At 39.2% G+C, this 243,793-nt stretch overlaps 1 protein-coding gene across 17 annotated transcripts; it reads right to left on the bottom strand.

The window, feature by feature from the left end:
* Positions 1 to 1,083: 1,083 nt before the first annotated feature.
* SORBS2 (sorbin and SH3 domain containing 2) lies at positions 1,084 to 138,996 on the bottom strand. 17 transcript variants are annotated; one of them, XM_032329179.1, is made up of 30 exons: positions 138,941 to 138,996; positions 95,401 to 95,450; positions 90,410 to 90,502; positions 85,572 to 85,598; positions 85,205 to 85,329; positions 83,745 to 84,383; positions 74,067 to 74,102; positions 70,271 to 70,409; positions 66,798 to 66,970; positions 61,918 to 61,984; positions 60,760 to 60,804; positions 57,432 to 57,621; positions 55,378 to 55,492; positions 48,051 to 48,209; positions 47,268 to 47,351; positions 45,469 to 45,525; positions 40,673 to 40,722; positions 38,607 to 38,791; positions 34,692 to 36,272; positions 31,674 to 31,762; positions 30,469 to 30,515; positions 26,027 to 26,141; positions 25,814 to 25,942; positions 23,616 to 23,819; positions 18,751 to 19,509; positions 16,911 to 17,105; positions 12,963 to 13,070; positions 7,441 to 7,490; positions 3,498 to 3,604; positions 1,084 to 1,917 (listed from the first exon to the last, which is right to left on the bottom strand). In XM_032329179.1, the coding sequence occupies exons 2-30, from the start codon at positions 95,408 to 95,410 to the stop codon at positions 1,856 to 1,858; spliced, it is 5,640 nt and encodes a 1,879-aa protein (XP_032185070.1). In that variant the 5' UTR covers positions 95,411 to 95,450; positions 138,941 to 138,996; the 3' UTR covers positions 1,084 to 1,855. The 17 variants fall into 17 exon arrangements, with proteins under 17 accessions (XP_032185070.1, XP_032185071.1, XP_032185072.1 ...); XM_032329180.1 differs by lacking the exons at positions 12,963 to 13,070; positions 16,911 to 17,105; positions 18,751 to 19,509 and having other exon boundaries at positions 83,742 to 84,383; XM_032329181.1 differs by lacking the exons at positions 12,963 to 13,070; positions 16,911 to 17,105; positions 18,751 to 19,509 and having other exon boundaries at positions 3,498 to 3,574; positions 83,742 to 84,383.
* Positions 138,997 to 243,793: the final 104,797 nt, after the last annotated feature.

Here is a 243,793-nt window from a genome sequence, read left to right as displayed (position 1 = left end):
AAGCTGATTGCAAACTTGACAGTTATCAAGGTAGGCTACTCGAAGATGTTTCTTTACCTTCTAATGAATGAAACTCCTCTGTAATCAGTACATTTCAGTTTGGCTGCTAAGATCTTTTAAGTTCATAAACGTTTGCATAAATTCTATCTTACAGAATTGCACAATCAAGGCGTGCTTGTGATCTGTGGGATATGTAAAGGATAATCTGTTGGAAAGTGTTTTAGCTTAGTTTAAAGTGAAAGATAAAGACCAAATTAGGAAATTTCCGTTTTTCTCGACAACTAAATAGTCTGTACAAAAAAAGGAGCAAACGTATGTACAAAATTCTGGAGTCTACGTACATTGTGAAAAGATCAATCACTGTCCACAGAAGAAATGCCATAAAAAGTTTAATCTATAAGGTGCTCAAGATCCAGATATGAATAGTTCTTATGCAAAGTCATAAGAAATACAAAGCTAGTTCTCAAGGTATGTGTAGCTCAGGCACTGTTAGCCACGTTAAATCTTTCAGGTCCCAGAGCCAATTTGTAAATTTCTACTTCAGGGCAGAACACATAACCTGAAGGATTTAACATTGCTTCCGAAAGTGCCTCATGGATTCCGAGGAAATATTTCACACACACCAGGAAAATCAGGCTCAACATATTCCTGTCCTCAAATGTTGCCAGGATTCTGAGTTCCGTAGAAGAAAAATAACTATCGTAGTAAAAATAATTGTATTGATCATAATCCTTGCTAAAACCAGCCATAATACTTGTGATGCTTCTGAAGTACTCTATTTCTATAAAATAACGTGTGGGATTCCTTTACATTTCCATAAAATGTACAACACACCATACGGATTGTCTGTTCTCGTACAATCTCAAATGTATATGTGTGCACACAGTGAAAACTTACCTATGAATATTGCTTACAGATACTTTCAAGTGTCTACGTTAGAATAATTCTTTGCACCTCTCACTAACACTGCTTTTATTAAAATTTTACCAGATAAATAAAACACTAAGAGCTCGTTGTTCATGATGCTGATTATTACATTTTAATATAAAATAGCAATGCAACTTTACAACACAATAGGTTTTTGTTTTTTTGTTGGTTTTATTTTTTTTTTTGTAGTCTAGCTAAACCTCTTATAGTCTCATGATTATTACCAAAGGCTCTTATTCACTTAACGGTTTGCACTTCTAAAAAGTACAGAAAAAAAACTGCAGGAAAAGACTCCTATTTGAAAACTCACATTCAATCAATAAAATCACACTCATCCGAATTAACTTTCCTACGCTTGCTTTAGGTTTTGTAATCACTGTGCGTATTACAATATGTAAGTGCAGGCAAACAATAGCCGAAGGACAGGTTTTCATGTCGTGTAAACCAGGACACTAGGCAAACTCGTGAAAGGAAAATACAGTGCCAAGCTAAGAATGTGAAAACACAAACCACAGCATTTAGGAATAAACAATCTCTGGTTGCCTGAGGGGAGAAAGCCTTTCAAAGTGGACTAGAGAGATTCTTCAGATATTTCCTTTTTTTTTTTTTTTTTTTTTGCCTCAAATACTTCTCCCTTTCTAACTCTAACCATCTTCTCTCTGATCTCGCACAGCGACGTTTCCAAGTTTAGAGCAGAAATCAGGACTACGCACGTTCACGCAGAAGCAAGCCCCCAGCCTCCCCAGAGCTGGGCAGCGGCAGTCCCTTGGCTGGTGGTTTGGTGGCAGGTAGAGGTGGGGAGGGCTGGGGAACTTCTAGAGGAGACCAGAAGGCAGGACAGTGGGGGCGGGGGGTGAGGGGGCTCTTTCAGGCAAGGGTCTGCAGATGTGGTGCTGAAGTGGGACTTGCAATGTAGGGAGACAGCGATTCACAGCCTCTTGACATAGTTTCCGGGAAAAGTACCAAAGAATTTGGTTCTTCTTGAGGTGCCTGAAAATAGAAGCAATAAATGGAATGAATAACGATGAAATATCGGTTTATATATGTGGGCTAGAACACTCTTCCCTTACAAGCTGTCATGAAGCAAGCCAGCCTTGCAGGCTTTGGAAAAGAAAGCGCTCCCCTGAACACGGTAGAAAGACAAAGGGAGCAGTTTCATCTGAACTGCCTGATGCCTTCATGGTTTCTCCAGCTGGAAGGCGGCCCTCCCACCCACACCCAGGTTAGACAGAGACGCTCAGCCTCTCAGCCGGAAGCGGAAGACCACGTTGCGAGGAGGTGGGTTTTAATGTCATGCCATTAAGTGAGACGATGCTCCAAGGCCAAGGACGCCAGACAAGAGGGAGGAGTGGCACACTCACGGGAGGACGTCGAGGCTGGCCGTGTGACAGGATGGCCCAGCAGCAAGGCTGTGTAGGGTGAGCTGGGAGTCTGACACCCTCTTCAACCGGGTGTAACATTAATGGCATTACGGGGGACACTGTCACCCTCCAGTTTTATTAGGTCATGGGAGATCACATGGGACGGGAGAGTTCTATGAACAGAAGCAGAGGCTTGTGGCTGCGGATGTGACTTCCGTACTTTCATCGTTTTCCCCACGGCTGGCCTGTCTATGGAAAGCTCTCTTTCCTTCATCTTGTCTTCTCTTGTCCTCCTGTGCCTATATTTCATTGTTCCCTCTTTCCTGTGCACCCCATTATATGATCTTGTCTACAAATAGTTTCTCAGAAGAGCTCTACTCTTATTTTTTTTTAAGCTTTATTTTTTTGAGAGAGAGAGAGAGAGTGTGTATGCATTAGTGGGGCGAGGGGCCGAGAGAGGGAGAGAGAGACTCCACAAGCAGACTCCCGCTGAGCAGGGAGCCTGATGTGGGTCTTGATCTCATGACCCTGACATCATGATCTGAGCTGAAATCAAGTCAGCCACTCAACCAACTGAGCCACCCAGTACCCCCTATTCTTCTTTTAGGAAGGTAAGAACGTCTCTCAACTTCGACCAAAAATTAAAATGAAGATGAATCATTGAACTTTCAGGGTTATTTAACACCAGACTTAGTAAGTAGACGAATTGCGGACTTCTTCATCTTGTTTTCTCCAATTAGATCCCCACTGCTGACACCTAACATTGTCCACCGAAGAGGGTGTTAGTATTTCTCATCTAGGAAACACTGTTGTTATGGTTCTTAGATCTCAGGCTTTCCTGGTTGGTGCTATCCAAAACAACTTTCTTCTGTCAGTTGAACTGAAAGTAAAACTAGCAGAAAATCACATATACCAGAAGACCATATTACAAATGCAATGCAGGGCAATTGGCTAAGCGTCCGATTCTTGGTCTCAGCTCAGGTCTTGATCTCGGGGTTGTGAGTTCAAGCCTCGCGTTGGGCTCCATGCTGGGTGTGGAACCTACTTAAAAAAATGCAATGCAGTGTTGTCTTGGGATTATACGGTGCATATGTAATGCGTGAAGGGTCAGAGGCATCATGAAAGCAAAGGAAGGTTGACTATCACAAATGACAAACACGAGCAAATTATAAAATGGCCCAAGGCATCTGAAAGGCAGTGTTCACCTACCCACAAACCATCCATCGTCACACTTCTCCATCACATCAATGACGTCACTTTCTCTGAGCTCCAGCTCATCTTCATTCCTAGGAGTATAGTTATACAGAGCCTGAAACCTTAAACAGGACAAATGGATGTGTTTAAAGACAAATCTTTACACCTTTGGGAAACTACAGAAGATTGTACATAGTCATTTTACTTTTAACATTTCTATCCTTATTAATACGTGAAACTTGATAGTGTAAGTCTTTGGTAAGCATGTAATGTAAATAGAAATATTTGGGCTTTCATGGGATTTAGATCACTCTGATAGCATTTTAAAACTACAAGGAGGAATAATTGTGGAAGTTCGTAATACCCACAAGTTGGATTAAAACATTTTGACACTTATAAATCAGACCTGCATTCCAGATGCCTATGATAGAAACCATGAGGGCATTAAATAATAGCACAGAATATAAAAGAAGTGATGTGTACATTATTCAGGGATGTAACGAGAAGGGATTATTGTTTTAGTTGGCCATAATCAAAAGCAAATAATTGCAACTTCCAAGTTGAATTTTCAATGGTTCTAAATGGAGACGTACAAACTATTTCAGACATGTCTTCTAAATCGCTATGTGGGGATCCCTGTAAAAGAGAAAGTTTTTTTTTTTCACCAATAGGAATTCCTTAAAGCAGTTTAGTTTCATAGTTTGAATCAGTGTTTGTGAGGATTTACAATTTGAAAATCTGATGTAATTCACCTGTGAAGTCAAGCAGATGAATTCTGCGCTCAGTGATGACTGAGTCAATAGCAAACAGTAGATTATGTATATAAGTTTCTTTTTTAAATGGTCCTGGAGAAATTGTGTTTGATGTGGAAACTCTCCCTGGAAATAATTTTACATGAAAAGGAATTACTGATAGAATGCTACCACTTTCGTTTCTCTGCGTGAATTCGTCGAGAGCCTTTATTTTGGGGACACTGATCAGTAAAATGGAATTTGTGGTAACAAAAGAGTATGTATTTTAATGCATATTAATGGAAACTGACATTTTGGAAAGTAAAAACACAAATTCTAGCAGCTGTGCATCTCAGGAAGCATTGGATATGCAGGTACATGAAAACTTCATATTACCACTAAAATATTACCAGTATCATGAGGGGGATTTAAAAAAAAAAATCAGTGAATTTGTTTTTGCTGTTTCTTCTAACAGTTATGTAATTCTGCCAATATATGGTAATAATAACCGCATTTCAGGGTATTCTGAATTTTTTTTTTTAAAGTCAACTTTAGAAAGTAGATAATGTTGAATACTGCTGGGACAAGAATGATTTATTTCTAATTACTTCATTCAGTCAGAAAATCACATTTTGGTGGAACGAAATTTTCCGATCATTTGAACTCAAGCATGTCATAAATCTGGGACAGGCTCCATGTGCTTCTCTCTCTGTCCATGAACTTTTTCAGATTGGGGGACCCAGATCAAGTTGGCTTCTGGCAGGGGTTGGGTGTGGGGGGTAGATGTTTGGGAGAGAACATCATCTCCTAGAATACATCATCTACCCTGGCTGGCACCAAACCCGGAAATCACAACATTAGAGATTTCTTTCCGTTAATATTTGTCTTCCTAGAAAATCTTTTCCGCCTTTTATACTCTTTCAAAATTGGGCATCTGATGTCTTCTGTTGGAAAAGGATTCTGACTGTGGCGAAGGACAGAGAAAAGTAGCCAGATTCCCAGGGCCGTGGTTAAAGGAAAAAATAAAATAAAAAGACAGGGAGAGGTTAAATACCAATACTGCTTAATTTGGATGTTTGCAATAGGGCCAGCCAGGGTTGGAGTAGACAAATTTTTTTGTTGTTTGCTTTAAGGATTTGATTTTGAGGCTGCTTAGGTGAAGGGGGCGGGTAGCTTTTGTGTATTCATATGGGGAAGTTGATTTCAACTCAGTCCCTTTTCCAATGAGGGAGACAGTCCTTCCTGGGCTGTTAATTCAGTGGATGTACATTAAAGCTCTCACTTTGGGAAACACCGATTCTCTGACTGGGCTTTCCAGGCCTTCCCTCCCTCAGGCGCTTGCTTGTCCAACCTCATATGGAGAAAAGCCTCTTTAAGGCCATGGAACCCCAGATGCTGGAGGAATCTCAAGGTTCCAAGAGCTTAAAAAAAAAAATCCCCAAATTGGCACAAACTCCTACTTCACTTTGGTATGACAAAAACCAGTGTGCTTGTCAAAATTTACTTACCATTCCGGTTTAATTAGGCCACCAAAAAAAAAAAAAAAAAAAAAAAAGGAGTTTCATGGAAACATAAACAAACCTTCCTGAAACCCCCCTGCCTCTTTTGGCTTTCAAAATCAGTGTTGCATGACAGGAAATGGAGCTAAATTACAATTAAAATGTTTTGAAGGATGTGTTGGTGAGATGAATGATGGTGGTGGCATCAAGGTGCTTCAAAAAGAAATTGGTCTTTTAAATAAGAAATGCTCATTCAAGCTCAAAGCTCTCTCTATAAACCTGCAACTTTTCCAAGAACGTATTTCATCCTAATTCTGAATTGCGGCAACCTTATAACACAATGTTCCTATTTGTACTCCAATCTAGTTTTTACATGAAAGGTATTTAGTGACACCCCATAATCCACTCAGCAGATAGAAATTTAGTACAGAATGTTTTCTAATGTCCACAGCAGAGCCTTAGACATGCCTTTTCCAACCTGTAAGCTCTGTGGTTTGATAAATACCCAAATGGCCACCCATGGAAGTATTAACTTTATAGGACATGAAACGGTAAAACACAATATACCTATCAATTCATAAACTCCTTAAAGCTGCTTAATACAATGTGTTGGTAATGCAACAGACCTGGATAGGCTTGGAATTTACTTTTTTGTGATATGTTCCTATCATCTGCTTGAATAAGGAAACAAACCCAAACTTCAGAATTACAAGTCTTATTGGATATTTTTTTCCCCCAGTTAAATGAAACTTGAAGGGATTCTTACTTCCAGCTTGTTCTTTGCCTAAGCTTTTCCCTAAGGAGGAGAGCTTTCTGGATGCATTTGATAAGAGGTGAGAGATGATTTCTGAGAGCATGCTGTTAGCTCAGGGCCAGGTCTCCGAGGAGGAGGGAGTCTGTGGTGAGAAGGCACCAGGCCCCACAGCTGGCCTTGCTGACTAGTTAGGCCCTGGCTGAGCAGAACATGGGCAGTGGGCCAGAGGGAGGTTCTGCTGGGGCTTGGGTCTGCCTGACGAGGTTTAGTTCCCTCTTTGCTCCTTCCCAGGGGTCTAACTCCTGACTTACAGACTAGGCAGTAGGCAGTAGGAACTAGATAGCCTCTGAACATCTGTGATGGGCAAAATGGAATGGAAAGAGACACACACAGAAAGAGAATCTTAAAGACAATGTGTGACACCTTCAATTTAAATTGACTTGTAGGTCAGAAAGGAGAGGGAGTTAGAAAGTGTGGAAAGGCATTGAGCTGAATGACATCGAAGGTCTTAATACACTGCCATTTCCAAAGACCCGGGTAAGAATGGAACTCTGGAATTGCATTACTAACTTATCACTGCTGGTCTACTTTGACATTCTTCTAGTCTTCGAATATGTGTACAGACAATGTTAGGACATTTCTGTGTCTTTCAAGTGTGGTAACTAGAATTCACATGCTGAGTGGAACAGAAAGGGAGGCAGATTGATAAATCTTGGGCATCACTGGAACATTGGAAGGATTTCTGGGTGTGTAAATCAGTCTTCTACCCAAAATCACAGGTTTCTTTTCAAAATGAACTTCTGCTCTCTGTTATGAAAGATGGAGAGCGTTGTAATTTCTCTTCATCAAAGAGCCTCGTGTTAGGTTGTTCTCTCTCATTTGCAAAGCTGAACAGGACTCTGTTTTAGTACATCGATTGTCTATTTTGTAGGTCAAAGTCAGTCTCGAACTTAGAAGATAAGAAGAATACTTACGGTTCCCCCCCACCTTGAATGTTTTCATGAGTAAACACAGGACGCTGTGGCTGAAATGAAATGATTTTCAATGTAATCAGTGTTTAAACTGGTACTAAGTAAAAAATAATTTGGATAATGGCATGGTACTTTTCTTGACATTTAATATTTCCTGTTGTAAAAAACCAAGAGGAAGGAAGAAAACCAAATAAAGGGGTTCTGCAGGATTAATAATTCAATTATTTTGAAGGATGCTTTGCATTAAATCAAAATAACCAAGGTTCAAATGTTTTGAATATATCTAGAGTCTAGTCTTCTCAAGCATTAAGGAAAAGTCAGGGTTTAGTCCCATTGATTTTTCAAAGGCCAGGAATATGGCAAGAACATAGACATCAAACCACCAGAATGGAAAGTGTGGACACCTTCATACAACCTTATTCCTAAGCGTTTTCTCAAACAAGCAGAAAATAGGCCACATTTAGTCTAACAGCAAAGTTTCCACATTCATTCTGCTTTTCCTTCACAGACAACATTTTCACGTACAGTACGGATGAAAATATAAGACATCCCATGCTACATTGGAATTAACACTCTCTGTTCTCCGTGTGGAGAGAACACATGCATTTTTAAAAAGAGAAAACAGAGAACTTTAAATAGAATGTAACAAACAATATCCAGGTAACATGTAACATTTTACCTTAGAAGAGAAATATTGGTAGAAATTTCCAGTGCACTGAACTCTCAAAAGAGTTTCCTTTCTTTTTAAACTAAGCATCAAGACCAGTATCTGTAATAGATACTTATAATATTGGAAATGACAAACCTGAGCATCCCATATATCCACATAAATATTGCAACGAATGAAAGTTAATATGTTTGCTGAATATGTAAACTCGACATTGTTTATACCAACTACCTAAATGTTACTATTTCAGGAAAAGAAAAGCATTACAATTATTTCATAACACATTTCAAAATCATCTTCTTCTTGATGACTACTGAGTTAGTTAGTAAGTCCATGTCCGTAGATACCAGGGCCAATTCCTGGGTCCCAGAATTCTGAATGGATTACTGACAGACTGGGTATTTTCCTCTGCAAATTGTCCATAGAACTCCCCCTGGTCCAAGAATGCATGAGGAAATCTGGGGTTTCTTTCAGTCTGAGTCTATAATCTGCTCTCCTTCCTAAATTCTTTATTCACTCCCTTCCTATCCAAACTCTCTAGCATAAGACTAAATATTTATGTTACTAAAACTTGAAGCCGTCAATCTATTGAAAGTTTACTCACACTGTTCTTAGAAACTTCACTCAACAGTCTGTGCATGGAATATATAAACTTAAGACTAAAGAGTGGATAAGAATTATTGAATACATGCATGACTTAAGAGTACAATACTTCCTTAAGTCAATATAAAGTTACTGATAATGTATCTATTATTGAAATAAGATACACGATTTTAAGAATTATGAAGACTAAACTATTTTCTAGCCTTGTGGTCCATTTAATTCAATGGAAATATATTGAATAATTCTATGTTATATAGAAGTAAGAAATGAATAAAAATAAATATATGTAAAATAAATACAAGTCAACCATAAGCTTATATCCTATTAATTTTTTTTAAATTCTTGTCCAATCACGCATAAATAACTTTCATGCAGGAATAAGACATATGTATATTGAATGCTATTAATATTTTATAATACTTTTCCAGTCTTCTTTTGCATTTTAAATCACTGCAGAATAATGTTCCTTCACAAAAGTGTGGAAATATTTTTTAGATTTCTTAAAGATTCCTCTTTTTTGCTTTAGAAGTAGAGGTTGGTCTAGCATTTTTTCACTATCTTGAGCAAAAGTGCTAGAAATATTTTTATACAAAGAGTTATTTCCTTGCTTTGGATCATTTAAAGCACATTTCCAGGAGTAAAATTTCTTGCCAAAGATTATATGTTCAAGCCACATGATAGTGAAAATGCTCCTATTAGTCACTCAAAAAATTATAAAAATGTAATTTAAAAAAATGGAAAATGCTGTATTTCAAAGCATATACCAGGACAGATGCTCTGGTCTCACAGAACATCATAGTACCCTTTACAGTGCATAGTGTAGTTATAAATAAGAAAATATTATCTGATTACCTGTTCTTATCTTCAAAGAAAAATGTCTTGTAAAATATATTCCATTGTGCTCTTTCTACGTGTTTGAATCATTCTAGTATGTTTAAGTTGAGTCAAAGTTTGACTTTTCCATCATGGCATCCAAGGCTTGGTACAACTGGCTGGTCTAATTTCATTGATTTCTTATGTTAAAATGTGACTACGACTTTAAAAATCAGATTGTTCTTTGATACCAAACAATCTACTTTGAAAGTCCATATAGAACCTTTTCCTTGTCATCATTATAATTCTACTACTTTTAAGTCCTTTAATTTGACTCACATCATAAGTAATTTAAGTGAATCGCCCCTTTGACAATTATGCACATCGGGCTGTTGCTAGAATTATGTGGCTCCATTAATGCCACAGGTATTTACGTCTCAAGGAGTTGTCTACCTGGGTGTGCCAGCCAGCAATGTTCTTGTTTTTATCAACCCCTCCCAATACGTCTTTTCTTTTCCTCTACCGCCTTTAAGAGAACCACACTCCTCACCCTCTTCTCTGATTTCCTGGGTCTCTATACTGTTCACATGCTCAGGCCAAGATTTATCATAGCCTTTATTAAGATGATGGTGACTCTAGAATTTTTCTAAGGTTATCTTAACAGGAATCATCTCCATGTGAATCTGGAGAGTGAGGAACCAGTGTTGAGGAAAGATGACTAGTTACAGCATTTGAATTCATTTATTTTAAGCGTATTTGGTTAATAGATGAAAAAGTAGCACTCACAGCTGTTCATGAGGGCACCTTTGTGTCTTTCTGGTATGGGTGTTGACAGTGTAACTTTGGATATTCACCTCAGCTTCAGTATCTCTAAAATCAGAGTTGGCCAAGACGGAGATTAAAATCTTATCCCTCTCGGGAAATCCATGGAGGAAACCACATTTCCACAGATATATTTCTTCTGTTACGTATAGGTGCCATCATCAACCTTACCCCTCTCTTGTCAGAGAGCCGAGATAGCTCACACGGATCGATTAATTCTCAAGTGTTCCAGTCATGTAAAAACAATCCTAATAACCGTTCAGCTTCATTTTTCAGATCAGGAAACCCAAACTCAAAGATCATTTCTTAATATCACAAATAAGTAAAAAGAAGAAACAATTGCAATTTTGACTGGCACTTTCTTGAATTACTCTGATGGAATAGATGGCCTAAGTTGGTTAAAATCAGCACCCTCATTTTGTCCTTTAGGCGAGTGTTTATGTTCTCTAAGGATACTCAAGGAAATTATCTTAGGAGACTATCTTTTGCCTTCCCCCTACTCCGCTGTTAGAACTCCAAGGGCACAAATCTGGAGAAGAGATCTGTCCTGAATCTGCACTCTATTGCCCCCAAGTGGTGAGGAGTGGCAGCAACACGCTAATATACCTCGGGATCGCTCTACAAAGTCCCTTCAGCCTGCATTCATTTTGAAAGGGTATTTTAAAGACTACGGAGTGTTGATAGCCATCTGTTTTTCTGACTATGTACTTCCCTTCCCACATTTTAAATTTTTGAGAAAGGATCGCTTTTTGGCCACCAGTATTTTGGGTCCGTGCTTCTATTTTAACTGCTCATTACTCATAATTTCTTAACAGTTTTGTGATCAATATAGCATATACATTTGTGACATTCAGAGAGACTTACATGTGTCTGAAGAATACAATAAAAATGAGAAAACCCAGTGAAGCGCCATGTTGTTTTCACGGAATCCTAAATAATTTAACTTTTTTCCCTTGACAATGTAACAATTCCCTCCCTCCTCCCTGCCCTTTAGCTTTTTTTTAAGGCTATCAAAAGTGGATACAAATGAGACAAGTTTAAACACATGCTAATATATGAAGCCAGAACCAGCCCACTGCTCCTAAGGGAACCAGTCTGGAATATCCTAGAATCTCTGATTATAGTAAACCATATACTTCCCTTGCTCAGACAGGGAGACACAGTCAGTCCAGAACGCTTCTGTCTACCATGCTTCTGCAGAGGCATTTCTGGGGATTAGCTATATTTAGTATTTGGTAATTCTTAATAAGAATTGACTGTTACTTTAAGTACTAATGTAGCACTTCTAGAGTTCTTCAGTCAGATTTTTTTCCATAAAATGTTAGTGGTAGTACTTGCCCACCAGAATTCGATAGAATTCTCCTAACAACAATCCCATGTTTATGTTGATAGCCTTATTTTTCCTTCTCAAATTATGACACACAACTTTGCATGAATCTAAGGAATACAGAATATTTATGTTTCCCATGAACATACAGAACTTATAAGTACATAATGTAAAAATCTGGCAAAGAAAAAACCTTGAGGTAACCTAAAACATAGCATCTCACTGACCCACGGGAAATTTATGGCCGGGCCATACGAATTGTGGAAAAAATCCTCCTTTTAGTTTTGGCTCTGGAAGGCTCTTCTGTGAGTGAGACTAAGAGTATCTTCAAATCAACATTCCTCTTTCTCTACGGCAACCCAAATCTCTGCCTCAGAAACAAAGTGACGGCTCATGATGCCAGCTAAAAGCACAAACATGGCAGAAACAGAGAGAGCTACATTTTTTGAAAGCGGAAAAGGAAATCCTCTTTACAACCAATCACACCCTTAGCAATTTGGAAACCATAGTCCCGTAGCAGACCAGGTAAGGTGAAACCCGCCTTTATCAAATAAAAATGGTGAAAAGACAGACTTTTGCAGAGATAGAAATCCCCAAATGCCTTGGCTGCCTTCTTCAGAACTGATCGTCCCATTTGGAACCCATTTATATGAACAGAGCTAAAGAGTTACAGGGAAAGGTAATTTCACCTTTAAGTTCAATCAGAGCTGTCAAAAGACGGGGGTACTGAAATACCCTCCAATCTCTGGTTTAGGCTTAAAAAGGATCATGGAGCAAATGTAGCACACATTGCCAGAGCAACCAGATATTTTTGCAACAAGGACATGGATTCAAGAAAAAAAAAATCAAAATAAACTGAAAGCCACAGAAGCAAACATTACTGGAAATGTGTGAGTCCTATATACGATTAGCAACTGCTTTATTCTTTGCACTAAAAATGGTGACTGGAAGGAAAGCAGCGACTGACAGAGAACATGGAAGCCTGAGATGGCTGGAGAAGACAACATATACTAACTACACCCTTACTTGTCTGATGAGTGTGTCATCCTGTCTTTTTGGTGTTTAGAAAGCTGACACATACAGGCGTAAAAGGGAAACACGTTGCCCAAAGACAAGATAGGATTTTCGAGTTGATCTGATTTCACAGCCCATCATCATGGTTCCTTCATCTCAGGGGTATCTCTAGCTCTACTTTAGGGGCAAAGCACAGCAATGACAACGAAGGAAGAGCCAGCCTACTGAGGACGGGTGGCCAGCGTGCCCGGCCTTGGGGGGGGGGTGTTCTGACCCTACCCTGTGGGAACTGCTGAGCCCTCTGACAGGCGAGCCGCAGGATCTCCTAGACATCACTGGGCTACGCGGAGGCTTACCCAAGACAAATATCTCGCTTTTTAAGTCAGCCTGGAAAATCCATAAGAAGTTAATTAGTTCTTGTCCTCATTCTGCGGCCTTCAGGAGGAGCTTCCCTCTTTTGCTTTTTCATGCACACGCAGCATGCCAAACTTGAACGGTTGCAGAGCGGGGAGGGTTTACCAGTTAGCCCACAGACAGCTCTCTTGGCTGCCCACAGTTTTCATACCACAGGCGGCAAGTGCTGCTTTCAGAAGGAACTCAACAGGCAGAGCAGAAAGAGTCTTACGGAGAGAAGCTGGCATCAAGAAGATGTTTGAGTGCAATGTTGACGGCTAAGAACGCATACAAGAATGTTTACCAATGGGGTTCAAGACAGCCTCAGAACTGACCTATTTCCTTTGTGCTTATTCGACCAGATGCAAGGTAAGATAGAGGGAAATATCTCTTAATACCCACCGAGTTTCATAAAAAGTCTCAATCATTGTTCAGGGGCACATTTTCTAACAAAACACATCGGGAGAAAGCATGGCTTTTTGGGTAAAAATGGTAAACTATCACGAAATACTGAATATTGTCCTGACTCCATCTTGTGACTATCTTGGCATTCTTTCAAAGGTAGATTTTTAATACGACAGTGAACCAACTAAGCTTTTTTGTGTGAGTATGCTTTATTTTCTTTCCAGGTGTAGACAAGATCTACCATTTGTCCAAACTGTTAGGCAAGTATTCGATATGCTTACAGGAATTTCAGTAGGACGAAAAGACTTTTTTTTAAAGAAAAGTGTGTGGTTTTGTTAACTCTCACTGAGGAATGTTTTTTATAATAATTAGTAATAATTGACCTCACATCTGCAGTCTCTAGATAAGAAATGCATTAAGTATTTTTCATTAGGGGTTATGGCAGAGAATGCTTGATGTTCTCCAGTATTCATTCTCTTCTTGTCCATCCTCTGTAACAGAATCCTAACAGGGACTTGGACATTCTGAATAAAGTCTATTTCTCAGCCTTTCTTGTGTCAAGATGTGCTCATGTGATAAGTTCTGACAGATGGGATATATGCCGTAGGAAGGGACTGCTGGAGCTGGTGCAGCCACTTTGGGCCATGCAGCGGAAACTTCTCATTGAGGAAGATGATGTGCTAAAATAAAATGGCATTTCCTGATGACTATGGAGTCACCTACCAGCCCTAGATGCCCTACCTTCATGCATAAAAGAAATATACTTGTACATTGTTTAAGCTATAATTATTTTCTGGTGCAGAAGCTGCCCCAATCTCAACTAATACAGGGATTCTATGAACATTAAGGCTCATAGAGAAAAAACATTTAGCTGTTGGCTTGATGTGGATAAACAGCCAGAAAGATCATCTGGACATAGTAGGAAGAATTAGTGCTTAATTCCATGTCGGAACTGTGCTCAAGGGGATTACTTTCTGGTGGGATGGTGTTAGAGTGAGCAGTCTTCCTTAGGGGCCCACAATGTTTCTTGGAAGACACCCAAAGACGAATATCTCTGTCTTTTCATAAAGAGCTTACACTGCAATTTGAGTCCACACACCATAAGTCTCTTAGCTGGAAGGGGAAGTTCAGCTTATAAAGGAATAGAGAATTATGATCATTTCTAGTATGAAAAACCACTATTTACAAAAAGGATGCTCAAAAGACTAGAGAAAATATTGAAATCTGATTTATATATCACTCATCATGTATATGTACATTTCAATCTTCTGTCATCTATAAAGTGTTGGTGAATTTTACTTTTATGAAGGATTTTAGATTGTATGTGAAAGACTTACATTGTCTCAGAAAATGAAAGACTAAAACTGCATTAAGTTATCATGCACTAAGTAAAACAATGGTGGGTGGGGGTTGATAAAAGTATTTTAATGACTTCATGCATACTATGCCATATCTACTAAAACATTATTAAAATTTGATTTTGTCTTTGCTTTTAGTGCAGGGTGGCTTTGTAATGAGTGTAACTTGTAACATTCTTGACATGGAAGAAACATGCAGCCTTCTTAGAAGACTCAAGCCAGCCCAGTTTATCGGTGTCGGATGTGGGGTTAAACTATAATGATGGCCTGAGCGTTGCTGCTGATTCAGTTTGCTTCTATATTTACAAGCACGGATAACTTCAGTCAACTTATATTCTCCCTATGAATGGAAAAAATAGATTTATAAGGTTTTCAAAAAGCTCAGTGAGGGATTTATAATGCTCATTTGCTCTCGAGTAAGATAAAATAGAGGGAAAAAATGCTCCATTTTTCTGGAGTTAGTTATTTGATTTAGTTATGAAAGTATCCTTGGAAAACATGATTGTTGTGAATACCTCCATTCCCTCATAGCATTCTGCAAACTGAAACCTAATGTGTGTATGAGATTGAGCATGGTTCTTGCAGCAGAATAAACCTGTGTAAATCCTGGTTTTGTCCTTGAGACTACAATGGCGAGATCGTCATCTCTCTGATGGAGAAGTTCACGGGGTGCCTGGGTGGCTCAGTTGGTTAAGCATCTGCGTTCAGCTCAGGTCATGATCCCAGGGTCCTGGGACAGAGCCCCCAGTCAGGCTCCCTGCTCAGGGGAGGAGCCTGCTTCTCCCTCTCCCTCTGCCTGCTGCTTTGCCTGCCTGTTCTCTCTCTCTCTCTCTCTCTCTCTCAAATAAGTAAACTCTTCAAAGAGGAATAAATTAGAGAGGTCCAATTCTAAAGTTACTGTGCCATGTATTGACGAAGTTTAAGGGCTAAAGAACAAGTAAGGGAAAGGCAAGGAAGAAATACTTTGGCCTTAAAATGAAAACCACAGAAAGAGTGGGGGAAAGGCAAATTCTTAGTCTTAGATATTATCTGAAGTATTATTATTATTATTATTATTATTATTAAAATTTCCTAATTATTTCACACCAGCCAAAATGAAACCATGAAGGGTAGAGAGCAGCTAGTCTTTAAACTATTTCACTTTTTCAAAAAAATTCCCTTCATCGGTAAGATGAATTCACATTACTGGACTATTGGGGCGGATGGAGGCGGTGATGGGAGTTTGGAAAACTGTGCAGACGGCATTTCTCCGGAGTTGGGTGTTGGTGCTTCCTAGCAGAGAAACTCGACTCTACCACAACCTTTGTGCTTTCACTTAAGGGCAGAGGCTCCCATTTCCATTTCCAAAGACTGGAGGGGAGGATGGGTTATCATCTGACGTCTATCACCTTTTGTGTAAAGGAAGAGATTTCAAGATCATTCTGATTGTAGAACCAGAACTCTCCTGTGATGAGTTCATTCCTGCTGTGGTTAAATCCCTTTCCAGGGCCAGCCACTAATTTTGTTGGCCGTCTTTTTTCACGGTATCCTTACAGGGAGTTGAAAACCCAGCAGGGCTGCCAGCTGCACTACTCAGAGTTGGGTGATTTGTGAACTGTTAACAGGAAAGTGTCATTCCCGCCATCCTCATTAACCTACTTCCATTTTGTGGAAGAAAAGTGTCTTGGCACTCAAGACAGTGCCAAGGATCTTCCTACCCTCGGGCTCTGCTGAACCCGCTGATGGGCGGGACAGGTGGGAGGCAATGAGCCCGCTGAGGAGGGACAGAGGATGACAAGCAACAGAGTCGATGTCTTTGAATGGGATGCTCTCAAAAAAAAAAAAAAATCTAGTGATGACTTTTTATTCTTATATATACATTTTTGTTTGTTTTACTCCTCAATCTGGGTGTGGCTGCTATGGAAGTGTGTCTTTTAAAGGTTTGGACAGAGGCCATGCCAATGCTGTTAACAGTTAGCAACCAATATTTCCATGGCGTTTTAGAACTTGTAAGATGGCACAAATCTAAATACAGCTAATGAACAAAATTCATTTAAAGACATGCAAAAAACCACACTCAGGATGCAGTTACCTTTAGTTCTGGTGAATTTATCTCCTGTTGGTAAGGGTATTTGGGGAGGAGGGGGGGAGAGTAGGGCTGGGGAGTCTGAGAAAGGGTGGAGTTCAGGTCAGAGACAGAGGTGGAGGGCAAATGAAAAGGAAGGGCGGGAAGGAGACAGCTGGGAAACGGTGTGGACTTTCCATCTCCCGGAGAAAGTGAAGGCAGCTTAAAGATTGAGGAAAGACAAGATGTGATTACGGCTTGTGTCCAGAACAAGGTTACCTGGTCTCTGGAGATTATCCCCCAACCTCAAATAATGTTAATGTTACCAAATACCCTGGCAACTGACATTTATCACAAGTTCTTGCTTGAAAAGCACTAACTTTTTCTATTGAATTTGATTCAGAATTCCCAGTGGGTGGCATCATTTTTCTGAGGTGGGTAGTTAGAGACAGGAACCCCCAGATTCTACAACTTTCTATTTACAGGATGGCTCCTTCTAAACATGAAGGAGAAACAATGAAAAGCGATGACTCTTGTAACTTGCTGGTAAAGTAGATCGCGATTTCTAGAGAGTTTGCTGCAAAGCTAGGGGAGTGGCAGCGATGACGTGTGCCTGTGGGGCGTGCGCCTGTGGGTGCCTGGTGGGAACCACTGTGAAACCTCCCGCTCCCTGCCGGCAACAGGCTCCTGGGAACAAAGCCACCTATCTAATTGCCTCGTACTATTGATTACGTTGGAGGGAAAATGAGTTATTTAAATAACTGACCTAGAAACACGTTTGAATTCCTGTAATGAATGATCTCTTGTATTCAGTAGTGTGTTTATTTTATACAAGTGTAGGTGGGGCTGGGTTCTTTGTTCAGGTGAACTTTTCTCTTCTGGGTGAGGAACTTAGCCAAGCCTCACGGTTCTGTGGGTGTTGAGGGTCCTCGTGGGCATTGATCTTTATTTAAGCCCAAGAACACCCTGTAGTATAGGTCACTTGTGCCTCTATATGTGTTCCTGGTAAGGTCTTCATAGAAAACTATGGGATTTTTTGAAAATTATTTTCATTTTCTAAGATGTTTAAATAAAGGATCCATGGGGGGAAGTGATTTGCATAGTAACATGATATAAAACATTCTTTTTGTTTCATAATTTCAGTCTTTGCCAGTAATCAAATTTTCTTTTTAATTTACAGGTGATATATTTGCGAGATCAAGTTTTGCTTTTGCTTTTGTTGTAAGAGAAAAATTTACAGGCTAAAGATTTAAGGTGTTTTCCTTCTTTACTAATTAAAATCATTGCCCAAGATTCTTTGTTTGTAAGATGGAAATCCATCAGTAGTCTTATGTGGCCACCAACTTGAAGAAATTATTTCTTCAGGGAGTTAAAAGGGCACAGGAGTACTTTTTTGTTTCCTCCTTCTCTCTTTCTCTCTCTCTCTCTCTCCTTTTTTGCAAATCGCCTTTGGAATTGGACTCATCTCCATGTATTGATGTCCTCATCTCTACAGTGGGGCTAATAATATGACCCACCTCATTGAGTTATGAAAAGTAAAGATGAAGAGTTCTTAGAACAGTGTTTGAGAGTAAGAGCGCAACTCTGTAGCTATCACGGTTAGTAACAAAAATCAGGAAGACTGTTTAAATATGAATTTGTAGTCACCAATAAATACTGGAATTATATCATATATTTATGTCATCTCACTAAAATCTGGTGTGTTTCCATCCATTCCTCCACCCCCCAGCTTAGGCAGTGCTTGTGTTTCTTAAGAGGATGTCTTGTAGGGTAATGCTAAAATTAATGTTTATTAATGTGATTAACTGTACTATCTAAATATAGTAAGACTGGTTAGTTCTTCAGTAATTAGGCAAGATTAAAATACCTCATTACTGGTCTTCGCTGCATTGCTGTCTTCCTTAGGGGTCCTAGGATCTGTGGGGGTGGCTACAGGATATTTTAAGCAGGCGGGTTTCCTCTCCTCTTCCTCCTCTTCAATGTGCAGGCTTGGTGTGCCCTCTGGGCCATCATGGGCACACCACAGGGCCCCTGGTTCCTGAGATTCTGGCCCTCCTTGGATGCCTGACATAAACCCCTCACAGATATCCTCATCTTCCTCTCCAATGACAGGGAGACATTGGGGCAAGGGACCCAAATTCGTGTGTGCAGAGGCCACAAACTTATCACCTAGAACTTCGGGTACTTTCTCGGGGCCTCCAAAGCCCTTTCCCATTTTTGTCAGATCGTCAAACTTGTTCTGAGTTGTCTTTCTGGAATCCTGCAGTGGTTTGGCCTCATAAGGCTGGAGTGCAGCCGAGGTCACCCCTGAGCCGGGGACAGGTAGCAGAGAGGAAGCTGGCTTGGCAGGTCCAGAAGCTGGAGGCAGCGGGAGGAGTACTGAGGGCTCCTCCTTGATTTCAAGGATCTCCTCTAGGATACTTGGTTTGGCTTGGTCAGCTGATAAGGTGAAAGCACCAAGCTTCTCTAATTCATCCAAGAAGCTGTCCAGAAAAGGAGGTGGCGCTGGGGTCAAAGGATTTGCCGGTGGACACGTGGCTGTCAGGGACAGCCACCCAGGGGCTGTTTTATCTGAGCCAGGTGAAGCTTTGTGCATGGGAGCAGGGGCTGGTTCCCTGGAAGCCAACTTAGAAATGAGCAGGGATTATGGCGTTAAAAAGAAAGAAAGTCATAATAATAATAATACATCAAAACACAGAGACAGAGAAATGCAGGAAAGGTATGGTCATACATATAAAAATATTTTATGCGACAGTTTCGACTCAAAGATGTTTTGCTGACTTTAAATGAAATCATTAGCATGTTAACTAGAAGGTTATCTGAACACGGAAACTCTCCTAGTATTTGGTAAGAGATCTTAGGTGTCAGGATAAGATAAAGCTATTGAAGAGATCACAAGGTCAGACCGTGAAACCCTAAGTGATTTTATTTTATAGATTAGCTCTTTTAAACTAGGGTTCAGATACTGACTTAGTGGTCTCTGATATAATGTCACTGTAAAATGAAAGGTTTCAATAATGTTACTGTTAAACGAAGTTTTCAATAATGCTACTGTTAAATGAAGGTTTCAATAATGTTACTATTAAATGAAGGTTTTAATAATGTTACTGTTAAATGAAGTTTTCAATAATGAAACCTTTTCTTATCCCTTGAATTTGTTTAGTGTTCTTTCTTCCTGTAATGGTGCCAAAACTTTGGAACTTCCATAGTTTTCTCACTTATGTTTGCAAGGTAATTATAACATATGGCATAAGATATTTTTACATCATTATGCATGAACACGTTTCCAAATGAATAAATTCTGAAAAATATTTTTCAAGAACAGAAACTCATCATCAGAATACAACTTGACTTATGGTAACTTCTACTTCAAAGTTTAAAAAATCCAAAGTAAGTTTACATAGAAAGGGGACATATGATTTTAATGGGAGTAAACTTCTGCTAGGACTCCCATTCCTTTATGTTAACCTGTGAAATATAATTTATGAAACTTAACCTCCTGAGGCAAAAATATACTACTGTGTATCTTAATATTATCACTATATTTCGGACATATTGAACAAAACAGAATTTTAGTGGATATTCCTGAAAAATAGTTCTAGAAGCTCCGCCTAGGAACATTCTAAGACATTTATCTATTGTTGCTGAACTAGAAAGAATGCTAGACATGGATGACATTTTACTTTCATTCTCTCTAGGTAGACGGTTTGGGTTTGGAAAGAAAAAAAATCTTCAAGGAAGATTTTGAGATGCATTTTCTAGTTGGTTGTTTAGGATGAGACTTTACTCAGGTACTCAGCACTCTTGGTCCTAGGGCCACGTAATTTTGACTTCTGTGTGCTCTAAGAGGAATGGGGCACTAATAGAATTTATTTAGCTATTTTTTTTTAAAGGAAATATGATTTCCTGTCAGCAGGGGGTGGGATAAATGAGGCAAAGAGTCACAAAGCTCATGTGAATGTTCTACCAGAAGATTTGGGACTAAAGGCTGCCGAGCACCTGATAGAAAGAGATACTACACTGTGGTCTGTTAGTAGATAGACAGCCACTTTTAGCAAGTCCTGTCTGTGTTCAATTTTTAATAAGACAGAAATTACCTAAGTCTCCTTTGATAGCTTAGAGGAGTTCTCTTACTAGCCAGTGTTCTATTTTATGCTCTTTGTTATATAATGCCATAAAAGATTTTGAAAATCTGTGAAATATGTAAAAATTCAGGATTATGACTTTTCACTTTCCCTTTTTTCTCATGCTCAGGAATATTATGTGAATGAGGAAGAAAGACGTTTAAATCCCACTCTTGTCATGACTGCCACTATCACAGTTACTACCTGCTCCTTTTATCGGACCATGGTGGGCAATACGTATGCTAACAGGTTCAAAGTGCTTAGCTTGACAATGGACTTGATTCTGCCAACAGTGAAACCAAGTATCTGAGTTGCCTATATAACATAAATATACCTATAATACGAAAATCAAGAAATTATCTTTTCTCCTTAGAGTTGGACTCCACTACACGCAATGCAGAAATAGTGTCAACATTTGAATCTCCCCTCGCATAAAGATAGTATGTTGAGGGGCACCTGGGTGGCTCAGTGGGTTAAAGCCTCTGCCTTCAGTTCAGGTCATGATCTCGGGGTCCTGGGATCGAGCCCCACATTGGGCTCTCTGCTCAGCGGGGAGCCTGCTTCCCCCTCTCTCTCTGCCTGTCTCTCTGCCTACTTGTGATCTATCTGTCAAATAAATAAACAAAATCTTAAAAAAATAGATAGTATGTTGAGAAATGTGATTTGAGTGTGTCAAAGAGTGATTCAAGAGTCAATGAGTTCCTTCTCTATTTGCAAATATCAGTTAGAAACTAGGATATATAATACTATAGTTCCTTTTCTGAAAATGATTCAGTTCAACACTCCTGAGAAGTTTCCTTCATTAAGCCAGTGATATCATAGCATAGATTACCAGATGGGATGAAACCATTAAGTATTTTTTTTTTCAAATTATAGACATGAGCTTTTCAACATGTTTTCTTCCCAGCAGTTGAGAATAAACACTAATTAGTTATTAGTGAATTTCTCTATTTATAAAATGTAAAATCTGGTGTTCTAAGAAAAAAAAAACCTAGGCAACTGAAAATACATTTAAATCATTCACAATCAAGATTAAAATGCTGCGATCTATAATATTGCATTGCCAGTATTAGTTAGGACATTATGGAAGAATTTCTTACATGTTAAATAAGGCTTTGTAGATGCATGCTTATTCTTTCTTATAAAATTTTCTTTGAAGGTACGGCCTCTTTGAAATTTAGCTAGTAGTTCTTTTGAGATGACTGAAGGGTAATTAAGATAGTTATAAGGATGAAGATTCTGATCTTTTCTTTTTATCAGTAGGAACTGTGAAGGAAGGACGTTGATCTCTAGAACTAAGCTCTGGTAGTGAAATACATATACTGAAGGAGCTTCTAAAAAACTTTCTAATCAATCAGACAAAATCAGAGGGTACCAAACTGTTCTATTACCCAATGATATTATCCAGTGATAAAGGATTGAGAGCAATTATCCAGCAGCTGAAAGCCAGTCTTCAAAGAGGAGTAGAATAAATAAAATGCCCTTTTAAAAGAGAATGTTTCTCTTGAGAGGGTAGACTCTTCTATCATTTATTTACATATGTAAAGTCCTTCTAGGCTCCTTGTCAAGGAGTACTTTGGGTCACCTGGGATGCTTTTTTGCACTGGGACATGATGACTTCACACTCGAATAATGTTTGTTACGTTGATGTTATTTTGTTAGCTCTAAATGGTTTATTTTCTAGGTCCCAGCCAAACTGGTTAATAAATTGTGCAAAATAAAATGTTTAAAATGTTGGAAAGTGGAACAGTTCCTTGGTAATTTTAAGTTTTACACTTGAAAGTTAATGAGAAGGAGAAAGAAATCCCTAAATACCATCCATGAGAAGAATACAACATATTATAATTCCATAGAAAATGAAGGAAAACTTCACACTGTGAGTAAGAAAAGTAGGAAAATAGCCTTTTCTAATTAACCAGTTCAGGAAGCAAAGTGCCTTTTAGAGTACATATTGAGAAAGATAATGATCTTCAGCTAACAGCTCAAGAGAGACAGTAGTTCCAGCACAAAATCACCCTAAACTTAATAACCAATGACATTTTCATTCAAACTAATAAGCAAACTGACTTACAAACCTTAATTAAATTTTTTTCCTCTCTCTTTTTCTATATTAAAAAAAAAAAAAACAAGACTCTTATAGAATTTTGTCAACTTAATTACCATGCCTTGGGACCATTTTGAGATCTATCTACATATACTTATATATATGACTTATACCTATACAGATCCATGTAAAAGATGCACCTATAAACATAAAATCAAGCTTTAGGAAAAAAATCAAGCTTCAGAAAAATTTTCAAAAAGCAGATACGTGTGTATGTACACATGTATATATCGTATGAGATAATTGTGATACTAATGTTTTCTCCATCAGTATTTTAATTCGAAAAATAAAATTATAAAAATCCAGCATTAAACCTTTGTGCTAGCGCCCCTCAGAAGAAGAAACTATATTGACTTGACATGGCTCGCACGCTTAGAAATATAACATATACATTTTGTGCTTTGCAATAGATTTGATGTTCTAGTCTAATGCGTAACGTCACATATTGACAATCTTACTTCAGGCTCCCAGGTATTATACCAATATGCTAGAATGTCTTCTTACCTTATTGGAACTTAAGCTGTGGAGTCTATCACTAGAGTAGCTGTGGGGGATTGGAGGGTCGGGGTAATCGTCAGCACCTGTGGTTGGATTCTTCTTGACAACTTCTACATAGGAAACAGGGAAGATGCCTTGTCTGCTGGTTCCTGGGATTTTACCTTCATACCAGTTTTGATCAACTCTTTTAAGAAGAATAACTCTATCTCCCTGTAATGAATATTAGGAAAGTGCGTTATAAATAGAGACGTGATAACAACAGCAAAAAAGTGTAATTGTCATGGTTGTCTGATAAACAGTAGTTTTCCATTTGGGAAAAGTCTGGTTATTGTTGTTGTTTGTTTGTTTGTGTAAGGAGAACACAAATAAACTGACTTCACTCCCAAATTACAGATCATCCACATATAGGCAATTTCACCATTCGTTCATGACATGAGAATCTCCCCTAGGGATGCCTGGGTAATGGGAATGGGCCTACACATGTTCTTACACTGGTACCATGTGGAAGGACCCGAATCCGTTTCCTTAAAAAGCACTATGGTTTAACAGGGAAAATCTCACTGACAGTAGCGTTATCCTATCACTGACAGATTCAAGGGAATGACCTCCTTCTGCAGGAAGTGCAGCTCCGCGCGCTCTGCTAGTGTGTCTGAAATGGACTGCGGAAATCAGCCTCTGGAAGGGATGACGTTGAAGGGTACACTGTCTTTCTTCCTCGATCTACACCTGGGAAATAGCCGCAAAGGGTATGGCTAGCAGGACGGGGCAAAGATAGTCCCCTCCACAGCCAGGGCTGACCTCCACCTGTTTTGCGTTAAGATGGTGAAGCAACGCTGTCCATTCTCGCTGGTTGGGGACAACACCAAGGTGGTCATTAGACATTTTCACAGAGCCCCCGGCTTTAGCAATAACAGAACTTTCTACGGTTACCATTGCTGCTACTGGCAGCGATCGTGCCAATGCCACAAAACTCAGCTGAAATTTCAACTTGAAACCACATGTGGCCCTGAAATAAATAGGCAAATTGTGGTTAAATGGCAGTAACTTCACAGCCGCGTCTAGCAGGTGGTACGGAAGTCTGGGCTGCTGATGGGGCCTCGAGAAGGACAGAGTCAAAGTTTCAGCGCTGTAGGGAGACCTCCTTCAGGGGACACTCAAGGTGCAAGTCTTCCTAGAGCCTGTCCCACACTGGCACTGGGTGGGACACACTGAAGAAAAGCAAATCTTTCTACTCATAAAATCTGTACTGATTTTTCCCACTGAGGCTAGGTTGCTGCTGGAGCTATAAATCGCACCAGTAGCAGCTTCTCTTTTACTAGGAAATAGAAGCTGGTTGGGTTTGTGAGAAACTGTTGCAGGCTGGAGTTGGGGGGCAAGAATCGACTGCACCAGGGCAGAGAGGGGAGAACGGAAGGAGGCTCTGCCGGATAAGAACGGTGGGGCTTCCCTTCCTTGCTCCTGGCTAAGGACTGCCCTGGTGGACAATGAGGTTCTAGAACCACCGTGCAGGTGACTCTCTAGCCTGTCCTCGGTGCAGACCTGTGCTTGCTGCCAGCACATGAACATGACGTTCATTTGCTCTTTTGTCACTGCGTAAAGTTGCTTCAAGTCAAGGGGCTCTTTCTGACATGCTTCACAAGAGCTCCTAGAACTGGGTAAGTTGCTAGTGGAATTTGGGTCGGTCCTGAGGCCCAGAGGGTGCTGATCAAGGCAGGAGCACTGCGCAAATGACTCCTCTGAAAGGTTCCGGCGCGAAAAGTACCTGCATTATGTGAGGACCGTTCCTTGATGCCAAGATAAAATTAAATGTTGGAACAGTATTTTTGAAAAAAAATTTGAATAATAAAGCAGCAGGGCAACAATATTTCGAGGTGCATGAAAGTGTTCTTTTTTTTTTTTTTTTTTTGATGTTTCCACAGAGAGAGGTCCGGGAGATTCAGCCCCAGGCGCCCCTCGGAGAGGAGTCGGAGCCTGCCTGCCCTGCTAAGCCCGGGAGGGAAGGTCCTGCGAGAAGCTTTGTGTCCTGCAGGGGACCTCACCTGGAAGGACACAGGAGCCTGGGTAACGGCGCCTGGGGGTGGTCTTATAGAGTCCTTTGTAGCACGTGGAGGAAGCACAAAAAAGTCTAAGAAAAAGGTAACCTATTTTAGTTTTGAAAATAAGAGCCTTTCAAAAGGCGCTGTTGGAGAAAACAGCCGGGGTACCTTTCTCAGCGATAGCTCCACATTTGTGTCAGCGCTGAAATTATATTTGGCCAAAGCTTCTCCGATTTCTCCAGGCTGCGCTGGCGGAGGGGGTCTTGCGGGCTGTGCTTTTTCGGGAGGTATGAGTTTCTGCAAAGGACAACAGGGACTTAGTCTTGATCTGTGGTGAGTCTGGAAGCTAGGACCACGGAAGAGGGAAAGGAAAGGACCTACCTCGACGTAGGAGATTGGGAAGATGCCCACTCTGCCGTGGTGCTCTCCCTCATACCAATTTTGATCTATTTTCCTGAGGATGTAGACAGTATCTCCTTTCTTAAATGACAGCTCCCTGGAAGAGACAGGTTTCAGTGGGTTTCCCCCCGAAGTAGGGCAATGACTGGTGAGATCAACACTCTCACTCGATCGGCATTTGGCTGAGAAATATACTGTCCCTATATATTTATATATTTAAAATATATATTAATATATTATACATTAAATTAAATTAATAATAATAAATAATAATACAAATAAATAATAAACCAATAAATTAAATTATATAGTAAATTAAATTAAAATAAATTAAATTTAAATATAATTTAAAATATATTTAAATTAAAAAATATATATTTAATATATATTAAATAATCTGCCGAGCCCAGTTACATAAGGATTTTCCTTGCAAGCTCTTAGAATTCACTGATCACATTACAATGTCAGAAGTGATTTCAGAAGAGAACAAGTATAAACATCACACTGGATATAAATCACGGGCAGATGCCTATAAGATTTAAAGGCAGGGACAGGCGACTGCTGTGTTATCAGGAGTTTATCGTGGAGGAGCAGTGGCATTTGGTATAATGGTACATGAGGTCTGCACTGATTTCATTTGTCCTGAAGCCGGTCAGCTAGTTAGAGGGGTAACTGATGTCTCTCTCTTCCTGTCTCCTTTTGATGTGCTAACGCTTACAATAAGGAAAATCAATATTTAGCTGTAGCACAGAAGGACCATCACCAGAAAATTGTTATTTATGGGTCCTTGAAGCTGGTTGTCAGGCATTGAAGTGGAATGTTTTGATGAGGAATGTATTTTGCGTAAAGAGAAAGATCTTTGTTCTTTCGTGGAGCACGGAGAGAAACATGTTTGGAGTGTAAAGACATAAACAGATTGCTTGTTGCCTACTTTGTACCTTTTTTAAAAAGATTTATTTATTTACTGGAGAAAGAGAGTGCACATGGGTTGCGGGGAGAGAGGCAGAGAAGCAGACTTCCTCGTTGAGCCAGAGCCTGGATGTGGGGCTCAGTCCCAGCACCCTGAGATAATCAATAGACTGAGCCACGCAGGCACCCCTAGATCTTTTTCTTTTAAAGATTTTATTTATTTGATATCTATAGAGAGAGCACAAGCAGGGGGAGTGGCCGGCAGAAAGAGAGGGAGAAACAGGCTTCCCGCTGAGCAAGAAGCCTGATGCAGGGTTCGATCCCAGGACCCCGGGACCATGACCTGAGCTGAAGGCAGATGCTTAACTGACTGAGCCACACATGGTGCCCCTTGTTTTTAAAAAAGAAAAATATTTTCAAGATGGTAACTATGGTTTTCCAGCTGGGCTCTTTCAAAGAAGAAGCTTATTTACCTGCTTTTTCCTAAGTCGGTAAATGTGGATAATGTAATTTTAAGTTCTAAAGACATTCATTATTTTGGAGAATTCACGCCCGTCTGCTCACCCTCACTGCGTCTGTTTTTCACGGCTTCGTTACCCAGGGAATTCTGTCTGTTTGTTGTTTTGTCTCCATAATTATGTTTGTGGGAGGACACTTATTTCCCATCTTTTCCCAAGAGCCTCACTTTCCTAGACACTGGCCTTCCCACTCTTGGGTCTTCTGCATTGTTTCATTCAGAACGTGGAGTTGGGTCGTTTATTGATGCCGAATAGATAAAGAAGAGACAGGTAGATGTCAGATGTAGAATATTTCTTATTTAGTAAAAGAATTAATTGGAAAAAAGATGTTGCATATTAAAAGAATGATTGAGCAATTAGAAGTGCTAAAATATTCACACTGAAAGTGCAGGGGCATTTGGGTGGCTCAGTGGGTTAAGCCTCTACCTTCAGCTTGGGTCATGATCTCAGGGTCCTGGGATCAAACCCTGCATCAGGCTCTCTGCTCAGCGGGGAGCCTGCTTCCCTCCCTCTCTCTCTGCCTGCCTCTCCGCCTACTTGTGATCTCTGTCTGTCAAATAAATAAATAAAATCTTTAAAAAAAAAAAGTGCATTAAATTTTCAGTAACCCTAAAGACAAAGGAGACTCACAGAGCCTCACTGTAGTATTTCCCTGTTTTATGAAGTGCCTGATGTAGGAAACAAAAAGCAAAATATTTAATGTTTACAGTCCAACAGCTTTCTTAGCAGCAGGTGTGTTTTGTTTCTGGAAAGGAGACTAGGAGGCTTAGCTAAATGTCAATTAGAGAAAACTAACTTTTTCTTTTCAATGTGAAAAGAAATCAAATCTATTTTTAAAGGTTTGGGTTTAAAATTTCGAAGGCTTCTAGATAAAGGACAGAAATCTCACTTAACAGTTTTCAAAACTGTGTCTCTCTCATCTCAGACCTAGATTTTCTGAGCCCCATTATGGTAAAGGTTGCTCCCTCCCTCCCCTAAACCTTTTGAATTGAGGCCATTGACAACCTTTGGAAATGACATTTTATCTCTTTTTCCTATTTTACAATTGAGAGATTACATTGGGTGAGTTACTGAGCTGCGTTTTTGTAAATTAAACATTTTGCATTAGGGAAAGGAAAAATAGCTTTTAAAACCTATTTATTTAAAACAGATACATCTACCGGTCTCTTGTTTATAAGATGCCAGGCACGAAAAGCACTCACATCTAGCTATTAATTAAGAGTATTTCCAGGACATTCAGTGCTTCTGGGGGTGCGAGCCTTTTAAAACTGCACAAGTTGTCCATAAGCTCGATTTTTGTGTCAAATAGGGCGACTACACTGAGGACTGACTGCTTTTTACATTTCCCGAGAAGGAACCAGAGGAATACGGTTAAGCAGCCATCAGACCAGCTTACTTATGGTATGTGGGAAGCGATTTTTGTTTCTGTTTTTGTTTTTTTTACAAAAAATATGGGTTGGCTTCCATGGGTGGTTATTGGATCTACTTCTCTGAAGTCTTACGCAATTCGATTTTGTAGGTGTCGAAAGATTTTCGTGGAAGGTGGGGGGTGGCGCAGACAACCATTCAGAAAGGCTGTGCCATTTGCCAGCTTGAACCTCTGCTAACTCAGAGCTTCTGCAATGAGGACAGGGCCTTGGAGGATGGCGGAAGGCTTGGCACTTGGAGCAAACAAAATCCAGCAACACAATTAACACCCCAAACACTTCCCTCAGCACTGTACATCATCTTTCTCCCAAAGCCTGTTTTTTATTAAGCTTTCTTAAAAAGCTGAGGGCCCTGGGTGGATACCTTTCCTGTGTTATGTGCCCCGTCATTCCTCGGGGTTTCATACATTCTGATTTCTTGTCACAAGGAAGAAATGAAATTTACATGTTCTAAGTCATTATTTTGTAAAAGTGGCATGTATCATACAAATCGTCACACTGTATCCAAAGAGCACGGTCATAGCTACTAGAGTGTAGTACAAACAAAGCAGATGTTACTTATGTCATCAAAAAAAAAAAAAAAAAAAAGGTAGGTAAGCTTTTCTTCAGGATTTTTTAAAACACTAGTTTGAAGCCATCTTAATTTCTAGACAGCATTTTCCTATTTAGTTCACTCACCATCTCAGCAGTATTACCCACATCTGAGTGATTTTATTTTTTGTATGTTAGATGGCAGAGACAGTTTCTAGAACTATTAATTGATTAATATAATATTATACATTTTTATGAATAAAATATTTTATTATTATAAATATTCTGTCTGAACAACACAAGATAATTTAATGCCAATCTTCAACTGTTTCAATATCTTGAATTCTAATGGAGATCAGAGTTTCTGAAATCAGGTCTGTACACATGGGCCACGACAGATCTGGAAGTTTCCCTCCTGTTTAAGCCTCTTTATGTGCTTAGACGAACACATGCCCATCTGATTAACAAGTTCCTAAGTACAAAAGGCAAAAAGAAAAAAAAAAAAATACTGCCCCACAGGAGTATGAAAATACCAACATCAAAAGATCAGAGGTGAAAATTTTGCTCAGAATCTCAGTGTTAAAGTGTTAGGACATGGAGGTTTGACTATGGAATCTTTGTTCACTGTTCTGCTCTTCTACCCTGCAAACTGTCCTGGATATGGTTGGATAAATAAATGTTATCAAATTCTCTCAGGTAGTGTTTACTCACCAACATTTCACTTTTATTTCATTCTTGACACAAAAATTCTAGAAACAAAGATTCTTAATATCACTTTTGTTTTCCTATCCCTTTGAACTCATGGTGCTCTAACATGTTTAGTGTCATTTAAAACTCAATGTTTGTCAATTAAACTTCAGATGAAAATAAAATCAACCCCATCCCAGTTAATTGTGAAGGAAACACTAATTACAGCCGACTACTCAGTTGGGACTTAGACCTTATTTGTGATACATCTCATTGCAATATTTGCCTCTTAAATATTACTGAAGTATTTAAGCCACCCTAAGTTGTATAATGCAACACTTATCTTACTTACTTAGATGTCTGAGCTTTAAAATCATAAACAGCTTTTGCAGGCAATTTCTGAAAGGGAAAGTAAATAATTAGCACTCATTTACAATTTGGATTTTTTTTTTCAAGAAAATAATTTCATGTGAATCAAAGGGAAATGAAATCACAAAGAATGATGAAACATATGTAAATCCTTTATGCAATTTATCAATCAACCAATTAGTCCTTCATTTAGGTATTTAAGTGATAACAGAACATAGTAGATGACTTTTTCATCATAACCACTGAATATCATATTTCATCTTAGAAACTAAGTAAGATGAAAGCTGGAATAGGGCTCTGCCGAGGGTTCTGTCCCAGGGATGAATCTGGCTTTTCCTGGGATAATGCCGAGGGCTAGTTGCTCTAGGTGCTATGTATCGACATAACTCCTTCAGAATCATAATCAAAAGACAGGGAAGAGTCATGAAGGAGACCATCAATCCCTTTTACTAAACAATTATCAACATAGTAGCAAAGAAATCTTAGCCCAGTTATCACTGGGAAGCTAGTTAGTGGCCCAAAGCACAGGCTAGGTCATCTTGAGCACACGGTAAACCAGCCTTTTGGTCATGATAAGACGTGATACACACTCTCCTTCAATCACCCTGTTCCCCACAGCTAGCCACTCCAGGTCTTCCTTCTCCACTTCCCAGTAATCCCCCCTCCCCACTCTCTTTCCTCATGATTCTGTGAACTTCAGGCAACCTGGAACATTCTTGACTTCTCTGGGGTCCCACAGGCTCTAGACTATAGGAGACACAGCCCAGTGATTCTCCTGGATTGACTGCCAGTCTGAGACCTGCTTTCAGCTGCCATCAAACAGCTCCAAGGTAGCACGCACCAGAGCTCTGGCCCTGAACCAGGGCCACGGACAAAGAGCTAGGCTGTTCCTAGGAGCCTTGATTTTTCAGAGATGTTCTCAAATAAAAGCAGGCCAGCAAAAATCATTATGTCCAATTGGTATGGCTTTGCAGCACAGATGACCTAGGGCTCTCCCCCTAGGGGAGAGTGGGGACATTTGTACAGGGAAATCTCCTTCCTCTGTGGGTCAACCCAGCTCAAGACTCTTGCAGAGCTCCGTTGTTCATGCTTGGGTGTAATTCAAGACTCAGAGAAGCCTCGCGGCTGACAAGTGCTTTGCCAAATACACTGCAGAAAAAAAGACTCAAGTAGCACTAAACACACCACCTCTTTTTCTGGAGTTCCTCTTCTTTCCCGAGGTGCGCTTCTCCCCAGGTCAGTCATGGTGGATGCATAACTTCTAGGGGACTCGTGGTCTGTGGAAGAGGACAGGGCCGGAGTGAGTATCCACTTAATTAAAAGCTGACCCTTTTTGCCATTTTCCTGGTGGCAACTATTTTCTCCTTCAGATTCTGAGACACACCACAATGGAAGACATGGGTATAAAACTTATAGGTCATTACAAAGTTGCGAAAAAAGACACAAAACCAGCACATTTCAAAAGGGACAAATATCCGAGGTGGCAGAAGTGTTCTAAGCACACATATAATTGTTACATTGTTGATGTATTCATGCTGCAGCGCTCGTTGTAGACAATTCATAGTCCTGGGGATTTCCCATCTCCAAGACTTAATACTTTCTTTTCCTTTTGCTCTATGGGACCGATAGAAGATGGACCATTTGAAAATAGCAACAGTTTACAAAAACTAAAACATTTTGTGGAACAATTTAAGAATGCAGTAATGAAAAAGAAAAATAAAAAAAGAAAGTACGGTGATGGCAGAACTTGGATGTGTCCCTCCCCCAGCCCTTCTTGCCAGCCCCCCTCATTAAATCTAAGGTGTTAATTCTAAGATGTTATTTAAAGGGTTAAAAGCTTTGTATCTTTTGCCTCCCCTTTTGCGAAAGTACCTTATCAGAAAGTATTTTTTATTCCAAGAAACAAAGGGATAAAAATTCTCTAAACACCTAGTATCGTATTGGTTGCCAAACTGCTTATGAAATACTGAATTGTTTCTGTTCACCTTAAAACAAAGTATAAATAGTTATATGACAAAATTGTGATTACAAGTATCTCTTAATGGTCTCATACTTTACACATTGATACGTGGAAATGTAACTAGAGGCTAAAAGTACCCCAGTAATCTCTGTTAAAGAATTCTACCAATATACCTGGGTCGAAATTAGTAAATTCTTTCTCTTAGCCTTTAATAAATTTAGTTGTATTGGTTAACAAGAAGCATTAAAAGTAAAATAAATACAGCCATAAAGGAATTTAAAATGCCAATTCATAAAAGGAAAGCATTGTTTAAAGATTTTGACAGCTTTGACTGTAAGGAAGAATTGTCTGCTTAAAAGCAGGTGGGTTATCAGTTATGTGACAACATAAGGATAAAGGTCTACTCTCTATTAGTTGTGAATTCCAAAGTTTTTAGGCTTAATAAGGTAGCATGGCCACAAATATTTCAAGTAAAACTTAATCGGTTATTTTCAAGAGTGAGAGAGGATTATGTGCCATTTATTTTCCGTTTTAAATCATATACTTTTACGATCATAGGGCTCTCATACCGATCATTAAATTGTAAATTACTTTTGCTAATTCTTGGAATATAAACTCTTTTCAGCTGGGCTAAACAAATTTGGAAAGTAAATATTTAATTTCATTAAATGCTTCTCGAAGCTCCCTCAAATCATGTTTCAATAATGTACTCTACCTGTGCATAAAATTTAGAAGGGAAGATTATTATTCATCTACCTAACCAAATAACTGGAATTGTCCAATATTGGGAAAAGGTAGTTAATTAATTAAAAACTTAAACTATGACATCTCAATTTCAATAGGTGAAAATTTCAAACTGTAGGCATAGATTTAAAAAATTCTAGTTTATTATTTTTGAAGCATGTTGTATAGTATAAATGAAAGCAAAGATAAACACTAATAAAATAAGCAAATGTGTGCAATGGCAGTTAACATACTACATTAATATGAAATTTGATTTTTTTTAACTATAGAGATTATATTCTAGACTATAAAATCTGAATTACTAGGAGTTTGAATCTCTTTTCTCCTACCTCTCCCTAAATGACTTTGGTCAAATCTCAACTTCCCTGGGTCTGAACTATAAAACAAAGCTTATAATGATACCTATCACCTAGGTTCAGGCCGGTGTTAATTAGATAATGTTTGTAAAGCACTTTGCCGTGTTCCGTGCATAGAAGACTATTGATAATCTAAATTTCAGCATGGAATATTCTTTCCAGCTTCTTAAAATTTACATAGTAAACAGATGTACTTTAAGAATTAACCAAAAGAATTGTATAAAAATTGTATGAAAAATGCCAAAACACCCCCCAAAATCTCAAAAAAGTCCTCTGCATTTGAACTGTTATTTGTCCTTGTGTTGCCACTTCAAGGTGATAATCCATCTATGACAATGGACTTGGGGGTGACTTTTTACCTACATGGTCTAATTCAAATGTCGCTATAAGATTCTTTTAGCGGAAATAGAAAACAAATAAATTAAGATATGGAAAGGCAGAGAAAATGAAATACACTGAGTGATGGAGACGAGATTTCGTATATATAGCTTAAAGATGCATTCACAAAAATTATCCCATTATGTCCTTTAAATGAAGAAAGTCATTAAACAAATCCTATTCTTTTCTCATTGACCATCGATTACTACATGACATACTTCAATTTTGCTTCCAGAGTGTTTTGATGTAGTACCTTTACATTGCATGTAATCAAATTATTTACTGAGTGAATATAACTTTATAAAGTTAATATAAAAATCAAGGAAAAAGCTCTTTGTTGTTACTGGGTTTGATTCACTTCACCATAAAAAAAAGAGTTGTCAGTCTCTTAAGGATACTGATACTCAATCATGGTCTCTGTCTTGGAACCCTCTTAAATTGGTAAAATAAGTTTAATTTGGTGTTTTGATGCAAGTGGTTGCAGCCCTAACATTAAGCTACGAGATAGTTTTCCCTTTTGATTTTGAATGAGTAAATTTTTGTGAATTAGCGATCACTTTAAGCCACACACGGAGCCCGGAGAGCACATGGGCAAATGAGACGATCTAGTAAGACCCGTTTACACAACAAGCATTTGCTTCAAAAAACACATAACGATGCCAGGTGGTCTTGTGGCTTAGGAATGATGAGATGTAGGAATGGAAGGTGTGAGAGAGCTGGATGGTGGATGTCTGAACCACAAGGAAAAAGAAAGAAAAGCTCATCCACCTTGGAGACTCCGTGCACTGTCATAGTCTTGGTGACGGTAGCTGGCGGTGGTGGTGTCCGCGTCTTGGAAAGAGGCACTGTGAGGCATTCTCCCACAATCGTTCTGGTACAATGGACGATGCATAGCACCGTCCTGAGGCAGTGGGTGGAAAGGCTGGTGCATGGGGCTCCTTCTCAGAGCTCTAAGCGACGAGTTCCTCTCGGGGATATCTGGCAGAAGCTCACTGATGAGACGGTGCAGGATGCTGTTGTCTGGCAGACTTCCCCTTCTCTTTTCGGCTTTAATCTGGTCACAGATGTCTTTAAGGGCAGAGTCCAGAGCCTCAAATACAGAAGCTTTACATTTTGCCTTTTCAGTCTGTTTTTTGGGCGTCGAATTTTTTTTCCTCCGGAAAGGCACGGGACTGACCAGAAATGCAAGCTTAGAGAGCCCAGGGTCCATTTCTTGTCTTCTGGGCTCTTCGGTGTTCTCGTGTTTGGCTCTTTCGTGTTTCAGCATCGTGGTGAACCGGGTGTAGGAGGCCGGGCATCTGCCTTTGCAGGAGCTGATCAGGTGTCGGTGGTGGTGGTGGTGGTGATGGTGGTGATGGTGGCTGGACCCGTAGAAGCTTTCAGAGGACGTGAAAGAAAAGTGATCGAAGTCGCTCTCGCTGCAGAAGGACGATCCTTCGACGTGAATGTAATCGCTGTGGTCAGACACGACGCCATCCTGGTCGCTATCAGAGAACTCTACGTGCGCTCTGGGCTGCTCGTCACTGGTGACCTCGATATGAATCGGTACCAGGGCTTGGGGCTCGTAGCTCCGCTGCATATGCGAAGCGTGTCTGCTCTGACCTTCTTCCTCCAGCAAAGACTCAATGGAAAATCGCCTCTTGGGACATAAACCATTTTGTTGAGCTTCTAGGCTGATGGGAGATAACATTTCGTCTCCTAAATTGGGCATGGACTTGGACTTTTGAATCAGCTTTTCGAATTCAGAAATGCGGGTGGGGACCATGTCCCTGGGCACCTCCTCGGTGGAGGACTGGCTCCATCCGTGCAGCAAGCCCTTGTGCTGCTGCTCCTTCTCGTACTGCATTATCCTCGACTTGACGGAGCAGATCACCTCGGACGCCATCAAATCCTTGCGGTTAATGCGATGCATTTTCCTGTACATTTTGAGGAACCCCGGGGCGTTGTGGGCTGATCTGTGGCGGAGCCTTGACCTGCCGTTACTCCGACCCTCCTGGATGTAGGGGGAGGCCCACGCTATAGGGCAGCTGTCCTTGGAGTCCTCTTCACATAACAGAGAACCCATACTCTCTGACTTGGTTTTGGGGTCGGGGAAGCTATCGCAGTCGTCATTTAGAAGATCGTCACAGCTGCGGGATTTGATTTTGGGGGACACCGTCTCCTCAGTGCTGCTCCAGACCTCTGCGTTCTGTCGGGCCATCTGCCAGCCGTTCTTGAAAGTAATGGCCCTCTGTGAGTCACGAGGGACATCCAAATGCTGTCTGTAAGCGTTACAGTAATCTAACTCATTGGAGGGGTTGCCGTTGAGCCCTGAGTAACTGTAAAGGGACGGACATATATCATCCCCACCTTTTAATCCAGGGCAGCGTGGTGGAAGAGAGACATTTGGAGAAGTTAAAAGGTTCACAAAGAGGAGAGAGTGTCACTTAGCAACAGACAGCAGCAAAGAGAAAGAAGTTAGCATGGTTTGATCTAGACACCGACTGTTAAACATGTAGCTTCAACTCTAGAGAAAAAAGCCAGATTCTAAAGCAAGGTAATACTTTCTCAATGAAGGTAGCTTTGCAGATATGAGAGCCAACAAAACCCTGTATAAAAGGTAATGTAGCAAATATACCTATTTTTATGGTGTTCACACATCTTCCGGCAAACACGGCAAACCTCGAAAGCTAATCTATAGCATGCTCTGTTCGTCATTTCAAGTTTAAACAATTAAGACCAAAAGTGCTAGGTATTTACTCAATTTAATAGGGTCAGGTTTGAGTCTCATTTGATTCATAATGACAGAGAATAAGAGTGATTTATAAATTTGCTTTTAAATACCAGTCCCATAACTGTACCAAATAATTTTTCATGGGCATTAGATGCAAAAAGGGTGATGCATATTTTCTAAATTTGCAAAACCAAGATGTTGTGCACTGTTGCTGCTAATATGTTTCCAAGGAAAAAAACACAAGTGGAACCTCTTTAAATAAATGAGTTTACCTCTTTAATTGCTCCACTTTTAACCTCTTATGAGGCAGGTTCTTATAAGGTAGGGGGATATAATAGAAAACTTCCTTCAGAGGTAAATACATCTTGCTTTTTTTCAGGGAGGTTTTTTTTTTTTTTTTAATAATTTGCAACTTGGTAATAGAGAGCTAAAACTGACCTCAATTTAGAAGATGTTTGGAAAGACTCTTTTGCTGTGCCGAGTTCACTAATAAACAAATGACCAAAGTACATCTAATGGGAAATTTCCTTCTTAGAAGGGAACCTCATGAAGGAAAATATCTGTATTGATTCCTGCCTTACAATCTTACCCACATTTTTCAAAAGCAGATTAGCACATTGAGTAGATATGTAATATCTGGGAAAGGAAGTTGACTTAACACTCCCTGGGATAAAAACAATTACCTAAATTAATCAGAATCCTTTTAACTTTTGGGTGCTATCCAAGTATAATGAATCAGTGGTATTTCATGAATTATTTATTTTCTGTAGGCATTCATTTGCATAAATGAGTAGAATCTGATCCAAGCATCTTAGTGAATTTGATGAAGGGTATCATGAGAGAGGCTCACTCCTTCTGAACGTTCCGGATAACATGCATGGTTTTACTGGGAAGATGGCTAGTGCCTCCCACCCACCCAGAGTCCAGTCGTCCAGACCTGCCTGTCTTCTGCCCATAGACCAGCTACCGCTTAGCTTTAATCACCACATGGCAACACTTGAAGCGCTTACGTTTGATAAGTGTAGCTGAGTCTGTGCTGTATTATTTAAACCTCTGTTAGAGCTCAAGTTCGTCACACACTTCAAATTCCTTCGGTATTTTGTTTCAAGCCTAGGAGACTGGGGGAGATTATGGGACCCCAAATATGGTATGGCCTCAGATACTCGCAGACGCCAGGTCAAGCCTCAGTCTACATCTTGGGAATGTTCTGGTTAGCCAAGCAATAATGCACTGAACGGTCTTTCAGAGACCTGGAGGAGAGACTCGCCCTCTCTCAACACGGCTCATCTAATTTCCAGACAGGAGAGAGGCCATATGGAAAAATGACTTGGTGTTATCTCAAATTTTCTAAGTATGGCTTGAAACCAGTTAGATCTTACTGGTGGAATGTTCTGAACCAAACACAATGTTCCATGCGGAACACAGATATTCTACTATCTATATAAATGTTCACCAAACTATAAGACAGATTACTAAAGAAATAACTTTAATTGGTCAGACACATTTTTATCTAGAACTAAATAAAAAAACAACAACAACGCCCAAATCAAAGTGTTTTAGGCAACAACGTTCTTGGTTGCTACTTCTAATTCCTATTCTGAAACGCGATTAACTTTGCTGGCTGTAGTAACACTAGCACACTTTTGGCAATATGCAAATATTTATGCATGTAATCTTTTAATAGCCTGACAGTAAGTTAGATCCTTCGAATTTGTTCAAGAAAAGCTCACAAATGGATTATTTGGAGGAAGAAAGCGTCTTTAGGCTAGACGGAGCCATCAAACAGCCCACCACCTTGACCTAGTCTGTGTGAAAAAGATAAATTACTGTTTTGAAACCAAACTGTATTCAAGATGCTGTATTTAAGTGTTAACTCTCTCTGAATGGTTATCTTGGACCAGCCCTCACACGGTACCCTCGATTAAAGTTAAGCTAGTAAACTGCTTACTTGTCAATCTGTGGTCGCTCACCTTTTGCTCTTGAGGGGGAAGGAGGAGAAGAACTGATGAAAGACTTTGTCACGGGGCCGCCTGGTCCCGGGAGGTCCGCTCGCCCTGGGCTGGTCCTGCTCGCACTTGGATCCAAGCCCCTGGGTGGCCCCACCGCAGGTTCGCTCTTCCTCCTTTTCCTGAAGTCACTGGCCGTGCTCGCAGAACTAAAAGAAGGAATCGGCTTGGTTTAGGCTGGTGTCGGAGGAGGTTCCCCTGTGACTCAGAAGGACTGATGGGAAGCGTTAGCGACACAACGTCTCTTCCCTCACTTCCCCCCAAAAGAAGTTTTAAGAAAGCATTCCTTGCGACTAAACACTATTTCTTTATAATCCTCTCTTTAAAAAAATTCATAGACTGTATTTTTTTTTTTTTTTAGAGAAGTGTTAGGTTTACAGAAAAATCGATTGGAAACTACAGAGAGTTCTCCTAAGCGCCCTTTCCTCGCGCACGCACTTTCTCCCATCTTGACATTGTCTGTTCCTGTGTGTGATGTGTTTGTGACAGCTGATGAACCATCCTGACTCATTATTACTAAATGTCATTAAAGTCCGTAGTTTATGTTAAGGCTGTTTCCCACCGAAGTTCCTGATTTTAAGATTTCTCTTTATGGTTGAAAACTGTTCCTTCATATGGACGCACAAATTTCTATCTCAACTCACCTACCGGACGTGTCAAGTTTTGGCAGTTATGAGTAAAGCTGTTATAAACATCCACGTGCTGGTTTTTTTGGGGTGTGTGTGGCTATGTGTTTATAATCACGTTTTATTTTTATTTTATTTTTAATTCTTTGAAAGTACTGACCTTAAGTATGTTTAATTTTTTTTGCATTTTTTTTATTATTAATACATAAGGTATGATTTGTTTCAGGAGTACAGGTCTGTGATTCATCAGTCTTATACAATATGAAACAGAGTCCATCATCCAGTCACCCTATCCCCCCCGAGCCCTCCACTCGGCAACCCTCAGTTTGTTTCCTGAGATGAAGAGTCTCTTATGGTTTGTCTGCCTCTGTGGTTTCCTCTTGTTTCGTTTTTTCCTCTCTTCCCCTATGATCCTCTGCCTTTTTTCTTGGAATATAAATCATGTTTTGAAATTTAAAAAACTCCGTTTAGTTGCAATATGTTGTGACTGACAATTCAGTGTTGTGATTTGTGCCATGTATCTTTTCTCTCTAAAGAAGGAGTTCCCATAACATGCCACAGGGGAGGAAAAGACTGAAAAGGAAGACATCTGGTGAGACAAATTTCTCTTACCTCATGGTTTCCCTATGGCTTGTTGTTGATGGTACAATGTGGCTGAGAGTTTGTATTAATCACCATTGCTATTGAACTGTGTATGAATTTCTGCAGCGCTATGAAGTAAGTGTGATATTTAAAGCCAACCATCAGAACTTATCTTGGCAGACTTCTAGAACAGTTAGGACTAGTGGTTCCAGATTATTCTCGTTCAATTCTAGTTTGTCTCTGCTCCTTGCCAATGTTGTGAACTTGGTAAGTTATAAGGCCTAATTTTAGTTTATTCAGAGATAAAGTGGGGAGGATAGCACTTAGCTCATCGTGGTATCTTAAGGATCGAATATGTTTATGTACTTAGAATGTCTAGTATATAATAAGACCCCATTTATTGTAATAACAATGTTTCTGATTTATGTGGTGAGCATGTAATATGTAGAACATAATTTAGAAATTTTCTAGTAAGTTATACATTTTTCAAATATACTATCATAAGCATCACCTAATAATATTGAAAATTAGATTTTATAATTCCCATTCAAAGAAAAGAAAACTGAGCTTAGAGGAGACAGGAAAGGGAAGAATTTCCCAGTAAAGAAATCCAGAATTATTTCATTTAATTTTTATAAACTTTTGAATATGATCATATGAAATGATGTAAAAACAAAATGAAACAACTTCATAAAGTAGGTGCCCCAAATAATAATGAGTGATAACATAACCCTCATTATTATTTTGCTAAGTACCATTCCTATTAAAAGAGAGATCACTGGTATATAATATTCTGGTCGCATGCTGCAATGACGTTCTTACCTAGTAGGTCTTTCCAGGCTTCTGTCTATAGAGGATTGATACAGGGAGGCCTGTTAAGATAGAAAAATAGTTCCATGAAAATTTTTCCAGGACAAAATTTCATTTGTCCTTGGACATTAAACTAGGTATCCTAAAAAAGAGTATTATAAAAGCTGAGATGAAAAATCCCATTTATCTTGGTCATAAAATGTCTTTCAAAGAGAAAACATGTAACCTGATTTCTACTTTCTTTCTATCTACTTTCTCTTTTGATATACCACACTGTATTTTTCTGCCTAACTCAAATTATCCACAGCCCAAACATTGCCTGGGGGAGAAAAGAAAAGTCGTTAAGCACTTCTTCATATAGGAAATAGACTGTAAATAGAAATTTTCTGCATCAAGGAATGGTTTGATGTTTAAAAAAATATTTGTAATCATCATTCAGCCCTTATACAACATAACCCGTCTTTATAATTTTTCCGTTGTGTTGCCTGGTATTCTCTTTAGAATATAACATTAAAAAAAGAAAAGAATATAACATTTAAGCAGAACTTGAGACATCTTTCCTCTGTCAACACAGGCATGGCATCTTAATAATACCACAGAATTTGGTTTGAAATTAAACTAAGCTGCCTGGTATTTAAATCAGGGGCAGAGTGGCATCTTTCAAAATAGCTAAGTTCAGAGTAGATTTAAAATAAATGATTAATAAACCAAAATGTAACCTTTTTTTAAAAAAGAAGTAGATTTTTAAAATTTTCATGAGAACATCAACTCTCAACTGTCCATGGTTGTAGGAATAAAGAAAAACAGAAAATACAAATTGATACATAATTCCAAATGCTTATTGTACACACCATTTTCATACTCAATTGTACTGCACTGAACAGTACAGTGAAATAGATATTAGGCAGAAATATTAGATAGGACTTTTTCACTCCACACGACCATCTACCAGAATAAACATTGAAATATCTAAGGCAAGAGAGATCTGTATTGAGCTCTTGAGTATTTGAAATGACAATGCAAGATGAGTGAAAGTAGTTGTGGGGTGATGTCTAGAGTATACAGGGAATGTATATACAAGTATATATGTGTGATATTATATATATAATATTATTATATATTAATAATATTATGATATTATATATATTTTATATATATTGTCTTGCTTTGGGGCATATTTGATGGTGAATTATTTATCCCAAACTTTGGTTTGATGAAGAACTGAAATTGTAGCTTGAAAATGTGCTTCCCTATGGAAGTTTGAAAATGTCAGCCCAAAAGAGCAGGATTTGACAGATTTTATCTAAAGTTCCCATCACATAGAAATATTTTACCAGAGTATTACAAACCCACTTGGTGGAAATTAAACCACACTTTAAAAACGATTTCCATAACCTTATTTTCTACTTATAAATTAGCACCAATTAACCAATTAGAATATTAACATTCTTTATGTAGATTCTTTATGGAAATCAGTCTGACAAGCCCTCTTATGCGTAACTCTAAAAAATTGGTTCTGTTAATTAATATTTTCATTTAATTCCATCTTACTGAGTGAGAATGGAACCTTGCCCAGAAGCAAACAAAAGCACCTTTCTGCTAGAGATCATCCTCCCTTCCTTCTAGACAGAAAAAGCATATTTTAATATTTGTAATTCTTAGAAAACATTTAGATTCCTAGGTTCTCAACTAATATAAAATTAGAAGAAAAAAATTTGGTCCACTAATCTGGTGAATGTAAATGATGACTTAGCTTGCTGAACTCTGGATTGGACCCTGGAAAGGTGAAAAAAATGAATACTAAATAAGAAGGAAAGCAAACAAGTAAACATATTATATTCTGGTGTAGAAATATTAATTCTATACGTTTGTGGAAGAGCAACACCAAACAGCCTCAGAGCCTTGTGGCTTGTGTGGATCATGACCTTCGTGGACAACCCAATGACGAACCGTAGCTGGTTGTCAAGAAGTGTCGATTGCAGAACGTCCGTAATCACCCCGGAGTGATCAGTGACTTTGAATGGCCAGCTTGGAATGAGCCTGAACAAAATTGTAATGTGGGATATAACACAGCCTAGGCAGTGACGGGTCTCATTGATAAATCAATGGTGTTTTAGATTTAGGCAAAGAAACTACAATTATGTCTCCTTGTGCTGGTTTCCACAATCCAAAATAAACTGAAACCAATTTTGTGATTTTTCTGAAAGGTCAAAGGAAAAAGTCCAGTATAAAATTATAAGGAGGGGTGCCTGGGTGGCTCAGTGGGTTAAGCCTCTGCCTTTGGCTCAGGTCATGATCCCAGAGTCCTGGGATCGAGCCCCACATGAGGCTCTCTGCTCGGCAGGGAGCCTGCTTCCCCCTCTTTCTCTGCCTGCCTCTCTGCCTGCTTGTGACCTCTCTCTCTCTCTGTCAAATAAATAAATTAAATCTTTAAAAAATTATAAGGAAATAGTAAAATGTCTAGATAGATGGCTAAGAGAGAAACTTAATGATAATTATGTGAATGATATTCATTCTGAAATGGAAATCGTCTCCAGAAAAAAGGTAACCTCTTTTACCTATTGTGATCTACTGAGTTTATATATTACCATATTTTCACATACCTAAATGAAGTTCATTTTAATACAGTATGGACACTGACTCACTCTACTAAGTGATCGTATGATTAAACTTTGCTTAAAAGTCCTTAATTGTTCTCCCTTAATGCCAGTTTCTCAGTTTTATGGGTTAGAAAGTATGTTATTCATGGCATATGCTAGGCACTTAATAAATGGTAGTTAAGGTAATGTAAGTTAATCAATTACAGATTTTACCAGAAATGTTTTACGTAAGGATATTGAAGATAGAATCCAGTACCTTATCAGAATATTTTTGTATACACTGAAACACCATAATGGGAAATTAATATACTACAGAATCATACAATAGTCCTTCTCAGTTCCAAAGACATAATGGCAAATTAGTTTAACCACCAGCAAAGTGCTTTTTTATGTGACTTTTTTTTGCCAGTACTATCACATGTAGAATGCAGAGTTAAGTTTCTGCTATCTTTAGCCCAAGAGTTATCATGTAATGTTAATTATGGGAACTTTTTTCACAAAAATAGTTAACACGGAATAGTATTAAGTAAATAACTTGTTTCTTAAAGTCTTGAATTCTACATGCATCTCTTGGACGTGCTAAGAAGTGTGGTAGAAAGGGAATGGCGTGGAGGTGAAGGCTATGAGATTTGTGTTTTATTTTTAACTTGCTGTCATCTGACCTTGTGATCTTGGACATAATTTTAAAAAAATCGTTGGGCTCTACTTTTCTTGACTTAAAAATGAGTGAGTTGGACTTGGTAATCTCAAAATTTTCTGCCCATTCTAATGATCCACCTTAAAAACATCCTAGAATTATCAGACCAACGTATCAGAAAAACACCTGACCAGACTGAATTCCAAAGTAAATTCTCATTCTCTTTGTAGGTCGAAATGCCTTTCCTCAGTTGTGAAGGTAACATAACATACAAAACAGAATTGCTTGTTATATTTGATGGTCTTTAGGGTTATAAGCCTTAGGAATGACTGCAGTCTAGAATGTTCTTGAGTATTCTATTTTGCTTTTTATTGAATATATAAATATTTTGATTACTTCTGTCTGAGCATGCGCTCTGATGCCTAGTTCAGAATCACAGATTGAATCTTCGGGGGGTGGAGATTTCCTGCTGAGACTGTGCCCATAACCACTACGTGTCCGAAGTACTCTCTGAGGCATTGGTGTCTTCCTACTTTTATTTTCTAGTTGCACATATTTAACCCAGTTAAGACTTTTTGATGACGATAAGTTATTTATGAAGTGTTTTTGTATATACTGAGGACCACAGAGAAACCACTGTGTAAAACCAGTTTATATACTCTGCTCCCATTCTAGCTGCTTCTAAGAGTTACCACAGAGAGGCTGATGTTTAGCAAAATTGTCACTTTTGCTTAGGTCAACCAGTAAGTCTTAAATCTGCCTTCCAAAATCATTTCATTTTTTTTCTTTGCAGAAATCAGGATAAAAAGCTTTGACTCTGGAGTTTCTCTTCCTTTTTCAGACTCTCTTTGACGCAATCAAATAAAATGTAGCACTGCCTGGCATATATTTTTTTTACCTAGTGGATTGCCGTGAGGATTCTAAAACAGAGACAGCAAATGCATTTCATCTCATCTGCCAGTTATAACCCATTACAGTGGCTGCCTGGATGGTAGCATTGAGAAGGATTAGTAATGCCTGTCAAGGATGTGGAACTGGGAAATCGGGACATACATCCCAGTTGTTTGTCAACTCTATTCTTGATCCTAGCTGGTGCTAAAATCCACAAATCGTATTTAGGAAAATGAAAGACTTACATAAATTTTAAGAATATGTGGGCCATAAACATGTAATTAAGAACCTAACTGTCATTCTGCACCTCCAAGCGTGATGGCAAAATGGCTCTGTGTAGTCTTTGACCGTCTAATCAAAACAGATGCTTGATACAAGCACTAAGCGTGCACTTTTGATTTTTTTTTAATTGTCACACTCCTGGACACCAGGACTGTGTTGAATAGTTCAACGGAAATTGACGGCTGGAATGATTCTTCACCACGTTTCAGAAAGAGCCAACCACAACTTTGGAATGATTAATGTCTAAGCAATGATGCTGGATACGACACAATGATGCAAAGATAGATTTTTCCAAAACAGCTTAGACACTGTGGTGAGTTGTTACAACATGGACGGTTCAGAATCACAGTATCAGCTCCTAAGAGAGACATCTGAAAAAGAGAATAATTTGTTTTTACCTCATTGGAAACACCAGAAGAATGATCTCGAACATAGTCCAGAGCCTTTTTAGGGGGCTGGGTGTAGATGCACCACATAAGCAGAAGGTGTAGAGATGGAATGGAGGAGAGTCAATGGCAGCAAGGAATGGACATGTGGAAAAGGTGACAACAGTTAGAAACTGAGTGCTGACAGCGTCAGACACACATAAAGAGCGCACGAATGGAGCCAAACGGGGGTGGCCTAGGAGGAAGAGTGCAGTGTTCGTAAATATTCTCAAGCACTGGGCAAAATCACTAGCGATGGGATTAGTATATTTATAAACTCATTTGGTCACATCAACATGAGCACTCATGGTCTCTAGCCACAAAGGAAGCCAAGTTACATTAAAGAGACATTAAAGGCACAGGTAGAGAGCATGCTGGTGAGTTTCCATGTGGGGCCGAACATGATTATAGAAAAATGCTGATAGTTTAGGCTCAGAACAGAAATTCATCTAGTCCCTACACACCAGGTAATCAGTAATATCAATACATACAAAATAAAGCTAGAGGATTTTTTTCTCTAAAATAAAATGCATTTATATGAATACTTATAGAAATAAGGGGGAAAATGAGAGAAAACGCTTTTTCTATTAGGTATAAAAAGTCTAGGAAAAATTCTTTGGTTTATATTCCTTTACAGTCACTTTTGATCCAGTTCAATAAGAGGAAACCTAACCAAGTGTCCTTTGCATTTTAATGGATGACGGATACAACTATAACCACTCAGTAACCAATAAATATACGGTCAGTTTAGGAGTATATAAATCAGTATCTGATACGGTAAAAGAAAGATCACACTCTCTGATCTTCAATAAAGTTCTGTGCAATGGAATTGTTCTGTTCTTTAAAAATTGTAAAATTCAGGAACATCAGTAAGACTTTAAAAAAATACCTAAATGACGCCTATCAAACGTATAGCTATTGGTAGATAGAGATCCCCAATGAAACTTTTAATAAAGGAAACTGTCATTTAGGGCTGGTGTTGACTCTTTTTCCCAAGTACACTAAGCAATTCTCGTTAGGCCCACCTTTGGTGGGGGTCTGGGGCCAAGATGTTTCACTAACATGAAACTAGAAATCAAGGTTCACAGAATTTCTTTATTTTTTCTCTTTCCTTATATCCCTAAGAGTAAAGGAGATATTTTATAGAGGTATTTCTAATACTGACAGTATAGTACTGAAGGAATTGGACAGAGATTTTTGGTGTGTTCAATAAGCCTGGGGTTTTAACTTCTGACTCTACCACTTGCTAGCCTGTGCAAAGTACTTGTCCTCTCTGGTCTCTGGTTTCTTCTTATTGGAAGAGCCTCCAGAGAACTGAGATAATGAGCTCAGAACCCAGCACTCGCCAGTGCTTGGTAGTTCTTCAGCAAATGGGAGCTATAATAATAGTAATTATTTTCATAGATGTCACTCTATTTCTTCTGATTGAACTAGACCAAAATGGACTCTAAACAAATATAAATCTTCTATAAACCTCTAACAATTGCCTGAATATTCTAGGACAGAAACTATCTCAGCGTTATGAATTTGTTTAGATATGATCTTCCTAATGCATGAGGCACGGTAGAGACAAAGCACATAGGAAGGGTCTGAGCAGGGTTAACCATTTGGTACAGAAACGGATGAGGGCTCAGCCGTACCCAATTTGTCTAAACAGAATACATTTGACTTTTGTTTTGTAAATGACACCTATCTCTTCTGGTAATGGTATTTTTCATCAATCAAACAACATTCTCCTAATTTTCTTATATTAATAGTCTAGCCTCACTTACCGGGCGTCCAAACTCCAGTTCTGAAAAGAATTTATACCAGGGCTCATTTTCTAAATCTATGTCATCTGGATTTATGCGATCAGTCTGGAGCAGATGTGAAGGAAAAAGGGAAGGAAGAGGCACACTGAGCTGAGTGAGGGCAACGCCGTGTGGTATGAAAAACACGCACGCGCATTTGCACGCAAACATGCACCAACTCTCATCCCACAAATCTTAGCAGGAGAGAACAAAGGATGTAAAGTAAAATGAGTAAAATTAGGATATGAAGATGAGCTTCGATGGCATCACCTAGGCCCCTAGTCAATTCCTCTGTCCATCTCTGGCTTTTTTTGAATTTGCAGAAATACGAAAAACGCCGTGACGGCCAGAAGGAACATGGATAGCATCCCAGAACTAGGCTAACGGTAGCCGATTCAGGTTAAAATAGACTCAACTTAGTCACCAAGTAGTTGATCTGGGGGAGTCGCTCCACCGCCCCTGTCCTCACTGATGCCAGCATATAAGGCTGCGTTCCGCAGGCAGCTGGCTTGGGTGCAGGTATGCGGAGAGCGTGGCGGAGAGGGGGAGGGAGAAGGTGGGGACAGAAGTGGGGGGAGGGGTGAAAGGTGCTGGGGGGCTGTTAGGGGTCGACTGGCACGAAGAACCTGGGGTCTAGTTGCGAAAGTAAGGGGCAGCAAGGTGGAGTCAGCTAGGGTCAGGCTGTCCCCTTAGCCTCTGGAAAGCAAGGGCTACCCCTGATTTTCCCGAAGGGCATTAGAAAAGGTAATGAAGGAAGGAGCTCACCAAGGTGGGGGAAAGAGTCGGGGTGCACGGGCTTGGTATGGGGAGGCCAGTCCTGGGCAGAGGGGAGGGGCTACCCGTTACTTCTCCGTCTCTTGAAACAGAAAGAGGCTTCCGGCCGGGTTCTTTTGGAACAGGTGTCAGAGTTGTTGGGAGAGGGGGCTGTAAGAAAGGGGTGAAGGAAACACTGATTCGTTAGATGGAGCTTCTTGATGGGACGAAGAGGACACCAGTGAGCAGGAGGAAATGTTTCAGAAAAGTTAAGGTGCCCCTGGGGAGACCCAGATAACTTAGAGAATGGTCTGGACCCCTGAAAAGATGTGAAGACAAGGAGCCTCCTAGAAAGTGAGGCATGGTGACATTTTATGAGCTACCACCCCAAGAATCTCCTTCTCCTGTCTACCTTCAGCTGGAGAAATGGATCTGGAGGTGGCTGGGTTTTCACACTACTGTAGCTGGCCAAGTGTGGGGAGAATCGCACTCTGGTTTGGTTGACACTGTGATTCAGGGAAGAAGCCAATTTTCATAGTTGACTTGCTCCCCTCTGGTGGTGTTTCTGAGTATTGTGAAAACTAGGAGTGTGAATATCAACAGCTTGAGAAAGTACATACAATTGCTTTAGTAGTGGAAAATCCAGACATGGAACATTTACTTTATCCACAATATCCTGAATGCTTTTACATAATATACGCCTGATCAGACTGATTCATACCATGGACTTAATATTAAATGAAGATGCTTAAAGTACCACATGTGGGTTATTACTTCTTTAACCATTATTTGCATGACACTAATTAAACATGGTGTAGCTGGACAGTGATATTTTAAGTCAGGAAAAATATATATATATATCTCAGTTCCCTAAAAGCCATTCACCTTGGCCAGGAAAGGACATAATCTTCATACTATCGAGGGTTTTGAGATAGCAGTCCCTATTCAAACAAAACCCATTATTTTGACATTAGCTTGTCCAAGTGTTTTATTGCCTTTTTGAATTCCCAATCATTTTGTTAATAGGATAGAGTCTGTGTGCAAGAATCAATTATATCCAGAGTATTTTTAGAGATGAGCTTTTTATTTCAATATTTTATAATAGGAGATTATCATGGTAGCTACAGACAGCGATAGGAAAATTTGAGGCATCATAACAAAATAGTAAAAGGGCCTAAGTTATCCAAAAGATGTGATGATCATAATGATAAAGACCTTGAGTAATTCTGGGGGATGTTTATGTGGAATGGTGAGTGATAAAAGCCGAATTCAGTCATGTGTTTCTACAGTATTTGTAATGATATCGTGAAGCCTGTGTTTGGATGAACACAGGAAGAAAACACAATTTACCAAAAACAAAACAAAACAAAAAAACAAAACAGCAACAACAAAAACAACTCACAATGGCATTCTGGTATTGAGATGGTTCTTTTCCTTCTTTTAAAATCTTATTTTGCATATATAATGGAGTACTATGCAGCCATCAAAAGAAATGAAATCTGCCTTTTGCAACGACGTAGATGGAACTAGAGGGTATTAGGCTGAGCGAATAAGTCAGTCAGAGAAAGACATTATCATATGATCTCCCCGGTATGAAGAATTTGAGAGGCAATGTGGGGGGTTGGGTGGGTAGGGAAGGAAAAACAGAAACAAGATGGGATTGGGAGGGAGACAAACCATAAGAGACTCTTAATCTCACAAAACAAACTGAGGGTTGCTGGGGGGAGTGGGGTAGGGAGAGGGTGGCTGGGTGATGGACACTGGGGAGGGTGTGTGCTATGGTGAGTGCTGTGAAGTGTGTAAACCTGGCGATTCACAGACCTGTACCCCTGGGGCTAATAATATATTCTATGTTAAAAAAAAATGAAATCTTACTTTGCTTTACTATCATAATGTTGTGGAGAATATCCTGTAATTACTATGGTAAATATTGCAGAAAACCTGATTCAATTTATAATTGATTCTATAGTGCAAAGTACTAATTGAGATTTTGATCTTAGCTAAAATGCAGTTTTCCTCCTGTTATTTAGATAATGGCTATAGAATATGAATATTTATGGAGTAGCTCTACTGGAGCTGAATTTTTAGAGTAATTGACATTAGAGGGAATTTTCTTTTTTTTTCTTTTTAAAATTTTTTTCAAAGATTTTTGTTTACTTATTACAGAAAGCACGTGCAAGCTGGGGGGAGGGGCAGAGGGCGCAGACTCACCGCTGAAGTTAGACTCAATCCCAGGACCCTGAGAACGTGACCAAGCCAAAGGCAGCCACTTAACGGACTGAGCCACCCAAGCACCCTGACATTGGAAAGAATTTTCTAGTAGTTTTTGTTCTGTCTATAGAGGCCTAGTACTTCTTCCACAAGAAAACGAATCTTTGATTCTTTCAAATCTCCTTGCTTTTAATATTATAAACTTAATAATATTACCAATTCTTGATTTTATGATTCTGGTTTCACATTTAGCATTTTGTTTTGCTAAAGGGAGATAGAAATTTCTCTTAGAGTAAACAAATTTGTTTAAAAAACATTTTGAACGGCAGAGGGCAGCAAATTTACTAAAAAAATAAGTATATTTACCAGTGGTTACAACTTCATTTTAACTTTCACCTTAAGAAAATACATAACAGATACACGAAATCCTGATGTATAGAAGTATATTTCTATGATAGAATGTGGAAAAGGAAGACTATCTACCATCTTGCACCATAACTTTGAATGACAGTTTTTAATTATGATTTTTTAGGTTAAAAATTTAATGTAGTCTCAGATTCTAGTGTCATCTAGAATCCATCCAGTAGAGAGAATGCCCCCAAACAATGATCATTGATAATTATCTATAATGTTGGAACTTAATGAGAGGCATACATTTGAGTATAGCTTTTATTTTATGGTAGAGAGATGCAAGTGGCAGAACTAGAATTTTCTTTTCACTGTGGTTGACCTATTGAATCGCCTTAGTTATGCAACAATGATATGTATTATGTAGCAATCTAGATCCCTGCTAAGGTATACAGAAACCTCACAAAAGTCAGTGGTAGATAGACACATGGTCCGCCAACAGTCATATATACACACTCAGAATCTCACTAAATCAACACTTTCCATGCAAAACTTGAAAGTTCCTTTGAGTTGTTTGACACCAATGTGAACACTGGGAAACTTAGGAAGCCTGATCATGTGTTACTCTAATTGCTCATAAAAACAACCAAAAAAAAGCAGATACACTGTTGCACATTTTTCTGATCTTTTTTGTTCTCTTCTTACTTTGAAAAACCTAGCAAATCTGTGCTGAAAACAAATGTGTTTCAGTGCAAGAGGAAGCATTTAAGAAAATCTAAAACTATAAATCGGACGGATTCTTTTTTAAAGACAATCAAGGGTGAGCCGTTCTTAAAGTTTTTATGTTTTCTACAATTTCAAAGCATTTAGTTGCTTTTGAGGTTACAGAAATTCTACTCTTCTCCATATTCTCATTGTAGGCATGTAATTTCTGTATGTGGTTCCAAACAAAAAGAAGTGTTCACATAACTTAGTTCTTAAAAATTTATGCTCATTAGATTTTAAAGCTTTAATGGTATTCACCACTGTGTTTTATATTTATTCTGGTTCCACAGTAAATGATACATGTATTGAGAGTTGGATTCAAACCACCAGATGAAACTCCCCAAATTTTTATACATTAAGCTTTGACGATCATCCTGGATAAGGAAGTATAAGTTCACTGCAGGTTTAAATTGCATTTCAGCTCTGTTTTCGGTGATTATTTCTTTCTGCTTTTATCATTATGTACTGGCTTAGTTACTGTAAAGAAAGGTAATGTCTTCCTATTGTTTTCATTAGACCACATACAGAGAGATCCTGAATATGTGCTTAATTTGATTTGATTTAATTTAATGTAATTTAATTTTGGCTCACCTATAAATATATACAATCCAGATGGGATGTAAAGTTTCTATTAATATAATCTCAGCAGAGAGTTTGTGTGATTGCTTCACGGACTACATGTGGTTCAAGTCCATTAATGGTAAATTCCTGGTAATTGCGAAGTACTTTTGTAGATCAAAGATTAGGCCCCTTTAATCAATGTTTTCAAACTTACAGTCAAATGAACATCTACAGCTTTCAAGAAACTGCACTGACCTTTACTCTCCTGCTAAACCCGAAACACTTCTACCATTGATTCCTAAGGAAGAAGGGCATCCCTTTGGCCAGAGTCTGGGGGAGGACTTTTATTCAAGCGGTTTGGCCCCCTCTGCCCACTGTGTATTTCAGGGAATCAGGGGATTAGGGAACCACAGTTACTAATAGCCGTATGTCAGATCCCCTTTGTGTATTTTGATGGACACCCACGTTGCCGTTTGTTGCTAGGAAAGTATAGACTTTATAGATGAGCCACAGAACAGGGATCAACCCTCACCGGTTTTACCCACTAACCACAAGGGTAAAACCTATATTCATTCATTCAGTTATTAGTCCGATGGCTATTCACTAAACACCTACCATGTGCCAGGCATTGTGCTGGGTGCTGGGGATACAACGCGTGCACTAGACACGGTCCCTGCCTTCAAGGTGCTTAACATCTAATGAGGGACACAGGCAAGTCAAGGGGCCGTTAGAATTCAGGGTGTCAGGAGGAAATGCCCATTGCTATAGGCACACAGTAAGGGAGTTTTACTTCCCATCCCCGTCCCCAGGTGTCAGCCATGGTGCCCTGGGGAAAAAGAGACAAGGCCACAGGTGAGATGGGACGGACAGAGAGCTTTCCTGGCAGAGGACGGGCCTGTACAAAAGTCCAGAAGGCAGGCATTGAAGGCTGTCTGTCTAGCTGGCTCACGGCGAGTTGGCAGGAAGAGCAGGAAGAGACACGAGGCCGGAGAGGTCAGCGGGGGCCAGACCACAAGGTTTTTTGGAAATTACATGAAGAAATTTGGGTTTTGCTCTCAGGGCACTTGAGGAGCATTAGGGAGCATAACTGGGTAGCTGTACCTCTCGTGCCGGCAATAGACACACTGTGACCAGCAGAGAGGAGGGGCCGGGGGAGGACTTTGAGAACTTTGAGAGAGTGCGGGGAGGCCAGGGTGATGCCTGGAGAGACTGGGCAGATGATGGGGTCATCTAGGAATTCAAAAGAGCAACAGAAAATTACCGAGAGTTTTGTATAATTTACAAAAACTAAATAGGAAAAGAGCAAAGGAATGCTCACAAACCGTCTGGGAGTAAAAAGACAGGAGAGCGCATTCCTTTGAAATCCTCAAGTTTTGTTCATTTGCTACTATACCACGATCATTTAGCAAATCTGCTCTTCATCTCCTACACCTTGTGGGTTAAAGATGCTCCCGGATCCTAAGGAAACCACAGCAGTCTCTGCGATATCACTGTGCAGTTAGACTTTTGTCGTCTTCTTTTTTTTTTTTTTTTTTCTGCTTTAGGGAGGCAATGAGAATGAATTCAGGGTGACAAGAAAAAAAGAGGATAGCCTGTTCCTAGAATAAAAAAAGGCCAGGCCAAAATGACACAGATGACTAGCCCAAATCCTTTTGCATAGCGCTGCCCCCCTGCAAAATTGCTCAGGAGGAATAAAAATGTTGGCTCTTTCAGTTTCTCCATATGACACCCATTCTCATTTCTTTCCAGGTTTCGTGGTTCCTTCCACTTCTTTTTGCCTGTGGCTGCAGAGCCCTGTCCATACCCAAATCTCCAGCAATGCCATGCTCCCAGAGCTTTCTCTCCTTCTTAGAATACAAGTCTAGCTTCGCATACTCATCGAATGAAAAAGTCAGAGCTCCTCAGGGTGGAGACTGTGTCTTGGTCACTACTGTGTCCCAGCACCGAATACGACATCAGGCACATAGTTGGTGCTCAGTAAATGTTACTGAATGACTCAATAATGGAAATATCCTGGTGAGGGAGCTTCTAAAACCCATCCTGTTTCCCGAGACCACAGCTACTAAAGCGTTCAGTACAATCACAGCGTTCTTATAAATTGTCAGGAAGATCACCAATGATCATTTAATTATTTACATTTAAATCTGAGGCTCATTATGTTGCAGAATTATTTGCTACTTTCAGTTTTTTGCAATGGTAACGTCATGGTTCACTCAATTCTCAGACTAGAAATTTCAAAGGATGATATGCAATTGTACAAGCCGGTAAACGAATTCAAAGTTTGCACTAAACCTTCAAACTAGTGATGTTCCTATTTTTTTTTTCTTTCAGTTTTTCTGGTGAGGTTCTGTTACTCTAAAAGATAAGAGTTATTTGAAGAAAGGCAAAGAAAGCTTACATAAACGTTATGTTTGAATTGTGTGATTATAAGGTTTTTGAACATATTTCTGAAGAACATAACCATAAATACAGGGTTTCAAAAATGAAATCAAGGGCGCTCATGTTGGGTGTGTTAAGGCAAGGGTTTCCAATCAAATTTCAGGGCTGGGCTTGCATTCTATGTAATAATGTGCTTTCTTGGATACTCTTAAAGGAGTGAACAAAGAAAACTTTTTCCTCTTCACTGACAGCACCCAAAATTCTTTTAAGACAATGAGGAGTGTAAATTATAGATGGACCTCTAGATGCAGGTTTTGATAGAGATGCCAAGGAATTATAGTTTCAAAGAGATCCAGAGGGCACGGTCGAGGAGGGAAAGCAGAGGACTCAGAAAGGGGGACTAGGAAAATAAAAACCAAGAGGGCCAGAGAATAACCCTATTTGTTATATTGCACTTGGAAGAACCAAGTGATTATTTTTAAGTTAATGTATCTTTTTGTTTGCATGGATGAAATAACTAGGAAAAACCTCTGCCAAGTTAAATAGAATCTTGATCCATTAGATGGACAATCAGGAAGCTTGAGGCTTGGTAACCTGGGAGAGATTTAATAAGAATCAATTAAAACAACTTGTTTTTTTAAAAGAAAGGCATTTGGGAAATTTCCCCTTAATTCAAAGAAACATTAAGCAACCGATGTGGAAGGGATGGACTTTGTGGGCCCATTTGTATCAGAGAGACTAACGCATGATTTTTCTCATTAGCAATGTAGACTAGCAATTAAGTATTGCATTTATGAATTTAAAAAACATTAAGCTCAGGGCTGTGATGAGGCACAGCTATAGTTCCATGAAAATGGGTCCCCTGTTTGGTTGGTAGGGATAATATATTAGAGAGCGAATCTCTAATTCTCAGACAAGAGGCACGAATCATGATACAAAATCAACTTGATTTCTAAACACCGCCAAATCCATAAATTACTTTTGCGACAAACATTGCTAAAGCATACAAACTTCAAGTCTGCTTGGGAACCCAGAAACCTAGAGAGCCGGCATTCTGTTTAGTGCTAGTGCTTACTGGTCTTTCATGCTGGAGAATGGATGACTTCCCGGGTTCATATTCAAAAATACTCCTTGGCTCAGAACGAAATTTTCTTGTGTCCACTTTTCTATCTGGAGGATCCCAGTCATGCCTAGAAATAAACAACAATTACATAAAAATAATTCTGTATGCTTCAAGCGGTACTAGAAAACCACTTGCTATCTGTTTACAAAGTGAATCTTAGCATAGGTTTTTAAAAAGTATCTCAGTATAGAAAGTTAATCTGCAAAAAACACTACATGTATATGTTGTTTTATATAAACGATTTAAGGAAAGCCATTCTTTTATTTCATATTATAGTTTCCTCTTTTTTTTTTTTTTTTTTTATGCATGATCCTGCTGGCTCAGTAACTCACACAGGGGTATACAGAAATGCACGCAGCCAGGACTCTCCTTGGAAACCCTGGGGATGGTGTACAAATCACAGCTGTGTATATTCATGTCAGAGTAAATGGCGGTTATGGTCCATTGAGTTATGTGAGTTTAGCTCACCGCTCTGTGACCTGGCATCCTTGATCCAAAGTGACAAGGAGTAATGTACACGCCATGCTTGATCTTATTTATCCTGCAAGTGGCGTCACAGTTTGGGAAAAGTACAAAAGTGTCACTTGGGCTGCCGTCCACAGAAGCAAGCTGTGTGGCTGCGGAGAGCCTCCTTTGGTGTTACCCTTGAAAAACCGGATTCAGACAGCCACCCTCTTGCATAAGAGACCTTGGAAGCAGCTCTTTTTCCTGAACTAATATCCTTCAAAAGGAGGTCAACAAAGAACTTTGGAAGTAAAGCTTTTCTAGGTAGCCGGGACGAAAGAAGGCTTCTATTAAAACAATGTATATGGAAGCCAGCTACAAAATCTTAAGCGATGATCATATTTCTTAATGAGAAATTTATTTCTACTAAGCATAGGACAAATAATACATTTAAATTTGAGTTAATTTGGGTTCATTTTTAATAGCAGGGATGCTGTTTTGTGTCTAGACAATTATTTCTCAAATTTAGGGTGTCACACTTATAAACATACAGTTTATCATGAGGAGATTAAAGTGAGGACCTCTTCACACGTGATGTGTGTCTGTTTCATGGTATCTTGTATCCTCTATACTCATCGGTTACTCTTAATGGTACAGTGAGATAAATATAGTATTTATGGGATGAATAGGATAGGTGGATGCTTAATAATTAGTATTAATGTTGAATGATTCTTAAATTGTCCTTAATTGCCAGAATCGCATGGGCTTTAGAAAGAGCTGAGTTTGAATCCTGGCTTGGACCTATGAGCTGTGGGAGCTGAGAAATTTTCTTTAATTCCTAAACCACAGTTTCTTCTAAAATGGGTTTAAAATAGAACATATTGGGTCATTCTCAGAATTAAATGACATAATAGAGGGAAAGTACTTAGCATAGTGAGCTCTCAACAAAGGTTACCTATAAGTAGATTAGTCATCATCTTAATAAAAATTACACAGTGAAAGTGTGTTTATAAATTTTTATTTTTGTGTGAATAGTTCCTATAAAAAATTTAGTGGAGCTATGGAAATTAGAATCATCTTGAAAAGCTGGTAGAAATGAGTCACAAATAGACACTAACTACTGCCTTATATATTATTTATGACTAACCTTGCCTGGTTTCAAAAAGAGACTGTTGTGTACCAGAGGGGAAACTGAAAATCATTAATAGACCTAACGTTTCAAATCTGAGGAAAATGAAAATTAACCCCAGAGTCTCTGACATGCAATGTCAAAGGAAGTAAGTGTCAATTAATTTTACTTATTCGTCTTCTTATATACATTTATTGATCAAAAAGACTGTGCTCATGTTACTTCAAACCTAGGCGATTATGAGATTATGAATCAAGATTCTGTTTGCCACAGTCGCACCAGAGGAGGTCAACAGGGCGCATGCGCTCTCGGAGGTTCTGCGCCAGCATCTCCGTAACGTAAGCACCAAGTCTCCTGCTAGAGTCTCCTGCCAGATGATCTTACTTCTATACTAAACTGAGGATAAGCTACTTCGGGGGGGGAAATGTCTTACTTTTCTGTTGAAGATCGATCTCTTGGCCGAAGTGGAGGAGGAGGAGGAGGAACATGTGGGGGAGGGACAGGGGAGGAGGCATCCTTAAAGACATCAGTGCCATTGTCCGAGTGACTTTTGGAGAGGGGTCTGTAGGTCTGGGTCTTTGCCGCAGGATGTGACTGAGCGCTGTAGGGTGAGTTGTATAGGCCTGCCATGAAACACAACACGACAAAACAAAAAGAAGCAGATAACATTTTAAAAGCACATTAAATTACTTACACCCCACAAAATATCCGGTGATCTTAACAACATTGTTATCAGTAAGCATATCCATGATGCATGCACTGGGGGGTACTTCTTAATCGATTTATGAATATTATTAATTTATTAAGCATGATTAATATGTTAATTTGTTATTGATATATTCTGTACACCATGACTGATTACGGTGAATCTTCAACAATCATTTTGAAATTAGTAATAATTCAGACTGGTATTAGGAATCAACTTACAGGTGCTCAAAGGAAAATTTTCTCCTGGGTAATATAAACTAAAAACATAGTTAAGTTTACAAAATAGTTCCCAGAACCATTTCCAAATATCTTCTATTACTTTAAAAGTTCTGACTTACATGGGATCTTTGACATGTTAATTGTAATTGAACAAAATATTGAGCAAGTTGTACGTGTGCTGTGTATAAGCCTTAAGCAAGGCTTAAGGACACAAAAATCCCCTTTAAGCTGGATCTGGGGAAATGGGGCACGGATAGAACTGTGATTGAAAATAATTGGGGGATGCCTGGGTGGCTCAGCCGCTTAAGCATCTGCCTTCAGCTCAGGTCATGATCCTAAGGTCCTGGGATCGAGTCCCGCATCAGGCTCCTTGGTCAGCAGGGAGCCTACTTCTCCCTGTGCCTGTCGCTCCCCCTGCTTGTGCTCTCTCTCTCTCTCTCTCCCTCTGTGAAAGAAAGAAAGGAAGGAAGGAAGGAAGGAAGGAAGGAAGGAAGGAAGAAAGAAAGAAAGAAAAAATAATTGGAAACTTGATAAAGGGTAAATGAGGAAAATACATATTAAAAATTAAAGATTTTAAAAGATGGTGGATTGGTCAGAGAAGATATTATGGAACCCATGGCACTGGAGTGAGCCTGGGAGGATTGGTTTGGGTGGGTGCGTGGGGGAAGTGGGCAGCAGAGATGGCTTAGGGAAAACAAAACAAAACAAAACACAAAAATAGGCAGGAAGGACGAGACAGAGCACAGTGGGACGCAGGGTTTGTAGAGAGCGAAGAGGCTCGTTCCAATTGTTTTGTCTACCAAAGAAACAGCAAAACCATCTCTAAGCGCTCTGCGAGGTTATATGTAACTACTGTTCAATTTACTAATTACTAAAGGATACAGAATTTCAGTAGTAAAAATCAGTATAAAAATTCTGAATTTCCTGCCACCTGAATCTTTTGAGTCAGGTCAATTTTCATTCATCGACTTCTCCTGAGGGGCCATACACACTGCAGTGGCAAATGAAAAGACAATGTCTCGGGATGCCTGGGTGGCTCCCGTGCAGCTCTTGATTTTGGCTCAGGTCATGATCTCAGGGTCATGGGATGGAACCCTCCATTGGGCTCCCTGCTCAGCAGGGAGTCTGCCTGAGGCTTCTCTCTCTCCCTCTCCCTTTGCCCCTCCTCCAGCTAGTGCCCCCCCCCCAATAAATAAATGAATCTTTAAAAAGATAGAGAGAAAAGAAGGAAGGAAGGAAGAAAAGATAATGTCTGCACTTACTGTTTGGCTCAGATTCTACAATCAGACTTCAACTTTACAGCTTGTGAAAAATAAAACAGGCCCCAAATGGAGTCACTTCTGTAGGCTGAGCCCCACGTCACCAAATGGACACTTTTTTTTTTTTTTTTTTTTTTTTTTTTTTTTTTTTTTTTTTTTTTTTTTTTTTTTTTTTTTTTTTTTGTTTGTGACCAAATGGACACTTAATTACAGTTTTGGCTTTGCTAGAAACGGAATCTTAAACCAGATGATCAGGAATTGCCTGACCAGCACCAGGGAGCTCACCTGCCTTGCCCAAAAGGAAAACTAATCTTGCAATCACCTTCCCACTTTTTTTTGTTGTTGTTTGGTTTTTTGGCCTAGTATAGCTTCCTTGTTTGGCTCCCTTCTGCCCTATAAAAGTCTTTCTTTTTGTACAGCTCCCCAGAGCTCCTTTCTATCTGCTAGATTGGATGCTGCCAGATTTGTGAATCGTTGAATAAAGCCACTAATACCTAAAATTTACTTGGCCGAGTTTTTGTTTTGTTTTGTTTTGAACAAACCAAACCCAGGAGGTGAGTCTGGAGAAACCGTGGCTAGGAATAAAAGTTGAGGGAAACATTTTCCTGGGCTTCCTCTTGTCATCTGGAAGAGGGAGGACCCAAACCTGAGAGGTCTTGCAGTTTGCTAACCTGGTTCTGCCCGGTTTTTCTTCTCTGTTTGTCCTTGGAGACCAGTCAGCAGAATCCCTAACAGTTAAGGGGCTTGAGCGCTGGCCTTCCGGCATCAAGGAGTGGAGAGTCTTGTGCAGTTCTGCAGCTGACAAGGGGACCCCTAAGGGAGGCGAGGTTGCTGCCGTTGAGGGAGAGGGGAGCGGCCCCATGTCAGGAAAGGAAAACCAGGCTCTGCAACAGTCTCTAGCCTGGGGGTGAATGGGAACAGGAGGCTCTCCATGGGGTCCCCTAATGTGACATTTAGGAGAAAGGGAAATATTCTGGAGGGGTCCTTCACTCCAGCCTGCAACCGAGTCTCACGACACCAATGCACTCAAACGCAAGGAGAAACGCCCAGAATTGCGGGGGTATCATCAGGATGGTTGGCAACTCCGCATCAGGAAAGTGGCCCCGCAGAGTGGGATTTAAAAAAAAAAAACCCTTCAATGAATGTTTGCATTTTGGGAGCACGAGCAGGACAAAGTCACAGTATACTTTGCCGGACTTGTTTTTTGTGAAGTGTGTTTGAACGCTCTTACGCAATCGTGACCACGCTCGCTGCTGATAAAAGGAGATCTTTATCTGACTTCATACCCTAGTGACAGCGTGTTCTTTCACGCTGTCCTTCAGACTTGGGTTAAACATTCCTGAGGCCCAGGATAAAATGACAGTGAGAATGAATGAGAGAAAACAGTATTAGTTCTCATTTCCATGAGAAAAGATCAATCCTCGGGTCATGCATGCTTTGAGAAAAGAAAACCAGCAACCTCTTGATTGTACAAACTGAAAACATGCGGCTCAAACGGGTGAAAAAGTGAGTGTGAGTGCTTCCAAGCATTGCCGAGCATATAGCATTCATCGTCAGCAAGGAAACCCGTCCTACCTGCGTTATATGTATAAGGAGTATTATACATGTCTGTGTCATCATCTAGAAAATGAAACATAAATATTATGGTAATACAGATTCGGTCACCATATCATAACAAGACAGTAGAACTTCAGAGAAACAAACAAAAATCTGGTCGAAAACCAGTGTATTGGGTGCCTGGTGCCTGGGTGGCTCCACCGGTTCAGACTGTGCCTTCGGGGGTGCCTGGGTGGCTTAGTGGGTTAAGCCTCTGCCTTCAGCTCAGGTCATGGTCTCTTGGTCCTGGGATCCAGCCCGGTGTCAGGCTTTTTGCTGAGCAGGGAGCCTGCTACCCCGTCTCTCTCTGCCTGACTCTCTGTCTACCTGTGATCTTTCTCTGTCAAACAAATAAATAAATCTTAAAAAAAAAAAAAAAAGGACTCTGCCTTCAGCTCAGGTCATGATCTCAGGGTCCTGGGATCAAGTCCCACATTGGGCTCCTTGCTCGATGAGGAGTCTGCTTTTCCCTCTCCCTCTGCTCCTCCCCCCTGCTTGGGAGCTCTCTCTCTCTCTCTCTCATTCTCTCTCGGTCAAATAAATAAGTAAATAAATCTTAAAAAGAAAGAAAGAAAGAAAGAAAGAGAGAAAGAAAGAAAATCAATGTCTTTTGCCTAGTTCATAATGCCATTATAAAAATGTTTCTAATACTGTTTTGTTGCTGGCTTCTGAAGTTTGCCCTGGCTTATCTGTGACCTATTTGCTCGGGCAGCCCTCTCCCCAGCATACAAGGTCAATGCCTTTTCCTCCCTTCTTTAGGCAGCTTTCTCTTCTGAATCGCGCACCTCTGCTCACTCTCTCCAAAAGAAGATGACATGTGTGGACAGAGGAGCAATGAGTCTGTTTATGCACCCACCGGGCCACACAACTCGCTGCAGATGGTGGACAGGGAAGGAGCGAGGGAGCAGAGCGCCAGGCAGCCCTCCAAGGGTCACCTAATGAGAGGCTTCTTGGCAGCTCAGGAGTGAGGCAGGAGCACAGGTGTCTGTGATTGGGGGGGTGACAGAAGCAGAGGAAAGAGGGAGGGCCGTGGTGTTGCTAGGCTGTTAAGAGTCTATGCGAACGAGAACTCTACAGGAGTAGACGGAGAATTCCCTCAGCCAGGAGGATCGGATCAGAAAACAGTAACATACATACCTGGCTTGTGCACCATGTGGATTTGCTTAAACATTGTCTTGTACCAGTCCTTTGGTCTGTCAACTGTCTGTAAAAGAGAATGTCCAGGAGTTAAAAAACAGATTCCAAATCTACAGTGTTCCTCAATGTTCTTCTTTCTATACTGTATCTTTTCTCGTAGCAGATCTCTGTTCTGGGATTAAAAATAAAAGGTCTATTTCATGATGGTAGTACCAGTAATGTAACCAGTTATGGCTGCGACTTGTAAATATGTTACCCCTTGTTCGCGTTGAGGCTGAATTGACATATTATATGCTATGGTTTTATTTTTTTTGCAAATCATACTGTGCACAGCACTAGATAGTTGGTATTTGCACACACATATTTATATAAAATTCACAGAATCAAAGTTGTGAGGCTGTAATGGTTTGCTTAACTCCTTTTGGTGATAATTATCATTATCCTTAAAAACCTTTTAGTGAGTGTTCTGTTCAAAACATTATTTTTAGAATTAACTAGGGAATATTTTTGACTTTCAAACTGTATTCTGATCAGCTTAAGCTTAGAGAAATAAAAATATGCTATAGTTCTGCAGCAAACCTAAAAAAGATGTAGATATTATCTTGAAATTTTTTAAACATGATAATAGAATGTATGTAACATTTGCCTAGCTAAATTGTAAATTCCTTGAGAGTAGAAGCTCCTTACACAGCCCAGGATTTGGGCATGATAGAAACTGGGCTATCGTGGAAAGAAGAAGTTAGTGTCAGCTCAACCTAGATTCAAATCTCGCTTCCTTTAATTATTGTTTTATACTTCTTAGCAATATGAATTTGGGCCAGTCAGGTAAGCTTTAGGCCTCATTTTTGTCCCTTCTAAGATGAGATTATATCTACATCAGAGGGTTGTATGGAAATAGAATGAAGCCACATATACAATAAGACCTAGAACAATGCCTAGAATATAGGCTGTGCTCAAGGAACATTACGCACTTAAGGATAAAAGAAAGAATGAATCCAGGTTATTGGATGGACTCCTACCTGATTATACACCTGTGAAAATAGACCTCTACCTTTATAATCATAATTAAAGATTTTGCTTAGCAAGATCTTTATCTCAGTATATCCAGACATCCTTCAGCAAGAAACTCGATCACCCTGTGTATGGTAATAAATAAACCAGATTTTCCGAGACAATTCTCTTAATATAAAATACTCTGTTAGGACTGCCACAAAAATATTCTTGTAGTTTTTTAGACTGAGCTTTGGTATGGATTTTATATCCTATTTTTATTCTCAGAAATGTGCTAATTGCATTTTTCATCTGGAAATTGAGGGGATGCCATAGTTACATTCATTTTCGTCTCTAAGAATATATAGTCCTGATAATCGCCATAAATATAGATTAACATTAAGAGCTACTTGACTTTGTTAGGAGTCACCCCTTTATTCATTCAAGGCTCTTTTTTTTTTTTTTTTAAGATTTTTATTTATTTATTTGTCAGAGAGAGAACAAGCAGGCAGAGTGGCAGGCAGAGGCAGAGAGAGAAGCAGGCTCCCTGCTGGACAAGGAGCCTGCTGCGGGACTCGATCCCAGGACACCAGATCATGACCTGAGCTGAAGGCAGCAGCTTAACCAACTGAGCCACCCAGGCGTCCCAAGGCTCTTTTATACAATGGGAAAAGTGAGGACACTGTTGATTGACTTTATATTGGAGTGGTGGGAGTTGGTGGGAGGGGGGCAGTGTTGAATCAGGTGTCTAGTTAATATTTGCTGGCAGTAGCTGAACATGTATCTTTAAGGGACATGTTCCTAAAAGATCAATTTCTCTTTCATTAAGCTCTATTTCCTTTAGGTATTCAGCACCAGATAATAAGATATCACTTCGTGGACACACGTTTCCCAGCCATACCTGGACACAAGCAATAGCAACAAGGAAATCGAATAAGTAAGTTGTATCACTGTATATGGCAATGCATCTTGACAGACAGGAATTTTTTCCTTCACTTGCTGGAGGGCATGGATCAGGCAGGAGCTTGGTTTTGCCATCTGCTAGCTTTATATGGTGAGCACAGAGATGCCAGGAAGTGCCCAACTGGTTGGCAAAGAATAGGAAACTGGTATAAGGCAATACTAAAACTCTCTGTCCCTTTCTAAAAGAGGCACTCCAAGCATTTGAAGTTTCTTTAATAAATGACGTCATAGACATATTATGGCTAATGCGGAGAGGAAGTATATAGAAGTCTACTCACATTTACGGATGTTTACTTTCATATATGTCCTTCAGGGTTATTTTAAATGGACAGTTAACTATTAGCAATTCACTATTTGGTTGTTTTCTGTAATCTTGGCAGAATCCATCTGCGTTTTACATTGCTACAGCTTACAAAGTATCAGAGCTCTACATTGATGTATCAGGCAGAGACTTCCAAAAAGGGAAAGGACACATATTTTCTACACACGAGTATACAGTGATTCTATTCTATTTTTGCCCCTCTCGAGCTTTGAAAGGGCTCACACGGTGTTATATTTGAACTAGAAGAAAAGAATCTTGTATTTCACTTAACTAGCCGGCTTTAATTAGACAGCCTCCTGGGACCTGAACCCTAGCGATTTTTGTTGTGGTTAAGAATGGTAGTAAAAGGCTAACACAGACGTCCCAGGTCACATGAGGGAAGGCAGACTGAGGAGCCTTCATTCAAATCACTCAAAGGTACATTTGTTGACTTTTGGCTTTCTAGAGTTTCTAGTTTACTTTACAAAATTCTGTTTCCTTGGTATAGGCTGGCTGTCTAAAATGAGACCATAACATGATACACTGAGACAGCACTGCCTTTGGTGGATACACCGAGCAGAATTCCATGTGTAGCAATTTGAGTCTGATCATCATTACTCTCTACACGGATGAGAAAGAAAAAACAACCTTGGAGATTCTTGGCCTGCTGTGGCTCAGAGATGGCCTGACTCAACATTTATAAACACAGCTATACTTGGGGATGTGCTCAGCAAGGCTGAAAAATAGGGACCAAGAATAAGAGTCTTCACAGACCTGCACCTTCTTTGTAAAGTTTTAAAAGCATAAATAAGAGCACAGCTGTATATAAAAATTCTGGTTCCTTATAAGGAACTTCTGGGCTGCTTATATTTTATTTTCTACTTTATAGAACAAAAACTAACATCAAAGATTTAGTACATGTATTTGCTTATGCATATCTAAACATGCTTTTGATTTGCAAGTAGATAGACAATATAGACTTTTAATACTCCTTGATTTTTACTAACCATCTATGATGTCTGCTTCTTTTTTTTTTTCTTTTGAAAACTAACAAGCAAGTCCTTGCTATGTACTAAAATTATGTCTTATGGATAAAAAAAATGGTTCAGCTTTTTGTGTTGTTTCTTATATATCATTTATCATGTTAAAGACACACCCAGAGATCTCAGACAGAAATCCTTTCAGACAGAAATCTGTAACAACAGAGAACCAGGGATCTCCTAATATGTGTATCTACTGTGACCGGAGGGTCAAGGAAACAAAACCAGGGACACCGTTCCTGTCTGACACTGGATCCCTCCATGATTTCAAAAAAAAAAAAATCCAAATTTAACCATTTTGAGTCAGAAATCTTCAAAGGCAAACAAATGACAAAACGCCATCACCAGAAACATGTAGTCATCATAGTAGTGTTAGTGACCATCCCCAAACTTTTTCTGTTACTTAAATATGACAATCATCAGTCCCAACATAGATTTTGTAGGAATTTATAATTAGCCACATTCAGTGTTCCCAGAACATAGCAAGTCTACAACCCCAGCAACTGCCCTACAGACTGACTTTCTGGCTTTCGGTTCTAATACAGATGCTTGGGCTCATCAGATTTTTTAACTCTTAGAACGCGTAACTCCCACATGAGAGAGGCAATCTTACCACCGCTTTTTTCCTGATCCTTTTCCTATTCTTTTCCTCTAGCCACGATTGTCTTTGGCCCCCCAGGATCTGCATTCCAGGGAAGCAGCTCTTGGCAACCGACCCCTCCCCAACCCGAGCCCCCAGGTATGTGGGTGGTGCAGGCGCTTCCATTCAGCCTGCGCCCACTTCTCGCACAGCCCCCTGATTCACCTGCAGGCGTGCGGCTGCTCTCATCCTGGCTCCCAGAGTCTTCCTTCTGCGGCTAGCACAAACCTTCTCTGCAAGGAGACTGGTCAGCAAGCCGCCTCAGCTGCTGCTGAGCTTTGCCAGAAGGGGCTGCCCTGACACACTGAGCAGTGCTTTGGCAGAGTTTAAAGACTTAAAAAAAAAAAAAAAATCCAAACACTTTCACTTATCATCCCCAAGGGCTCGCAGCAGGCGCAGCTGAGGAGGGACACTCAGATGTGTATTTTTCTTCACAGTTTTTCCTTTCCATGACATTAACTCCCTTCACTGCAATCATCTCACCTCCCAATGCCCAATTCACAGCTCCCGATCTCCCGATGGGAACACACAGCCCTTTCAAGAAACTAATCGCTGGTTTATTTGCAATGCACGTGGGAATTCAATGCAGCCAAAGAATTCACATTTTCTCGTTCCTTCTCTTTTCTCTCTATCGCCCTAACACTCCTTGGAAAAAGGTAAAACAAAACACAACATTCTTTTTGTGGGGGTGTGGGGGGAGTTCCCACGATCACAATTTTCATGATTTTCTATCAAAATGCAAAAACAGATTGTGTGATCAGCTTCCATCGATGAGATCTTTTTCTCTTTCTCAGCCACACACAGCATAATAGTCACAAGCACTCAGAGGGCCCAGAGGGCCACCCTCATTACGTAAGAGCAGGGGAATGCACCAAGCCGTGGACAGTCCATCCTTTGTAGCCTTCGTGCCCAGCCCCGCAACAACGCGCACCCGGGCATTTCCTACCGTTCTAATTGCTGTGGGGATTCCGGATTCATCCACGGGCCCGATCCCTGGGTAGTGCGGGGCTTTGATGACGGTCACCCTCTTCTCCTCCTCCGAGGACCTGTACAGTGGGATGGAGCTGCCCATGGTGCCGTCCAGGGACTGCGCGTGCTGGGGATACGACTCTGCGGAGTCTGCGGAGACAGTGTGGGGAGACACAAGGAATTCCTCGCACGAGGAATCAGGACTTGATGGTGCCTCTTGTGTATGGACGGCAACTGTAACACAGAACCTGTCGCCATCACTGTTTCTTTGAACCCGTTTCCCTTACATGCGAGCTGTCTGTTGCTAGCCTGCAGGTAGGTACCCCAGCTCAACTGTAACAACAAGGTCCTCGTCGAAGGGGGAAGGGGAGAGTAGCACTTGCTGGAAGACCATGCGACTGTGGAGCGGCCATTGTGCTAAGAAAGCGCCTGCATGACGTCGTCTTATCCTTCTGCTCTGTTGGGGGGAGGGGTCTGCTTTATAGATGAGGAGGCAGAAACTGAGACGTTCATACTATTTTTGTGAAACTGCTGACCGCTAGTACTTAAAAGTGCTGAAATGTCCTGAGAATAAGAGACAGGACTGTCGAGTATACAGCAGCAATTTTGTAAAAATAAAAACAAAAATCACATTAAGAAATCTTCACCTTTGAACCTATTCTTAGATGTGAAAGCTTATGGATTAAATAAATGATTTAAATGACTGGTATTGGTGTTTAGCTAAGTAGTCATGATGACCATAATATCTTTGCTTTTACTTTAAAATACCAAAACCCATTTCTTGTCCTGAGTTGAAAAATTGTCCTAAGCCTATAAATTAGAAGCGGTTTCTCCTGTTCCTAACTTCATGCCATGTTTATTAACTTTTCATATACTTTCCTAAGAAACAGAGAGGACTTTAAGTACTATAAAGTCCACTTACTCTTAGTTCACAGATATGCCTGAAGATCAACATCATTACCATTCCTTCTGTACAATTGATAATATGACTTCCTGCTTCTTTATAATAAGCTTCCAAATTTTGGTGAGCAAGAATGATTCTTGACATAGGTTGTCTAATACGGGACTCAGAAAGGTCTCTTTTTATGTGGATGTGGAAAAGTTCTAATGTTTCAGAGTAGCATTAATTGATTCTCTCTCTCTCTCTCTCTCTCCCTCTCAAAAGATATGACTGTGCTTTTGTAACAAATTTATACAAAACTCCATAAGTAAGATTTTTAAAAGATTTAACTCATCATTATAAGGATAAGTCCAGCGAGGATGCCTATAAGCTAAAATCTATGATAACATTTCTAACTGCTGTCACTCTTACTACGGACGGCTGTGTTCAGTTGAATTGCAACAGAAAAGCATTTTCAATCCATTTCTGATGAAGAATGGCCTCACCTGCCATTGTACGTAAAACCAGTGCCTTTTCCAAGCCACTCCAAATTAAGACATATGTGGTCTTTGACTCTGATTTCCCACTTAATTCCCAAAAGGATTTGAGTTGGGAACTTTGAAGATGGTATTTCAAATAAACAACAAATACTTTTTGAGCACCTCATTTGTGCAAAATCCTAGCCCCAGCAAACAGTTTTAACTCTGTCTTCATACACAGTTCAGAAGAGTCAATGAATTTATAGCTTATGTAATACAAGTTTAGCCTATTATTTATTTCATTTGTCTTTCATAGGTCCACTCACTCTCATTTTTGTCATCTTTTTGCCCTCAACTCAATATAAAGTTTCTCTAAGGCAGGATAGATTTCTACACTCTCCTCAGGACCTAACTCAGCACTGGGAGATGGGTATCTGTTCCAGTGTGTTTATAGAGGGAATTTCTTTCCATGTAGTATGGTTTGTATGTGAGTCTGCCCATTGATACGTTCTAATATCAAAGCCCGTCTGCATTCGAGTATTTATATATTTTGTTTCTTGTGGTGAAAGGGACAAAGTTGTGTTTTTTAAGACAGGTAATGAGGACAGAGAGTCAAATGGAAAATAATTATTTGGGAGAACATCAGGGCCTAGAATAACTTGTAGTTTTACTATAGATCTGTGATAATATATAGCTCTGAAAAAAAAAATCTATGTATAAGAGATTCTCATCATAATCCTGCACCAGGGACTGATGGTTTAAGGGAAACATCCAGGCACAAGGGCATCCTACTTCCTTACACTTTAAAAGAACATCATTCTAAGATTTACAGATGATCCCCAGGAGCAGTATTAGAGAAGGCACAGGTATATTTAGATTTTTCTTTAATGAGTCTCAGGGCTCCACGTCAGTGCTACAGAGGTTTTGTGGACCACAGAAGCTGAGATCTGCAGTGGTCCTGAGTAAGCCGATGGCATCACGTCTTTCAGCAGACAGTGCTGGGGAGGATGAAGGTCTGCTGTTGTTAATGAAGAAATGGGAGTGAAAGCCCTGTGTCCAACTTTCTTTCTGTCGCTGGTTGGTGGTGCCCAGAGCATTGGTCCTGTCCTGATTTCCTGAGAGGTGTGTAGCTGGCTCACTTTTCACCACCTTCCTTCCTGCTGCCTGGAAGCTTTCCAGTCACTCAACATCATGGAAGCTTTCTCAGCTGGAATTTGGGTGATGGTGTGATTTGGTTTGATTTTTAGTGTTTTGGGTGGGTTTTTTTTTTTTTGGTTAATGTTTTTAAAAACTAAGAAATATTTCTGTTATTTTCTAAATAGTTCTAAAATATTTTGCCACATAAAAATGTTTGTCATTATATGGTACCAGTTCTTATCCAGGAGGCTTCAAAGAGGTCCCAAGCCCCATGAAATTACAGACTTACAACTTTTTTTACAAACAAATACTCATTTTTTTTCTCCTGGAGGACAGCTCTCATTCATCGAATTCTAAATTTTTCGAAGGATTAAGAACTCTCTATAAAATTCAGGGATCATTATTGAAAGGAATGCCTGTCCCTGACTGATGGTCTTCTGGTCTCAGCTCGAGGAGCCGTTTACTACTCTGTGAGGCAGTGGTTTACTGTTTACTGTTTGGTGAGGCAGCCTGTCCCCTTGTTAGGCTGTTTTAACTGTTCAACAATTCTCTACAAATCCCAAGACCATTTCCTGCAATGAAAGCTTTTTCACAAAAGAACAGGCTATCTTGAACATGGATGGGATTTGCCATCCGTGGACATGTGCTACGCAAATGTTCTGGTCGTGTGAACTCTCCTGCCTAACTGGCCCCCTTTTTCTTTCTACCCCAAACCCCGAACACTTAATAGCCTCAGAGGGAGAAGCAGCCATCGTCTTGGGATCCCTGGATGCCTATGTCCTCTGGTGTCGAATCCTCTGCTCTTGATTCCTCCCCTAGGAGAGGGTCATTAAACAGTGGAGTGTTCAATGTCTTCTTGCTCCTTTTTAGAAAAGTTGCTCTGGTATCTTCCCGTGTGGTTTGTACTTGTTGTGTTGAAGTTGTCATGGAAATCAGGGCTATCAAGTGACTCACCCAGTGAGCGGCCATGCTGCATGATAATGCTTGAATTGAGCGAGCCTGGGAGAGAGTAAGCTGAAGGGGAAAACGGCCTTTGATAGTAACTCATTGGACTCACAGCACCTCCAGAGTTTCCATTCACTGTTATCTGGCTCTGAGAAAAGAGCAAAGACATCCTGTTAGAGCACCCAGTCCGCTGTTAACACCATCCCTTTAGACGACAATAAGAGACTTCACTCTTACGACAGTAGTCAGCTGTCAAACTTTATTTACTTAGAAAACTGATGTCTAGAGACTTTTTCAATGTCTTGTCTTCCTTTATTTCTGAAATCACTGTCTTATGTGTCAGAGGGCACAGGAGGTAAGTAGGAAGAACAGAAGCAGCTGGCCAGTGGGCGTGCCCCTCTACCAACAAGAGATGCTAAAAGCATCCGTGGGAGTCAATATAAAATAAAATAGGGGGTGAATTGGCTTTTATGGTCCTGATGAGTGGTCAGAACATTGTTAACTCTGCTCTGTGTGAGGGATTTGAAAGGAATCTTCTTGGACAGGAAGAAGGGCACTGGTTCTCAGACTTAGGGCTATCCTCTAGTGAATGGGTGTTTCTAGGCAAAGGGATAACACAAGGAACACAACTGTTTGGGCTTATGTCTCATGAAGCAATCTATTCTAGAAGAATCAAGCTTTTCTGCTAAGCCACTGGCTTCTCCCTGTTCCAAACTCATTTAGCACTTGATAGGCCTCTTTTTGGTTTCTTAATAACTTATTGTTTTGATTGCTTTAATCTCTGAGGATTCTATATCTCCTGGGATATCTCAAGATACTTGTCGGAGAGTCATATATATGCTTCTATGCGTTCAACCTGGGCTAATAACATCGTAGACATTCAATAGATATATATTGTGTTTGAATTGGATCAACCGAGTTCAGAAGTTGAGCTCACCCCTGTTAAAGATGCCTGTCCATCCACAACACAGCACACGGCATGGTGGAGATCACATAATGCATGCGAATGAGCCGAAACATTAGTGAGAGCGTTTGGTTAAAATACCTTATGGCTGAATACACACAAACACACTTATGCCCCTAGGTAAAAAACACCATTTGTGAACTTTTTTTACTTATTTTAAAACAGTTTCAACTTCTAAAATACAGGCCTGAAATGGAGGTAATCAATTAATTGCATATTTCCATGATTTTTCACTTTAAAGCAGATCTTTTGAAAGGACCAAGAGTTGATCTAATTTCACTGTTTCGTAGCGGTACCACATCCACAATCAGCATTCCATTGTAATGATGGTGCTTACTGATTACGTCCTTCTCTAAGCTGTTCCAGAAACCACTCTCTCGTCAGAAGCCACCGTGTCTTATAGGTCTGCTCCCTGAAGAGCCCTGGACATTCAAACGATGGGAGGCCCTGACCTACCCCAAACGCTTCAGAGCTGTCTGTAACTTTGATGGATTACTTGAGAATATTTTTGCCACCTCGCCTGAATCAGTTTGGTTGTTTTGTAAACGTAATCCCAATCCTATTGTTATAAGGTGTTACAGCAAGTGTTAAAAGCAGGAGAATTCTTGTGAAAAACCATCGTGTTACTTTGTTACTAAACATAGGAAAATTGCCTTGAATCCTGTTTTGATGTTGTCATTAACATTGATTATGGGTTAAAAAATAAATAAATAAATCCTGCAAATAGACTTGGGCTTTCATCCTGTTAAACCAGGTAGGAGTTTACTAATGAAATAATACCTTTAGAATTTTAGAAAATACTTTATTGTTAGACTGAAATAATTACTAGGAAAATCATCTCTTGGAGAACAGAGGTACAATTTCAATTGTAACTCGAAACCAAGTTCAGTTACAGTTAGCTTTGATTGTGCCCACAAGACTATATATATGCATTTCAGGCTCCTGAAGAGTCTTAAAAATACCAGATTGAATCGGTTAGTATACAAATTAATATAATATCACTATTCTGTATCTTTGGTCTAAGGCCCTACTGTTCTTTGAAGATTTAAAAGTGAAGAACTATTGAAAACACAGGGAAAGATGAGGAGAGCCCAGCCTGCTGAGCTCCTGGCTGTAGTGACTGGTGAGGCGTGTCCTGGAAAGTGAGTTTTTAAGTTTTGTGTGTGTGGGTTTTTTTGTTTTGTTTTGTTTTTGTTTTTGTTTTTGTTTTTCTGTAGCCCAGTCACTAACTGGAACTTTTGACAGCCAAGTTTTATATGCAGCCATTGAATGAATACAAAACCCCATCTAAAGTATTGTTAAATATTTAAAAAAGATATTAAAAAGTATCTTTTGTCTTCTATAATCTTGAAAAACATATGGCTTATAATATTTCCCTCTGCATGAAATTTTCAGGTTTATGACCTTGACACAACATAGAAAACTATGTACCAAATTTTGTTTATAGCAGCGCTTATTTTGAGCTGCATTATGAAATCAATTTTAGAAAAAAAATTCCTTTTTTTTTTTGGCCTAGTGTTGTGTACCTTTCAAAATGAAGCCATTATCTATACATTATATATGATTGAAAATCTGTACCTTAAAATTTGAAAGCATTTCAGTCATTTATGAATCATTTCTTAGGGACAGCTTGTCATAAAGACATATTTAAAGAATGTCATATGTATAGGAAGTATTTCTATATTGCTCTGAGTGGAAAATAAATTATTGCTATATAAAACCATAAATGAATTCACACATTTCTATGTCAGAATGGCCCAGGAAAAGTAATTCAAAAAAACCAGAGGACTAAATTTCTGCAGTGTAGACAAACAGTATTTACAACATTCATCCCTGTAATGAACCAGAGGTTTGAAAGATGTAGTTGTAAATGAGAGAGAAGCAAGAATTAGCACCATGCGGTCAGGAATTATGTTTGTGAGAAACAAGGCTATCTGAACTATTCACACAGGACACATTTGTATGAATCTCAGAGGCAAACTGTTCTCTACCAGGATTTATTACTGGGTTAAAATCTTAAAAAATTTTAGACTTTCCCTATAATCTAATCATCATAATATATGTGTACTTATCTAAATTTCTGAGATAATTACTTTTTTTGAGATAAAAAAATTTTTATCAAGGCAAATCACTGTACATCTCAGTAGCTAGAGCAACACTGTAAATATAAATGACTCTAAAATGAGTGAGGAGAAGAGAGTTGACTTTTCCATCTCCAAGTAGGCTTGTGAGCATGACTGTAAAGGATTTTCTGGCTGGATGGACTATATGGAGTTGGTTTAGATATAAATGACCTCTGTGTGTGTAAAAATGCCCAGCAGCAAAATGAGATGATAGACAAGAAACCAGCCAGTCCTTGTGTTTGGCCCATGGAGATCTGTTCGGTAAGTGATGGAGGCAAAGGAAGGAGAAATAATTTAATGCGTGGCAGCGTCTGTCATGGCTGACCTCTGACCCATGTTTGGGGAAGGTTCCAGAATGGTCAGGGGTATCAAGAGTCAGCTACCTGAGCTCATCTAGGATGGCAGGGGGGGACTCCCTGGAGGGGAAGGACCAGTCTGTAGTGAAAGAGCCTGAGGTATGGCTATGGGTCAGGAGGACAGGAGCAGGGAGAAGGGGTTTATGAGAAGTAATATGAGAGTGTCACGTGGGCGGGGGATGGGGGGAGGTCTGTGCAGGTGTGAAGCCCCAAATCAGCAGGTGGTGGCCATGTCAGCGACCTTCCACCTTCGCTGGAGCCATTGTCAGGTAAGAAGTGATTCAGTTAGAAAGCACCCCAGAAAAAAGGCGTGAAGGAGAGGCTTCTGCTGTGGTTTGTCTTTGTGTCTGTGAAGCATTTACCTCCAGCACATTGGCAGCTAAGTTCTGGTTTCCAGGCTGAGTTTGAGGAAAGAATAAAAGAGATATACATTATCCATTAATAAAAACTTCTCTTTTTGCAATGCGGCAGAGAAGGCTTTATTCAGCTTTCTCATCAGCTGTATTTGCAAGACCTTTAAGGAATCCACTCAGAGGATTAGGTACCAGCCAGTACACAGCACAGAGCAAGCATGGAAACAGGAAGAAAATGAATCCGCCAAGTGTTTTTGGAAATAAGACCAGTTTTCACACAGCACTGCACTGTGATGTTGCGTGGGAGCTTTGAGAGTTTTGGCATCATGGAATTTTTCCCTCAGAAGTTTTGTATTTGGTATCTGTGACAGCAAACTAGTATCAGGTTGTCTATTGGTTGGAGAATTCGTTTCCCTTTAATAGAAAAATCTTACAGCAAATGTCTCCTGACTGCCTCCCCCACCCTGGAAATTATCCCCCAAATATAATAAAACAGGTCGCCTCACTTTTTTTTTCCTGACTTACAGATCTAAAGAATCATGAGCTAAAAGTGATTAAATGGAAAGGGAATTTTGTTTTCTTTCCACTCAGTGAATCTCTTTTTCTGATTTCACTCTAAAATTGAGCTTTAAAATATCCGAGCAGGGCAGTTGGAGGTTCCTGGGTGTGAAAATGAAGTAGACACAGATACCAGCCCCTGATGATGGTTAGAAGGTACCCCCCCGTTGGTTAGAGCTGCTGTTGGTTTTAAGTCTTAGGTAAAGGAGAAAGAAACTGGAGAACCAAATGTTCAGTACCTCCAAGGCTATGTAACCTAAGAGGCTAAACATGGTGGAGGGGATCTGTGAAAGGAAGAGAGTGGAAAGCTCATTACTACCCAACGCTCCCTTCATACCACTGTGATGTCTATCCACACAGTCAAATATGATGAGAAGCATCGGCCTCATCATGACGAAAGAAAACTCTGAAGCAAAATTGTTTTCTCGATTCTCCCCTACCTCACCATGGGAAGAGAGGTGGTTTTTTTGAGTGTTTGATGTGGTGCCAAGTTGTTAAGACAGATAGCCAGAAGCATCTTAGGGCATCAATCCAAGGATCGGGAATGAATTAAAGAAAACTGTATAGACTTAGAAATCTTGCCTAGTGAAGGTGTAAATGGTACTATTTGGTATTCTTGGCCAACCATCATTATAATAACGGTTGATGTCATAGAGGCTATCGATCTCATAAAAAGTCATAATTCTTTTTCTCGGACTTTTAATTGAATACTTTAAAAAAGCAAATATATTTCTTTTTCTTAGTCACAGCTATCTTAAAAAAATCTGATGAAAACGACTGATTCTTCTCTTAGGAAAAATACACAAATTCACACATACATAAAATTCTGCATAAACTAAAGGGGTTCATGGATACTGGAAAGCATGTTCTTAATCTGAGAAGTTAAGAAATTCCAACCCTGGATAAAAAGACAGATTTCCTTATTTTATTTTTATTTAATAAGATTGTTGTTGTTGTTTAAGCACACTCATTAAAAGTGATACTCTTTTACTGAATACAGTTTTAAAATCTCTAGAATTAACTGACAGAAACCTTCAAGTTAGCCAGAACTTAAAATGTTCTAGTAGGAATATATCGATGGTATTAGTAAATTTTTATAATAAAGCAAAACTATATTATTGTGAAGTAAGACTATAATGTTATGAAACTATAATAATTATAATTTAAAATGTTAGAATCTTGCTAGAGGTCTAATGCAATTCAGTATAAAGCTATTTTGGGTGAGGGCAGCATCCATGGAATTTCTCATAATAATGCAGTTTCACTGAAGAGTTTTCCATATAACATGAGTCTCTTCAGTTTTGCTTATGCTAAGTGAGAATTTTGTTAAGTAATATAAATCATGCCAAAGGATTTGAGTTATATGCTCAAAGGAATTTTTTCTTTTCAAAATTAAAAGGAAAATCCAATGGCTGCAACCCTTACTGGATTGGCTTCCCTGTGTGTATCCTTTGGAGTTGCTACATGTCAGGTACTAAAGCCTGTTCTGTCTAAAACCTTTGTTGTCATGGGTAATATGATCAATTGGGTTGTATAGCATTGTGTATAAGAATGGCTTTTACCCATTTATTGGTTCTTCCGAGAGAGTGTAGAACTATTTCACTTTTTGAACTTCTCTCACTCTCTCCTGATATGTTCACAATTTTAAGTCTTAATATATGTGTGTGTAACAGATGAAATAACACTTGGTGAGTCACACCACACTTAAATTGCTATAGACAAAACGAAAAAAAAAAAATCAGCTCTACAGGCTACCTACACAAAGCTTGGAAATATCCTGCCATAGAGATGTAAATTATGTCTTAGACTAGTTTTTCACTTTGAATCTCCTCATTAATGAAATTCTCTCTCAGAGATATCAGGAGAGAAAACCACATTATACATGTTTCTCTGAGGAGAATGTGGTAAGAGTAGGAGAAAGAACCTGAAGAGGGGAGAGGAAATATGTTATTAATCTGGATTACTTTGAGTAGGAAAAATTAACTTAAAATAAGAGTAATTTTTTTTTTCCTACTGAATTGGGTGGCAGACAGACAGATGACTGCAAAAAATCATCTTTTGTGTCTCCATCTTTTCAAGACATATAAGGTTAAGGTCTTTGACTCTAGGCTAAGGCACATGAACTTTTGTTGGTATATGTTCCTTTTTACTTTTTTCCGACTGTTGAACTGTGAGGGAGGGAGGAGCTAGAAACACCAGTTTGTTGCTGCCTGGTTTCTATAAATGAAAGGGACAGCACTTAAACTCCAAGACAGTTAATTTTCTAAGAGATAGCATTTGGTTATTCAGAATAGCGTTGAACATCTTGGTTCAAATGAATTCAACCCAGAATGCTAAAAGGAAGCTGTTGCTGAGAGAGATCACTAACTCTAGGTTAGGCTCCTTGAGGAATTAAGGAGCAAGGAGACTCGTGAAAGATGAGTGTCAGCACTGGAAAAGGAGTATCGGCGGCAGGCAGGCCTAGCCAACTCAGGTGACTACCCTGGGCTAAGAAAGTACCCAGAATGTGCAGATCGGACCAGGTGTTAGATAAGAAGGAGTGGTGGGACCACGGTAGGATGGAGAAGCCTTGTTCCTCCTCAAAGTGGCCAAATTAAAAATAAAATGAACTCAGTAGCCAAAAGAAAAAAAAAAAAAAAGCTATCTATAGTTGCAAGTCCTCTGTACTCAGACGGGGAATATGATTTTGAATCATGGGAAGGTGTCATATTTTAAGAACGGTGCCAGAGGACATGGGGACTTAGAGTGGAGAAGGGAGTTGGGGGAAATTGGAAGGGGAGGTGAATCATGAGAGACTATGGACTCTGAAAAACAATCTGAGGGTTTTGAAGGGACGGGGGGTGGGAGGTTGGGGTACCAGGTGGTGGGTATTATAGAGGGCACGGACTGCATGGAGCACGGGGTGTGGTGCAAAAATAATGAATACTGTTATGCTGGAAATAAAAAAAAAATATGTATGTAATACTGTAAATCCATTTGAAAAATGCTTCTAGCATTAATACTAGAAAACAAAAATTAAATGTGATGATACTGATATAGAATTTGTCATTATTTGAACATATGTCAGATTTAAATTGTTTGTATATAATTGTATATCATTATGTATGTAAGCTTTGTAACAACTTCCAATCAAACATTTTATTTACATAGGAAAACATTTCCGAGTGTCTTTTTTACATGCCTATAATGCCATGTTTATACTTCAATGTAGTAGAACTATATCAGAGAGCTAGCAATAATTATACTTATTCTTGTTTTAAAAATACTGAACAAAATTAAGAAATTAACAACACAAATGTGACTTCTTTGTATCATCTGGGCAACTGCAGTCATTGACTGCACCTGTATAATGCTGTAATTGGTAAGATTGATAGGTTATTTTCTGCTCTGATTTAAGCAGAATGGGCCAGATTCTTATCTCACATAATTGTATAAGAAGAGTTTGATCAAGTCATTATTCTATTAAAACGTTGGGACTTATGCATTTTTTTTTTTTTTGCCAAAATTCCTATTGCTACAGAGACTGAATGTATTTCTGGGTATGCAAGAATAAAAAATTTGTATTGTTGAGCAATACAGCTGTCATTTAAAAAAAAAAAAGTTGAAATGCTTGGAAGGCACAGGCATGCTTTGCACAAAGCAAAGAGTAGGGTGGAGAGAACAAAAATATGAAAACTGTCATATAGAAAAGGGAGAGAACTTCATCTCTTTTGCTCTGTGGGAAGAATATGCAGAAGTTAAGGCAGATTATGACTCAATATTATAAATACTTTCTTGTAATTAGACCCAACAATGGCTTGAGCCCTGCAGAGCTGCTTCTGAAAGTGACTGAGCTCTTCTTGCCCAAGTGTATTCAAGAAGAGGTTCACGTTCACTGGTTTGGAGGTTCTGTGGAGGAGATCCTCACTGATTTCTAAATTCATATTGGGCTCTAGAATGTGCTCTTCTGGTCAATCACTCAAAAATTCACACAACATACATTAGATGATGAAACTGCCAAAGACCTGATCAACTAATAGCATAACAGACCAATGGAGAAGAAGAAGTGGGATATTGGTTGGCCCACCTGATGGCATAGGTGAGTGATCTGGGCTAGTCTTGATGGGATTGGTCTAGAAAGCCTACTCTACATTCTGTAACTTTCCTATCATTCTGCACTGCTGACATTTGTTCATGATTCTGCTTGCCTTAACTTATCCATCTTCATCCCGTGGGGCAAAAGAGATGACTTTTCTTCTTCTCCTACATGACAATGAGACAAATCCTCCTCACGTGTGCCACAGCAGCTGTGAAAGTAAGGCTTTGGCAAATGACTGATTATATTATTTCATAATAGAAGGGTCGAGTTTATCTTCCTGAAGCAAAGGGCACAGCATTCGCAAATGCCAGGGAAAAGGCTCAGGGTGTCGCTTTTGCTGTCTTTTCAAAGCTTCTGGCTTAGACCTTCACTTATCTGACATTGAAGAACAATGTGACATTTTTAGCAACAGGATATCTGTTCCCAAAGTAACAGAAGAGGAACACACCTCATTTTGTGTTCTCTCTATTCATAACTTTGTAAGAAGAAAACTAAAATGTGTGAAGTTTATAAAGCAGTATGTTATCAAATAAGGAGAGAGTTAAAATGCCTAAAAGTAGGTTGCTGTTTTCTTCTTAAATCCATGGCCGGACTTTAATAAAAACAAACAAACAAGAAGTAAATGAAAGTTGTAGGACACTGAAGTTTCCTTTTCAGTTCTCAGCGTAGAGAATTTTGTTTTTAATAGAGCCTTTATCAGCCTGACTCACAGAGTGTAACTTATAGCTCCCAGTGTTTAATGAGAGTTCTTGCTAGAATGTGGAATTTAAGTATTTAAAATGAAAAGGTCACCACTGTGAAAGGCCATCACATGGAAAATGAGACTTAAAAATGACATATCAGGGGGCACCTGGGTGGCTCAGGGGGTTAAAGCCTCTGCCTTTGGCTCAGGTCATGATCCCAGGGTCCTGGGATCGAGCCCCACATCGGGCTCTCTGCTCAGCGGGGAGCCTGCTTCCCTTCCTCTCTCTCTGCCTGCCTCTCTGCCTAATTGTGATCTCTGTCTGTCAAATAAATAAACAAATAATCTTAAAAAAAAAACCTCCGACATATCAGAACAGGCAAGATGTGGAAACAGCTTAGATCGGTAGATGAATCGATAGAGAAAATGTGGTATACAGATGCAGTAGAATGTTATTTAGTCTTAGGAAAGAAAGAAGTCTTGTCACACGGATGAACCTTGAGGACATTGTGCTCCGTGAAATAAGCCAGTCACAGAAGGACAAATATTGAATGATTCCATTTACATGACGTATCTAAAATGGTCAAACTCCGAGGAGCCAGAGTAGAATTCTGGTTCCCAGGTGCAGGGGTAGGGGTGGGAAGAATGGCTGCTGTTCAACAGGCGTAAAGTTTCAGTCATGCCCGATGAATACATTCTGGAGATCTTCCCTACCACACTATGGCTGTACTTAATGATACAGTATTGGACACTTCAAAATTTGTTAAAAGGGTAGATATCATGTTAAATAGTCTTGGTACCAAAAAAAAAAAAAAATAGTCAAAACTGCAACAATGTTAGGCCACCTTCTGAAAAAGGGCTGTAGAAGACATTTGGAACAAATTACATATCAGGTGAAGTAAAAATGTATTGTTGAAAACAATATATTTCCTTTTCCCAATCAGATGCAGAGTTTGGAAAAGGGATATTAATTTATTTTTTATATTTTTAAAAAGATTTTATTTATTTATTTATTTGAGCAAGAAAGCAAGTGAGCGTGAGCAGAGGCGGGGCTGGGGGAGAGGTAGAGGGAGAGAGAGAAAATTTCAAGGAGACTCCACACTGAGAACTGAGTTGATCGGAGGCTCAGTCTCAGGAACCTGAGATGATGACCTGGGTCAAAACCAAGAGTAGGACACTTAACCAACTGAGCCATCCGGATGCCCCAAATATCCTCAAAGGTATTATTTAAAAAACAAAAACAACTACTACATATGGAGGGATTACTATGTAGCAGGCACTACGCTGAATTCCTTATACACAGTATCTTATTCAAACCTCACTGTGGTGCTATGAGATGAATACCATTATTATCCCCATTTTACAGATGAAGGACTGAGACTTAGGGATGGGGAATAACTAGATGAAAGGGCTTACAATACTCACACCTGAAAGGATGTCTTTCCAATTGCTCTTCTCCTACTCTCTCTTAAGCCCCATCTGAGAAAGTCTCTGTCCCCACCACTAAGTCAAGGATGAGTTAGCAGGGCTCATCATACACTTGCCCTATCAGCAGTATTTGTGCAGTTAACAGTTCCCTTCTCCATGCACTTTCTTGGCTGGGCTTTTAGGACACTACAAGGTCCTGGGTTTCTTCCTCCCTTAGCAGACGCTCCTTCTAGTCTCCTTTGCTGGAGTCTCCTCTTCTTGCTATGACAATGCTCTTGGGCTCAGTCCTCGGGCTACCTGTTTTCTCTGTACTCATGCCCTGGTGATCTCATTCAGTCTCTTGCCTACAAAAACCATCCAGAGCCTGATGGTTTATATCTCCAACCTAGACCCTTCACCAGAATGTCAGACTCCTATTTTGGACTTCATACTTGACCTCTCCATGGGGACATCTAATAGACATCTCAAACTTACCATGTCCCAAATGGAACCTCTGAACTTTCTTCAAACTTGGTCTACCCACAGTTATCCAGTCTCCATGGACAAAGCATGGCAAATTCCATCCTTCTCAGTTGCAATGACTCGACACCTTGGAGTCAATGTCAACACTTTACTTGCTCTCATGTCCCACACAAAGCCAGTCTGTCAGCAAGTCCTCTTTTCTCCATTTTCAAAATACAACCAGAATCCAATTTCTCACCACCTTCATTGCTTCCATCCTGTTTTGAGCCACCATCATTTGTTACTTAGTTGCAAGAGCCACCTGACTGGCTTGCCTACTCTCCTTCTTGCCCCACTATAGTTTGCTCTCAACCGAGCTGCCAGAGTGATTCAATTAGATGATGAGTCCAAGAACAATTGTGGCAGTTCCAAATCTCCCAGTGACCTCCATTTTTTATTGAGAATACAAGTTAAAAATCCTGCAGTGGCTTGCAGGGATTACTGTCATCTGGCCTCTGTGACCTCTGACTTCACCTCTGCTTACTCTACACCTTATTTTCTCCCTCTTCTTTCCACTGACTTCCTTCCGGTCCTCAAGCACCCCCAGCATACTTCAGCTCGGAAGCCTTGACACTAGATGCTGTCTCTTGCAAGAAAGGGCTTCCCCCTTTAAACTATTCTGTCTTCTCAGTGAGGATTCTTTGACTGTCCTAAGTAACATGGACTCTCCTCCCCAGATCCCTGCTAAGCAGCGCTTAGTTATTAACATAATCTCCTTCCCGATGTAGGTAATCTACTTATGTAAGTTTCTGTTAATGTTTGCCTCTCCCTGGCAAGATTTTAAATATCAATGGTTTCAAATACAGCTCTGTGACTAGAATAGACTTGACACATAGTAGATGAATAATAAATAATTGTTGAGTGAAAAAAAAAGTGAGAGGGTCTCAAATCTTAATTTGTGGATCATCTGATTCTCTGGGGATTATGTAATGAAATCAACTATCACTGGTTAGCATGGATAGTGAAAAAAAACATGGAAAAAGGAAATTATCAAACTTGAGTTTTCAAGCATAATAAAACATTTAGAAGAACCAAACTATGCTAGATGAGTAACCCAAGTTGTTAATGTAATGGTGTTGCTATGACTTCTCCTACCCTTGCTTCTTGGAGGCAGGTGTCCCCAGACAAAAGTTTACTCCCTGACACTGGCAGAACCCTGTCTGTAGTGTCTTGATTTTGCTCCCTACCTCATGAGATTGTGAAAGTTATTAATAAATACACACAAGTTGTAACAGGACCTGTATATAATAAACTCTTAGTATTTGTTAGTTGCTATTATAATTATTGTCGTATTTTATAGGAGGCTTTCCAAAGATATTACCTTAATTCAAAGAACTTTCTCTAGTGAATTAATTTTGCCTATCACAGTTAGCTGATGGAGATATTTTAGCAGTGGTATGAAATCACCCATTTGTCTTTTTAATCATCTAAGCTTAAGGTTTCTGCTTTACAGGTGGGGGGAGGGTTGGAGTTGAACTGAAATCTGTTTATCCTTAAAGCTCATGCTCTTAACACTATGCCGTTGTGCAGAAATCAAGAACACATTTCTCTTCTAAATGATGAATAAATGTCAGCAGAATGACACTATGAGAAAATTTTACTTACATGGAAATAAAAATTTAATTCCTAACTCTTTGGGTAATTGAAGATTGATGAATATACTTTCTGAAATAAATTTTAAGAAGTGGGAATTGATCAAGGTTCAATGAAAATGAATACTGAGCTACAGAGGAATAAATAAGTACTGGTTGAATTAAGATACATGTTTCCTGCCAAAATAAATTATAATTGCTAATTATTTTGAGAGACTTGGTATATGTAAATAAAGTAAATCTAGGTACTCAGAGGTCTGGTGAAAAATATTTCTGTAGGGGTTCCTGGGTGGCTCAGTGGGTTAAGGCATCTGCCTTCGGCTCAGGTCATGGTCTCAGGGTCCTGGGATCAAGCCCCGCATCGGGCTCTCTGCTCAGCAGGGAGCCTGCTTCCTCCTCTCTCTCTCTGCCTGCCTCTCTGCCTACTTGTGATCTCTGTCTGTCAGATAAATAAATAAAATCTTTAAAAAATATATTTCTGTAAAACTTGAGCACTGAAGTGGTTTGCAGCGTCGAGGGTAACCAATCCATTATTGACTTCTAATAAATAATTAGAAGGAAGGAATTTTGGAACATGATTTCTGGATAAAAGATCTGTGTGTGTACATGTCTACATACATATACAACATATATTGATATATATTACTTTTTTAAAATAAAAGGTACCTAGAAATTTATTGATGAATTTAGTGGGGTTTTTACTAGAAAGATGAGGAAGATGGTTTCTTTCTCCTTTCCCTTCCTGCTTGAAACTACAAAGCATTAGGTTATATAAGAAGCCCAAACCAAAAGAGTTAGGGTCTCTACGGAACACCTGTAAGAAGAGATTGGAAAGTGTAATGTACCACCCGGCAGTCTGAGGACTGGGAGGCCGCAGCAACTGCAGATTTTTGTCTCTCTTGCGGAAGAGGTATCTTTGTAGTCTCTGGAGAAAGCTCAGGTAGCTGTTTGTGGCTTTCAGGATCATGTCCTGAAACGGGATTTATCTGAATGGAAAGAGATGCTGTGTGTATCTCAGGCACTGGGTTAGGGGGTGGTGAGCAAGGCCTTTTGAGAAATGAAGGGACTTCCACAGACTGAGAGAACTGTGGAGTATTAAAGTAGACACTGCTTCCTAGATCCTGGTTATGGATTAGTTTCAATGTAGAAATTCTTCGAGTCTGAGAATCTTGTGTGTAGTCTTCTTGTAGAAATGGAGTGCTGATATCAGCATTTGGTAGGGGACCAGTGCTGGAAGCTGTTGGTAGTGGGTTAGTGATTTTTTGTGTATACGACACAGTTGTGTTAGATTCTTCCGAATATACAATTGTCTGGTTAGAGTCGTCATGAGAATACATAGTTCCCTCAAGAGGTTTTTTGTTAGTAGAGTACTTTGTACAGGAGGGAGTTTGTGTGTTAGTTACTAATTGGTCTAAAATGTCACACTTTTGGTGATTGGTTATCAAAGAGCTGCAAGAGCTCTCTTTTCTGGGTGGTGGAAAGGGTGCCTGGATTGCCAAAAACGTCTGGAGAGAGAAATAATGTTGAAGGAAAAACAGAGAGAAAGTCAAAGTTAGTAATTATAGAAACTAGTGTCAACCTTACCCTTAAAGAAAGTAAAGCAATGGCGTACCTTCTTCTTATTCTAAACATTTTATTGACTAGATTAAATGATCATTTTCATTCTGTTTAGAATGCATTTTAACTTATTATCAATAGTTGCCTTCTGGGAGAAAATAGTTTTTAGACAGAATACATTATGAAGTTTGTCTCCATCTATATTCTTGAAAATTATTTAAAACTGAACATGTGTTCTCTTGGCATATTTTTAGGCCTTGAGGTATATGCATAGTTTTAGACTTTGAGGTATAGGTACTGTATGTTTAGTCACATTGTTTCAATAACATTGTCCACCTTTGGGACACCATTTTGCTTATATCTCCAACACAGTGTTCTTTTAGTTAATATAATAAACAGTTGCATGATTTATGTTTATTGAATAAATAACATATTGCTGACCTCACAACTTTGAAATCCAAACATCAGCTAACAGCTTTATAAAAATTAGAAAATATGGTTAACAGTATGTTAGAAAGTGATCTACTTTTATGAGCTGAATTCAAAATAAAACCCCACAAAACCTGTTTTGAAACTTAAAACGTCTTCTATGTTGTAAATATAAGGTTGGCAAGGAATACAAATACAAAACCAAAACATTAAAGATAAAATGTGTATCCAAATATGCACCTGTTACTAGAGAAAGGGTCTAGGGCACAGTCTAAAAATGTTGCTTTCACATAACACCATAGACAAGAGTGTGCAGGATTACCTGAGTTGGTGACTTTTTTTCTTGTAAGTTTGGTCGAACGCTTCTGAAACCTTTTGCTGCAAGAGAGGAATATGTAGCATCTCCGTTCAGTGTCTCTTGATTTCGATCATTGTAAGATCTCCAAGCTTTCATTAAGGGAAAACAAATTGGATACAAAAATATCTATGTTCACTTTTAACATTTTTTAGGGGGTAAAGTTTATTTCTATTTTCATAATTGAAGATTTCTTTTTAGAAATTAAATTCAGTTTAATAGACATAACCGTATATGCAATTGAAGTTTACTATGAGGTCAACAATGTGACTATGGATATGTTAAGAAAAACTCACAACAAATGTAATGATTTTTCAGAGTAGCTTTTCTGTACCTGAGTCTGGTGACTGAGAATCACGCCCTAAAAGAAAAAGAAATGTTAACATTACTACTAGGGAAAAATAAGTGAATAATCCAGTAAAGACCATTTGGCAAAAAGCCACATCCACTTTTTTTTTTTTTTTGCAAACATTATCTCATTTCTAAGCCTCAAAGTAACTCAAATGTACTAAACGGGAGGTTTGTGCATTTATTTTTATTTCCATGAAAGTATCATTCATTAAATAAAATATGTAATTATGTAATTGACACATGACAAACACTGATTTTTTTCCTTCAATAATATTGCAACCATGTAATTCTATCGTATTTTTGCCCAAGCTGGATGTGTGAATTTTAAAATACCAAATTAAAGGATCAAAAGGAATCTAGTTTGTAAGCAGTGATGATTTTCTCCAAGCATTAAATCAACACCAGGTACCTAGTTTCTAGTGCTCCTGTGTTACTGACCATACTCAACTCCTGTGTTGGATAGCAATCGATTTTTTGTAGCTTGCAATTCATTTTTGTACTTGAAGAAAGTGTACTTGTTTCTACCATATTATGTGATATTTTCAAATCTTTCTCTACTCCAGATTTTGAATTTTCTCCTTACCACCGTTTTAAAGTCATTTTGTATTCAAATGTAAAAGAGTTATTACAATATATTCCATTGTCTTGTGGTAAGCTGTGGAAAATGAGTTCTGGTATTAATAAATTGCTTTTGATAATGCAGTTGGAAAGAGACTCAATGACTATTGGTTTTATTCAAATTATACATTCAAGAATCTTCCGTAACTTATGCACACTTGAGGTAATCTGTTGGCATTGTTTGGCTCTTTATTACCACATGGCCAACTTCACATAGAAATATAAAGCCTGACATTTAGAAAGGACCTTGAGTGGTCATCCAGGCTGATCTGTCCAATCCTGAACTCCTCCCGCAGGATCCCTGAGACCATGATTAAACTGCTGTATTTCAATGCCTAATAGAACATGAATGTTACATGTGAAAGGACTCGTCCTTTTCTTTCTTATATTTTGAAATCTAAACACATGAATTTGGAGTGATAAAAATGAGTTGAGAAGTGAGTTTGATTTTTAGATCAAATATTTGATATTCTTTCCAAATCAAAGGAAGAAAAAGAAATGTGAATTTGTACAGAGTACGAATATATATTTAATATAAACTGTACCTCTGCTACAGGAAATATGACATATTAAGAATGGTGAGCTTTTAAAACTATACTCAAATTAAAAAATAATAATATAGACGAACTCTACTGAGCCCTGATTAACATGGTAGACCCAAGTGTGTAGAATTATGAGCAAGGAGAAGGGAATAAAACAGCCATGGATTAAAACTTCAGGATGAACCTGTATTTTAATGAGTCTTAATGATTAAAGTCTACCTTTAAGTGGGTGGTCTCTTAAGGATACTCACATGTACAATGTTTGCTTTTTTTTTTTTTTTAACATAAACCAGTTATATTCAATTTAACCAATACATTTATATATTTATATAATTTTTTATAGATATGAACATAATATATATATAACATATTTATATATTTAATATGCCCAATCCTGATTTGCTATTTTATTATAATTCTTCAGAGGCCCTGAAAGATAAATACCATCCTGCATGAATACTATTCACCATAGACTTGCTTTTATTTAATTTCTGCCAAGAAAGCTTAGGAAGGGAGGGCAAGTGTGGCTTGGAGCAGGTGACAGAAAGCATCCTGGAACCATGTCAAGTAAAGAGAACATTGGTTCAAAACAAAACAAAACAAAACAGATCTAGCATGTAAACGATTTGGCAGATTCATGGTGAAAATGGTTTTGCCCAGTTTCTTGTTCACTCGTGAAAATTCTAGGGATCAGAGGCTTTGATTTCTGGTATTCCTTAGTTGATGGTCATTGCTTCTCTGAAAATTCAAGAATGAATAAATGGGACAGATTTATCATTCCCTGGCTATTTTGCATGTGAATATAAATACTGTCTGTGAGGATTAAAAACTATAAGCGGTCTTCACTGATACAATGAATGTTCCCCATGTCCAGACAGAAAGTGGTGGACACTTGTTGCAGAAGTTGGCAAAGCATTCCTGACTCAGTATGGGGATGGGGCTGGAGGCCCTCAAAGGTCCTTTCTGATTTTATGATTCCAACATTATGATTTTTACGTAGCTGTGTTGGTGGTACCTGTTACATTGTAATCTTTACTCTGAGGTTTTATTTAAATGCCTCTTAACTGGTATGCTATACTACACATTATAAACTATACTTTTCTTGAAAATTATGATGATTTTAATGCTTATAGCTCCTTTCTTTAGAGAGCTCAAATGCTTTGCAAAAATTAATTGAACATATTAATTCAACTAATTGAATGCCTACTGTGTTTCTAAGTACTGTGATAAGCCATTTTATTTATTTTCTTCATTTACTCTTATTGAATTATGAAAAATCCTTGTGAGTTTGGGAAATGATTAAGTTCTCAGAGAGGTAGGAAAAGGACAAATAATTCTTTTTTAAAGAAAGGAAACTTGAGGTACAAACAGATGACATTTCCTAAGGCCATGTATAAAACACATGGGTGGTGTTGGCCGGACTCAGTCACCATAGTGTACCACCAAATCAGTGTTATTTTAGACTGACAAGCGTTTTGGTAAAATAAAATGGTCACCATAGTCATTGCTGTGGTTCTAGCTTAGGTTGAAAACATCAGGGTATGCTATGAATTGTCCATTGGGACTTTACTCCTAAAGGGTTGACCAAGACACACTGATTTAAGGGATAAATAATCAATGACTCGTCCTGACTTTGTGACCTGAGGGTGGATGGAGGGAAGCTGAGAATCCTTTGTGGAGGTGGTCTTTTGCTTAAAGGCTGTTTTATTTTAATAATATCTGATGTAGTAAATATTTACTAACTCCCCTTTGATTCACAAAAAGACACTGTGTCAAATAAGTTCTTGTGAAGGCTACCACATACTATAAGAGACATAAAGAGGCAGAAAATATAATTTTCTTCAAAATGTAATTAAAACTTCCTTGCAAAGGGAATCATATCTCATGTGTCTAATTAATACAAAAGAGATCCATTTCTCATGTAACAATAAACAAAGTTCAAGGGACTTCATTCTCTAGCGGTCTTACTCCTAGTGATACAAAAGTTTAAATCGTCCAGAGCCATTACCTACTTTTACTACTGAAGATTATTTCACGTTCCTAAAGTATTAAATCTTTTCTGTTATTTTGATTCTGAAGCATTAGAATTTTTCCACTAAGTTGAGTGAAATGAAATTGATATTCTAGTTTTGACTCTCCAGAATGGCGATCTCTATTTCAATCTACTGTTATTTCTTACGTGGTTACTTTTGTAAATCATAACAAGTTGGCATTGTTGAAATAGTGCCATGTTCCCAAATGGGACACTCAAAGGGGTCCACATCCGAGTAGCTTGGGACAGAATTTTACTTGGTTGAAATGTCAATGATATTTGTGGTTTGGCATTCCAGTTACCTGCTGGCCCTAGAATTCTATTTATTTATTTAATCTGTTTGTTTGTTTGTTTGTTTTCTTCTTCCTTCATTCCCATTTCCCTCAGGTATCCACATTTGAGTTTTTCTAACGTTTTCCCATGGGCATACACACACGAACAAACATATAGAGAGATTTTTCTTAACCAAAATGATATCATACTATACACATTGCAATGTAATTTGTTTCTTAAAATGCACTGTATTATGGAACCACCTGGACTGGTATTTAACCATTTGTGAACCGGAGGTGGTGGTGAGTAAGGGTGGGAATTCTACACGTGAAAACCTGTTTTTTTCCTCAACATGGCTGCCTAGGATCAACAGGGCTTTAACCAAGGACATCTTCAGTATTCATTAACTACTAAATTTATGTGTGTAAAAGACACTGCTAGGCACAGTGTAGATTAAAATTATTTAAACACTATCTCTCTCCAACTTTTCCCAAACCCACAAATATTATAAAGAAAAAACAAGGAAACACCCACTAACCAACCAGCCAACCAACCAATCAGTCACGAGAAGGTATAGCCCTATGTCAGGTCGTGGGGGTTGCTGGGTTCACTTTGATCCTTCGTATCAGTAACCCCTCTCAGTGCAGACTGTACCCACCGGTGTAAGTCATAAAGAGACACACATCAGGGGGAGGCCGAAAGGTCACACTCCCAACTACTTTCTACAGATTTATCTGTATCTGTGGGTAGGCGCTCCTCCTTACTGGACCAAGATGTTTAAAAATTTACATTAGAAGGGTCTTTGCAGATTAGATTAAAAGATGTTTTAAGGTCTTTTCCAAAACTAATATATGATCCCATTTTTTTTGTGTGACCTTTGGCGAAGAAGTGAATTAATAACAATTCACTTTCCTGCAAATCCCTTTTCCTGCCCGCTGCCCCCCCACCCCGTGGATGCCCACCGCACCCCCCCAGCAGTTTTTAGGTAAAAAATAACTAAAGCACCTGTGAGTTATCTTAAATAAATATTCTATTACTTTAACTCATGAGAGAAAAAAACCCACTTAAATAGTTATTAACATTTGTAGTTGTTCCTCAACACATTTTTGGCAGGTGACTGTTGTTTTTTAATTAGTTTTTAAACAATTTTTAAAAAAATAAGATATCAGATTCCTTTGGCTTTTTATTTTTAGAACAAAAACAGAAGGGATAGGAGCTGTTCTTGAGACAAGAAAAATAAGAACTGGTCGGGCATTAGAAAGGTATTTACAGCTGATTTCATCATCCCAAGGAGATAACTCTGGAAAGAGAGAAAGGTCAGATTAAGCCATTCGATGTGAGTTAGTGATATTATACCTGCAGCCAATAGGTTTGGAGAACTCTGAACTCTCTTCACAGATGTTATTGTAACAGACATGGCAGCACGTTTGCGAGCACACCCACCGCTATCTGAAAGCAAAAAAATGACACAGCAGAGGCCACAGCAAAGGAGAAAGCACATGCACAGTCATGCATTTCAAGTGGAAGGTGCCAGACATCCAGGAGGAAGACGGACAGTCAGGATTAGTAACCATGGAAGACATCTGAAAATTTCACACCTGCCCCAAACTAAAACAAACAGAACGGAACAGAAAACCAGGGGTCTTACAAATAGATGCTTGTATTTTATACTTAAGATGTTATAGGTTTTCTTTAATGAAAACACAAATATAGAACTCAGCTTTGCTTATACCATTGAAATTCGATTAATAGTAAATTTATAAGCGGTGCGAGTAGCTTTTAGGGTTAGGACAACCTGTCTTGACTCAGTGTTGCGAGCTATGGGGTAACATATTTTGTATTCATCATTTGGGTTTTACTGTATTTTAACTACTTATGATTCCTAAAGGTAGCTGAAATCACTTTTAAAAAAAAGATTTTATTTATTTTTTTGAGAGAGAGAGATCACAAGTAGGCAGAGAGGCAGTCAGAGAGAGAGGGAGAAGCAGGTTCCCTGCTGAGCAGAGAGCCCAATGCGGGGCTCGATTCCAGGACTCTGGGATCATGACCTGAGCTGAAGGCAGAGGCTTAAACCACTGAGCCACGCAGGCGCCCCTGAAATCACTTCTTGAAGTAAAAGTTATTAACCTATACCGCATGGTATATTTGATATATCGGATTCATAAAGAAACACCTATTATTACAGAAATTGTCTATTTTCTCATAGTTATTATTGTTATGGAAATAATTAGCCGATTTGGAATCAAAGGTAATAATGATATATACAGTATCGAAAGGACCAATGTTTAAAAAATTATATTGTTTTTATACTTTGAAATACTATGTATATGAGGATCTATATACTTAAACTTTATGCAAATCGCAATGTGAAATAAAATAAGTGAAAAGGCATCAGCTATTTCAATGTGATGTGAGTTTAGTCTTCTAAAATTAGAAGGTTCATGTTCTATTTATGAACAGATTCCAATTTCATTCCCACATTCCTTTGTATATGGAATGTGCAATAAATAGTTTTGCTCATTCCCTCAGAATGAAAACAACTGAAATTGAATTCTTTTTGAAAGTCAGAACAAGAAAACAAGTAATAGAACCACCAATATGATAACATGATCATTATATATTGCCACACGGTATTCTCATTTTTCTCCTTTTTCTTTATTTCTGAAAGGAAAGTAACCACTTTGTTTATTGGAAGTGAGGGAATTTAAGAGTGTGTGGAGGTGCGATTTGAATTAATTATTGGTCAAATCACAAGCAGTGAGGTCAATAGAACTTAAAACTGGTAGAGTGACTCTGGTATCAGAATATAATTTTTTAAATATGTGTTTAACAGCTTCCTAATGAGGACAATAACGAATACAGAAAAATGATTTGAAGCAACAGACGTGAAGTCAAATAAATCAAAGATCAAACACAGAAAGGCAGAAATGGTAGAAACATACAATACTAAAGATATCTTCCTGAGAGGCATCAATAGGATTTTATCAAACTGCAAAAACAAACAAAAAAAAATAGCTACAAGGGAGGAGTGTTGCAGATAAAGGCGATGTCAGTGAAGGCGTCATGGATAGCAGCTATCAATGGTCTAAGAGGACTGGGTAGTCAAGGCTGTTGAAAGTAGAAACTGGCCTCTGAGAAATTTTATTTTCTAGTTCTTTTAACTCTGAACATCTGAAAACCAGCAGGAATGAGGAAGAAACATTCCACAATGAGGAGATTCAAAGTCACTGGTTAACACATTGTTCCAAAATTGCGCGGAGGCTCCCTGGACCCCATCAGGAGATTCACAAGGGTTTGGGAAGGCTGTTTTATGTCCTTGAAGAGAACACAGTAATACCTATCAGACACTGTGTGAACCACTAGCCTGAGCTAGTTCCCATTTTCAATGTAATAGATTGTATTGTCTTCCTTGACATGATATCACATCTTTGAAAAGCTGGGTTTGGGTGACCACTGTGGCAAAGAGCAAAGTACCCTCTGAAAATAATTTTGGACCAGTAGGAAAGAGGGGCAATGTATGCTCAAATTCCATGATCTGAGATGTTTTGGTGTGTCCAACAGACAAACACATCCCATTAATAGGTAACTATGGTTATAAAGAATAAAATAAAATGATTGTTTTTTTTATTAGAGTATATTATTTTTTTCGAATTGCTTCTCAGTTGGTAGAACGTAAGTACTTATTAAGTTGTCTGTCCCTACTAATTAATAAATAGAACAGTTAGGTATTTCTTTTGGCTTGAGAGTGTGGCTAAAAATTACTAAGATATCTTGGCTCTGTAAAACGAGGAAGGGTAGGAATCTCTGTGTTAAACAATATCTGTATTCTAAGCCATTCTCAGACCTACATAAAATGAATGGGGCATCAGTTTTTATTAACAGTTTAATACAGAGCTCCCCTCGAAAAGTGGAGACCTTTGTGAAATTGCTAGGAGAGAGCAATCTATTCTATTCTGTTTCTACTTACTTATGTGTTGATAATTTCTACCATTCCTTGAAGGTACATTTTTTTTAAGATCTCAAAATGAGGATTCTGTATTGCACACTGGAGATCATTCTAAAGAATCATGATGCTTTTCTCATCTTTCACACTCATCCCCAGCCTGCAAAGTGGTCCACTTTTGCATCCCGCTGGAGGCCTCCTAGGAGCTGTTTCCAACTGCTGGGAAACACTCATGGCTAAATCACACACTATGCATTCTTTGATGCCTGTCTCTCCTTCCTTTCTTTAAGAGCCAAGATCTTCCTTAGAAAACAATGGTTCACAAATTCTAAGAGTGGAAATACAGCATGTTTTGTATATTGCTATTTTGTATATTTAGGTATTTTTATATGAAAAAATTAATTCCATTTCTTTGGCTCTTCTATCATGCATTTGACTAAAAATGAAAAAGCTAACTTAATATTTTTTCAAAACCTGTTAGTGACTGATGCATGGACATTGAAATAGTAATATAGCTCTTCGATGATTGTTAAGTAGATAACCAAGACCGATTTTATGTACAGATATTTAGGAACTAATTTCTACTTCATTTTGTAGATAGAGCAGCAATGCTTTCCTCAACTTCCTACAGCAATATTTATATGTATATATTTTAAAGTGGTATGTTTTTATAGCAACATTATAGTAGTACTTTCGAGTTTTAAACAAAAGGTTCCAGTCACTTCTAATCGACTTTGTATGCATATGTTTGAATATCATATTTTATGTACATATACATGCATAAATTCACCCAGACAAGCAAAATATGCAAATTCGCATTCCATAGAGAGCTGAGCTTACTTCTTTTAACGAGAGCATGTTTTCGAGAATTACATTCATGCTGCTGGAGCAGTAATTTGGCTCAAGTACCCCAGGGACCTAAGCAAATGTACAAATTTCCTTTTGCCTATTTGCTATGAGGGATTGCATTCTATGACAAGGAAGATTAATTATTGAATGCATTGTAATGAATACAGCATATTTCATATAATCACATATTATACCTCTGTCATTAACAGCATGATAATATAAAGGCAAATCAGCGCTCCACAAAATGAAGGTTCCTGGGAAGTTAGCCTCAGCATACATCTGTGGGAAGATGCCTGAGAACAATCAGCAAATATAATTTCCTGCTGTGGTCCTTCTGCTGGAGTGACTTTACACCATGACTTCTCCTGTTCACCTGTTCCTCTCTATTCTTTTTGCTTTCTTCAATCCCTTTGCCTAAAAGTATTTCTGCTTTCATTTCCAGTGTCTACCAGCCATATTTCCAATTGTCCCAGTGCCTTTACTTGGTCCATTTCTAGGGCTATCATTTCTCTTGATTTCTAAGCCTTCCTTATATATTTTATTATGTCCAATATCCTCATCTTGCCTGTGGCTCTCCACATTTATAACTGCATTTTCAGGGCCAGCTGATGTCAACTGCTGTAGGTTTCTGGTAAGGGACAGCCACAGACTCATGGACAAAAACAAGTGACTATGTCTCTACATATATTGGTTCCCACCAATGATTGTTAACCCTCCCTTAGGGCATTTTGCTAATAATAAGCAACAGCATAAAGGCAGGCAGCTTGGTGTGAGAAAAGGTCTTGAACTACCTTTTCTCCTTTGCCTTGGAGTTAACTGGCTGAAACAATTTTCCAGTGATCACTCGTGGACAGGAAATAGCATTTTTTAGAACATAGGTTACAGAATTTCAGTGGGAAAGTTATTTTACAGAATTACTTGATAGAGAATATAACAATTACAGGGAGGAAAGCTGAAAATATGTTAAAATATTTCTACTATGGAAAAAAAATTCATATGTACCTAGCATGTGTCCCAAACACTGTTACAATTAATTGTATACAATACAGAATTCAGAGACCTCAATGTTGTTAAAGGTAGTTGGAGACACTGTTTTCATTCATAAAGTATAATGCTTATGACTTTACGTGTATCATGTCTAGATTAATGAAGCTGATCTCACATGAAGCTTTGGTACTCTAACTGTTAACATAGTTAACATAAAGTGTTTATAGAAAGGGGAATTTTAAATATTTTCCCCTAGAGCAATTTGCCTATGAATGTAGCCTATTTTAAGTGAGAAATTTCAAATGTATGCATCAAATGACATGCTACTTTTTCCTGGGGCATGTAGGAGTTAATTTCAAGATATGGTAATGGAAAGAGGAAGTAAGAGAAGATAGCAAAACAGAAAATTCTACATTTGATAGCCATAGGACTGAAGTACAAAGACAAAGAAATTAAGTAATGAACTTAGACTAATCAGATCAGCAGAGTACCAAACTTAATGATTTGGGGCCAAGATGATTTTTAAAGAGGAAGGCTAAAGAGTTTAAAACTAACAGAGACAGCATACCTGTATTCATTTTGACCTTGGAGGGTTTGCTATTAAAGTCTTCAGTTTTCCTGTAGAAAAAAAATGATGCATTAATCTGTTCACTATGTGTGGAACAAAATATCATGAAAGAGTGTTTTTGTCTTGTTTCTAGTGTACCTTTGAGTTAATATCACATTATCATTAGTCTTATTTTAAATCAGGGCTTAATAAGGGGGGCAAAATTTATAATTGTATTCAAGTTAAACTTCAGTCATTATTGGTTCATGATCATAAACATAAACATAAACATAGGTTTTTGTTTAATGGTGACCACTCACGGATGTTGAGGGGAATTTTGTTAAAAATTAAAGTTCTTTCACGTTTATACTAACAGTTTTGTTTTCTAAGCCTGAAGGGGTCAATTCGTTGGTGAGTGTCCTCTTTTGGAAGGTAGTCTGGTACTTTGAAGTCATTACCTTTTATTATTCAATTTGTAACATTATTTAATTTATTTTATTTGAAATCATGATCTTACATTATTCAATATATTACTGAGTCAATGTATTGAACATACTTTTTGAGCGAACAGTCAAGGAAGATGAGATTCACCTATTTTTTTCTTAAGATGCAGGAAATAGTTACTACAAAATCCATTTCTGATTCGGGATTAGATACAGTGTTTTTTCCCCAATAAAGTGTTTGATGTATAACAATTGAGATTAATTCATTAGAAATGGTTGGTGGAATGTGGCTTGATGTAGAAAAAAGTTTTAAGATATTGTGTATTATTTTATGATATCTGAGATGACTTAGTTCTTTCCCTGGCATATTGTCTTAGGCCATTTTTAGAGTTTCTTACTTATCCACACACTAAGACCAAAGGGGAGGGACATGGTGTCATAGGAAGAAGAAGTTCTTTAAGAATGAGAGCTCTGAAAGAGATGTTTCACCCCAAGCACTCTGCCTTTGCTTCTGAATAGGACCTGTGCCTAAATGAACATGAACTTATCTAGCCCCACACTTTCCTTTTCATGTACATTAGCACTCTAACATCTGATAATTTAAAATATTTATACATTATGGTTAAGTGGGGGATAAGGTTGAAATGAAAAAAATCTGTCGTGATCTGCCAAGAAGGACTTTTGATAAATATATTTCCCTTCAGTCTCTAGAAAGTGCACCCAATGAGTTCCCTGACTTTCTTGTCTTTGCCAGAGTTTTTGCCCTCTCATCCTTTCTGACTATTTCTCCGGTCCTCATGTGGTCAGCTTTATTCTTATCCATCATTTCCTTTCAATATGGCAAGCCAAGATCACCTCTTATAGAAAGAAAGCCCGTTTTGTTCATCACTACTGTGACATTTTAATGATAAAATGTGAACACCTGCTAAGTACAACGATATCTATCTTCTCTCCCAGGGTTGGCGAGAAATGGAGAAATATAATAGCATGGGGGGGGGAACCACTTAAATGATAGGAGACATAATTATGAACCAAGAGGCAAAGGATTTCTTTTTAATGACAGATTAAATTCCTAACACCTTGGTATTCAATCAATACTAAAGCAGTGAAGATAGAGAATGGATAAAATCACAGCAATGAAAGTCACTCCAATTAATTTTTTAGAGCTATAAGCTGAAAACGTTACAGATGATAGCTTTGTTATGTAGTGTTTTTGTGTCACCTCATTGTGTTGTGTCACATTCTTGCCTGGAGAGGCCATCTCTTATACTGAGTTACTAAAAGTTACTGTGAATTTTACAGTAAAATCTCACAGGCCAATTGACTTCCTTTTTTCTTTCTTTCTTTCTTTCTTTCTTTCTTTCTTTCTTTCTTTCTTTCTTTCTTTCTTTCTAGATTTTACTTATTTGTCAGAAAGAGAGAGAGAGGAGGAGAAGGAACAGCAAGCAGAGGGAGAAGCAGGCTCCCCATTGAGCAAGGAGCCCGATGCGGGACTCGATCCCAGGACCCTGGGATGATGACCTGAGCCAAAGGCAGACGATTAATCAACTGAGCCATCCAGGAGTCCTGAAGGCAACTGACTTTCAAAAAAGTGAATGAAGGAAAGTTTATTAGGATGAATTTTATCTCTGATTTTTCAGTGCATACAAATAAGAGGCACATGATCCCTCCCATCCCCCCAAACACAGAAAAATGTAGCAACTCATGCGGAAACTCTCCTTGGAAGCCTTAACATGGCCTGTCTTGAAGAGATGCCAGTGAAGTCAGGGAAGAAGGCCGTGGTCAGTCCAGGAGCCTTGAGAAAGCTCCATCAAACATATTTATTTTAATCTCTCGGTAGCAAAACTCTTAATAAGTTAACCTTAAATGGATAAAATAAATAGAAAAGAAAAGCCTCAGGGGATGTCTGTGACCAAGTCTGAGGCAACTGCTAAAACAAGGAGGAATAAACAGTCTCCAGAAAATGAAGACTGGAAGAACATGTCCCAAATTTGACATCATCACTCCGTTTCAGAACACGTTTTGTTTAAAACTGTCCTAAGTTTTTTAAAGCTAAATGACAAAGATCCCATTTGCTTTGGAATAATGCTGATCGTTAAGGAAAACATCGAACAGAAGGAAGGTCAACTTCCAGAATACAGAACCTGCTAATAAAAAATCAGACTGTTTTTAAACGAGGCTAGAGACCTAAGTGTCAACATTTGTTGTTTGAATTCCAATGCAGATATTTGCAAAACATCTGCCACTCAAAAAGGAAAATAAAATTAACAAGAACAAAGAAAGGCGCCAGAGGTCCTTGGGCTTTTCATCTTTAAAGTGATGTATCCTGTAACATATCAATGTAATTGGTGAGGTTTTTAAGCTTCTCATTGTTTTAGATGTCAGAATGTGAAATGACTAACTTCCTAATCAGGCAAGACATTTTCCAAGTTGTTAAAAGAAGGGCCAGGGTGATTAAGCTTTCCAGAAGAACCTAAAACCGAAAGTCTTCTTGGATGAGTCACAAAAATGTGTGATTCTATTTCCATTATTTGTACTAAAGCCATTAACACATCTACAACCGAGAACTCTCTTTAGACAATTTAAACTAAAGCGAATCTAATCTCTTTGTTCTTGAAAAGTGTCTTAGGTTGTACCTACAGAACAAGCATAGATTATTCAGGAAGGCACCAAATTCCTAGAGTGTTTGCATGCTACTAGAAGAAACAGTATTTCAAGTATTCTCCTAAATTGGATTGAACAAGGGCCAAGACAATGAAAACCGATGATAAAACGCAGACTACCTTGAACCTCAGTAAATAATCCACAGATCAAAGAACTCTCTGTGCACTGGTGTCAAAATGATTTTCAGCAGGTGGTGTGGAGCTGCATTTACTTAAGTTCAGTTCTTGCCAAGTCTTATGTAAAAAGCAACTTTATATATATACTAATTTGGATATAGCGATCAGTTTGTTTCGGTGTAAGAGCAGCTTTCATTTCCAAAATGCATATGGTACTACATTGTATTTGTTGATCGTGCATAGGTAACAACGTGACTTCGTGTCTGTAGCCTTTTAATTCTGCTTGAACTTCTTTTATCTGACAACCATTTTTTTTTTCCTTATAGATCAGAACAGTCTTTATTTATCCCAGGCATATGACAATAGATCTGATAGTTTAACTTTTGAATGAGGGTCCTAAGAAGATGTTTGATTGTCCATGCACAGACACCAACATGATTTTGTGCTCGTAATCTTAAAATTCTGCTTGAGTTCTTTTGTTTATCAGACATCCCATTCTGAAGAGAGGCAGAGACAGTATCCTTTCCTCAAGTTCGGCCAAGAATTCTATGTAAGTCGTTTTATTTTTGTAGACTCTAATTCAAGCACCAAGACCATCTATAAAATCATAGGATGAAGTTTTAGCTCATCCAATGTGAGAAGCTGCCCAAAAGATTTTCCATAGAATAATTTTAATCCAGTAATTGCTGGGTTATTTTGAAATTGATCTATTCACAGTTCACATATTGTTTAGAAGAAAGGAAACACGATCTAGGTGGTAGGAAAACATTTGAAGGATGTTAGAATTTTTTAGAGACAGGGTTTAGACACAAGAATAAAAATGATGCCTGTTGAGGTTATGCACAGGATCTTAACCTGAATTTACTTTGGAATGGATCATGTGAACCATTCTTTCTGGAATAATTACTGAGTGGTCAATGTGTATCTCTCTGTCTCTGTCTCCTTCTCCCTAACGGTGGTAGGATTAGAGGTACTCTTAAGTGCCAAATTATTTTACTGTTCAGTTACAATCAAATGACTTATTTTAGGTTGATTACATTTATATTTTCTGTCAATATGCTTTTTGACAATTTTCACAGGAAATAACCCAAGTAGGTGATTTTGTCCTTTATAGTCCCTGAATTTAGAAACACACAAATCTACCTCAACCACTTTTCTGAATGGTTTCTCTGAATTGATGACAACTGGTTTATGACACTGACTCAGAGACTCCTCGGATGCCTCCGAGTGGGTGGTCCATGTCCTCATAGTTCATGGTGAGGTCATGGCTGTCCATGCTCAGCCTTCACGTAAGAACTCAAAATTCCTTCCAACGTTCCTGAGCTAATGGTGCCTGAAGCTGGGTCCTTATTATTCAGGAGCCAAATTATCTACCACATTTATACATGAATGCTGGCATCAGAATACGTTCAATATCATTTCTAGGAATAAAGATAAATCATGACTGTGAATAGTGAAGAACAAAGAACATGAGGCCATTGATTATTTTTATAAGAATATACCAATTCTTTAACTGAATTTAATCAAAACATTCTTTTATACCAAATTTCCTGATACCTGAAAGAATTTCCTGAAGAACAAAGCATGTTTAACATGGAAATTAGCAATTTTCCCTTTGAGACTTTACAAAGCAAGCTAGTCACATACTTAACAGATTTTTCCTAAAGACCATACCGGTTAGGGTGCCTAGGTGGCTCAGTGGATTGAGCATCTGCCTTCGGCTCAGGTCATGATCTCAGCGTCTTGGGACTCAGGTTATGATCTCAGGACCCTGGGATCCAGCCTTGTTTGGGTTCCCTGCTCAGGGGGAGTCTGCTTCTTTCTCCCCTACACTCCTCTTCTCAATCTCTCTTTCTCCTTCTCTCCCTCTCAAATAAATAATTGAAATCTTTAAAAAAAAAAAAAAAAGATCATACTGGATAGAAAAACTCAATCACCTGGTAAATAATTTTCTTTCTGAAGCTATTTCAAAGCCTAAAAGTCTATGACTCACTCTCTTCTTTAATTATAAATAACTTGTTTTCACAATAAGTGGTCATGTGATTTAATATTACTCTAGTATCCTACCTTCATGGTATCTTTAACTTTTATATTGAGAATGATTAATAATACACCTAAAGACTCAGAGATGTATCAGATTTTTTCTAAAACAAAGTCATTTGTTCAAAAGTACTGGAAAAGTTCCACTGACTTCTATTATATAAATCAAAAGCCAAATGGGCTCCTAATTGTCGGGGGAGAAGCAGATTCCTAATGGGGATCTGACGAGTCAAGCACATTATCAAGAGACATGTGAGGAATTAATAGAATATAGGAACACATGCTACAGGTGAACTGACTGGTGTTGGAAGGAAAGGTCGTGGATTCAGGTAAACCTGGATTCGAAGTCCAATTCTGCGTATTCCGAGTCATCTAAATGATTTATACCAACGTCATTATCAGCCCCTTCAACTGTAGCAAGAGCGGCAGGATCAAACCTAGTCCTCTCCTCCTTGCACTCAAATGGGCATCATTCGCATTCACCAGTACTTCAAGGAGGTTGAGGCATCCCTTTTGTCTTTGATTGAGTCTTAAGAAAGCAATCTAGACTTCCTGAAAACACCTAGGACATTATTTTATTGCTTTAAATTAAAGTGAGCATCTATGGTTTGTGAGATTGATTTGTGCAGATTGTCCCATCTCCTAATTATCCTCTCCCCAACTTAGCAACCTGTTGGAACTGAAAAAGAATTCTGCTTTCTAGGCAACTTTTCTTCCTTCCTTAAATAGAGCCTCTTTTAATTGTGATTTTCTTTTTCCCACATTGTAGTGACTAAGAGGAGAGAGACCTAAGAAATAGTTGAATCAAACACTTGTCTCCTAGCCCAGCTAAGTTATCGCTAGTGCACCTAAGGGAAAGTAACACTTAAAGGTTGTGACAATTAGCTTAAATCCATTTTCATTACCTTTGACAGCTTAGAGCCCAAGGGTGACTGTTGGAGGAAAGAGATGTCCATAAAATGTCACACAAAGAATTGTGTGACAAATTGCAGTGATAACATCCCGACGACAGCCATTTCTGTTTAGTTTCCTAAGTGAAAGTATCTCCCCTTTTTTCTACCATTGTAGAGCACCATTATTTCTATGTGAGCAACAAATCTTTGATCTTTGAAAAGAATCATTTATTTTTTTTTCTAATTTGCAAGGAGTAAAACTGTCTCTATTTGAGGATAACAAGATATTATACATAGGAAACCCTAAAAATTCCACCAAATTCCACCAAATTTAGAATTAATAAACAAATTCAGTAAAATTTCAGGTTTCAAAATCAATATGCAGAAATCAGTGTATTTCCATACACTAATAATGAAATATCAGAGACAGAAATTGAAAAAACAATCCCATTTGTAATTGCATCAAAAAGGAAATAATACCTAGAAGGGCGCCTGAGTAAATGTCAGTTGACCATCCAACTCTCGATTTCAGCTCAGGTCATGCTCTCAGGGTTGTGAGATTGAGACCCGAGATGGGCTCCATGCTTAGTGTGGAGTCTGCTTGAGATTCTGTCTCCCCCTCTGTCCTCCAACCCCACTTATGCATATGTATGCACACATGTTCTTTCTCTCTCTCTAAAATATATAAATAAGTAAAATCTTTGGGGCATTTTGGTGGCATAGTCAGTTAAGTGTCCAGCTCTGTTTCAGCTCTGGTAGTGACCTCAGGGTTATGAAATCAAGCCTCTTTCTCTTTCCCTGCCTCTCCCTCTCATACACTCTCTCTAAAATAAATGAATAATTAAAAAAAAAGAAAAAGAAAAATTACCTAGGAATAAATTTAACCAAGAAGATGAAAAATCTGTACACTGATAACTGTCACACAGTGATTAAAGAAATGGATGAAGACCCCCAAAAGTGAAAGATATACCATGCTCCTGGATTGGAAGAATTAATATTGTTAAAATGTTCGGACTACCTAAGACAACCTACAGATTCAGTGCAATCATTATCAAAATTCCAATTATGTGTTTCACAGAAATGGACCAAAAATCTCAAAATTTATATGGAACCACAATAGATCCCAAACAGCCAAAACAATCTTGAGAAAGAACAAAGCTGGAGGCATCACATGCCCTGATTTCAAACTATATTACAAAGTTATATTAATCAAAACAGTATGGTATTGGCATAAAACAGACACATAGATCAATGAAAAAGAATACAGAAGCCAGAAATAAACCCATTCATATGTGGTCAATTAATTTGACAAGGGAACCAAGAAAATAAATGAGGAAAGGATAATCTCTTCAACAAATGGTTTGGGAAACCTGGACAGCTGTGTGCAAAAGAATGAAAGTGGACCCCTATCTTATACCATATGCAAAAATCAATTCAAAACTGATTAAGGACTTGAGCATAAAACCTGAAACCATAAAAATCCTAGAAGAAAATGGGAGATAAGCTTCTTGACATTGGTCTTGATGATGGTTTTTTTGGATTTGACAATAAAAACAAGGCAACAAAAGCAAAAATAAACAAGTGAAATTACATCAGACTAATAAATTCTGCACAGGAAAGGAAATCAATTAAAGAAAAGGCAGCCTACATAATGGCCCGAGCCAAAGGCAGATGCTCAAACAACTGAGCTGCCCAGGCGTCCCCCTCTTACTTTTAACTTTCAAACATTTCATTTTATTTTTTTGAAGATTTTATTTATTTATTTGAGAGAGAGTGTGTGAATGAGAGAGAGCAGGAGCAGGGGGAAAGGGGCAGAGAGAGAGGGAGAAGCAGACTCTATCTTGGGACCCTGAGATCATGACCTGAGTTGATACCAAGAGTCAGACTCTTAACCAACTGAGCCACCCAGATGTCTCACATACTTAAAATGTAAATGGATACGAACATTAAATGCTGTGGCAGGAGAAGATAAATATCATTTTATGTGTGTTTTATTTCGTAAAATCCCTCAGAAAAGGATCTTAGATCTGTCTAGTCATTTTTGAGATTAGGCATTTTGGGTTGGGAGAAATGAGTGCTCCAAGAGCAAATACCCTAAAAAATGCCCCAAAGTGGTTTCACCTTCCTGGCTGTAAGCAAAGAGTAGGCATCTCCCTTTAAGGTGTCTTAAGCTATCGTTTGAGATCATGATAATCCCCCGCAACACATTACAGTTAATTATGTTAAGCATAGTGCTTGAGTTCTGAATCCTATGTGGCAGGGTTTAAAGGAAAGAATGAACAGGAGAAGGCATGGGAGAAGGCTAAACCTGTGGATGAATAAGTAAGGACTACCGACAGAGGACCATACACTACTACTACTTCCTCTTCCTCTTCCACTTCTACTTCTACTTCCTCTTCCTTCTCTTCTTCTTCCTCACCCCCCCCTTCTCTAACTCCTTCTCCTTCTTTTATTTTTCTTCTTTTTTAGAGAGACAGAGAGAGAAGGCCTGCCTGCAAGCAATGGGGGGGGGGGGGCGAGACAGGTAGAGGGCACGGGAGAGAATCCCAAGCACTCGATCTCGTGCCCCTGCTATCATGACCTGAGCTGAAGCCAAGAGTCTGATGCTCAACTGAGTGAGCCCTCCAGGTGCCCCATACTTACTCTTCAACTACTAATATGAAATTTGTGTCTGGTTATGACAAGGAATCCTCCTGCCCAGCTACCACAGCAGTTCCAATGGAAAGCTTTATTTAGCTAAAGCCCAGACCAGTCACTACAGATGATGATATTTTTAGAAAACCTCAGAATTTTAAATTAGTAAGTATGTTTATTCTAATGTATTTCCAATGCAATGTTAATTTATGAAATTACTATAGCTAAATAATCTTGCTTGTTGTTTGAAAGAAAGTCACGTTTATCTTCTGACACATGTACTTCTTGAGCACCTGAAATAATGCTTCTATAACTTAGCGATGTCAAAGTTTACCTTGACCGTGTTACTGACAGCATACTGCGCGTATTGTTACAAACCTGTGTTTGTATGTGTCTCAGATATCAAACAGTGAGACTCTACTTGTTCGTGAAATTTGAAAAAAAAAAAAAAATTGGGAGGGGGTGGTAGAAATTTGCTTCAATTTGCTCTTTAAAAACTCATGGGAGGGGGCACCTGGGTGGCTCAGTGGGTTAAGCCGCTGCCTTCGGCTCAGGTCATGATCTCAGGGTCCTGGGATCGAGTCCCACATCGGGCTCTCTGCTCAGCGGGGAGCCTGCTTCCCTCTCTCTCTCTCTCTGCCTGACTCTCTGCCTACTTGTGATCTCTCTCTGTCAAATAAATAAATAAAATCTTAAAAAAATAAAAATAAAAACTCATGGGAGAAAATAATGTGCCAATTGGGGAAAATACTGTCTTTGAGGAAATTTTGAATTTATAATAATTCAAAACTTCTGGTATTTTTGTTGAGCAGTGGAGAGTTTAGGATACTATTCCTTTGGATCTAACAAAGGTGGGTAATAATGATAGATATCTTTTATTGTTAAAATTATTTACTTTTTTTTAAAAAAAGATTTTATTTATTTATTTGACAGACAGAGATTGCAAGTAGGCAGAGAGGCAGGCAGAGAGAGAGGGAGGAAGCAGGCTCCCTGCTGAGCAGAGAGCCCGATGTGGGACTAGATCCCAGGACCCTGAGATCATGACCTGAGCCGAAGGCAGAGGCTTTAACCCACTGAGCCACACAGGCACCCCACAATTATTTACTTCTGATAAAAGAAATGCATTGTTATTATTTTCATACTATTTATTATTTATTATTATTATTCCATACTAACAGTTCATGCTGTTTCTTTGGAGTGCAAGGATGGTTTGCGAGGTCTTGGCAAGATACTTGGCAAAATTCTTCATTACATCTCTGTGGACTAAATGTGAAAGTAGTAGGTGGAATCGTAGGTGAGTGAAAAATCATTTTTAGGAGTGTCTTTCCCTGGCTGTGTGTCTTCAACATTTTTATTTTGGGAAAAAATAGTGACATGCTTATCAAGTCTACAGAAGGCACACACGTGAGAGAGGAATATACAATAAGTAAAAAGACAGATTGCCTTGATAGACTGAATTAAACTTTAACAGAGATAAATAAGAAGTTCTGCTAAATTTGGCTAAACCAAATCATTTTATCTGAATTAAGTCCAGGGGCATTATTAGACTGTGAACTAAGAGTGACCCAGTTGTTTTTAAAAATATAATTAAGTCAATACATATGAACAGTGGTTACCATATAAATCAAGATAGATTGTGATTCCACTTTCATGACCATGCTAGGACCTTGTTGTCTTGATTTAAAAATGCCCTTTTTTGTGTGTCTGTCCAGGAACTAGCCTGTCATGGAGGTGAGTGGCTGAGCAGGCTTTCGGGACCGTCACTGACCTCCGAAGGGAGACCAGGTCAGGGCACTGAGGGATTTGCTACAAACACCATAGCGACGGCTAGGTGAGTGTTAGCAGCAGTAAGAAAAATCAGTGACACATACATTGTTTTTGTTGTTGTTATTTTTTTTTTCACTTTCATTTCAGGGAAATCATCTCCGTGGCTTTCAAGGTTAATGCTCTCAAGTAATCCATATTTATGCTTTGCATTAGCAGGAAGACAGATGGATAACAGTTCCAACTAGAGTCTCTCTCTCTCTCTCTTTTTTTTTTTTTGATTTTATTTATTTATTTAAGAGAGACGAGAGAGCGAGAGAGAGAGCGAGAGCGCACCATCAGTGGAAGCGGCAGAGGGAAAGGGAGATGCAGACACCCCACTGAGCAGGGAGCCTGATTTGGGGCTTGATCCCAGGACACCAGAATCATGACCTGAGCCAAAGGCAGATGCTTAACTGACTGAGCCATCCATGTGCTCCCCCAATTAGAAGTTTCAATATTCCCTTAAAATATACCTGAATTTAAGGGCACCTGGGTGGCTCAGTTGGTTAAGCTGATACCTTCGGGTCAAGTCATGATTCCGGGGTCCTGGGATCGAGCCCTGCATCGGGCTCCCTGCTCAGTGGGGAGCCTCCTTCTCTCTCTGCCTGCTGCTCCCCCTGCTTGTGCTCTCTCTCTCTCCCTCTCTCTCTGACAAATAAATGAATAAAATCTTTTTTAAAAATGTACCCGGACAGGGTACATTTGTACCCTGGGGTACCCAGTGTACAAAACATTTGTACCCTGGGGTACCCAGGGTACAAATGTATCCCGAAACAGGATATCCAAATTGTTGGGTTTGTAACAATCTGCTTTACAACTCTCATCAGAAAAAAAGTGAGTCTATCCTAGAACTAAAATCTTTAAGATTTCTGAATTATACAACAAAATAGGGTTTGATATCTATTGCCTTTTTGTTCAGCAAAATGCCTACCCGAATGACCTCACTTCTAGCTCTTACCCAACTTACATATTCCCAGCATTCTTCATTTTGATATGATACCTAATATAGTCCTTCATACCGTGCCACTATTTAAAGCTAAAACTCTCACTCAATCTACCTAAAATAGGCAAAGAAAACAGCATACAAATTTATACTTAAATTATACATTGGAGAACACCGAAACTTATTTGAACAAAGATTTTGTCGTTTCACAACATCCTTACTTATTTGACACCGTGGCCAAATCTAGAAATGTGTGGAACGTTCTTTATGATGATTGTTGGCTTATTTCAACATACGTGGTTAAATTTTATTTGAACTCCTCTTTATTAGTCTTGTTTCCCCATCTCTCTGTGGAAACAAATGTTCCTTCTCCCCACCCCCATATGTCCTGCACTTCCACTGCTCTGAAAAGCAAAGAAGATTTCATCCTGACTTCCCAAATGCATGACATAAGCCCCTTCCAGGCAGCCTTGTTCCTCCTAGGGGTTAAGCAATGGCATGGAGTCTGGAATTTCAAGGCCCAGGCTGGGCTCTTTGTTCACCTGGACGCCACTGTTTTCCTTCAGGTTCACAGGTGGAGGTGTCTGCATGGACATTCCCATGACAAAAATCCGATAGTCCTTGACTTCGGTATCATTTCTTCTTTTATTATTATTATTACTTTTTTTTTTTTACGGGGGAGCGAAAGCATTTCCTCATATCTGTTGCAGCAGTTGGTAATGGAAATTTGGAAACCGAGTTGTGACCATGTGCCATTACACCGATTCCAGCAATCACATTTGAGGAAGGTGATCCCTTTTCTAGAGTACACAGAAAGTTTCTAATGTGAACTCAATACTGGCATGCTGGCTGTCTGCCCTTCCTATGTCAGAGTTAAGGATAAGAAAATGTAGGTTATCATACTGCAATATATAAATGTATCCAATCCACATATTGTACACCTTACATTTATGCAATGTGATATGTCAGTTATAGCTCAATTAAAAAAAATAAAATGTAGCTCTTTTTGGGAAGGAGTGAAAGATAATGGATAAGCCCAAAGTTAGGAACTTTCTTGTGGGAGTGGCAACTTCAGAAATATACATAGAGGTTGATCAAAAGCTGGTGAGCGGCAGAGCCAGAGTTCAACCCCCCAGGTTTTAGGCAACTTTCAGGTACTTCCTCTTAGCCCTCCGTTATATTGTTCATTGTACGGAAGTGGATGTCAATATTGATTACTTCTAGGTGAATATGTGCTTGCAAAAACCTTTGCACGTCCTTGGGCCTGACCCTTTTCATTTATAAAATGAAAGACCTGTTTTAAAATTTAAAAGCACAGAAGGCCTTTTTATGGTCTGAAATTTTCCTAAATCAAAGAAGTGCATATTTGGTTGACAAATATTTATTGATCTTACATGTGCAAACCAATATGCTTATTAACCTGATTGTCTATGATATCAAGCAGAATCTAACTGGAACTCAGTATTTTAATGACTCATTTATATTTGATATAAATATATTTAATATTTATATTTGATATAACTATATAAATAAATACACGTAATTTGTATTTTACATTTATATTTAATGTAAATTCAGAAAAATGAGACTTTAAAAGATCTGTGTTTCTGATAGCACCAGAATGAGATGGAGATATATTAACACAAGTCTGAGCCGTTATCCAAATCTGTCTTCCTCTTAGCTGCCTAGGTCACATAACTGCAGAAATGTGATCTGTAGAATTCTCTCTTTATAACAGGTCCTCCCATATTAACTCAAAAGCCCTTCAACTGAGACGATGCATTTTAGTTCGTCTTACTAAAACCACACCCATTTTATAAATCAATACCAAAACAATTTACATAAAGGTAAACATCAGTCAGTACGTGATCATCACTGTTTTAAAGCCTTATTTCACCACAGATGATATGGTGGTGGTAGGGACTTTGGGGGTGACAAGAATCATTACTTTTGTTTTGTTTTGTTTTCTATTAGAGTTTGCAGTAGATAAGGCCTTCAAAGCAGATAAGTCATGAATGCATGTTCCCATTCCAAATGTTACATTCTTTTGCATGTCTCATATTTCAAAGGGTGAAGTCTATTGACCTTTGAGGACACAGAGGGCTGAGAGATCTTAGGCACACTGTGTTCCAAACCAATATTTTCATTACATTTCCTTTCTAGCTGAATCTGTCATGTCATCACTTGCTAAATTGCCATAGCATGGGAAGGACTGTGACATTTCGAGGTATTTTTCATGTGGATGATTGCTGCTCTAGCTTTTGCTTTATTGTTGCAAAAGTTTGCTCTCAGGCTCACAAACAAACTGCCAAAGTCTTATGACCCACAGAAATTTCAGTCAGCCTGTTAGTCTTTTCAGAGGCTTTGGAATTAGAATGTTGACCTGATGTAAACTATGATTTAATATGCTGGGCTATTTGTAAGGCCACTATGTGATAAATGTGTCATTCATTTGAAGCGATTGAGAAAGACAATCAGAATTGGGGAGAAGAGTGAATTACGGAATGGTTGTAAAGAAGTAACTTAATATTCTTTTAAAAATACAGGTTAGCTCTGGGATAAAAGGCCAAACTGGGTCCCTTAAGGGCCTATATTAATGAACACATCAGAATGATCTGTACATACCCTGTCAACTGACATGGAGTAAATGTTTCAAAAAGGTTTTATTTGGCTTAAGTATTTATGCCAGCATTTTAATAAACTAGTGATTAATATCATCAAAGGTAAATGACACCTAGACCCTCATTCAATTATCCCAATTTCTAAAGCATACATTTAAGGTGTAATTTTAATCTATTTATATTTATTTCTCATTTTATGCTGGATTCATGATATTCCTCTCTCCCCAAACCTCAGCCCATTTTCTCCATCCCCTAACCCAGAGAATGGCACCAAGTCTTCATAAGTCAATTCATTAATCCATTAATCAAAAAATTTGAGAACCAGTCACTGTGTCAGTAGAACTTGGTGGTTACTGTCGTCATTTTTTTTCTCGTGTAACCCTCTCTGTTTTGAAAAGTAAAACAAGAGACACTCAACTCTAGAAAGGAAAATATATATCCCTCTCAGCTCCACAGTTTATCTGGCCAAAAGATTTGGGTGTGAGATGATAAGTATTTTTAGGGGTTTGACATAGGAGAAGTATTTTGGGGGTTTGACATGGGACAAGTATGGGTTAGGTATCGTTTAATACCCAGAGATGGGTATAGAGGAGATGGGAGCACATGACCAGCTAATAGTGATACAGAGACTAATCTTACTGCCTCACGTCCCCATGAAAGCAGTGGACACTAACGGATGACCTTCCAGTGTATATGGTAGGGGAAGCTTGGCAGATAAAAGTGGGAGAAAAGGGGTGCCTGGTGGCTCCGTCGGTTAAGCGTCTGCCTTCGGCTCAGGTCATGATCCCAGTATCCTGGGATCAAGTCCCACATCAGGCTCCCTGCTCAGCAGGGAGCTTGCTTCTCCCTCTCCCTCTCCCTCTGCCTGCTGCTGTGCCTGCTTGTGATCTCTCTTTGTCAAATAAACAAATAAGATCTTTTTTTAAAAAAGTGGGAGAAAAAGCAATGGCATGTGCGCATGCGCGCACGCACACGCACGCGCACACACACACGCGCACACACACACTCAGAGACTGTGTGTCACAGGTTTCATTTGGAATGTGAAGTGTATTGAAGAAATTATTTGGGATCACTCAAGAGTAGTAATGAACATGCTGTGCTTTCTGCACGGATTTAGCCAATAATAAATCAGTAATTTCTATCATACATTTTAAACAAAAGCACCTTGTGGTGTCTGAACCCTAAGCACTCACACCACCTTTCATTTTATTTTTCTAAGAGAGGAAGACTAATAACAATATTTATTTTAGAAAAACCCTCCCTAGTTATGCTGTTTATATCTACCTAATTACTCCTTATCCCGACCAAAATGGGATCAACACAAAGCAAACAAGCAATTTCATGGTTCTGTTTTTTTTTCAATTATTCATGACATAATATGAGTGGAATTGATTGTAACAATGGGCAATGATTACTCTTTCTTTGGGGGTTGTCCTAAGGATAACACAACTTGGTAAACTGTGATCCTTGGTTCATGAGAGTCTTATGATAGGTCCATGTGTCTCTTCTTCCCTCTCTTCCTCCCTTACCCCCGAACCTACACACCTGTCATCTAAAGCAAAAGACAGACTTTTTAAATAGGAGCCTTCCTCTGCCCAGGTGGTCTGGGTTATTATTTCACGTGTCACTGCCTCACACCTGAAGCAGCCATCGTTCTGAAGTCCGTGCAGTCCATGACCAAGTAGGTCATTCTCTTGCTCTCCTGTTTAGGCAGTTTCATGGAGTGTCTGTATCCTCTGCAAGGGTATTTATTTTAGCTGCTTTTATCTTTATAGTGATTTCCTCAAGCTGGATATAATTATATGGTTAAGGTTCATTCGTATTGTTGCTAGTTTCTACGGTACACTCCTTTTGCCTCCTATGTAATATTCTACTGTTCGGAGATGCAAGTTTATCTGTCTACTTTCTCACTCGTGGGCATTTAGGTTGCTTCTAGGTTTTTGCTAATTTGAATAGTGCTTCCATGAATATGTACATACAGGTTTTTTGTTGCTTTGCTTGTTAATTTACTGCTTGTCCGAGAACTGAAGTGGCAGGAACAATTCAAAGAGTCTTTGCCTATATATGAATTCACTGGAGACTCACAACAACCAAGAAGGAAAATACTATTGTTATTTTACAGAATAAAAAACAAAACAAAACTCAGAGAAGTTGAGAAACTTGCACAAGGCCACACAGCTCTCAGGGAGCAGAGTCAAGCTTGGGAATCCAGGCAGTTTGGCTTCAGAATTTATGTTCCTAAACACTGCACTATCATGTCCTTCCTAGATCTAAGAGCCAGAAGAATTACAAGAGTTTATAAATGTCTATCTTAGGGATTGGACCAAAATTTCAGTCCGGGACTATTATAATTTGTATTGACCAATGGGTCATTTAACTTGCCATGAGCGATACTAAAGATGTCCATGCATTTTATAACTACCCCTCAAAACATGTTGTACATAAACTTCCATATATATATATATATATATATATATATCTCCGTACATATTCCATATATATGTGCATATTCCATATATATATATACACATATTCCGTGTGTGTGTGTGTGTGTATTTATCACAGGCATCAGATTCTTTGCAAATCTGTTTTGAGAAGAGGACCACTATGTTTCATTTTTTCTTTTTAAGTCATCTCTATACGCAACATGGGTCTTGAAATCACAACCCCAAGACTGCACACTCTACTGACTGAGCCAGCCAGGGGCCCCTAAGACCACTGTTTGTGATACACAGATTTGCTGCCAAGAAGAGTGGTGGCTGTTCCCGGAGGCATCTCCCACAGACATGTCTGAGCACGTCATACCAGATCACACCCACAGCCTGTTCCAGGCCCATCTTCATTCCCCTTCAGGGAGCCCAGGCTGCTTCTATGCCTTGGTCCTAGAGGCCCAACTGGGGCCCCGGGTGGCTCTCAAACAGTCAGATCATGAATTTAAAGCAGAAGTGACTTGGACTCTTGATTTCTAGTGGAAGAAATGCTCTTAGGTGAAGAGAAAATGCTCATCAGTTAGTAAAGCTGGGTAATAGGCTTGATGTTTGCCCCAGCACCCACACTTTCCTGAAGTTTCTATGTTCCTACAGAATAGCCCATAATAAACACATTCGGTCAAGAAACTCTGTGGCCATAGATACATGTGAAAGATAAAGACAGGAAGCTCAGACGTAATTTGTTGATGTTATGAGCACCAAAGCCATCCTCAAGGCCACCGCCTGTGGCTTCCATGAATTTCTTGGTCATCCTGATTCTGAAGGCTTGGTCTCAAGAGGAAGAATGAGCCATCAGTTGGGTGAGTCATATTATTTGTTATAGTCACTGGAACATTCAAAAATGAAATCATTTTCTTCAGTTGAACGAACCTTATAAAAAGTAAGTTACTTCATATACATTTGGCAAAAGACTAATTAGCTATTTTGAGTTCTTCCTGGAATTATCTTACCCATTCTTTCCACCCTCCCTGACGCCTGGGTCCTGCTCTCTCCTTTGCCCGCTGCTTTCCTGCTCATGTTAATAAAATAGGAAAACAGGAGTAAACATGTGGTTTTGACAACCTTCAGATCCTTAAGGCAAGAGAAAGAGACCCGAAGCAGTAATCCTTTAAAAGTGAGCATCTTTCAGAGATACAAATACTTTCAAGACAGTTTAATATTATCCTTATCATTGTTTTTATATACAATCTTTTAAAATCTGAATGAGAACGTTATTTCCAGATTTCCCCTCTTTAGCTCTATCCGTATCTATGTGTATGTGAATGGGTCTCTCCCCTTTCCTCTTTTTCCCTAGACAGGTTTTCCAGTATACCTTAACACTTAAAAATCAGAGCTGATTATGTATAAACTTGAATTCGTCTTCTATCATTTGTCAAAAATTTCAGTTCAGTTCTTGTGAATCAAAGAGCTCTTCAGCTTTTCTTCTTTTTAAATCAAAGAACACTTCAACTGACAATGAAGGAGCCTACATTTTGCTAAAACTGAACAGGAGGTTTTAAAGAAAGACCAATCTTGGGTGTTAGGGTAAGGTTAATTATTAGTGACTTTTTCCTCCAATGTTCTAGGTGTTTGTGATACATTTTTTCTTTTTTTTTTTTTTAAGATTTTATATACTTATTTGACAGAGATGACAAGTAGGCAGAGAGGCAGGCGGGGGGGGGGGGGGGAGCAGGCTCCCTGCTGAGCAGAGAGCCCGATGTGGGGCTCGATCCCAGGACCCTGGAATCATGACCTGAGCTGAAGGCAGAGGCTTTAACCCACTGAGCCACTCAGGCACCCCTGTGATACATTTTTGTTACCTTAGAGAAAATGAAAACAAGCATGTAAGTAAGTTACAGCATACACGCACACCTGCATTTTAAAGAAGATAGCCCCCGGTGTGATGGAAAAATCGACCTACTGTTCCTTAAGGTAAAGCATCAACAGCTTGGGTTACTTTACTAAAAGTTGCTTTTCCAAGTTTACCTCCAGCTCTTCATGGCCCCCTACCCTGCCTTCATCACCCACATCTCCGCTTGCATCTGCAACCTTACCACAGGTGCCATGCCTCGGACTTTGCGTTGTAAGTTCTGGCAGCGTTTGGATGGGCTCTGTGGTTTTTAACTTGTTATATACATCGCTGTTCTAGCTACATTCTACGTACCCTGAGGGGAGAGACAAAGTCACTTAAAGTTTTGGGCCTCAGTGCCCTCATCTGTAAAATGAACGGGACTAGACCTCTAACTTTTTATTTACTCTCGCATGCTCTGATTCTTGTTCCCAGAAAGCCATGCTTATTCTTTTAGCTTTGTTTTGCACAAAAACTGTCCCTGGCCCAGAGATCTTAGAACCTAAACGAGAAGATACAGGGCAGTCCCTCAGTCCTGTGGAGGTCTTATTATTCCTCCTTCTGAGACGTTAGTGGCCAAAAGGTATTAAGAGTTCAAACTCAATACTTACATCATTTTTTGTTCAATAGGCATGAGGGAATTTTTCTCTTCCTGACTATGTCGGAAGCCTTACATTTTATTCTGGGTCTATCTGTACTAAGCAATGGGCTGCCACTGGCGATGTGGGGAGACCTAGCTGCCTGATGGGGCACAGAGAAGCCAAGCTCTTTGGATGAACAGTGATAGGCCTTGAGAGACACAAAACTGAGTCATAGCTCTATTAGCAAATTGCAAATAAATAGGTCCAAAACATAATAAGGATCCTACCAATTAGATATTTGAAATTATTTTAAAACTGATTTAATGCCTTCTACAATTAAGATAGAACCACACAACCGATCTAGACATCTTTTTAGCACAGATATTTAGTCTAAGTTCCAACTAGAGAGAGGTGGAAATGTACAGGTCTCACTGATGTTTCAGTGCACGTGGACTCTTATTGTACAGCATCAGCCAAGTGGGTCAAAGAACCTATAAAAATTGCAGAGCAGGGGAAGCACGTCCCCCGTGTCCTGCCACCTTTCCATGCTCTCCTCTCCCATCATCTTTTTGCCTTGTTTCTTGTTTCAGCACAACTGGATCTGTCCTCCTCCCAAGCAAAATTCCCAAACTTATGTAGGGTTCAGGCAACCCAACTTGAGGCAGTCACAAAGTAAAATATGAATGTGTTTGAAAGAGAGGCTCTGTAACCTAAATCAGAACGATTGGGAGATTCCTAAATTTATCTCTCAAATCCTGACGTGTCCTCCAAGTGCCAGACTTGGAGTATGAAGGGCCCAACCACAGTGTCCACTTGGATGTCCACCAGGGACATCTACCGGACCTCCCATTTGGCCCCAACTACCTTCTCTCCCTGTAGCATTTCATGTCTCTGCAAACAGCATCACCATTTCTGTTGCCCAAACCAAAAAAAGTGACATGATATGATACTTATTTCTCTTATATTTATGAGCAAATCCTAGCATCTGTGGCTTCAAAATATATCTAGAATCTCATTGTCTTCCTCACGACCACCTGATAGCTCTGAGTCTGAACTGTTGCAGTAGCCTTATGATTGGTCTCCTCTCTTCCACTGAGATCACTCACATTTCACTGTCCCCTAAGTACTCGAATGAAGTCTCCAAAATCGGAGAGCAATCACTCATTTTCTGTTCAAAGCCCTTCCATGGCTTCCTATCTCCCCTGACCCAGGCTCGAACACCCAAATCTCTGCCTGCATTTTTGTAACTTTATCACAGGGTCCTCCATGTCCTGGGTCCTCATGATATCCCTGGATTCATGGCTACTACTGTCCTTCCATGCTCCCTTCCTCCAGGCTTGCTGACCATCTCGCTGCTCCTTGGACACGCCAAGCCACAATGATCCCAGAATCTTTGCCACTGCCTAGAACACTTCCTCTATGAATCCCCAGCTCTCTCCTTTAGTTCTTCAGGTCTGTGCTCAAGTGCCACCTTCTCGGAGAGACCTGTCCTAAGCACCCCATATAAAATGCTCTCTCCATATTTCCTTTTTTCTTCTGAGCACTTCTCATCATCTCATCTTACGTGATTGTTTATTATCTCTTTCCACCATGAGAATGCAAGCTCAGAAGACCAGGACCATTATGGGGAGAATGTGATTCACAGTCAGGAAATGCAGTCATGGGGTGGAACCCATGGAGTTTCCACCTGAAGGCTCACACAGGGTGGTTAGGGGAAGGGATGAGTAGGGCACATTAGTAGGTCAATATATATATATTTTTTCTTTAGGAGATGCAAAGAGATTGTCAACTTTACCACTTAAACAGCTTTATCAGCTTTAGCATTAGGCACCTATGAGAAACGTGGCCGTGGTGGACAAGAGAGCAAGAGAAAATGTAAAAGTAGGACAAGTCTGTGCTTTATAATTTGATCAAGAGAAACTAAAATATAGTTCTTTGAGAACTACTTGATAGTTACATAACTATATATTAATTATTTGCTAACTGGATCTGTCCTCTTCCCAAGCAAAGTTTGGGAAATTATCAAATATAGTTTGCTAAATTATCAAAAATAATTTGATAACTAATTATTTGCTAATAGTTCTACTATCATTGTATTTCAGCATTGCATAAATTAATATTGCCATTTGTTCCATCCTGAACAAATCTTTGCTGTCTTTGCTGTATTCCCATGGGAAACTGGACAAACATCATGATCAAACTTTGGACTCTGATCGTGGGCATTGATTCCAACAATGTTGACATAATTCAGTGAAATCTGAGCTCACCACCACTACTTAGGATCTTAATTTTCAATTCCATAAGTGTGATAGAAAGAGCTACCATCTATCCTAGATATAATGAAAAAATTGCTTGGTAGTAACAATTTTCTCTGTTTAGTTGTATATGGACCTGACTTCCAATCTCACATTTAACCGTTTTGTTAAGATTATGGGTAATGAGGTACTGCTTTATGCAAGTAACACACATACATTTTAATGATTCATCTTCAGTTTCTTTCCAAAAGAGTATTCCAAATAATTGAAAGAGCCAGCAGGCTGGAGGGTAGGATATTTCTGAACGATGTCTTACAGTGAACCTCAAAGCATACCGCTGGCCCTCTGACTCTATACTTGGTCTATACTTGAATTTCATGAATACATTGAGCTGGCATCATGTAGAATAATGGCAGATTGCGCAAACGTAAGGTTTATCTATCTTTATTTAAATGTGCTGTCTGCTTTTCTCTACCTCATCAGCACACAGAACCTGTAACCTAAAATTTGCTCAGGAGTATGTTTTACAACAGCGATAAGTACTGTTGCTCCCCGACCCTTCCCCCGTCCCCATTATCTGTGTTTTGCTTTCTGCCATTTCGGTTACAGGGTCAAGGGCATTCTGAAAGCAGATGCTCCTCCTGGTGACGTCGCGTCAGAAGGTCAACAGTCGCTCAATGTTACGTCACATGCCTGCGTCATTCACCTCTCTTTGGTCCTTGGGTTGGTATTTTAGTATCTCACCTCAGTGTGAGAAGGGGGGGTACAGAACAATAAGATATTCTGAGAGAGAGACCGCATTCACATGATTTTATTACAATGTATTGTTATCATTGTTCTATTTTGTTATTGTTGTTCATTTCTTTCTGTGCCTCACTTAGAAATTAAAACTTATCGCAGATACACACATATAGGAAAAAACAGAATAGATGAAATTTGGTACTATCTGTGGTTTCAGGCATCCATTGGAGGTCTGGGAATGTACCCCCTGAGGATAAGGGGGAATGACTGTAATACCATCCATCTTGCTATCTCTAGATCTCAGATAATTTTAAACGTTCACTTTAATCCTGTTTCAGAACACATGACTCCGTAAAAAAGATAAGGAATTGTGGTTTTGGGCCACAAATTAAAGTCTTGTAAATCATCATTAAAAAAAATAATAATAACCTACTTTACAGTGGCATTTTTCATTATGGGTTTTAGGAAATATCAAAGTTTTCTAGTATATATACATTAAGTTTTTGCAAATAAAAACAAACTTATTTTATTTAACCATCAGGCTTATATGGTTTTTGGAAAGTATGTCTACATAATTTATATAAACTGATAGAGCAATATTAAAAAGGGGTGTTGTTAATACTTATGCTGACTTCACAGGCATAAAAAAGGATTATTCCAGGCAATAGATAAAAAGGGGCTGAGTTAACAAAATGTATTTTGTTTTAATATTGTCTCTAGCAACACACAGCTTTTCTTTCCAAGAAATACTTCTGCATTCCAAGAAAGAGATAACAAAGTTGTGAAAAGACATAAGAGGTCAAAAGACAGAAGTAAAACACAGTAACTTTTTCAGGTTAAAGAAGAAAAGTTTTAAATTAAGTTCTAAATAATGAAGGCTGAAAAAAGGGGGCTGACATTTTAAAATCAGAAAAAGTGCTAGTAACATTAACTACTTTTTTTCTAAGCCCTCACTTACCAGGATTAAAAGACACTTGACTGAACTTCAAAAAAAATTTTTTTTAATAAAAGTAGATTAAAACCTATTTTATGGGGGGCACCTGGTGGTTCAGTGGTTGAAGCATCTGCCTTCAGCTCAGGTCATGATCTGGAGGTCCTGAGATTAAGCCCCATGTCAGGCTCCCTGCTGAGCAGAGAGTCTGCTCCTCCCTCTCCCTTTGCTCCCCACCTCTGACCCTACTCATGTTCTCTCTTACATGCTGTCTCTATCTCAAATAAATAAAAAAAAAATTTTTTTTTTAAAAACTAGTAAGTGGAAAATTTCTGGGGCTCAACAATCTAAAATGCAAAAGACTGCAAATGTAGACTCAAAATCTTCTGGAAGGATGCATGAGTGACAGTTTCATTCATGTGTCCATCTCTTGGCTACGAATGGATGAAGGACAGAGATCTGAAGGAATCAGTGAAAAATACTTAAGTGCTTGATAGATATATGACAAATGCTAACTGCTCAGTAAATGTTTCTGGGATATGTAACAGAATATTCTATTCAAAGACTGCTATCCATGGTGCCTGTACAATATCTTCTAATGCAAATACTGAAGAACACTAAGCAAACAGAAAGTCTGTTACATTCTTTCAGTCTGCTCAAAATAAGGATACTTTACTTGATTTCTTTTTCGAAGATAATTTTCTATGTGCAAATCACAAGCAAGAGACCTACAAGAAAGCAGTCTTCTTCCTTTCCCTAATAAATAGAAACAGACAATAGTTCTCTAACATCATTGGATTTTAGAGAAAAAGTATTTCAGAACTAATGTTTATGATCCAAACTATGAAGTCTCTTCAAGGACTGTAGCAGCAGCTTCTGCTTTGTTTCCTGAAAGAGAGGATTACTACATGACAATGTTCACCGCAGGGGCGGGCTGGCGTGGCGATCAAGGGCGGAGACTTTGGGGACAAGCCAACTGGGTTAAAAGCCCATTCTACCATATCCACATGGATAACTTCAGGCAACTTTACTTATTCTCTCTGAACCTAAAAGTTTCTTCCTCTATAAATAGGGAGAACAATTGTGCCAACCTCCTAGAGTTTTTGAAGGCTCCAATGATTAATATGCATAAGGCACTTAGAAGTAGGTCTGGCACATAATGCCAAAAATGTTACTACTACTGCTATTAAAAAGTCAATGTTTCTTTGGTGTTGATACTGTGACTAGTGGCTCAATCCTTCCAGATATGGGTCCCTTTCTTGCCTTGGTTATTTGTTCAGATGAATTCTCTACTCAGGTCTTCTCTTTTTATAAACTAATTATATTCAAAGTGTGCTAAATCTTGATTTGAAGACATGAAATAAATCCAGAGTCGCATTTGTTTCTTTAATGCACAGATGGCTAAGCAAAATCTGTGTTGATTGCACCTTTATTTGGTACATTAAGGTTCCAAGAACAGCGGCTCCCTGAGATTGACTAGGAGCTGGTTTTGATTGATGGGTCTCACCCGCACACCAGACTGTGGGGGCAGATAGAAAGCCCGCTGGGAGAAGATATCAGGGAAGATGAGGATGGCATGACGCAGTCCAACCCTAGGCGACAGATGTCCCTTTATACGAGAGAGTTGGAGAACAGGCTTCAGCAAAGGGAAACGGCAGAGCAGCAAAACGATCTTGATTACTACTGACATTTAATTGCAATTAGATTTGTGAGCAATAACAAAAAAAAAAAGATTTTTAAAACTCTTCATTTTCTTTCACATCAAACTGCCCATGCTTGGAATATTTTAGTGTGCCATCTTCCTGCAACGCCATCAAAAACAGGTTCACTGCATTTTCAGGATACTGAAAAAGAGTTAATGGCCAGGGCAGGCCTTCTGCTGGCTCCCAAGCTCAAAGTTATCTGCACTCAGAGTCAGCTACACAAATTATTCCCTGCGAGTAATCTTCAGTGAGTTGCTAGGAGAGGGCCCGTTTATGTTTTCCTTTGATTAGAGGGCATAACTGCCCCACTGTCAAAATGCCAAGAGTTTAAGGAAAAAAAAAAAAAAAAGGCAGTGATTGCTTAAGAAGAATTTTTTTCCTGTTACCTGCAGGGAAGCATTGAAACCTGGATTGTCTTGCATGAAGGGACATTAAGTGAGCTCTAAAGATCTATGCGGGAGAAGTACAAGAATTGTTCTCTGAGCAAGACCTGTATTTCTCCAATTATAGTCGGTGTGTGACCAATGTTTAATGCATATCTGTTCCCTCAAAGTGAATCATAATTGTTTAGTAATTTCTTAAAAACTAATATTATGCATAGGTATGGTGGATGACTTATGGTTTAAATGAAGTGCTTACACGTCTTTGTAGGAACCTGCCATGGGTCAAAAGAGATAAAGTCCCAGAAATTGAGGAGTATTAATTGACTCAACCCTCTGGAGGGAGGCAAACTAAAAAAAGCAAAGATTGTAGCTCTTCTGGCCCCAACACCATGGCTCATTTCATTATTGGTTATGGTTATATACATACGATATGCAGTTTATGTGGCAGGTACTTCTTATTTTATCATAGCCAATAGAGTGATTACAAGTGCTAACTACTACTTCTTAGCTGTGTGAATGGGGTTGAATTACTTACATCCTCTGTGCCTCAGTTTCCATAATTCTAAAATGGGGGAAAAGAATAGTGCACACCTCACAGGATCAATGGGAGGAATTAATCTCCAGAATTATAATGAAACAATATATGTAATATACTTAGAAAATAATATCCTTAGATAAGTATCTGCTACAAAAAATTGAAGAAGGGAATGTAAGGTATAATATTCACTATGATTATTAGCATTATTTTATTGCGTCCTGGACACAGCGGAAGACCACCCAAGAGCTTGAGGGTCTGATATATGAGACTTGAAAAGCTGGGAAGCCACAAGTTTCGATAAATAGGGCAGATAAACAAAAGCAGGAAGTTCAAGGAACCAAAGAGAAAGCTGAGAATTTCTTCAATCTCCTGTCTCATCGGTTGTAGGTTATTATTCTATTCTTGAAATTAGGCATATTCGTGCTTCAAACTACCTAAGGTTGGCCATGTAGTTAGCAGCTCCGTGCCCAAGGACATCTATGTTATGACACTTACAAGTCATGTTAACCTGACTGTAAAAGCGCACTTCTTTGGAATTTGGAAGTTCCAGTTTCTGGCCGCCAACTGGGCGGGTGTCCTCAGGAATCCTTCTGCCTTCCTGGAATTCTACCTCCTCATTTGCAAATGAGGTAGCTGGACCTTGTTTCTTCGATCTCCACATTTTTGTGATTTTATGTTCTATCTTTACAAGAGCAGTTTTGGGCAATAGTCTCCTTTGCAGGTTCGCACTAAGCAAACCTGTCGTGTGGAAACCCACAGTTATAGATCAGAAACAGATGATCTATTTTTGCTCTCGTTCGGAGAGCAAATGTGTTCCATAATGTGTTCCATAAATGGATGATCAGATCCCATTACAAAGCAGCCCAATGTCTCTAAAATAGAACCTGGTTTTCAATAAAACAGCTTATCATTTCCTATTATATAAAGAAAAGTATGTAATAGAGTTGTCTAAATGGTGCCTTTAAAAAAACTACTCTGGCAAATCACTTGCTTAGAGAGAGGTTAGCAAGAAAAATGAAAAAGGAAAATTCAGTCTTTCTGGTTTGGAGAGGCAGCAGGTGCGAGTCCCAGCTCTCATCCTAAATCTAGAAGGTTCCTAGGAGAATGACGTAAACAGACTTGCCAGTATTATTTTTATAGACTCTAAAACCAGTGTGAACTATACACTGTAATCAATTATTAACTGTGATTCAGGTTAAGGCAGTCTATGCTAACACAATTCGGATACGTTTTTCTCTTGGGCGTTCAGTTATCAGTCATGTGATGTACAGAGTAACCTTTATAAGGATCAGTTTCTGCAACTCCATCCTGCAACCTACTTTTTTACTGTAAATAAACCACACGGGGTGGGGGTGGGGGGACAAGGCAAAGGGAGAAAGTGCCATGTTTCAAGCCATTTGTCTTGATATTTTAGTGACAAGCTTAATCTAATTAATTGTATCTGGCTCTGACTAGCTTAGCATAAGGTGTTAGTTTTCAGCTGCAAATGAGTAGCACTTGACAAGGTGAGAACTCCTCCTTTGATTGTGAAATCATCCAAGATGCATTTCTAATCTGTTTTGAACGTGAAAGCCCTAGTAATATGTGATATATAAAAAAAAAAAAAAACCCACCAAAAAAAAACCACAAAAAAACCCAAAGAACCTTCCTTTCTTATACATAAAAACTGAGTTCTGCCGTGGAGGCTTATAGCCTGGTTACTACACTTGGCAGAAAGAGGTGTCTTCTCCTCCCCAATTTTTCTTTCTTATCTTAGAATAGAAGTTTTAGTTGGGCACATGGCATTAGCCAGACAAAGACTGCATTTCTGTATCCCTTGCTTTGTGACCAAATTTTGGTCGATGAATGTCTCACATGGAAATGATGCGTGTGCCTTCCGAGGGGCTGTGACCTTAAAGGGAAAGGACATTCCTCTCGCCTTCCCTCTTTCTCCTCTCTGCGGGCTGGAGTGCAGACCCGGTGTTAGGACCTGGACCGCCATCTTGACCATAAAAGGGAAGCCACGTGGTGTTCAAGCTGGAGGGAGGAGCCCAGGTCTTTAATAATTACAGGGTTCCTCATCTTACATCACCAATTTGCACTTTTCCCTGAGGGGCCAATACACATCTCTCCCGGTTAAGCCTGTATTGTTTGGGGGTCTCTGTAACAGCACTGAGCTTTTATCCCAGTGCTTGGACTGTGGCATTTGGAACCCAGCACATTATAAATATAATATATTAGCATATATAATATACATAATATAATTTATATTTATGCATTGTTACAAGGAGAAAGTCTGCAACTTTAGGGTAAATTTGTTTTTCCTCTGTCGCATGTTGAAATGTTGACATGTTCCTAGCAGTAAACATTTTCTTGGTGGCATGCTAACCTCTGTGCCTCTTTTGAAGATCTTATTTCCTCCCTCCCTGCCTCCCTCTGTTCCTTCCTCCCTTCCTTCCTTTCTTTTTTCCATCCTTGAATGACTTATCATCTCCACAGGACTGTAAGCTCCTTGACAAGGACAAGACATAACTCCCATGTTCCACGGTTTTCTATCCCAAATACTAAACCGTGTTTCACACATTTAAACAGTCCTTACTGAGCCTTTGTTAGAGAAATATTCAAAAGACATGCATGAAGCCACATTTATTTTTTAACTTGACCATGCATTTAATTGAATTCCCGAAATGAACAATTGAAAACAATTGCCTAAATTAAATACAAAATTTAATTTCTAAGTTTCCAGAGAACTTATTAATGATAACAGTACATTTAAAGAGAAATTTCAGTGGAATTTTAAATGATTCAGTACCTCAAGAAACAACCTGAGGCCCATCAAAGAGTAACATGATATATTTAATAAGATGGAATTTGTAAATCTGTAAAGTCTTTAAATATAAAGTCCTTAAGGGCCAATATTTATCCCTTTATTAATCAGTAAAAATTAGCTGACAGTTAAGAGAGGCCAAAACCACAAAAGACAAAATATTCATGGAATGTATTGTAGGAAACGAAATTACTTATTCTGAGGTTTAGAAAATAAATTGCAAAAAATGCCTTGAATTCCTCATTTTCCTGAGTTGATGTTATAAGAGTAGATTCTGAATGTTCCCATTTAGTGCAAACTTCTTTATGAGTGAGAGGGTAACTACAACCAATTCATGAATCAAGCTGTATCTTCCCTCATATACAACGCATTGTGCATATAATGCATTTTGTCTTTACAGTACAGGGACAGGGACACTGTTAGGGCTCATAGACATTTTCTAAAAAAAATTTGCAGAAGCCTATCTCGGCCAAAAAAGGCAAAAGCTTCCCCATACCTAAGAGGGTGGGCCTGGGTGCCAGGTGTTCCTTGCTAATCCACTTTATGTGAAAACTATACTGGGTGCCACGAGACATTTTGTTTACTATCCTTTGATTCTGAGACCTAGAGAATGCATTCACTGAATTGTTGAAAGATATTTACGGTATCATCTGAACGAATGAATTACTATTTTTTCATGGAGATATTGAGAAGTCTGTCCCTTGGGCAGAGGCATTGTGGGATGAGGAAGGTAGAATCGGGCTTTAAAGGTTTAGATGCTGAATTTAATGGTATCGCCAAGAAAAGGTGGGGGAGGGGTAAACACGTGCAGTGATGGGTGTGTTAATGAAGTCCATGGGGGCATGCTTTCAGAGGGTATCCATCAAATCATCTAGACCTTAAATATCTTACAATTTTATTTGTCAGTCATACCTCAGTAAAGCTGGGGAAAAAAAAAATTTAGGGTTTAGCCAAGTTTCCACCATCTCCTTATCCTTGTGACCGTAGGCCTGTCACTTCTCTACCTGTTCTCTCCCCTTTGAAAGGGGAGTGACACTAAAGGTTGTGCTTTGTTTACGTCCTGGGAGCAGTCGGGCTACACAGGAGACAATCTAGGACCCTGTGAACAAAAAATGAATTGCAATAAAAACCAACTTCCTAATTCTCCTGCTCTCTGAGTGTGACAGCAACTTTTGATCTGTTATCTATTTCTAGACAAGATTACTGCCGTGATTGACTCTTTGCCCTTTCTGGAAGAGTACAGAACAGGTAGCGGCGAACCCCCCTAAGCAAACTCTGTAGCCGCCAGGGAAAGACAAAACTGTTTTCTCACTTTCGACTGCCATTTTGCTCCAGATGCAAAATGCAAATGAGGTTGGGAGGCAAACGCTGTGGAGAAAGAATTTTTTTTTTTTTTTGGTGTAACCAGAGGATGAACCCTAGACCACAGTTTCAAAGGAGCCAAATATTTTACTGTAAAGTAGAATAAGAAAATACCAAATCTTTCTGCAGGAGCAAAATGGTTTTTGTTTACAAATGCAGTGAAGAGAAGGGAAAACAAGACCCGTTTTAGGAGACTAAATCCATCACTTGAGGAAGGGCCCTGCTTCAGAGAACTGAGGTCTTCCTCTTAGTAATTACAGACTTTGGTTCCTTATAATTAGGTATGTGTTGCTCAACGTCCAAATAATTTAGAGGAACCTATTATGGGAGATTACAATTTTCCTCCAAAACAACCTTTTTAATGTGTAGCAAAACACTGTAAGGAAGGAAAATGAGTTCTTTAGATTTTAGCCAAAACAATAATTTAAGCCCCGAGTCATTTTAAAAATGGACACCACTGGTAGCTGTTAAAGGGTCATGAGTTCAGTAAGAGATGTTGGAGCTAATCACACTTCAGAATACCCCACACAAAAATAAATGTTGGTAGGGGGAGGGCTGACAGGGTGATGAAACAGGTTGATGAAATGTATAAACTTTGTCTACTTATTTGGAGAACGGTGTCAGGAATGTATGTTACTTTCTGGGATTTTTGTTTTTGTTTTTGTTTTTAATAAAAACATCTATGGAGCTCTGACAAGACAGGCGAGTTCCTAATTCTTGAGATCTCAAAATGATTCTTCAATCTTCATCAATTATGAGCAATTACATTTAATAATACTAATGATTATTATTATCATCCACATGGGCATTTAATTAGAAAGTGGCGTTATATGGAAAACTGTTTCTGCAATTTAGTCTAATGTAACGGCGGCGATGTTGCCCTTTTGGGTATCTTTGAGGTGTGAACATCCTGACTATCACTGCAGGCTTTACAGAATGGTCATCTACCGTGAATCATTTCTGGCATCTGATTCACGGTAGAACATAATCAGGGCGGGATCAGTAGTTATTCTGGGTCAGAATTTTGAAACGGTTTTGTAAGAGTAACACTTGAAGAAACAAGAAGGATCCTTTTCTTCATCCGTACGTGACTCTAAAAACATCACCTGTTGTTTTTTTTTCCTTCACTTGAAGACTGAAGCCCTCATAACTACTGATATTCTGCGTCTATCCACTAGAAACACCTGAGCTTTTATTAATAGTCCTTTAATGTTACCTAGAACTCTACCCAAAATGGGTACCCAGAGTGCAGGAAAATAACCAGTTTTCTAAGATGTAGTATAATTTAATTTGTCTAATAGCTTAAGTGGGCCAGAGCTGAATTCACATCATCAAAGGGGAAAGAAGGAAAACATCTGAGAAATTAATCAGTCCCAGAGCCATTTAAAGGCATACTGTATGTTGGGTACAACTTTGGTCCTGAAGGAAGCACCTGAAATAACACAGACACCTTTCTCTAGCACAGCAACAACTTCACTGAACACAGAAAAGGACTCTTTCACTCCACCTCCTCTAAGAACTTTGAAAACGGTCTTGTGTTTTTGGAGAGTAAGTACCAACTTAGTTTGGATTATGGATTATGGAACGAGATATGTTTTAATGAGCTTAAACCAAAGCAACATATGTTAAGAGAGTGATTTATTTCTATGAGGATCATGAGAAAATAACTGTGAGGTTTTAAGGGAATCTAGGAAAAAAAAAAAAAAAGACCCACAGGCCAATACCAAGTATGCACGATACACATAAAAAGCAGAGACAGTGATTTGTTTCAGGCGCTATTCTGAGCCTTATTCTAGTCATTTCCTTAGAATAATTTCCAGTATTTGTTAAGGCGTAGAGAGTTGGGGGCTGTGTGAGGGGAGTGTGTCTTTTGCAATTACGCAGCTTTTTTTGTTTTTTGTTTTTTGTTTTTTAAGCTTGTATCTTTCTAGTTCAGTTATCTCTGTAGGGTCTTTGAGGAACGGGTGGCGTTCACAGCCACAGAGCAGGACGCTGACCTAGCTTCAGTGAATGTCAATGTCCTGGGTTCATAAGGAACAGGAGAGGGCAGCTGCAGTGTACTAATCTGCACTCCAGCAACGCAACGTACTTACAGCCCCTTTATTTCCTTCCACACTTTTCTGGGTATGCCTTGTATACGAGGTGCAGGTCTCTAAGAAGTGACAATTTTCATGGTTTTTAGCATGCTTGTCAACACCTGATACTTCCAATCCTTGCCCATTCCTTTCAAACCAGACAGCAGGAAGCAGTTCTGAGGGTCTAAGTTAGTCCCTCATTGTTTCAACTTCCAAGTAGAGTCAACAATCCAAGAAGCCTAGGACTAAAAAGATCGTGGGTTCCTTGACTTACATGTAACTGCTTTGGCTTTCTTTGAGGATGCTTGGGTATTTTGGGGAGAGAAAAAAAAAAAAGACAGTATAAATTTAGATCCTAAGCAGTGCTGGAACAACTTTTGTGTGTTTTCATTGAATACTTGGGATAGTTTCATGCACAGAAATACCGAAAAATGAGCAGCTAGTTAATGGTTTTCATAGCTACCAGAAGGAGCTAGTTAGTTATCTTTCAACAATTATTTTGGGGAGTGCTGTGATCCTTGCAGAACTGATCTCTGCGACAGTCCTGCTGGGCCATCTACTGATCAGATTTACAGTTTGCTTTTAAGATCTCACGGGTGAGATCTGTTTTTAAGATCTCACTGAACTTTCCTACCTCTCTTCACCACCATTCGTACTATGGTCAGAGCTGTCTTCCTAAAACCTAACCCAATTACCTCACTCCCTTCTTTCAGAAGTTATAGGGGATCTTCATCATTGGAGAAGCCATTTTTTTCCCACTTAAGATTCTATTTATTTACCTTGAGAGAGAGAGAGCGAGTGAGTGCAAGTAAGGGGACGGGCAGAGGCACAGGGAGACAGAGAATCCCAAGCAGACACCATACTAACGGGAATCATGAAATCATGACCTGAGCTGAAATCAAGAGTCACTTAACGGACGGAGCCACCCAGATACCCCCAGACAGGCCAACTTTCAATGGTCTGTAATGATCTCAGGGCCATCCCCTGAGCTGACTCTTTTCCTTTTTCAGGCTCACAGTTTCCACCACATCCCCTCCACACATCCACCATGATATCATGCTGTCTTCCCGATCTGGATCTAGAACTTCCTTAACCTTTTTATTTCCCCCAATTCCACCCATTCTTCAAGGCTTTTCAACCCCAGAGTTAATTACTCTTTCTTTTAAAAAAATTTTTGTTTTTAAAAATGCTCTTAGTTTGTTTAAACCCTGTAACATACAATTTATCTTCCCCAATCAGAAATAGCATCTGAACTCACTCATGTATCTCTCATGGCCTGAAACACGGAGAGAGACTCACAAGTCAGCTTCTCCATGTATCCAGGGTATCCACTATATTCACTCTTTCTGTGTTCCCAAAACACTTTCTCCGAGCCAAGCTAGAATACTTTTCCGATGCGGGGCTCGGTCCCAGGACCCTGAGATCAAGACCTGAGCTGAAGGCAGAGGCTTAACCTATTGAGCCACCCAGGTGCCCCATATTTTAATGAAGAGCTTTTTTTAAAAAAGCAATTACAGTAAATCTTTGACTAGTTCCGTAAAAAGATTTAGACATCTATTTTCGAGCATTTCTCCTGTTAATATTTACAGTGACCTTCAGCGTTCTTTGGATCAACAGTTACAAACCGTCAGAGCCTGCTCTCATCCAGGAGTCACAAAAGGGTGGGAAATATCCCGCAAAATGCACGATGCGGCCAAGGTTCTAGTTTGGAATTATCACCACAGGTGCTGGATATTCTAGCGGATCCTGTTCTGCATTCAAAGGAGAAGCTGCCTATGACACAGCTTCTAAATGTCGGTTCCGGACACCTGCCACATAGAACTCTGTCCCAGAGGATCAAACAAAATACAGCATCCTGTACTGCTCTAGCAGCACTACCTCGAGGACGTTACTTAATCTCTCCAAGTGTCAATTTCTCCACCGAGGGAAACTGCGTATTCCAATTCTGTGGTGGGAATCCCAAGAGGTAGTTCATCAAAATTCTAACTTCGTGCTTGGCTATAGCACTGATCACTAAATACTAGGTCCTGTTGATTTTATTACGAGTTTTGCTATTGTTGAGATAGTACATGTGGCCACTGCTATTAATTTCTGGCTCATCGCTTCAGCCGATTTCATTGTATCAATGAAGTTATCATCATCATCTTTTCATTGGTTTTTCTATCTTTTGTCCCCACCCCACCCCATCCCTCCTTCTCTCCCTCTTTCTCACTCTCTCTCAATGGCATCGTGCAGTTGTTGAAAGGTCAATCTTTTGAAAAGGAACAGTGACTTCACATTATCTATTAATAAATTCCAAGTCAAGCCCAGCACAATATGTTCCCAACCTAATTTTCAGGACGTTATACTCTATTACCCTTCTTATAGTCTGTTCTTTAGTAAAACCGGATTTTTTTGCATCTCCTTTTTAGGTGCATTTTACATTTTAGCCTTCATTTGACTTTTATGAACGCATTTTAGCTGGGGGCCAGCCATGTGTCAGACATTGTTTTGGGTCTTGGGATGCCAAGATAATAAAAACAGGTCTCTGTCTTCCAAGAGCGCATGACTGGTGTAGCACGGTAGATAGGATTTTGAGTCACATTTTTTGTGATAGGTTCCTCCATTGGGTTTACTCCTAATTACTCTTAAAATCACACCCATTTCTTAGAGACTCATCGCAAACAACATAAATTCTTCATTCTCTCATTTAAACTCATGTGTTTCTTTGTCTGAGGTACTTCATCTTGTCTTACTTTGTTATTTGTGTTTATGGGGTTTTTTTTGAGGTAATGGACCATACTTTATTTACTTTTGTATTCTTCACTGTGACTTATAAATAGTAGCCTTTCAGGAAATCCTTGCTGAATTTTCAAGGCAACATTTAGTAGAATTTGACTTTAAATAGAAAAATATCCAAAATTTTCATCCTCATTTTTAATTTTTATTCTTTTCATATATTTTTTAAGATTTTATTTATTTATTTGCCAGGGGTGAGGGATGAACAAGCCAGCACACACAGGGGGCGTGGCAGGCAGAGGGAGAAGCAGATTCCCTGCTGAGCAGGGAGCCTGATGTGGACTTCTGGGATCATGACCTGAGCCGAAGACAGATGCTTAACTGACTGAGCCACCCAGGCTCCCCTTCATCCTAATTTAAAAAAAAAAAAATTATTTATTTGACACAGAGAGGGAACACAAGCAGGGGGAGCAGCAGAGGGAGAGAGAGGGGGTCCCAACTGAGCAGGGAGCCCAATGGGAGGCTCGATCTTGGGACCCTGGGATCATGACCCAAGCTGACCACAGATGCTTAACCAACGGAGCCACCCAGGCACCTCACATGTTCATTTTTTTTTTAAAGACCTATCCCCAGAAATACTTAATCTAACAAAGATCACTTGATAGGAACTACTTAAGCTGAACCATTGATAGTTTTGGAAACCACATTTAAGGAGATATATATCTCCACACACTAACACACTAGACTTAGCTTGAGTGATTAAGGGGATTAGGCGCTTATCTTCTTGATGTTCTTTTCTTGTACTGTTTGTCCTACAAGTATATATGATTGATATATTAGAAAATTATGGAAACAGATACAAGCAAAATAGAAAAACATAAATATACAGATAAAGATAAATATAGTATAGGAACCTGGACATTGACCAGGGATTTCAGAAATAGAAGTATTAGAAATGTGTCTGAGAGGAAGGCCTGTTTTTAGCACATCGGGACACCCATCTTTAAATAAGAGAAACATTTCTGGAAAGAACACAGGGTCCTGTGAGTGAAGTATTGGGTTGCCTTGTTTTATATTTACTTGAGGCTACTACAGAGAATCAACAAAAGTGTGAAGGGAAAGCAAAACCAAATGAGTTTGGTTTTAGAGACATTGCATGTGCTTCTAACAGATTTAGATCTCCGGCCAGATGCGTTCACAAAGGCAGCAGCATCTGGAAATACACACACACACACACACACACACACACACACACACACACACACGGTCCTCTCTTCACACTCCTTGGCCTCGTCTCCATGGTTACTAAATGAGTCACTCCCTTCAATCAACACTGATGTGATAGAAATAGCTTCATCAAACTAAATTCTCTTCTCCTCTGGAAATCGGACAGATTGTTAAGGAATGTCTACAGTTTGCATTAATGATCTATTACTTCTTGTGGTCCCATGGCAGCTAACTTAAATAGATTTTAAGTTAGAAAGGCTGAATCTCTAATTCATAGAGACTGCTTCTTTATATTTTACTCTCCTTTATTTTCTTATGTGGTACAGTGTAAGTTCTGCTGGTATTAAACAAGTTCAGAGTAAAGCTGCTGGAGATTTTTAAGTCTATGCTTGAAAAACAAAGGGAGTCTAGATTTTTCATTGACTTCCTGCGCATTTCTCACAGCACCTGGGCAAATCTTCACTCTTTTTTTTTTTTTTTTTTAGATGTAGTCGTTCATTTAAAAGAGAGAGAGAGAGAGAGAGAGAGAGAGAACACAGAGAGGGGAAGAGGGAGAGAGAGAATCTTTAGCAGAATCAACATAGTGTATTAGTGACTCTCAAAGTAATAGAACTCACATAGAAGAAGTTAGGAAGATTTTAATAAATTCAATAATCGGTTCTTTATCATACTCAGTGTAGGACAGTTTTGATGAGCCAATCTTATTTAGTTCAGTACTCTGGATTTTCTTTTGAAATTAGCAGAAATAATAATTTTGTTACCAGATTACCAAATTAAATGTTGTTTGTTTGTTTGTTTGTTTTGTTTTTTTCAAATCAGATCATACCTTCATGAAAAAAAGAAATGCCTGAGGGGTTCTCTTCAATAAGCTTCTTTTAAAATGAGTTTATTAGGGGTCCCTGGGTGGCTCAGTCTTTAAGTGTCTGCCTTCGGCTCAGGTCATGATTCCAGAGTCCCGAGATCAAGCCCTGCATCAGGCTCTCTGCTTTCCACTCCCCCTATTTGTGTTCCTTCTCTTGCTGTGTCTCTAATACATAAAAAAAATAAAATCTTTAAAAAAATAAAATGTGTTTATTAAGACACAAGCCTTATTTGTCAAGGTTCTTAAATCAGTACACATTTATAAAAATTTGATTTCCAAATGATGCCCTGTGATTAGGCTTATTTTATTTTGATAAAGCCAGGCTTTCTACACATTTAAGATAAAGCAAAAATAACAGCTTGTTTGGGAGAAATAATTAAACCCAAATAAAACCACCTCAGTTGCTGTTTTAAATTACTAGTTAATGTTTGTCCCTGAATCTGCTCCAGACAGGTTTTATGCTTTCTTTGATGAGTAACTCTTGTGGGAATATGATGGGCCTTAATTTTAAGGTTATATGCATCCTGGTGATATAACCCTTGACCAGGAGTCTAATATAAAAAAAAAAAATGCTTAAAGTATATATGGTCAATTTCTTCTAAATAATTTGAATTTTAATAACCTATGGGGAATAATTTTTGTGAAGATTATTAGATTATTGTTTAAAAAAAAAAGATTTTTATTTCAAAAACAGAGTGCTTCTTTTTCTTATTTTCTGGGTCTGTGGACTTATCCAACCAGCCCAAGAATAGGACTCCGTTAAGATTCTCTCTGCCTTGGGGCATCTGGGTGGCTCAGTGGGTTAAGCCTCTGCCTTTGGCTCAGGTCATGATCCCAGGGTCCTGGGATGGAGCCTCCCCCCCCCCCCCAATTGGGCTCTCTGCTCAGCAGGGACCCTGCTTCCCCTCTCTCTCTGTCTACCTCTCTGACTACTTGTGGTCTCTCTATCTGTGTCAAATAAATAAATAAAAATCTTAAAAAAAAAAAAAAGATTCTCTCTGCCTTGTGGAGATCAGAGATCTAACAGAATGCCAGCGACTCAAGAAGTCTCCTTGGTTGGTGTGGTGGAAAGAGTGTGGTCATGAATCCATGCTTTCAGGCTCTGGTTCTACCATCCCCCACCTACCATTTGTCAAGCAAATGTTTTCACCTGGCCGTGAGCTTGATAAGGACCCTTGAATTGCCACACAAACAAACAAAAAACAAAAACAAAAAACAAAACCCAACAAACAAACAAACAAACTGTATTTGTGTCTGGGAATCATTGCAAATATTTTGCTACAGTTCTGTCTTTGCCCTTCTAACTTTGATAATCGTGATGGATCTTGTGTTCTAAGCAAAAACTGGTGAAAACTTCCTTCACTGCCCCCACCATACAAGCATTCCTGTCTCCTCTGTCGAGGTTGATAAGACTATTTTTGGTGAACTAGCAAAACCACAGGGCGTTGTTTCTAAATCTGGTGAATCAGACACCTCTTACATTCCCTTAGCCATCACAAAATGATGCAAAATGGCACTAATAATTTTATTTCCTAATTCTAAAGCTAATTATGGTGATTTTCAAATCAGGAAAAAAAATAAATGAAGATGCAATGTTGTTTGCCGGTCTCTTGGGAGATCTCGCAGGTTTGTTATTAAATCACACTAGTAGTGTTGGGTTTCAGGGCTTCGAAGACAGGCAGACAATGGAAATCACAGCTGTGAGTCCCATTTGCTCCTTGAGGAGGCAGAGATGATGGCCCATTCCTTTCCTAACAGTATCTCCAACTCCTAAACTCTGTGGTCACACTTTAGGAGTCAAATCCATGAGGGAATAATGAAAGAATAAATGAAGTCAGTCCTCCAAACTTTCCTTCCTCAATGGTAGAACAGAATGGTATGTAGTTACCACTGGTTGCATGAGAATTAAATAACATGTAAAGTGTTTCATGCAGGGAATAGCAAAAGATAAGAATTCTATTAATGTTGGTTTATTTTATCCTCATACAGAAAGGCTAAATCTCTAATTCAGAGAGACTGCTTCTTTATATTTTACTCTCCTTTATTTTCTTATTTGGTACAGTGTAAGTTCTACTGGTATTAAACAAGTAAAACTCTTGTTTAGAGTAAAGCTGCTGAGGACTCTTTAAGTCTGCATGCTTGAAAAACAAAGGGAGTCGATTTTTCATTGACTTTCTACCCATTTCTCACAGCAGCTGGGCAAATCTTCACTCCTCTTTTTTTTTTTTTTTTTTTAAAGATGTAGCCATTCATTTGAGAGAGAGAGAGAGAGTCAGAAAGAAAGAACACAGAGAGGGGCAGAGGGAGAGGGAGAAAGAGAATCTCTAGCAGACTCCCTTCTGAACAGGGAGCCTGGAACCAGACATGGGGCTCGATCTCAGGACTCTGAGATCATGACCTGGGCCAAAATCGAGAGCCAGATGCTTAACTGACTGAGGCATCCCAACATATCTTCAGTCTTTTAGAGGACTCCTCTCTAAGGGTCTACAGCCAGGCTTTTCTTCTGTATTTCCCTTTTCTGAAAAAGTAAAGAGCAGAACTGGATGGGGAGTGCCTACCCTGTCCGTCTCATCTTTATGTTAAACTGATTTGGAGATAACACCCCTCCCGTCCAGCAACTTGACGAAGCAGTTCTGAAGGCTCTGAATCATGACTACTCAGGGTCAGTTACTTCTAGAAAATCATCCAATTTAACATTTGCCCACATCCCTAGTTTCCAGCCCGTGAACTACAAGGAGTAATGCAGATCTTCAGTTTTCTGGGAAGGCACATTATCCCTTTTTCTCTTTCTCTTCTCAGTCTAATGACTCACATTCAGATGGTTCTGTCCAATTTTAGAATTATCATGATCTACTTTTCAGGAAAAAAAATAACATTTTATATACAGTGTAACTTACATATTTTTTTTTTCAAGAGATGAGAAAAATACAATACTCAATGCATAAGAATTTCTGACTCCTCATTGATGAACATTTCCACTGTTTTCAATTCTTAAAAATAAAGCTGCTATGAAATTCATATAAAAAAAAAAGAATTTCTGACTCCTTTAATATTAAGAAGTATAAATGTTTAGTATTTTATCATTGGGGTGTGTTGTAATTTATTTATTTACTGTATAATTCCCTTTGCAGCTAATGAGTTAAAAAGAATACTTAATGGTCGGGAAAATATTCTGAAAACAAGGACATAAAAGTACAAGATGCAAATCAACACAGTATAATTCCAATTCTATTTTTTAGAAAGGTCACTATAAACTTTTTTTTCTTTTGAAAAACAGGAAAGAAATATCCCCAAATGTTTACTTTATCCTCTTGAGGATGAGATAAATTTTTGTAAAACCACCCTTTTCTCTTTTGAGACACTTGCCCTCTCCCATTCACAGGGACCTGTCTGAGAGGCTTGACTAAGTCATGTTTCAGCAATTTCGCGTCTTCAAAAATAAAGGCAACAACATATGCATTCAATGAGTTACAATAGAACACTGATGACACAGCATTTCTGGTAAGATGTTCTTGAGGAGGTTTGGTTTGGGTTCCTACGAGAAAGGACAGTCAGAGATCCCTCATGGGACGCCAGCAGGCCTTTGGGCAGAGGCCCAGGCGGCAGAAGGCAGTTTGCACTGGCCTGTCTCAGAGAATGGGGGTAGCTCAACTAGGGGCCCTGCCTCAGAACTCACAAACCAGAGGAGATCCAGCCCAAAGGGGGAGCCAGGCCCCCAGGCCCTTGGCCTCCCTGCTGGAACAGGTAAACAAGCGTCAGGAACCGTGAAACCTGGGAGGGGCTTTACGCTGACCTCGCACCCAAGTCCGCTGTGACTGATAAAATGGTATATTAACAGGATTTTTAAAAACTGATGTTATCTGCTTTTGAGTATCTTTCTTATGGACACCACTAAATAGACTTTTTCCCCTAATCCAGAAGATTCATGCCACTCACTATTTTGCATCTTTTTCTCAAGGTCAAGTATCCATGCTCTTTTAATGGCTTTAAAAAACAAAAAAAACAAAAAAACAAAAAACAGGCCCAGTAATGAATTTAAATCCTTTCCTTTAGGGTGCCTGGGTGGCTCAGTCATCCCAGGGTCCTGGGATCGAGTCCCGCATCAGGCTCCCTGTCCAGTGGGAAGCCTGCATTCCTTCTCCTACTCCCCCCTGCTTGTGTTTCTGCTCTCACTGTTTCTCTCTCTGTCAAATAAATAAAATCTTTTAAAAAAATAAATAAATCCTTCTCTTCATCTGTTATCCATACAGCTCACTTCAGCGCACAGTCTCGTCAGGATACAGAAGTCCCCGGGCTGCCCCCCTAATATGGAAGGAGCTGGAACTTAGACTAGAACTCGTCTCCAAAGGGCCAACAGCTCAGATGCCGTATGCATATGAGGAATTCCAATCGGCTTTGCATGTGGCAAAATGCAAAATAACCACCCCACAAATCACTCTCTCTTGTATCTACTTCCCAAAATATTTATAAAATGGCTTTGCTCTGTCATACCTAACTAAGCCTGTTGGTATTTCTTTTTTCAGTAGATTCTCTTTTGTCCTTACACAGCCTGATGCAGTGACCACACACTGACTTTTAGAAAGTGGACTCTCCTTCTCACTCTGCCTCTTGTCTCTGTTTCCAGATATTCAGTCAAATTGGCATGCAAATGGAGGATTAAAAGTATCACACAGATTATTATTATTATCCATCAAGAATAATACATTCTTTCTTTATTTAAGATTTTATCTATTTACTTGACAGAGATCACAAGTAGGCAGAGAGGAGGAAGCAGGCTCCCCCCTGAGCAGAGAGCCGGATGTGGGGCTCAATCCCAGGACCCTGAGATCATGACCTGAGCTGAAAACAGAGGCTTAAGCCCCTGAGCCACCCAGGCACCCTGAGAATAATACATTCTACCGTCTGGTATCTGTGCCCTGATATCCAATCCCCTTTGTGGAAAAGTATGCACACTGAAAACCTGATTTAGAATTGAGGAAGTCATAACTTCCCTTTTAAAAGTAACGCCTCAGGGGGATTTGGAAAGCGCGATGGAGACTGGTGAATCTTACAAACTTTTTCTGTGGGAAAAACATAACTCCAGGGCTTTCTGTAGCATTCTGGTATCACAAGAATCAAGGGACGCATCAAGCTTTAGAAAAACTCATTGAAAGACAATCTCAGTATTTGTGGGTGGATAAGAAGGGCCTCAAAATGTGACAGAAAGGATGTCAGAGAAGAGTCATCTATTGTAAGGATGATCGTAGTAACTAGGAAGAAGTAAGTTGTGGGTTTAAAGTTCAGGTAGTTATTTTCCAGGGACTCTTTGTGCTTTAGCAGTTCAGGATTTCTCAGGGAGACCAAAGTGCCTGGTTATAGTGAGGGGCAATTAGTCGTCTGTACTCTGGTCTTACTCAGAAATAGCCTGGGCCACAGTCCTGCCAGTGAGGAGACTGTGGTCTCCTTGACCCCTGCAGAGGGGGTCAGTTTCATGGATGTGGGAGCGGTGAGTGCCGTGACAAGGGACTGATGGGTGTGCTTTGAGCATGGGATGCATTCTCTGGAGCTTCTTCCCTGCTTGAGGGTGACCCAGTGTCCAGGAGTGGTTACTGTGGCATGAATTGTGCTCCAGAAAGATACTGTGAAGTCCTAATCCCCCATACCTGGAAAAGTGACTTCATCTAGAAAATAGGGTTTTTGCAGATGTCATCGAGTTAAGATGAGGTCCTACTGGTTTCCAGTAGGCCCTTAATCCGGGGCCGTTGTCTTTATAAAACATAAGAAAAAGGAAGAATACCACTTGACAATGGTAGCAGGGACTGGAATGATCCGGCACAAGTCAAGGAATGTAAGGATTTCTGGCATCCACCCCAAGCTAGGGAAAGGCAAGGAAAGCATTCTTCCCTTGGAGTCCTTAGCCAGGGCAAAAGTCCCAGCTCATATCTTAATTTCAGACCTCGAGCCTCCGGAACTGTGGGGCAATGTTTCTCTTTTGTTGTAACCCACCTAATTTGTTGCACTTTGTTATGGCAGCCCTAGAAAATAGATACAGTAACTAAAATATATTCTCTCGGTTTCTCCACTTTTGCCATCCAAAGATGGAAAACAATTTATCCTGAAAGGGTAAAGAGAACTGAGTATTTTTGAGGGGCTAGATTTGGGTAGATTTCTCCATGATGAGTTAGAGGAGTAACATACGGTAAAGTAGAATCTGGGTAATACGAGGCCAGGGTGACTTCAGAAAAAGAGCCGGAGAAGCTTGGGGAGTCAGTGGCGGAAGCCATCTAGCTAGCCCGGAGCAGCAGACAGCAACAACCAGAAGTGGGGCTTTGCTGTCCTGTTCACCACAGGAGCGGAGTGGGGTGGAGAGCCTGGGGAAATCCCACACAGGAGGCATGGAGTGGCCTGGGGTGGGTGTCCCCAGGAAGGGTTAACAAGCAAGCGGCATCTCCTCTAACAAGCAGGGGCTTTCTGGGATGCCTGCAATGGAGAAGCTGCCCAAGGAAAGAGTTTTAGGACAAAGATGAGGCTCGGTTTCCCCACAGTGTTCCTAAGACCCCCCAAACATTCCATTGCGAAATAAGGCAGAGTAAAGAATTGAAAAATAATCACTCTGCAGTGCAGTCTTGATAACCCTCTCACCTTCCTTGGCGGGCTTCCTCTGATTTCCCCACTGGCTTCTTCTAAGTCAATCAGTTTAAATCAAGGGTATTCGTCTAGAGTCTCAGGACAGAAATTCTACTGGGAACACAAAGGCATGAATGTGCGGAGCGATCTGGGTATACTCGTGTTCTTTGGTGCCCATCATTTTATTTCATTGACTTCGCTAAGAAATCGTTTTGTTGAAGAGCATGCATAGACTTCCAACTGGCCTCGCCAGCCCCAAGCCCAGGCAGCCACCATCCCCCATGAGCACAGCGTACCTTCTGAAGAAATGCACCCAGATCAGAATGGTATATGAGTCTGTCCTATTCTGGCTCTAGAAGAGAAACGTTACAGTGAATTGGTGGGTGGGATCGGCCCCACGATCGCGAAGCAACCAAAATACCAGTGATATCAAACTGAGGGAAACTTAACTCTACCATTATATACTTTTTTCTTCACAAAGTTTTGATACCTACTTCTCAGGAAAAAAAAAAAAGTGAAAAGGAAATTGTGCAAATACTTGCCATTATTTTTAGTTTGTTACATATCACAATTAGTCACCAAAAGTACATGGAAACGGGTAAAACAGGGCTGTGTTACCCAGGATTGGTCTTGTAGGTGGGGGGTGGGGGAGAGGTGGGCGGTGTGACTTTGGCAGCCCTGATTTGTTTTGCTGATTAACTTCTACTTTCCTTGTTTCTTTATTTAAAACAAACTTTCCCTAGCAAAGCTTCATTCCCACTGACCAGCATGTTAGTAGGATAGAAGCGAGCTATACAGCAAAGACCATAGTGTTAACATATGTTACACCTGCTACCCCCATCTCTTCTTTGCTTCTCCAATTCTTTCTAGATCTGTGTGGAGCCAGTTAGGAGAGCAGGGAGACACAGGGTAAGAGGGAGGCAAACCCATTTCCTGCAGGATAAAGTCAGCTCTCCCAGAGTGTTCCCACCCTGTCCCCCACTTCGTGCTCTGTATTTTCCTTCCACCCAAAGAAAAATTCATTATATAAGGAGGTCCCTTTATGTCCCCCTCTTCAAAGAATCTTTCCTTGATCGGTACTCCAACTCAATCTTTTCTTTCTCTGCAATTCAAATTTCTGTTGCCCAGACTCTTCACTACTGAAATCAACTCTCAGGGACGTCTCTCTGCAGCCTAAAAGGGTACAGTAGCTTATGAGACCATTTAAGGCTCTAAAGTATGCTAACAGAAGTTGAGTATATTCTCCTCTCTCAGATAAACTGGAAGATATCTTAAGCAAGTCATTCGTACTTCCGAAACACAAAGCAGACATCATGGGTGGGAGTTTCAGACCAGGTAGGAAGTGAGCGTCACGGAATGTGGGGAGCTCCTTGGGGGTTGGTGGGAACATGTCAGGGGTCCTCATATCCCTTTAAGAGGTAGCTGTCTAATCAACCTATTTCAAGGGATAGTCTTGATTTCATGCTGAGAAGGAATACGTGTTTCTGCAGATAAATCAATCCTCTAATAGCAATAAATAATCCACTTGGACATCCTAGGAGATTTACTTCAAATGAATCATGTTAAACTATTTTTTTTTTTCCTCTGGGGCAAGAATACTATTTGCAGATATCTGCAAATTTGGAAAGAGAGTTTTTTCCTAATGGAACTATTTTGAAGGAAGAAGATGGAAGAAAAGCTCTACTACACACACACACACACACACACACACACACACCTCCCCGTCTCCTGCCCCACCCCAAACTCCCTCCAAGTCTTCATTCTCTTTAAACTACCTGCTTATAAATAATATCTGATAAACATCTCACTAAAAATGCATCTGCTTTTATATTAAACTTCAGCTAAATCTCCATTCCTGGACCGTATCATTCAAGTACTTGAGTGTGTGTGTCTACTTTTGCCCCTTTCATCGATAATGCATCAAAATAAGTGGTTTATTTACAGATAACTAAAGTTCTGTGTGTGTGCCTAGGCGACGTTCAACTTATTTAACAATTGTGATTAGTAAATATCCTGGAAGATGGTTAGAATTAAATTTTTAATACAATCCTAATGTTGCTGGATTCCCACTAACACAATTATAGTATTTATCGCAGCCAACATTTACCATACTTGACCATGTGTCAAGCTCTTTTCTGAGTGCTCTGGTAATTTTCCCAGTAACACATAAGGTGGGGCTATTTACCTTATAGCTGCCTTGTGCCTGACAATTTACACAGGTATAAGTAGTGGGATCCAGTCTCTTACCCAGGCAGCCTGGCATCAGAATCAGTCCTCAGACATACTCTGAATTAAAAGTAATCCATTGTGACTATCCTAACACTACCCACCCCCCCAAAGCAAACTGACCTCCCAATAGGACAAATAAACTCATGTAAATTCATGTACAGAAATCTAACTTTCCTCACTTGATATAAAATGTATTCCTTTTTTTTTAAGATTAAAAAAAATGAAAGTGATCCATTGTAATAGTCCCAAATAATTTGCTTTATTGTGGTTTCTTGACTGCTTGGATACTAAGACAATGAAAAAGCAATCTCAATAAATTTTGTCCTATCATCCTAAAAAAAATTACCAACCTTCATGCAGGTGTTAGAGAGCAAGTCTGAGCTTGTACTAAACTAGAAAACAACAAAAGCATGCTTTGCATCTAAGGTAATTCATAGGATTAAAACAAATAGCAAATGGATGTTCTCATTTAAAAGTGAAAGGCAGCAGAATGTGCCACCCCAAAATATGACTGTAGGAGTTTGGGACATGCAACCCCACGTATACTGTATATTGGTTATCTGGGGCCGTAGGCACTTGGAAAAGCAAATGGAGGGAGAGGCTTTCTCTGAACTCTCCTCATCTGCCTCAAGGCAGATCCTTCAAAAGGAACTCAGTTGTCATAAATCCCCTCCTGGGAGTGTCGTCAACCAGGGACAACTAACTCCTGTCACATGAGAGGATCCTCTCATCTTTTCTTCCAAGGGCCCATTCATCTTTCTTAGAAATCATTTACTCTCCCCTAAGAAGCCTGCATCCCCTCTCCCCTTTCACTATGAAGATAGAATTTAAGCCTGAATTCTAAGCTACCTCAAGGAGTTACTCATTTTTCTCCGACTATCTCCCATGTACACATGATGTATGCATGATAATAAACTTCTGTTTTCCTCTCGTTAATCTCTCTTTTATTACATGGGTCTCAGCTAAGAACTCAGGATAGAGAAAAAAATAATTTTTCCTCCCCTACAACAGTCTTCTCTGTTGTGTGAGTGCCCTGGGACCATTAAGGTAAAAGAAGTCTGCGCACAAAGGAACTGGTATACTGGAAGTTACGCAGACTTGAGGACTCAGGAAAAAGTAGGAGGAGAAGGAGGACCTTAAAGAGAGTTGAAGCTGATGATATTTGATGTTTGTGAGCTTTGACAGTCTGACAGTGAGGTTTCAGATGAACTACCTTTGCCAAATGGAGGCATTACTTGATTAGTCACACAGGTACAAGGAATGTACTATGGGAGACAGTCCCTGTCCATTCTCCAGAGCTGGTTTTGTTTGTTTGTTTGTTTGTTTGTTTTGTTTGTTTTTGTTTTGTTTTTTTACCACTCTTACACAACCCATGAAACCCAAGGGTACTCCAAGACTACACTTCAGATTCATTCACCCATGTTTGCCACCTACTTGTTCCACAACCACCACAGAATGAAAAAGAAAAAAGGGTCATCCACACAGCAGGTCACTTGGAATCAGAACTGATAGTCCAGGTAGAGGTAAACTGAGAAGTTCCCCAACAAGAAAGCATCATCTATTTGACCTAACTAGACCACGTTTAAGTTCTTCCCTTGTTTCCATCACTAAAAATTCTACTCTAAGTTAGCATGTCACGTAAGGCATAATAAGAATGTCAAAGTTCTGGGTTGCTCTTAGCAACATCTATTAATCTGAACTTCTGTCCTTTTTTTACTAAAGAATAGTAACCAAGGTCAGAATTGGCAACATTCGCTGGCATTGAGATTGCCCACAATTTCTCCCTTTCCAGTGATTATTTAAGTGCTTTAAAAGTACGGCTTCTTTCACTGTTTCTTCAGGGCAAGACAGAAGGAGAGGTTGATTTTCCAATGACTGTTGTGACTTGGCGTTTGTACTTAGACTTTCCACTGCTTTCAAGTTTCAGTTTGGGGACTTCAAGGGTTTGGTACAGAGTGCAGCAGCTGATGCCTGCTTCAGGACTGGAGGAGGGGTTGGGGGAGAACAACAGGGATTCTCAGGGTCTCCTGGGTCTCCTCTTCCCTCAGTCAGTGTCAAGAATTTGCTTCTTTAGAATGCTTCCCTAGAATGGCTGTATTTTTTAGAGAGACCTGTGTTCACAGTGCTGGTAGAATTAAAAAAAAGAGAGAGAGAGAGAGAGAGAGAGGTTTTGTTTTACTTTGTTTTGTTTTATTTGTTTGTTTTTAAGGTTGGGCACAGAGGAGGGGAATTCTATCCTTAAAAACAAACAAACAAAACAAAACAAAAAAACCAACCAACAAAAACCATAGAACATCATCTTTTCCAGCAGTAAATGGTCTATAAGACCCCTGGCAGGTTAGAGGTTCAGAGGTCCTGTTTCTGAAGCATGAGTGAGAAGCTTAGGGGTAATTGGAATCATCCCAGAGAGGGAGAAGGTAGAGTGCCTTTATGATGGTTTGCATTTTACATAGGAGGGATGGCAGGTAGAAGGTATTAAAGGACTTTCACACATATAATACAAAATCCCCACAAAATTAGGTTCCGTCTAGAGTCTAAAGACCTAGACCTCCTGTTGAGCTCTGGGGTAAAATAGGGGAAAAATTTAATAATACAGTGAAGTTTCCTCTCAATAAGCAAACGTTTTCACTCCCACTCATTTCCTTTACTCCAAACAGGAGGCAGAAAGGACACCCTGGCTTACGAGTTCAGAGGAGCTAATCTGCTGGTTGCTTAACAATCTCAGTGAAAATGCTTTACAAACACACTACGGGACAAAAAACATGGAGAGAAAGAAGCTAGAGAATTCAGAAGGAATAGCAATAGAACATTTTTGTGATTTCCGTGTCTTCTCCAACGTCTGCCTACATTTCCGATTTAATCAAGGCTGCTTGTGTTTGTGCAGCTTTGAGCAGACCCCGCTACTTTGCTGATGCTCAAAGAACACATTATCTGCATTTGAAGCAATTTTCGTGTAAATAATTGTGCTGCTAACCTCCAAGGGTCATTCAAATATTTTCTGAGAAATTGGCTGCTTGACGTTCTTTCTTAGAATGCCATGTGTTTCATTTTTGCACAGAGGAGATGACAGGCTGGGCATTCCAACAGGAGTTTAGTTAATTTAGCTAATCCCTGTCAAGAGAAATGAAGTGATGGGACTCATAAGGCCAGTCCCAGCCCCGAGTTACTCCTTCTTCCCTAATGGAAAAAGCAAAACACGCAGTGTGGTTTTGCAACTGGGCAAGTTTAGAAATATTTTTGAGCTTTCTGTTTTGCCAAGGGTTTCATAAAAAACTCTCTTCTTTCTATTTCATGCCAAAAAATGTCACCCCATAAATATGTTTTCCCATATCTGGCTACATGTCCGGGATTTCTACTTTCCTAAGAATAAATCATTTTTCTGGGGTATAAAAATGCCACTTGCTCTATCAGATTAAACATATCTTTATATAGAAAAGGTATTTGAAACATTCCACAGTGGGTCTAAGGAGGGATCCTTACTTAATATGATTTTGTTAAATTAACTTTGATTAAACATTTGGTCTTTGAATTCTTTATGCGACTCCTAATGGAAAGTTCAGGCTTATTTTATAACACTTCCAATTCTTTTTTTTTTTTTTTCTCACTGCCCTCATACCATTCCACTTTGCTAGAAAGCATTAAACAAGAATTAATTTCTGTCTTTGACCAAAATAATACCTTGGAAATGATACCAATGCAAGGGAACCCTCTGGGTTCTATTCTCTATCTGCATATTTAGCTGGGGTTAGAAGGGTTCAGCCCTCAGGGTTCCAAGAACTCTAGCATTAAGAGTGTGAACTTGCAAATTAGCTGTCAAGTTTAATAGCAAGTGAATAACACCACCCAGAGCTGACTTGTTTCCATTTCTGGAGTCCTATTGATTTTGCTTTTAGGTAAAACACAGACACATAGGAACACTGAAAAGTAGCATTTCATATGTGCTGGTTCAGTATTTTCTTTTTTACCAGCTAAAAATGGTAATTACATTCACAGTTAAAAAGCTGAATAAATCATGTGAAAGTGGAGAAAATAGGATAAAAACAACAACATGCTTGAAATAGCAATCGTTGTATGCTTAATATGTGATCAAAATTTATAGAGAAATAAATTGTGCAGCATTAGCTCTCATAAACCACCAATGACCTGAAGAAATACAGTACAGATTTAAACCTTAATATTGGACAACTTTAATACATGGTCATCTGTTACTGATGTGTAACAAAACATTGTAAGTAAATCTACTGTAAGTAAGAAGTATTCTAAGCTGATCTATAATGTTATTGCTAGTTAGCTGGTTAATTTTTAAAAATCTCTGTGTGTTAGTGTGTGAAGGGGTCTTTGCATGTGTGCCTGTGTTCTGGAAGCAGGGAGAGGGCTATGGACCTTTATAGATGGTTTCCTCTAAACTTTCTGGTTTATAAATCTTTGGCATTTTTTTTTAAGATTTTATTTATTTATTTGACAGATAGAAATCACAAGTAGGCAAAAAGACAGGCAGAGAGAGAGGAGGAAGCAGGGTCCCCACTGAGCAGAGAGCTCGATGTGGGGTTCGATCCCAGGACTCTGGGATCACGACCTGAGCCAAAGGCAGAGGCTGTAACCCACTGAGCCACCCAGGTGTCCTAAATCTTTGACATTCTTAAACATCCAAAAACCACAAGCTTATTCTATTTGGAGAGCACATACAGATGAGGACATGCAAACATTTCAGAAAGAACACACGAAAATATGATTCTGAAAAGTGGCAACGTTGCTTGAAGAGTAAACCAAGATTGTCTTCAAAGATTAACGCTACACCGAGAAACCAAAGGATGGAAGAAATAGTTTTGCTCGTCTTCAACCCACAGTCATCTGCCACACATGGTACCCAATAAAATTTCCATCCTTATCCCATCTAATCATCACACGGCCCCTTCTCCCTCATTCGTGGGGAATTAGTTATTTACATTTTGAAACTGTCAGGCATCTCAACGCACTTACGTTTTGTTGAACCAGGTCTCCCATGGTAAACGATAAAACCCAGCACAGTGAGCCTGCTTCCTAGGAACGGCGAATCAGCATCGTGATGCACCCAAGCCAGAAATAATACCCTCCATTTGCTGCAATTGGTTTAGTATCAGTGCTATAAAAAATAGATGACGGAAAACCGAAGCCTTTCACAGAAATACAAGTCTGCCGTGTGTGGCTTCTACAGGACTGGAGCAGAGCGAAACGGTCTTAGTTATACATTGAACTTGGGCTTCATCCTAGGCTGGCCAGCAGACGCACGTGCACCGCGTACTCACGCCATCGCCGTTGGGGCGCTGGGTGGTGCCCACGCTGGCGATGCCTGGCTCTAATTACAGAAAGGACAGAGTGCTAAAGGTATGCCCTCCTATTAGAAGTCTGTTGGCATAGAAACTTCAGTCTATGGGGTATCTCGGTGGGGTGGGCCGGCCAAGTGATCTATGGTGCTTGGCTTATTCTCTGCTTTTGCAGAAAGGCAATTTCCAACACAAAAGTGTTCCTTGGCTTTGGCATCAGGAAAGCCGGAAGCCAGTGACATCCAGGGTGGAAGGCCACCTGTGTCGTGGCACAGAGAGAGAGTTGCTGTAAGGCCAACATGCAAAATAAGCACCTCAGATCAGCTCTCAACGTGTGAAGTTTTTTTTTTTCTTTTCTTTTTCTTTTTGGCATGGAATTGGAGCCAACGATTGTGTAGAGAAAGTCTAAGTAAAAATTGCAAAATTAGGACCTGTGGTCCGTGCCTTGCTTGACGATGACCATGTCTGTGAATCCAAGAATGCTGACCATGACGGACATAAAGACATCAAGGAGATTATCATTTGGAAATTTTAACTTTAGGTAGGAGAGAACAACGGGAGTCAAGAAGGAAAAAGGCAGAGAGACTCAGAGAGAGAAATGCATGGAAAATATCTTCTGCTTCTCCAGTCCTATCTCTGCTTTGGAACCAGATGTTAGGCCCGAGACTTACTTTCCTCTCTTCCTTGTGTTATGCACCCCTGCTTTTGCGGCCCTGATTGGACACTACACTAGAATCTACACAAAGTAAACCCGAAATGTTCTTTTGTTTTTGTTATCTGCTTTATTTCTGGTCCATTACATGGGACTAGCTCAGCCCCCAATCACACACTGGCCAGCTTTCACCGGCAAACTTGAATGCTTGGTCTTCGGGGTGATTATGAAGACACCCACCACCTCCCACCACAGCTGGGCCTGCACCCCGTCCTGGCTGTTGTTGGCTCGTCCTCTCCCTGACCCTTCAGGACTTCCACGCAGCCTCTAGTCGCCCCAAGGTTGGAGGCCCTTCCCGATCCTCCCACTCGCCTTTCTCTGAAATCGCTCTCTCAATTCCCTTGCGTTCTCTCTGATTTAACTCGCCCGACTGGCTTCTTTCCTCTGCTCCTTCTTGGTGGCGATTGTAATTTCCGACTCTCAGGGGTCAGCCCTCGCTCCAAGAATGTGGGTGTGGACTTCAAAAAACCCTTGGAGAATCTTATCTTTCAAACCTGTCAGGTGCCACTTTAGGATTATTTGGTTCTTAAAGCAAGCAGTGAGTAAAAACAAAACCAAACCCACTGACCTCTGTAAAAGCAGTGCCCATCTGCACACATCAGGAGCCCTGTCTGTGGGGACAGACTCCTGGGCTTTGCATCCTGTTCTCACCATTGACTGGCCCTTTAACCTTGCATACTGCGAAAGGGGAATAGTGGTGGTATCTAGTTTATAGGTTGGTCTTTCACTCACTCAGCCGTAACAATAAACATTGAACAGAAGTTTCAAAGTTGAAAAAAAATAAAGATACACCTGTTAGAGTAAAAAAGGTAAGAAAATATAGGGATGTTAGGAGAGAGGAATAAAAATCAGGAATCTGGCATCAAATAGATTCTCAGGGTTTCCTAATCAGTGACCTGTCCTATTTGAGGTGGTGGTTCCAACTGAGAACATGTATACATGAAGCGCCTACTTAATGAGCACTGCCCAATACCACTCCACAGCTGCACAGCCCTCAGCACGTGTCAGCACCCTCCTTAACTCTGAAGAGGCACAGTGAGCATGGCCACCAGTGGCTGTGAGCCCTGCGGGCGTGGGCAGTACCAACTCTAGTTTCCTGAGAAAGGATCTCATTCATGCCCATCTCTGAAAGCACCCTAGATTTGGACCACGGATCTCCAGATGGGGTAAGATTGAGGTTTTGCACTGTTACTCTTTAGTAGACACACTATCTTTTTTTTTTTTTAAGTTATCATATTTTTACAATAATTTCCATTTATTATAAATTCCATTTCCATTTATTAATTTTACAATAATTTCCATTTCCATTTTACAATAATTTTCCATTTATTATTATTATTATTAATAATTACAATAATTTCCATTTATTATATATTTTTTGTAGCATCCTAGTGTGAGACAGGCTAGTTTGACAAGGTGTGGCTTAAAGGAGATTTATGTTTAATAAATTATTTGACCTCACTAAATTTCAGCACAGCCCGAAAACCCAAAGCATTTTGAGCTTGTGGTCTCTTGCGTACCCACTAACTCCTGATATTGCTGATGATTTTTTTTTAAGATTTTATTTATTTACTTGACAGAGAAAGATCATAAGTAGGCAGAGAGGCAGGCGTGGGGTTGGGGGAAGCAGGCTCCCTGCGGAGCAGAGAGCCCGACTCAGAACTCGATCCCAGGACCCTGAGATCCCGACCCGCGCCGAAGGCAGAGGCTTAACCCACTGAACCACCCAGGTGCCCATTGCTGTTGATTTTATAAAGACTGCCTCACCTGATCTCTCATGACTCTGTAGGATGGGGAAGGAGCGGACCAATGACCCCTCAGGCAACCAGTGTCAAAGCAGCCTACAAGTTTGTAATTATTTATTCCCCATTGTCTTTTACTCCCAAGGATGAAGACGGAGAGCTAAAAAGTATATTACGCAATGATTTATTGCTTCCTTTCAGTAACACCCAGGCCTCTAGAGCTGTTTCTTGGTTCTGTAGTTTACTATTTTGTATCCCTGTCCTACTCCCGCACACTCCATGGTAGGTGAATGGTTAGACAAGGCAAACTTGATTCCTATCATTTCTGCTCCTCCTCCTCCTAATTCTTCCTCTCTCTGTCTTCCTCCTCAATCTTCTTTTTATTTTCTTATCATTCTGTCCCCCACTTTTGCTTCCTAAAAGTTCACCTGGCCAGATGCTGTTGCAGTGATACGATTCCACTATGATTATGGGAGTGCCAGTGTTTCAGAACAGTAAACCCCACTGTCTAAATTATGGCATTCCTCTATGATTTGGAAATATACTAGTTCCCTGAAGCCTTTTCCAGGGTCCCCAAGAATACCTGGTGGGGATTAGATCCAATTTTTTGTATTACTCAAATAGTCTGTTACTCTAATCTCAAGTGCACTGTATAATATTTAGTAGAATACTATCTTTTAAAAAAAGATTTATTTACTTGAAAGAGAGAGAGAAATCATGTACATGCATGAGCAGGGTAGGGGGCAGTTGGAGGGAGAGAGAAAATCTCCAGCAGACTTTGCACTGAGCGTGAAGCCCAACATGGGTCTTGATCTTATGACCTTGAGATCACTGAGCCAAACTCAAGAGTTGGGCACTTAACCAACTGAGCCACCCAAGTGCCCCAGTAGAATATGATTTTAATACTTGGGGAGAATTTAAACTTAAATAATTTCATGGGTAAAAAAATAAAGCACTATCTTCTGGCCACGACTCTTCCTGCCATGTTGGCTCTCCCTGAAAAGTGGGGTCCGGCCCAGCTGTCATGACTATGTCTTTCTTATCATATTTTGCTCTCTTCCCTCATCAGCGAAACCTCTACTATGTCTCTCTACACTATAAACCATGGAAAAGACAACTAAGGGAGAAATCATAGAAGGAATAACAAAATGACAGAAACAGAGGGGGAGAAAAGGCAAGTGGCTTTTCGTCATGGGCGCCCTTGGGTAAGATGTACAGGAGAGAATGTTTTCCCTACACTTAGGTGTCCCAAAATGTTATAGAAAGATGATTCCCTCGTGACCGAATTCAAACCCATTTAGTTGTTCCTGAAAAGTCCTCCACTGACGTCACCCTAGGGCATGTCTTTAGGATTATTTTTCAGAAGCGTGATGGATTTCTGGGGATCATTGGGGTCTCTTTTATCTGATTAGTTGCTTAGATGGGAATGCAGATTGTAGCTCTAGGCTGGACAGGTTACAGTGAGCTAAATCCATCCTGGGTTGATGTACAGTTAAGAAGTCCCCGGAAAATGTTCCTGTATGGAGTTCAGCCTTTGAGAGGAGAATTTCTACCCCCATCAACCGGACTGTCCTCTGAACCAGTGCAGCCTGGAGGCTGTAAGCTAGAAGCAAGAGATACATCCTTTTTGTGTGATGCAGAAATTTGAATTGAGTTGCAAATGTTTGAATGTGAGCTCAAACAAGCTTCCAGTAATCTGTTTGGAAAGGACTAGAAGGTACAAGTTTATGCGGTCTGTTCAGGGGTGCCTGACTTCTCTCAGTCAGAACCCCACAAAAGAGAAAGCACTCTCTCCTCTCTCAAGGACAGCTGGAAGTTCAAATTCCAGGACTGTATCATCACCGGTCCCTTCCTCGTTCCTACGGTGGCCCCAGACAGGTGCATGAGACCCACAGGTGAGCACGGCAGTGGCTTTTCCTTGCCCTCTCTCCGCATGCACTGCTCTGGGCCTGCAGGGGAGAAGGATGTGACGTTTGCTGCCTCTCGGACGAGGGTCCTTCCACTTCTCCCCAGATTAGTCTAAACTGTGGTAAGAGCTGGTAACAAAGCTCACTTTATCTGAAGCACATCTTATGAGTTTTGGGGTAATCGCCTGAGTTAGACCGGGCTGCTCTCCGGGACACTGCGGAACCAGGAAATTTGCATTTAACTGTACAACACCCAGACCTGGGTTCATCAGCAAGGACCGGGGTCTGAGAAAGCAAACTGTGGGTCAGAACCCCAGTGCATGTGAAACAGGCTTACAGGAATCACTGTCCACTTTCAGGTGCCTCACGCATCTGTACATGCTACCCGAGCACATTTATGTCTCTTGGGTGAAGCTCTTTTTCATCATGTTGGCTTTGATTCACACCATTTGTCCTTGAAAATATTTTTGGTTTAGCAACCCTCCATCTTGCCCTTCCGTATGTCCATCTGCCTCTGGGATGTGAAGTGAGGTGAGATGCGGACCAGCATGCCTTTACGAATTGCACAGTCTCTCTGCACAGTGCAGGAAACCTTCCCTCTCTAGCCAATCCCAGCTCTCAAGGGAGGGCTCCCTGGGGGAGTTTCAGGAGGTGAAAACTGATGGTGAGAGGAGGTTTATTATGGGTTTTGTTATCTGTCGTTTTGACATCAATGACATTTGGGCATAGAATTGATTTATTAGCTACCTCAAAGCAATTTTCCAATCTAATTAGATTTTGTTAATGAGCTAATTCATCATTTTTGTTTATTTGTTTGTTTTTAGGAATCCAAATAATGTACTGAAAAATAATGGCCAAACCTGACTTACTATTTATTAGAGCTGGTTTACATTCTACCTTCGGCAGCTCTCAGATTTCCCTGGGCTGTTTCTGAAGCCTAGTTTATTGAAGAGTTCCTATGCTCTCCTGCACAAAGAAGCATCTTTCCACCTGAAGAAATGAAGGGCTCTACCTACATTACTCTTGGAAGATACCCTGAGCAACAATGCGAGGGAACCCCACACTGAGATGGTCTTTTTTCCAGAGGGTGGCAGACAGGGCCAAAAGTGTGTTTAGAAATATGGCTCTGTTTGCTACAGGTATGGCTTGGTATTTTTGTTTGTTTTTAACACACATTTAGGGAACTTTGATCTAGACCCTTTTAATAAAAACTGGTCCTGATAAAGCCATAGAATTCCACTGTCACTGGTAGAAATCCATGTCTGCATTTCCCTTACTCAAACCCTGGAGTGGTACCAAGGGAGGGCACTGAGCAACACAGTCTTCCTGGGACACGGAAGGATCTCTAGGGCCTGAGGAGGGAAGCACTGGGACAGTCTGTAGTAGTTGCTGTTGCAAAAGCCATTGAGTTCTGGGACTGCTGGGAGCCACAGCCTGGGGTAAAAAACTATGTTGCCAAGAGCAAACAGCTTCCAGGAACTGCCCCGCTCTGAGCTACCTTTGGGAACAGCAGACACTGTCAGAGAAGATTTAATTGCTTTGAGCTTCTTGCCTTCTTGATCTCCCACTGTGAGTCTGTCTTCAGGGAGAAGGAGGTAAAGTACTCACGTTGTACTGAGCAAGAACAAGAAAGAAAGAGAGAGAGAAGGAAAGAGAGAAATTTTTCTCCTCAAAGCTGGAGGAAATTGGCTATCAGAGCTAATTATATACAATTACTTAATCTCATGGACCTCAGATTCCTGGTCATTCTGGGTCAGATTTACAGAGACACTTGTATTAAGTTGTAGAACCTCTGGGTATATGGATTTTGAAGCCAGTGGGATTTTATGAAGGGAGGGAACTCTAAAGGTAAATTAGTCCCATATATGCAGTAACACTTTAGGAAATAATTTTGGAGCTGTGGCAGAGGCAAAAGCAGAATGGGCCAGAGTAGACTAGTTTGCCTAGAGTTTGCAACCAAGAAAAAAAAAAGAGAGAGAGAGAGAGAGATTGCATGCCTACCATGCCTACCAAGTGTGTACCACCAAGTATACACCCATTAATCTCCTTATAAACAAAAAAATTAGAAGCTATTCTTTGGAGATTATTGCTCACCCAGTGCCCCAACCAAGTGCTATCTTCATTTTCCATCTGTAAACACTGGCTAGGCTGGTTGCTAGGTATATTCACTGGGGAAATAGGAAACTGTTTATATGTGACCACTTGGATGAATACATGCAAATACTTCCCTTTGAGTCCATCATCACATTGTGGAAAGACTCTCTGGTGTAGATCCTGGATGCTGAGAGTCACACAAACCCAAGTTAGAATTCGGGCTCTACCACTCACTACATGTGTGACTTGCAACAAGTTCTTTAGCTCGTCTGAAGCTATTCCCCATTGTAAGTGAAAAGGATGCTATAAACCATCATTTTAAGTGTCAACTATGTATTATCAGATACAAAATTCGGCTTCCTTCAATCACTAATGAGCTGTGGGCTTAAATTTGCTCGTAACTTCAGCAATACTTTCTCTTCCCCACTGGAAAATATCAAGAACTTGGAGCACACATGCATTTAGACACTGTATCCCTCAAATCATATATTTAAAAAGAATTTCACAATTCAATAACATTGTATCATCCATAATAATAGTTAAGATAATCAGCATGTTCTGTTCTAGTCACATGGCACAATGAAAAGTTATAGAAGTCAATCAATGGCTGCTGTGGAATCCCTAAATATGGTTTTCACCAAGGTTTATTGGTGAATTGCATATGGAAAATAAATGGACTAATTCCAGAGTAACAAATGAGCACCACTTTCAACCACATTTCCTACTGTGTTGCTCATTTGAGAATTAAATGCTCCCTCCTGGTGCAGTGAGTAGTGCTAAAGACTGATAGGGAAATTGAATGAGAAAATGTTCTTTGTTTTTTTGGCTTTCATTTGGACTTTGGAACTTGGGGGACAAACTAAAAGCTACTTAGGAGCACTTATTCTTGCCTCTATTTCTTCTTTTGATACAGTTACTTTCTCTTCTTCTTGACCTTATGTGAGTGTTGAAATTTAAATCACATGAACAAGTAGCAATCAAATCCCTCATTACATGTATCAAATTTCAAGGGATGAACAAAATTTACAGCACAGCTTCTGTCTCAAAAAGTTTATAACCTTGCTTGGAGGAGACAAAACCAATCCCATGAAAAGTTCATGATAGAAGATTTAAACAAAGATGCAAACAAATCACAGATGAATTGTTATTTAACATGGGCACCTAAATTAATTCCTCATGAGTGCTATTAGTCCTAAATACCACATGCATTTGGAAAAGAGAGAAATCCATGAGCTTTTCAGTTAAGATTGAGGTAGAGGGCATGGGGGAAACGAACTCTATGAAAAGAATGTTGGTGGCATGGAGTCAGTCTGGACATAGAAAGTAGTGCTGAGACTCAGTGATGGGGAAGACCAAGGACAACGTGAAATGAGGCAAACCCAGGACAAAGTGAGATGAACAGAAAACCAGTGAACATCTTGGACATTCTGCTAAATTGGGTGGCCAACAAGCAAAGAATAGGCATCCTTAGGCAAAGCCAATCTCTGCTAAAGCTTGAGGAAGACAGATCGAGGGCTGTGAGGGGCAGGAGAGGAAGCTGGCCAGCTGTCCTTGGAAGATAGTTGAGGTGTTCTGAAAGCTGTAGATGCACGTTGAACACAACAGGAGAGTATGTGTGTCCACACGTATCCATGCACATAAGCAGATGGAGTTCTAAGAGCAGAGAAAATACAGAACAACAGGAAACCAAGGAAAGATGCCTGACATTCCCCGGGAGAAGCTTAGGCACAGAAACAATTGGAACAAGTCCAAGATGCTTTGGAGAAGAGTTTGTTTCTAGTCAGTATCTATTTGGTTAGATATGAATTTAAGCAACAAATATTATAATGGTTGGAATTTAATATATCCATTTACTGCAAGACTTTTAAAAGAATATGTTCAGCCCCATCACCCTTTTTTAATATGTTGAAAATAACTTCCATCAAAATCATGCCAATAGAAAGCCATGATATGCTGAGCACACTTTCTTTTCAGAAAGAATTCAGATATAATGAGTGGAAAATTGCCTTAAAGAAAAGATTGAAGGAAGTGAACAACTTAATTAAACCCAGCTACTGGTCCCATTTTATATTTGTCTTTCCAAACTGCAAAGAATTCTGACCTATTTAGTCTTGACAGAACATATCTTCTAAATAATCTGTATCTCTTTGGAGGCAATGAATGGACATTTATCAAAGACGAAAACATTGCATGTCTCTTACTCATAATATTTGATCTTTAAGTTAGTCTTAATATGTTACATTTAGAGTACCAGGAGAACCTTCAGCCACATATATAAAGCAGTGACAGAGATGAAAGGCATTCCACAAGGGGGCTACTGATCTCAGAACGAGTTAACAGTCATGAGTATTTTATGGGTTACTACAGCACATTAGCCACAAACAATTTCCATCCTAGGAAGTACACTTAGTGCAGCTACTGGTGCATAATAAATATTTGATCCTAATTAGACCTAATGAATGAATCTTAATTCTGTATCCATAATGCTTTTGTAGGACAGTGACCCATAAATTAAAAAAAAAAAAAAGTTTTGGGGGTGTGGGTATAGAACTAAAGCCATTTTAACACCACTAACATTTTTCATTTCTCTAAGTTATTTGGTGATGATAAAGAATTGTCTGGAAGTCTCTTTTAAATGACAGGTTATGGTATAAACACACACCCAGACACACATATTATCAGGAGAATTATAAAGTACGTAAAGATTCAATATTATGTACTTTATAGTAAGAAAATCTTAAATGTTCTTTGTTTAACTTATTTTAATTCATTGAGGACTTCAAGGTAAAATATGATTTCTAAAAATTTAATCTTACAAATTTTAGTTGGAGTACTGATTTGGGATTTGACAGATTCAAGTCTGTTTCTAAAGATTATTTATAAAAATTTTCTTCTCAGATAAAGTAAAAAGGATAACAATTTCATTTGGCAGAATTAAAAAAAAAAGTCTTGTCGATTCTTTACTTTTTTTTTCCTTTATAGAGGGAGACAGACAGCATAGGGGGAAGGAAAAAAGAGAGAATCTTAAGCAGGCTCCATACCCAGTGCAGAGCCCAATGTGGGGCTCCATCTCACAATCCTGAGCTGAAATCAAGAGCTGGACACTTAACTCTGAGCCAGCCAGATGCCCCTTCTTTACTTTTTATTGTTAACTTGTATCCTCTTAGAAGGCAAAAATATTTAGTCAGCATTGTCCATAAGATATATATGTAACTTAAATACTTTCAAATGAATTTTTAAAAAGTTACATTCTATCATTATTTCCTATTGTTTTAAAGTCATGGTGCCATGATTTTCTAAAATTATTCACTTATCTTTTAAAAAATATATCCTTGAGAAATGCTATCTGCATATATAATTATACAACCTATTAAGATACGTTGACATATTACACAACAGAGTCATGTAGCTCTGTAGTTTTATCAACTGTGTCAAGTTGGCCAATGTCTGTACCCTGTAACCTTCAAATTCTAGAGGGTGCAACTCAAGGAAATTTTATACCAGTGCAGGTCAGTGGAGTGTGGGGGTGAGAACTGGGGTGGAGGAAGGCTTCTGTTCCAAGCAGTAATTTGGGAACAGACCTAGTTGGTCACCATGCTGGACACTCCCTTGGTCTTCCAAGCGATCATGCTCCTTTGGTGACTGACAGTCTTGTTTCCCATAGCACATGTCTAGTTTATGGGAAAGATTTGATTAGTATCACCCGTATCTTTGTCTTAACATGGGGAAAAGTCATGGCCACCTGGAATGAGACTATGGACTCCACTCTCCTTAGACTGTATCAGAATCATGCTCCTTTAAAGTATTTGAAGGGAAAGTCACAAAAAAATAATAGGCACCAGAAATATCACAGATGTGAGGCCTCTGACATGTAAGACACTTTCTTAGTTCTAAGATACACAACTTGAAATTTGGTAGAAACATCAGATCCCGAATTATGATAGCCACGATTTTACTGGCAGACAATTGGCAAAGAAGACAGAACAACAAAAACTGTCATAGAGCTCAGAAGTAGCAACAAAAAAAACAAAACAGATTTGGCTAGCAAGCAGGGACCAGAGCACCCATTCACTCAGATCACAAGAGCCAAAGGTCTCATTTTGACCTTCTTACCATTCAAGAAACATCATGTAGAACACACCACCAATACCATTTTGGACTATGAACACTCTTAGTCATTCTTTCAAGACCTTTCCTTCTAATTACATATAAAGATGGCAATGGCTTCTCATTTCTCATATCTCATTTGAAGTAAAAATCTTTTGTTTTTTCATCTCACTTATTCTGATCTCCTACACAGTCACACTGATAAAAAGAACAAATTTAACTTCGAATGTTAGAAAACAGATCTGAAGTAAATATCAGTGTATTATCTGATCATACACTGATTAAATGTAAAGCAAAAACAAAAAAAATGTTTAAAGTCCCCAATTTTTACAAATGTTTTACAACATTTACAAATGTTGTGTTTTAAAGCAACCATAAAATCAAGGCAGCTTGATGTTAAACAAATGAAGACATCCAGGAATTTTAATGGTGTGCATATGATTTAGACCAGTGGTAGAAGTAAAGTCAGCTGGACCCTTTGCTTACAGCTTCTTGGAGGGAGAATTTTCCAAGAATATCAAATAGAAGATATGCAACAGAATCTCCTGTCAATCCAACTCATGATTGTCAATTTGTTCATGCTATCGAAAATCATGACTCACATTTGAACACGTATGTCTGTAAGATTTAAAGATTACTGTAATTCAGATTAAAAATTTCTCTTCAGTACAGTATAATCATACAGTAGAGTACAATTTTTCTGTTTAATTTAGATGGGTTTTTCATCATGTTTTCCAAAAATGAGACTATTCCATGAAGTTTACTAGGATCTTGGATCTTGGTTCTAAAGAAGTAATATTGATCAGTCCTCAAAATTTAAAATTAAAAAAAAAAGTGTATATTTGAAGCATCCAAAGCTCAAGCAGTAATTCTGTTCCAAGCAGTACTCACTGTTGAGTATGGCCTGAACTCTGCATAGCTTTAACTATACATGGTCAGCCTACACAAATGTATCTGCTATATGCACTTATAGGTAACATAAGTTAACACCCAGGGCTGGATCCTGAAGAGGTTTTCCATTTCTCCACTTTTGAGCTGGCTTCCTCGTTGAACTACATGGAAAACCAAGAAGCTCATTGTTCAAGTGGTCTGGTTTTCTACTAGAAGACTTTAAGATATTGTCAAGTTTAGTTCACTTCTCTGGACTACAGTAGCTTCTATATGACATAAGATATTGAGTGTGTGCTATGCCCTTTCAGGAAACATGACTTTATAAAAAGAAGCATCTGATTTTGTTGTCATTTCATGATTAACTCCAGAAATGAGACTGGAAATTCATGTATGTGATGAAGGCAGGGCAGGAAAAAAATGCCCTTACTGCCTTTCAAATTTTGATCCCTAAACCTCCTATTAAATTTTGGTCTTTCATTGTACCTTATAACATTTAGAGATTTTTGTTAATGTTTCTTTTCTTCATTAACTTCATATTCAAGAGACTTCAGAAACTAATGCCTTCATAAAATAATCTCAAGGTCTGAATAGCATTTATCTTTGATATCACTTGGTTTGTACCAACACCACAATTCTATTTTAATGGTTATTCTCAGTCCTAGGAATTTGAGCCAGTGTATTAACTTCTTCAAGGTGATATAATCAAGACATAAAGGCACAATAGTCTAGCATAGAGAAATCCATTTGGTATAGAGTTGCTCCCTATTGTATAATATATCACAAAGACAAGTTAGTCCAGCCAGTTCAAGTCCTTAAAACATCTGGCTTCCCTCCAGTTAGATCTATACAACTGGATGGCAAAGATCAGGCTTCGGTGTTTAAAAATGATGCCATAATGGTAGCTCTCTTATTTTACTCCTACTATAGGAGTTACCTTCAAGCAATAGCTTATACAAATTGGTTGGTCCCCTGATGTGACTCAAAGTAATAAATGGAACCTGTTGTAGATTATTAATGTAGAGGCTGATGATCAGAATAAAGACTTCTGTATTTGACATCTCTTAGGTAGTTAGAGACTATTGTTCATAGCGTTGCTGACATCAAAGCATCCAACTGTTCCCACAATTAATAAGAACAGCGGAGCAGAAACTCTTGGGCCCTAAATAATTCACAAGTTGCCAATAAATCAAAAATACTTTTGCTTATGTTACACTTCAGTGTTTTCTTTAGTAAATATATTTATCAATACTCATTTTATAAAATTCAATGAAATAATCCATGTATATAAAAGTTTTTTGTTTTGTTTTTTTGTCACTGTGGTCCATGTGACTTTGCATCATGATTATCTGCTTGGTAGTTGGAATCATCTGCGGGAAGCACTCAGAGTCATAGTGTTAGGTCTACAGACTTGAATACAAATATTTCATTAAACAGTAGTGCTTATGGATGCAAGTGGTCTAGGGGCTTTGGATATATGACCATTGGGTATATGGGCTATAAATAATGTGTATGTTTAAATCAACAAAAAGAATAATCAATCATCAACAAAAGGAAACACTTCAGTTTTTCATGCAAAGGACTTTCGGAATTATATCACTCTACTGCAAGCCAGGGAGTGATCCTTCTGTAAGGATCTCTGCCTCTCCGAGCTCCTCTCCAGTAATCTCCCCTCTCTGCAGGCTTCCTGGCTATACTTCAAGCAAGGATGCAGTGGTTGCCTTAGGCATTTGCTGGGCCAGTTCCTTCTGCCTAGAACACATCTCCCCCAGATAGTCCTACCCATAGGGCTGCCCTCCATTCTGTAAATCCTCTTTACTTTGCTCTATGTTCAAAGCATTTTTTACTGTCTTACCTGCTATGTAATCTCTTATTCTCTTTATTTTCTATTATTTTTTCTTCCCAGAGTAGTATTAGCTTTTTGGGAGCAGGAATTTTTACCTGTGTTTTACCAGTTAGGGTTCACTGATAAGTCCCCACCACTAGGAACAGTGCTTTCCTCTTAAAGGGGCTCGGACGATATCTGCGTACGTGAATGACTGAGCTCTCTCTGCAGTGATGGCGATGTCAGTGTTCTAAGTTTAGAAATGAAGCATGTCCTGTGGTACGCCAAACGCCTGAGCGAAAGATAAGTTTCTTGCTTAAAGATATGGGTGGGAGGAAAAACTATTTCTGCCTCGTAAAAGGAAGGCATCTTTCAGCTGACAAACTTGAAGAGGTGATTGCTTTTTTTCCCAGTAACTGTCACCATAGCACTCATTATTGGGTTCTGCTGTACTCTTTTCATAGTTGATGCTAAGGTGCTCCATTTGATCTACCTAGAAACAGAATAAGGTGTGTGTGTGTGTGTGTGTGTGTGTGTGTGCACGCTCTTGCATTGGAGGAGAAGAGAGATACCTTTTCCTATGAGGTATATTTAATGACAGTGGGTAAAGGGAACATAGGTACAATTCACAAAATCTCGTAACAGTGGAGGATTAAAGTAGAGAAGACCTAAGAGATTTCTGAAATAGATGAATTGTTAAAGAATGTGGAAGATGGAATACTTTGATAGTATAAAACTAGAAAGCTGTAAGGAGTTCTCCACAATGATAAATATTCAAAGATAGATGGTGATAGTTCAGATACTACATCAACACAATAAATCTGTAAGACTCCATAGCTATAATTCCATTAATTGCTTATATGCTTTCATATTACTATTATTTCAAAGTTGATCACATTTTGCAAAATCCTATACTTGTAATCAGTATTCTAAGTTAACTTTAGCAATTAACTAAGGTTAAATATTCAACTTCTATAAAACATGCTTATGCCACGGCACTTTGACATGCTTATGTGGCAAATTTCTGTTTTCCACTGCAAGATGGCTCCTTGAAATGGCGTATCCTCAAGGACAACACAATTTAGGGGACTCCAACAGCCATTTTGATTCCCACTTTATTTGACATATTTCCATTTCCCATCCATGCCCACATTTCCCAGCTCTTGTGTTCAACTCATATCAGGAACAATGGTTTAATTGTTTAATTATTGTCTAATATTTATTGAATTAAAGGTAACTCTTTACGACTCTTTTTTACTCCATGTTACTGTCAATGGTTTAGCCAAACATGAGGAAGGAATAACCTGAAAAATTAATAAAATGTATCTATACAGACATCCACTTTGTCATTTCAACAGCATTTTCTAGAGTAATACTGATCTCCGGAAAAGAAATACCATAAGAGGACTTAGCTGCCTTTTAAAAATAGGGCGCCTGGGTGGCTAAGTGGTTAAAGCCTCTGCCTTCGGCTCAGGTCATAATCCCGGGGTCCTGGGATTGAGCCCCACATCGGGCTCTCTGCGCGGCAGGGAGCTTGCTTCCCTTCCTCTCTCTGCCTACCTCTCTCCCTACTTGTGATCTCTGTCTGTCAAACAAATAAAAAAAAGTCTTTAAAAGAAAAAAAAATAAAAAATAAAAATATGAGTTCATGAACATATCCAGAAACAGTAAAATGTGTAATGCATTAAAAACCACATTTCCCACATTGCATGCAGTTATTTTTGTTTAGAAAAACACTGACATCCTTAGAATAGCTTGCTGCCGATTTCAAAAATATGATTAAGTCTAAGGAGCAGAAGAAAAAATTGTTATCAATCTACTCTGAATAATTTGTTACCACACTATGAAAGCAGAAAATATTTTATTTTAAATGATTGCTATTTCAGTAACAAAATAAAGATGAATAGATATCATTCCAACCACAAGATTTAATTCACACGTACACACACACACCCATACACACACACACACACACACACACACACACTTGTGTTCATCTATGGAAGAAATATGTCTTTTATGTTGAAATTATGTATTTATTTGAAATGTCATTAAAAGTGAGAAAGAAAACTTTAAACATTTTCTTTCACTTTTAACTCATACGCAAACACCTGACCACATGTTAAAGTACTCAAATACACAGCTGCAATCAGTAAGGTCTTTATTCATTGAGGAATTGCGTTTCAATAATCCTCTGTTAAACTTTTTCTTGGATGTTTATCTTGAAAATCCCTACTTAAAGCTGAAATAAGTTTTTCTCCAAAGTCACATTCATCTCTTATAGATCATTTCAGAAATCATACTCCTTCAATATTTAAATAGGAGCAAATACAACATTATCTCTATAATCCATGGAGAATTTATATGTAGTAGCCTAGCTAGCTATCATTCTCCTGATGTTTCTCCAAAAGACAAAGGCCACTACACAAATAGACTTATATTCAGACAGTAGATGTTCATGGTGGTCTTGATATATATGTTTTCGGAGGGATCATACTCATAATCTCTTTATTCTTCAATCTCAGCTGATCAGGAAAGGGCTCTCATTCTAGGAATAATGCCACATGTCTTCTGATTCCTACTCCGAGTAATTCATCTTACTCCAAGTAATTATGTTACTAAGTTCCGAATCTAGAAGTCTCTTTGTCACTGATTCCTGGTTCTCAAAATTGCAGACTCTTCTCTCAGCCTCCTGAATTTTTCTTTCATAGTCCTCTTTACAATTTCAATCACATGGTTGTGGTAATTACCTTCCAACAACTATCTCCTACTGCACTGCGGACAGAGTACCAAGTAGACTCTCGACAAATGGTTATTGATGAAATGCCATAAAGAGAAATGATGCCATGAATATTAGATGATTCAGAAGACTGATAGTTCAAATTTTATCCTTTATATCATGCTATTCAAATGAAGCTATATTTAATTATCATAATAATTCAATGAGTAGGACCTTTCCCTGCATATGATTCCATCTCTTGTTTTTATATTTTTACTGAACATTATAGCTTCACACATTTGACACATGGCTGTGCTTATATTTAAAAAGAATGACCTAACATATATATCAGAAGGGAAAGAAATTAGGAGTTTCGTAATAAAACCAAACAGTGTTTTAACTGGTCATGGATAATGAATTTTAATGCATAATCAATTTCAATGTATTGGATGAAATGTTGTCACACCCTCTTTTTAAATTGCTTCAGTCACTTATTTATTTTTCTATTTAGTTTTGAAGATATGCATATTTTGTTTGATTTAAATCTCTATTTAAAATAATTAATTTCTTAAAGACTTCATTTACTACCACACGAATCATATGGAGTTTGTGGTTGCATTGTAATTATATTCCATTTTTTTAAACAAAATATTTATTATTTAGTATTTGCCTACAACCATCACAACAGTACATAATAAGTGACAACAAAACAGGTGATTTGTGAACATTGTCATTACTCTGTTGGAAAGAGAATCTTGAGGACAAGCGTTTTTTGAGATATGTAACAGGACTGACATTAGATCTCTGTTCCATGTCTGGCACAATAAGCCACATCCTTTTCTTACTGATGAGTTTGGAAAAGTAGCCAACTCTGTCTTTTATCTGGGCAAACACAGGGCTATTGATGCCTAAACCTCATGCGCCAAATTTACTTCCATTGGTCCACATGGCCATCTTTCCTGGTGCTTAAAGACTTACGAGAAAGCAAAGGTGATGTATTTACTCTATGATAGGGGAGTTTGGTAGATGGTAAATCCACATGCAAAGTTTGTTTATTTTGGTAAAATAACTCTAGCTTCAAGGAAGACATGTGTGGGTAGGTAGAGTCAATGAATAGTGACTTAAACTGATATGAAGGAAAATGTGAATACTTGTTAAAGATTCTAATCCCGAATTACTGGGTGACACAGTTATTAAAATATAGCCCTGGGGAAGAAGAGCAAGTTGGGACGGGAAGAGGATGAGTTTTAGAAGTATTGAGTTTAAGGTGATCTGCCAATGTTCATATGAGATGTCTACCAGTTACTTGGAAATGTGAGTCTGGAGCTTGTGAGAGAGATCAGGGATAGAGACATAGATTGGGGGATTATTATGAGGGAGGAAACAGGTGAAATCAGGGGAGCCTGGACAAGAGGGACAGAATCCAAGGGAATATCTTGAAAGTCAGGCAAAGAAAGAGGCTCTTATGAGCAGAACTGAGGAGTAATCAGAGAGAATGAAGGAAAATACTCCAGCGTCACAGAAGACAAAGAAGAGATTCTAATGAAGGTCAGAGAAACAGCACTAAGGGTAGTAATCTGAAAGTCCTTTTCTCATATTTGTTTCCATATATTACTCTGTATTAGTAATATAAAAATAGGTTTCTTGGCTTTAGTAACAATGACAAGAGGAAATTCAAAGTCACTCTTTGTGTTATTAGAACATTACTATTTTTCTCAATGTGTTTATTATTAATAATTTAAATATTTTTTATATATATCCCAGTGGAATTTACCTAGAAACAAAATATCTTTTTCTTTGAATTTTATGATTTCAAATAATTAACTTTTTTTGGCTCCTATACTGAATTTTCAGACAACATGTAAAATTACTTGTAACAACCAAAAAAAAAAAAAAAAAAGAAAAAATTATTCAGTATTATCTATCATATATCAAAATTCTTTCTTTTAAAAAAGATTTTATTTATTTATTTGACAGACAGAGATCACAAGCAGGCAGAGAAGCAGGCAGAGAGAGAGAGAGAGGAGGAAGCAGGCCCCCCGCAGAGAGCCCGATGCGGGGCTCCCTCCCAGGATCCTGGGATCATGACCTGAGCCAAAGGCAGAGGCTTAACCCACTGAGCCACCCAGGCGCCCCCATTTATCAAAACTCTTAAAAATATAGTGATGTCTGCCAGCTTTTCCATTTTAGCATATTGGATTGACTTTCTATATAAGACAAATGGAAAAAAATCAGAATAAAAATTCTCAAAATTAAATATCGATTCTAACCAAATGGTAATGAAAAATCATTAGATATTTATTCTCCCGTGATGTCCAAGAAGTGTTAAGTGTCAAAAGTAAGGACCAGTTATATGTATGTAAATTTTTTAAAAAGAAGTTAAGTCTTTATATTAAATATAGGCAGTGTTTGCTTTGCACAGGATCCTATTAACTGGGAACTCATGCATATCTAACTGTATCTTTGGTCCTTGCTATCTATTGTTTCTGACTGAAACATTCTCTCTGCCTCTGGTGTCTGAATTTCACATTTTTCAGTCCATATATTTCTGTGAACTTGTATGATACAGATTTTTGATTGGTAGTTTTTTGTTTTGTTTTGTTTTGTTTTGTTTTGTTGTTATTGTTGTTTTGTTTTGTTTTATTTTAAAGCAATTCCTCCCTAACTCTGGTTGTGGAATTTTTATCTTGAAAGTGCTATCAATTTTTCCTGTATTGAGGTGGGTCTATAGTCAGAGTGTAAGGTTTTAATCCTCGAGCCCCATATGATTCACATATGCTAGGAAAAGCAATCTCTCAGAAATAAGTGACTGAGACATTGTAAAAAGATCTTTATGACAATATCTCAGTCAATGAATATGAAATTGTCTAAGGCACTAGGGGTCACTGAAAACAGTATTCAGTTTTACTAGTAAACTCCCAATTTTCTTCCTTTCTGATTTATATATAGACCATTCTTCTTATATTAATAAGCACAGTCAAGTGTTAAATTTGCCAAGCTATGATGTTCACTGAAATACAAAATGGTCTTCTGCCAAGTGTTTTTACGCATATGCTCTTATTTAGTTACTCAGAATATTGATTTTAAAAAAGGATATGTGTGAATACAGGAAATTCTTATGTGGACACAAATGATTTTTAACTCTCAATGCTTTTTGTTTAATTTCATCAACTAAAATAGGTAAAGGGTTGTAGGGAAGATAAAAATCTCACTGCAATCACGTTTTCTCACCTTGGCATAAAAATTATCACTTTGTTTCTAGACAAGTTTTTACAAGTTTTTACACAAGCTGTGGTTAGTAAGTGATGGATCTCCCCATGTGAGACCAAGCCTGAGAGCCAACTCTAAGTTAATTTTGGAACATGAAATGCATTCATTAATTTTTAAAGTAAGGTTGCTCAAACACAAGTTAAAATAAAATGTATTTTGTATTGAAGACTACTAGTCACCTTAAAAGTTCTTTTTTTAAATAAAAGACGGCTTTCATTATTCTTTCTATTAAAATTGTCTAATTCCGGGGTGCCTGGGTGGCTCAGTGGGTTAAAGCCTCTGCCTTCAGCTCAGATCATGGTCTCAGGGTCCTGGGATTGAGCCCCACATCGGGTTCTGCTCAGTGGGGAGCCTGCTTCCCATCTCTCTCTCTGCTTGCCTCTCTGCCAGCTTGTGATCTCTCTCTCTCTCTCTGTCAAATGAATAAGTAAAATCTTTTTAAAAAATTGTCTAATTCCTATTGAATTTACTCTTTCACTCACTTTTTTATTTTTCTATTTATTTTTGAAAAGTTTATCATAAGCCACAGTCTTCTGTGTTATCAATATAAAGTTTAGGAACTTGTTTACACCTAGCTTTGGTTTTATTCTGCCTTGAATGAAAATAATTATAGTTGACACAAAAAGAAAATTTCAATGATTTAACTTCATGTTAGAATTAGTAATGGTAAAGTATTGATTTTTTTAAAAATTTATTTGACACAGAAACAGAGAGATCACAAGCAGGCAGAGAAGCAGGCAGAAAGAGAGGAGGAAGCAGACTCCCCGCTGAGCAGAAAGCCTGATTCGGGGCTCGATCCCAGGACCCTGAGATCATGACCCAAGCCAAAGGCAGAGGCTTAACCCACTGAGCCACTCAGGCGCCCCCAAAATTCACATGTTATATGCAAATAATTTATATTTCAAACTATAAAATGATTCATGGTTTATTTAAAATTTTATATTAGTTATATAAATAGAACTATAAAACAATTTATACTCTAAGTTATAAAAAGAGTTTTGTAGTGAACAATTTGATTTCTTATTTAAACTCAGTCACTAAGAGGGGATACCCTGGAAGCTGTTTATGTCTCCCAAAAGTTAGCATTTTATTGCCCTGTACAGTCAAGGACAATGACCACTTCCTACTTGAGAGTGAGGCCTGGATCTCTTAATTTGACATTTAACACACTTCTTGAATACGCACAAAATATCTTCATTTATTTCCAACACTCCCCTGCTGAATCTTTCAGTACAGTCTCCCTGTTCTGGTCTATTCACAGACCGCACATGAAGGTCAGGCGGATGCCACGTGGCATCTTCTAACACGTGGTTCTGCTGGTACCACAGCGTGGGGTTTCTAATCTAAGTGCACATTTAGGTAGCCATATTTGGTTTTGGATAATTTTCCATTTAAAGAGTGAATACTATCATAGTAAAAAAGATAAATGTAGAATAGAAAATATTTTTCGTCTTAGATCAAAAGTAGATTTTTAAAAGATGTTTATTTATTTATTTGACTGAGTGAGAGAGAGCACAAGCAGAGGGAGAGGGAGAAGCAGACTCCGTGAGCAAGGAGCCTGATGTGGGCCTCCCTCCCAGGACCCTGGGATCATGACCTCAGCCAAAGGCAGAGGCTTAACTGACTGGGCCACCCAGGCGCCCCTCAAAAATACATTTCTTAACTGTATTTGACTGTATGCTTGTTAAATTCACTTAAATGTACCCGTAAGTAATTTTTTCAACCTTCTTGGGTTTGTGTGTTTTGTTTTGTTGGTTTTTTTTTTTTAAGATTTTATTTATTTACTTGAGAGAGAGAGGGAGCGTGAGAGAGAAAGCATGAGGGGAGAGAATCAGAAGAGGCAGATTCCCTGCTGAGCAGAAAGCCCGATTTGGGACTCAATCCTGGGACTCTGGGATCATGACCTGAGCGGAAGGCAGTCGCTTAACCAACTGAACCACCCAGGCGCCCAGGTTGTTTTTAATAGTAAGAATTCGCTCTAAAAGTTGAATGCTGTCTAGTTTTAAAATATTTAAATGGTCAGTTCAAACAAACACTAAGCTTCTGAATACTATTTGGAATTAAATTAAAAACCAGCCAAATGTCTTAGGTTTGCAAAATTGAACAGGAGAAGGACCACCGAGCTGAAAGCATGTCAACAGCGACGGCCCCACTAGAACGAAACCAATCCAAAGTCGTACTTGGACCAGGATATGCAACAAGTCAAAGTAACCGAAATACAGTGCTTTAAAAACACATGCTGTACATGTGTTTTTCCATTAAACTAAACTGAGTTTCTTTTTTTCAGGCCCAAATTTAGATTTAGAGCAAGAGACTAATAATTCTATTCTATCCTTTCTAACAGTGAATTGACCTTTTATAAGAGAGTACATTCTTTTTCTTAAACTGTATCAGGTTTCAAACTTTATTTATTTATTTATTTATTTTTGCTACCTGTATCTTGTTTTTGTCAGCCTAGTTATAACTGATGGTTCATTGTACTGTTGGCACATTCATGTCTTTCTCTGTAATCTTCTTCCCTCTTTTGCTCATTTTTTTTTCTCAGTGAAGTATATGTCCTTCATTGCCTGGACTAATCATTTTCTTTTCTTTTTTTTAAAGAGTGAGAGAGTGAGCGCACAAGAGAGGGGGATGGGCAGAAGGAGAGAGAGAGAATCTCAATTGGGTTCCACATCCAGTGCAGAGCCTGATGCAGGGCTTGATCCCACCACCCTGAGATCATGACCTGAGCCAAAATCGACAGCTGGATGCTTAACCGACGGAGCTGCCCAGGCCCTCTATGGACTGGCTTTAGACCCTTTTCTTATTATTCTTTGGCTATTATTTCTAATCTATTTTATATATTTGCTTTTTATAACTGGGTAGAATGGCACACTTTGAAAAATCTTGACATGAACGTCAATCTACCATTTGCTACTTACTAGGGACGCAAAATGGAGGATACGGCAACTTATCAGGGTGTCAGTGTCCTCAGGTGTGCACTGGGGAACATAAAGCCTGCTTAACCAACCCCATATTAATAGTAATACCACCCTAGATCTATTTTATAGACAATCAAGGAAATCGAAGTAATTTTTGAACATGAAATATCTATGCATTTGGTGAAACAGTAAACATACAGCCTATTAGCTCTGATAATACTGAATATTAAAATTATAGGTGCAATCATTTTGCAGGTAGACTTTCAGTTTCTAGGGCAAAATCTAGTTGAAGACAGCAATATGGAACCAACCTGGTGATTCATGCGCCGTAGTAGCTAGTCTCCTTTTCTTATTTCTACTTTGCCCACTTCTCAATTATATCTGCCTAATAGGGTCTGTCCATGCTTTATCTTCTTCATCATCTTGAACACGAGACAGCAGTCGTAATAACATAGGGACCTAACTGTGAAAATTTCCTTCTCAACAAATGAACACCAACCCTGTATACCTTTCCAGAGGTCTCCTGATGGGCGCAAGTTTTTGCAATACCAAATTTCTGGATATTCTCTGTCTACTGAGTTTTCTCTCCTCGGAGACTTTATTTACAATTACCTTCTTCCATCTGAATGCCCTCTTTTGTGGACCAAAGACTCCATTCAAATACAGCTCTTCCCTCTGTGAGAACCTTTCTGATTTTCTCGTAATATTGAAGCCTAACTCTGTGCTCCTAAGGCAGTATATGTTTTTTAAATTTAATTTATTTATTTGAGAAGACAGAGAGGGAGAGTGAGAGAGATAGCGAGAGAGAGCATGAGCAGGGAGGGAGAGGGGGAGGAAGGCTCCCCGCTGAGCAGAGAGCCCAACATGGGGCTCCATCCCAGGACCCCAGGATCATGACTTGAGCTGAAGGCAGATGCTTAACTGAGTGAGCCACCCCAAACCCCCTGTCCATCTTCTGATGTATGTTGAGTGGCTCTGTTGTCTACGTCTTCTATGGGACTCAAGCGGCATACGACACAGTTCCTCGAACATGGTTAGTGGCAAGGCTTAGCAATAGAGTTCCACAGTCATTTAATAATCTTGATTGATCATGTTTTAAATAATGTAAGATGTTCTTGCATCTATTTAAGGAGGAGACCTCCGATTTCTACCTTTACATGGTGCATTTAAGACTCGAAAACTACATCTAAGACTTTCAATCTCCCACCAAAACTAACAATGAAGAGCAAATTCGATCATATTGGATTGAATTTGTTTCAAAATCACAGAATGGTGAGTATGCAAGGGCAGCTTGTGTCCCTTGAGTCTGAAAAATCAAGAAAGGCTACCCTTATATATGTATCAAGTTATTACCAGTTACAGAATGAAAAATCCATAAACAAAAAAGATTTTCTTCAAGTGAAAAAACAAGTGACTGGTAAGGTCTCATTCGCAAAGTTAAAATAGGTGCTCTGGCCTATCATTCTTTAATAAAAGGAGCTAGGGCTCCTTGAAGAAATGACTGATTCTAGAACTGGGGCAGGAAATATATACAGTGAGGCTGAAGCATCTTGTAGTACCGGGGGAAAAAATCCTCACAACGATGGGACTATGTCAAAGGCCACAGCTGGGGCGCCTGGGTGGCTCAGTCAGTTAAGTGTTTGCTTTCAGCTCAGGTCATGATCTCAGGGTCCTGGGATTGAGCCCCGATTTAGGGTCCTCACTTAGTTGGGAGCCTCCTTCTCCCTCTCCTTCTGCAGCTCCCCCTGCTTTTGGTCTCTTTCATGCACTCTCTCTCAAATAAATAAATACAATATTAAAAGAAAGAGAAAGCATAGCAGCCTCCCATAAGAGGTGCCCATGGCTACAGCTACAGCCATTTGCTGAGCAGTTTGAGCAGCTACTTTACTTAAGCAGTATCAGATTGTAATGCAAAGTATAAAACATACATCCATGTGTTTGTATTGATACAAATGATTGAATTTAAAGAAGCTGGGGAGAACAGATAGTCTCCCTTGCAGAATTCCAAAGAATTTATGTAGATATTCCATCAGGAAGAGGAATGTAACTCCCTACTCCTTAAGTGTGAGGTGCATGAAGTTACTGCCTCTGGTAGAGTACAGTAAGGAAAGGAGGAGAAAGAGTAATGTTACAGTGGAGAAACCCGACAGACACTCCCTCAGCCAGGTGATCAAGGTCAACATCAACAGTGATACCTCATGTTGATAGTATGTGCCTTTGTTTTGATGTGATAAGAACGGCACCTTAACTTTGTGGCCTTCTTCCCAAAAACACATCCCTATCTGATCATGAGAAAGACATTGGACAAATTCTAATGTTAAGATGTTCTACATTATACCTGACCAGTACTCCTGAAAGCTATCAAGGTCACCGAAAACAAGGGAAGGGTAATAAACTCTCACAGTCAAGAGGAATCTAAGAAAACATGATGACTAAATGTAATACAGCATTCTGGATAGGGTCCTGGAACAGAAGAACAGGAAGTATAAATTAAGGAAGTAAGAATAAAGGATGGACTTTATAATAATGTATCAGTAATTGTCCACTAATTGTAACAAAGTTACCACATTACTGTCAGATATTAATAATAGGAGAAACTTGGTGTAGCATATATGGAAATTCTGGTCCCATCCTCACAATTTTTTGGGAAATTTAAAATTGTTGTAAAATAAACAGTTTGGTTAAAAGAGTGGATGTTGACCTTGATCACCTGGCTGAGGGAGTGTCTGTCGGGTTTCTCCACTGTAACATTACTCTTTCTCCTCCTTTCCTTACTGTACTGAAAGCGCCCCCTCATATCTACCTTATTTTTATCCTACTATTAGTTACTCAAGAGTTAAACACAGCTCTAGCTATGGCACCCATGCAAATGCTCTTCCAGCTCAGGGGGCCATGGGCCAGCCTTGGAATGAGTATGAATCTCATAGCCCCCAGAGCTAACTCCCTTGGACGTTTTCCTTCTCCAATGACTCAATGGCAAAATTTACAGGGAAGACCTCAGTTTCTCCTGGAAAAAGAGAAAAGGAAATATAGAGAAGAACTATGACAAAAGAAAAAAGAAGAGTTGAACCAAGAGACTCAGAAAGGCCTTCTGCCCAAGAGCAGAAGAAAGGGGAGTCTCCTCCTCCCATCTCCACCCTGACATTAGCCAGTGGCCCAAGTCGGCTGCACTTCCTAATGGGTACAGGAATGCTGTAGAGGGCCCCTGGTGTTTCCTACTCCATGATTCCCCAGGATAAATCCCAAGATGAGAGTATTGCTAAGGAGGGCTGACTATTCCCTGACAGCAGTCTGCATTTAAACCTACAAGAAATGCCCATATTCTTTTGATAGTCCATCTTATCCAAGAGAAGACCTTAAGATCTTCATGGTGTTTTGGTATATAATTATTAAAGCATTATTTAAAACACTACTCTATTTCACAGAAAATTATAATATCCAAATAACAAATAAAAATTTAGGTAGAGAATGATGACTTTCCTGGAAATGATTGTTTTATCTGCTTCAGGTCAATAACCCTCTTTGACCTATCAGGACCTATCAGGACCTATCAGGACCTATCAAGACGGGCCCCATCATCATCTATCACTAATATCTATCGCTGGCACTAATTTTTTTTTTTAAAGAAAACTAATGTAGTACTATAAATATGGGCTATAATAATATATCCTTAAACAATGGGTAAGTACTACATGGAGTCAATTTTTCTTACAATTAAGTAAGCACAAGAGAAGATTTTTAAGTGACTGGTTTTTGTGTTCTTAAATAACCACTGAAGTCATTCCCTTTTTTTTTTTTAAGATTTTATTTATTTGTTAGAGAGAGAGCCTGAGTAGCGAGGATGGGGAGGTAGGGACTGAGGGAGAAGCAGACTCCCACTGCGCAGGGAGCCAGACCCCAGGACCATGGGATCATGACCTGAGCCAAAGGCAGATGCTTCACTGACAGCCACCCAGGCTGCCCTAGTGAGGTCACTCTTGAAAAAAGGTCTTCTCATGATTTAAAGAAACATTTGCATGTGCACAAATCTGATGTTTATTTTCTGCCTGGTATTTTTATCCTTCCTTTTTCCTATTTTATTATGTGTTTTCAAAATGTCAACTCTTTGTACCATGATGTGTCTAGGGAGAACCCCTAGTAGTATGGTCCTGGGTTGTTTCCTCTTGGTTGGTTCCTCTACACCTCCTTCTGGGCACCTTTCTCTCCTCTGCTCTATTGTATTAGTTTTGGGATAACAAAATCATGTATGGCACATTATGAATAGTGAAGTCAGTGTTAAAATGCAGCTCCTACATACAAGGTCTCCAAGTTCTGTTATGGTCAGCTTTTCAAATGTCTTATTCAGTATGGAATTAATTATAGTCATTTTGAGCATCACCTGCTAAAAATGCAAACTGTATCTTTAATAAAATGCTTATTTGTATCAAGAATAAGATCACAAAATATTCAAAGAATAATTGTAAACATTATAAATTTTGTCAAATCTTTCACGAGGTCATAAATTTACTTTTATGAAAATCCCTCATAGAGTTCAGAAATCCTCTAGCTGATAGAAAGACATCAAATCTTAGTTCTCTGGGTGCCTTAGCATCTGTAATGGTCACGGGAGCCAGAGACTGGCTCATGCAAGTTCATCTACAACTATGTAGGTCGTCTAACGGGTCATATTTTTTTAGGGATTATTTCCAATTTCCGGAGTCCTAATGATCAGAATGTAATCCTTGGTATCTTTAATGAGAAAAATAATGTGTCCCCCTGTCCCAAATTCAGTGTTTGGCCAATACATATCTATATGATCAACAAAATAAAGGAAGGTTTTCAGGCTTGAGTATTTTTTTTTGTTTTAGATGTGACAGATTTGCTGAACAAAGCTCACGAGTCCTCTCTTCCTCTCTACCCCCCATTTCCCCCACTCAGCACACACACATACACACACAGCCCTTTACAACCCTGTTCTGTCTCACTGTTGTTAATACACACATCAGCTCTAGGTCACCCAGCTTTTCTGAAGGAAATTGACTCTGCTGAGTACTCTTTTATTCTCCGTATAAGTTACATTACAAGCAATAGTACTAAACTTTTCAATGCTTACAATGTTCCCTATGAGTGTATCAGTTGAACAAGCAAAAAAAAAAAAAATCTGGAAGTTTATTATTTTTCCACCAATATATTTGACACCACCTTTGGAAGGGAACAAAAGGCATACTGTCAAACGGATAGACCTGGACAAAATGTTACTGTTTGTTCCTCACGAGCACAGAGGTATATTTAAGCAAAGAAAGACATTCCATGACTCTCCCGGGACTTCCTTCCTTCAGCTGAATTATACCAACATGTTCACACCACTGTGGTTCAGACCGTGTTGGAATTTAAAATGCAGACTTTTCTTTGCCAATATTTAAATACCATGGCTATAAAAATTCATATTAGGATTGAACCTGGCCTTAAAATATCATAGAATAATGAGAGTTTAGTGGGGGGGAAATGTGTGGACACATGAATTACACTAGAAGATATGAAAATAAGGGATGTCCCTGTTTGACAGAGTCTCTACATATACAATAAGGCCTCAAAGTCACCGGAAGTCACCAGGTTTGGGATTACGTTTCAAATCCAGGCTCACTGACATTCATGAAACTTCTAGTGAAACGGGGGCCAAGTTTCGAGCAAGGCTGAGTAGAATGCCTCTTTCATGTGGAACCTGGGTGAAACTCAGTGGCTTTGGCTGGCTCTCACCTTGAGTTTCACATTCAAACAACCCAAAGCTTCAGAGTAAAATTAAAGGGTGAAGGGAAACAAACACAGACCCCACAACAATGACAAAGCAGGAAAAGATGACTTGCTGGAGAGCGGAACGACTGTCTTCTTCCGCACCCATGTCATCGTGGTACTGCTGCATTCTCCAGCTAAACTCGTATTGCCCTCAGCTATGCCAAATCAAGGCTTCCCGGCACGAAGAGGGAGAAAATTCTAGACCCCCAAAGGCTCCAGGAAGCAGTGAAACATTTGCTCAAAATAGCCAGAGGCTTTAAAATGTTGACTGTACGCAGGAATGTGATTATGAATATAGGCCTTAGCATACAGATTTGCAAGGGAAGAGGTAACAATTAAACGTCCAACTTCTGGAAATTTAAAAAAGGAAAAAGGCTAACTGAACATCTCTAAGTTTTCCTACTAAATTCAAATTCTAGAGATTACGCGGCATTGATGCCTCCTCTGAAAGTGACCTCTCCCAGAGCGTTCTCCAGAGCCCCACCCCTCTGGAAACTCGTCCTGTGGCCACTTGCTTCCTGCTTTCTTAGCAAGGTGCAGGGTGCAGAAAGCAGACTGGGCCCGCTGTAAGGAGCCACAGTCTTTGGCGGGGACTGAAACAGTCTCCTGACAGGATTAGTTAGGCTCCTTCTACTCCTAATGTGCAGCCCAGCTAGCGGCGGGCAGCGTGCCACGGGACGCCAACCTCCGCTCTAGCAGAGGACTTGGAAAATAACAAACCAGTGTAATCAACCCATGAATTTTCTTTAAAGTAAAGGGAACATTTAAAAGTCTATTGAATGGCAAAAGAGGACTCCACTTTGCCTATTTTAGGAAATACACTTGTTTATAAAAATTTCTTATCCCTCATTCAGCCAAAGTTTCACCAGCATAAAAACTTCTGGCTACAAAAGCTTTTTGTTTTGTTTTGGTTTTGGGGTTTTTTTGTTTGTTTGTTTTGTTTTGTTTTGTTTTCTTATCACTCCCCCCCACCCAGTTTTCCTCTTTAAAAATTTTCTTTCCTTTCTTTCCTTTTAATTTTTCTTCTTTTACATTTTTAAAAAAAAGCTATCCAGATGATCACAGTGTGTTTAAAATGCATGTTTTCTTTTGCCATGTGGCCTGAGATACCAATAAACTTCTTTGGAGACAAGAATCTTTAAATTCCAGGGATTTCAGTGGCCATGTGAAAAAAGCTACATTAGGCCCCAAGGCACACTGTAATTCTGAGGCAAGAGAGGCAATCAAAGGAGAGGTTGATAGAGTCACTTTGTACACACCAGCCTTTGCGATGTTCACAGATCTGCAGCATAGTCATAAAGTCTATATGATGAGAGACCTTGCCATAGAAAAGTCTTTTTCTTTGAGTTGGGGGTTAACCCGAGACATCATCAGTGGGGGAAAACCCAAGCCTAATAGATTCTTTAAGGGAAATGGTATAAAAGCATTAAACAAACAACAACAAAAAACAAAAAAACAAAAAAAGACTTTTTACTGACCATAGTAAATACCCACAATCAAAGTAAATGCTGTGTTTGAAGTTAAAGTCCACAGATCAAAGTACTTTGCAAAATGTCAAGTGTGAGCATGAGGAGGAGGAAAGGAGAGGCACAGAAACCTCACCGAAATATTGTATTGTCAACATTAGAGAAACCTGCTAGCAGAAGACCTTTGGCTAGGTAAGGCATTTTCAAAACTGAGTCACCTGAATTGTGCTGGGAGCATACAAAAAATGAAACACACTAATAAAAAAAGCTGTTCGAATTCTGCCCTAGCAATCCACAAACCAGTGACGAAAAAAACAAACAAAATAGAGCTGTCTCACTGTCCTTAAAGAGCAACTATAACATTTTCTTTGCTCAGGTGGTTGTATGGCATTTTCTTTTTTTTTTTTTTCTCTCGGTGCCGTGAGAAAGTTAAAAATAAGTAAAACAGTCTAAACAACAGAATTATGATGTCTGGGAGCCCCCCTCACTGCTGGCAGGCAGGTTAATTAGAGTTCCGATGCGGCTCAGACCCAGGCATGTGTGTGTGTGTGTGTGTGTGTGTGTGTGTGTGTGTGTGTGTGTGTGTGTAGAGGGGTCAACGTGACAGAGAGCTGGTATTAAAAGTAAAGCACAACCATAAAAATGCACAGATGCCCCTGCTGTAGTCGGGAACCCCGTATTTACCTGGAAATCGTTGGCAGCCTCCGCTTATTCTCACCAGAAATAAGTTATTGAAAAGACCTTCGTCAGAAACATATCATAAACCAATTAAATAATTCCAGAATAAAAATCTTACCTACAGGCAGCTGGAGTTCAACAGTTGCTCTCAACAGAGGAAGTAGGAGTCAGTGGCCTTTTACATGTAGAGATTGTTTATTTAGCCCTTTTTAAAAGGTCTTGAACTCCAGAGGTTTAAGATTAAGTCCAATCCAAGTGTCTGAAGGGGAAGAAAAAAAAAAAAAGGCAAGAGAGAAGGCGAATAAGAGAGGGAAAGAATCCCAGCTGCTGGGTGGTGCTACTGTTCTGAGAGCATTTGAGCTATTTTCAGTATTCACAGCAGCCGGAGTTGTCTGCAAAGGGATGAAAAAGCTGTGCCTGAGTGGCCACCTCCCTCCCCCTTGCCCCACGTGGTGGTGGGGGGGGGGGCTGCACGCACTAGGAAACCCACAACAACTTGGTTCACCGTACAACTACTCATTTAAATTTTGGGGAAAACTGCCAGCGCTATTGGAAATGACAGCAAAAAAAAAAAAAAAAAAAAAAAATCTTGACTGAAATCTTAAAGAAACACAGTGCCTGGCCATAATCCTCAAGTTTCCAGAATGACTTAACCTGATCTGTTGACACTAAGATGGACTATGTGTGCCTTCTTGAGAGGGAAGAGGTTTCTTCTGACATTTCCTCACTTAGGTGGGTCTTAAAAAATATTTTAGAACTCTCTGAGGAATATCTGTTCTCACCCTATCCTTCTTAAGACTGAAGACAAATGGTTTATTTCTAGCACGCACCTAAATTGCCATTTTCATCAACTATGCTATTTTTGAAAGCTACTGGGTTAAGCTGTTGACATTTCTTATCTGTTGGCAGAGACTGGGGACCATTCAGTGACACGATGAGACAGACACGGATCCCCTGCTTCTGCCTCCAAAGAAGTGATTCAGATTGGGCCGCCAGCAATGACTAGCAGACTTTGCGCCTTCCCTTTGTTTCTAGAATTATAAATTAAGATCTGGGTGTTCTGTGCCTTCATTCATTCAGCATTTTATGAGGCAAGTACTTCTGAGCCTCCTCTCTGTCACATGTTCGGAGAATACAATAATGGGACAAAATATTGTCCTTGCCTCAGAAGGTGTATAGCACAGAGAGGCAGCAAGAATAAAGAATAAAGAGAATTTGTTGAAATCTTTGATGGCTTCTTTTTCACATGAGGATCTCTTCAAACCTTAGCGACTGGAGATCAGGATTTCTTTCTACTGTGACTGAAGGAAGATACACGATGGGTGGTCATCAGACCAACTTCCGGCTTCTGTGGTTTACTCTACATTGTACAACTCCCCTTAGAAGGAAATTTGTTCCTTCCTACCCAAGGAAACATAGTTAAGTATTAAAAGCCTTGAATCCGTGTAGGTAAAACCCCTGAATTCTTTCATCTCCCTACTCCTGTAACATAGAGGAGCATCAACAGTGAGAAAGTACTGCTGAGAGCTAAGAGGAAGTGGGAGAAGATTCTCTGATCCTTCTTTAGCCCAGAGTGGAAACGACCTGGATGTATTTTATAATGAATGTTAGGAAGGGTGGTTACTAGAGGCTCAGATCAGATGCAATGGTTTCTTTGCAATTAAAGAAAGACACTGCAACTGATGATAGAAAGTACTGAGGATTATGCATGATCTCTAAAGAAAAACGGTTACATGACTGCTTTTTCAGGTGTGATAAGATAGTGAAATCCTTCAGCTAGCCTACACTTAGATTAAAATTAAATTAAATTAAAATTTGTTGGTTTAAATTTTGAATTGATATTAAAAAAGAACTATTATTTAAGTTTGAAATAGCTAATCAAAATTTTTAAAATAAGAGTAACTTTATTTTAAAAATGGATAGCAGAGGGGCCCCTGGGTGGTTCAGTGGGTTAAAGCCTCTGCCTTCAGCTCAGGTCATGATCCCAGGATCCTGGGATCGAGTCCCGCATCGGGCTCTCTGCTCAGCAGGAAGCCTGCTTCCTCCTCTTTCTCTGCCTGCCTCTGCCTACTTGTGATCTCTGTCTGCCAAATAAATAAATAAAAGTATTTTTTAAAAAATGGATAGCAGAGTTTTAGGAGATCTCTATAGGATCATGGATTTTTCTGTTCACTTATTTTAAATGGTCACACTTTACTATGTCTTAAATGCCTGTCCATTTAAAAAGAAGATACACACTTTACTTGGTCAAAAATGATAGATTGTAAGGCTGGCAAATGCTAGCCTCAGATAGAAATTCTTTTTAATAGTTTTTACCTTTTTCTCCGTATAGTAGTTTATAATGAAAAAAAAATGCATTAAAAACTAGCTGTCCTTGAGAAACTACTGAAGTTAATAAAACGAAGACTACCAAGTCAACCATTATCTTTAAATTCCAACCTGCCTGCTTTCCACACCAGCACTGAGAGAAGCCCATTGCCTCATGTTTGACTCTTCTTAGTCACTTTAGGTCATGGTCTGCAGTTGGACAGGTTCTGAGCCTGCTAACTGCTTCCATTCAGCATAAGCCCCGTGTTGCCACGTGTCCCATCATGTCATTCCCCAGTGATCCCGACCGTCCCAACTGCCTCCCAGTTAGCACCTTTCGACTGACTGGATGTCACAGAATAGCCCAAATTGGACTTGGATTTTTAAAAATGAGAGGATAACATATTTGGACTTTTCTACTCACTCAATCTACAATGACTTTTATCAGCGACTGATGTCTGCTATTATCACTGTTGTAAGTCTACATGGCTGTCCAATATGGTAGATGTAGAGACTACTGAACACTTAACATGTGGCTAGTCAAAGCCGGGATGTCATGTAACTGTAAAATGCACACTGAGTTTTGAACATAGTATGAGAAAAAGGAATGTAAACTATCATATTAATTTTTATATGGATTATATATTGAAAAGATAATATTTCAGACATCCTAGGTTAAATAAGCTGTTTAGTTAAAATTAATTTCACTTGTTTAATTTCATTTTTTAAAATGTGACAACTAAAACATTTTACATTAAATATGCATCTTGCATTATATTTCTGTTGTGCACTGCCATCTTGGCCAGGGGTTCTCAACTGTAGCAAAAGCAGTTACTTGGAAGGCTTGTTAATACGCAGATTGCTGGATCCCACCCCATTTCTGTTTTGTTGGTTTGGGGAGAGGCCTGAAATTGTGCATCTCTAACAGGTCCCCAAGTGATTCTTTTTTTTTTTTTTTAAAGATGTTATCTATTTATTTGACAGAGATTACAAGTAGGCAGAGAGGCAGTCAGAGAGAGGAGGAAGCAGATTCCCCACAGAGCAGAGAGCCCAATGAGGGGCTTGGTCCCAGGACCCTGGAATCATGACCTGAGCCAAAGGCAGAGGATTTAACCCACTGAGCCACCCAGGCGCCTCTCCCCAAGTGATTCTTAACCACACTTTATGAACCCACTAGTCTTGAGCCTTCCTATTTAAAGAGTGGTCCATGGACCAACATCAAAGTCGTCACAAGATCACTTGGGATTTTGTAGGAAACGTGAAATCACGGGCCTCACCCATACCTACTGAACCAGCAAGTACATCTTAAAAACCTCCCCAGGTTATATGTGTGCACATTGAAATTTGAGAGAAACTAATGTAGAGTGGGGACTCATTCCTGGGTACATATGAGGCTTATCTGGAAAACTTTTTAAAATACCAGTACACTGGACCCACCTCTGGAACTAATCTGGTTGGAATCTAACATATCTAATAACTGCCCCGCCCCAGGTGATTCTAATGGAAGAGCACTGAGACAACAAGAGAAACTTGCGAGCACTGAGAACAAGAGTTTGGTGGGTAGTGGGACCCTCAGACCAGGTGCAGAATTGCCAGGATCCAGAAACCCAGACAAATTCTGGAAGGGCGGTGAGAAGCAGATGTTTGGGGACTGTCAGGTGCTAGAACAAGACTTGGACAGAACAGAGCTTGTGGAAACCACACAATGATGGGGTAGATGAGTGTTGCAGCCAGCAGGGGGAGACAGGAGCAGGAAGCATCCCTGGCTTCCACAAGTCTGACCCAAGTCCCCAGCGGGGCCCCAGGTTTGTTGTTGCAAGGAGACTGGATAAGCCTTGGTCTCTGAGGGAGTAGAACACTCGGCCAAGTGTTCTCCGAGCAGAGATGCAGGCCCCCCAAAATAAGAGAAGGACCTACTTAGGGAAAAAAAAAAAATGTCACGTAAGTCATGAGTGGGACCAGCAGCCATGTTAAAAGAGGTTCTTAAGCTCTCTATAAAGACAGGACTGGGGAGGGGGGGCGCGCCTGGGTGGCTCAGTGGGTTAACGCCTCTGCCTTTGGCTCAGGTCATGATCCCGAGTTCCTGGGATCAAGCCCCGCATCAGGCTCTCTGCTCTGTGGGGAACCTGTTTCCTCCTCTCTCTCTGCCTGCCTCTCTACTTGTGATCTCTGTCTGTCAAATAAATAAATAAAATCTTTAAAAATAATAATAATAAAGCCAGGGCTGGTTTCAGAAGCTCCATCTGCAATAATCTTCCAGAGACGAGGAGGGAAAAAAATGGACAGAAGTGTTGGAAGTCAGTTGAGTGGTACATTTCTTTCTCTCCTCCCATTGTGTGCAATACAAGTTGAGACAGCTCTCAGCTACGCAGTGGTCAAATTAAGGACATTCTATGCTAAGACACAGTTGACACAGACCAAACTGTCCCGGAGGATATCTGTATCTCAAGAGAGAATCTTGATAAATCATGGAACGCCCCGTTGTTAGAACCATGAGGCAGATCGGTGTTCTGGAGCAGAGAGACCTGTTATTCTTCAGCACACCTTCGTTCCACCTTTAAAGTGAACACCTTATCTGGAATGATCTCCCCAGTTTGTCAAACCACTGCTCATTTTTTCAGGTGGTACCAGAACAACTGTGTGCTCCAGAGGGCTTCAGATAAATAAAATCCTCACTGTAAAGGAGAACGTGGACCCACACTGGTGATATTTGAAACTCCTGACAGCTATGCAAAGACCATTGTAACTTCCCTTCTCACTTGATGATTTGGTTGTTTTCAGAAGACCTTAAAAATGTGTAATAATGCTTAAGAATAGAGAGTCTGGAGCCCATATGTCTGGGTTTGAATCCTGGTCCTGCCACATTCCTGTGACCGTGGGCCTATTACTTCACCTCCCTGTGCCTCAGTTTCCTCCTCTGTCCTAGGACTTCACTGGATTATTGTGAGCATTAAAAGGGTTGTCTGAAAAGAAGGTAGAAAAGTCTGGCACAGCCTAAGTGCTATTGTTGGTTTAACAACTAAAATACGGTAAAATAACTGAAGGTTTCCAAATATGGTTAAGTTTAGTAATTTTTTTTTTTTGATACCACAGTGATTTCCAGGGACTTTTATGTGAGTGATCTCTTGAATACATGTATTTTGAAAGCTTCTTTGAGAGTTGTTTAATTTTTTTTTTTCCTGAGAGAACTTAGAATTCTCAATTGGTTCCTCGTCACTTCCTATTATTTGCGAGGACCTCAGGAGGAAGGAAGTGAATGTACTTTTCCCATGAATATTGTTTTCTAGGTTACATTTCCCCCCACTGAAGTCCTTTGAAAAGTAAGTTATACTATAAATGTTTGAAGGCTTCAGTGGCCCATGTCAGTTGAGTAGCATTGTCTAATATTCCAGGAGAACAATGTATCATTCTCTTAGTCAAATATTTTAGTGCTCAGGGAAGGGCAACAAGGCTGCCTGAAATACTGGCATGAGTTTCAAAGATGCATTGAAAAGGCATTTAGAGTCTCATACTACAGAGACTATAGACATCAGATAATGCTGATTAAAGGAAGGGGTGGACCCCCACATCAGGCATGTGAAATGCAAAATGAGGGCTAGATTAAGCGTAATAACATCTTTGACGCTTGTCTGCTTCTACCACACGAAACAAAGTAAAGCATCTGCAATAAAAATGTTGGTGCCTGGCGGCATCACACACTTAGTAAATATCAGCCAGGCCATCTACAGGAACCTCCCTATGTTGAAAGCTGAGTAAGTAATAAAGCACTGAGGGGGGAACTCGAGCCCAGGAGCTTGGGTGATTTCAGACCAGGCATGCAAGCCCTCTATGTTTGTGCTCTGAAACATAGGCAGAGGGACCAGGCTATAAACTCCTTCTTAACACTGTCATCTATGCTTTTGTTTGAGTGTGTATAAATTACATTTGGCAATCTCTTTCATAATCGATATCAGCAGGTGTAATTGTTTGAAAGTTGTCAAGTCGCATATCCAATTATTTCACCACGTGGTTAATGAAGAGAAGCGAATGTTTTTTAGGAGCTGACATGCCATCATATGTGTCATTATGCAATCTAGGGCTGGACTTCACCGAATAAGGTGAAAATGCTAAGGATTGGCCAAAGAACTATTAGCAAATGTGAGAGATTATGTAGAAATAACTTCTGAAAACCTGTTAAAACTTCGTTTTCTAGTTAAAACTTTATTGGTTTTATATGTGCTGTCTGAATCCCACATATATTTAAGAAGTACCTCTGCTGTTTATATAACCATGACTTAGCTTTTCTTGATATTTATATTCTATTGAAATTGAGGCATATGCAACAGTTGCTAAATATGCTATAAAAATCTTTAAGATAAGCCTTCTGAAAGTGGCCTATTTAAAGCTCTGCACGATTTTCTTACATCTCCACCTACATCTCTCTACCTACCCTCTAGCTCTTTTCTTATAGCTTCTCTTTTCAGCTCCTAGAACGGGCCACCTTTAGGCCTTTTGTATGCACCATTCTCTCTCTCTGGAACACCTTCCCTGCTCAGCTGTTGATGCTGTGCACCTTTTGACCAAAGGGCCCCTCCCCCAGGAAGGCTTCCCTGATCCACACAAGGTCATATGTTTTTAACTCTTGAGCAATCATATTCTGCATTTCCTTGAGTGTCAGGCTTGGCTCCATTTATTTCTGTGATCAATCAGTGTATTTCTCCTCCATTAGCCTATGAGCTCCTGTTTTCCCTTCACACTGTATTTCCCACCCATATATTGTATTTGCGCCTGGCACAAAGTAAGTGCTTAATGTATATTTTTTGAACAAATGATTCAGTAAGTTCTGAAGAAGGCATTAAGCAACACATGCTGACGTCTGTGTTCTATATTTAGAAGCTGTGGGATCCTCTCTTCTACCATGGGCAGAAGGGTGCTTGTTATAGATAAGAATGTTTGCAGATGTACTTCTGTACATATTCTCAAACTTGTAAAGCACTTTGAAATCATCAAGGCTCAGTATGAAAAATCTCTTTTCTGAGGCATTCAAAAAATGAATTAACCCAATAACTCATGGCACATTTCCATCATTAATTACTATAACCATAAAAGCTAATTTTACAAGGATAGTCGCACACATAAGTAGTCCACAAAATGTTTTAAAAAAGTGTCCTTAAAACTCAGGGATGATAGGCAAGCAACAATAAGAAACAGCTGACTAGCCTTCAAAGGTCAGAAGGAACTGTAGATTCATTATATCAAGTGCATAAGAGAAACTTCTTCCAAAATGAATGCAAGTTGGAAATGGGAAACTTCAGAGACTGGACATGTTAATAGTTTTTTCATGTTGTCTGTCCTTGGAGCCAGACCTTCCTATCTCTTTGTGCGACCTCTGTGTGTTCTGCGTGGTTTACAGATGTTGCTATAATAACGATGCCCCCAGTTATCAGGTGAAGCCCAGGGCTGCTGGAGCTCCCAGACCAGTCACCTCTGGCTGTTGTTACTGCACACTCAGTGTGCCTGCAAATATTCTTACCTTTATGTATGCCAGATAGAGAGGTTTGGGAGGGAATGCTCTAACCAGCAAGGTCAACCTACTAAAAACAGCAACAATAGTCTTATTCACAAAAGGAAACATAAGAAATTAGATGCTGTGGGAGGGGTATGTTAGCAATGTCGAGAAATGAGTAATGATACCTCAATCTTACGGAAAAAGATGGGGAGGCTGTGGGAATCTGTCTACACTCTGGGAACTGAGCTGCAGCTTGACTGGTCTCAGTGGAAGGTACAAGGGAGTCTGACTGCCTGAAGGGGGGGTGTATTTTATATTCAGACCGGGGGGTGAGGAGGGACCTCTGAATCGAAGCAGATACTCAACTTTTGCCTTCTAGCAAGGGCCCTTCTTTTCACAGCAACTATTTCCTTAAGTGGCATTTTCAGTTGAAGTTTCTCTCTGATACATTTCATTTACAGTCAGATCACTATTTCCATTCTTATTACTCTTTAAAATAAATAAACTATCTAACACAGTGGTAGCAGACACTGATTTCTCCTTACTGAGAATCTATTTTTGCTTTCATCTTTACTACAGAACCCTGAGAATATGCGTATTTCAAAACTTAGTTTCCCAGATTTTCTTGCAGTCTGTTCTGGCCAACATGCTAAAGGCAGGACACATCTGGTACATGGTGGGAGCAGGGAGACTCCAAGGGGGATGGCTTCTCTGCCCTTTGCCACTTAACCCGACCCTGCTCCTCTTAGCGGACAGAAATGCCGATTCCATCCTGGGAGGCACATGCTGAGGGTGGGGTGACAGAGTTAACCCTCCCCCCCCAACCCTGGGCTACTTCTTGTTTGCAGTAAACCAACCTCTCACTTGGTTAAATGGTTGTCTTGAGATAATCTCTTACTTAAAGCTGGACACGTACCCGACGCAATCATCTAAGAACTGCTTTATGATATTAGGCAGGTGGAAAGAAAGTAACAGCCTATATAGTTTCAGAAGTTTTGAAAGAATTTTTGGCATCAACGATAAGCCCTTACAACAGGTTGGTATTCAGTTTTCAAGCCTGTTATCACCTCCAAATGGCGTGAAAATTGCCATGACAGACCCTATGTGTTTAAAGCGCTAAAGAGCTGCATAATTTGAGTATCTTTGGTTTTAAATATAGTAGTAATAGAGTTGACACTTCTTTTCCCCCTAAAACTAACATTGAATGATCAGTGAAATCAAGAGAAATAAGAACATAGCAATAATTTGCAGGAAATACAAAACAGGAACCCATTGTTTATCCTGTTCTTAGTGTCCCTGGCCACAGCATTGTTCAGAAAACTTTGAACTTCTACATAGTTGACCCAGCCTTTAAAATCTAAATTGAATGATAGAATTTGTCCTTGTTGCAGAAAGAGTAATTTTTGAGAAGACATTCAAGGCTGGTAATATATTGAGTTTGAGTATTAAAACATCCTTTAAGATTTCTGCTTAAATATTTTTTTAAATGGCGAATGCTAACAGGCATAGTTGAGGGGAAGGCATGTTGGATGAGGAAGCCAATAATCTTCTAGTTTTAAATAAAGGAAAGAGACTCATACAATGTGGAAATTATTTTAAGCATTCTTGTCTCATGACTTCTGATTAAATACCATTAATTGAAGAAAGGACTATAAATCATAACACATTCCATTTTATAACAGGCAGTCATGTATAAATATTTTGCCTTTCTATCAATATTTGCCAAGAGTGTAATAATTGACAACAAGGTTCTGGAGGCTGTCTGCCAATAATCAAATCTGACTGTACTGCTTCCAACAGTCGGCCTACTTGAATTTCCTCATGCTCAGTTCTCTTATTAATGAAATAAGAATCATAGCAGTATTTGACTCAGATGATTGTTATGAGGAAGAATGGCTTAATAAATGCAAAGCTTTTAAAACAAAGCTGAATATGGGGCGCCTGACTGGCTCAGTCCCTAGAGCCTGGGACTCTTGATCTTCGGGTCATGAGTTTGAACCCCATGTTAGGTGTAGAGATTACTCAAATAAATAAATAAATAAACTTTAAAACAATGCCTGATACAGAATAGGTACTCGTTAAGTGTTGATTTTGCTGTTATCATAATTACTTCAATGATTGCACAACACATAAAGCTAAGTCATGGGCTTTGAGGATAAATAGTCATTAGTTAGTTTTCTGGTTCTGCCTCTTATCAACTCTGTGATTTGGGCATGGTCTCTGGGTCTCAGTTCCTCATCTGAAAAGTGGGGATACCGTAATTACCCTTGAGCATTATTAAGAGGAGGGAAACCACAACCGGCACCCCAGCAATCAGTAATTTTTAAAAATCAGAAAAAGATCTTGGCAAATATATTAATTAATCTTCACAAATACATGTACTTTTACTTTGTTCATGGGGAAAATTAAACAGATTAGACACACCCAGATACTGAATTTAACTTCCTTATAACATTTCAGGTAGCTCATATTCAGACTTTTATGGGTATTTTTTGCTCAGTTTTAATTTTAAGTAAGAAGCCATGGAATTGTCAAACAACTAGATTAGAAAATCCCCATCTCTGCTAATGACTTTATCTATGGCTTTAGTCTCTTTAAAGCAACAATATTATCATCATCTTATCTGGTGAGTAAGAAGAAGGCAGAAGAGGAAAGATATTGGCATGAAAAGAAGTAACTTGGAAAAAGAATAGAATTGACTTTGTAGGGCCTTGGTAAGGGTTTATCATACCCTCAGCAGATGGGAGAAGCGAATTATCATCTTATTCATCTTTGTTACAAACACATCCACTGACTACAATTATAATGAATGATAATTGAACTCTAAGTATCCCTCTATTATAGCAATTATTACATTGTTAAAAAGAAAAAAAAAAATCAAGGCTTTGGAATCACACAGAGCTGATCTCAAAGCCTAGTTTCCCAAGTGGTAAGGACTGTCACTCTGGGCAAGTTAATCTGTCTGAACTTTGATTTTCTTGTCTATAAAATGCAGAAAATACCAACTTTTTTTAGGAGCCTTTTGAGGGGATGGATGAGACTGTGTGTGAAAATCAGTTACTTAGTAAAGAGCCTGCTGCAGAATAGGGTTTAATATACTTAATATTGTTTTAATACATTGTTGTTTCTGTTTATGGGTCTTTTTCTTATGGGACTATAGGCTCCTTAAGGACAGGACTCCCTTTAAAAACATTAAGCACAGCCTGGTCCTAGAAGATGTCTGGTCACTAGAAGGTACTGTGTGCATGTGCTTGTGTGTGTGTGTGTGTGTGTGTGTGTGTTTATCAGATGAACCAAGACAGGGATACCCTGAATGGAAAACTAAAACAACCACAGACATGCATAGGGGGCTTCATTTGTTTAAGGGAAAATAGCTGAGGGAGACAGGCATTGGCCAATGGAACTATTGTTCTGCAGAAAGGACTTAAGTAAAGAGTAGGTAAAGGACATTTTCCTCACACAACATATTGAGCAGGGAGAGACAAGCTGTAAGGGACAGGGAAGGGTTCTCCGTGGTGATCCTTATGGTACCTGAAGGGATTATAAATAGCATCTTTAAATGAGGCAATTTCTAGATGTTACCTTTATTTTCATCCTTTGTAGAAAGATAGTCATGACTTGGGGTCCATGATTTTTGCTAACTTTGTCCGATTTCTTCTTTAATTCACAGGAATTTATATAAAGCTCAAATCTTCTAAGTTCTTTCTCAACCCCCTCCTGCCCCCTCCCACATTCTCTCTTCCCGACACAGGGTGTCTCCACCTTAGGGGCTTGTAGGTTTTATCACTCAATCCAGTGACGCTAATCCTAGGTTGACAGCCTTATGTGGCGTTCCTACCCTACATCTTGGCCTCCAGTATTTCCCAGATATGGTATAGTTTGGAGATTTTCAGCTCCAAGTTTGGCATCCCATATTTCTTACCTTTCATTTAACCTTAAATCATGGCTGGAGGAAACCTGACACAACCTACCTAATCATCCCTTTCACATTTTGACTTTTGGGGTGCACAGGTTCTCTTTATGGGAAAGCCACTACTTGGACCAGGGTCTGAGAGGCGATCACGGTGGGGGTGAAAGGACATCTAGAGTGTATTCTAGATCTGAGATGGGGGAGAAATCTCCAGGGATCCTGTTGGTCTGTACCCTGAGCACCAAGGTTACTCCAGCACCAACTGCTACTTTCTTTTGCCTGTAAGTCACTTTGAAACAGATGAGATCCTCATGCCTTTCACACCCCTGGTGAACTAAATTGGAGAGTCATGCTACCCATAAAAGTAAACTCATGCAAGTATCAGGAGATAGTTTCAACAGGAACAAAAAGAGGTTTTCAAAGAGGTAAGAAAATAGAGAAGAAGAGTAGAAATTCTCAATAAATTTAGTGAGAAGGGATCCATTGGGGAAAGAAATGAACAGACTATACCTTAAAGAGAAAAGTAAAATTTGGAGCTTCATGCTTAATAGTAAATACATTTTAATTGAGGCATTGGCCAGACCGTTGAGTAGAATAAGTGATCCTACGATCAATCAACGATCAGAGGACATTAACACTGTTTATGGTAAGTAGAAAAATGGCCTAAGATGAGATAATTTTATGAGAAATTATTTTTATTAATGCAGGGCTCGTTTCGCAAAACTCTCCTAAAAAGTAGAAACCCACAGCAGAGTTTATTTTATAGTGTTATATTAGAATGGACTTACTGGGCAAGTTTTACAGATACACCCTGTAACGAATTCTACCTACAAAAAAAAGACAAAGAGGACAGAATTCAGGTCGTCCTTAAATTCGCGTATACAATAGTGGGTAAGGGAAGAAGGAATTGGAAAGGTCTTAGCAAACGATGCCCATCTCTCTGGGCCAAACCTGAGCTATAAATTGCCACAGCTCTACCATTCTGTAACCCGAACTCTGTTTTTCATGTTGCTGATTAAGATCTATCCCCTTGGCCTCTTTTTTAAAGACCTGGCACACACTCGAACACACCTCTGAGACTCCGAACCGGACTTCTGCACCACGTTCTATTTTGGGTAACCACAGAGGTGCTGGAAATTTCGGTTAGTAACAAACACCACAACCTATCAGCTAAAGAGCCTGAGCTGGGGAATACAGGAGTACAGGGTTTCAGAGCACATCTGAGTTGCAGGTTCCAATTATTTTTGGTGTTTGACGGACAGATCTGGACCAGGATAGGTCGTCTTTGCGGTGATGATGTTTTTCTTCCAGTTAACGTAACATTGTTCTGTTCCCCCTGTCCCTTTAACCCTCAAAAATCGGCTGACATCCCTTTTTAAAGCTTACTTTTGTGCGACTTTGAAATGGAATCATTATTCATGGGAAATGGTATTGCCTTCATTCTATTACTGACCATCTCCATTGAGAACTCATTCTTATTTACTGTAGCTCATCTGATCCGGATCAAAATCAAATCCAAAGACACTCAGAGCCTTCATGTTTCATGCAGAAATTATGGAAATAGGGTCAAAATAATTTTATCTGTCAAGATGTAATTTATCAAATCAGTTATGTTACATTTATAATGAGGACTGATGTACTATGATTATATAAGTTATAATTATAATAATAATATAAATGAACTTATGTAATACACTAGATATAATTTATCAAATAAAGACACAATTTTATTTTACAAATTCATCTTTGGTTTTGTTTTTAAAAGGATAATTGCATGCTAACTTCAGAACACATTAGTGTCTTAAAACGGAATCGTTCAAGAAAGATATATTTACACCACCTTAATTTTAATGCAATATTTTCATTAAACTCCTTTTTAGTATTAGAGAATTCTTAAAAATGTACAAGGTGAGGAACGCATACGTAATTTTGCTGCTATTCTTGCTTTTCAACCTGGCTTTTCACTCTTAGGGCATTGGGAAGTTCCAAAGTTTTTATTTGGAAACTCAATAGGTTTGGAACTTGAAGTTTCTTTATACACATAGAAATACCAAAGCGAGCAGTTCCTTATGGGCCGTGTTTGCCATTTCCGTTTCAACAAGAAACAATTTATCTTCTCTAATTAAAAGGTTTATGAACAGTCCTTGCTAATTTCTAGGCTGATGAAACATGGCTCTCAACTCACAGACTCTGAGGAGGCAGGAGATTTAGTGCCTAATTTCTCCTGACTGAGCTCCACTCCCTGCTTCGGTGGTTACGTGCACTCTGTTCTGAGAGGAACTGGCATTGGGGTAAGATGTTAAAACGCAGAAACAATGAAGTGAGTAAATCAGTCTCTTTGAACATACTGATTAGCGTCCACACTCAACACACAATGCCACATTGAAACTGAGACACTCCAGATTCTCACTTACATGATAATCACTGTGGCTCTCTGAGTGAAATCAATGTATCTTTGTCATTTCGTCTGTTGAGTATGCACTAATGGCTTCCCCCAAATGGATAAGGACTGTTAACTTGGGGGATTATTACAAGACACCTGAGTAGCTGAGTGATTGTAAAATTGGAATTGTTTCCATCTCAGAAGTCCCAAGGAATCTATGGACTCATACTTTACTCCATTTGATAGCACACCCACTCACACTTTGAGATGGCCAATTCAAGTAAAAGAAGCTGTTAAAAATGGCTTGTGGGTTGTCCTGGTTCCCAGTTTAAGACTCACTGAAAATATAAAGAATAACCAAGACCTTATTCATTTAATTTCGCACATTCTAAAAGTTGTTTTCCCGTATGCGATTGTGCTTAAGTTTGGGATATAGTTTCTTATATAATAAAAAGACTTACAGGGGAAAAAAAAAAAAAAAGAAGAAGCTGTTAAGATTTTACTATCAAGCATGTTAATGTCCTTATTCTTACAAATAGTGCCATGGGCTGGTAGAAGGCTCTCTCGTTTCACAGATAAATACACTAAGAGGTATTTATCACCTAACAATTTACTTCATTCGTTTAAGGCACAGCTCAAGATTCCCTGCTCATATTTTCCTGAAATGAGCCACCTTAGTGACGCAGCATTGACTCATACCACTGAAATTGACCTCTCTCCGATCCCATAAGTGGAAAGAAGCTGATTTGGGTACTTGGTTATAAATATTCCCTAATGTCTTTTCTCTGAAAAATTTGAACATTGAATTGAAAACCGTGAGTAAGGGAAGAGTAAATAAAAATACCAATGTGCTTTTAAGGTATGTTGCAATATGTTGCTTGTAATGATGCTGATTAAAATGGCATTTTTTGTAAGCAACTTTGAAGGTTTTTCTGGGTACTAATTCTGAAATGTATGCTCATTTTCAATACAACTTAAAAATGACACCTGTTTAAGTTGGAATGAGTATGCATTTACCACCTACATAAGAATAAAGTATGGGAAATACATTTATGAATATTATAAATGCTTGAGAAAATTTTTTTCCACATTACATATGATTGTATGTTTTATTTATTCAGGCTCCTATATTCATGAATTGGGCAATTCAGTCTCATACACAAAGTATAAACAGACCTTAAGAGTATGAGCTTCAGGAGGGCAAGAACTTCTCTCCCTTTTTAAGTATAGTGCCCAACTCATAGGGAGACCTTACCCCATGCCGACGAAAATGAATGATGGAATGATGGATAAACAAAGTTAGGCAAGACAAGTTAGGAAATGGATATTGAACAGTAAGTGCTTTCAGGATCATCTTTTGAATTGTTCTCTTTTTTCCTCCATTTTTCTTATTTTAAGTGGGTGATCTCTTTCATCTAGTGTGTTGAACTTACTGTTCAACTGTTCGATGGAATTTATCAAAAAAGTTATCACTCACACTTGCTATCCTCATACTAGATAATCTCTTAAGAATGTGAAAAAAAATGATTGTTTTTCCCTAAAACTACACACTCTCAGAGGGGTCACTTTTCTTCTTTAGATCAGAGTATTTTTTTTTTTTTTTTTTAAGATCAGAGTATTCTTAACAAAGGGAAATTGTTCGACATGTACATAGCCACAAGACTCTTAATTCTTCTGGAACTGCAGCTCAACTGTATTTGGTTCCAAAGTAGAACTAATCATTCTTAATCCGGAGGTAAAGTCATTACTGCCAGTAAACAGGCCCACTGACCTTGAGTGCAGAAAACCAAGATGGCTGCCATCAATTTCTTAACGGTACATTTTCCAAATTACCTCCTAAATTAAAGTGGAGGCAAATTATAACAATGAAAGGGAATTGACAAAAATATCCTGAGGTTTTTGTTTGTGCATTTGTTTTGTTTTTAATTTAATTTCTATTGCTTAGCATTGTAACATCATTATTAAATGACTAAGCATGGGGGCGCCTGGGTGGCTCAGTGGGTTAAGCCTCTGCCTTCGGCTCAGGTCATGGTCTCAGGGTCCTGGGATCGAGCCCCGCATCGGGCTCCCTGCTGACCAGAGAGCCTGCTTCCGCCTATCTCTCTGCCTGTCTCTCTGCCGACTTGTGATCTCTTTCTCTCTCTGTCAAATAAATAAAAATCTTAAAAAAAATAGAAAAAAAGACTAAGCATGATTGGGGCCATGCAAATTTCCTTTGTTCCTCATCTGTATGTGTCCCCTTACTTCAAAATGTTCCTAACGTTAAGTAGATTTAGAAAATGTGGATAGTCAAAAAGAAGGAAGGAAAAACCATCCACAACTTTAGCACAAAGAAATAACCATTATTGACCTTCTAGATTTTTTTTTTCCCTCTCTCTGCCTCTTTATTGTTGTGCTATTTCTGGTCTTTCTGAAAAAAGAAACTTGGTACATTCTTGTAAATAAATGTTTTCATAAAGCCCAAAACAAAAACATAAAGAGGATGATAAAATGGAAGTTATAACATTTTCTTTTGGCTGATCTGTATTTCCCACAAATAGGCAGTCTAGAAAAATAGAATACAGGGTTGGGAATCTGGCTGACCCAAGTTTGAATCGTACCTCATATGTGACCCTGTGCAAGTTGTTTAACTTACAGCCTGTTTCCTCTTCCGTAAAATGAGAATAATACCCTCATCAGAATGTTTCTGTGAATAGTCAATGAGAGGTATTTAAAGAATTTGGCAAGCTGCCCAACACAGTATGCACTCAGTGAATGCTACCTATTATTATTATTATTATTTGTAAGCATACTTACTGTTATTCTACATTCCTAACTGACCTTGTAGATCAGAAAGTTCACCACCATGTGACATGAAGATTAATTTTAGGTCAGTCCAGGAGAAACATAATTAAGCAGGTAAATCTATTGGAAAGAGACCATATATTGCATTCTCAAGCCAGTACTTTAGAATGATAGGATTAATTAAAATTCTCCTCTGTTAGCATAGTTAAGAGGCAGGATGGTTATTCTTTGAAATTAAGATGTTTAAAAACAGCGATCTGCCTCATTCTATCTTAACATCATCTTTGCCATTGCACAATTTATGACCAAAATTTCAGTTTGCCTTGGTGTGATACAATACAGAGAAGACCAGAAGATACATGTGTTGCTATTCTCTTAGAAGTTTCTTTGAGTTTTAAGGTGTACTTCAAGTTTAAGAGCTCTTCTGATTATTGAAAGTCTGGTGGGTTTTATATTAAAGGGTTTTAAGTGTAATTATTTATCTAAATGTAATTATCTATTTAAATGTAATTATATAGCTATATAATTAAATGTAATTATCTATCTATCTGAAGGGTTTTAAATGTAATTATTTATATATTTATTTATTTAGGGATTTTGTTGTTGTTGTTTAGCTCTGGGCCCAGTCAAGCTCTGTTATGTCAAGCTCTCTGGACAGCCTCCATTTCTCTTTCATCCCAGGAAATGTTCTTAATAACAGCGTGACTATTTATTGAGAGCCTGTTATGTGCTAGGCACTGACATGGGTCCTTCGCATGAATTATTTCATACGATAGCATGGGTGGTCCTCTGATCTAGGCATAACATGCTCATTTTTCAGGTACCAAACCTGTGGCTGAAGAGTGTTACGTCACATGCCAGGGGTCACTCCTCCATGATGGCCAGGTCAGCAGCTGGACGTTATACTCTACAGTTCCCCACAGGCTCCTGCTCTGCCTGCTCCCTCCTCTCCTGCAAAATCCGGGGCCTTTCATGCAGGATCAGAGGAACCTTGTCTTTGATAAGGCGCATAGACAGAAAGGATCAATTATGGGATATCAAATATGAACAAGTCTTTCTTTCACACTTTCTTTTTCAAAAGAAAAAAGGACTGTCATTCATTGACTTCTAAAGCTAAGCAACCAAGAGTAAATAACATCAAATTATTTACTAAATATAATAAATGGCAAACTGGAATTTGAATTTTCATGATAATCACGTAAGACAACGACAGCGTTGGGAGAGACGGCACAGAAAGGAGCCTGGAGAGACAGATAGGGGAGGAGGAAGGAACTAGACCAGAGCAAGGAGTGCAGGGACGTGCACTGACATTTCTGTGTCCAGCGCCATTTGGGGGCTTGCCGCCATTCAATGCAGCAGACACGACTTTCATGGATCGTCTGGAATTTGTCATTAGATTGACATTTAAAGAGAAAGGGAGTTCCATTCAGAAAGCTGTCGATAAAAAAATTCAAATAATACATCTTCAAGCACTAGCCTGGAAATAAAGCTGCATATGCACAGCCTACCCCGAACTCTAGGAATTTTGTTTGCCTGAGGGAATTCCAGATCATGTTCCCCTGGTCCAATGCTCCTCCCATCCTCTGAGGAGGAAGCTCCATCTTTAGACGTCCATGTCAGATGCTTTCTTATCAAGGGAAGGGGTAGGGGAAAAGGGTTTTCTAGAAGGCAGAAGGATATTGGGGAGTTACCAGGTATCTACTAGGTTGGAGGTCAGTGGGCCCCTTGGATGTGAGGCAAGAATTGGGGCGATGATGTTCTGGCATGATTGAGGTCCTGCCTTTGTGAGGGTATCTGTGGGAGGCGTAGAGCAAGAATCATGAATCTCAAGCACCCAAGCTTGGAAAGAAGTTGCCTTTCCTCAAGCCAGGAAGAGTGGCTGCCAGGAGTGCTACCCCGTAGTTTCATCTCATTAATCATATTAAATATACCACATTTGATTTACAAAAGGCAAGCGTGTTCATGTACGACGTACAAAAATACAAGTCGTGTGCAGCATTGGTTTCACAGGACTGTTACCTGAGCGTTTGCACCTAACCTTGCCCTTAGAAGAGCCGGGTGTTGGGTTCAATATTCTCTGGCCATTGTCTTGAAATTATTAATAATTTTTGAATAAGGGGCATCACATTTTAATCTTGCACTAGGCTCTGGATATTATGTACCAGTTTCTGGTTGTGTAAAAGGTCAACAGAAATAATGAAAGTCTCCCCAAGTTTCTGAGAATCTAATCTCTCATCTCACATCCTTAAAAAGATGGAAGGTGAGAGTCTGAGGCAATTGTGGCAATTCTCCCCTCTCTCTTGCCCCTGTATAAGCTCTCTTTACTCCTTCCCTACCCCCTCCACCTCCCCACCCCCTCCCCAAAAAAAACTCTCTTTCATTTACAACTTCAGAAATGATTTTTATTCTGGTCACTCTCAAACAGACATCTTTACACCGGCTCTGAAGGTCAAGAGCTATGGTGTCTAATAAGGAATTAACTAGCCACTGCGGGCTATGGAGCACATGAAATGTGGCTAGTTCAAACTGATGTGTTGGGAAGTGTAAAACACACACATACATGATTGTAAAATAAATCATTGCTTTTTTCTTAATACTGATTAGTTATTCAATTTTTTTTGGTATATTGGGTTACATAGAATATATTATAAAATTGTATAAAATTATAAATTATAAAATTTTTTAATGTGGCTATTAGAAAATTTAAATTTATATGTGGCTCCAGTATGCAGCTTAAAGTGTATTTCTGCTGATCTAAGTCTCCCCTGAAAACAAACATGTTTTGAACTACTCTACCTACATGTCCCACTTGTATCTCCATCTTGAAAAGTCTCAAAAGTCACTGTCTTCTCCCTAAATATTCTTTTTCCATCTGACTTACCCAAGCCAGTAAACAGGCCATCAAACTGTACCTCTGCCCTCACCCCCAGAATTCCGTTTCCATTTCTCTTGATTCCAGCACTCTCTCTCCAGACCTACTGTCCTGTCCTTGCTGAGGCGTTCAGCCTTTCTTCCTGTAATTCGCACTATCCCTCCAAGAGCCACCCCTGCCTCACCCTTTCTCACTCCCCTGCTTTTATACTGCTGGATGTTCTATAACAGAAATCTTACTAATTCCCTTTCTTGATTGAATCCTTTCAGTGCCTTCCCATCAAACTTAGTGTGACCCAATTATGTTACGATCTGGATCGGGTCTGATAGCCCAATTTTACCTTCCACGTCTCCGTACCAGGCACCCTGCATTCCAATCATACCAAAGGCTGTTAGTCCTTGGAACACATCCTTCTGGCCTCTGGGCTTTAGCACATACTGTTCCTTCTTCACGGTGGGCTCAGCACACTCCAAAGTGAAAGTCCACATATTCTTTAGCCCCTAAGCATTTCCTCTGTGATGCCTCAGAGCTTCTCCACAGTTTCTCCATTAATGCAATATCATGCTGAATTAAGATAGCCTATTTTAAAGATTGTTTAGCAATCACTGCTCGAAATGCATTCCAGATTCTTCCAAGAGTGACTGTACATAGTAATCTTGGCTGAATAAATCCCACACCCTTTTCTCCCTGACCCACTGCTTTAGTTCATGCCTGTTTTTCTCCTGCCTAAAGTATTGGCACTGTCTCTCTATACCATTTCTCACTCTTTTTATTTAATTTGACACCAACAGTTACATCTTGTTTACACACCAACATGATCGTGACTTTTCCCCACCTCAAGAAACCCCAATGGTGGTCTTATTTTTCCCCAAGAATTAATCTGAATGACTTTGCATGAGGCTGATCCTGATACTCGTCATAAAAATACCTTTCCTTCCATGCCAGGGGATATGCCAATCCTTTATAATAATCTCATTTACCCCTAAAGATCATCCCCAGAGGTGAGCTCTATTATCTCCACTCTGTGGGTTGCAAAGTAAAGGTCTAGGGAGCTGGACGGACTTGTTCCCATATATTCAATTAGCAATCACAGAGCTGGACATGAAATCCAAGGCCATGTGACTGCCAGCCCCACCTGCTCCCCCCACACCACACCAGACCCTGCTTTCCCTCTTGTTCCCACATCCCAGACCCATCAAACCATTCCCAATGGTCTTCCACGTCGGGTTCATTTGCACATGATCCACACCCCTGTTAGCCTTGCACACCTCTGAAGTCATCTGGGCAGATCACTCACACCCAGTGTGGGTTTCACGTCCCTCTTGGTGCCTGTGATGCTGTATGAGTATTAGTTTCCCTTCCCTCATCCCCGAGGAATGAACCATCCTCAGGAGCTGTGACTTCAACTCATCAGCACTGAACAGGACAGCCTGGACAATCACTGAGGGACAGCACTGGCCTTTCTATTTAACTCATTTCTAGAAGAAGGATGATAACACTTGTAACACTCCTTATGTATTTTCCACATGCCAGGCCCTGGTCAAAGTGTACGCACAAAGCACAGAATAGGCACAGCCCACTTAGTCCTCACAAACCTTTCTGAGACCATTTCTTTCTAATTCCTTAGGTTTCCCAGGCAAGTTCAGTTGGTAATACTCGTAACTTAATAGAAAAAAAAAAAAAAAAACTTCTGGTCAATACCAAACTCCATAAAATAACTAAAGTTTGCCCAATACGTGGGCAGGAGTTAATAGGCATTATTTCTTCTCAAGAACTACATTTAGACCAGTAACATTTCATGCCTTTTTTAAGATAAGGAAATTTAAAAAATATTACTTGTTTTTAAAGTTCATGTGTGAAGATAAATGGAAAAAAAAGAAAACTGGTGGAGGCAGTTTAAATATTTTGACCTAAGTATACTAAGCAACCATGTTCAATGGCTTAAAAAAAACAAAACAAAACCTACTTTTTGAAATGTGGATCTTTTTCTACAGAGTGGCTAAAAAGACATCACTATAACCTTTTAGTAATTAAAAATGTTATAATCAGAAATGGTTTAATAGAGGTAATATATGGTATTAATGGTGGTAATAATATAGTATTGATAGGGGTTATATATGTTCAAGCTATATATGGTCATCTGTCCATTGCTATATTGAATTAGGCTACATCTGAGGTCCCAGTTTGTTCCAGATTTTGCCTCACTTCTTCCTGATAGCTAGAAAGGTCTTTCCAGCTGCCTACTTAAGGGACCTTCATCTAGATGTTTGCAACAAATACATCCAATCCTATATGTGCAAATATCTTCTCCCCCACATGAAAAACAAAGCAAAAAAGCTCTTCTCCATTCCCATTTTGGTGGATGGTATCATCTACCCAGTTACCCCTCAAATTCTACATCTTTTCATCCCCTGAATCGATCAACTGATGGATGAACATTAGAGAGTGGGTCTGAGACCCAGGAGGCTGAGACTTCACACCTGCTGGAGGAAACCAGGATCTTCCTGAAGAGTAGCTGTGGCCCTATCCCTTCAAAACACATGGATGCATGTGCTTCTGATGATCTGAGAGGCCTCGGAGCTGGTAACTGGACCACAGAAATGAGGAGAATCTTATTATATACTTCTAATCCATGAACAAATAAAGCCGATGGTCGTGGTTGACATTGATAGGAAACTTCTCTATATTAGATGCTTTGCTATATCCAATAGGGTAGTTTTAATGCTTGGGACTTTGCATAGGCTCATTTTAGAGGAGGAAACCATGTTGCAGGAGGGTTTGGTACCTTGGCCTGTTTCATCATAAGCAGATCGTGGAACCAGGCATCCCACCCAGCCACATACGTGTCCTAAATCCATGCTTGGAGACACAAGCCCCCAGCCTGTGACATACTATTTCCTAATAAAAAGACTGGATCAGGAAAATTTCATCTACATCAGACATTCAAAGTCATGGTAATTTATAGTAATAATTTTAAAAATGTGTCTTTAAACATTTAGTGCTGTGACATACAGGAGGGGAGCATGTGAGATAGTGCTTTGTGGGACATGCTTTCACTCTTGACTCTGAGTCATTTGGCTTTTACTCCATTTTTTGTGCCTCTCTGATTCTCCACCATGGATGGGACCAGGCTCCTACTCCACCTCACTTGAATCCCTGGACCTTACCCATACTTCAGTGTGACAAGGTCTCCCACTGGGAAATTTCTCAACCTTCCTCTAGCTCTCAGGAAGTAGTCCCACTTACTCAACTCCCTCTACTGCTCCAGAGGTCCCAGTCTGCCCCATGACCTTTGAGGCTGGCCTCTCCCTGTCCTTGAGTTTTAGCTCCCTTTGCTAACTAACCCCTCTGGGGTCTTAATCCTGAACTGTGAACACTTCCTCTTGCACCTTCCCCCTGTCCTGCTGGAGTTTTCCCCATAGAGATTTCTCAGAAATGCTTTGCTTTTGGTTGGAAACCAGAAGATATAGATTTTTTTTTATTTTATTTATTTATTTGACAGAGATCACAAGTAGGCAGAGAGGCAGGCAGAGAGAGATGGGGAAGCAGACTCCCTGCTGAGCAGAGAGCCTGATGTGGAGCTTGATCCCAGGACCCTGAGCTGAGCTGAAGGCAGAGGCTTTAACCCACTGAGCCACCCAGGTGCCCCTAGAAGATATAGATTTTAAACCAATACTTTTCCTAATTTCTACTGAACTCAAAAGCTCTTTTGGTGGCGTGACCCCGTCTGATAACAAAGACTAGGAAGACCAGGGTCCCTTTAGGTCCTAGCTCAAAAGGTCCTGTTCTTTCCTCTTTTCAGGTTTTATTCTGGACCATGGAAATATAGCACCCCTTCTCACGGGTTCAGTTAGAAGCAAAATGCAATAAAATGACCGAGGAGTTTGGGAACAAGGCAGCACATGAATGGAACATACCCCAGGAAACTTAATTTTATGATCCTAATCTTTTAGTTCTTGACAGTTGCATAGTTAAATATCAGTGCCAAGAAGAGTGAACCAGAGTTCTGAGGGCATGTTCTCCCAGTTCATTTCAAAGGAAGCAAAAGTATAGGCTTCAAAATGGTTATGGTGCATTAGTGTACCATGTAATAATATATAGATCAAGTTAAATTATTTTACCAGAGAACTGCCAGTATGAGGCACATGTCCCACTGCAGGGATGTTTGGAACTTGTGTCAAAGGGAGGTGATTCTCAAACCAAAGTGATTATTTAGGGCTTTGATTGTCATTTGGTTTTATTTATATAATGAGGGCAATGGAGCTCCTCTCTGCTGCCAATAAATCTAGAAATTAATTTAAAACACATTAAAAACACTTCATGTACTTCAGGGGGAAGTTTTTCTTTAATTCAAGAAGAAAGTCATTATTATATAAATCAGTCAATTCTGTTAGTCTTATAAAATTAAATCTCTCATAGAGAGGAGTCAGTGATATAATCAGCTTTCAGACCACATATCATCTAAAAAGTCATGTTTCTAAACAAGTTTCAAAGAATCAGAATATATATTACCTGTCATTTGAACTATTGACCTAAAAAAGCCCTTTTCCCAAAACAGATCTATTTTTAAAAAAAGAATAACAGTTTTTCTGACAAAGGAGGTATCTATGCTTTCCCACATTTTTGTTTTCCTGATTGTCAGAAATAACCAATACATAGTTAAGTTGTTCAAGAGATTAAATCAGGGAAGAAGTCTATGGTGGTTTAAGCCAGCCAGATCATTTCAGATCATGTTTCCCATGTTGAGGAGTCTGAGGACTAAAAGGATTGCTCTGACATTTAAACTAGTGTTTAAATGAAAAACATTCTAACCAAAACCACCAACCAACCAAACTATAAAAAACAACACACACACACACACCCCAAAACAAACTAGCAAACAAACACTAAGGATGTGTGGGCTAAATTAATTTTCTTATGATGAAAGTTACATGGAATCACATACAGTATATATTATTTTGACTCTGTATCTTTTTTTGTGTATGTAAATGTTATTTGTTGACATTTGATACAACTACTTACTTGGGCTAATCAGCCATTACTCATTTACTCTTGGCCATACACGTGGCAAGATGATGGTGGTAAAAACACAAAGAAAACTCTATTGCTCTCTCATGGAGTTCACTTCTGTGTAGAAATATTAGACACCTACAAAAACTTCATTAAAATGAGATAAAAAATGTAATGTACAAATTAAGATGAGAGCATCTAAGAAGATGGTCTCTTTCTGAGAAGAACAACACATTCACTGAATGTGTTGTTGATGAAATCTCTCTTTGGGAAATAAGTTAAGATCATTTGAATACTTACAGAAAATTTCAGTTCAAATGACCTTAAAGGTTTTGTGATTTTCCAGATCCTTCATCATAAATTAACATGTATAAAGCTCTTGGGATAGTAGCTAGCACAGACTAAACTCTATATAATTTTATATTATCAACATCTTTTGGATTGAAAAAATTGAATATTTTTTTCTGTAGTTTATTGAAATCTAGCTATTCAGGTTTTTATTGTGTTCTTAGGTTTAACCAGAAGCAGACATTTTGACTGACCTTGCAAAGTCTTCCAGCTCATATGGTTTTTTAACTTGAAAATACCTCCCAGACTGACACTTTTTCTATCCTGAATTCTCTGTTTAGCTATATTTTAAGGCCTTAATATGAAGATCTTAAATTTTGTAAATCTAGGTTTGAACTTTTCTCTCTTAGGCTTATTTAAGAAGGAAAAATTTAACTCTCTAGTTGATCACATCGCTTGATGAATGTGACTGTAACCAGAAGCTTTAAGAAAATTGGGAGTAGAAGTCAATTTTTCTTGGTCTGAATTATTCATCAAATGAGCTTTATCTAGGCATCTGGTTCCACTCTCATTTTACATAATTATTAAATAAAGGGCTTTTTTTAGGTCAATAATTCAGATGGCTGGTAACATATCCTGAATTCTTTGAAATTGAGTTTTTTTAGAAACACGAATTTTTATATGATACGTGGTCTAGAAGCTGATCATATCACTGACTTGTTTTATATAAATTAGTCAATATACCTCCTTTACCAGAACAGTTATATTTTAATTTCTAAAATAATAGCACTTTCTAAAATTTTTATGTTTTTCTCTCCTTTGATTTATGATTTCCAAAAAAATCATAATTCTTATAAATTATTATTTTATCTCTAAACTCAAACAGTGTTTTCCAATCAGTGTGGTGGCATTAATACAACACAGGGGGAAGAATTGATCATTAGGAGTCACTCATCATTCAACTAATACTGATTGAAGACTTAATATTCAATATTTTGAGTTGTTTGCTGCATTCCAACTGCTGTTCTAAAGCGAGCTGAGTTGTCCCTATAGCTTTCGCTCTGCCTAAGCAACCTGTACCTTTCCTCTGGCCAGTTCTGGCCACTCTCTGCCCTCGCGAACTTCCAGGACCGAAACTGGTTCAAGCCAGTGCTCAAGGGACATCAAACAATACAAGTTAATTCACACTGTTCCAGAACAGCTAAGTGGCTGTAAATTTTTTTTTTAATCGCCACTACTGATAATTCTTTGCTGTATATCTTTTCAAATCTAGATATTACGAGGCAAATTCTTCTAGAAATTATTTATTCACATAGGATATAGTACAAGATGTTTACTCTACTGCAATTATCTATCTGACAGATTAAGTATCCTTATTTCAGAAAGGGCTCAAATTGTTCACCAGACGGCACGAGCACAGGACAGACGAAATTGTTACTGAATCTTTTTTCCTATGTTAACTTTAGCACAGAGAATTGAATCACTTAGATGTGAAAGCATCTTGAAAATCTACAAAATAACTTATTTTTAAAGCAGCCCAGTGTCACTTTCTTAAACTTTTTTGGTTAGTAATGTTAAGTGTAGGAAGACTTATAAAGCATTATATTCTAATATTAATACAGTCCAAACTTGTCACCACACTGACTCCCCACAAAATCAAAAGCATATGCACGTTTTTGTTTGTTTGTTCTGTTTTGATTTGTTTTAATCAACAGGTTACTGTCTCTACCATGGTCACCTTCACAGAAGCTCAAATGTCTTTGAGGAAGCTAACAACGCCTACTGAGAAGAAGGTACAGGAACTTTGACTTTTTAGAGGACAAAATGAACATTTACACCGAAACACTTGCTACAGCATGGCCAATAATAATTCTGTAGAATGTCTCATTTGCATACGTTATTTCTGTGCATTTAAAAAACACCATTCTTCATGCCATTCCCTGCCTTTACTCATAGAGAATTGTTACATGAGCTTCAGAACTTGGTTAAAAGCTTATTTTTGCCATAGTTTTTTGGATTCCTTATGGCCGATCCTTAGAGCCATATTAGTCCCTAAAGGATGCTGTTCTGGATAGAACATCAGGGGTTTAGAGCCTCTGAGTTTTATGCCATTCCTCACATTCAGCTATCCCTGAAAAAAAATTATTAGGAAAAAGAATCTAAAAAGAAGAATTATTGCTACATTGATTACACCAACTCTCCTACTTAAAGCAGAGGGTCTGATTAATTATAAGAAAGTATTTTTGATGTGCACTTTATACTGACTACTGAGAAGACATCTCAAAGAAAGCTAGAAGATTAAATGTCTACGTTAGATAAAATAAAAAAATTTAAAAGTACACAACAGTACAGATTTTAAAAATCACTGAAATTGTTAGTGTACTTCATTAAAAATAAATTGCCCTTAAATTATAACATGGACATAAAAATAAATTAGTAAATATAATGAGAATATTGCTAGATTTTTTTTTTAAGGTAGGAAAAATTTCTTTGAAAGATCTCTGGCTAGATTCAGGAAATGTGAAAGCTTTTTTTTTCCCCCTTCAAATAATGCTTTTTAAAGGTGCAGAATCAATGCTGGATTTATGCATACCTGACTTGTATGGGGAAGAGGAAACCACCGTCTTTTGGCTAAAATTGCTAGTTGGTAAAACAGACATTTCTGTTTTGAAAATAAGGGGACAATAAAGTATAGTGCAATTCTATACAGCTATGTTATCTGCTAAAACTTAACAAACAGACAAGCAAAGAAACTTATCCTTGTTGATTCTCTGTCACTTATTCAAGTAAGATTATCTTAATTTAGCTGAAGATGAATTAGAGTTCATAGTTGTCAGTATTTAGAACTTAATAGTTACAGAGGTGTTTCCTTATGGCTAGAAGTTTAAGTCTCACCTTTTTCAGTAATGATGTAAAGAGAGTTTTAAAAATTACCATGTAACTTTTTGCAGTGAGAGTTTAGAACTTAATAGACATATCCATAATTAAATCATTAATTTGAGGAACTTTTTAAAAAGTATCTAATATAATCAAATAGTATGACACTTTATTACAAAATGCAAAAAGCAAACACTCATTTTATTTGAATATCAAATATAGTTATAAATAATTTAGGCCTTTGATATATAACTTACCTAAAATATAAAATAATAAAAATGATGCAGAACTACTATGGAATCGTGTTTCCTGAAATCTAAATGCTATATATAATTTAAAATAACTGATTAAACATGATTAGTCTTTAAGATAAATAGAACAAATGTCCTCTTACGCTATTATTTAATTAGCATGCTATACCTTAAAATCAGCTGGAAGGCAGCCACAGTCAGCCTTAAAAGGACAGCATGATAATTAAGAGTTGCCATTTATCTTTTTATTGTAAAATTAGTGCTGGAATACAATGTGAAAAAGCCTACAAATCTGAACGTAAGGGAGTTCCTAAATATTTTGATTTCTAATTCCAAACATTTAGATATTTTAAACTTTCTAATCTTTGTTAATTTATCCACAAAAATTCATATAATACTGATTACAACTTTCGCTGCCAAATGGTTATCTTGGAGACAGAGGATTTTATATTATTTCTTCTTAGTAAAATTCATAATCCATTCTTACTTTTGATTGCAGCTTTGTGGCAACTTTTCCATAAAATGGCTATAAACATTTAGGCCTACTTAAAAAAATAATTACCATGCCATCTGGCACAGAAAAAAATGTGAAAAGTGTCTATAACCAAAAGTGTGTCTCTATCAAGAGAGGTACTCACAGAATATTCTCTCCCTCACCCAGGAACCCACGTTCTAGGGAGGCATAATGTAACTACTGATTACCAGTAAACTTTTAGGCTTATTTAGGAAAATTAGAAGAAACTCTGCGATCATAGATTTTGTGTCAATTATTTGATTTCTTTCCAGTTCATGAGCTCTACTTTTTTTCTAGCTTGAGTATGAAAAACAACCCCGTAAATACCTTTGTTAGAATCAGCAATTATCAGCAATTCCAAATTAATTTTAAATGGTCTGATTTTAGAATAAATTTCTAATAGCAGTACTTAGTATGCTTATTTTCCCTGGCAAACTTCATAATACCTGTAAATAGAAAAACCGCCTCTTTTAGCTACTAAAGTTTTCAAGCCCCTTTTTTGTTCAAAATTTACATGTTGTAAATTTTTTTTCCTCAAAAAATTCTGATATAGGACAGTTAGAGCTTTCATCAAATTGTGTTCCTGAAGCTGTATTTTCAGTATCAGGGAAATTAGAGCCTCATTGCTGTTTTCAAGTATCTTGAGTTTCTCTGATAAAAGGTAGTATAACATATAATAGGATTTCTGTTTCCAGATCAAGTCTGTATTTACAGTAACTAAGAAGAAAATAGTGACGTTTGAGGTTAACAGGATAATGACCGAATTCAAAGTCTGAGACCCTGGGCAAAGTACATTCGGGGGTCAATAAAACTCTGGGAGCCTGTGGGCAGAGACAAATGCAATATGGTTGGTGCAGTGGACAGAATATAGACATGGGGTTCAGATATAGCTGAAAGAGAAAGTAAGGAAGTGTCTGGGGAGACAGCCTCGCTATATTCTGAAAGATGCATGACAGGTGCCTGCCACCCGGGGGGAGATTTAAAGAAAAAGTCTGTGCAGAGGCTTTGCAAAACTTTGGAATAATGCATCTGGGAAATTAACAAAGTATTTGATATTGCTAACAACTGAACTGGGAAATTACGAAGTATTTGATATTCCTAGCAAGTCAGCTGGGAAAATAAGGATATATAAATAGACAAAAGCTAAGGGGCAATCTTGAAAGATAGGAATTTTTTTCTCTGTTATGTGGTTCTAAAAAGTGATGAGTTAATAATAGCTGATGTATGCAGTTAGAATGCTAATCTTTCATAGCATTTTGCCTTTAAAAGGTTATTAATGTAGGAAAAAATAAGAACAGAGGTATAAATTCTGTGTGACACTCAAGTGTGACAAGGCTCTGTCACACACAGTGCTCTGATGAAGGCAACAGGGCACAGCAGGCAGGTACGCCTCAGGTACCCGGCACCTTGCTCTTCTACAAGCTGCCCTAAGAGAAACTGACAAGAAATGGATTTCTCGCTGCAGATTTCTCACTGCGCTAATTCTAATTTTTTTTTTTTAAGTGCAAAGCTCTGAAGGGAATTAAATTGGAGAGAATCTCTCTCCGCCTTATATTCTTTTGCAACAGGACCACTTCCTTGGTGGCTATTTTTATAGAATTTAACTCAAAACTAACTCAATTACTCAAAACTAAGTCTGTTCATTTAGCTCTCCTTTGAAAGTTAAGTATAGGTGAAATGCAATGCTATCACTTCACCATGTTCCCCCATACAAGGCTCCCAGGCACAGAAAGACATGATTCCTATTTGATCTCATCAAATAGGACATGAACAGTTGGACATGAATCCCTAGATTGAGTTTTCTCAGTCTGTGTTTTGATATCTTGAATACTGTTGACCTTTAGAATATACGTTGTGAGAAATAGTATCGTATACTTTATAATTCTCTTCTCTGAGGGCTGTTGACATTGCTGTACCTGTGAAATGGGTAAATATATGCTCATATGTAGCCATGAAAATTGTATTATTATACTTAATTAAAAGGTGATTAAAAGGTGCTATCCATATTTTGGGGGAAAAGTTAGCAAATAAAAATATATTTCTTAGAAGTAGATCTTAGACACTATTTTACGTTTCATGGCAGATTCGATCCTCAGGGGAGGTTTTTATTCAAAGTTTTCAACTGAATGTTTTTCATGACCTATCACTGTAAATGATCCGATGTGTTGGGAGACCAACCATAGGACTGACTTGGCTAAGGCTGGAATGTTGCTAAAACCAAATGTAATCTTCATCTGGTCGTTTCCTCATCAAGGATTTCAACTGGACTGACCAATTTCAATTCACAGTAATAGCTTTGTTCCTAAGAGACTCTAAATCAAAGAACTACCCACTAAGGGGCAGTTTCTACTGCAAGCCAAAGTCTGTGCTATTATCTTGTAGCGGTTGAGAGCAAACATCCACCAGGAACGGTAGCATACGTTTGTAAGAGGTGTGTGGTGTTTTTGGTTTCACTCTATCTCCGAAACCTATCTGCGTGTGAGAAAAACCGGGCAATAAAAGAAGTTTTACCGGCACACACTATAGCTGGGCTTGAACTCAATGCAGAGATTTCGCTTCCTTTCTTTCCTTGGATTCCAAGCCGGGGGAGCACAATGGGGGTGTTGTGCTCTGGGCTAGCGTGGCATGCATGACACCAGGAAAGGACGTGTGAGCAGCTTTCAGTATCGACACTGTTTGCTTTAGAACTACCCTCGATGAAATCAAAGGGCACCCAAGACTCGAAGTTCAGGATAAGCAAGTGCAAAACCCACTGGCGATTCCAAGCGCAAAACCCACGGAATTCCTGAATTTAAATGTATGCATTGGTGCGTGGAGAGTGAAATAAATTCTTGATGAGGCTTCAAAAATGCTCCACAATTTCCAAGCTGCTGATTTCCCATGTAATTCTCTTCATATATGTTCGAGTGCAGTTAATAAAAGGACCCATTGTTTATGAGGTAGAAAGATTGTTGTTCGGAAGACTGTCCAGAACAACAAGCTGTCATGGTTTGTTCAAACACTAAATATCTTAAACTCCAAGGCATATTGTAATTTTTTGTCACAATTGTGACACATTTGTCACACAATTTCTAGGACCTATCACTGAAACAAGTCTATGTTTCTGGCACTATTATGTGGAAATGTATGCATGTGTGCGTGTGTGTACATGCACACTGCTTTGGTAAATCCAGATAACACAATGAATATAAATCTTGTAGGTTAAGTTTTGCTCCAAATAATTGTTACACCATGCCTTAAAAAAAGGGCAAAAATAAAATAAAAGCTTACCTCTGTCCGTCCAGTGGCTACCCAGGGACCTTCTCAGCCTCGGCCTCAGCGGGTAGGCAGAGCTCTAGGAGCCAACAATCTGCTAACGGAAGCAGGTACACCCGAGAGCGGCCGCCTGCCTCCCAGCCCCGCGCCCATCCGAGCACACACCTGCTTCTTCAGCCCCGCCGCTCATAGGCAGCAGCCAGGCACAGGACCCCTGTTTGCAGACGGTGACACCCTCCTTTTGGGTCACTCCTTTTCAGGGCGAGCAGCCAGGCAGCGGCGGCGGCGATGATCTTGCAGGGAAGGCTTGCCTTCCCAAGACAAAACCCTTTTCTGCTGTCTGAGAGCCGACAGGCAGCATTATCACTCTGCATTCCAAGTTCTCCAATCAGCTAATCAGAGCAGCCGTCAACGGCTGGTGCAAACGGCAGCTCGCAGGCGTGGGGGGCTCTCATCACCGCAGGCCAGCATGCCCCTTGCCTCTCTCTTCTCTGAATGGATTCTTCAGTCCATGCTTCTTCCAGGGGGAGGCTCAGCAGAGTATGCCACACTGTTTTCCATAAGGAAAATGGCTGGTGCTCTCAGCACTGCTGCAGACAGCTCGTTGGGTTCCACGGGCTTTCCGTAGCCATAGCAACAACCAACAGACAGACTTGGGCAGCAGGCATGGCTGATCCTGTGCGGCTCCCCACACGGCTTGTTAATTTCTTTTCATCAGACTCATCATTTGGGGAGGAGGGGCGCTTCTGCGGGCTTTCTAAATCTTTCACCAAGAGCCCAAGTGCTTCCAGATTTCAACTTTCCTGAGGAACTTCCGTTAGCAGCCGATGCTGCATGTAAAATTGAGGAAGGATTCGGGTCTCTCCAGGTTAATAACATGCAGGTCGCCGTAGAGACACTAACTGGAACCACTGTCATAACAGATCTACGACCTGCACGTCATCGAATGGGCATAAGGGAGATGGGCAGGTGGGGGGCGGTTATACTTTGGTTTTTTTAAATGATAAGCTTATAGCCACTTAACTGAAACAGAGCCCTAAGACTCATTACAGACGGCCCAGATAACAACCAAGTCCGATAAGGCTATTTTATAAGATGTAACCAATGGAGTTCATGTATCTAGTTACTTTCATGTATTTTTATGTATAGTACAATTTAAGATAGAATTTTAAAAATCCCACTTGTTCCCTACTGCAGAAGATGATTAACTTAATTATAGTGTATTTGTAATTTAAAAATACCCTAAGGGGCATCTGTGGGGTGTGGTTAAGCGTCAGACTCTTGGTTTCAGCTTGGGTAGTGATCTCAGGGTTTTGTAATCGAGCCCCACACCGAGCTCCCAGCTCAGCGTGACATTCTCTCTCCCTCTCTCTCTGCCCCTCTTGCTCATGCTCTCTCTCTAAAATACTTAATCTTAAAAAAAAATAAAAATACTTAAAAAATCCAAACTAAATTAAAAGCCCTTTGCTTTAAACAATACCTCCAAAGCAGGAATAGTTTTACTTTCTCTGTTAGATAGATCACACCTCACCCTTCCTTGAAAGGTCACCTCATGAGGGAGAATCCCACAGTTAATACCATTAACCATTTATACTTTCTGCAAAATGCCCACCCTTTTCCTTAACCCCGTCATCGGTCATTGTCTAGTCGATCTATTTCCAAGAGACCATCCCATCCATTTTTGTTTCTAACAACCTATTTGAAATAGCTGTGTTAACACTTCGGACTTGTAAACATAGGTGCATCATTTGCTAGTAGTCATTGACTTAGTATTTCGGAAGGACTGCCTTTCCTGACCCACGTTAGCACTTTTGCCTTCAGCGTCAATTTGCTAGCTTAAGTACGCTGAGAATCCTGTGGACACAGACTTGGTGACCCCATTTCCCTTACCTCTCCAGCCAGATTCTCATTTGGTAGGACTGAGCCAGCTCAGGGCTCAGCGTCATCTACAGAAGTAAAGTGAATGCACCTTTCCGCCTGGCACAGTCCTCGCCGCTCCGTAATGCTTTAAGCCTGCTCACGTGTTCTCATGTAAATGACCTTCCCTTACATTATTTGGAGTTTGTGGCACCTATTTTTGCCCCTGCCTTCAACTTCAGTCTCATAATCTGTTCTTCGCTCCCTGCATGTCAGCTGTCTTGAATTACATCCTATGTCTTGCTTCCCTGTCTGGCAGACACCCTGTTACCCAAAAGCTTCTCAGCCAGATTTCAGCCTCCCAGCAACTTTTACCTCCATCCCAATCTGCCTTCTACTTTATCTTACGACGCTTTGCTCCAACAGACCACGTCACCAATGGCACTTCCAGGAAGGGTATGCCGTGGCCTCCTCTGTGCTTCCCCTGTACCTGGGATCTCCCTCTACTATTGCCAAACTTGTTACACGCTGTAGACTTGGTAGCCGTTTCCTTTCAAGTCTGATTCCCACACTGCTCTGCGAAACCTCTGGAAGCCAACTTGGTCCTTCCATGTCTTATTTGTCTTCCATGTTTTTGTTTTTGTTTTTTCAGATTTTATTTATTTGACAGAGATCACAAGTAGGCAGAGAGGCAGACAGAGAGAGAGGAGGAAGCAGGCTCCCCGCTGAGCAGAGAGCCCGATGCGAGACTTGATCCCAGGACCCTGGGATCACGACCTGAGCCGAAGGCAGAGGCTTTAACCCACTGAGCCACCCAGGCGTCCCTATCTTCCATGTTTTAATTTTAAATTTAAGAGGTTGTATTTTTTACTTTTTTTTTTTTTAAGATTTTATTTATTTATTTGACAGAGAGAGAGAGCACAAGCAAGGAGAGGCTGCGGTCAGAGGGAGAGGGAGATGCAGGCCCCCCACTGAGCCGGGAGCTCAATGCAGGGACTCAGTCCCAGGACCCTGGGATCATGACCTGAGTGGAAGGCAGATACTTAACGACTGAGCCACCCAGGCACCCCTAATTTTAAGATATTTTAGTATCTTAAAACATTCTGAAGGAGGACCTAAAGCGCTGTTTGAACAGGTGCGGAATGACGGCATAGTGTGAAATCTGTTTTAATTCACCTTTTCAGTATCACCATTTGTCAACATTATAACTTCAGAAGAATTTAAGCTGTTTTGATTAAATGTTGACATGTTCAAAAAGTTATCAAGAAACCTCTTAGTTCATTTTGGATTTTAGGATGGGTTTTCTTTGCACCGTCTGAAAATGTCTTTATTCTACCCTTGCACCCAATTGAGGATTTGACTAGGTACAAGAATCTTTTTAGTCATTTTTTTTCCTTTGAGATTTTGAAGGCTTTCTTTTTAAAAATCTTTTATGTTCTTGCTCCACTACACCCCCCAACAATCACTCCCCCCAAAAGAGAACTGGAAAATACCCAAACTACACAGGGTAGAAGGTTGGCAGAAACCCAGGCTAATCTCTTTGCTTCTATGGCGTCCCTGATGGCATCTCTAGTAATTGTTATATGTTACTCTCTGCAGGGGGTCCTGTTATTTCTGGGCTTTTGTCTTCTTCACCTACCCCAAGCCCTACCCGTCATAGCTCTGGCCACCATGGCCCATCAGTGTTACTGTTACCCGCTGGCTCTGCTCTACTTCATGTCTCTGACTTCCTTTGTCCCCTTTAATTTGTTCATTAAAAAAAAAAAGTTGCTGAATACAGATTTTCAAGGAACAAATAGGATTTTTCTATTTCATCTTTCTGAGCCAAGTAGAACACTTCATACATTGCCTATACCTAGAATACCCAATGTCAGGAGCCCATCTTTGGCCTAGTCAGGTATGGTAAGGACACTGGATGTTACATTGTTTTCAAATTTTTGCCAATGCAATAGGTACAAAGTAATATTCATTATTGCCTTAATTTGCATTTCTCTTATTTTTCTTATTCTCTTAATTGCATTTCTCTAATTACTGGTAGAATTAAACATCTCATGTTTGATGGTCTTGTGGGTTATCTCCTCTATACATTTCCTGTTCATAGCTTTTAACCTGTTTTCTCTATTAAGGTTTTTGTCTTAGTGTGGAATTCTTAACAAAATGGTCATTAAAAGCATTTTCAAAATGTTTGTATATTTAAGCATTACAATTAAATTTGTTACATAATTAGATCTTAGGAAGCTTTCCATTGTCATGTAAAGGGAAATTAGTAATTCACACAACTAATTGTTTTCAGAAGTTGGTGAAGTCTTCATGCAGAATGTTCTCTTTTTTTTCCCAATATGAAAATATTACTATTCCCATAATATGAAGAATGATTTTCTAAAATAAAACCTAAGGTCAGGGGCACCTGGGTGGCTCAGTGGGTTAAAGCCTCTGCCTTCGGCTCAGGTCATGATCCCAGGGTCCTGGGATCCAGCCCTCCATTGGGCTCTCTGCTCAGCAAGGAGCCTGCTTCCCTCTCTCTCTGCCTGCCTCTCTGCCTACTTGTGATCTCTGTCTGTCAAATTAATAAATAAAATCTTTTAAATATATATATGTGTATATATGTCATATAAATCTCATCACAGAAAATATTGGCAGTAGAATTGTCTTGCAACTCTACTTAAATCTTAATTGTAGAATTATAGAATAAATTGTAGAATAAAAGTAGAATTGTCTTGCAATTCTACTTAATGCTTAAAGTAGCAAATAGCATGAATGAAGACCGAGGCCGAGGAGCTGGCATGGATGGCAGGGAGGGCACGGAGGCAAGCAGAGGTCAGTGTGTGGCTCTGGGTCGGGGGCTGGGCCAGAAGGAGGTGCCATCAAGTACATCATTGAGACAACGGGTACATGTGAATGTGGTCTGTATATTAGGTCGTGGTGGTGCCTGCATTTGAGATTTTCATAACTTGATAATTATATTGTGGTGTTAAAGTTCTTAGGCAGCACCTTAAAGTGTTGCATAATTCAGAAAGAATAATAATGCATGATAGTATATCTGTAGTATGTGTGTGTGCATGGTATAATTTAGCTCTTGCAATGACAGAGAAATACGTATGGATCTATCTGTTGAGGGCTGGCACAAATATGGCAAAACACCAACAGTTGACAAATCTTGGGTGAAGGGTATTTCCGGTTTATTTTACTCTTCCCTCCAAGTTTAAAGCTTTGTTGTCAAGATAAAAAGTTTTAATTTTTTTTAAGATTTTTATTTATTTGTTTATGAGAGAGAGAGTGAGAGAGATAGAGAGATCATGAGCATGGGTAGAGGAGTAGAGGGAGAAGCAGGCTCCCCACTGAGCAGGGCGCCTGATGCAGGATTTGATCCCAGGACCCTGGGATCATCACCTGAGCCAAAGGGAGAGGCTTAGCCAACTGAGCCAACCAGGTGCCCCAAGATAAAAAGCTTTAAGAAAAGAAATAAAATGAGAATAAAATAACAGTGTTCTGGGCACCTGGGTGGTTCAGTGGATTAAAGCCTCTGCCTTTGGCTCAGGTCATGATCCCAGCATCCTGGGATGGAGTCCAGCATTGGGCTCTCTGCTCAGCAGGGAGTCTGCTTCCTCCTCTCTCTCTGCCTGCCTTTCTGCCTACTTGTGATCTCTCTCTCTAATAAATACATAAAATCTTTAAAAAATAATAATAAAAATAATAAAATAACAGTGTTCAGAATGGAAACATAGATCTGTTTTATGGTAATATTACTTGATGAGGGCCTGCTTATCAGAATTAAAATTAAAGTTGATAAGAATTAAGGTGATTATTATTTTTACTATTTTTTAAAAGATTTATTCATTTATTTGAGAGAAAATGAGACAGCAGCGGGAGGAACAGAGGGGGGAATGCGAGGATCTTAAGCAGACTCCCCACTGAGCAAGGAGCTCGATATCATGACCCTGGGATCATGACCTGAGCCAAAACCAAGAGTCGGATGCTTCACCAGCTGAACCACTCAGGTGCCTCTATTATTGTTACTATTATTAACATTATTGAGAGACCATTTGGGTAGAAAGTATTGGAAACGTTTTTCATTTTCTTGGAAGAAGTCTGTTATTTCCCTGCATTTACTGTTTCATTGTATCCTAATATTGAGCTACTTATCCCTTAGTTCCCATGTTGAAATCCGTCTTAATCTGGTTCCTTCACCACCGTAAAAGTGTGGCAAGATCATCGTTGATCAAAGCAACGTGTTCTCCTGCCCTTCCACCTGTCCCTTCGGCCTCCACAGCTGGGTGACGGTCTACCAAGGCATCCGGTCCATGGCATAACAAAGAAGCTCTTTGTACAACTTAGGGAATAGAATTTGAGCACGGTTTGTTTACTAGGACAGCACAGGCTGTTATGAGGCTTAGACTGAGTTTCTAATTCCGAACGGAAAGTAAAATATAATATACTTAAGGCTGTTCCTAGATCTTGAATATTTAGTTATGTTATGAACAGTGTGCTATGACACAAGGCCAAGAAGGAAGGGTGACAACCACCTTGAACGGGATTAGACAGAGGACTGAAGCATCTCAGCAAAGCACATTGGATTTATTTTTAAGATTCCATCCTCTAAGAAATGTATGGTGGGAAGCAGACAAACCCACAGGCACTTAAATCAGATGCCTTAAAATCCTCTGAGAGAATCTGACCTTGATAAGAATCCAGAATGACCTTGATAAATCAGAGGTACCTGAAACCAAAACAAACCCAGCAGAGGGAAGGCTTTATGGAAATCTACTTACTGAATAATGAAAAACGAAACAATGATTACAGAAGAACAAAACCTCAGCAAAGGGCACCTGATATAAATGTCGGCAATATAAAACTGTTTCTAAAAATCTGAATATGAAGTAAAATCTATGAACACAAAATTAACACGTGTGCACCGCATTCGCAGCTACCACAACCCACTTAAAGTTCTGTATCGCTCCACAGATGAAGAAGAACAGGAAAAATAGAGCAGGAGGTAGAGGAGGAAGAAGATCTGGCCAGGCCTAACCCCAGAAAACCTGGTCTTGACTGGCTTGTAATAACAGCATTGTTTTAAATATTTCAGGTGTATCAAGGTCTGGGCTTGTGAATGCCTTCCATCACAGTAGCTCACAAGAACAACTTTATCTTGAAATGGGCATTAATACATGTCACTACCAGGTGGGGAAAAAACAAAACCAGCTGGCAGTTAACCATCCAGTCGCCAGCCAGCCCACCCCTAGCCCTGGTAAACCCAAGCACAAGTACGTCTTGCTGACCCCTGCGAAAGAGACGCATACTTGGCTTTTATTTAAGTGCACAGTGTGAGAGATTCTGTGAGCGCTATTGAAAAGGCTGCACTTGCTTCCAAGAAATTTGATTGTTTATACTTCATAACGATAAGCGTCAAAAGTGAAAAAGAGGAAAGAGGAGGTTGCTTGCTTTCACTCGGCTATGAGTGGCCATGCTTTGTTCTCCAAGAGGCACTCTGGCCAAATTAACAGAGTGTATCTCTAGTGACCTTTTCCACTTAACCATTGTTTCTTATGGAAACAGTGGCTCCCAGGTTCCCCTGCCCCAGGCTGGGAGCCACAATGCCCGGCCACACGGCACAACCGCCGGGCTCTGCCGTCACCGCCTTATTGAATCAGTAACGAAACCCATCAGCCTTGGCAAACAAAACCTGGCAAGAAGCGTTTTCAAACAAATGCTGCTAGTTTCACCCGAGCCACTGGAACAAATTAGGAGGCCCAAGGTGAAACTTGGCAGCTCCTGTGAACTCTGAAGTAGCAAACACCAAAGCACTCGTTTGCCAAATGCACAAATCCCAGAGAAATGAAAATTCGAGGGGTCACCCCCCTGCCTTTAGAAGCACTTCTGATAGAATTGTTCACTGACATTTATTCATTGAAATGAAAAAATGATATAATGAGTTCTGAGTAATAGACGACTTGGTACTGCTTGAGAATCCAAGTGTCTTAGACCAAATGAGAAAAATGGTTGAAAAACATCCCCCTCCTCCCCCACCAGAAACAGAAATGCACCAGAGGTCCTAGATATCCAGTTAAAGGCCCAACAGCGACAGCATATACCACTTGGGGAAATGAATTCTGTGACCTTGTGAGATACTAGACAGGGGCTCCATTTTATCACGTTAGGATGAAAATCAAGAATGGTAATTATTTTATCAAGTCTCTCCAAATCAGAATTCATTTCCTTTGTTTTCAAAAGTAAGACTCACGGGTCTTAATTGCTGGCTAGTTACCTTGAACCGACAACGAGGGAGAATATTTTTCTTTTGGACACTTTCTGCGTCAAAGGAAGAAGATTAATTTTGTAAACGGTCCTTGTGGGTTCAAGTTAGCACAAAAATCATGTCACAAGTAACTTTAGTATAGGCGTGAGGGTAGATAAAGAAGAGTCTTCTAAGAGCTGATACCTAAACTGTGTCTTCAAGAATAAGGAGGACTTAATGAAGGAAAGACATGAAAAAGTCTGTAAACCAAGGGAATAACATGAACCAGGTCTAAGATACGTGAGTGGGCTTGGTGGATTTTCTTGCATAAACTGGGTGAAATAAATGTATCCCTTGAATTTCCTATAGGATTTTTAGTGGGTCAGATAAGGTAATGCATGAAAAAGTTTTAAACGCAACAATTATAAACAAACTCAAGTTATTATTCAATTTTTGGTAACATGACAGATAGCATCATCACAGTATCTATTAGGATTAGGATTGGCTGCATATATGATAATCCCAAATTACAGTGCTTAAGAAGTGAGAGACGAGGATTTCAGGGCTAGTAGAAAACTGGCCCCCTGAGGCCATGGGGATCCTGGGGATGCCAGCTCCTCCTCTCTGTTCTGCCATCTTTTGAAAACGGCTTCTATCCTCAAGGCATCTTCATGGTCCAGAATGGCTACCTGTACTCGGCCATCACGTCCATGTTCCAGACAAGAAAAAGGAAAGGAGGGCAAAAGGGCACATTTTCTACTTGAGTTGGCCTCTGTTTTTTTAAAATCAAGATATAATTGGGATATCACATTATGAATTGGCCTGTTGTAAGGAACTTTTCCATGACACTAGCATTCCTGCCTACATCTCATTGACCATTCCTAGCTCCAAGTGAGGCTCAAAAATGCCATCTTTCAGCTGGGCACATTGTGGCCCCAGATAAATCAGTGCTCCATTATTGAAGAAATGGAGAACAATCCCAGGTAGGCAGCAAGGTGCCTCTGCCAGATAGCAGCCAGGGTCACTAGTCATGATGCATGTCAGAGTGGCCCTTTTAGGCAAGATTTGCCCTTTTCTTAAAGCCTACAGCTGGACTTTGAAAGTGACACCACTCCCAGACAGGGCTCACAGGCAGCCCAGTTACAGATAGACCATACACATTGTGCAGTTACATTTTCCTTGTCCACTTATATATTTAAACTCTATCCTGTGGGATTATAAACTTGAGGAGAGCAGGGATCATTTGTCTTGTCTTCACCCTATGTCCATTGCTTAGCACAGCACCTGGCGCATCGAGACTGGTATGATGAATGAACAGATGAATGAATGAGCAGGCTGGGGAAGTCACAGTGAATTGTATCTTCCTCCAAGGCCATCCCTCAAACCAGTCCAACAAGCATTTCTTTATCCTGTACTACATTGCCAGGAACCTCATCTGGTGTTAGATTACTAAATTACAGCTCCCATTCTGGTTGGGAGAGGATACAAGTGAATAAGTAGTTATGTTACAATCTGACTTGCTTCGCAGCACTATTAAGTCCAGGCGGTCATGGGAGAACAGAATCATGGGAGAAGAGAAATGGCTCGTCCCTGAGCTTCATGACGGGGCTGTACCTAAGCTGGGTCAAAAGGGTAACGAGGGGCTTGCTCGTCCCGGGAAAGCAGGGACAGGAAAGCAAACTCACAGTTTGGGGAAACCAAGGAGATTTGAGTGTAGCTAAAGTGCAGGCTGGTGCAGGCGTGAGAGGAGACAAGATTGAAAAGGTAGACATGTGACAGTTTGTGAATTATCTTTGTGCACATTAAGGACTTAGGAGTTCATCTTTCAGGAAATGGGAAACCACCATAGGGTATTAAAAAGAACAAGGATGTGATCCTACTCGTATTTTAGGATAGCTTTGGAACACATTTACCTAGGCAATATATTTCAATGGAAATACATTTTCAGAGCGCTTTATGTTTTGATTTCTTTTATTGCTTACTTTTATTAGACATTTATTGAGCACCTTCTCTCTGTAAGGTATTCTATTAGGTGCCAAAAGAAGTACCAACAGAATGCAAGACCCATAAATCCTAAGATATACCAAAATTTATGTTCCACTAAAAAGAAGAAGAAAACTTGCCAATGACATTGTAACAGTGTTTCAAGTTACAATTTTTTGTTATTTGTTGAAAGAGCTCTTTTAAGTGTAATTATTTAAATTTCACCGTCTTTCACTCTGTGCATCGGAAGAGAAAATGAAAAAGAAAAAGAAATGAAAGTAGTTAAGATATTCCTAAACTTCTTCGCATTCAGGGTTCAACTTTTCTGAATGGCATTTAGATCCGGGTCATTGGTATTCATGGTCCCCCCTTCCCTCACACACACACACAGACACACACACACCATCACCATCTACTTGGTAATTTTTGAACTTTCAAAATTTGGTATGTGTCAGAATCAGTTAGAACAGTGGTGCGCATAGATGTGCAGGTTACGTTCCATTTTGTACCTCTGATTCTATGTTGGTATTCCAAGACATTCTGAGACACCCCCCCTCCACCACCACCAAAGTTTAAGAAACACTGTTCTATGCCATCAGGAGAACTATTTTCTCAGGGGCACTTCTTCAAGCAAATGTAACACTTATGTTTTCAGTATTTTCTTGCATTTGGTGAGTTTTGATGTAATCCAGGAGAAGTGTGGCACAGCTGCTCTCTGCCTGGGAAACATATTGTCGCCTGGGAGGGTAAACTGCAGACAGTTTGCATCCTAGAATCCTTGACCTATACTATTATCAAAAGGAGGAGAGTTTTACAAAGTATGCAAGGGGTACATCAGAGGTAATGATTCCTGATTCCTCGATTTCTAGAGTAAGGAACTGATAGGTTATGGTATCACCATGTGGAAGATGTGCTGTGTTTAAAAATAATTATGCCGAATGATATTTTTCAAAGTGTGTTCTGTGAGTGGCCATTCCCAAAGGGCACCACAAACAAACAAAAACAAACCAAAAAAGCCAGAGTGAGAAATCTTGCAAATCATGTCCCTTTCTTAGAGATTCACTGTGCATTTGAACATTGAAAGCTCTGAGAAGGCGGAGTTTTTAACCTAGAACTTTCCTATTTATGCCATAAATGATGTTCACATTTTACTTATCTATCTAGATATCTCTTTATTTATTTTAGTCATCTCCACACCCAACATGGGGCTCAAACTCATAACCCCGAGATAAAAAGTTGCATGTCCTTCTGACTAAGCCAGCCAGGAGCCCGTTTGCTATATTTAAGCAGCAGCAACAATGAAAAAGTGGAGGCCTATATTATGAGACTTTTTCAATTCACAGGAGACTCGAAGAAAAGTGTTAGTCATAAATTACAGAAGAGGAAAGAAGAACAAAATGTAAACGTGCATTATGTACAAATTTTCTTCGGCGGTTTTCAAGGTCAATTATTTATGGAGTAGAGATTTTTAAACAAATGAGTCAGACTGTTTTGCCTGCGGTTTGATATAAAGGCCAAATAGAGAATTCAGTAAATTATATCTCAAAAGCTATTCAGCTATTGAAGAGAAATAACCTTACATGAACCGTGTGCAGCCTATATCATATATGAAGCAAGGAGTACCTGTTCCTATTCAGGGGATCTTGGGCAATTGCTTTAACTTTACAAGCTTCATTTTTTTACATCAAAATGGCTATGGGTATTGTATTTGTTTCCTAGGGATGCTGGGACAGACTTCCACAGACTGGTCAGCTTTACGCATGGAACTTTATTATCTGCAAGTTGTGGAGTCTAGAAGTCCAAAAGCAAGAGCTAGTAGAGCCATTCTTTCTGAAGGTTCTAGAGAAAGATCCTTCCTTCCCGTACGTAGCCTCTGATGGCAGCCAGAAACCTCTGGTACCCCTTGGCTTGTGGCAATATAATTCCCCCCCAATCTCTGATCCAATCTTCACATAATCATCTTCCCTCTGTGTGTCTGTGCCTGAATTTCTCTTTTCTTATAAGAACACTAGTCATTGGAATGGAGCCCACCCAAATCCACTATTGCCTCAACTTGGTTGTACCAACAAAGGCCCTATTTTTAAGTAAGTTTCCATTCTCAGGTTTGGAGGCTTAGGACCTCCGTGTATCTTTTTAGAGACACAGTAGAACCCATGATGGTGTTACAGCTGTCATTCTTTCTGAGGAAAAAGCTGTCAGTCTCTATTCAAAGTTGGGTCTGGAGAGAACTGAAGTATGGCTAATTCTACTGAACAGAATTGATAAGTGAGTGAATTTCCCAGGAAACAGGTGGGAAAATATCAAAATGTTTATTTGAATGCTTTCTGTCTTTACTGAATTGACTAGAAATTTCCTCTACTAGATTTGGAGTGATGTACCACTGAAAAACGGAAGGAACAATAACCAAAAGGAATATATCTGCCATGTCAAAAAGATCCTATCAGATCTCCTCCAGATTGATGGCTTTTTCCAAAAGAATCATCCAAAGCAACCTTCTCCAAACCCATACTTTCACTTCAAATTTCATCCCTCCCCACACCCCCCCCCGTTAGAGCAGTAGGTGGTCTGACACGGGGGGCAGGCATCTTTCTGAGATAGATCGGTGGGCTTCTGAGTTCTCTTTAGCTATCAGTTTTTGAGAGGAAACATGTATGATTTCATTTTGTCTCCAAATGCAGACATTGCTTCTTAATTCAGGTTCTCAAAGACATTACAGCGTCCTCCGATTATAGGTCAAGCGGTTTAAGCAGCTTCAGGCCACCAGTGACCTAAGGCAGTTATTACAGCTTAAAATTGCAGAAAATTATTAGGCACGTGAAAAACAAATTTTAATTGTTCGTTTTGTTCTGTTTCATATTTAGTGTATTGGAAATCATTTCTAATTTCAAAGCACAGTTCAATAATTGTCAGTGTAATTTATTTAGCAAATTACCATGTGCCAGCCAGCATGCTGTACGTTTTATAAATATTAAATCTGTTCCTCATAGCAGACCTGCCAAGTCGGAATTATTTTTATTGGACAGATGAGAAATTAGACTTTGAAAAATCATGACTTTCAAGGTCAGAGAATCACATCATCTTTCTACGATACTAAGTTTCTTATTAAACACTGTTTTAATTAGTTGCCTGTAGATGTCGAGACTCTTGTTAGTTCTGTTTGAATCAGATTACTGGAAGTCAACTTAAAAAGCAATGGTGACATTCCCACCATTTTTGGCCATTTATCTTGGATAAATCATTTTGATCATTCTCATTATAGTTTCTGCATCCTAGAATAAAGGTATTCTATTTTTCACTGCTTTGAAGTCACATAGGACCGTGGAAAGAGAGGAAGCATTATCAGAATGTAGATGCTAGGTAATTTCGCTAGCAACAGTCATCACTTAAGAATCAAACTACAGAATGGCTCCCGAAATGAATGAAACCCTTTCTGTTTCCAGCTGTTCTTTATACTGGGTCTAAGTCCACTGCGAAGAAAGAAGAATAATGGTTTTGATTTTCTCTCCGTTGCAATGACCTACCTCACTTAAGATTTCCTCTCTGTGCAACAAAATATCTTCACCTAAAACTCCTGCAAAGTGAAATGGCCCAGGTCACCACAGGGAGTCTTTCTGCAGTTAATTAAACAAGCTGGCCTGAAAGCGTTTAAAGTCCATGGCTTAACAAGCCAAACAAGAACTTTATTCAAGCAAAATCGAAGTAGGGGAGCAAGATTTTCGTCAGCAATATTTTAACCAGTGACACCTCCTCAAACGTGGACTCAAATTCTTTTAAATTCATTGCCATATCACTGCATTTTATATAATAACAAACATTTCTTAGAGCTCCCATGCTCTCCAGAACTGGGATGGTTTTCTCTAAAGGTTTTCTTTGTATCTACAATGGTGGCCAACTTTTTATTCAAGAGTAGCCCATCATGTATACTTACTGGGCTGAGGTATGTACATTTCTTGACCATTAATACCTGTTACTCAAGTTACACCGGTCTATGATAAACATAAATCCAGGATCACAGTACCCTGTGCCAACGTGTCATGGAAGTCTTCCTTCAGTTTTCTTTCACATGTTTTTTTTTCTCTTTGACCTGTACATTATTCGAGTATGTCATCATATTTTCTAAACAAAAGAAGTTGGTCATGTCAGCTGGTGAGTATTAGCAAATTTGTTGATAAAAATAATATAGCAGATTTGAAATTATGATTCGCTTGTAAAATCAGGGCTATTAATATATAATATTCCCCCCTTTTATCCTAATTTGAGGGGTTAGTGGAGGGGAAAAAAGAAAGATAAAGGACCAATGAAGTCACATTAATTTAGCTTATATTTTTTTTAGCTAATATTAATTTAGCTAATATATTTCTGAGTTCTTTGGTGTGCCAGGCACTATAATCAGTGAAGTAACATTAAAATGAGAACCAGTAGACAGAATTACTATAAAATTTATCCCTAATTATATGATCATGAGCAAATCACCAACTGCATTTCCTAACTCCCTTATTTGTAGATTGGAAACGTCTCAGGCCCCTGCCCACTCACAAGTTATTATGAGGACCAAATGAACCTTTTTATTTGCTAGTATAAAGGGCAGTGAGATGGAATTCAGCTTGATTTCCTTCTCCACTACTGCCACTGGCCCTCCTGCCTCATTCATCTTTGTCGTCATCATCATAATTGCTCTCACAAATTGCTTCTTTGTTCCCATTATCATAATTGCTATGATGATGGCAAAATTGCTATGTGGTCTTAGGTTGGTTCCCTAGAAACAGGGGATTTACTAGAATAGATTTATTGGTGAACACCTTTCCCTAAAATACCTGTAAAGGAGTGTGAGAGGGAAGCTTGGAGAGAAGGTGAATGCTGGCGAAGTTTCAGGAGAGGCCACAGGAAGTCACAGTGCTGAAATAACACTTTCGAGTTGTCCCAAGTGAAGACAAGGGGGCTGGGCCTCTACTCATTGCATGCAGGCTACCTACATGTCAGATGCATAACTTTGAGTGAAGTCATTCTTGGAGAGAGACTCAGTTGTCAGTCTTTAGCCGTATACGCTTTGGGGTCTTCGTGAATGAGTGTGCCTTGGTCCCGAGGAGAAAATAAGAGGGACTGCAACGTCTACCAAAATCACCACCACCACCCTGCCACCACCACCATCACCATCATCTGGGGCTTCAAATGGACTTCAAAAATCCTGGAGAACACAGTCATTTCGTGTCTCTAACACAACAAAGAAAGAGAAGATAGAGCTGCACCGATAGGTAGCATCAAATTATAGCTGAGCCTCAAGAGCATCTTAGGAAGGCAAAGAACTATTCTCCACCCACAGCCATGGTGAGATCACATCCCACATGGCGCAAGATGATGACACATAGCATAGTACATCAATTCCAAACCAAATATCTATCTCCACTTTGATCACTCTTCAATTTCCATTTCTTTCCCTGAATGATAAAGTCTCAGGGTGAGAGGGACTTTGCAGGTCAGTTGATACAAGTGCTGCCTTGTGGTTGAGCTCTCCTGAGTGACCCTAACCAAACATTATCCAGTCTTTATTGGAGGGATCAGCTTCAGCAATGAAGGCTCACTACATTCCCAAGCAGCCTAATCTGTTGTCAGGGACTTCTTCTTGTGTGAGTGGGATTTGCTTTCTCCATTGGTCCCATTGCTATGCTGTGGAGTAACAGAATAAATTTACTCTCTCTTCCATACGTGCCATGTATATTTTCTTCTTGAGTGAAGTGTACTTAATTCCCCAAATTGTTCTTAATTTGTAATAGTTTAAAAGCTTATACCTGGTCTCTATCCTTTTTTCCCTCTTAAACTGTAAAGATTGCTCCAAGTTTTCTCTACCTCATGCAAAGAATGGGACAATCTTCCCTCTTGCTACTGGGCCTAATATTAAAATACTAGACTCTAAGCTGTGTGAACAGTGTGATATGGTTGCTAAATACAGCTGTTTTTTTTTAATTATTAAAGATTTTATTTACTTATTTCACAGAAAGAGAGAGAGAGAGATCACAAGTAGGCAGAGAGGCAGGCAGATAGAGATGGGGAAGCGCTCCCTGCTGAGCAGAGAGCCCAATGCAGGGCTCCATCCCAGGACCCTGAGATCATGACCTGAGCTGAAGGCAGACGTCTAACCCACTGAGCCACCCAGGTGCCCCTAAATAAAGCTGTTTTAAAGCCATTTGTCTCTTAGTTTTGTCCTAATGCAACTGATCCTTTTTTTTTAATGCTAGTGTAGGACTTAGCATAGATGTGAATAAAACTGCAGTTTGTCTTTCATTCCACCTATTGAGATGGTGGATTCTAATTTTGTTTGGATGTTGTTGTTTTCAGTCTTACTGAGATAATTATATACACAAGCACATATACATACACAGAGATAAATAAAAATATTGGACAGAAAAACATGGAAAATTTAGGGAACGTGAGAAAAAAATGAGAGAGAAAATGTCATTTCTATCCCATCCCTATTCTACCCACTACACATAAACACACAAACCAAGAGATGACTCTGAAAGATTAGCTGAAGCAGATTGAGCAGCCTACTTACCGAAAGATAGAGGACTGGGTTTTCTTTAAGCTTTGCACCCAATTTCTGTCACATAGTCATTATTTATAAAATGTTAACACCTACTCTGTACTTACGCACTGGAATAAAACACCCATGAAAAAGTCATTTCACATAGAATGCCTTGATATTTTTCCATTAATTATTAATTCCAACTGTGTACTTTATGCAGTCAATCTATACTTTCTAATTTCTCCACCAATTTCTTGAGTGGTACCAAAGATGTATTGCTATGTAGATCAAAATAAGTAATTTCATCTTCAGATTTAAACCTTCAGTTGAAATGACTATACTGAATTGGGCTGAGAAGAGGAAGGGAAGTATAACTAATGCATTCTGTGTCTTTTAATTCAATAATTTCCACCATAATTGTCCCAAGCATTCTAATCCTCACGTATGACATCGCTGGAGGGGATGTGGAGAAAGGGGAACCCTCTTACAACTGTTGGTGGGAATGCAAGTTGGTGCAGCCACTTTGGAGAACAGTGTGGAGATTTCTCAAGAAATTAAAAATAGAGTTTCCCTATGACCCTGCAATTGCACTACTGGGTATTTACCCCAAAGATACAGACGTAGTGAAAAGAAAGGCCATCTGTACCCCAATGTTTATAGCAGCAATGGCCATGGTCGCCAAATTGTGGAAGGAACCAAGAAGCCCTTCAACGTACAAATGGATAAGGAAGATGTGGTCCATATACACTATGGAGTATTACACCTCCATCAGAAAGGATGAATACCCAACCTTTGTAGCAACATGGACGGGACTGGAAGAGATTATGCTGAGTGAAATAAGTCAAGCAGAGAGAGTCAATTATCATATGGTTTCACTTATTTGTGGAGCATAACAAATAGCATGGAGGACAAGGGGAGATGGAGAGGAGAAGGGAGTTGAGGGAAATTGGAAGGGGAGGTGAACCATGAGAGACTATGGACTCTGAAAAGCAATCTGAGAGTTTTGAAGGGGTGGGGGTGGGAGGTTGGGGGAACCAGGTGGTGGTTATTGAAGAGGGCATGGATTGCATGGAGCACTGGGTGTGGTGCAAAAACAATGAATACTGTTACGCTGAAAATAAATTTTAAAAAAAAGAAGCATAATGATTATATATTTATACTGACAATTTTTCAAATCAAATTGTATTTTTTTTACTTCTTTCTTTTCACTTTTTTTTTTCCATGTCCCTGGTTACTATTATTAACCCAGGGATAAAAAATTGAAAGGTGCTCAGAACAATAGAAAATTTACATTCTGGTCATCATTTAGATGCCTTCAGACCATAGTTTGGAGAATGAGCCACTAAGCTATTGGAAATTTCCCAATTAAGGAATTTGCAAGATAACCATATAGAGGCAGGAGATCCAGAACACCCACGAGAGGCCATAAGGTGATAAAGCATTTTTTTAATAGCACTACGAATCACCCGATATCTTTATTTCTGCAAACAGAAAACAGTTATGGGAGGGAGCAGCTGAGTAAACATCATAAACACTGAAGATATAGGAGCATGTATTTAATGTGTTGGAAAGGGCCTCCTTTGATCTCTGAAGAACAACCTGGTCCAGCTCAAGAAAGGGAGTGGTTTCTGCAGTAAAAGCAAAGAAGCTGACATCCAACAAGTAAAGAAAATTTTCTCAGGATGGACCCTTGCTGGTATTAACCCCCCCCTTTCTTTCTTTCTTTTTTGAGGCATAACCTGGGTATCTTAGAGTACCACTGGTTGTCAAAGCAGCATGGTTAATTATTTACCTTTCTCACCATTTGGATCAGATTCTTTTCTTATCAAACTGCTGTGTCTGAACCCAAAACAAACACCCCGCCTAGAGCAGCAAGTGATGGTGTCAAGGATGGGTTTGTGTGATGGGGGTGAAACATAACTTCTGTTTTTTCTCTTACAATCTCTCGTTTCCAGTCACCACTCTGCTCGTGGGTCAGGGCTAAGTTGGGCTGCTACATTAATACTTATGGTATGCTGGGACTTGATTCTTCTAGATCTTTCAAACTTGCCCTTTAGACCTCTTCCTTCCTTTTCAATCCATCCCAATTCCTTCAGTCAATGGGGTATTTCAGATTTCACTAAAGAAAGAAGCCTGTTTCTTTACCCCAGGTTTCTCTGTTGTTTGGATTTAAGATCATGACTCTGAAATGGACCTAACCATGATCACCTAGAATTGGAATGATTTAATGATTAAAAATAATTAGATAGCATATCTGATATTTTGGGCTTTTTTCTTCTTTTCTCCAAGACTGCTTCCAGGCTCAGACTGCTGTGGCCAAATGGGGCAGAGGAAGAGCTGGTAGGTGGGGTAGTTGCAAGTAGGTGTTCTGTTTCTGCAGCAACTTTCACTCTAAATTGCATTTCAAATGAAACCGCTATTCTAATCCTTAATTTTGGATCTATTTTTCCCCCTTTTTTAAGTACATCACTCTTGATCATTTACCTTTACTCTAAAGCTCTTCTGCAGCTGTATCTTCTATTATGATGCCTGAAATCATTTTTGGAAATAAGGAAGATAGAAATTAATGAGGAATAAAAAAGGAATGGAGATCATAAGGTCAGATCACAAACGGAGTTAGCAGCCTTCTGTTTATTTATTTACTCATCCAGTTATTCCATAAAGACTAAGTATTTATTATGTCACAGGTATTAGGATAGGTGTTGGTCATTGAATAGTAAGCAAGACACAGCCCTCGGACAGCTGACTAGCATGGAGGTCTAGACTAGCATGGAGGTCTCTCGACTCCCAAAGTTCTGCTTTTCCCGCTACACTCTACCATGTTACTGGTGCTTTAAAGAAACGCTGTCCCTGGTGTGCCTCAGTGGCTCAGTCGGTTAAATGTCTGACTCTTGGTTTGGGCTCAGGTCATGATCTCAGGGTCATGAGATCAAGCGCGGGGCTGTGCACTCAGCATGGAGTCTGCTTAAATACACTCTCTCCCTCTGCCCCTCCACCCCGTGCTCTCTCTCAAATAAATAAAATAAATCTTTAAAAATAAATGCAATCCTGGGGCACCTGGGTGGCTCAGTGGGTTAAGCATCTGCCTTCAGATCGGGTCATGATCTCAGGGTCCTAAGTTTGAGCCCCACATCGGGGGCTCTACTCAGCGGGGGACCTGCTTCCCCCACCCCTCTCTCTCTGCCTGCCTCTCTGCCTACTTGTGATCTCTCTCTCTGTCAAATAAATAAAATATTTAAAATAAATAAATAGACAGACAGATAGATAAATAAATGCAATCCCTGTTTATCTAGTTAGGACTGACCAGAAGCAAAACTATGAAGTTAGAAAGACCTCAATTTCCTCATCTTTAAATTGGAACTAATGATAGCATTTAAGAGAGCTACAGATTAAGTGAAAAACTCCTACAAACAGCTTAGCACGGTGTCTGGCACACACTATTCAATGAATGTTAAATATTATTATCACTATTATTGGTGTTCTCTGGTTATAACAACAGTCAATCCTACAATCATTGTAACTAATTTTCAAAATCTAAGTTGGAAATCACTTCTGAACAAAATGAAATTCTTTATCATGAATCGTTAGTGAGAATTCAAGTGTAATGCTGAGCTTTGCTATTTTTTGAAACTTGTCTTTGCTTTTTGAAATTTTTTTTCTTCTGATAACAGCAGAGTTTATCAGTGTGATATTTATAAGAACTTGCCCATCTAGCTGTTACACAGTATAAATGAGACTCCTGTACAAGTTGAACATTTTTCAGAATTACCTTTTTCTCATCTGTGGTCTTAAAATGGTGGATTCCAAAGAACAAAGGATAAGTTATCCAGGGGAAATGAAGTCATAATTTTATTTTTATCGCCCCTGTCTGAGTAGAACTACCACTGCACATCATGTCCAAGCAATGCGAACATGTCTGGTTGGCACAGCTACAATAGCAGAGCTGATAAGTAACCGGTCAGCTTATCCACAGCATTCTTCTCATGGGGAGGTCACGGTTCCCTTTGTTCCTGAATGCCAAACAAAGCTTAAACATTCCAGAACCTGGCCATTCAAATTAATTAAATGACATCATGTACATGGCTCCTGGGATTATTATCTTGTAAAACTGTAGCTTCTGTGCTTTTAAGTTTGCCTAATTAAATTCTATCAAATGTAAGAAGCTACGCAATTAGCATTACTAAGCCATATAATTAATATATGCCTTAAACACACTTTTTTCAGTAATAGATTATTACTACATATGAAATACAGAAGGATTCTCAAGGTTGATAACTTTATGACTATGGAATATCATCTTAATGTTTTTCCATATGTAAAAGGAGAATTATAGCATTGTGGCTTTTGTAAGGATCTACACAGGCCATTTAATTCAATTACTCTTTAATTTTAGTATTTAATTTTCAATTAATATTTAATGCTAATTCTCCACTAATCTTTATTGCAATTAATAAAAGAGCTAAAATGTAATAAAATTCTACCCTATAATTGTGTTGGAAATAATTATTATTAAATTTTGATTGAGAAGACTCCTGATGTTTTTGCATCTCATGAATAATGTCTGACTTCCTTGTTGGACTGAAAGCTCCAGGAGCGGGTAGCACAATTCCTAGAATGTAATATGTGCACAACAGATAGTTCTAGAATTTATCAAGGGACGATACCAATATAAATTATGACATTAGAAATGCCAGTTAATAGATATCCAGATGAAAATGAAATCACTAATGTGTTTTTACAATATATGTTCCATAACTAAACACAAGGTATAAAATAAATGCACATCTGAGACACTAATTAGATAAATACATGTGTATGTTACTACAATGTGTTTAGGAATAAAATATGTCCCCTTGCTCTTGAAAAGTTTAGATTCATGAAATGAAGATAAAATATACACACAGAATTCTCAAATCAGGTACAGTGGGTTCAATGATATATGTATATATTTCTCTACGGTATATGCTATATACCTATATGCTATATGCTCTACGATATATGCTACTGAGAACTTCTCTTTATTTTCCCCAAATCGTGAATATAAATGTTTCTACCTAAACGAACTCTAAGTTTGGGCCTTATACATTTTAACACCAAAATGACTTAATTATGGATATTACAGAATATCAGTCTATATTTGATTTGATTTGAACACACTAAAAATAATAATTTTCTGCTAGGACCTGTACTATTGTTTTTCAAAACATATTCTCAAAGTAAAGATGTTTGTAAGTTATAAAGCAACCTAACATTAAAAGTCATGAAATATATCAAAAAGTACCTGTAAAAATAATTTAATAATTTTACCGGAAAAAGGTGGGACGGAATAAAGCATGTAAGTGATTATGGAAGAATGTTGCTTGGTTAAGGAAAATAAAACAATATTGCAGTTGTCATGGAGTTCAATGTTATATTGACTTGTTTAGTAGAAAAAGGAAGAATTCATATCATCTTACATTCAGGTGAACAATTCCCATTTCCCCCTGAGGAATCTAGACTTCAATGGAAAAAGAATTTATCAACAGAACATTAGAATATACTTACATAAATAAAAATTCAAATGAGAATTTATATGAGCATTGCTCAAAAAAGTGAGGATGGAGGGAATTTAAATTTAATTTGTGTTGTGATTTTGCCAGTTTTGAAATTTTTTTTTTTTGTAGCAGCAGCAGTATATAGCTGATGGGTATTAAGTAATAGAAAAACACTTCTGTCAGTTCTCCTCTACCCAGAAACCAATATAATGGCATGAGAGTCAACCTTTCAATTTTTTGAAAACTTCCTTTGAAGGTGGGAGACTTAGTTTCACAAGATGAGGAATTTCTGAAGAGACTCAACTCAGCCTTAAAGAATTTCCATAAACCATCTATGATAGACTCAAAGGAAAATAGGAAGCCTTTTGACATATCCAGAGTTGAAGTCTCTCATTATGACAGTCAAGATTAATTCTGGGGGGACACCTGAGTGGCTCACTCAGGTAAGTGCCTTTGGCTCGGGTCATGGTCTCAGGATGTCCCTTCTCCCTCTGCCCCTCCCCACTGCCTGCACAGGTTCTCTCTCCCTCTCTCTCAAATGAATAAATAAAGCTTTGAAAAGAGTTTAATACTGGGGGTTCTAGGCAAGAATAAACAATAGCTAGGTCTCCAGCACGTCGCCGACAAAAAGCTTGAGGCTAAGAGCTACAAAAACCTACTGGAACTCTAATCATGAACCAGTCTCATTTGCTAAAGAGCATCATAATGGAATACTTTCCTAAAGTATTGGGAAATTCACGTGTCACAGTCCATAGAGATCCAGTGAAACCACCCCAGTGATGAGGCTCGGTACACATCACCATTTTCAAGTTCTCTGCATCTCTTTCTACACCTGCTTTATTTTCTGCTTTGAAGCACAGCTACACTGCCAGGGTCCTGATCAGGGCAGGTAAAAGGCAGCTTAAAGAAGAGGCCAGGTAGTATACTGAAAAAAAAAAAATTTTAGAGATTGTGAAGATAACTATATTATAAAATTGTCTCATAAATTTATTAAAACAATTTAAATAATTATAATAATAAACAATATTTATTAAGTGCTTCCTCTGTGCCCATCACTAACTGCTTTATGGAAGTCACTCATTTAATCTTTACAATGAATCTATGAGGTGGGCATAAAATTTATCCCCATTCTGCAGACCAGGTCCCTGAGCCTCAGAGACTTATATAACTTGCCAAGGTCACACGACTAGTAGCCTTGATTCAAACCCGGGGACTCTTCACTATAATGACACTATAGTGCCTTTGATAAGAAGAACCAAGCTTCTTTTATTCCAAGTTACTCATACAACAAATCTTATTTTGAATTTTTTTTTAAAGATTTTATTTATTCATTTGACACAGAGAGATCACAAGTAGGCAGAGAGGCAGGCAGAGAGATAGAGAGGAGGAAGCAGGCTCCCTGCGGAGCAGAGAACCCGATGCGGGACTTGATCCCAGGACCCTGAGATCATGACCTGAGCCGAAGGCAGCAGCTTAACCCACTGAGCCACCCAGGCGCCCCTTATTTTGAATTTTAATACCTAAAAGGACTGAGCTAAATAAGAAAGCATACAAGTTGCTGGAGTTTTCAAAAGATACTTTTTTGCCAAAATCTGTCTCTGTGGTCTAAGGATAGACACTTAAGATCTCTTGACTCCCATGTACTCAGTTTACAAAAATGGCTTAGCTTTTTCTACTTCTAAAACTATATGGTGGTTATGATCACACAACACTTGGAATCAAAACTATTTACTGCCTTTTACAAATGGATATTTAGTCATGAGTCTCTTTTACCCACAAGTTTTTTCAAAAAAGAGATCTTAAAAAAAAAAAGGAGAGATCTTACATTATTCATATCATATCTCTGCCTATACATAGGGTCTCACATTTTCATGGTTTTATAGAAATAATATTGAACTTTTTTTCTGATATGTAGGTATATTAAAACTAATACAGATTTATTAGAACCTAATATAGGGATATTAGAACTAATATAAATATATGCAAAAGTTAAAATTAATGTGAATCTAAGTTAGTTTGATATCTGGAAATGGTTGAATTTACATGGATTTTTGAATTTCACATAAAACAGAGTTCATCCGCTCTTTGTGTCCAGTGAAAGGCAGGTCTAAACACAGATAATGGCCAGAGCATTTCCTAGAAGTCACAAAACCATTTACTTCCGGGCCAGGAACAGCAGGTGAGCCAAGGAATCTCAATCTGAAAAATGTTTTTGAAAATGTTGACTTTTAGGCTCTAGTGTTCTCTACATTTTAGAAACAGGAAGCTATTGGTTTCAAAGCTCTTGTAATAAATACTTTTTTCCCCCTTAAGCATTTCAAAAACTTTAGAAGAAAAGCCAACTGTGGGACAAGTTCTCATACTATCCTTAATTAAATGAAACTAGGTTGAAAGAAGATATATGCTTGGGACTTTGCTCAAATGGCTTTCAGTCTCATTAAGTTGAGGTAGTGTTCTCCTTTAGACTTATGATCATAACCCCTAATAGAATTGTTAACATTCCTGCAGTCAGATCGTTCTTTACGAACAACTCTTTGAGACATGTTGAGATATTTCTTTTGAAAAGCCTATAAATCTCTGTGCAGTTAATCATCATAAAAGTGTTAAAATAAAAAATTGTAAATATGAAAAGGATCTAAAGACAAATATTACCTAAATTACAACTATACAGACTATCCCCAAAAGGCATACCTTCTTTTATTTAAAAAAAAAAAAAAAAAAAAAAAGCACAGCTTTCAGAAAAGGAAGGATGATTCTGGATTCTTTTGTGGTGCTGTGTAAAGAAGTCACCTAACCTCTTCTATTTGAACGGTTTTTTGCATGTGTCGATGATCTCTAACAACTCTTCTGTTTAGCCAAGTGTAGGAATCTGTATTTATCCTTACTGAAATCCTACAATTTCCTTTATAATGTTTCCCGTTTGATGCTAATTCCAGTTGATGGGACTTTTCCAAGGATCGTTACTTAAAATTTACAAACCTTGGCTGCAACTAGTACCTCCCCTCATCTTCCCAACCTGTGGCATGCTGGACCACGTGTAGGACCCGTATTACATGCACCATTGGTCTAGTTGGCCCCACCCACCCTGTCAGTCATCACCCTGGTCTGGCCCAGGGCAACTCATGAGCACTCTTGTTTTCCCCAGAGGCTACCCAGAGGTCATCTAGGAGAACGTGGGAGTGTGAAGGAATTAACATAGACCAAGAGAGAAAGGAGAGGGAGGAGCCAACAGAGCTGAGATGTAGTAATTCACTCCATATTACCTAAAAGCCATACATTTTTCCTTGAGAAACTCTGGCTAGTTCAGTAATGTATCAATTTGTATTTGTTTTTCTTCTTCGCCTGCCTCTCCGTCAGTTCCCCTTACTCTTGGATCTCTGGATTGCACCTTCCCTTCTTTCCTCCATAAAGTATTAGCACATAAATTCTGCTGAACTGTGTTCTAGGGAAACTGGTTAAGACCTAGAAACTGTAACCATACTGTCCTCTCCTTGACACTGAACCTCCTGTAGTTAGTAGTTCATGCTGAGGATTTGAGAATCACCAGGAAGTATCTCACATATGCTCACAAACAAGTCTGCTTGGCTACCACATGATACATATGAGGCATATTTATCCTTCTAGCAGGTACCATTCTCTTCCATGGGGCATCAACTGGGCGCTGAATCTCCAAAGTCCAGATGCTACATGGTGTTATTTTTCAAGGGAGAAGTGAAGAGTTCTCCTCTTATATTGTGTAATCTATCTTTGGAGAGACTCAGTAAGAATGGGATTCATGCGTCACTGTGAAAAAAGGAACTTTTCAGAAGAGAACTGAATCAGAAGACAAACTAAAATGGCAAACGTCCAGGATAACTCAGATACAGCCCTCTGGTTTAATCTTTGTCACTGGCTCCAGGCAGAGAAAGAGGACATATACAAGATGAATAAGGTTCTAAGAATTTCCAAGTGAGTCTCTAGGTGAGAACTGTAGCAGATCTGGAAAAATCAGACGATTTTACCCAAGATGCATGCTCTTAATGCGATTCTGGAACTCTGACACAGACCCCAGGAGTTGGGCAAGAGGGCTGCAAGGGATCTTTTTGGTGATATTTACAATATCCATGTATCCTGCAGTCACCATTTCAAAAAAAAGCTATAGTGCACTGTTTGTTCCCTAGGGAAGATGCACGGGGGTGAACCTAAGAAGAGGAATGGGACATCTCATGCATTACAGTCCTTCTTGGACTTGTAATTTGTTTATAGTGCCGTCAGGAATTGTTTTTTGATGGGACTGTCTTCTGAGTCTTGTTCAATAAAGGGCACACTTATATAGCTCTAAAATGCAAATTATAAGCCTTAGCCCCATAAAATAAAGGCAGTTTGTTCCCATTAAAATGTTGCGTGCTTTGGATCTGGGGAGGTAAAACAAGAAATCTTGAGTTATTACCTAGCAGCACTGGATGCTTGTCTTGACCAAAGAAGGGCCCTCAGAGGTGCGGAGTTCTAAAAGCAGAGAGCACCGGCATGAGAAGAGAATTAAGAGGGCAGCAGCGAGTGGAGGGGAGGAAGGAAGCATCGCGTACTGTGTTTACTAGATAGGAGATAAACTGGTACTCGCCATGAGTCATTTCCCATGGAAGCAATGGAAAAGGTGGTGAAAAGCAGCTGGTAGCAGCTTAGAGCAGCAGAGCTCCAAGCAGGATTTCACACCAGCACTTGTCTCTAAGTGTGAACATGACTGCAGGCAGCCTGGGAGCACAGGTGTAGATCACTAGCTGCGAAGACCAATAGGGAGGTTCTGTGCTGTTTATCCTATTGGTAGAGTCAGGGTGTTTTCTGGGCAGACACGCTTGTTCATTTTAAGCATATTGTTTGGGTAAACAGATGAAAGCAAAATCTTCCTGTAGAACAGAAATGCCCTGAGAATAGCAGGCAGCTTCACATGAATGGGTCAAAGAGAATGCCAAATTATTAAGTACCTACTTATTTGTAGACCAAAAATATCTCTCATTCATGCTAGATTGAATCTGGTTGGGTTCTGATGTGGTTCTTTTGCAAGCATCTCTTTTGTGTGGCCAAGGGCTTGATTCAAAAGAATAACAAGGCTAGTATCTGCACATCTGATCCCTGGCCCCTGCTATTAATTTCCTCTAAGCATGTCTGTAAGCTATCTGAGTGGGACAAAAACCCTTTTAATTCCATTCCAATCTTCTTTTTCCATCAAATCCAACCAGGCAGAAGGAAAGAAAATGTGTTACTCTTAGAACAGAAATCAGAAGTGGTCTCTGAGAAGTAGGAGGTGCTGGCCCCATTTTAGGTACACTTCCATGCTGTTTCTCCAAAATTCTCACTTTGCATATTCACAGTCTTTAAAAATAATAGAGGGATCAAATACAGGTAGTACTTATGTGTGCGTCTATTTATTCATTCAACCGTTCATCGAAGTTGCTGTATGCTCTGTCTTGTCAGGCACTTCATACCAAGACAAGGTGGCAGAATCTGATTTCTTTTATATATATATATACATATATATATATATTTTATTTATTTTTTAACAGAGAGAGAGAGATCACAAGTAGGCAGAGAGGCAGGCAGAGAGAGGGAGGAAGCAGGCTCCCCACTGAGCAGAGAGCCCAATGTGGTGCTCGATCCCAGGACCCTGAGATCATGACCTGAGCCAAACGCAAAGGCTTTAACCCACTGAGCCACCCAGGTGCCCCCAGAATCTGATTTCTGAAGATGATAACTCTCTTGCTGGGGAGACAAATCCATAAACTCTTATCATATGAATAGAAGCACTAAGGAGATGGTCCTAACTCAGACGGTGTGGGTGTTAGTAGAGGGTCTGGGGGAAGGAGGAGAGAGAAGATGAAGCAAGTCTTTGAGGGGCAGGAGACACCTGAGCTATGTCTTAAGGAATAAGTGGGAATTAGGTGGAGGAGGGCGGGAAGCACACCGAACAAAAGGGATGAGATGAAGAAAGAGCAGTGAGGAAGTGTGTGGTGTGCACAGCGTTACGGAAGAATAGAGGAGGTCAAATGGCCAGGCCTTTCTTCCCCTGCTACGGAACGTGAATTTACTTTGTAGGTGATGTAAAGCATTAAAGACCCTTGAATTGAATGAGGAATAACACAGTCAGAGTTATACTTTAGATAGATAATTTTAAGAAAACAAGGCTTTGAACAAAGGGGCATCAGCTAGGTTGTTGCAAAAGATAATAAGAGCCTAAATGGAAGCAAAGAGGGGAGGGATTCATGGAGGCAAGACATTTAAGGTATGTAAGGGAAATGCGGCTGTAAAATCTAGAGCACTTGCTCATGTATTGGAGCACGGTGAGTTCCTGGGCCGGGCGGTTGTTAATGTTTCAATGCTGTTCTTTTCTTCTATAATACTCTTCCACTATATCGAAGATGTCAGAGCCTTGGGACACACATTTTTCTCACTCTCTGGCCAGCAGTTTCTCCTGTTAGGTTCTTCCCATGATATGTACGCAAGAAAGATTTAGAAAAGAGAAAAGAAGGAAAGTCTATTATTATTCCAGCAACAGTAAGCAGGAGCATGGGTTTTAGCAGGCGGCAGAATGTGGTTTTGCTACTAGTGTCAGGGTAATCTCTTGAGGCTCACCAATTTGGGTGCTATCGATGGCTGGGATTTTTGGTGGAGGCTCCTCAAAATGTCTGTATTTTCTTTCCCTCAAGACTAGCAGCAGCTTCTCTGACCTTTGCTTCTTTAATGCCTAAAATTTATTCTGGAATTTCCTAATTCTCTGTATTAAATCCTTTCCTGCTTACAATATCTGTTTTCCTGAACAAACTGATGAAATCAGATGATACTCAGGTTTCTGGTTTATGTAATCAGATAGATATGAATTAGAAAATGTATCTATTCATCCACTCAGCGTTCATCATTGAATGAACATCTCTATATCCAGGCATTGGTATGGATACAGTTATTGCTATAGAAATGATCATTGCTTCTGCCCTCCTGGAGCTTAATTTCTAGAGGGAGAAATAAAAGAGTACAAGAAACCAATAACTAAGCAATGTGATTGCAGATGGAAGGAACTCTTAGGAAGAAAATAAAAGAGGAGCAAATGAAAGACAGTGTGTAAATAGTAGAGTGGCTAACTTAGATTAAATAGAGGAAAACTTTACCAAGGAGACCACATTTGAGCCTTGCATGGCCTAAATGGCCAAAAAACACTAGTCGTGGAAAATTTCATTTCTTAAATGAGGTAACAACAAAGTTGGTTGTCTCAAGGAGGAGAATGGAAGCCCATGTGACTAGAGCCTGGTTCACAAAAAGGGAAATAATAGGAAATGAAAGCTGAGAGTTATTAGGACTCAGATTATGTAGGAACTTAGAAGCCATTGTAATAAGGGTCTTATAAGCCATTGTGAAGAGTTTGGAATAAGACATTAAAAAGTTTAAGCCAAAAAATAACACAATCAGATTTGTGTTTAAAAAAATATCACTACAGAAACCAACTCATTTGTCAAGGCAAATGTAGAGGATAGGAATGATAGCATAAATATTAAAAATATTAAATCTGACATGCCTCTGGGACATATAACTGGCATGCGCTGGATGGGGAGTCTGTTAGGAAAGGTCTGTATTGAATGTGGAATTAGGAATCATCTGTGCATAGGTTACACTGGATACTCCAAGAGTATATAGGGTAGCACAGGGAGTATGTGTGAAAAGCACAGAGCATCTGGTGAAGCAGACTGTGTGGAACCTCTAAGAGTAACTGCAAGAAAAGTCCCCTACAAAAGAAATAAAAGAAGAAGAGCCAAAGGGAATGTGGGAGGTGTGGAATTATAGAAGTCAAGAGAATTTAGGAAAGTAAAAAAGCACTTAAAACGAGACTGAGATTAGAAACGGAAAACATGTCCACTCTCACTACTGTTATTCATTATTGTATTGGTGATCCTAACCAGAGAAGTGAGGCAAGAAAAAGAAATAGCTGTCATACAGGTAGGAGAAGAAGAGCTAAAATTGTCTCTCCTCACACAGATGACACTGGCTATGTGGAAGATCTCAAAGAATTTGTGAGAAAGCTACCAGAACTAATACATGAATTTGTAAAGATTACAGGATATAAAGTAAATAGAAAAAGTCAATCATAATTCTACATATTAATAATAAATGATTGGAAACTAAAATTAATAAATAATAACATTCACAATGGCACCAAAACCACAAAATACTTAGGAATAAATCTAAGAAGCTACATGTAAGATTTGTATGCTGATAACTGTAAATTATTAATGAAAGAAAATAAAGATGATCTAGATGAATAAAGACATATGTTATGTTCACGGATGAGAAAATTTAATTGTGTTAAGATGTCAGTTTTCCCCAAGTAGATCGTTAGATTCAATGTAATCAATGCCAATCAAATTCCATTTCAATCAAAATCTCATCTCAACAAGGTATTTTTAGATATTGATAAATTATTCTAAATTTGTATGGAAAATCAAAGTAAGTAGAATAGGTCACACAATTTGGGATAAGAAGAACAGTTGGAAGAGCCACACTGTCTGATTTCAAGTCTTACTATGAAGCTGCAGTGTTCAAGAATGGACACTCCAAGAGTACACGACATAACACATTCCTAAAGGAAAGACACATAGATTAGTAGAAGAGAATAAAGGCCAAGAATATCCTATGCCATCAACAATCCTATTCAAGCAAGGGAATTCAATGGAAAAAAGATAGTCTTTTAAACAAATTGAATCTGTAAAAATGAACCTTGACAAATATCTTGAACCATATTAGCCAGAAATGGGTCATAAAACTTAAAACTGTAAAGATAAAAAGAATAAAACCCCAAAGAACTCAGGTGAAAATGGGCAAAAGACTTGAAAAGACATATCTCCAATGAAGATATACAAATGGTCAACAAGCCTATGTAAGGATGCTCAAAATCTTCAGTACACTTCAGGGAAATGTAAAATAAAACCACAATGAGGTAACACTTCATACTTAATAGGATGGTAATAATAATAATAAGAAAAAGAAGATAAATAATAAAAAGACAAATGACAAATATTGGCAAGGATGTAGAGAAATCAGAATATTATACATTGCTGGTGGGATGTAAAATGGTGAAGCCAAAGAGAACAGTTTGGTGATTCCTCAATAAATTAAACATAGTATTGCTATGTGACCCAGCATTTCCGCTCCTAGACATATACTCAAAAGAACTGAAAACAGGTGTTCAAACAAAACTTGCACACAAATGCTCATAGCAGCATTATTTATAGTAGCCAAAGGTGGAAATAAGCCAAATATCCATTGAATAATGAGTGTATAAACAAAATATTGTACATCTGTACTTTAAAATATCAGTCAGTATAAAAGGGAGTGAATTACTGATACATGAATGAACCTTGAAAACTAATGCTAAATGGAAGACACAAAACAAAAATCTATACATTGTGTGATAATGAAAAGGAAGCTACATACTGGGAAAAAAATATTTGCAAAATATATATCCAAAGTTAGATTCATATCCAGAATATATAAAAAGTTTTCACAGCTCAATAATAAAACAACTCATTTTAAAAAATAGACAAAAGCTTTAAACAGATACTTCACCAAAGAAAAGAGATACAGATGGCAAATAAGAACATGATAAAATGCTTATTAGTTGTTAGGGAAATGCAAACTAAAATCACAATGAGATACGATGACATATATTAAAATGGCTAAAATTAAAAAAAAAACTGACAATAGCAAATGCTGACAAAGATATAGAGGAACAGTAACTGCCATTCATTTCTAGTAGGAAAGCAAAAGGGCCTTTGGGAAAGCGGTTTGGTTGTTTCCCACTCCCTGGTATTTATCTAAGAGAAATGAAAAAACGTGTCCACAGAAAAACCTGTACATAAATGTTTATAGGTACTTTCTTCATAATCACTAAAATCTGAAAACATCACAAATATACATTAGCTGGAGAATGGTACATTCATACAAGAGAATGTAACTCAACAATAAAAAGGAAAAATTATTGCTGTATCCAAGAACAGGGACAAATATGAAATAGGTTTTCCTGGTGAAAGCAGACAGACACAAAAGGCTGCAGATTGCACGTTTCCACTAATAGGACATTCTGGAAAGGCAAAACTATAGGGACCAAAAGCAGATCAAGGGTTGCCAGGGGCTGGAGTTGGGGGAGGACATGATTAAAAAGGGACACAAGGATCCTTTCTGGATGGCTGGAAATTTCCTATATCTTGATATGGTGGGAGTTACATGATTGCATGCATTTTTCAACATTCATATACCCATACACCTAAAAGGGATGAATTTTACTGTATTATAAATTATACCTTTATAAATCTGGTTTTAAAAAATGATGGAGAATACTAGTTGGTTAAAGCAAATGAAAGGGCATTGGCAGTTCTATTGAGAGCAATTTCACTGGTAAAGCCTGAAGCAAGATTGAGATCATAGCATACATTTATTCAATGAGGTAGAAAGCAAGGCGTTCTGCAGAGAATGAGATGTGGGCCTCTGCTCAGTTTTACATTAATCAAGTTAAACTGCCACGTGTCTTTTCCTCTAGGTTTGTAATTCAAAACCAGAGAAGTTTGGTGGGGAGGGGGCAGCAGGGTAGGGCAGGAAGAGGGCACAATGATTTAGCATCTCCAGGGGCATTTGCGTTTGAATAATCTTATTTGTGATATTTAATTTGGAGAAAGAAGCTTATCTATCACATAAAAACTAGGGAGAGGAAAGCTTGGCAAACCTTTTTGTTTAATGAGGATCCCCAGGAGAAAAGAATGACTCACTGTGAGTCTTCAGTTAGCAGGAGTGGCGACGAGGATGAGGTATTTTATGACAATAGGAAACGCAAGCTAAACCAAATAGAGAAATTATGTTCCATAAACTTACACTCATCTTGTATCCAATAACAGATCCAGTATTGATATTATTTTCGTTTCTCTTACCACCTTGTATTTGAGCCTTAACTAACCAGAAACAATTTGTTCTAAGATAAGAAAAAAAAAAATCTAATTTTTCTTCTGCCTACTCAGTAAATGGTGAGGTAAGTCACTTTCTTTGGGGTTGGAAGAAACGATCTGACTTGGCTTCCCTTTGCAAACACTTTCAGTATCTTTTGGATTGATGCACCAAATTCTCACTCTGCCCAGTGTGGAGGTGACTGCTGAGTGCCAAAATGCTAGTGCCATAGAATCCAGCTGGCCACGTGAGTCACGGTGAGCAATTATAGCTCAGAATCCAGCCTTTCGGGATCTGGGGTCCCCGTGTGTGCAGCCTCCAGATCCTTCTCCTCCTCTGCCCAACTGCAGCAAGTCCAAGCCAGACTTCACAGGATGAGTAAGCGACACATGGCATGTGTGAAATTCCCCTCCACCCTGTTACCCTTCCCAGAGCTGCCGTAGTGACGATTATAGTAACCTTGACTCCATAAGGAATGTGACAACTTAAACCCCACAGACTACTTAGCAATGCACTATTCCAGAGCAGTAAGTTGTGCCCTAGGGCCCTGGAATGATGACTACGCTGCGGGAGCTCACATCTAAGGATACTTGTCCATCAGGCAGGAATTGGCTTAATAGACAATGACTAAAATGTCTAGAACAAGTGATGCCTTTTACACAATGGAAAGGATTTTTCTACAACCATTTTGGATGGCTGGTCTCATCGGTGAATAATCGACTCTTTCATGTTAGAGCTAGCTGGCACTTTGGCATTCCACAAGCTTTTCACATTCAGCCTGGGATGCAGGGTTGGCCTGGTCTCCACCCTGGAACCTGAACTATCCAGAAATTTAAGAATGCTAATTAGTGCTCAAGTCATGGCTTGAGTTTAGGGCAGTCCAGAGAATTTGATGAACTGTAGAGACCCTTGGGAATTAGGCTTTACGCTCTGGCTCCAGACACCCCCACATTATATGGGTACAGTGGAATGGAGACAGAGGAAAGGGTATAGCTATGACAATTTTTTTCATAAAGGTTCAAGGATTCAGATCAAATTTAATGGTTCCTATGGTGATTCAGGTCTTCGAGGAAGTTGTCTGTCATACAGGTGACAGTCAACCTGCCTTTAACCACAGGTCCCCTAAGATCATGGAATAAGATCATTTCATAGTAGGGGCAGGATGTTTTTTAACCCTATGAAATCCCATTGTGACACACTGTCTTTTTTTTTTTTTTTTTTACGATTTTATTTATTTATTTGACAAACAAAGATCACAAGTAGGCAGACAGGCAGGCAGAGGGAGAGGGTGAAGCAGGCTCCCTGCTGAGCAGAGAGCCCGATGCGGGGCTCGATCCCAGGACCATGAGGTCATGACCTGAGCTGAAGGCAGAGGCTTAACCCCCTGAGCCACCCAGGCGCCCATGACACACTGTCTTACCCTTTGCGTTGGCAGTTTTTCTTCATGTCACTAGCTTCATGACTCTGTGATTTCAAAATTAGGAAATCTATCTGAATGGAAAGGGAAATCCCATAAATTTGTAAATAGATACAAATTTATAACTAATAAACTTTATAAAAATTAAGAAAATTGTCATAGAAATGAATATTCTCATGGTTCAGAATCAAACCAAAGTTTTAATTGTCCTTTATATAAGGATATTATAACTATATTTTTAAAAGATTTATTTATTTTGAGAGAGAGCATGCACACACACATGTTGGGGGGAGGGGCAGAGGAAAGAATCTTCAGGCCGACGTGCCACTGAGCATGGAGCCCCAGGGAGGGGCTTGATCTCACCAACCATGAGATCAGGACCTGAGCTGAAACAAAGAGTTGGACATTTAGCTGACTGAGCTGCCCAGGTGCCCCCAAGGATATTAGAAATATAGATTTAAGTGTATTCTTTTTAAAGGACATTTCCTGACACAGTGTTTTAAGTTTTTTCTCTCACTATTAAGTCCACTGGGCACAGTTACTTGTTTCCTTCCTATCGATAATGTATCCGGAACATTCTCAAGTTGCTGGAGATCGTTGTATGACCCCAGTAGAGCTAGAGTGGAGTATCTACTGTGACACTTTTACCACTGTGGCTTAGCTGTTTCAAAGAAGCAAGTAATAGTGACACACTTGAGTTACAGGGACTGAGCTACTGACTGGTCTGGAAAAGCTTGGTCTTTACTCTCTTGGATAATGCTCTTTGGTCACGAGAGAGCTATCTGAGCTATCTCCTCAGCCCAAGGCCCACCGTTCCATCTGTCAGAATGACAGAGCAGCTCTTTCCCACGAGGGGTCTCAGAAAGTCCTTGAATCTTGGCACATGCTTGTTGATTCCAGTGCCATTCTGGAGACCAGACCCTACTATATTAGGGGGCCACTGGAGTTTCACCAAGGCCACTCTGAATTCTGGCTTGAAATTTCACAAGACAGCCCATTGTATTTTGAAGTAGCATTTTCTCTGATGGAAAAGTCTTTCCTCATTATTTCTGTTCAGTGGACAAGTAAAGAATTCATGAAT

This window comes from Mustela erminea, chromosome 21 (assembly GCF_009829155.1).
Source record: "Mustela erminea isolate mMusErm1 chromosome 21, mMusErm1.Pri, whole genome shotgun sequence".
In the NCBI taxonomy this organism is placed as follows: domain Eukaryota; kingdom Metazoa; phylum Chordata; class Mammalia; order Carnivora; family Mustelidae; genus Mustela; species Mustela erminea.
Note: the sequence above shows the minus strand (reverse complement) of the source record. Positions and strands in the feature narration are given on the sequence as shown.

Excerpts from the sequence above, each read along its gene's own strand:
- SORBS2 (XM_032329179.1), bottom strand. Across the intron at positions 85,330-85,571 it reads TTCTCAGTCACCAGACTCAG|CTTGGAGATCTTACAATGAT; the intron begins GTACAGAAAAGC and ends CCTTAATGAAAG. Across the intron at positions 36,273-38,606 it reads TTCCCCCTCAAGAGCAAAAG|GTGGGGATGATATATGTCCG; the intron begins GTGAGCGACCAC and ends CTGGATTAAAAG.